Source organism: Neovison vison, chromosome 4, assembly GCF_020171115.1.
Source record: "Neovison vison isolate M4711 chromosome 4, ASM_NN_V1, whole genome shotgun sequence".
Taxonomy (NCBI): Eukaryota; Metazoa; Chordata; class Mammalia; order Carnivora; family Mustelidae; genus Neogale; species Neogale vison.
Window position 1 is genome coordinate 138,953,507 of NC_058094.1, and position 251,216 is coordinate 139,204,722.

Sequence of the window (251,216 nt, forward strand, 5' to 3'; positions counted from 1 at the left end):
AGGATTTTGATGGATTCCTTTCTCACATTGAGGTCCTTAATCCATTTTGAATCTATTTTTGTGTGTGGTGTAAGGAAATGGTCCAATTTCATTTTTCTGCACGTGGCTGTCCAATTTTCCCAACACCATTTATTGAAGAGGCTGTCTTTTTTCCATTGGACATTCTTTCCTGCTTTGTCGAAGATTAGTTGACCATAAAAAAATACATAGGCAAAACTCATAAATCTCAAAGAAAAGGTGTAAAAACATAGTTTTAGGTAGAGATTTAAGTATTCCTCACTCGGGAATTGATAGAAAAAAAAAGGTCAGAAAATCAAATATGATACAGGTGAACTGAATAGCACTTAGAACCAGAAGGAACAATGGATGCTCACAGAACATGCCCTTTAAGAATAGAACACAAGTTATCTCAAATGCACATGAAAGACCATATTCTGGACTACAAATCATAACAAGTCTGAAGTAATAAAATTTAAATCACGTAAAGTACGTTCTCAGGTGACAGTATAATTAATAATAATAGAACAGTAGCTGATGTACAGGAAGAAAGTTTCTGTCAATCCTCTTAGGGTGTCCAGGTAGGTCTAAAAATTAAACTAACAAGGACAGATTAAGAGGAGAAGAGCATGCAAATTTATTTAATAAAAAGTTTTGCATGACACAGAAGATTTCATAAGGAAATGAAGACCCAAAGAAGAGTTAGGGCTCAGTATCTTTACTTAGATGAGGAAGCAACCCAAGTGAAAAAGATGTGAGATATATATCTAGATATATAGAGATATATAAAATCAATATTACTCAGCCATAAAGAAGAATGAACTCTTTTTTTTTTGGTTTAAACAATAGCAATTTATTTCATATAGTTCTTTTTTTTTCCCCAATTTATTTATTTTCAGAAAAACAGTATTCATTATTTTTTCACCACACCCAGTGCTCCATGCAAGCTGTGCCCTCTATAATACCCACCACCTGGTACCCCAACCTCCCACCCCCCCGCCACTTCAAACCCCTCAGACTGTTTTTCAGAGTCCATGGTCTCTCATGATTCACCTCCCCTTCCAATTTACCCAAATTCCCTATTACTCTCTAACGCCCCTTGTCCTCCATGCTATTGGTTATGCTCCACAAATGAGTGAAACCATATGATAATTGACTCTCTCTGCTTGACTGATTTCACTCAGCATAATCTCTTCCAGTCCCGTCCATGTTGCTACAAAAGTTGGATATTCGTCCTTTCTGATGGAGGCATAATACTCCATAGTGTATATGGACCACATCTGCCTTATCCACTCATCCGTTGAAGGGCATCTTGGTTCTTTCCATAGTTTGGCGACTGTGGCCATTGCTGCTATAAACATTGGGGTACAGATGGCCCTTCTTTTTACGACATCTGTATCTTTGGGGTAAATACCCAGGAGTGCAATTGCAGGGTCGTAGGGAAGCTCTATTTTTAATTTCTTGAGGAATCTCCACACTGTTCTCCAAAGAGGCTGCACCAACTTGCATTCCCACCAACAGTGTAAGAGGGTTCCCCTTTCTCCACATCCTCTCCAACACATGTTGTTTCCTGTTTTGTTAATTTTGGCCATTCTAACTGGTGTAAGGTGATATCTCAACGTGGTTTTAATTTGAATCTCCCTGAGGGCTAATGATGATGAGCATTTTTTCATGTGTCTGATAGCCATTTGTATTTCTTGATTGGAGAAGTGTCTGTTCATATCTTCTGCCCATTTTTTGATGTGTTTGTCTGTTTCATGTGGGTTGAGTTTGAGGAGTTCATTATAGATCCTGGATATCAACCTTTTGTCTGTACTGTCATTTGCAAATATCTTTTCCCATTCCGTGGGTTGCCTCTTTGTTTTTTTGACTGTTTCCTTTGCTGTGCAGAAGCTTTTGATTTTGATGAAGTCCCAGAAGTTTATTTTCGCTTTTGTTTCCTTTGCCTTTGGAGACGTATCTTGAAAGAAGTTGCTGTGGCTGATATCGAAGAGATTACAGCCTATATTCTCCTCTAAGATTCTGATAGATTCCTGTCTCACGTTGAGGTCTTTTATCCATTTTGAGTTGATCTTTGTGTACGGTGTAAGAGAATGGTCGAGTTTCATTCTTCTACATATAGCTGTCCAGTTTTCCCAGCACCATTTATTGAAGAGACTGTCTTTTTTCCACTGTATATTTTTTCCTGTTTTGTCAAAGATTAATTGACCATAGAGTTGAGGGTCCATATCAGGGATCTCTACTCTGTTCCACTGGTCTATGTGTCTGTTTTTATGCCAGTACCATGCTGTCTTGGTGATCACAGCTTTGTAATAAAGCTTGAAATCAGGTAACGTGATGCCGCCAGCTTTATTTTTGTTTTTCAACGTTTCCTTAGCGATTCGGGGTCTCTTCTGATTCCATACAAATTTTAGGATTATTTGCTCCAGCTCTTTGAAGAATGCCGGTGGAATTTTGATCGGAATGGCATTAAAAGTATAGATTGCTCTAGGCAGTATAGACATTTTAACAATGTTTATTCTTCCGATCCAAGAGCATGGAATGGTCTTCCATCTATTTGTGTCTTCTTCAATTTCTTTCATGAGTGTTCTATAGTTCCTCAAGTATAGATCCTTTACCTCTTTAGTTAGGTTTATTCCCAGGTATCTTATGGTTCTTGGTGCTATAGTAAATGGAATCGATTCTCTAATTTCCCTTTCTGTATTTTCCTTGTTAGTGTATAAGAAAGCCACTGATTTCTGCACATTGACTTTGTATCCTGCCACGCTGCTGAATTGCTGTATGAGTTCTAGTAGTTTGGGGGTGGAGTCTTTTGGGTTTTCCATATAAAGAATCATGTCATCTGCGAAGAGAGAGAGTTTGACTTCTTCATTACCAATTTGGATACCTTTTATTTCTCTCTGTTGTCTGATTGCTGTTGCTAGGACTTCTAATACTATGTTGAACAAGAGTGGTGAAAGTGGGCATCCTTGTCTTGTTCCTGATCTCAACGGGAAGGCTGCAAGCTTTTTCCCATTGAGGATGATATTTGCTGTGGGTCTTTCATAGATAGATTTGATGAGGTTCAGGAATGTTCCCTCTATCCCTATACTTTGAAGCGTTTTAATCAGGAACGGATGTTGGATTTTGTCAAATGCTTTTTCTGCATCAATTGAGAGGACCATGTGGTTCTTCTCTCTTCTCATATTAATTTGTTGTATCACATTGATTGATTTACGAATGTTGAACCATCCTTGTAGCCCAGGGATGAATCCCACCTGATCATGGTGGAAATCTTTTTAATGTGTTGTTGGATCCTGTTGGCTAGGATCTTGTTGAGAATCTTAGCATCCATATTCATCAGTGATATTGGTCTAAAATTCTCCTTTTTGGTATGGTCCTTGCCTGGTTTGGGGATCAGGGTAATGCTGGCTTCATAGAAAGAGTCTGGAAGTTTTCCTTCTGCTTCAATTTTTTGAAACAGCTTCAGGAGAATAGGTGTTATTTCTTCTTGGAAGGTTTGGTAGAATTCCCCAGGGAATCCGTCAGGTCCTGGGCTCTTGTTTTTTGGGAGATTTTTGATCACTGCTTCAATCTCGTTATTAGATATCGGTCTATTCAGGTTGTCGATTTCTTCCTGGTTCAATTTTGGTAGTTTATATTTTTCCAGGAATGCATCCATTTCATCTAGGTTGCTAAGCTTATTGGCATATAACTGTTCGTAGTAACTTCTGATGATTGTTTCTACTTCCTTGGTGTTAGTTGTGATCTCTCCCTTTTCATTCATAATTTTATGAATTTGGGATTTCTCTCTTTTCTTTTGGATTAGTGTAGCCAGTGGCTTATCGATCTTATTGATTCTTTCAAAAAACCAGCTTCTAGTTTCATTGATACGTTCTACTGTATCTCTGGTTTCTCCCTCATTGATCTCAGCTCTAATCTTGATGATTTCCCTTCTTATGTGTGGAGTTGGTTTGATTTGTTGTTGATCCTCCAGTTCTTTAAGGTGTAGAGATAGCTAGTGTGTTCTGGATTTTTCAATTTTTTTGAGCAAGGCTTGGATGGCTATATATTTTCCCCTTAGGACCGCCTTTGCTGTATCCCATAGGTTTTGGACAGAAGTGTCTTCATTCTCATTGTTTCCATGAATTGTTTCAGTTCTTCTTTGATCTCCTGGTTGATCCAAGCATTCTTAAGCAAGGTGGTCTTTAGCTTCCAGGTGTTTTAGTTCCTTCGGAACTTTTCCTTGTGATTGAGCTCCAGTTTCAAAGCATTGTGATCTGAGAATATGCAGGGAATAATCTCAGTCTTTTGGTATCGGCTGAGTCCTGATTTGTGACCCAGTATGTGGTCTATTCTGGAGAAGGTTCCGTGTGCACTTGAGAAGAATGAGTATTCTGCTGTTTTAGGGTGGAATGTTCTGTATATATCTATGAGGTCCATCTGGTCCAATGTGTCGTTCAATGCTCTTGTTTCTTTATTGATTTTCTGCTTCGATGATCTGTCTAATTCTGAAAGAGGCGTGTTAAGATCACCTACGATTAGTGCATTCATATCAATATGACTTTTATCTTGATTAACAGTTTTCTTAAGTAATTGGCTGCTCCCATATTGGGAGCATAGATATTTACAATTGTTAGATCATCTTGGTGGATAGTCCCTTTAAGGATTATGTAGTGTCCTTCTGTATCTCTGACTACAGTCTTTAGTTTGAAGTCTAATTTATCTGATATGAGAATCGCTACCCCAGCCTTCTTTTGAGTCCCATTGGCATGAAAGATGCTTCTCCACCCCTTCACTTTCAGTCTGCGTGTATCTTTAGGTTCAAAATGGGTCTCTTGTAGACAGCATATGGATGGGTCCTGTCGTTTTATCCAATCTGCAACCCTGTGCCGTTTTATGGGTGCATTTAGGCCATTCACATTGAGAGTGATTATTGATAGATACGTTTTTATTGACATCGAGTTACCTTTGAAGTCTTTCTTTCTGTAGACTGTCTCTATATTTCTGTTCAATGCTATTCTTGGGATTTTTCCTCTTTTATAGCACCCCCCTTAATATTTCCTGCAGTATCGGCTTGGTGGTTGCATAGTCTTTTAAGTCTTGCCGGTCTTGGAAACTCTTTATCTCTCCATCCATTTTGAATGTCAGTCTTGCTGGATAAAGTATTCTTGGCTGCATGTTCTTCTCATTTAGTGCCCTGAATATATCTTGCCAGCCTCTTCTGGCTTGCCAGGTCTCTGTGGACAGGTCTGACGTTATTCTGATGGGCTTCCCTCTGTAAGTAAGGAGCCTCTTTGCCCTGGCAGCTTTCAAGAGATTATACCTACAATTATAATTTCTCAATTTGACTATCAGGTGTCGTGATGTTTTTTTGGAGTGTATAATCTTGGGTGGAGACCGTTCAGCCTCTAGTACATGAACGCTGGTTTCATTCGCGAGATTCGGAAAGTTTTCATGAAGGACTTGTTCCACGACATCTTCTAGACTTCTTTCTTTCTCCTCCCCTTCAGGAATTCCAATAATTCTGACGTTGGAACGCTTCATGGTATTACTTATTTCCCTAATTCTGCTTTCGTGGGATCTAAGCTGTTTGTTCCAGGCTTCCTCCTGATCCTTTCTCTCTATCTGTTTGTCTTCCAGATCACTAATTCTATCTTCTGTCTCAGTTACCCTAGCTTTGAGAGAGTTTAGATTGGATTGGAACTCATTGAGACCATTGTGGACCTCCTCCCTGGTAGCTTTAAGCTCCGCCCTAACATTGTGAACATCCTGTCTGGTCGCTTTCAGTTCGGCTCTAATCAATTCTGTTTGGTCATCCATGGCTTTCTCCAACCTAGCTATTGCCTGGATAATTGTTAGCCTGAATTCTCTTTCCGATATATTGTCTATGTTGATAGCCGTTAGCTCTATTGCAGAAGGTCCATCCTCTGTATTTTTTTTCTGTTGGGCATTCCTCCTCCTAGTCATTTTGGTGGGAGAAGACTGAACAGATGTAGCTGGATGTATCAACTCCTGTGCAGTCAAGGTGCACCCTGGAACACTTCCTCATCTCCGTCTCAGAAGCCTCAGTCTGGGTGCAGAAGCTGAATAAAGTCTACGGCCATACCACCCTGAACGCGCCCGATCTCGTCTGATCTCGGAAGAAGCTGAATAAATTCCCCCTTGGACGCTGGCAGTGCAGGTTCCAAGTTAAAGACCCTGGGGGCGCAGGATCTTTTGCTCGTCCCCAAAGCCAAGGCAGTGGCGGCTATCTGGGAGCTCCTGACCGCCAGAGAGGTTCCAAGCAGTGATCGCACACTGAGATTTTGCCGCCGGCCGGGGCTGGGAGTTCCCGGCTTGCGCGCACCTCTTTTCAGAGGCGGCTGTGGGTCGGGCGCGCGTCTGGGGCACTGAGAACGGGGCGCTGGTCTGTAAGCCGCAGGCTGGGCTTTTGCGCGCCTCTGTCCGGGGAAGAGTTTCGCGGGCCCGGGCTTAGACTTTGAAACAATGGCCCGGGTCAAGAAGCGCCCCAGGGCCTTAGAAACCCAGGAGAGCTGGAGCAACGTGCGCGCGCATCTCAAGCTTTGTGGTAGGGCTAGTGCGCGTTCTGCAGACCGGCGCGGCTCCCATCCCCTCACAGGAGCCGGAACCCCCGCGCTCTGGGGCGCGCTGGCGGCTTAGGGACCAGGAGCCGGTTTCCCCGCCGCACTCTCTCTGCCTCCGCGCCGGGGAGGCCGTCTGGGACGGGGGACTTAAGCCCCTGTCCCTAGCCGCCCCGATTCCCACAATTTGCCCCCGCGATCCTTTGCTCTTTTGGAGTGCTTTCAACCAGTCTCCGAGTTAATGCTGGTCCCCAGACGCAGGGCACTCTGGCTCATATCGGGGTATTACTTTTGCACCGGTCGCCTCTGGTGGCTCCCTCCCCCTTTTGTTTATCTTCCGATATCAGTCCGCTGTTCCCATTCCGCTTTACCTTCTCACTGGCGTCTTCTGCCCCTGTAGAGATCCAGACGTGTATAATTCTGATCTCAGGCTGATTTCATGGGTGATCAGAGTTCTTTGGTAGGTAATCAGCTCACTTTGGGGTACCAGCTGAAAAGACGCCTCTTCCTAGTACCCCGCCATCTTGTCCCCCACCGAAGAATGAACTCTTGCCATTTGCAACGACATGGATAGATACAGAGGGTATAATGCTAAGGGAAATAAGTCAGTTAGAGAAAGACAAATATGATTTCATTCATGTGTGGGATTTAAGAAACAAAATAAATGAATAAAGAAAAAATGAAACAAACAAACAAACAAAAAGACCCAAATACAGAAAACAAACTGGTGGTTGTCAGAGAGGAAATTCATGGGGAATGAGTAATATAAAGGGAATTAAGAGCACACTTATCCTGGGGCACCTGCATGGCTCAGTGGGTCTGCATCGGGCTCTCTGCTCAGCAGGGAGCCTGCTTCCCCCCTCTCTCTCTGCCTGCCTTTCTGCCTACTTGTGATCTCTGTCTGTCAAATAAATAAATAAATAATCTTAAAAAAAAAATCACACTTATCCTGATGGGCACTGAGAAATGTATAGAATCATTGAATCATATTGTACACCTGAAATGGATATAAACTATATGTTAATTATACTTCATTTTAAATAATAGAAATAAAAATGAAAACATAAAAATAATAATAAAAGCAAAATTGCAAAATTTGCTTTCAGGCAGAGATACCAGAGAAAAATAATTCCTGTGATTCTCTGCAACTATTGACCAGAAAACCATGCATGTGCCACGTTGGATCCCTTCTCCTGACTGCCCCCCAGCTGCCCGAGATCTGCCCTGAATCAGCCGGGCTCAAGGACACAGTAGCCACAGTGAGCACCACTCAGATTCCTATCAGGCAGCACACATGCCGACACGCAGCCCCCAGCACAGTCAAATCTGAAACCACACAGTGTTAAATCTGGAGCAGCAGGCAAACATCCTCTGAGATGACTCATAAGCATCGGACAAGCAGATCAACTAGTGACAGTATGTCCAACAACAGCTGTCCTTCTGTGATTTCAGAATTATTTTTAAATACTAACATAATAAAAATAACAATAAAAAATTAAAAATTAACTCTCAGAACTATTGTCAAATGACCAACGAGATCTTCTGTGACAGAACCCAAGGTATGAGCCCATGTTGTGTTGATGATATTTCTTGTCACCACTCTCCCCATTGAAGAGCAGTGGCCATCGGCACCCAACAAATACACTCGTTCTACAGCCTGAAGAAGACACACCAGACAAAAGAAAAGGTTGTCCTAAGACTGTCTTTATCAGCCCCTAATCGGTGCATTTCCGTTCGCCCCAGTGACAGGACAGATGACTTTATAGAACCAAATAACATGGGTAATGATCACTCACTGTCATATTTTACCAAAACTGAGGCTGTGCCTGATGCACGAAATAGACACAGCCAACTACCTTTAGCACACAATGTCTCATCTGGTGACACATCCTAACTCCTGCTCAGTGCTGCTGTTAGAGCATGGCTCCCATGAGGACATTGAGGATGGCTACTCCAAACTTCAGGTCCTCTGGAATCATGCCACGTCTCCACTCCTGGTATCTTCCAGCTCCAAATACAAAACAGGTTGGCTGGTCCCCCCAGGAACCAGTCCCTAAATGTCCATGGAGCTTTAGACTCTATTGGATTGCCTAAAAGCGACAGGTCCAGTACCATCCTCTGTCAGCCTTCCAGGTGGAAGCCATTCTTCATAACATAAATAGATTATGAAAAGAGAGGTCTCCGTGGAGTAGAAGTCACACATCACAGAACACTTTCAACATTTGGGGCAGACATGAAGGGCTCAGGAGCAGATAGCTATTGCGCTCACTGCATTTTCACTCAGGACAAGTTAGTGGAGAGTGTGAGATACCAACGAGGAACGAGGAAAACTAATATATATAATATTTTTTCTTCACATAAAGAAACAGATTCCATGAGTGGCCCCTTGGAAAAGAGGTTCCAGGAAGATCAGGTCACTTGGTAATCTAACTGGTTACAATCTGACTATAGGCAAAAAAACACACTTTCCTTGTGTTAAAGAGTTTACTCCAGTGACTTGGGGACGGCTTGTTCAGACAGTAGTGGTGCGCACGACCATCTGTGGATGTTCAGAGCCCAATGCACGTGAGGGCACATGGCATAGCCTCGCACCTCTACTGTTGGCCAGGCATAGTGTCAGTTTCTCTGACTCATCTGCTCTGTGCCATGGGCTGCCGTCCACTGTGAAATGGGAGCGTGCCGACATCCTCCCTCTCTGGGATATCAGAACAACTGAAAAACAAATCAACAGAAGAATGCTCAACTATAAGTAGATTCTTTCCAAATACTGGAAGATATTTTAAGTGATCTCTCACTGTAACTTTCTCTAATACTTTAAACACGGACATAATGGTCACAGTGCAGAGGCTCTGGGATCAGGCAGGACTTCATGGTCAGGACATACATACAAACTGGGTGCGTGGGTCAAATGAAGTTAGTAGGCTGATGAGGTGGCCTTGGACTTTACCTAAAGATTAGAGAACTCCAGTTAGTGTCTAGGATAAAGCAACTCTAAGTAAATATTTGTAAGTCTTACTGTGGAGAATATTCTCTTAATTACAGTGCATTCTAGCTAGCTATCTCTGGTCTGAAATGGGCTAATTAAAACAAAAATTTTTTTTAAAAACCTATAAAATAAGGTAAAATTTGTAAAAATAAGGTTCTCGAGTTTGCTTTTACAAGGCAAGGAGAACCCCAAGAATTATGTCCCATTTTGCAGAATCACTGAAACTTTCCAAAGAGGAGCTACACAGATGTAGACACAGCCCAGTTTCATAGTGGCCACACCTCCCAAGTAGAATTTCCACCTTGTTGATGCCGAATACAACTTTGCTGGGGAACAACATACTTTCTGTGATTTTTTTAGATCCTCCCACCTCCTTCTTCCCTTCCCACAACAGTCTCCAGGGTAACCCCTGCTCAGTCTCCCTAGATCTCTCCACTGCTGATTGCCTTCTTCATTCACTGCCTCCTCTCAAAACCCTGCACACACCCCAGGCAAAATTCAACCCCCAGAGAATGTAGAGAAAGCTCTGTTCATTACACATATGCCTGCTTCCCGGAGCAGCTGACCTCATGTCTATAAAGAGGGAATTGATTAAATAAAGGTGATATACCCAGACCACAGAATATCTTGTAGGCATCGATAAAATAGCTGAATTATGTTAATCCATAAAACAGGCATGTGGTGTTAAGTACGGAAAGTAGGCTGCAAGTAGTCTGATACAGTATGTGTTTGGAAAGCGAGGTAACTGTGACATACAGTTCATTGCCATGGGGGGCTGAAAATGAACATGCATTTACTGATTATGTATCATCTATCATTTATTGTTATTATTTCTTATTTATTAATTATTTTTATTAACATATAATGCATTATTTGCCCTAGAGGTACAGCTCTGTGAATCGTCAGGCTTTCACATTATTTCTGTTTGAATTTTGTACAAGTGTATTTTCTAGTCACAAAGAGTAGAAAATGAACAAATTTATTTTATAAGAAAGATGGCGTGCTGTAATTTGGTAATACAAAGAAGGGATATTTCAAAACTAAAAATTAGATTATGAGATTATTTCCTCCAAAAATGGATTCTTCTTTTTTGGACAATTTAGTCATCATAATTTATCTTTTGAATGGTGCTTTATGTGCCTGCCTCTTAGGTGGACCCCAGATATAAACTCCTCGCTTGGGATCCTAGGAACAAAAATAATAACACAACAACGCAAAATCAGAATATTAGAAGATACTCAGTCCAAACTCTAACAATAATTAATGTAAACTTTCTCCAAAGCTATTATCTCTCAGTGAACATACCCCACCTATAAGAAAAACACACTTATGCATAAGTTGTATAAAATTGCATTTGCATTGAGGAGAGTCAAGATGGCGGAGAAGTAGCAGGCTGAGACTACCTCAGCTAGCAGGAGATCAGCTAGAGAGCTTATCTAAAGATTGCAAACACCTGCAAATCCATCGGCAGATCGAAGAGAAGAAGAACAGCAATTCTAGAAACAGAAAAACAACCACTTTCTGAAAGGTAGGACTGGCGGAGAAGTGAATCCAAAGCGACGGGAAGAGAGACCCCGGGGGGGAGGGGCCGGCTCCCGGCAAGCGGCGGAGCAACGGAGCACAAAATCAGGACTTTTAAAAGTCTGTTCCGCTGAGGGACATCGCTCCGGAGGCTAAACCGGGGCGAAGCCCACACGGGGTCGGCGTGACCTCGGGTCCCGCGGGGTCACAGAAGGATCGGGGGTGTCTGAGTGTCGCAGAGCTTGCGGTTATTGGAACGGGAAAGCCGGCTGCGGAGACAGAGCCGACAGTAAGCTCGCAGCTCGGTGTTGCCTTGAACCGGTCGCAGGCTCGGTGAGCTCGGAGCGCGGCCGGAGGTTAGGCAGACGCGAGTTACCAGGAGCAGTTCGCTGAGGGCGCACAGGGGAGCAGGGCCCTGGGCTCTCGGCTCCTCCGGGCCGGAGACCAGGAGTCCGCCATTTGTATTCCCGTCCTCCGGAACTCTACGGAAAGCGCTCAGGGAACAAAAGCTCCTGAAAGCAAAGCCGAGCAGATCACTCAGCCCCGGCCCCTGGTAAGGGCGGTGTAATTCCGCCTGGGGCAAAGACACTTGAGAATCACTACACCAGGCCCCTCCCCCAGAAGATCAACAAGAAATCCAGGCAAGACCAAGTTCACCTACCAAGGAGTGCAGTTTCAATACCAAGGAGAGAGCAGCAGAATTCCAGAGGAGGAGAAAACAAACCACGGAACTCATGGCTTTCTGCCGGTGATTTTTTAGTCTTGCAGTTAATTTATTTTTTTTTCTTTTTCATTTTTTTTCTCTTCTTCTGCTAAAATTTTTTATAATTTTACCCTTTTCTTTTTTAACGTTTTTTAACTAGATTATCTAATATATATATATTTTGCTTTTTTATACTTTTCTTTATTCATTTTCTTTTTTTTAATTCTTTTTTTTCTTTTTTTTTCTTTCTTTCTTTTTGAACCTCTTTTTATCCCCAAATCAGAAGAGATCCTAATCTATTCAATCTTTTTTTTTCTTAACTCTTTTTTAAATTCTTGATTGAATTTTTAATTCAATCTCTTTTTTTTAATTCTTTTTTTCTTTTTTTCTTTCTTTCTTTTTGAACCTCTTTTTATCCCCAAATCAGAAGAGATCCCAAACAGAAGAGATTGGGAGATCCCAATCAGAAGAGATTGGGAGATCCCAATCAAAGGAGATCCCAATCAGAGGAGATCCCTCACCCAATCGTGAGGGGCGAGAAATCCCCCCACATGATTTGGGATCTCTTCTGATTTGGTTAAAGCATATTTTCCTGGGATTGTTGCCACCCTTTTAGTATTTTACTTGCTCCCTCATATACTCTTAGCTGGACAAAATGACAAGGCGGAAAAATTCACAACAAAAAAAAGAACAAGAGGCAGTACCGAAGGCTAGGGACCTAATCAATACAGACATTGGTAATATGTCAGATCTAGAGTTCAAAATGACAATTCTCAAGGTTATAGCCGGGCTTGAAAAAGGCATGGAAAATATTAGAGAAACCCTCTCCAGAGATATAAAAGCACTTTCTGGAGAAATAAAAGAACTAAAATCTAACCAAGTTGAAATCAAAAAGGCTATTAATGAAGTTCAATCAAAAATGGAGGCTCTCACTGCTAGGATAAATGAGGCAGAAGAAAGAATTAGCGATATAGAAGACCAAATGACAGAGAATAAAGAAGCTGAGCAAAAGAGGGACAAACAGCTCCTGGACCATGAGGGGAGAATTCGAGAGATAAGTGACACCATAAGACGAAACAACATTAGAATAATTGGGATTCCAGAAGAAGAAGAAAGAGAGAGGGGAGCAGAAGGTATACTGGAGAGAATTATTGGGGAGAATTTCCCCAATATGGCAAAGGGAACGAGCATCAAAATTCAGGAGGTTCAGAGAACGCCCCTCAAAATCAATAAGAATAGGCCCACACCCCGCCACCTAATAGTAAAACTTACAAGCCTTAGTGACAAAGAGAAAATCTTGAAAGCAGCCCGGGAAAAGAAGTCTGTAACATACAATGGTAAAAGTATTAGATTGGCAGCTGACTTATCCACAGAGACCTGGCAGGCCAGAAAGAGCTGGCATGACATTTTCAGAGCACTAAACGAGAAAAACATGCAGCCAAGAATACTATATCCAGCTAGGCTATCATTGAAAATAGAAGGAGAGATTAAAAGCTTCCAGGACAAACAAAAACTGAAAGAATTTGCAAACACCAAACCAGCTCTACAGGAAATACTGAAAGGGGTCCTCTAAGCAAAGAGAGAGCCTACAAGTGGTAGATCAGAAAGGAACAGAGACAATATACAGTAACAGTCACCTTACAGGCAATACAATGGCACTAAAATCATATCTCTCAATAGTTACCCTGAATGTTAATGGGCTAAATGCCCCAATCAAAAGACACAGGGTATCAGAATGGATAAAAAAACAAAACCCATCTATATGTTGCCTCCAAGAAACTCATTTTAAACCCGAAGACACCTCCAGACTTAAAGTGAGGGGGTGGAAAAGAATTTACCATGCTAATGGACATCAGAAAAAAGCAGGAGTGGCAATCCTTATATCAGATCAATTAGATTTTAAGCCAAAGACTATAATAAGAGATGAGGAAGGACACTATATCATACTCAAAGGGTCTGTCCAACAAGAAGATCTAACAATTTTAAATATCTATGCCCCCAACGTGGGCGCAGCCAACTATATAAACCAATTAATAACAAAATCAAAGAAACACATCAACAATAATACAATAATAGTAGGGGACTTTAACACTCCCCTCACTGAAATGGACAGATCATCCAAGCAAAAGATCAACAGGGAAATAAAGGCCTTAAATGATACACTGGATGAGATGGACATCACAGATATATTCAGAACATTTCATCCCAAAGCAACAGAATACACATTCTTCTCTAGTGCACATGGAACATTCTCCAGAATAGATCACATCCTCGGTCCTAAATCAGGACTCAACCGGTATCAAAAGATTGGGATCATTCCCTGCATATTTTCAGACCACAATGCTCTGAAGCTAGAACTCAACCACAAGAGGAAGTTTGGAAAGAACCCAAATACATGGAGACTAAACAGCATCCTTCTAAAGAATGAATGGGTCAACCGGGAAATTAAAGAAGAATTGAAAAAAATCATGGAAACAAATGATAATGAAAATACAACGGTTCAAAATCTGTGGGACACAACAAAGGCAGTCCTGAGAGGAAAATATATAGCGGTACAAGCTTTTCTCAAGAAACAAGAAAGGTCTCAGGTACACAACCTAACCCTACACCTAAAGGAGCTGGAGAAAGAACAAGAAAGAAACCCTAAGCCCAGCAGGAGAAGAGAAATCATAAAGATCATAGCAGAAATCAATGAAATAGAAACCAAAAAAACAATAGAACAAATCAACAAAACTAGGAGCTGGTTCTTTGAAAGAATTAATAAAATTGATAAACCCTTGGCCAGACTTATCAAAAAGAAAAGAGAAAGGACCCAAATAAATAAAATCATGAATGAAAGAGGAGAGATCACAACTAACACCAAAGAAATACAAACTATTATAAGAACATACTATGAGCAACTCTACGCCAACAAATTTGACAATCTGGAAGAAATGGATGCATTCCTAGAAACATATAAACTCCCAAAATTGAACCAGGAAGAAATAGAAAGCCTGAACAGACCCATAACCAGTAAGGAGATTGAAACAGTCATTAAAAATCTCCAAACAAACAAAAGCCCAGGGCCAGATGGCTTCCCGGGGGAATTCTACCAAACATTTAAAGAAGAACTAATTCCTATTCTCCTGAAACTGTTCCAAAAAATAGAAATGGAAGGAAAACTCCCAAACTCATTTTATGAGGCCAGCATCACCTTGATCCCCAAACCAGACAAGGATCCCATCAAAAAAGAGAGCTATAGACCAATATCCTTGATGAACACAGATGCGAAAATTCTCACCAAAATACTAGCCAATAGGATTCAACAGTACATTAAAAGGATTATTCACCACGACCAAGTGGGATTTATCCCAGGGCTGCAAGGTTGGTTCAACATCCGCAAATCAGTCAATGTGATACAACACATCAATAAAAGAAAGAACAAGAACCATATGATACTCTCAATAGATGCTGAAAAAGCATTTGACAAAGTACAGCATCCCTTCCTGATCAAAACCCTTCAAAGTGTAGGGATAGAGGGCACATACCTCAATATCATCAAAGCCATCTATGAAAAACCCACTGCAAATATCATTCTCAATGGAGAAAAACTGAAAGCTTTTCCACTAAGGTCAGGAACACGGCAGGGATGTCCATTATCACCACTGCTATTCAACATAGTACTAGAAGTCCTAGCCTCAGCAATCAGACAACAAAAGGAAATTAAAGGCATCCAAATCGGCAAAGAAGAAGTCAAATTATCACTCTTCGCGGATGATATGATACTCTATGTGGAAAACCCAAAAGACTCCACTCCAAAACTGCTAGAACTTATACAGGAATTCAGTAAAGTGTCAGGATATAAGATCAATGCACAGAAATCAGTTGCATTTCTCTACACCAACAACAAGACAGAAGAAAGAGAAATTAAGGAGTCAATTCCATTTACAATTGCACCCCAAACCATAAGATACCTAGGAATAAACCTAACCAAAGAGGCTAAGAATCTATACTCAGAAAACTATAAAGTACTCATGAAAGAAATTGAGGAAGACACAAAGAAATGGAAAAATGTTCCATGCTCCTGGATTGGAAGAATAAATATTGTGAAAATGTCTATGTTACCTAGAGCAATCTACACATTTAATGCAATTCCTATCAAAGTACCATCCATCTTCTTCAAAGAAATGGAACAAAAAGTTTTAAAATTTATATGGAACCAGAAAAGACCTCGAATAGCCAAAGGGATATTGAAAAACAAAGCCAAAGTTGGTGGCATCACAATTCCGGACTTCAAGCTTTATTACAAAGCTGTCATCATCAAGACAGCATGGTACTGGCACAAAAACAGACACATAGACCAATGGAATAGAATAGAGAGCCCAGAAATAGACCCTCAACTCTATGGTCAACTAATCTTCGACAAAGCAGGAAAGAATGTCCAATGGAAAAAAGACAGCCTCTTCAATAAATGGTGTTGGGAAAATTGGACAGCCACGTGCAGAAAAATGAAATTGGACCATTTCCTTACACCACACACAAAAATAGATTCAAAATGGATTAAGGACCTCAATGTGAGAAAGGAATCCATCAAAATCCTTGAGGAGAACACAGGCAGCAACCTCTTCGACCTCAGCCGCAGCAACATCTTCCTAGGAACATCGCCAAAGGCAAGGGAAGCAAGGGCAAAAATGAACTTTTGGGATTTCATCAAAATCAAAAGCTTTTGCACAGCAAAGGAAACAGTTAACAAAACCAAAAGACAACTGACAGAATGGGAGAAGATATTTGCAAACGACATATCAGATAAAGGACTAGTGTCCAAAATCTATAAAGAACTTAACAAACTCAACACCCAAAGAACAAATAATCCAATCAAGAAATGGGCAGAGGACATGAACAGACGTTTCTGCAAAGAAGACATCCAGATGGCCAACAGACACATGAAAAAGTGCTCCATATCACTCGGCATCAGGGAAATACAAATCAAAACCACAATGAGATATCACCTCACACCAGTCAGAATGGCTAAAATCAACAAGTCAGGAAATGACAGATGCTGGCGAGGATGCGGAGAAAGGGGAACCCTCCTACACTGTTGGTGGGAATGCAAGCTGGTGCAACCACTCTGGAAAACAGCATGGAGGTTCCTCAAAATGTTGAAAATAGAACTGCCCTATGACCCAGCAATTGCACTACTGGGAATTTACCCTAAAGATACAAACGTAGTGATCCAAAGGGGCACGTGCACCCGAATGTTTATAGCAGCAATGTCCACAATAGCCAAACTATGGAAAGAACCTAGATGTCCATCAACAGATGAATGGATCAAGAAGATGTGGTATATATACACAATGGAATACTATGCAGCCATCAAAAGAAACGAAATCTTGCCATTTGCAACAACATGGATGGAACTAGAGCGTATCATGCTTAGCGAAATAAGTCAAGCGGAGAAAGACAACTATCATATGATCTCCCTGATATGAGGGAGTGGTGATGCAACATGGGGGCTTAAATGGGTAGGAGAAGAATCCATGAAACAAGATGGGATAGGGAGGGAGAGAAACCATAAGTGACTCTTAATCTCACGAAACAAACTGTGGGTTGCTGGGGGGAGGGGGGTTGGGAGAAGGGGGGTAGGGTTATGGACATTGGGGAGGGTATGTGCTTTTGGGTAAATTGGAAGGGGAGATGAACCATGAGAGACTATGGACTCTGAAAAACAATCTGAGGGGTTTGAAGTGGCGGGGGGGTGGGAGGTTGGGGTACCAGGTGGTGGGTATTATAGAGGGCACAGCTTGCATGGAGCACTGGGTGTGGTGAAAAAATAATGAATACTGTTTTTCTGAAAATAAATAAATTGGAAAAAAAAAGAAATAAAATAAAACAAAATGAAAAAAAAAAGAGCAGAGGGCAATTAGAACTTTTTAAAATAAATTTTACAAATAAACCTTTTTGATACCCATAAAAAAAAAAAATTGCATTTGCATTGCTTTTAATGGAAGATTCGCCTGCATTCCTGCTTGTTTGGAGGTCAGACCTCTCTTTCCTGCATGGCCGCTCTCTTTCCTAGGCCAGCAGGCCCTTCAGCCTCCTCCAGGCAGCAGCACTGTCTTCCAGCACTAAGTACCCACAGAGAAGGGCAGGTGAGAGGCCTCTCTCTGGGCTTCCGCGCCCTTCTACATTGTTACGCAGTTCAGTGATCTTTTTGCATCTTTTGAGGTTTGGGCTCCCTCTTCCGGACAACATGCTTCACATCGCCAGTTTGCCTCCCTGAAAGCAGAGCACGTAGATGATGGAGTGTTCTGGGCAAAATGAAATCAAAACATAATTTCTGACAGTTTGGGGTAATCCTATTTCTAACACCCGGGGTAAGTTGTTTGCTGAGTTCCCACAGGAGTCAGAGAAGAGCTTGTGGGCTTCAGCAACAAGAGCATCTGAAATTACAGGACACCCCTTCGGCCCAGACCTGAGAACCATCAGCTCCAGGCTCTGCGGCTAAGCAACCCGCTGTAAGGAGCACCGAGAGAGGGCAAAGGGGCTGACAGGCAGCGTATCCAACACAGCTGCTCCTGAGGGATGTGAGGTCTGGTGATGTAAACAGCCTGGTGAGATCCAAATTCACTTGGGACTGTCTGGAGCCCTTACACACATACCTGGTTATTTTACAACCACACAGGGTCTTCTCAGTAAGCCCAAACAAAGACAGGCATCATTTCTGAAATGCCAGGGTAATGGGCTTTGGAGAGATGTTTGGGGGGTAGGGGTGCACCCTGGATATTGCCGTTAGAGCTCTGGTCCCCAGGCAGGAGGGCTTGATTCCCTTTCAGACTCTGCCACCAACAGGGTGCTAGGCCCTGGTGGATCTGTGCTTCACATGTAACCTAAGAGAACGGGTCAAGAGAGGAATCTTTGGCTGTCGTTGGCTCCTGCTGTCCACAGGCTGCTCAGGCAGATGACTGAGATAAAACAGTTTTTCTGTCTGAAAAGCCGGGCTGTACCAAACATCTGTCCCTTTTTCACATGGCTCCCAGGGACTGGGTTCATCTGTAGGAATGAGCTGAAGCAACATAGGCAAACACAGGACATCTCCCGCTTAATGAAAACTGTTCACCACCAATCTCTTAGTTTAAACGTTTGGCTTAAATATGGTGTGGGAAGAGCAGGTCTTGTTAACCGGGTCAGGAGGAGGCTGGTACTTAACTTTGGCTCTTCTGATTTTGGCGGATGTTGCAGACATCAGAAGTCCAGTGAGGATGTGGTAATGCCAGCACCACACTGTCGTTAACAGCCTCATTATAAGCAGTCTCATTGCACTGGTCAATAGGTGACGGCACTCCCGTGGGTGTTGAATGAATCTCATTACAGTTCTGACTTGCATTTCCCTAATAACTAGCAATACCCAGCAACTTTTCAACTTTTCACGTCCTTGTTGGTGATTTATTGATACTCTTTGGGAAAAATGTCTATTCAGGTCCTTTGCCAATTTTTTAGTTTGATTATTTGGTATTTTTTACTATGCACTGTATGAGTTCTTTACATATTTTGGATATTAATCCCTTATCAGATATATAATCTGCACATTTTTCCCATTCCATAGGTTTCATTTTGTTGTCTGTTTTGATGCCGATATCATATTCTTTTGATTGATAAAGCTTTGTAATATAACTTAAAATCAGAAAGTACAATGCCTCTTACTCTGTTTTTTCTCAGGATTGCTGTTTATTCAGGGTCGATTCATGATTCCATATACATTTTAAGATTTGTTTTTTTACCTCTGTAAGAAATGCTATTGGAGTCTTGATAGTGATTGTGCTGAATCCATAAATGGATTTTGGTAGTATTGATGTTTTAACAATATTAATTCTTCCAATCTATGAACACAGAATAACCCTTTATTTGTATCTTCTCTCTCTCTCTCTCTTTTTTTTTTTCATCAACATCTTATAGTTTGAAGGGTAGAGATCTTTCACCTCCTTAACTAAACTTATTCCTGAGTATTTCATTGGTTTGGATGCTATTATAAAGGAGATCTTTTTAAAAATTTATTTTTCAGGATAATTTGTTGTTAGTGTATAGAAATGCTACTAATTTTTGTATGTTAGTTCTGTATCCTACGACTTTACTGAATTTGTTGATTAGATTTAGTAATATTTTGGTAGAGTCTTCAGGATTTTCTGTACATAAAATCATGTCATCTGCAAATAGAATTTTACTCTTTCTTTCCATAATTGGCTATACTTTATTTCTTTTTCATTTCTGATTGCTCTGGCTATGTCTTTTAGTACTATGTTTAATAGGAGTGGTGCGCATGGGTACCTTTGTCTTGTTCCTAATCTTAGAGGAAAAGCCTTAAAATTTTGGTGTCAGGTGTACTCTTAACTATGGGCCTTCATTATGTCAAGGTATATGCCCTCTATACCCACATTATTGAGAGTTTTTATCATGAACGACTGTTGAATTTTGTCAAATACATTTTTTTTGCGTTGGAAATATCTTACGATTTTTTCCTTTCTATACATGTGGTATAGGATATTGATTAATTTATGTGTGTTGAATCATCCTTGCATTCCAGATTTAAATCCCACTTGGTCATGGCGAATGATCCTTTCACGTGCTGCTAAGTTTAGTTTGCTAGTATTTCAGGCAGGACTTTTGTATCTGTATTCATGAGGGATGTTGGCCTATGGTTTGTTTTCTGATGATATCCTTTTCTGGCTTTGTTATCAAAGTAATGCTTGTCTCAGAAAATGAGTCTGAGAGTTTTCCTACCCTTAATTATTTTTTTTGAGAATATGAGAAAGATTAATGTTAAATCTTCTTTAAATATTTGGTAAAATTCACCAGTGAGGCCATTTGGTCCTGAGTTTTTCCTTTTGGAGAGATTATTCATTATCGATTCAATCTCCTTACTAGCAATTGTTCATTCAGATTTTCTATTGCTTCCTGATTCATCTTGGTAGATTGTATGTTTCTAAGAATTTTTCTATTCCTAGATTTTCCATTTTGTTGATGTACAGTTCTTCCTAGCAGACTCTTATAGACCCTTTTTATTTCTGTGATATCTATTGTATGCCAGTTTCTCATTTACAGTTTTATTGATTTGATTCCTCTTTTTTCCCCTAGGTTATTTTAGAGAAAGTTTTATCAATTTTGGTAATCTTTTCAAAGAACTAACTCTTGGACTCATTGGTCATTCAGAAGACTCTTCCATTTCCATGCATTTGGAATTTTCCAGTTTTCCTCTTGTAAAGGACTTCTAGTGTAATGCCACTGTGGTCACAAAGGTTAATTGCTAGATCTTAATTTTCTTGGATTTGTTAAAACTTGTTTCATGGTCTAACCTAAGGTCTATCTTAGGAAATGTTTCATGCGTACTTGAGAAGAATGTGTATTCTACTATTCTGAGTATTTTGTACGTCTGCTGGGTCCGTTTACTCTACAGTGTTGTTCCAGTCTGCTGTTTCTTTATTGATTCTGTCTGGATGATGTATCCATTGTTGAGTGGGGTATTAAAGTCCCCAACTATTATTGTTTGTTTTTCCTTTGTAGTTCTGTTATGGTTTGCTTTATATATTTAGATGCTCCAATTTGGGGTACATAAATATTTACAATTGTCACATCTTCTTGATGTATTGATCCTTTTATCATTATATAGTAACCTTCTGTACCTCTTTATTATTTTATTCTAAAGTCTATTTTGTCTTATATAAGTATAGCTACCTATACTTTCTTTTTTTTTTTTTTTTTGGTTGTTGTCATTTGCTAGAAATACATTTTTTCCATCCCTTCACTCTCAGTCTGTGTGTGTTTTTAAAGCTAAAATGAGTCTCTTTTAGGTGGCATATCATTAGATCTATTGTTTAAACATCAGCTGTTCTATGTATTTGAATGGAGAATTATTTGTTTATATTTAAGATAATTAATAGGTAAGGACTTATTGCTATTTTATTAATTTATTTTTTGGTTGTTTTGTACATCCATTGTTCTTTGTTTCTTAACCTACTATCTTTTTGTGTTCTGTTTTGTTTTGTTTTGTTTTGATGTCTTAGGTATCACTATACTTGACATCTGTATCATGGGTGTTTGTGTGTGTGTGTGTAATTACTACAGGTTTTTCTTTTTGTGCTTACCCTAAGTCTTACATAAAATATCCTGAAATTATGCACTCTATTTTAAACTAATAACAACTTGTCATTCTGGGACACATTTATTTTCATGTCCTTTGCTCTCTTCAAAATGTTGCAAGTTAAGGAGTGAATCCCAGATATATTGATTACATCAGAATACTTGTTCTTGGAGTAGGGAAGCCAGAGAAGTAGTACTCATTCAAGTAGTTACAACTTACTTCTCTTGAGGAGGACAAGACATTACCCTTTCACATATATTAGTTCATTAGGTCCATCCGACCAGATGATATTGCCCTTCTTTTATGAGAAGAGGTATTTAAGCTTATACATACTAATAGATAATTTACTATTCAGGATTTATCAGACTGAAATGTCACTGGAACATGGGTCATCGACTCCTAATTCAGTGGATACAAACGGTGTCTGGAACAGTGTGTTATGACACTCTGAAAATTTTGTTAAATATATTAAAATTAATAAAATGGACAATTGCTGCTTAACATTAAAAACTAAATAAAATAATATAATAAACTAATAATGACTAAATTTTAATAGAATCCCTAAGCTTTATACTTCTACTTCTCTTTCCCCTCACATTTTAGATTATTGATGCTACAATTTATGTGTCTCTTATGTTGTATAGCTAATAACAGATTATTGTTGTTACGGCTTTTCTATTTTTTTCTAAGTTTTCAACTGGAGTTATAAGTGAATTATACAACATCATTTTCATGTTGTAGATTTTAACTTTGACTACATGTTTACCATTACCAAGGAATTCTACACTATCTCCTGATGTTTTTTATGAAGTTAATTAACACCATTTTCTTCCACTCAAAGAACTCCCTTAACATTTCTCACAGTGTTGAATTCCCTCATTTTGGTTTGTTTGAGAAAGTTTTTATCCCTTTTCATTTCTGAAGGACTGCTTCACTGAGTGTAGAGTTCTTGATTGACAGGTTTTTTGTTTCCACATTTTGAATATGTCACCCCTTTCTCTCCTAGTTTGAAAAGTTTTTGTTGGAAAAATTCATCTATCGTTTCATGGGGATTTCCTTAAATGTAATTTCTCTCCTTTCTCCATTTCCTTCAAAATTCTTTGTATTTGGCTTTTGAAAATCTAGTTCTAATGTGTATCTGGGTGGCCATATTCAGGTTCCACCTATTTGGGCTTCATGGATTTTGAGGACTGTTTCTCTCTCCAGGTTTGTTCAATTGCTTTAAATATACTTTCTATCCCATTATCCTTCTCTTATCTTTCTGGAGTTTCCATAATGCAGATATTGTTGGGTTTTTGTTTTGTTTTGTTTTGTTTGTTTGTTTGTTATTGTGTCTTATAAGTCCCATAGACTTTCTTCACTCTTTTTCATTCTTTTTCTCTGTCTGGATGCTTTCAAATGTCTTCTCTTTCAGGACACAGTTTCAGGCTGCTTTTGAAGCTCTCTGTTGAATCCTTCAGCTCAGTTATTATATTTTTCAGCTCTAGAATTTCTGGGATTTTTTTAATGGTTTCTATTTCTTTGTTGAACTTTTTGTTTTGTTCATGTATTATTTCCTTCATTTCATTTAGTTGTCTCTCTGTGTTCTTGTAGTTCACTAAATTTACTCTGAACTTTTTGTCTGACAGATCATAGATCTCCATTTCTGTGGAGTCAGTTATTAGAGTTTTATTAGTTCCATTTTGGTGGTGTCCTGTTTCCCTGGTTTTTTTTTGTTTTGTTTTGTTTTTTGTTTTTTGGTTTTTTTTTGTGATCCTTGATTCCTTATGTTGGCATCTGGGCATTTGAGAAAGTGGGCTCCTCTTCCAGAATTTACAGGTTTGCTTCTGCAGAGATAGTCCTTTACCTTTGCAGCTCATTTTGGGTGTCTGGACATGTCTGCTGGTAATATCCTTGAGCAGGTGGGGCCTGCTATTAAGGTCTATTTTGGGGCAAGCTCAGTTTGGGTGTGATTATGCCATTGGCTTATAAAAGCTGGATTGGACTGCTGGCTTGCTTGCCTGCCCACCTATGGCTACAGGATGGCCTCCAAAATTGTCTGCATTTGTAGATCAGGACTGGGTACTGTACTTAGCAATAGGTGGGGCTATAACTTAACTTCCTGGGTCTGGCAGGGTAGCAGGATAAAACAGGGCCTACATGGCTTGTCGTTTAGGGACCTGAATCAGGCAGGAGTGTGCCCTGAGTTCGCTGGTCAGATGAGGCCATGAGTCTTGATCTGTTAAAAGAGAAAGCCACAGGCTGTGCTCAATGTTAAGTGTCACTGTAAGCAGGACTGATGGATGGGCCATACAGCTTCTACCTAACCTACTCTGGTTAGGTTCCTTAGGCAGGCAAGCTGAAGGCTATATTCAGCAATAAGGTGGTCTACAGATTAGTTTTTCTGCACATGTGCAGCAAGAGAAGCAACCCAAGGCTGCTAAGGTTCTTTGCTTGTGGTCTCAACTCAAGCTGAACCGTGCCCCACTTTCCCCAGTCAAAAAGGACCATAGAGTTTGTTCTGAGGGCGATCAACTCTGCCCATCCACCTCTTGGCTCAAGACTTGCTGAGTTACACAGCTTTCAGATATTTCAACAGCTTTCAGCTCTCATATTTACCAGGGACTGGGAGCCATGCCCCAGAGCAGGTGGCTCTATGACTCAGGTCTCCTACCTGGGCATGGGCAGACTAGGTTCCAGGCCAGCAAACTGCTCATTCAAGGACCTGAATCAGGCAGACCTGCACCCCTGGTCACACTGCACTACTGACTGGTTCTGCAGGGGAGCAAAGCCACTGATTGGAACTACTGTTTAGGCTCTGCAGGCAGGAACTCTGTCTGCCAATACCTGAGTGCAAGTTGTCGGAAGCCCCTCCCCCTTCTCTGTCACAGAGTCCCAGTTTTGACCTGCAGATTCCCCTGCAATTCCTGTGAGACCAGACCAGAATAGAGGCCCTCACAAAGTGCCGGTGACACTGGAGGGACTGGACTCTACCCCTGGGCTTTCTTTTCCCACTGGAGTTGTAGGCTCAGAAGAAATCCCTGTGCTTGGTGCTGTGCCAGCCTGGGGGAGGGGCAATACAATCAGTATGTATCTCTTTCCCTTACCCCTCTAACAAGTCTGTCTTGTTCTCTGTGGCTCAGGGAGTGCTTCAGCCTCACTCCTGTGTTCTAGAATTCTCTCAGTGGCATATCGTTCATGAATAGTTGTTAGTCATTCTTTTGAGAGAAAGTGAAGTCAGAAATTACCTATGTCACCATCCTAGTGACATCACTCTTCTGTATGAATTCTTTTTCTTTCTGATGATTTATTTAATTATTTATTTGAGACAGAGACAGAGATAGAGGGGGAGGGAGTTAGCAAAGGACCAGAAGGAGAGAGAATCTTAAGCAGACTACACTCTGAGCATGGAGCCCAACACGGGGGTCAATCTCATGACCCTCAGATTACAACCAAAGCAGAAACCAAAAGTCAGATCCTTAACCAACTGAGCCACTCAGGTACTCCTGGTTATGAATTCTTAGTGGAAATTGATTTTCTTCGTATTTAACACCAACTTGAAGATATACATGTTCCATTCTGTCTCCTTCTGTGCAGTAAATTTAATTATTGTTCACATTTGTTTCCTTTTTTATATGGAGGTAACATTTTAGACTCCCCACATTTACTGTGTTCTAGATTTTATATTTTTGTATTTCCCATATCAAGGAATCTTCAGTAACTACTGTGTTTGCATTGGTTCAACAGAGCCATTGGGAAGAAATCCATGTTTACTACTTGCATATAGCTCAGAGATCTCAGCTTCTCTCATCTTAGGTCTCTCTTTGCACTTCCACAACCCAAGGAATATAATCTTTTAAATGTCACATTTTTTATAAAGATTAGTTTATTTATTTATTTATTTATTTGAGAGAGAGAGAGAGAGAGAGCATGAGCAGGGAGAGAGGCAGAGGGAGATGGAGAGAGACTCTCCAGCAGACTCCCTACTGTGCTAGGAGCCTGACTTGGTGCTCAATCCCATGACTCCGAAATCATGACCCAAGCCAAAACCAAAAGTCACTCAACCAACTGAGTCACACAGGCACCACTAAATGTTACAGTTTTTTCAGTAAAAGAGTTATTTTTATGTTAATAAGATTATTCAGACTGTGAGTCTGACTTTAACATGTTTATTTAGACATATTAAAGATTTTTTTTCTATATGATATTCCCATTATCTACATTTTCAATACTGTAATATCTGTTTTGATTCTGTTCTTATTTTCATCCAAAGGTTTGTTTCGTGGTATGTTTTGTAGAAATTGACTGTTAAAACAGATTCCTTATTATTTTATCTATGAAAATTCTTTCAGTTTTGCTTTTTAATTAAATTATTGTGCAAAGGAATTTCATTCATTTTTGCCAATCTGGTGAGCAGATTTGGGGTTTGTTGTTTGGCACCATGTATGTTGTGTGAATTATACTGATAAATACATGTAATTGTAGGTTTGTGGTTTGGAATGCTGTTGAGAACAATTAGGCTGGAATATCTATGTTTGTACTATGTAGAATAAAAAATAGTTTTTCATTTCTTAAATTCTAAAGCTATTTTCTTTAAGAGAGGTATTGAATTTATGAAGAATCTCACATTGAATGGCTCACTGTTTTGGAGAACTGCCAGGCTTTGTCTCTGTCTTCCTCAAATATTCACCACATAAACTTCAAACTCTAGTACACCAGACATGTGCAAACTCTCTAAGTGGTGAAAGTGACTTCAAAGCTTATTAATATTCTTATACTCATTCATTATAATGTCAGAATTTCAATTAATTTATTGTTAGTTTACACATAAATTTATGAGTTAATTTTATTTTATCTAAATTTTTTATGTGTTCTCCATTTGGAGAATAATTCTGAACACATAAATTCTGTCATAATGTGGGGAATAGAATCCAAAATTGTATTTTATATTTTAAAACATGTTCATAAAAAATGTCCTATTTGTATGTAGTTTTCAATTTCTTGGCATATAATTTTCTACATTATCCTGTTACTAGTTTTGAATCTGTAGTGATCATAAAATTTTATCACTGTGTGTTATTAATATTGTTTGTTCTTTTTCTATTTTTCCTAGTCTTATAAAATACAATCTTACTCAATTTCATTGGCAAACACTCTTTTATTTTTTGTTTTGTTTTATTCTTTAAAATTGTTTATTCAAATTATATCAGGGGTTTGGTTAGCTCTGTTTTTTTTAACTCCTTATCTTCAAGCGGTTATCTTATTTAACACATTCTGGTCTTAAATATAAGACCTTATGTATACATTTGACTCCTGATCTGATTTAGATGGAGATCGCATGAGATTTGTACTGAAATCTCTCAGGATTTGGACTGAGATCTCTCGAAATTGGAATAAGTCCTCATCTCATATTTGGAAGGAGTTCTCATGATATTTGGGTAAAAATCTCACAAGAACTGCCTGAGTTCTCATGAGATTTGGACTGAGGTCTAATACTTCCAGTGGCAGGAACCAACACTGCCGCTCCTTCCAGTGGCTGGCACTGCAGCTGTCTACTGCCTCCAGTGGCAGTAATCAGTTGTCTCCAATGGAAGGAAAGCCCTAGTTTCTTCTTCCAGGAAAGAAAGACATAGTTTCTTCTTCTTCTTCCTGGAGCTCAACACTGCTTCCAGTGCTAGGAAACTGGACTGCCACTCCTTCCAATGCCTCAAAGTGCAGCTCAGCTTTGTCTCCAGCAGCAACAAGCTGCACAGCCCTGCCGTTCATGGTCTCACTGCATCTCAACACTGCCTCTAGTGACTGTAAGCAGCACTGCAAAGCGATCAGCCATCCCTCACACTGCTGCTGACCACTGTCTCCAGTGGTGGGAATGGACACTGCCTCTCCTAGTGTCTTGCCCTGCAGCTCACCACTGCCATCAGTGGTAAAAACAAAACAAAACAAAACTGCACTGCCAGACCTTGCGGCACCTTAAACTGCAGCTCACTACAGCTTCCAGTGATAGGAAACTGCATTGCCACTCTTTTGGGGTCTCACACTGTAGCTCAACAGTAACTCAGGTGTGACACACTGCATGGCCACCCATCCATGGTCCTGCACTGCATCTCAACATTGCTTCTAGTGGCCATAAGGAGCACTGAAAAATCTTCAGGTGTCCCTCCCACTACAGCTGACCTCTGCCTCCAGTAGCAGGAACTGACACTGCCACTTCTCCCAGTGTCTCCCACTGGAGCTCACCACTGCCTCTAATTGCAGGAAACTGCACTGCTACTCCTTGCAGCATCCCACTCTGCAGCTTAGCCACTGCCTCCAGCAGAGACAATGTGTATAGCAATGCCTTACATGGACTCGCACTGAATCTCAACACTGCATCTGGTGGCCATAAGCAACACTGCAAAGCATCCTGGCATCCCTTGCAACAGGCAGATGACCTCTGCCTCCAGTAGCAAGAATCGGCACAACCTCATCTTCCAGCATCTCACTATGCAGCTCACCACTGCTTCCAGTGCTAGGTAACTAGATTGCCATTCCTTGCAGCATCTCGAATTGCAGTTCACTGCTGCCTCCAGTGACAGGAACTGACATGGCAACTTCTTCCAGGAACTCGCACTGCAGCTGACCACTGCCTCGAGTGGTAAGAACCTGAGTGGCCACTCTTGCAGGGTCTTGCCTCCCCTAGCAACAAGCTGCACAGCCATGCTACCTATAGTCTCCCACTCTTTCTCACCACTGCCTCTAATGGCAGTAAGGAGCACTGCAAACCCTTCTGGTATGCCCCAAATAGCAGCTGACCACTGCCTCCAGTGGTGGGATACTTCACTGGCACTCCTCTTAGTGCCTTGAACTGCAGCTCAGCATTGCCTCCAGTAGAGACAAGGTGCATAGCCATACCATCCATGGCCTTGCACTGCCAATAGTGGCTGTAAGCAGCACTGCAAAGCCATTAGGCATCCCTTGCACTGCAACTGACCACGCCCTCCAGTGATGGGATCATCACTGCACTTCTACCAAGTCTCACGCTGCACCTCCACACTGCCTCTAGTGGCCACATTCTGCAAAACCACACCATTAATTGTCTCACATGGCAGATCATCACCACCCCTCTAATAGCATTAATGAGCACTGCAAAACCTTCTGGCATCACTCACACTCTAGCTGACCACTATCTCCAGTGGTGGGAAATAACTTTCCCATTTCTTCTAGGGTCTCACAGTGCAGCTCACCACTGCCCACAGTGGTTGCAAGCTGACTGGCGCGTCTCCCAGCTGCTCTCACAATACAGCTAAGCACTGCTTCCAGTGACAGAATTCTTCACTGCCATGCCATCAAGCAACTCTCATTATTTAGCTTTCAACCACTGGATGCAGTGCTGAGCTCCAGTGCAACAGATTCTGAAAGACAGGGCACTTCAGCTTGCCACCAAGGGAGGGAGTGATAAGCTGCAGTGGGCGAGACACTGGAAGATGTGCTGCTGGAACTTCCTGACAATGGATGCAGTGGGCAGGCACAGTGCAAGGTTTGGGAAGTCGAGGCAGTGTGGATTCCCTCCACTGGAGGAGTGCTAAGTTGCAGTCTGAGGGATGGTGGAAAATGTGCCAGTGTGGCTTGAGACCAGTGGAGGCGTTGTGAGCTGCATTGACAGATGCTGGAAGGCCTAACAGTGCAAGTTCATACCACTGGAAGGAATGGTGAGCTGTGGTGCTAGAGTCACTGGAAGACATAGCAATGCTGCTTGCCACCACTGGAGGCAGTGGCAAGATGCCATGGGAAAAATGCTGGAAGAGGAATCAGTGAAGCCTGTCAGCGCTGAGGGCAGGGGTGAGGTGCTGGGTGACAGACCCGGAAAGGTGAGGCACTGCAGGTTCTTTCTACATGACAGAGTGCTAAGCTGTATAGTTTCTGTTTCCCCAGGTTCAATAGTGGAGGTAACAATCCCTGGAGCCAAGCCCCCACTCAGCATTTGCCCTGTGTCCCCAGGTTTGGTGGTAATGGGCTGTCAGCATGGTGCAGGAGGTGTCTCCCAGTGGGGGATCTGGAGCCGGGGAAACCAAACTCGACCCATGGTGCCTTTTGAACTGAGGAGTTGAGTGTTTGTTTCGAAGAGTCTATTTGTTTCTCCAAAAAGGGCAAGCATTGGCTGGCTTGAGAAGGAAGTGAATGGCCACTGAAGAAACAAATATGTGTTTCCCCTTCTCCCAGGAATTGGAGCAGGTGTGCAGGCTTTAGGTGGGAGGCGCCTACTTATCTGCACCTGACAACCCTTCTTCACTCTGGCTCCATGAGACCTGAAGTTTGGAAATCAGCATCTGAGTCAGTCATGCAGCTTGTCCCAGGACATCAATGTTCAAAGAATATAGCAGGCCCATTGGGTGCAAGTTCACATCCATGCCAGGATGAGAGGTAAAACTTCTCTTTCACCCCAAATGTTCTGGGCTTTTCTCTTGTTTCCAGTGGAGCCACAAAGCCACACTGAAGCAGTTGTCAGCAATGTAGAGGGGGTGCCAGAGTTCCTGAGTTTCTCTGCAGGGAGCTCATGGTGGGGATCCCATTTTCTCTGTTGATTTCTGGCTTATGAAGGTATTTGGAACAGCTCTTTCCTAGGCAATCCTTGCATTTAAAAGGGAAGATGAGATGGACTCAGTGTGTGTTTTGAACATAGAATATGTTCCTTCATCTAATAGTGTTTATTCTGTTGGGCCTAGGTTGTGGTGGAATGGACAGCATCTAGAGTTAGGTGGCTGTTTGTGGTCAGATAGAAACATAGATGATGGCTCCTTTGTCCACGATGATGTATCTGAATGGATTTGTCTTTTCATCCAGAGTTTCAATGAGGGCAGAGGGAAATTTCAAAATGATTCCAAGGAACCTTGGATGATTGAAAAGGGAAGCTTAACTTTCTAGTTTCACTCAGTGGACCATCTAGATAGTTGTACATGCCATATTTTCTCTGCAGTTTCATGGGTGGTAAAGTCAGAAGGAGAGTCTTTGGGAATTCTCCTGAATAGAGGCATTCTGGTGGCTTCACAGGGCTTGGCCTCAGGAACCCTGGGGTGAATTTCTGTAGATGATTACCTGATCCTGGGTGAGTCATGTTATCCTACAGGTTTTCCATTTTCTCCTTAGGAAATGGCTTGCAGGGAATGTTCTGCTTAATGTGGAACCTTCCTGTACTGTCGGTGGGCATGCAGGCTGTTGCAGCCACTCTAAAAAAGAGTATGGTGGTTCCTCCAAAAGCTAAAAACTGAAGAACCCTAGGATCCAGCCATTGCACTAATATGTATTTCCCCAAAAGGCGCAAAAATGCACATTCAATGGGGGTACAAGCACCATGATGTTTATAGAAACATTATCAACAACAGTGAAACAATAGAGGAAGTCCCAATGTCCATTCACTGATGAATGGAGAAAGAATATGTGGGATACACACACACACACACACACACACACACACGTTAGGATCATTATTAAATGAAATGAGACTGAGACAAAGTGAAAGTTATTTAAAGCTTTATTTTATGATAAGTATTAGAAGTTAGACTAATTAGCCAGGGGAATAAGACTGAGACAAGGTGAAAGTTATGTAAAGTTCTATTTTATGTTAAGCATTAGAACTCAGTCTGACTGGCCAGGGCCATCTCTGAAGAGAGGGACCACCCCCCAGCCTACAGGCTCAAGAACTGACTGACTGACCAGTCAGGGCCGCCTCCGAAGAGGGCGACTCTTGCCCATCTTACAGACTACTTTTTATAGAGCAAAAGTCTGGCCACACATAGGTGGCCAATGAGATTATAGACATGTCAGGTCACATGCAGGTGGCCAATTGAATTACAATTCATCCTATAGTAGCTGTTTTACTTAACCTATTACTCTGGTCAGAATTGGTGTTCAAGGTTGGTGCCCAAATGGCGGGGTTTACATTCTTTGGTGATTAGGGAAAAAGTATGTGTGTTTTACTAATTGGATGTCTCCACCTGGCCTGACTCATCCTTTTATTCTGGGCTCTGTTATCAGGAACTGGCCTACCTGGGCTTGTATTCTGGGCTCTGTTATTAGGAACTAGCTGACCATATTCTGCTGGTTTCCCAGACTTGTTTTTAAGTAGGTTTCTCTGGGGATGGGGGCGGCAGGGTCAGTTTAAGATTTACTGCACAAACAACAAAATAGCTTTTAACCAAGATGGAGTCGCTCTGGCTAAATAGGTTCTTAAAATACATATAGATAGATAGATAGATAGATATAGAGATATAGTTAGATATAAATCTATTGATCTATCCACACAATGGAATAGGACCCAGCTTTAAAACAAATGAAATCTTACCATCCGCAAGGAAGTGGATGGATCTAGAGTGGATTTAGCTAAGCAAAATCAGTAAGAAAAGACAAATACCCTTGACTTTACTCCTATGGAGTTTCAGAAAGAAAACAGATGAACATAGTGAGGGGAGAAAGATAGGCAAATGAGAAAACAGACTCAACCTTAGAGCACAAACCAAGGGTTGTTGAGGGCAGGGGTGTGGAGGAAAGGGTTAAATGGGTGATGGCTATTAGGGAGGACACTTGTTGTGATGAGCTCTGGGTGTTCTATGCAGATGAGGAATCATGAAATCCTACCCTTGAAGCAAGGAATTAACACTGCATGGAAACAAATTGGAATTGAAGTCAATGAAGAAAAGACCATGTTCTGCTTCATGAAGAGTGAGGTAAAAATGGAATGATTTCTACTGTCCTATTCTGTAGATGATTATTTTCAAACACACTGAAGTAGGATACACTAGTTTCTGGTTGCATTAGGAGTCCTCAGAAAGATACAATGAAAGATTCAGATCCCAGAGCATGTTCATGTTCATTGATACGTTTCTTCCAGTTTGCCCAGGTACAAAGGTAAGTGGAGATAAATATGGCAGAAGAGGAAAAGAAGTGTTAAGCATTCAGGAAGGAGTATTTTCCCTTTCTTTTTTTATTAATTTATTTATTTTCAGCATAACAGTATTCATTATTTTTTCACCGCACCCAGTGCTCCATGAAATCCGTGCCCTCTATAATACCCACCACCTGGTACACCAAACCCCCACCCCCTGCCACTTCAAACCCCTCAGATAGTTTTTCAGTGTCCATAGTCTCTCATGATTCACCTCCCTTTCCAATTTATCCCAACCCCCTTCTCCTCTCTAACACCTCTTGTCCTCCATGGTATTTGTTATGCTCCACAAATAAGTGAAACCATATGATAATTGACTCCCTCTGCTTGACTTATTTCACTCAGCATAATCTCTTCCAGTCCCGTCCATGTTGCTACAAAAGTTGGGTATTCATCCTTTCTGATGGAGGCATAATACTCCATAGTGTATATGGACCACATCTTCCTTATCCATTTGTCTGTTGAAGGACATCTTAGTTCTTTCCATAGTTTGGCGACCGTGGCCATTACTGCTATAAACATTGGGGTAAAGATGGCCCTTCTTTGCACTACATCTGTATCTTTGGGGTAAATACCCAGGAGTGCAATTTCAGGGTCATAGGGAAGTTCTATTTTTAATTTCTTGAGGAATCTCCACACTGTTCTCCAAAGTGGCTGCACCAACTTGCATTCCCACCAACAGTGTAAGAGGGTTCCCTTTCTCCACATCCCCTCCAACACATGTTGTTTCCTGTCTTGTTAATTTTGGCCATTCTAACTGGTATAAGGTGATATCTCAATGTGGTTTTAAATTGAACCTCCCTGATGGCTAGTGATGATGAACATTTTTTCATGTGTCTGATAGCCATTTGTATGTCTTCATTGGAGAAGTGTCTGTTCATATCTTCTGCCCATTTTTTGATATGTTTGCCTGTTTCATGTGTGTTGAGTTTGAGGAGTTCATTATAGATCCTGGATATCAACCTTTTGTCTCTACTGTCATTTGCAAATATCTTCTCCCATTCCGTGGGTTGCCTCTTAGTTTTGTTGACTGTTTCCTTTGCTGTGCAGAAGCTTTTTATTTTGATGAAGTCCCAAAAGTTTATTTTCGCTTTTGTTTCCTTTGCCTTTGGAGACATATCTTGAAAGAAGTTGCTGTGGCTGATATCAAAGAGATTACTGCCTATGTTCTCCTCTAGGATTCTGATGGATTCCTGTCTCATATTGAGGTATTTTATCCATTTTGAGTTTATCTTTTTGTATAGTGTAAGAGAATGGTCGAGTTTCATTCTTCTATATATAGCTGCCCAGTTTTCCCAGCACCATTTATTGAAGAGACTGTCTTTTTTCCACTGTATATTTTTTTCTGTTTTGTCGAAGATTAATTGACCATAGACTTGAGGGTCCATATCTGGGCTCTCTACTCTGTTCCAGTGGTCTATGTGTCTGTTTTTATGCCAGTACCATGCTGTCTTGGTGATCACAGCTTTGTAATAAAGCTTGAAATCAGGTAACGTGATGCCGCCAGCTTTATTTTTGTTTTTCAACGTTTCCTTAGCGATTCGGGGTCTCTTCTGATTCCATACAAATTTTAGGATTATTTGCTCCAGCTCTTTGAAGAATGCCGGTGGAATTTTGATCGGAATGGCATTAAAAGTATAGATTGCTCTAGGCAGTATAGACATTTTAACAATGTTTATTCTTCCGATCCAAGAGCATGGAATTGTCTTCCATCTTTTTGTGTCTTCTTCAATTTCTTTCATGAGTGTTCTGTAGTTCCTCAAGTATATTTTTTTCTGTTTTGTCGAAGATTAATTGACCATAGACTTGAGGGTCCATATCTGGGCTCTCTACTCTGTTCCACTGGTCTATGTGTCTGTTTTTATGCCAGTACCATGCTGTCTTGGTGATCACAGCTTTGTAATAAAGCTTGAAATCAGGTAACGTGATGCCCCCAGTTTTGTTTTTGTTTTTCAACGTTTCCTTAGCGATTCGGGGTCTCTTCTGATTCCATACAAATTTTTGGATTATTTGCTCCAGCTCTTTGAAGAATACCGGTGGAATTTTGATCAGAATGGCATTAAAAGTATAAATTTCTCTAGGCAGTATCGACATTTTAACAATGTTTATTCTTCCGATCCAAGAGCATGGAATTGTCTTCCATCTTTTTGTGTCTTCTTCAATTTCTTTCATGAGTGTTCTGTAGTTGCTCATGTACAGATCCTTTACCTCTTTGGTTAGGTTTATTCCCAGGTATCTTATGGTTCTTGGTGCTATAGTAAATGGAATCAATTCTCTAATTTCCCTTTCTGTATTTTCATTGTTAATGTATAAGAAAGCCACCGATTTCTGCACATTGACTTTGTATCCTGCCATGTTGCTGAATTGCTGTATGAGTTCTACTAGTTTGGGGGTGGAGTCTTTTGGGTTTTCCGTATAAAGAATCATGTCATCTGCAAAGAGAGAGAGTTTGATTTCTTCATTACCTGCACTTTGGACTCAGGCTGACCTCAAGATCTGACTCCACCACTTACTGCTTATGTGAACTTGGGTGATTATTCTCTGGCCTCAGTTTTCTAATCCAAAAGATGGGATAACAGGATGTATGAGGGAGACATATGAAAATCAAATGAGAGACTGTAAATCAGTTACTTGGCACATTGTCTGAGCTTTTAAAATTAAAAGCAAAGTATATGGTTGATGAAATATACAGTGTCTTACTATTATAATCAGTAAAATACTATTTGTACTATAAAGAAGATGTACAAAATTAGAACAAGTACATTACGACCTAATTTCTACTTATGGTATGAATAAAAAGCCTCATTGTTTGCTTACTCATTTAGTATAAAAATACGGAGCTTTTATGCATGGGCAAAAATTCTGAAGAATTCTTTTTCCTTTCCTCTCAAAGGAGAAATCCAACTCTTCTTTTCTTAGGAAATGGTCCATGAAATTTTTATTCTAATTCCAAACTAGTGGAAAGAGAAAATTACTAAAGCATTTGTGTTCCAGTTGGAACTCAAATTGGAAAGAGTTCTACTGTATGTAACTTAAATCATTAATTAATAATACATGTGTTTCGTGAGATTAAGAGTCACTTATGGTTTGTCTCCCTCCCTATCCCATCTTGTTTCATGGATTCTTCTCCTACCCACTTAAGCCCCCATGTTGCATCACCACTTCCTCATATCAGGGAGATCATATGATAGTTGTCTTTCTCCGCTTGACTTATTTCGCTAAGCATGATACGCTCTAGTTCCATCCATGTTGTCGCAAATGGCAAGATTTCGTTTCTTTTGATGGCTGCATAGTATTCCATTGTGTATATATACCACATCTTCTTGATCCATTCATCTGTTGATGGACATCTAGGTTCTTTCCATAGTTTGGCTATTGTGGACATCGCTGCTATAAACATTCGGGTGCACGTGCCCCTTTGGATCACTACGTTTGTATCTTTAGGGTAAATTCCCAGTAGTGCAATTGCTGGGTCATAGGGCAGTTCTATTTTCAACATTTTGAGGAACCTCCATGCTGTTTTCCAGAGTGGTTGCACCAGCTTGCATTCCCACCAACAGTGTAGGAGGGTTCCCCTTTCTCCGCATCCTCGCCAGCATCTGTCATTTCCTGACTTGTTGATTTTAGCCATTCTGACTGGTGTGAGGTGATATCTCATTGTGGTTTCGATTTGTATTTCCCTGATGCCGAGTGATATGGAGCACTTTTTCATGTGTCTGTTGGCCATCTGGATGTCTTCTTGGCAGAAACGTCTGTTCATGTCCTCTGCCCATTTCTTGATTGGATTATTTGTTCTTTGGGTGTTGAGTTTGTTAAGTTCTTTATAGATTTTGGACACTAGTCCTTTATCTGATATGTCATTTGCAAATATCTTCTCCCATTCTGTCTGTGGGTTGCTGGGGGGAGGGGGGTTGGGAGAAGGGGGGAAGGTTATGGACATTGGGGAGGGTATGTGCTTTTGGGTAAATTGGAAGGGGAGATGAACCATGAGAGACTATGGACTCTGAAAAACAGTCTGAGGGGTTTGAAGTGGCGGGGGGGTGGGAGGTTGGGGTACCAGGTGGTGGGTATTATAGAGGGCACAGCTTGCATGGAGCACTGGGTGTGGTGAAAAAATAATGAATACTGTTTTTCTGAAAATAAATAAATTGGAAAAAAAAAAAGAAAAAATAATGAATACTGTTTTTCTGAAAATAAGTAAATTGGAAAAAAAAATAAAATAAATAAATAGCAAATAGTTCAGTTATGGTGTTTACCAAAAAAAATCATTAAATAATTTGTTTCCAAAAAAAAAATATTTTGAATTGTATAGCAGTCAAATAACAGGATTAAAAGTAAAAAAAAATAATAATACATGTGTAACAAAGAAATAATCCAGGCTTCAAGGGACATGCCCTTGAGAACCATGATGTATCATTATAATTTGGTATTATATCTGCAAGAAATTCTGATCATGACTGTTAACATGACACCATTAGATAGAACTTTATTCAGCAGTTAAAATGAAATAAAACTGAGGGGTACTACAACAGGTTCAGCAGTCTTGTAGGACAGATTCATATTTGGAGAGAGATGCTAAAAGCCAAAATATGGTATCTTCTTAGCCAAGGTGACTTCAAATGAAATTCCAATATAGATTGTACTTTTAGTGAATATTTCCTAAGGCAGAACAAAATTCTGATACCTGCATTACTTGATTAGGTTACTCTAAGAACATTTCTGAAAATAATAAATTTTTTATATCCAAGTTTTGGAAATATAGTCATTTTGTTTCTAAATTTCAGGCATTGTAAATAATTTGGAGGTGTAGCATTAAACATTGCCCTACTCAAAATCCTAAAGTGGTTCAGATGTGAGGAGTTGTTCTATAAAATCAAAAACCAAGAAGAATTACAGTATTAGAAATTGGCATGGGGGGCACCTGTGTGGCTCAGTGGGTTAAACCCTCTGCCCTTGGCTCAGGTCATGATCCTGGGGTCCTGGAATTGAGCCTCGCATCTGGCTCTCTGCTTGGCAGGGAGCCTGCTTCCTCCTCTCTCTCTGCCTACCTCTCTGCCTACTTGTGATCTCTCTCTGTCAAATAAATAAATAAATAAATAAATAATCTTCTTTTAAAAAGGTGGATACACTTCACTAATTTAAAATTAAATACACTACCAAATAAAAGACTTGTCTTAAAAAAGAAAGAAAGAAAGAAATGGGCATGGGATCCATATTTATAACTAAAATATCAACTTGATGGATTCCCATTCGAAGAAGTGACTGTGTTTTATTTTAAAATATTCCATATTTTGATCTAGTCTCTTTAAAACTGTAACTTTGGGCAAGTTACACACCTCTAGAATCTCTTTTTCCATGGAAACTAAGAAAATAAGCATGTCATAACCCTCTATGGATGAAAAGCCACAGTAAGCACTAATCCTATAGCAACTTTCCTTCCTTTAATTATTTCTGGGTGTAACCACACCATGTTTGTGTTTCTCTAATTATTTTTTTAATGTTTTATTTATTTATTTGACAAAGAGAGAGAAAGCACCAGTAGCCAGAGCAGTGGACAGAGAGAGAGGGGGGAGGCAGCCTCCCCCTTAAGCAGAAAGCCTGTTGTGGAGCTCCATCCCAAGACCCTGGGGTCATGACTGGATCCAAAAACGCTTAACTGACTGAGCCACTCTGGTGCCCTCTAATTATGTTTTAATTGTTATTCCACTTTTTCTTCAACATATAAAAGTCCTGATGAAGATATTTCTCCCAAGCCCACAATTTGTCTTCCTTCAATTACTGAAATAAAAGTCCATAGGGCTGGAACATATCTTTGTTTTCTTGAGGATTTTCCCCCTAATGTTATCAAGATAGATTGGGGAGAAAAGGATGACAAAACAAATCTGAAATCCCAGCAGGGAGACACCGTGAAGACTAATGACACACACATGAAATTCAGCTGGCTGACCGTGACTGGAGCATCAATGGATGAAAAACACAGATGTATCATCAACCATGAGAGTGATAGAAGAAAAATTGATCAAGGGATTCTTTTTCCTTCTATATACAAAGGTATGTGCATATAAACATGAATATAACCTCCCAGAACTCTTTGTTTCAAAGGGATGACCCTCCATTTTCTGTCAAGTATTAATGAAAACAAGCAAATAGAAATTTTTCTCTAATGTTGTTTCATTTATGTTAATAAATGTCATGCTATTTCCCACTAGAATTCAAATAGTATGGGCTTTGGGGGCACCTGGGTGGCTCCTTATTCACCTTAGGTCATGATATCAGGCTCTTGAGATCAAGGTGTGGCATTGGGCTCCATGCTCAGCATGGAGTTTGCTTGAGTTTTCTTCCATCTGCCTCTTTCCCCTGTGCTCGTTCTCTCTCTTTCTCTCTCTCTCAAAATAAATAATAAATCATAAAAAAATAACATGGCCTATGGAACATACAGAGAAAAAATGAAAGACAAATTCACTTAGCTTTTCTCATGTCAGTTTGATCATCATAAATATTAATGTCATGGTGATATTTTTTATAGTCATTTCATGGATTAAATGAAACAATATACATGAGAGCACCTAGCAACTTCACACAAAAGAAATGTTCAGTGTCCACTTCTGATGATTTTACTTGATCAAGAAATAAGAGCATAACAACAGTCTTTCAAGAATGTACTTCTCAGCATCACAGTCCTTCTCACTTCAATCTTGCTCTATTCAAAGTGTAACCCATAAACAATGAGTTATAGGGGTCAAAATGTTCATTTGATGGGGCCAAATAACAGCTCAACCAGAGATAGTAATTTGGCTACTGAGGTTTTAGTATTGATGAGGGAACAGAAGGCAAGCTGAGGACATAGCAGAAGCTGACACCCTGCAGTAAAGATTTGATGAGGCTTACATGTTTAAAAGTTCTTACATTCTACACAATGAATATATTTCTTACCATTGGTAAACCTGCTCAGCAAACATTATTGCAGCCCTAGTGAATGCCAGGCCTGGAAGGGATGAAGGATGAGCTACTCTCCCAAGAAGGATCACTACAGTAATGCAAATGTACTTTTCCTAATCACTCAGGGTACCTATGATTTAGGCATGATTTGAGCATGGTGTCCCAAAGGAGCTCCATTGGTGTAGACACTGGTCATATTCATACAGTGTCAGCAGACAGAAGAAAGTGCTCTGGCCCCACTGTGACCCAGTAATTCACTAGACTCAGTCAAGTCCTGGCATTAACAGTACAGAACACCCAACTTTTGTAGCAACATGGACGGGACTGGAAGAGATTATGCTGAGTGAAAGAAGTCAAGCAGAGAGAGTCAGTTATCATATGGTTTCACTTATTTGTGGAGCATAACAAATAGCATGGAGGACAAGGGGCGTTAGAGAGGAGTAGGGAATTTGGGTAAATTGGAAGGGGAGGTGAACCATGAGAGACTATGGACTCTGAAAAACAGTCTGAGGGGTTTGAAGTGGCGGGGGGGTGGGAGGGTGGGGTACCAGGTGGTGGGTATTATAGAGGACACGGCTTGCATGGAGCACTGGGTGTGGTGAAAAAATAATGAATAATGTTTTTCTGAAAATAAATAAATTGGAAATTAAATAAATAAATAAATAGAAATTAAAAAAAAAAAAAACAGTACAGAACAAGGCCACAGAGGGCCCATAAAGAAGGAATCAGTTTGTGCTTTTCCCTGTGATTCACAAGCACCTTTTAAGCAGTGGGGAACAAACACATAACAACAACTGTGAAGAGTTTTCTATATGCAAGTTGAAGTTTCTGAAGTAAAACTTTGTCTTCTTGGAGCATTGAAAAAACAAAAATAAAAATAAAAACAAAAAAACTCACATACCCAAAATGACAACACTTAGTTTAAGGTTGCAAGTCACTAAACCAGGACTTAATACCTAACCCAAGTGCAATTTCAACCCCCCAGAATATTAACATTTACCCAGTCAACATGGGAATTTCCTGGTCAGTACCAAGAGTTTTCCTGAGGACCCCTTCCATTCCTCTCAGGAGGCTGACCTTACCTAAAGCAATGAATTCTTTGTTAAGAATTTTCTTTTTTCTTCTCACTCTCTGAGTTCTCATCTCCTTCCTAGATGGGAAGCTGTGTGATTCATTGACTGATTGAATAATGGCACCATTAGATCTTTAACATTTATATAGTTGAATTTTTGTTCTTTTTTTTAAAGATATTTATTTATTTGATAGAGAGAGAGATCACAAGTAGGCAGAGAGGCACAAAGTCTTAGCTAATGGGTTCCATAAATTCTACGGAGAGTAGCTCACCATTTTCTGATATACCTGTTTATTTTTCTTTTTTAAATTTTCATTTATTATTTTTTATGACACATCTGTTTATTTCCACCTAGATTACAGATATATAGCAAAATTACACAATCTTTATTTTTAAAAGTTTTATTTAATTGACAGAGAGAGATAAAACAAGTGGGGGAGATGGAGAGAGAAAAGCAGACTTCCTGCTGAGCAGAGAGCCTGATGCAGGGATCCATCCCAGCACCTTGGGATCAGGGCCTTAGCTGAATGCAGTTGCTTAACTGACAGAGCCATGGAGGGGAGTCCAAAATTGCAAAATCTTAAAAGCTTCTTTTTGAATCTTGGGGAAATGGCATGGTAACCACCAATTGGAGACCTCAAAAGTATGAAACAGTTTACCATCAATGTCTAATTTGTCAGGTCTATAATCCCAGAACAACTGTTTACTCTTGGGAGGCTTCATGCCTCCTCCCTCTGGACTCTCTGAACACCTGCAGTTGGACTTCATTCCACTGGCAGTATGTGTTGTTAATATGCCCTTGTCATTGTTTGTGTATTTTCTGGATGGGTTTAAGCCTTTCCTTGCCAAGGGGCTGATGCTCTCATTGTGGAAAAGACATGGTTAAAAATGGGTTTCCCCCTTCGGGTACACCTTCTGTGATCTCTAGTGATCAAGGCCCCTATTTCACAGGTAAAATCTTAGGAATCTTTAGGAAAACCTTGCAAACTTTCTGGAATTGTCTCTGTACAACCTTCTGCTGATCCTTTGTGTCACCTGCTAGTCTGACCAGCTAATATGTCTCTAACATTTGATGTTCAAGCCTGCCATCACCAGGTTACAGAAACCTTCTTAGAAAACAATTAAAAGTGTCTTCTCAGTCACAGGTTGGAGCCTGGTGATTAGGTATTTTACACACATTGTCAGAGGAAGACACCCCTCAAATCCCAGTAGAAGAGGGATCTTACCTAGTGCTCTTACTGTCAAACAAAAGGTATTAAGCCTCAGGTGCACATCACACAGCTACAGAAGTCTCCATCTGATACCTGGCTCTGCCTAGACCCTGGAGTTTCTGAATCAAATTGAGAGAAAGAAAAGTAGCTGATATCCAAGTAGATTGCTTTCACCTAAACAAGGGTTCAAGACTTCATACTTTAACTGAATATGAAATCCTTTCTCCCTCTTTTCTTTTACTCTGGCAATAGCCTGTATCTCCCAGGTCATTGCCAAAGGGGTTAAACTCTGAACTTTAGAGCGAATTTTTATTTTGGGCTAGCAGGAAACCTAACCCTGGTTCTAATTTTTCTCAAGGTAAATAAGACATCTCATTGGTTGACTCCGTTAAAGATATAGCCTGAGTTAGTATGACTACCAAGAAGCCATCAGGATTCATTCCTTTGGCTGGTACCTACTTCCATGGTTAGGGATAATTGGAGGTGAGGAATGATCAAGATCTTCTCCTCCATTTTAAAAATTGTTGCAGAATCCCTCCTGAAGCAATGAGTACCCAGAAAAAGTCCATAGACTCTGGACAAAGCAGTTCTTAAAAGCAAGATAGCCCTTGATTATGACTTAGCTGAGCAAGGCTAGATCTGTGCTATAGGCAACACTACATGCTATACTCAGGTGAACATTATTGGGGAAGTTAAAGACCAATAACATCAGTTCATGTTTCGAGCCAAGCCATTTGGCTTAACAGAGTGATTCCTTCAGCAGGGGCTTTCTCACTTATTTGATTTTAATTGCTTTGAGCCTTGGGGCCAATGACATCAAATAGCTCTTCAAACATGGGGAATTATCCTGTTTACAGACATCAAAATAATCTGCCTGGTGCTTTATGTTCTCTCAGAAGCTTGACATGCAAATTCAAAGCCAGTAATCTCCAAGCAAATGGTCTTTCTAAGACTGGAACATCACAAAGAATGAAGAGAATGACTAACTTAAAAATGGTAAAGCTGAAGTGGTAACCTGTGACTATCACAAGGGTTAAGCAAAAATGTCAAGACATGTGAATATCATCCAGGAGAACATCAAATACTGTGAGAACTTCAGAGAAGTTGCTGAGAGTGGTGTTAATACATTCAGCCTAGTATCCATCTCTCCGTTAAGCTGAGAGACGATCAAAAGGCAGTGTTGGTAAAAAGGAAAACCACGCTCAAAATGCACTCACTTAGCTTAAGGCCACAAGTCATTAAAGTCGTCATACCTACCCAACTGCAGTTTCAACACCTAGAATTGCAGCCTTTAACCAGTTGACATGGGAATTTCTTGGTCAGCACTAGGATGTTTACTCATTGGCCCCATCTATTTCCCTGAGGAGAATGGCCTTGCCTAAAGAAATGGATTCCTTGCTGATAATTTCTTTTTCACTACTATTTTGAAAAACCTCTCCTGTAGGTTTATGGAGTTTCCCTCTACTTGCTGATAGGATGATGCTCAATTCATGAATAGTTTGATAAATACAGCCAATTAGATTTTTAAAATTTACTCAGTTGAATTTTTGTTATTTCACATATTCTTAGTTAGTCCAATGATCAAAGTAGAGTTAAACATTTACCTTTGCTTTCACCTAAACTGTGATTAAGAGGAGATGAAATTATTTTAGTGAAAATGTTTGCTGTTGAAGACATAACATGGATGGACTTATTCCTATATTTATTGTATTTATTTATATCATTTCGTAAAACTAACCAGAGTAAGATTATACAGACAGTCCTAATTTTTTGTATGCTGGGGTTCTTTTTTTAATTTAAATTCAATTAATTATCATATAGTATATTATTGGTTTTAGAGGTAGAGTTCAGTGATTCATTGGTTGTATATAACACCCGATGCTCATTCCATCCAGTGCTCTCCTTTATGCCCATCACCCAGCTACCTGATCCTCTCACTCCCCTCCTCTCCAGCAACCTTCAGTTTGTTTCCTATGATTAAGAGATGTTTTTTTGGAGTGTATAATCTTGGGTGGAGACCGTTCAGCCTCTAGTACATGAATGCCGGTTTCATTCGCGAGATTCGGAAAGTTTTCATGAAGGACTTGTTCCACGACATCTTCTAGACTTCTTTCTTTCTCCTCCCCTTCAGGAATTCCAATAATTCTGACGTTGGAACGCTTCATGGCATCACTTATTTCCCTAATTCTGCTTTCGTGGGATCTAAGCTGTTTGTTCCAGGCTTCCTCCTGATCCTTTCTCTCTATCTGTTTGTCTTCCAGATCACTAATTCTATCTTCTGTCTCAGTTACCCTAGCTTTGAGAGAGTTTAGATTGGATTGGAACTCATTGAGAGCATTGTGGACCTCCTCCCTGGTAGCTTTGAGCTCCGCCCTAACATTGTGAACATCCTGTCTGGTCGCTTTCAGTTCAGCTCTAATCAATTCTGTTTGGTCATCCATGGCTTTCTCCAACCTAGCTATTGCCTGGATAATTGTTAGCCTGAATTCTCTTTCCGACATATTGTCTATGCTGATAGCCAGTCTCTTATGGTTTGTCTCCCTCTCTGATTTCATCTTGTTTTATTTTTCTAGTCTTATTTTATTTTTTCCAGTTTCATTTTTTTTACTAACCAGAATCATGCTGTATATACTATTCTTTGATATGCTTGTTGGAGATATATTCAGCCTAGCAATCTCTTTTTATCTGCTATGTATTGCACAGAATTAATGTCATTATTTGGGTTTCTTCATTCTGCTGTTATAATTATGGCCCACTCTTATGCACAAACTTGAGCACAGGGCTGGAATTTAGGTGGAAGAGTGTCACTTTGGGCCCTGGTCAATCTGAGGTGAAGGTATGTTCACTTGGCATTGAGCAGGTGGCAGGCCATGCCTACTGACTCAGGCAGGAGGGTGGCTGGATTGTGGTTGGGACTCATAGGCTGATGGCATTATGTGTGATGGGGATGTGGCTGGTTTTGCATTTAACTTATGTTTTCTGGGAAACTCTATCTCTCCTTCTATTCTGAATGAAAGTCTTGCTGGATAGTATATTGTTGGCTATAGGTATTTTCCTTTTAGCACTTTGAAAGTATTTTGCCATCTTCTTCTGGCCTGTAAAGTTTCTGCTGAAAAACCCACAATAGCCTAAGGGGGTTCCCTTATATGTAACTGCTTTCATTTCTCTTGCTTCTTTTAAAATTCTCTCTTTATCACTACTTTAGGCCATCTTATTTACTTTGTGTCTTGGTACAGACCTCTTTGTGTTGGTTTTGTCGGAGGCTCTTTGTACCTCTTGGATCTGGATTTCTCTTTTCCTCTCCAGATTCAGGAAATTCTCAGCTAATATTTATTCAAATAAATCTTTGGTCCCCTTTTCTCACTCTTCTCCTTCTGGGATCTGTATCATACAACTGTTATGCTTGACAGTGTCACTGAGTTCCTTGGATCTATTCTCATTTGTATACTTTTCTTCCCTCATCTGCTCAGCTTGATTACTTTCCTTTACTCTGTCCTCCAGGTTGCTGATCTCTTCTACTTCCACTTATTTGTTATGTATTTCAGTGGACTTTTATTTTCATTTAATGAAAATCCATTATCTCTAACTGGTTCTTTTTTAGGTCTCCTATCTCTTTGTGGAGGGTCTCATGGCAAGTATCTTCTTCATAAGAATTACTTTAACTCACTATCAGACATATTAACTTATTTCTGTTTTTGTTTTTGTTTTAGGTCTATTGTTATGATTTTGCTCTACTCTTTCATTTGGGACATATTCTTCTGTCTCCCCACTTTGCCTAGTGCTGTGTATGTTTCTATGTGTTAGGAAAGTCAGCTATGTCTCCCACACTGAAGTAGTGACTTTATGAAGAAGAGGTCCTGTAGTGCCTGGCAATGCAATGTCTCCTTTTCACCAGAAAACGGTGCTTCCGGGGTGTCTCTTCTGTGTGTTGTGTGCACCCTCCTGTTGTGGCTGGGAAGTGTTTGCCTTCAGTCCAGCCTGCAATGACTCTTCACCTGTTGTAGGCAGAGTCCAGTGCCTGTAGTGTTAGTGAGTTGGTCTGGGGCTGCCTTGGGCTTGAATCGGTTGAGGTGTTTGCCAGAAATGAAGTAGCACCAAACTGCAGGACACTTTCCTTATGTTGTCCTCTGAGAAGCTTTTGTTGGTGTATGGGGCCAGCAGTTAGACCAGCTGCCTATCTCCAGCTCACTGCTGGGGCCACAGAGTGGTGTGTGGTTGTCTTCCCCTCTCCCTGGGGCAGGACTCACTGTGGAGGGCTGTTGGTCCTTGTCTGGACAGCTTGTGTGTTGCCAGGCTTGTGGTACTGCTTTGATGGGATCTTGCCAAGAATGATCAGAGGAGGTGGATCTGCTTCACTGGCCTCTTGTCTATGTTGGGCTGCAGAGGATCCCGACAACCCCAATTTTTTTATTTCTACAACTAATCTATCTATCTATCTATCTATCTATCTATCATCATCTATTAATCTATTATCTACCATCTATCTACCCATATAGCCACAACAGAGACAATGTCAAAGAAAGATATAAACAATGGAATACTTGTTCTCATTTCTTTTAGAGCTTGCTGCTATTATCTCCACAAAAGCTTCTCTGAATGATGAAAATGGTTAGTTTTTAATCTATGTTTGCCTTTATGTTATGCTATAATATTTTACCATCTGATCAGCATAACTGTTGAACTTCCCTGGTTTCAGGGAGAAAACTTAGAATGGCAGGATCTTGCAAAATACACTGAGTGATATTTAAAGTCAATCCATCATTTTTCAGGAGTGTCCTTTACAAATGTTGGTTTGGATGTGTTCTGAATTCCTTCAGCAATGAACTTCATTCATTTTTGTAGCTTTTGTTTCTACTGACTGAGGAAAACATATTATCAAGTTGCTTCTAGATTTTTTTAAAAAAAATTTGTTCTTGCTGGTAGTTAATAACATGAACTGACAGAGAGCTTCTTGTACAGAAGGTGTTGTGCTGAACTGTGAGTGCATTTTGTTTAGTTCCTTAATACTCACTACGAATGATTTTATTCCCACTTTCCACATGAGGTCACAGAACTGAAATTATTTAAGTCTCCACACCACACAGTGACATCTATGGCTTCATCCCAGACCATCCAAATCTAGAGTTCATATACTACCTTAGTTTTTATTCTTCCTGAAATCCCAAAATCCTGAGACAGGTGTACACATGAAGGGGGATGTGAGTTTAGGGTTTCAAGTGCCACAGATTGGACTTAAAATCCACTCTTTTAATTATAAGTTGCATGAATATGGGTAAACTATTTACATTTTCTGAACCCACCAAAAATGACACAAATAACACCTAACTCAGTCATAGAAGATATAATGTGACATATGTGAAATGTCTAGCATAAGTATCTCACTTAGCTGCTACATCATTAAGCAGCTCCTGGCTCTTTCTCCCCACATAGGAACAAAGGTAGTGATGAAGAGCTTTGGTTCTAACTCTGCTAATCCACTCTCCTTGTTCAATATCAAGAACTTCTGGGCTCTGATCTTCATCATCACCATCATCCAACTTTATAGTTTTGCTTAATCATTTTGATGTCTTGGTTATTTATTGCACATGGAGGTGCAGAATTAAAGAGCAGTTGAGAAAGTGCTCTTGAATCTGGTGTTGCTGGGATTGAAACCTGGATTCTAGAACTTACTAGTTACATGAAATCAGGCAAATGGTTTCTCTCCTGGTCCTGAGTTTATTGTAAAATGGGAATGAAAATAATAATCTCATAGGTCATTGAAAAATTAAATATGGTTTAAGCTTTGAATTAAAAGTTCTCAAAATTAGTGACATTTAAAAAATTTTTTTAATTTATTTTCAGCATAACAGTATTCATTGTTTTTGCACCACACCCAGTGCTCCATGTAATCTGTGCCCTCTCCAATACCCACCACCTGGTTCCCCCAACCTCCCACCCCCCGCCCCTTCAAAACCCTCAGATTGTTTTTCAGAGTCCATAGTCTCTCATAGTTCACCTCCCCTTCCAATTTCCCTCAACTCCCTTCTCCTCTCTATCTCTCCTTGTCCTCCATGCTATTTGTTATGCTCCACAAATAAGTAAAACCATATGATAACAGTCGCCAAACTGTGGAAAGAACCAAGATACCCTTCAACAGACAAATGGATAAGGAAGATGTGGTCCATATACACTATGGAGTATTATGCCTCCATCAGAAAGGATGAATACCCAACTTTTGTAGCAACATGGACAGGACTGGAAGAGATTATGCTGAGTGAAACAAGTCAAGCAGAGAGAGTCAAAATTAGTGTCATTTAATTTGTACTTATTCTTATTTAGAGACATGGTGGGGACAAAGAAATATTAAAAGCTATTTATTGCCAATGCCTTTTTCCCAATGGATTCATTCATTATAAACAAAAAAGGTTGTGTTTTTTAACTTTTTAGCGCTTTGGAAATCCCAGGTAAATTTCACAAATGTTTGACTGACTTGACCTGAAAAGTTGGTTCTGTGTTGTCTTGGTGGTGGTGATGGTGGTGGTGGTAATGGTGATAGAGTTGTTTATTACCCAGTTGTGCTGGTGTGAGAGTGTCACTTCAATCTAAGTCATCAGAAATGTATACTAAACAACACATGAAATTAATAAAATGTTCCTTTTAGAGCAGCTGCAGCTCATGAACACATCTGCCTATTACACATACCTCCTCCTCTTCCTGAAGAGCCTGGTCTACTCCACCATCATGGTCATCTATCTACTTGGGAGACCAGCAATCTATGCCAATGAGAAGAGTTCCCAACACAATCCTTCCCATTGGCTATTGTCCTTAAAAGTGTCTGCTGAGGATCTAGTGGGACTTCTTTTGGAGACTGGGTATTTCAGTTCACCTGTGTCTTTTTCTACTGTGTCGTTGTTGCATTACTGGTTTACAAACCACTGGGCATACAGAAGCTTTCAGTCTGCATCAAAAACAAATTTCGCCATGACTCAGAGTTTGAACCAGAGGGCATCCACAGGGGCTTCAACACTGCTCCCTCTCCTTAATGTCCACCAGTTCCTCAGCCACCCTGTCCCCATGCCTCTGAGTACAGCCAACGTGCATCTTCTTGTCATGTCCTCCAGGGGTCCTTTAACCATATGATTGCCTGTCTTTTATTTTACATACCTGGAAGCCACCATACTTGTTACCTGAAGTTTGTAGTATTTTTCATAATAGGAAAAATAAAAACAATCAAAAGTCTACTTTGGTCTCTGTGTACTTTCATTTGGTGCAATCTAATTGAGAGTCCAATGTAAGGGACAGCGTGACAACTGAGGCTTCCAACTCAGCATTGGTTGTAGGAATGGTCAGTTCTACATTTCTTTTTTTTTTTTTTAAGATTTTATTTATTTATTTGACAGAGAGAAATCACAAGTAGATGGAGAGGCAGGCAGAGAGAGAGAGAGAGAGAGAAGCAGGCTCCCTGCTGAGCAGAGAGCCCGATGCGGGACTCAATCCCAGGACTCTGAGATCATGACCTGAGCCGAAGGCAGTGGCGTAACCCACTGAGCCACCCAGGTGCCCCAGTTCTACATTTCTAATTCTTGCCCTGAGATAGTCCTTATGATGTCTCCTTTGAGGCATTGCCCTCAGAGACGCCGCAGCCAGTGAAGGTGCCCAGGTTATTTCTCCTTCAAGATTCAGACTCATTTGGTTAAGATGCTCTCGTGGTGACAGTATAACATGTCCTATGAGTGGTGGCTGTGCTCCGACCTAGCTCAATGTTTCACAGGCATTGTGTTTTCTGATATTACAAGAATCCCATTAGAGCTGCACTAACACAGGAAAGATAGGGTTTGGGATGGGTTAAGTGCTTGGACTCTAATGTGCCTGAGCTTGAATTGTGGTTCTATAGCTACCTGAACTCCCTGTGACATAATTTCTCATCTGTAAAATGAAATTACAGTGATTAATCTCCTGGAGCTGTGTGGATGAGGTGAGGTAATTTTGTTGGGTGCATACCAGTCCTCACCAGCATTAGCATCTATTCTTGGCAACTCTACTTTAGAACTAATAGAAATATACATGTGTACACACTACAAGTTGGACACTTATTTACATGTATGTGTATTTCTAAAAGCATGGGTATAAAACAAAATATTCAGTGTGTGGGAAGTTGGTGAAAAAAGTATTGCTTGTTTATTTTTCTACTTTTGTTAATGAATGCACTTAAAGATATAAATTTTATATATTAGAATTCAAACAATATCTCATCTAAAAATAGGAAGGATTTAAAAAAAATAAAATAAAAATAAAAATAGGAAGGATTTTTGGTTTATTTACAATCAATTTCAGCTCCTATGAAATAGGTGCTTTTGGAAACCAAGTAGATGTTCCCTTTGGAAACAACAAAGACATAACAGATAAAGGAAGAGGAAATTTAATTTTGATCTACTTCTTGATTTCTCAAAAATTTGTTCAGACTTCTTTGGACAAATGCCTGGGTCTCTACTTAGAGATTTATCCAGATTTATCTGGAATTATTTCTGCATGTGGGAAACATGGAGGTGAGGAAGGGAAAACTAGAAAATGTTGGAAAACTGTGTGTGCTGATGTCACTGTTGGGGCTCAATAAGGTATGTCACCTGTGGTTTCCAACTCCTTAGCACCTTCCTTCCGCAAATGGACCTGGCTGCCTGGACTGGGAGATACAGAGAGGGGGAAGGTGGTACTGCAGGAGATTGTGTTGGTGGCAGGAGGACACTGGTGTGGTGATGGCATTTTATTTTCTCAGGCTTTTTTGTTGATGTGTTCTGTCAACTGTGGTTGATTTGTGGGAAATGCTTGAAATAAAACCGGCCTCTGCTGGGTGGGGCTATGTAAGCAGTGGCTCAGGTATTGAATGATAAAATAGAGACAGTTAAACCACAGCCAGCTTTGTTCATTTCCAAAAGGCCACAGGAAGTTTAAAGAACATATCCATCTGCACATGCATGCTCCTGTTGTTAAACATACTCTCAGGCTGTGGGTGAGAGGTCCCCATATTTTATACAAAAGTTCACTCCAATAGCTGCTATGTGAGTTAAGATCATATGCCCAGGACTGCTGAGACACTTCACACTAAGTCCACTCTGAGGGTCTCATTTTGTCAGTGTAGGCAGGGTAACACCAGACCTGTGCCCAAGCACACCTGAAGCTACAAGCTTAGGTCAACTATTGACATCACAATAGAAGGGAGGTCCTTCTTTCCTCACAAGAACACAGACATATGGAAGCTCTGAGTTCAACTGTGTCATTGAGTATTATAGACTGAGTCATCTCAGTCTATCTACAGGGAGAAGTGACTGTAGAGTGATCTGAGCAAATAGTTATAGTTATGCACATGCACATTAGGTAAGTGTGCTAGAGGTAGAACAGAGGACGGCTACTTGTGATGTGAGCAGAAAGGGCATGGGTCACTGCCGTCACTCCATCCAAGTACTACAGAGATAAGGTGTCCAGTCCTGTACCCAATCTGTCCAGTCCTTGGGGAAACAAAACTCTATTGCTGAGATCACCACCCTAGGATTTCACAGTCTGACTTCACAGCACATTCTCATCATAGACTTCACTTCTCTTGTTCTATACTGAGAGCCAACTTCTAGGTGAGCCTTAGCTTATATGAGCATGGGCCCCATACTACTGGCTTAGCCCATTATGTGTGGGAGAGAGGTCAAGATAAATTATACACTCAGGATAGATTATACACTCACATCCAGTTTAGGCATCATCTGTGGGTCTAGTGTACATGTGACTCCCGTCCTGACACAGGATATTCTAACTGACCATATCACTGAGTTCTTGGGATTTTGGTGCCAAGGCCAGAAACTTCAGACCCTCCTTGTCCTTTTCTCCACCTTAAGAAACTCCTGGTTAAACCTCAGCTTCCCACACCCGTCCTGGGGTCACTTCTGTATTTAGTCCATTCTCAGCAAAGCACAGATGGAACTGATCTGAAATGCACAAATGTACATTTGACCCTGTCATTAAATTCTCTGATTATCTCTTCAGGAAATATGTCTGAGGAAATAATACTTGTTTTCTATTAGGTACATTATTTTCCTCTAAAATCAGAAAATATCTAAATGTCTGAGAGTGGAAGAAAAGTTGAATATTTATTATATTTCCAACTAATATTTTCCATCCACTTAAAATTACGTTTATGTAGTATACAACAACTTGGTAAGTCCTTTGATATCAAGCAAAAGCAAATACATAACAAAAAAACTGTATATCCCATGGGACCATATTTATTAAAATAAAAACCTAATACATGTTTGCAAATCAGAAAGAAAAGAAAATAGGCAGATGATTTCGATCATTTCTGGATATTCTAGAATTTCTACAGCAAACTGACTTTATTACCTTTACATTATAATTTTTAAGTATTGGCCATATGGCCAAAATTATGTGAACATATAGAAACAAAATGAGAAGGAAACAAACTGTTAACAGGAATGTGGTCACAGAGTTTGAAGGACACGTTCTCTGATTATTATTCTATGCACATTTTTACAAAAAGCATGTGTTACTCTCACAGTCAAAGAACATAAAAAGGGTAGCCATGGGACAACCAAAGTAGCAGGTGAGGGATAGAGTCTGCTCACATACAAAAGCAGCAGCCTTCTTCACAGTTGCTTTCCTCTTGTCAGGTGATACACCTTGCCTGCATTAAAGCCAAGAGCCTATCAGGAGAATAAACAGCAGAGAGTCTTAAGAAAAGATTACATCCCATATCTTAACCTCATGAATGACACACAGTTCAGATGAAGTCTGTGGTAACATATATAGATAAAGTTCTCACTGTTGGGAGGCTTCAAGTTCCAGCTTATTAAACTGCTGTAGAGACACTGGGGGAGATTAAATATATTCTCACTTGGAAATGAATCTGAGGAAGATGATCATACCACATCTTCATATTTCTGGCCTTATTTTTCATCTGTCAAGCTAATGGCATTGAGCCGCAAGGAGTTGACGTGTCTTTGGATTATTTGGGAGTCCTCAATAAAGCCAAACATTTAAATAAAACATAGTAATATGTATACTTTGCATAATTTAAAAGTGAATGTTAGCAAGGCTCTCTGGCTATGGTCAAGAAATCTTCTAAAAGACACCAACTATAAAACTGGACTAAATCAACAAAACTAACCATTTTAGTGGTTGGAAATGCCCAAATGCATACAAAAACTGAGAATTATTTATGCTTAAAAAGCTGCAGAATTCACAGAACAATAGTAGTGTACTTGCCTACAGTGGCTCCCATTCTTCCCCCTCCCAACACCCAACATCATAGTCAAAAAGGTTTTTCTAAGATAGGACAGGCCATGAGAACTGGCAGGAGAGGTACACAGTGTAAAACCTGAGTTAATCTGGGGTCAGAAGTGATGTGAAGGGGAGCAGACAAGCTGTGTGCTATACAAACAGGAAGACTAGGGGCTCTGCTGGTCCATGATTGTGGTCATTCCTGCAGCAAGCATGTGTTTGGCTGAAGCTGTGCGCATGCTTAGAGAGACTCAAAGAAGCCCAAGCCAGCCACACACTGATGGTTGAGATTGAAGTGACTGGGACATGTGGAGGATCCATGAAAAGACTCAGAAAAAGTATAAGCTGAGAAGACTTACACTTTAGCATGAACAATCTATGTGCTAATTGCATAAAATATGAATGTGCTACCCAAGACCTACAACAAAACCATTTGCCAGAAGCGAAGACTTAAGTTGATGGGACACACCCCTAAGTAATCTTGGCAACCATAAAGCTATGTAGATGCAGGGTGATTCCCAGGAAGCTAGGCTAAAAACTAAAATAACTAAGAAAGAAAACAGGAGAGGCATGAGCAGTCACATACCGCAGGAGATAGACTATCACAGATGAAGTCCAAGCAAATTTCTCAGCATGCAAACAGCAATGAAAGCAACCTTCTGGAGAAAAGTCACAATTTCAAGTTGCTACAATATATTTTCAACAAAATATTTTTCAATAAACAATAATAAGACCGTCAAAGAATCACAAAAGTGTGACAATTGTTTGGCCGGGGAGGGGGAACCCTACAACTCAATACAAACTGTTTCGTTGAGGTGTGCAGTTACTCTCTTTAACAGACAAATACTTCGAAGTGGCTGTAACAAATGTGTTAAAAAATATAGAAAAACATGTTTAAAATACTAAAGGAAAATATAACAAAACATCAACAAATAGATATTCTAATGAAAGATACCAAAATCACAAAACACAACATATATTTAAAAAAATAAAATCTGGAATAGAAAAACTTTTAAGCTGAAGTGAAATATTCACTAGAGGACTTCAAGAAAATATTTCCATTGACAAAGGAAATAATCTCAATACAGGAAACATCTTCAAACTGATAAAGGGCATCTGTGAAAATCCATAGCTGACATCATACTTAGTGTTGAAAGACTGAATGCTTTTTCCATAAGACAAGAAACAGAACAGGGATGCCTGCTCTTGACAATTTTATTTAAAGTGGTATTAAAGGTTCTAGACAGTGCAACCAGAAAAGATATAAAGATCTTTAGCAGATTGAAAAGGATGACATCACCCACAGATGACATCATCCTGTACGTAGATAATTCCCTAGAACCTACATGCACACAAAACCAAAAAAAAGAACTCATAAACATGGTCAGTATCATCACAAGGCAAACACTTGAAGTACAAAATAGGAGTTGTATTTTTCCATACTAGTATGAACAACTTGAAAATAAAATTTAGAAAACAATTCCATTTATAACAGAACCAAAAAGAATAAAATATTTAGGAATTAATTTAACGAAAGAAGAGTGGGGCTCCTGGATGGCTCAACTGGTTTAGCGTCTCGCTTGGTCTGCTCAGGTCATGATCCCAGGGTCCCAGGATCCAGTTCTGCATTTGGGCTCCCTCCTCAGCAGGGAGCCTGCTTCTCCTTTTCCCTCTGTCTTCCACCCCCCTTGCCTGTGCTCTCTTTCTGTGTCAAAACAAAACAAAACAAAACAAACAAAACAAAAACAAAAACTTTAAAAACAAAACAAAAGAAGAGCAAATCTTGTAAGTTGAAAATTACAAAACAGCACAGAGAAAAATTAAAGAATATCTGAATAAATGCAGAGATAGTTCAATCTTTGGATTAGAAGATTCAATATTGTCATGATGGCAACTCTTACCAAATTCACTAAAGATTCAGTGCAGCAACCATTCGAGCATAATTTAACAAGCTTGCAGTAAAATTAACATGAAAACCTGAACACCTAGAATAGACAAAATAATTTTGAAAAAGAACAAAGTTGGAGAACTGATGTGGTCACTCTGCAGAAGCAGTGGGGGGAGGGGTGCACCCAAAGTTTAGTTTGGAAGATGAGACTGATGATGCGGCACACACAGAGGGTGTGGAAAGCTTCGTCACTGACACATGAGGTCCTGGGGGCAGAAGGGCGGGCCTTTCAAGCAAGGTCTCACAGAACCTGATTTCAAAGCTACAGAAAGATTAAGTTACAAAATTTAGCCAGTGTTCTGTTGGCGCGAAGAAACACAGAGGTCACTGGAAGAGAACTGAGAACCCAGAAATAATCTCTTGTGTTTATGGTCAACTGTGATAACTGTGCTGAGTTAATTCAGTGCAAGATGAAATAGTATTTTCAACAAATGGCTCAGCTACAACTAGATAATTGAAGGCAGAAGAATGAACTAATTTCCTTACCTACTCCATATATAAAAATTATTTACCATGGACCGTAAAATCAGTGGTAGAGGTAACACTATAAAATCTCCTAGAAGAAAACATGGAATCTTTGTGATACAGGATCAAGGCAAAGAATTCTTCGATATGATCCCCAACACATTATCCATCAAAGAATACATTTTGACAAACTGGACATCATCAAAATTCAAAACATGTGTTTCAAAAGTCTCCACAAAGACCATGAAAAGACTCTTGCCTGAGAGAAAAAATTGTGCATCTGATAAAAGACTTTTACTTAGAATATATAAAGAGCTCCCACAAATCAGTAAGAATGAACATACTTAAAAATAATAAAAAGATTAAAATACATACTTCTCCAAAGAACATGAATTACTAATAAGTACATGAAAGTATTTTCAACATTCAGTTCCTAGGGGTAAATGAAAACCACAAGGAGACACCACTTCACACCTGCTATAATGTCTGTCATCAAAGAGACAACCTCTACCACGTATCAGTGAGAAGAGGGAGAAACAAGCTCTTTGTGTACCTTTTAAAGTATAAATAACATAGTGTTCTATTAGTTTCAGGTGTACATTATAATAATTCAACAGTTCTATGAATTACTCAGTGCTCAACACAATGACTGCCCTTAATCCCCTTTACCTATTTTCCCTATCCCCCCACCCACCACCCCTCTGGCAACCACCAGTTTGTTCTCTGTGAGTCTGTTTTTGTCTCTTCTTCTCCTTCTCCTTCTTCTTCTTTTTAAGGTTTTATTTATTTATTTGACACAGAGTACAAGTAGGGGGAGTGGGAGAATGAGAAGGAGGTTCCCTTCTCAGGCATCCTGATGGGGGACTTGATCCGAGGACACTGGAATCATGACCTGAGCTGAAGGCAGACTCTTAACTGTCTAAGCCACCCAGGCATCCCTTTCTTTGTTTCTTCTTTTGTTTCTTACATTCCACATATCTGTGAAATCATATGATAGTTGTCTTGCTCTGTCTGACTGATCTCACTTAGCATTATACTTTCTTAGCCACTAATGTTGTTGCAAATGGAAAAATCTCATTCTCTTTTACAGTTGAGTAACAGTCCATCCTATATATAGACTAAGAGGAAAGAAAGTCTCACACATGGCTGGAAGGTATGTAAAATGGTATGACAACTTTGGAGAACAAAGATCTTTGACAGCTACTTGAAAAATTAAACAGAAACTGACCAAAAGACCTAGTAAATCCTTTGCTAGGGATCTCTCTAAGGTAAAAACAAATGTCCCCCTAAAGACATGCACATCAGAAGTCAGAGTAAGACTAACCATAATAGCAAAAATTGGTAACAATTCTAACGTCCACCCACTGCTGAAAAAATGAACTGCTGACATCCATGCACTGGAATAGTACTCAACAACGCAAAGGAACAAACCACTTATATATGCCAAAACATGAATTATCCCCCAAAACATTAACATTACGCTACATAGAAGAAACAAGATGTCAAAAAAAAAAATCTATCCACTGTATGATTTAATTTCTATTAATTGCCCAATAGGGCAAATTTACAAAAAGAGAAAGCTGATCAGTGGTTTATCTAGGACTGAGGAACAGGGATCAACCGCAAGTAAATAAATTTTTTGGTTAATAAAATTACTCTAAAATTGTATTGTCATGTTGGTTTAATAGTATAAATTAACTAAAGTCATGTAATTACAAATATACAAAGGATGAATTTCATGATATGCAAATGATGCCTCACTAAATTTGTTTTTTCTTAAATTCAGCTTAAGTAATACCTCCATACTTGACAAAATTTTTACTAAAAAATAGAAAAACTGCATTTCAACTCTACTGACTATATGTAAGGTGACTCTATAATTGTTCATTTAAGCAAGAACACTTCAGTAAGATTAGAGGCATTCTGATAATAATTACATAGGGCCACAGAAGTTAACCAGACTATCCCAAGCAAACCAGCATGTGTGACTGAACACTTCTAGAAGTAATCAAATTCAAATTTCAGTGCTTTCATTGAGATTTGCTTAGCACAGTTTACATTTTGTAATTGAGCTATTCTTTTAAATCAGTCTTCCCACAGCTCAGGACGTGACAGACTAACTTTTCCTCAGCATCACGAGTGGTTCACTTCAGCTGTCTGACCCCATATAACACCTTCAGCCAATCGTCTGAGAGAGGACTGTGCTTCCTCCTTCCTTCCATTGAAAACATGGGGAAGCAGGACATGGTTAGACCAACATGCGAACCTGCAAACAGACTCTCTTCATGTTCTTTCAAAGTATGTATACAAAAAAGGTGCTAATTTTCCCAATCCCAGTAAGAAAACTCAACCCTTTCTGATGTTCTTCCTTCTCTTCTCATCCCTTCCTTCCACAGCTATCCCTGCCATTGCTGCACTCACTAGGTGCAGGAGAAAGAAGATCAGGAGAAGGCCAGCAGCCCCCAGAGGCCCTCTCCTCCACCAAGGGCCCAACAGCACTGGATCTGTCCCAGGGCAGCAGGAGCCCAGACTCCTGTCCTGTTTCATTTGTAGCCACTGGCTGAATGAGTCTGCTGTGCTTTAGAGTCGAATCTTGCCTTCTAGGAACCTTGTTCCAATAATAGTTTTAATTTTAATAACTTCGTAATTTGAACGTTCACACAATGAAAATATAATACAGTAAAGTCAGTTGAATGAGCTAGAACACTCATTCTCTACCTGCTACTTACCTGCCTTTTGTCTTGAACAAAGACCACCACCCTGACGATGTTCTAGCTCAGCTCCACGATCCAACGAAATGGTAATGCTGCCAACCACCACTAGGTGGGGGTAAAAGTCAGAGGCTGGAAGGCAATCATGGATTCAGAACTGAAAGCTTGATGAAGAATGTCTAAGGAGATACTCCTCATATTATTATTACCCTGCTGCTCTGAACTTCTAATTTAGTAAATAGATTACTACTGAGAAATTTTATTACTCTTAGGAAAATAAAACCTATGCAAAAGCATGAACTATATGTGAACTTCCATTTTTTCAAAAAGAACAAGTCTTGGAACATACGAAATAATATCTCCAAACAATAACCCTTATAGTGAGGTATGCTAAAGTTTAATACTATCTGAGATTGTGCTGGCTGAGAAAGATTTTCTGCTGGCTCATATCTGTATTTCTTATGACTCTGTTGCTTTCATGTTTAAAACATGTAAGTTAAACTTACTTTTAGATCTAATACAAATAGTCCAGAATACCAAGTTAAATGGAGTTTCCCTGATTTGCTGTCCCATGGCTGTGCCTGTGATCACTCACATGAGTCTTTCTGCCTGGAATCTGCTGCACTATCGTGTGTGTGTGTGTGTGTGTGTGTGTGTTTCATTACTTACTGAGCTCAATGCTGTGAATAACATAACGCAGTCTCTAACCCAGTTTACTATCCCAGTGGTGGAAACAGGCCAGGTCAGTGCTGAGGGCAGTGCAGCCAGCACACATGACAACGTTGGGGAGAGTTCCTAAGGAAATGCAGAGAACACCTCCCAGCAGCCAGGGAGTGGGGGTGGGGTGGGAGAAGTCTTCTCTCCTGGCAGTGGAGAGTAGGATTGCAGAGGAAAGGTGTGAAAAACAAACTGCACGGTGGCCTGATGGGTGGGGGTGTGTAACATTTTTAGGAAAGCTAAAAAGACAACGCAAGGAGACAGTACTGGGAGGTTGGACAGCTGGATTAGGTTGGTGAAAATGGTGCTTGCTGCCAGACCAAGGACCCATCACTTCCTTTATCCTTTCTGCCACTGAACGATTTCAGGCAGGAGGAGATGGAATCAGTGCTGCATTTCCATAAATACTGAGAGCCCCCACATGGATTAGTTGTGAGTGTGGACTCTAGCACTGAGCTGGAGTTCATATCCTAGCTCTACCTCTTATTCTTTGTATGGCCTTGCACAAATTATTCCCTTCCCTGTACCTCAATCTGCTCATCACTGAAATAGGCTGATGAGACTTTCACCTCCTACAGTGGATTGAGGATCCCGTGGAACAATGCAGTGTTTTATGTCCCATGGTGCTCTGGTGGGGCAGGGAGAGGCTGACTGAGGCAGGGAGACAGGAGGGAACCACAGCAGGAAGAGCTGAATGGAAGGTGGGGGAGACAGGACCTGGTACAAAGCAGGAGACACAGGAGGCAGGAACATAGAGGATGGGAACGGCAGAGTGACGGATGGGATGGGGGCGCTGAGAAAGGGCAGCTCCTCAGAGAGGCTCTGGTCTCTGTCATGGGCAACCTGGAGGACAGCGCTCCCTCCTCACACAGGGGGTCCTGGAGAATGGTCAGGTGAGGGGATGACAGGGAATAAGAGATCATCAAGACGCTTCCCCTGCTCTGTCTTCTGAGATGCAGATCGCACATCCCAGGGTCTTTGGCCCTCAGTTACATTTATTTTACACTCTGGGTCTCACCACGTCCCATAGAAAGACCTCATCTCACTTATTTTCTTATCCTCAATGCCTGCTGTGTGTTGAGGAGTAGAGGGAAGTAAGGAAGGGGAGGGAGGGCTGAGTTTTTTTTTTTTTTAAGATTTTATTTATTTATTTGACAGAGAGAGATCACAAGCAGACAGAGAGGCAGGCAGAGAGAGAGGAGGAAGCAGGCTCCCCGCCGAGCAGAGAGCCCGATGCGGGGCTCGATCCCAGGACCCTGAGATCATGACCTGAGCCGAAGGCAGCGGCTTAACCACTGAGCCACCCAGGTGCCCCGAGGGCTGAGTTTTTGAGTGATGGATGGAAACACAAATGATAATCCCATATTTTATCTGCTTCAGATTTAAGAAGAGAAAAAGAACTCAACAAAAAGTGGCATTTTGAAATCTCTTGACTAAAAAGCATTTTGTTAATACACTGTGAAAGAGCTCTAGAAGGAGAGATTCCAACTAGTTTAAAGACTTCCCTGTTAGTCATGTGATTGACATCTATTTATAGCATCTTTCCCTGGGGCATACCTTCCTCCCTGCAGAAATCAACATCAACAAAACCAAAGCAAATCAAAAAACCAGGTCAAGTCAGACAAATGGCCTAAAGTGTGCATTTTTTTTTTTTTAGAGAAATGTCAGTTGCAAAACATAATAAATGGGATTCCTTTTATAAATGTATAAAATGTTATTCAGATAGTGAAGAAATACTTATTCAATAAAACGGTCCCTGCCCAAAAGGAAAGAATTACAAGAGGATAAAAGGAGGAGGAAGCTGGATGTGGGAGCTCAGCACACTGGCACAGTATGAGAGGGACCACCACAGTAAGCCTCACGGCCCCAGGGGGGGTGACACTGGGAGATGCTGGAGGAAGCACCTGGCCTACTGCGCTATAGACCATGAAAATACAGGCTGTTGTATCTTGTTTCATTCATCCTAAGTTCTGCTGTATTAGTTCCCTTAAATTTGGTTGAATCACAAAAGCATTCAAGCCTCAGTCACATTAATAGTTGATATGTTTACAACCAAGCTCAATTTGATGTTTGCACACGATTACAGAAGCAACTTCTGTTAGTTATCTCTGCTGCTGCTCCAGAACAGGTTTTCACAGAAGAACAGAGAGTGCAGAATAGAAGATTTACCTTGATCTGAGTCTGGTGATTTACAATCACTCTTCAATAATAATTCTGTGTTTGTAGGTTTCTGCCCTATAGATGAGATGACCCAAAGTAAAAGCATTTACAAGGTAATTTTCCTTTAATGTAACTTGAGGTTTTAACCACGCTGAAGATGCTCTAGGATGTGAGACCTTCTTTTCCTATTAAGCAGGGCAAACTGAGCCAGATGCTGACAGAGCGTAACCACAGCATGTGTGGAAACGGCCTGGGTCTCTGCATTGAGCCTTGATCATGTCACCAGCAAGAAGGCGGGAGTGGCCCCTGGGCTTCCACTCAGGCCATCATGCGAGCAGAATTGCAGCCCAGTAATGCACCAGGCAGCTCAGTCCATCATGGGGCTTCCTAGTCTACGTCCAGGTGTCTCAAAGCCCTCCAGTGATGATAACAGTCTGGCATTAGGATCCCACAGCACTAAGAATCCCTCCACTCCTAACAGGAGGATGGGGGAGGCCTGAGGTGACTGAGCATTTGTCTGGCTGGCTCTCTCCCTCCTCCCTTTATGTTCCTCCCTCACCCACCACTCGTCCAGGCACCACCTATGCTGATGGTGGCCCCACAAAGCCACTGCCTGCTCTATGGAAGCCACGAGAGACTCTGGAGAGTCATTGACTCTTACAGTTGCTGCCTCAGCTCAGCCTGCCTGGTTTCCCTCTCTCTGTCCCTGAGGAACAGGGCTTTGAAGATGCACAGAGGGTGAAGTGTCCTAGGACTGGGGTCACAGGACAGAGAAGTGCTGGCTGTTTTAGATGTTGGAATGTCCTTTCCCCCAGGGCTCACACTGTCTTTTGGGAAGCCTGGCCTGACAGCTGGAGAGAGGAGCCATGTTCTCTCCAATCCTGCCTTCCATTTGTTCTGGGTTTCTGCTGGGTTGGCTGAAGGATGGAGACCTAAGATCCAACACACCCCCCTGAATATGGAATGAAATGATGGGGGGAAAAAAGCCGAAAGCCCCTGAGAGAAAGCTGGAAGGACAGTCGTGACCAGGAGAGAGACTGCAGTCTCCAGGAGCTCACACTGGAAAATGAGGCTTCCCCATTATAGATGGTGATGGTACAGAACACGTGGGAAGCTGGACCTGTGACAGGATCACTTGGGGAGTAAAAGGCACTGGTCACATCTATTGTCAGCTGACAGTCACATAATCCAGCACCATCTGAATTAGACATTTGACATTGGGAAGGCACCTGTTGCCAAAAGACACCTGTCTGAGCCAGAAGCTCCTAATGCCTGGAAAAGCTCTTCCAGGCTGGATTCCTGCCCACATCACTCTGTCCTCTGTCTCCAGCCCTTGAAAATGCACCAGGCCAATGTGGGCTTCTCCATGGTGTCCCATCCCTCCCTGGATGTTGGTGCTCTCCCTCCTCCCAGGGTCCAGCAAGTTAGTATGTTGGCAAGCTAACTTTGTCCCCCACAAGGTCCAGCTTGGAAAGGTAGTCTCCCCACAGAAGGGACCACTGAAATGCAGAGGTCGGGCTCCCCTATTTGTTGGGGAGCCCAGAAATCATCCCACAGGACTTTGGCCCTCCATCCCCCAGCTAAGACTCCCAATAACATGACACCTGGGCAGAGTCATGTCAACAGTAGACTGACTGACAGCATGGGGGTCAGGGGACTCCCAGTGTACAGAGCCCCTGAGCTGTCAGGGACAGCCTTGCTGCTGACAGCCAGTCTGGGCAGCAGCACGAGTGTCTGTCACTGTCGGTGGATGAATTAATGCAGTGGCTGCAACCAGGGGCACCAAGAGCAGCACCGAGGAGCAATGAACTGGGGGGACAGACAGATGGACAGACATGGATTGGCAGGAAAGCTCTTCCATGTATATGAATGTACATATGCATATTCACAAGCAAATCTCTGTAGTTTTTACAGGTACGTATGACACCAGGCCTATCAGTTTATTTTCTCATTTGAGGCTGGGGAAATGGGGCATTGCAAGGATAAGCTACTCACCGAAAACTACCACTCACACTAAGTACACAGTTGGAAAAAAAACAGTTTTCCTGCTTTGTATTTCTGGGCCCTTCCACTCACTAAGTGACTGTTTGCTGTAAGAGACTTCACTGACCTGGTGAGCAATACTGAAGATGATCAGGTGCAGGACGTACCTGCAATGGCCAGGAGGGGGTGGTAGAAGTCAGTGTAAGTAATAAGTAAAACAATGCAGTTCTTAAAAGGGAAGCACATTATGGGGGGGGGGGGGCATATTATTTAAAACAAATAAGAAACCTATCTAACCTATTAGGTTATATCACAATTCGCATTCAAAGCAACAACTCAGAGAGAACATAAATTAATATCTCAGTGAAAAACATCTAAGGAGGTTACATACCGCACATGCTTCATTAACCTATTAACATGGCTGACTTGAAGTTCTCGGTGAGCTCTTCTTAGTGGGGCTACTCAACCTCCTGAAGACTCTGTCATCTTCAGAATGGGATGAATTACACCTACTTTACACTTGCAAGGAAGGAATCCATATGTACCATGTATGGCATTCAATAAAGTGTATTTGACATTATTTAATGGATCAATGATTACTGTTAATGAACTTAAAAAAAAAATCAGTCTCTCTAAAAGGCAAGCAAGCATTAATGCACCAGTGCTAGAAGAATTTCTACTGTGTTCTGAGGTCTAGCACTGTTACCGGAATGACGGCTCTTCAAGAACAGCTTATGCTCTTTGCTCCCTTGACATGTGAGAGATATTGCTAAGTTCTGCAACCTCTCTGAAATCTTTCTCATGATCTTACTTACTCTTAATCTTTAGAGCTTAAACATAACTCTCTCTGTCTCTGTGTATGTGTATATATATATATATATATAGAGAGAGAGAGAGCTCTACATCTATAGAATGATTGCTGTGACAGGTTTTGCATTTGTTAGTCTTGTGTTTAAATCAAGGATCCATTACTTATGTGACTGCACAGATGAAATATTTTAAGATTTCAATGAGCTGCTCTGCCAGATGTGGTTGTTATAACTATGTTCATCTGTTATTATAAGAAACAAGTGGTTATAAGAATCACATCAGACTGACTGATAATATTGATTTACAAAGCAACCAACTCAGCCCAATCCTAGGCCCATGGTGGATGGTGTCTGGAAAGTGAGCTTTATTATCATTTCCAGGGATTTTACCAAGGACACACATCCGCCAGGTGGGCAGGGCATGGACTAGAGCCGTCATTCTATCCTTGTCAGTGCAATAAATCTTCCCAGGGTTAGGAGGTATTACTCAGACTCTCCCAAGTGTCCCATTTGGCAGCTCTGAACTGAGAAGGACGTCCCCCTTCAGCACATCATTGATCAGATGACATCGTTGGCTGTGGAAGGAGCTGGGCTCTCACGCTGAGCCCCATGGCTGGTCATTCCCGAGGTCAGCAGGTCTGGAAGGCTGCCAGGTACATGGAGTCAGTCTGAACCTGCTGTTCCCTGCAGACCGCAAGCACTGGCAGCCTCAGATCTTGTGGGAAAAGCAGGCAGACGGGAAGCTTTGGCTGAAGTTCTGAAGTCGATTCCTCTTATTACCATTTTGTTTTAAGAATACTCTTGCTGCTTTAGTGTGATGACAATTTTATATTTTTCTAATTTTGAAACCACAAGTTGGAAGGACTTCCAGGGCTGTAAGACACTGAGATTGCCCAGAAGAGTCTGCTCTCAGAGCTGCTCCTGGGGCAGCCTCCTGTCCCAGACACATGGGGTCCCTGAGGAAAGGATGCTCAGCCAGAGTCTCTTCCCTTCCCCCTTCCCAGCTTCTGTGACCACACCTGTTATTCTCCTACAGAGAATAAGGAAACCATCTGTGCAGTCCCTGAAGGTCCACCTCGTAATGCCCAGGGCAAGGTAAGGAGAGGACCACTGTCCACGTGGAGGAGCAAAAGAATAAAAATCAAGTAGTAGTCAAATAACTGGGTTATATTTGCCCCAAAATAAGTAAAACAAATTGCAGAGTTGGCAGATTTTATCTGGTTCCTTTCATTTCACCTTCCACAAAGTCACCAAAGTCCCATCTTTAACAGAACAGGATATGCCCTGTTCCCTCAGTAAGAAAACAGGAAACTGGACAAGTATTGAGAAATTATTGTTAAATGTTGTGCTTTTCTAGTTGACCAGCTTAATAGAGAGGAGCGTATAGATTATTTTTAATGCTTTTGTTCTTCAGTTAAATGAAGAATTCTGAGGTATTTGTCGAGTTATTACGTAAGTCATCACCACCTAAGTATCAAAAAAAATAAAGAGATCTCTATCTCTGTGTTAATAAATGATTACAGGGCCTTATGAACCAGTATTATGATGAATTCAATTCAGTGTTCTTGATGTTCTTTAATACAATAAATAAGTATACACTAGTGAACCAATCCTAACTCTTACAAAAAGAAAGTAGAGAAATGCCTGCCACTTTCATAATGTCAACGAAAATCCAGCTTCTCATATTGGTTATAATCGATGTATCTTTTCTGTCCTTCCTTCATCTACCTTTCTGTCATGCATGAGTTAAAATTTAAATGTTTGATCACAAACTGATCATCCCTACCTACTGTGAGTTCTGTCCCTTTGGTTGTTTTTTTTTTTTAACTTTTAAGTTGAAGTTACCAAACAGTTACCAAAAATCTAGTTTTATTCTGGTAGTAGTAGAATTAGTATTTATAATCCATAGGTCAATAGATTTCTTTGATTCTTTCCTTTGTTCATTCAAAGAAAAAGAGTTAAGCTCTTTATGAAAATTAATAAACATAATGTTCCAGATAAGATGTTAATAATAGCTATTTTTTACTGAAAATTCCTTATATACTAGGTAGGCATTATATTAAGTAGTTTATACACGTCTTACGGTGTATTGCCTCAGTATCAGAGGAAAGAGAAAAGGGACTCTGATGGATATCAATATACCCCCCACAGATGTCACTAATCCTGTCCTAAGTGTCTAGTTTGAAATAATTTCCCATTGACTTGCATTCCTAGTTATAGACTATTTTGTGAAATGGTATGATTATCTCAGAGAGAAATAAGCTGTTCAGGGATTTTCAGTAGTTGTGAAAAGCTCATTCTGAAGGTGCTGGCAATGAACAAAATGGAATTCCATCCATTTAGCTGCCAGATAATATGTTTGATGTTCAGTCTCTGGAGGAAATCTCGTGATCAATGTGAAAATCTTACAAGTGTTCATATATCATGGCAGAAAGTACTGATGCTTCAACAAGAACAGAAGCTTCAGGGTGGAAACTCTACATCCCATGGCATGGTGTGAGTCAGTGGTGGTGGGTTCAGGGCTGGTTGTTGCACAAGAAGGTTCTGATGAAGAGACCGATCCCAAAGACTAGCAGGGCAAACGGCTGGAAGAGGGTGGGAGGAAGAATGGAAGAAGGAACTCTCTCCCCATGCATAGTGATGTCATCATGAGAATGAGCAGGAGACAGACAGAGAAACAGAAATGGTGAGCAATGTGCAAAAGGAGATTGTCCTAACTTGAAAAAAGCTGTTCCAAACCAGAGGAAAGTATTTTCAATTGGTAAGGTTAGCACCTCCCTCCAAAATCAGAATGAGGAAGAAATGACGTGTATTTGTTATCAACAATAATGACACTTTCTTTCCCTGTAGCAAACCTGGAGTTGCAGCCTCTGTTTGGCATTACCAGTGTGCCCTGCTCATATATGCCTAAGTGTGGGGGCATGATGGGGGCCAAAACCCATCCCATGTCCACCCTCCTCTATACCCTGAGCAGGGCTGTGTCAACCTGGAGCAAAAGTGCCTTTTTCTAATAATTCTGCAAAGGATGTGGCCTGTTTTATTTTCTGAAAAAAGGAAACATCTGTACTACAGAGACTGTTCAGAAGGTAGTGACTACATAGAACTATGTAGACAAGATATAGCATTATAAAAACCTTAATCTGGGAAGCTTTCTGACTCTAAAAATAAACTAATTTACAAAAAAGTATTGTCAAGGAACCAATGAAAATACTATTGTTTGAATCTAGGAATCAAATTTTACAATTTAAAGCCTTGAGAAAAACTGACCATCATGAGCAATACAGTAAAACAGAAACAACAACAAAAGTCAGTGTTTGATAGACCCCATGGGTCCTGGACTGTGGAGTCAGAATAGATCAGCTGGAGCATCTCCAGTTGTCTTCTGTGGTGGAGATGCTCCCTCCCCAGTAACTGCTTTGAGATTAAGAGATGAGAAATCCAAGAAGTAAGCATACAGCCTAGAGGAGGACTCAGTATTCTTTTAAATTTCACATCTGTCTCTACTCCTTACCATGAAATAATTGGGACAATTAATTTAGAAAAGTCTTCCTTGACACCCATTTGCAATATTTCTATCTATGCTAGACATACCTGTTTCTGCATATCTGTCAGTGTCTGTCTCCATATCTGTCTCTATCTACATATCTGTGTCTATATCTCTGTCTCACTCTCTCTCTTTCCAGTTAGTAGCCAAAATGATACAACCAGAAATATCTATATCTATATCCACAGTAGAAACAAGGATAATTACTCAACGCTGTACCTACCAAAAAAAAAAGTGATTTATTGATACAAAAAAAAAAATGTATCTGGCTTTGGGTATCTGATGTGTCAGATGTATTTGGTCTCTTATGACACATGCTTAGAGACAATATGATGAGAACAAGGAATAGGTAGCACTGAGACATCCTGTCCCCTCTACTGAAATTCTTTGTATACAGTCCAGAGAACACAGTAGATGAAGCCACACGCAAATGTACAAAGTATTAGAGGAGCCCGACAGTCAGCCCTAGGAACCTCTCTTCAGTTCTGGACTCTCATAATTTCTACAGGACAACCTAGCCCCAGTCTCTGCCTCAGCCTCAGCCCCCACCCTGTGCTCCCTGACAGGTACCCCAGTCCTAGAATCAAGGGGAAAAGAAACAGACAGTCACCAGCTGTGCCTTCAGGATGCCAGGCTTCCTGCTACAACTTCCCATTGACCTGATTGCCTACTGTGGAGAGCTTCTGCCTGAAGTTGTTGAAAAGTGCTTGAGAGTCAGGACATATCAGTTCTTTTCCTGAGATTTCCAGGGAATATCTATGGTTCAGGCTGCATGAGAAGGGGCTTGAAATGGAGAGAGGGCACAGGACTGAGGTCATAGACATGACAATGAGATCCAGGTGTGGTGCCAAATGAAGGAAGATGAAGACCAGTGCTTCTGGGATACAAGTGCTCCCAAGTAGGACCTTTTTCTCTGTGTCTGTGACCTTCCCAGGGTCTGCGCAAGCCTTGTCTCTAGTGCAGCCTCCATACTCACTTGCTGAATTAATCTGTGAATCAGTGAATCTGTGAATCAGTGAGGAAGCACATTGAGAGTGTTTCCTGTAATGAATCTTAAGCACGCATTCTGGTACATTGAGAGAAATATATAGACCCCTCTGAAAATACATACATACCTACGTACATATACATGTATATTCTTATTACATAGTGGTATATAATATATTATATATTAAAAGTACATATAGAAGAAATAGAATATCTTATTTAAGATTGTGGGTTCTAGATATAAATCTTCTGGTACAGATTATTGCTCTGCCCTTACTCATTTCAGACCTTTGATAAAATAACTGGTGTGTCCAAAGCCTCCATTTTCTCATATGAAATATGGAACCAATAATAAAATCACCCACTTAGTAGGCTTTGTGAAGATTAAATGAGATAATGGAGTCAATGCATTCACCTATCATGGGGAAAATGCCTTCAATATTGAAAGCTATTAAAGTTATGAAAAATAAAGAAAATAAAATCTCTGTTTCTGAAAGTGTTTAAAATAATAAACAATTGCCTTTGTTTACATCCATGTTTGAAATAATTGAAATAATTTTGAAATAATTCAAAATGAGAAAATACATTTTTCCATGAATGTGTCTGAAATGACCATTTATCTCCCCTCTTGGCTCCTAGCATCTGAAACTCTCGTCTATGTCCAGGAAATATCACACCTTACGAATCTGAGTGAAAGAAAGAGTTTGTTCACAGTATAGGAAGGAAAAAAGTCAGATACTGTTTCTCAACCTTTCTTAAGCTATAGTCAGGTAGAAGAGACATTCATACAACTGCTACCTCTTCATACAACACATACACAGAGACACACATATGCACAAACACACAGGACAGAGAGTGATGCAAATGCATATACACACTCATCCATGCACACACACACACACACACACACACAGATGCATGCAGACATAAACACAAATACAGACACAGGGACTGTAAGGAAATGCCTAGCAGCCATGGTGGACCAGGGGACCTCTCTCCAGAGTGACCATGGGTGCCTTCCTTCTGTCTCCTAGTCCTTTTCATTCCCAGGATGAAACTTCCTACATAGAAAGAGTCACTCTTCTAAGTTGTAGTCCATTGGCCTTCTGGTCTACCGTCCTCCACCTCTACAATATTCAACTACCCAGTATGGATCACTTCAGAAATGGTATTTATTGGAAAGGAGGCAAAATAGAACAGCTGCCTCAGGAGGAAAACTCAGCCATCCTGGCTTCTTCCTCTCTTTTCTCCTCAGGCAGGACTCAAGCCAGAGTTCACATCAACTCCACATGGTATGTGACAGAGCCACACATAAGTTTTAGGCAGAACTGTTTCAAGTTTTAAGACATGCATACATTTAGAGAAAACCATATGGAAATCATAAAATGCCAGCTAAAATGCTTTGCTGAAGAAAAGATGGAGGAAAACAGGAATATGGAAAAATAAATGCATAAACATAAAGTACTAATAATATGTGACTGATTTTCAAGGTTAGTACTTCAAAGGGTTCACCATAGATTTTTCATATGAAAATTTGGTGTAAATAATAATGGTTGACAATATGAGGATATTGAATTTGTGGAATGATAATAGTAGAAAACATATGTAATTATTATCAAAAGTTTACTGTATTTCAAAACCTGGACTAGCAGTTATTAGACTGAAAGACTCTCATTTATTTAATGTACACTAACTTCTGTGATAGGACTGTTATCACATCTTTTTTCAGATGAGGATTTTTTTTTTTAAGATTTGTTTATTTGACAGAGATTACAATTAGACAGAGAGGCAGGCAGAGAGAGCGAGAGGGAAGCAGGATCCCCGCTGAGCAGAGAGCCCGATGTGGGACTCAATCCCAGGAACCTGAGATCATGACCAGAGTCGAAGGCAGCGGCTTAACACACTGAGCCACCCAGGTGCCCTCAGATGAGGATTTTTGAGGCAGAAAGAGATTAAGAAATCTGCACAGATTCAGGCAGTTCCTACGTGACATGTAAAAATTCTTCAGTGACATGTTAAGTTGCACAAAATATGAAATGAACTGAAAGAAGAAGAATGCAAAACTCTGTGTATATTGCACCTGTCACTCATGAAGGAATTTGTAGCCCACGAAATAATATTTATGTCTATGTATCTGCAAAGAAGAAATTGAGAAATCCAGAGACCATAATGGAGAGAGTTTTTGCTCCTGGTGAGATGCTCAAGGGAATTTTTATCATCATCTTTGTCTTTTTCTCTGTTTCTTCAAGGATGATATTTAACCACGTGTCCTACTTAGCAGCTTTGTGAATTTCCTTGATTCAGTTGTCACTCCTCTGACCCTCGCTGTCCTGTTCTATGGAGTGAAAACTACAAGCATCCATATCATGTAATTGCTGTGAGGATGGACAAGGTGAAGGACATCTAGAATAAAACTTCAAGCATAAAAAATACTCGTTAAGTATTAACTCATTGAGAAGGGCAGAGCAGCAAGAAGCCTACAAAACACAGTGCCCTCCTTCCCTACAAGTCTAACCATATCTGCTTAAAATTGGGACTTAGTAAAAATATCAGAGAATGTCTGCTTCCCTGACCTTTCACTACCACATTAGCAAACCTTGGGCAAAAGTCACAGGGGGACAGAGCTCAGAGAGCTTTGAGAAACAGACCCTTTCTGGGGAGCAAAACAAGGAGAGGACTCTAAGACAGGCAAAGAGACAAAGACAAAATACAACTAGAGGACTTTTAGGTGTCTGAACTCTGACAAGAAGAAATTTCAACCCTCATCACATAGTAACAACGAACTTCAAATCCAGCCTACTTCTGACCACGTAACCAAGCCCAAGTGACCCAAAGTCACTTTATCTTTATCCTTACCTCTGTGGGGACTAGGTTGGCTTTTAGACATGTGAATTTTTTTCTGTTTCTCCATCTATAAGAAGTTTCCTGGGAAGGAAGCCCTCCCAGTGTGTACAATGTTATACAATGAATGGAGGAATGAAGGAATGAATGAATGATGGAAATAACTTCTTTGAATTCTTACTCAGCCACTTAACTGACACAATCCAGGGAAGTTACTTAGTCTTTGTCAAGGGATTGTTGGGGACTGAAGAAGGTTGCATACAGAGCAGGTGTAGCACAGGGTCAATATATCACAGCAGACCCTTTCTGACTCTTAATCACAGCTTCATAAGCTGTTAGAACAGGAAGGGCCTTTTGTACATATGTAGGTTAATGCTCACACAGCAGATGGGATGTGGGAAACCAGGAAGGGTAAATGCCTTGTCCAAAGCTAGTTATCCACAGAGGCAAGGTCACAGGTGTATTTCCAAAGATCACAGAATAGCCTCCAAAAAGCTGCTTCTTTTCAACGTAACAGAGGGTTTGTTTTCCAATTTGAGTTTTAATAAGGAATCTATTTTTCTGTGGGAGATAGAAATCTACAATTTTTTCCTTTCGTTCCAGGAAAATATTATCATCACAGAAGTATTTTCTGCTTTTGCTTTCCCTGGTAAAGCTTTGTGTTGCTGAATGGTAAAAGTGGCTTACTAAAAAATGGAGACCATTGTCCACATTTTTCAAGTATATTTCTGTTGACATGTTAGCTTTTTCAGTTAGTGAAGCCTGTCCCCCTCAGAAATATAGCCGTAAACTGCTGACACAGTAGGCTGGTGTTTGTGAGAACAGAAGAAGTTTCCTTTGATGCATCTCTGAGCAGTTTCACACACTTGAACACCTGGAAATCAAAACCTCTTCATTCTCTGAACACTGTTTCTGATAATTTAGAAAAGTAATTTAGACCAAGTTCAACACTTGGTCCTGACCTATCTATATTTCTTTCTTTCTTTCTTTCTTTCTTTCTTTCTTTCTTTCTTTCTTTCTTTCTTCCTTCCTTCCTTCCTTCCTTCCTTCCTTCCTTCCTTTATTTCTTTCCTTCTTTCATTGTTTTGCTTTCTTTCCCCTTCCCTCCCTCCCTCCCTCCTTTTCCTTCTTTCTTTCTTTCTCTCTCTGTCTCTCTCTCTTCCTTCTCCCTCCCTCCTTTCCTTTCTCTTTCTTTTTATTTGCTTTCTTCATCTCTATTTTCTATCAGCATTTTCCATGATTACTTCCTCCATCAAAGCAGACATTTAGATTAATCAATCTGAGGAAAACTTATAAAATATCAGATGCCATGAAACCTATATTCAAGAACTTTTAATGTCCTCAAAAGACCAAACTGCCAGTACAAGCTTTCTACCTGCTGGCCCTGACATGAACCTCAGGAGAAGGCTTATGTTTCTGTAGAAGCTCTAATCAGTGTGGTAACTGTTAACCTGGCTGGATCAAGAAATCTGTGGAAGGAACTAAGCTTATAATAACTTCTCCTGATGAGTAACTTTGTTATTTTTAGGAACTGTGAATGAAAAACCCGATAGATATTTTTTAGAAAAAAAAATCTAGAATCAATTAGCATTTAGACAGGGATTTTGCAGCTAAAAAATGTTTCCATATATAGCAACAAAATTTGTCACTATATATGGAAATAAAACTACTTTGTGAATGGATTATTTACTTCCTTGTTTGAAAGCATATTGAAATTCTACTTGTAGAAAATATACACAAAAAGCTATAGATGCAGGCTTTCTTCAAGATGTTTTTCATGTAGGTAGCCTTTTTTTTAAAAAGATTTTATTTATTTATTGGTCAGAGAGAGAGAGAGAGAGAGAGCAAGCACAGGCAGAGAGACAGGCAGAGTCAGAGGGAGAAGCAGGCTTCCTGCCGAGCAAGGAGCTCAATGTGGGACTCGATCCCAGGATGCTGGGATCGTGACCTGAGCCAAAGGCAGCTGCTTAACCAACTGAGCCACCCAGGCATCCCTGTAGGTGCCCTTTTAAGTGAGAAACTCTTTGATGAAGTACCTATAGTCTTAATAGTGCTCCTTTCTTAATGAATAGTGTTCTTTTCTCTAATAATCTGCAAAGCCTATATGATTGGTTTTGATCTCATCTTCAAGAGCAGTGCAAAAGTTAACTCTTATAGTGGATAATTATAGAACATCAGTAAATCAACATAATGTTATTACTCTGGTTTCTTAGTGGATAGGCTGAGTTTAGTCAATATCCGTGCTCTTGTGGCTCTTGTGATATTGCTTAGAGATGGTCCAGTTTAATGGAATTTGTGAGCTCAAAAAATCATTTCATCTCCAGAGTCCATGAAAAGAAGCTGTCAGCATGGTTTTACATCCTTGTTTGTTCATTTATTGAAGACAGTTTTTATGCTTGACTCCAGAGGTAAAAGGGTGCACAAGACACAGTGGCAACACTCAAAAAGCTTGTAGCCTAGTGGATAAGTATTCTAGATTGCAACTTGATGGAGCCCCATGTATTTTGTCTTGTGATTGCCAGACACATAAAATGTTGGACTCAAGAGCTCCTTTGCTTTCTTAATTTATATAATAAATAATTATTGTTTATAAAATCTACATTTCCTGTGGAAAATTTGATAAAGGGACCCCAAACCATTCAATTAAAGACAATAATACTATTAATTAATATTTAGTGAGAGTCAGACACCATACTGCCTTATTTCTGTGCCTTATCTCAATCCTTAACAGCATTATACATGGGATTTTCTCATTCCAATTTCACTGATGGGAAACTGAGGCTTAGAGAGTTCATTTATTTGCCTACATTCACATGACTAGTTACTATGGCAAAGTTTGGGACCCAATAGATACTTGTTTGCTCCTTACTGCATGGTCTAACCATTATATGCTATGAGAAACATTAAGCCGTAAGTGTATTCTGAATATAGTCTTTTGTCGTCTGACCTTTTAAATAGACTTTGCAGTTGAATGTGTAATAGTGATAGCTCAAAATCTGTGTGACTCTTCATGCAGAAAACAATGCTTCTGTTTCTAATCATGGCACTAAAATTGCTTTTCTTCTTCCCAAGACATCAAGTAAGTCATGTTGAATATGCATTTATTAAATTCTCACAATGTGATGCTTAGGGTATTTTTATAAAGGGACAAGTCCTTTTGACACCATTCCTTTCAAACTTTCTGCATGGGCATCAAATCTGCTTGGACTGTGAAAGCTGGCAGAAGAACAGGAGCAGTTGTACTGTATGCAGGACTCAGCTGCAGAACTCAGAGCTGCATTTGCACTCCTGCTGGGACAACAGCAGAAAGACCAAACTGAATTAAGATCTTCTGATGAGTAGCTCAGGGTTTTAAATCGATATCCTGAAACTTGTTGGGGGTAATCTGAAGTTCTAAGGAACAGTCTTTCAGCAATAAATGGGTTAATATTTCTCACTCTTTAATAACTCATCTGTTCTTGCATCAGTGAGGACTGAATTCTGGAAAGTATTTAATTTATAATCAAGACAGATAACCACTCTTCAGTGTGTAGAGATAAAAAGTATATATATATACACCTATAGAATATTAAACACTGATATATTGAATTTTTAAATATTAACTTAAAAATATTTAATTTTTAAACATTTATTTTTAAATATTATTTCTATCTTTATTCCTGTTAAAATCACAGAAATAGTAACTGTAAATTACACTCTAGGAAAAGAACTGATATGATACATGAAAACCTTTTAAGAAAAAAGATTTGGAAGTTTCAGAAACATGGTGACTAAAGGTAAAATCAGACTCTCCAATGTGTGTGATTGAGATGGGAAAGACAGACGCAAGCTGTCCAGGCAGAAGAGGGGTCAGGTCATCCATTCTTGACTATGCTCATATCTAATGTGATTTTGCTTGAGATTTATATTTGTTTAATGTTAGCAGTGTCTATTTATATATATATATTTATAAAAATATTGAAAGAATATGGGCACATTTTAAAGGAGTCACACAGGAAGTTTTCTGTAAAAGCTTTTCAGACAGTGTACCTGGAGTATCTGGTTGGCCATAAAAGTGTTTGGTCCTGGCACATTGCTCAGGGTTACAGGAAGATATTTTTAAATTCTACCCTATAAGGTAAGGAAAGGAGGTAGGTGATGGGGGTTGGGGGCGGCAGGCTAGGTGTTGGTGCTGACTCAGAGTTCTAGGATTGGTCCGAATTTGGTCATAAATAGCAGTGGGTTACTAGGAGAGGTTGTTGACTTTGTCCCAGTCTTGGGGGTAATTGCTACCTGATCTAGCTTGGAGGACATTAACAAGGACCTAGCTAGCTAGAGCATCTGGAGTTCCTAAGTGGTAGAGCCGTTAATCCCTTAGGGATTTCTGTGTTGAGAGATTTGTAAAGAAAAAAAAAAAAAAAAAAAGAAATTTGTGTATCTTATTTATTAGATTCGAAAAATAACCAAAGGAAAGGAATGAACAATAATTGATAAACTTGCATTTTTGTCTGAAGTCAATTCATATCAAGTATTGACATATTTAACTGCAGACATATCCAGGAATGTCATAAGCTAGGTTTGGTTTTTCCAAATTCAGCCTAGTAAATTTTTTCATCCTTCATTAGACTTAGAGGTAAAAATTTGTGTGGATAAGGGAGAACATCTCACACGGATGTTTCTACCCTACAGGATCTAGTTGATTAAGTGTTTTCAAAGAATTTTCATAGGGCTGGTGAAACTTTGGAAAAATGAAAGGAATGATATATTCTGGTGTTTTGCTTGTTGTCATCCTAGGCACACGTGAATCCACAAATTGAAAAGCAACATTCTAGTCCTTTTTTTTCCCCAATTGACTGCAATATAAACTTTACAATCTAATTAGATAATGGTGACACAGAGGTAATTCAGAAGGTCCTAAAAACTCTTTTTTTGGGGAGATTGTGGTGCAGAGAAAAATGTGGACTGTGAGTCAGGATTTATCACTTTCTAGTAATCATTCTTCAGCAAATAAATTTAGATTCATTGGTTATCACTTTCTTAAAATTATAAAAATAATATATACCCATTAGGGAAAAATTGGAAAAGAGAAAAAAAATTAAGTATTGAAGATGTAATGACACGTATTCTCTTAACATTTGTTATATTTCTGTCCATTCAGTCTGTCAATGTAGCCACCATCTCAAGTAGATGTTGTGGACCTAAATGAAATTAAATATGAAAATATCTATTGCATAAGTTGGGACATGATCCATCATTACAAAAGTCAGTCCTACAAATTTCAATCACCCAGTGGAGTTCTTCTTAAATCAGGAGTATACAAAAATGTGTTAATTTTGATCTAGTCTACAGATCACTTTAGAACATTTGGTCAGAATTTGCAGAATACTTTCAATTTTAAGACTCACTGTTACATGTTTCTAAAAATAAGCAGAATGTAGTAAGCAGTACCTCATATATTGTTAGCCTCAACCTAAACTGATTTTCCAGTGGAAACGTCTGGATGTAAACAAGGGAGAGGTTTTATAATTGAATATATAAAATTACACTAATGTACATAAAAATCAAATATTCACCTTTTAAATAAAATGAATAACATGTTTTATTTTTTATTTATTTGAGAGACAGAGCATGCACACATGAGAGAGAGACAGAAAGAGAGAGAGTACAAGAGCTGGGGGGAGAGCAGAGAGAGAAAGAGAAGCAGACTCCCAATGATCAGGGATCCCAAGCAAGATTCTCTATCCCAGGACTTTGGGATTATGATGCTGGTCAAAGGCAGACACTTAACAGATGGAGCCACCCAAGTATCCATCAACTATTAACTTTTAATAGTTTATATCTTCATTGGATTATGCCTATAAATTAAAACTGTATTGTTACAAATATCACCTGAGAATACTGCTTTTTTTGCCTTAAATTTCTATAAAAATTGTGTTCAGATTCTTCACATGCATCTAAAATGTATACATTAGAACAAATCTCTGAGTCATCTTAGGGTCGAAATGTAAGTTTGGGGATACCTTTATGATGAGAGCATTGGATATTTAATTGAAAGAGACATTTATCCACTTAGAAAATAAAAGCATGTTTTCATTTAATCAGTCATTTTGTATATGTACAATGTAAGCATTGTACATATTATATTGTATAGAGACTATAGTCCCAGGTAATGTTTACCAAATCCATATGAAACTTCTTATTATTTTTTCCTATTGGTACTACCTCTAAACTGTTTTAATTGAGTTTATTTCAGGTTGATATCTTGTCCAAGTGCATTGTTTAATCAAAGTAGAGTATTAGAAGATCATTTTTAAAATGAGAAGTCACCCAAACTGAAACATAAGGCAACCTCTGTTTAATGAGGCGTAATTTTGGGGATAAAATCTTCCTCCTATGCTCTGGCATTTCGGGGTATTTGAATTCTGAATGTTTTATATTTATATCACAGAGTGGGATTTGCAAACATCTTCTCCCATTATTCTTTTTTTTAAATCATTACATCATTAGTTTTTGATGTAGTGTCTCCCATTTTTCATGTCAACTTCAAGGTAGACCTCACTAAACTATCAAGCTCCGGGGTAGAAACAGAAACAGGCTCTAATGTAAAAACTATTTCTCATTTACTTATACTGCCTATCTCCAAAATCTATTTGAGAAGGCCTAAAATAAAATATGCAAGTTCAGTTAGGCAATGATATAAAAATAGAAGACCAAAAGCGCTAAAGGAAATAGAAGAAAAAAGGCCCGTGGTTATCTAGTACAAAGCGAAAGGTACAATTTTATGTTCAAAGGTAGGAGAAACATGTATTAGAGTACATACTTTTTATTAAAAAATGAAGCACACCAAATTTTCACATATGTTGTTTTCCCCACCACAAAATGAGAAAAAAGACTTCAATGCATAAGGAGGAATGCGAAGTGAAAGAGAGGGCATTTCCTTCCACATGCATTTTACAAAATGGAAGAAATGATCTTTAACAAACGCATTTCATGCTCCCACTGCATGATGTCACGGACATCATGACATTTAATGTCATTCACAGATGGTGACCTTCAGCAGGCCTGGTCAGGCAGGTGACAGTCTAGCAATCTAACATGACATAGGTCCAATTGTTATCCCCAAATACTGCATTCCCATCAGTAAGGGAAAGTTTGGCCCCATGAGAATAAGATGTCATGTCAGAGTAACAATAATCACAAACAAATTGCTAATAATTATGGTAATGATAATTATAATTATAATGTCTCATTTTTGTAGCATGTTTAGATGTGGAAATCTTAGGAGAGATTTTTATACCTATCCTTCTGGTAAAGGTCGGCATAGACTACATTGTGCAAACACTGTTAAAGCATCCGACTTTGTGTCCAAGTGGATTTGCATGAAGTGCTCATGCAGAACATGTGTAATTGTCTTGAAAGAATTTGACTCAAGAAAAAAGTTGATCAAATAACTTGTGTGAGTTGACACAATGTCTTATCTGATGGTGAAAAGGTGTTGTCAGAGCGTCTGATCTTTGGACTCAGACTGACTTGAGCTTCAGTTCCACCACTTGTTGCTTTTGCAATCTTGAGTGATTATTTTCTGGTCTCAGCTTCCTAATCCAAAAGATGGGATAACAGGATGTATGAGCAGGGGGCATATGAAAATTAAATAAGAGACTGTAAATAAGGTACTTGGCACATAACACATAACAGGTGTTGCATAGATGTTGCCCCATTTTAAACCTAGAGGGAGAATTGCTTCCAGTATGGAGAATTGTATCCAGTATGGAGAGTGTTTTGTAACCAATCATATTGACAGATAAGAAATTCTCCAGAGCATTTGGCTCTACTTCTAACCACTGTAGTGGAAAATTACTTTACTGTCCACTGATGATACAAAAAACCTGAATTTAGACGTAGTTGTTTAATGGACTTTTCCCTCACTTGGCATAAAAATGATATTCAAATTTGGGATTTTTAAAAAAATTTTAAGTTGTAGCTACATAAACCTTAATCCTTTATCTTATGCTATCATGTCCAACACCAAAAAGTTTGGGCTTCATACTGGTATTCAGTAGAAAAACAATTAAAATTTTTAAATTTTGGGGGGGGGACAAGATGGCGGGGTACTAGGAAGAGGCGTCTTTTCAGCTGGTACCCCAAAGTGAGCTGATTACCTACCAAAGAACTCTGATCACCCATGAAATCAGCCTGAGATCAGAATTATACACGTCTGGATCTCTACAGGGGCAGAAGACGCCAGTGAGCAGGTAAAGCGGAATGGGAACAGCGGACTGATATCGGAAGATAAACAAAAGGGGGAGGGAGCCACCAGAGGCGACCGGTGCAAAAGTAATACCCCGATACGAGCGAGAGTGCCCTGCGTCTGGGGACCAGCAGTAACTCGGAGACTGGTTGAAAGCACTCCAAAAGAGCAAAGGATCGCGGGGGCAAATTGTGGGAATCGGGGCGGCTAGGGACAGGGGCTTAAGTCCCTGGTCCCAGACGGCCTACCAGGCGCGGAGGCAGAGAGAGTGCGGCGGGGAAACCGGCTCCTGGTCCCTAAGCCGCCAGCGAGCCCCAGAGCGCGGGGGTTCCGGCTCCTGTGAGGGGATGGGAGCTGCGCCGGTCTGCAGAACGCGCGCTAGCCCTACCACAAAGCTTGAGATGCGCACACACGTCGCTCCAGCTCTCCTGGGTTTCTAAGGCCCGGGGGCACTTCTTGACCCGGGCCATTGTTTCAAAGTCTAAGCCGCGTGCGCCCGCGAAACTCTTCCCTGGACAGAGGCGCGCAAAAGCCCAGCCTGCGGCTTACGGACCAGCGCCCCGTTCTCAGTGCCCCAGACGCGCGCCCGACCCACAGCCGCCTCTGAAAAGAGGTGCGCGCAAGCCTGGCACTCCCAGCCCGGGCCGGCGGCAAAATCTCAGTGTGCGATCGCTGCTTGGAACCTCTCTGGTGGTCAGGAGCTCCCAGACAGCCGCCACTGCCTTGGCTTTGGGGACGAGCAAAAGATCCTGCCCCCCCAGGGTCTTTAACTTGGAACCTGCACTGCCAGCGTCCAAGGGGGAATTTATTCAGCTTCTGCACCCAGACTGAGGCTTCTCTCTGAGACGGAGATCAGGAAGTGTTCCAGGGTGCACCTTGACTGCACCAGAGTTGATACATCCAGCTACATCTGTTCAGTCTTCTCCCACCAAAATGACTAGGAGGAGGAATGCCCAACAGAAGAAAAATACAGAGGATGGACCTTCTGCAATAGAGCTAACGGCTATCAACATAGACAATATGTCGGAAAGAGAATTCAGGCTAACAATTATCCAGGCAATAGCTAGGTTGGAGAAACCCATGGATGACCAAACAGAATTGATTAGAGCCGAACTGAAAGCGACCAGACAGGATGTTCACAATGTTAGGGCGGAGCTTAAAGCTACCAGGGAGGAGGTCCACAATGCTCTCAATGAGTTCCAATCCAATTTAACTCTCTCAAAGCTAGGGTAACTGAGACAGAAGATAGAATTAGTGATCTGGAAGACAAACAGATAGAGAGAAAGGATCAGGAGGAAGCCTGGAACAAACAGCTTAGATCCCACGAAAGCAGAATTAGGGAAATAAGTGATACCATGAAGCGTTCCAACGTCAGAATTATTGGAATTCCTGAAGGGGAGGAGAAAGAAAGAAGTCTAGAAGATGTCGTGGAACAAGTCCTTCATGAAAACTTTCCGAATCTCGCGAATGAAACCAGCGTTCATGTACTAGAGGCTGAACGGTCTCCACCCAAGATTATACACTCCAAAAAAACATCACGACACCTGATAGTCAAATTGAGAAATTATAATTGTAGGTATAATCTCTTGAAAGCTGCCAGGGCAAAGAGGCTCCTTACTTACAGAGGGAAGCCCATCAGAATAACGTCAGACCTGTCCACAGAGACCTGGCAAGCCAGAAGAGGCTGGCAAGATATATTCAGGGCACTAAATGAGAAGAACATGCAGCCAAGAATACTTTATCCAGCAAGACTGACATTCAAAATGGATGGAGAGATAAAGAGTTTCCAAGACCGGCAAGACTTAAAAGACTATGCAACCACCAAGCCGATACTGCAGGAAATATTAAGGGGGGGTGCTATAAAAGAGGAAAAATCCCAAGAATAGCATTGAACAGAAATATAGAGACAGTCTACAGAAAGAAAGACTTCAAAGGTAACTCGATGTCAATAAAAACGTATCTATCAATAATCACTCTCAATGTGAATGGCCTAAATGCACCCATAAAACGGCACAGGGTTGCAGATTGGATAAAACGACAGGACCCATCCATATGCTGTCTACAAGAGACCCATTTTGAACCTAAAGATACACGCAGACTGAAAGTGAAGGGGTGGAGAAGCATCTTTCATGCCAATGGGACTCAAAAGAAGGCTGGGGTAGCGATTCTCATATCAGATAAATTAGACTTCAAGCTAAAGACTGTAGTCAGAGACACAGAAGGACACTACATAATCCTTAAAGGGACTATCCACCAAGATGATCTAACAATTGTAAATATCTATGCTCCCAATATGGGAGCAGCCAATTACTTAAGAAAACTGTTAATCAAGATAAAGAGTCATATTGATATGAATACACTAATCGTAGGTGATCTTAACACGCCTCTTTCAGAATTAGACAGATCATCGAAGCAGAAAATCAATAAAGAAACAAGAGCATTGAACGACACATTGGACCAGATGGACCTCATAGATATATACAGAACATTCCACCCTAAAACAGCAGAATACTCATTCTTCTCAAGTGCACACGGAACCTTCTCCAGAATAGACCACATACTGGGTCACAAATCAGGACTCAGCCGATACCAAAAGACTGAGATTATTCGCTGCATATTCTCAGATCACAATGCTTTGAAACTGGAGCTCAATCACAAGGAAAAGTTCCGAAGGAACTCAAACACCTGGAAGCTAAAGACCACCTTGCTTAAGAATGCTTGGATCAACCAGGAGATCAAAGAAGAACTGAAACAATTCATGGAAACCAATGAGAATGAAGACACTTCGGTCCAAAACCTATGGGATACAGCAAAGGCGGTCCTAAGGGAAAAATATATAGCCATCCAAGCCTTGCTCAAAAAAATTGAAAAATCCAGAACACACCAGCTGTCTCTACACCTTAAAGAACTGGAGGATCAACAACAAACCAAACCAACTCCACACATAAGAAGGGAAATCATCAAGATTAGAGCTGAGATCAATGAGGGAGAAACCAGAGATACAGTAGAACGTATCAATGAAACTAGAAGCTGTTTTTTGGAAAGAATCAATAAGATCGATAAGCCACTGACTACACTAATCCGAAAGAAAAGAGAGAAAGCCCAAATTCATAAAATTATGAATGAAAAGGGAGAGATCACAACTAACACCAAGGAAGTAGAAACAATCATCAGAAGTTATTACGAACAGTTATATGCCAATAAGCTTAGCAACCTAGATGAAATGGATGCATTCCTGGAAAAATATAAACTACCAAAATTGAACCAGGAAGAAATCGACAACCTGAATAGACCGATATCTAATAACGAGATTGAAGCAGTGATCAAAAATCTCCCAAAAAACAAGAGCCCAGGACCTGACGGATTCCCTGGGGAATTCTACCAAACCTTCCAAGAAGAAATAACACCTATTCTCCTGAAGCTGTTTCAAAAAATTGAAGCAGAAGGAAAACTTCCAGACTCTTTCTATGAAGCCAGCATTACCCTGATCCCCAAACCAGGCAAGGACCATACCAAAAAGGAGAATTTCAGACCAATATCACTGATGAATATGGATGCTAAGATTCTCAACAAGATCCTAGCCAACAGGATCCAACAGCACATTAAAAAGATTATCCACCATGATCAGGTGGGATTCATCCCTGGGCTACAAGGATGGTTCAACATTCGCAAATCAATCAATGTGATACAACAAATTAATATGAGAAGAGAGAAGAACCACATGGTCCTCTCAATTGATGCAGAAAAAGCATTTGACAAAATCCAACATCCGTTCCTGATTAAAATGCTTCAAAGTATAGGGATAGAGGGAACATTCCTGAACCTCATCAAATCTATCTATGAAAGACCCACAGCAAATATCATCCTCAATGGGAAAAAGCTTGCAGCCTTCCCGTTGAGATCAGGAACAAGACAAGGATGCCCACTTTCACCACTCTTGTTCAACATAGTATTAGAAGTCCTAGCAACAGCAATCAGACAACAGAGAGAAATAAAAGGTATCCAAATTGGCAATGAAGAAGTCAAACTCTCTCTCTTCGCAGATGACATGATTCTTTATATGGAAAACCCAAAAGACTCCACCCCCAAACTACTAGAACTCATACAGCAATTCAGCAGCGTGGCAGGATACAAAGTCAATGTGCAGAAATCAGTGGCTTTCTTATACACTAACAAGGAAAATACAGAAAGGGAAATTAGAGAATCGATTCCATTTACTATAGCACCAAGAACCATAAGATACCTGGGAATAAACCTAACTAAAGAGGTAAAGGATCTATACTTGAGGAACTATAGAACACTCATGAAAGAAATTGAAGAAGACACAAAAAGATGGAAGACCATTCCATGCTCTTGGATCGGAAGAATAAACATTGTTAAAATGTCTATACTGCCTAGAGCAATCTATACTTTTAATGCCATTCTGATCAAAATTCCACCGGCATTCTTCAAAGAGCTGGAGCAAATAATCCTAAAATTTGTATGGAATCAGAAGAGACCCCGAATCGCTAAGGAAATGTTGAAAAACAAAAATAAAGCTGGCGGCATCACCTTACCTGATTTCAAGCTTTATTACAAAGCTGTGATCACCAAGACAGCATGGTACTGGCATAAAAACAGACACATAGACCAGTGGAACAGAGTAGAGAGCCCTAATATGGACCCTCAACTCTATGGTCAATTAATATTCGACAAAACAGGAAAAAATATACAGTGGAAAAAAGACAGTCTCTTCAATAAATGGTGCTTGGAAAACTGGACAGCTATATGTAGAAGAATGAAACTCGACCATTCTCTTACACCGTACACAAAGATCAACTCAAAATGGATAAAAGACCTCAACGTGAGACAGGAATCTATCAGAATCTTAGAGGAGAACATAGGCAGTAATCTCTTCGATATCAGCCACAGCAACTTCTTTCAAGATACGTCTCCAAAGGCAAAGGAAACAAAAGCGAAAATAAACTTCTGGGACTTCATCAAAATCAAAAGCTTCTGCACAGCAAAGGAAACAGTCAAAAAAACAAAGAGGCAACCCACGGAATGGGAGAAGATATTTGCAAATGACAGTACAGACAAAAGGTTGATATCCAGGATCTATAATGAACTCCTCAAACTCAACCCACACGAAACAGACAAACACATCAAAAAATGGGCAGAAGATATGAACAGACACTTCTCCAATCAAGAAATACAAATGGCTATCAGACACATGAAAAAATGCTCATCATCATTAGCCCTCAGGGAGATTCAAATTAAAACCACATTGAGATATCACCTTACACCAGTTAGAATGGCCAAAATTAACAAAACAGGAAACAACATGTGTTGGAGAGGATGTGGAGAAAGGGGAACCCTCTTACACTGTTGGTGGGAATGCAAGTTGGTGCAGCCTCTTTGGAGAACAGTGTGGAGATTCCTCAAGAAATTAAAAATAGAGCTTCCCTACGACCCTGCAATTGCACTCCTGGGTATTTACCCCAAAGATACAGATGTCGTGAAAAGAAGGGCCATCTGTACCCCAATGTTTATAGCAGCAATGGCCACAGTCGCCAAACTATGGAAAGAACCAAGATGCCCTTCAACGGATGAATGGATAAGGAAGATGTGGTCCATATACACTATGGAGTATTATGCCTCCATCAGAAAGGACGAATATCCAACTTTTGTAGCAACATGGACGGGACTGGAAGAGATTATGCTGAGTGAAATCAGTCAAGCAGAGAGAGTCAATTATCATATGGTTTCACTCATTTGTGGAGCATAGCCAATAGCATGGAGGACAAGGGGCGTTAGAGAGTAGTAGGGAATTTGGGTAAATTGGAAGGGGAGGTGAACCATGAGAGACTATGGACTCTGAAAAACAGTCTGAGGGGTTTGAAGTGGCGGGGGGGTGGGAGGTTGGGGTACCAGGTGGTGGGTATTATAGAGGGCACAGCTTGCATGGAGCACTGGGTGTGGTGAAAAAATAATGAATACTGTTTTTCTGAAAATAAATAAATTGGGGGAAAAAAAAAGAAAAGAATAAATGGATTCTCTTTTAGCATAAAATACCCTCATTGCATCTCAAAATCATATTATGCCCAATAAAAATACTATTAAGATAAAAAAAAAATTTTAAATTTTATTTAGAAAATACTTAGGAATATATTTAGAAATACAGTTATTACTTTTTTTTACTACCTTTAGATATAATTAGAAAAGTTATCAATTGAAAATTATATTTACATGAGAAATAGCTTTAAGTATTTTCAATTAAAATGAGAAGAATAAAATAGAGGAATTTTGAATTAATATTGATATGCAGATTCAAAGTCCCATACACAATTGAAAATTTCTTTGCATTTGGTTAATTTATATATAATTCATACTGCTTTATATTCATCAAATATGTAAACTTAGGCAATTTATCTGAAAAGTTTTCTGATTATGAATAATATAAATGTATTAGAAAAATTATTTTTTTAAAACCGGTTTCTATTTTGTAATCAATAAAATGATTGTGGCCAGAAAAAACACTCTTAATAAGTTTAAGAAACAATCGTGAGGGGCACCTGGGTGGCTCTTTAATTAAGTATCTGGTCATAATCTCATGGTAGTGGAATTGAGCCCTGAGCTCTGTATTGGACTCCAGGCTGAGTGTGGAGCCTACTCAGGATTCCCACTCTCCTTCTTGTTCTACCTTCCCCCACCTCTTTCTCTCTCTCTCTTTAAAATAAATAAATAAAATCCTTAAAAAAGGAAAATTGAAAAAAATAGGTAATATAATTCTGTAAAAATATAGGCACAAACCATATAAAATGAAGAATGTTACTTAATGTGCAGTTAACTACCACATTGAAAAGGTTATGGAAGTTCAAAATACCTTCTATCCTGAAAAGAATCAAACTTCAAGACTCTAGATAAGGAAAAGTGACAGGAGGTAGGCAGAATGTCTTACCATCCAGATTTTCCTAAGCTCATTATTGGATTATCAATTACTTTACTATGATGAATCAGAAGTATTCCTAACAGAAATCAAACTTCATAAGATGAAAATTAGATTTTTTAATGTATTGAGTAGGGGCAAGAATTATGGGAATACCAAGTACTTTGAAAAATAAATCTTCCTTTATATAACATGCTTTTAAAATTAAAAACCAAAATATATGGTTGAGAAAAAATACAGTGTCTTTCTATTATAATCAGTAAAATACTATTTGTACTATAAGGAAGATGTAAAAAATTAAAACAAGTGCTCATCTTGTTAAAACAAAAAACTCATCTAATATTTATTTATAGCATGAATTTTAAAACTCATCGTTGTTTGTTTACTCATTTAGTATAAAAATTGAGAGCTGTGGTGCAGAGGCAAAAATTCTAAAGAATTTTTTTCCCCTTCTCAAAGGAGAAATCCTAGTCTTTTCTTAGGAAACGGCCCATGAAATTATTATCCTAGCTACAAACTACTGGAAAGAGAAAATTAATAAAGCATTTGTGTTTCAGTTTGAACTCAAATTGGAAAGAGTATTACTATTTATAATTTGAATCATTAATTAATAATAAATATACAACCAAAGAATATCTCAGCATTCAAGTGATATGCCCTTTAGAACCATGATGTTTCTTTATATAATTTGACATTATATTTACAAGAAACTCTGACCAGAGCTGTTAACATTATATCATTATATGTGACTTTATTCATCAGGTGAAATGAAAGAAAATTGAAGGGTACTACAACAAGTTCAGCAGTCTTAGAGGGCAGATTCAGATTTGGAGGGAAATGTGAAGAGTCAAAATGTCTTCTTATGGTGTCTTCTCAGTAATGCTTCAACCTCAAATGAAATTCCAATATAAAATCAGCTTTTAGTGAACATTTCCTGAAGCAAAACAAAATTCTGAGCATTACATTAATTGATTAGGTTACTCTAAGAACATTTCTGAAAATAATCAATACATTTTTAAAAATAGAAGTTTTGGATATATAGCCATTTTGTTTCTAAATTTCAGGCACTGTAAATTATTTGCAGGTGCAGCATTAAACATTGTCCTACTCAAAATCCCACAATGGTTCAGATATGAGAACAAGATGTTCTATAAGATCAGAAATCAAGGAGAAGGATTCTAGTATTCAGAAATGGGCATGGGATCCATATTTGTAACTAAAAGGTTAACTTGATAGATTTCCATTCAAACAAGTGACTGTGTATTATTTTAAAATATCCCGTGTTCTGATCTAGGCTCTTTCACTTAAATGTCTGGGACTTTGTCATGTTTATAACCTCTAGAACCTCTTTTCCCATGGAAACTAAGAAAATAAGCACCTCATAACCCTCAGTGAATGAAAAGCTACAAAAAGCATTAATTCTATAGCAACTTTCCTCCCCTTTACTATGTGCTGGTTGTTTCCAAACCACACAATGTTTGTGTTTCTCTAGTTATGTTCTAATTGTTTTTGCATTTTCTTCAACAGATAAAAGTCCTGACGAAGATATTTCTCCCAAGCCCACAGTTTTTCTTCCTTCAGTTGCTGAAGTAGAAGTCCATAAGGCTGGAACATATCTTTGTCTTCTTGAGGATTTTTTCCCTGATGTTATCAAGGTAGATTGGCAAGAAAAGGATGACAAAACAATTCTGAAATCTCAGCAGGGAGACACCATGAAGAATAAGGACACATACATGAAATTCTGCTGGCTGACCGTGACTGGAGCATCAATGGATAAAGAGCACAAATGTATCGTCAACCACGAAAGTAATGGAAGAAAAGTTGTTCAAGAGATTCTTTTTCCTTCAGTAAACAAAGGTATGTGCACATAACAATGAATATAACCACACAGAACACCTTGTTTCAAAGGGAAAACCCTACCTTTTCTGTTAAGTATTTTTTTTAAAGATTTTATTTATTTATTTGACAGACAGAGATAACAAGTAGGCAGAGAGACAGGCAGAGAGAGAAAGCAAGGGAAGCAGGCTCCTTGCTTAGCAGAGAGCCTGATGTGGGGCTCAATCCCAGAACCCTGGGATCATGACCTAAGCCTAGACAAAGGCTTTAACCCACTGAGCTACCTAGGTGACCATTTTCTGTCAAGTATTAATGAAAAAAAGTAAATATAATATTTTCTCTAATGTTGTTTTCATTAATGATGGCATAAATGACCTGCTATTTCCCAATAGAATTCAAATTGCATGGGCTTTGAAGGCATCCGGATACCTCAGTCAGTTGAGCATCTGACTTCTCATTTAGCTCAGGTCATGATCTCAGGGTCTTGAGATCAAGACCGCCATCGGGCTCCATGCTCATTCCAGAGTCTGCTTGAGTTTCTTTCTGTCTGCCTCTTCTCCCCATGTTCTCTCTTTCTCAAAATAAATAATAAATCTTTAAAAAGTAGTATGGTCTATGGAACACACAGAGAAAAAAAGAAAGACAAACTCACTTAGCGTTTCTCACATCAGTTTCATCATCCAAAATATTATTGTCACAGTGATATAGTTTCTACTTAAATTGTATGGATTAAATGAAACAATACATGCGAAAGCACCTAGCAACCTTGGACACAAGAAATGTTCAGAGAGGGGTGCCTGGGTGACTCTGTTAGTTAAACGACTGCCTTTGGGTCAGGTAATGATCCTGAAGTCCCAGGATCAAGTCCCACATGAGGCTCCCTACTCAGCAGGGAGTCAGTTTCTCCCTCTGACCCTACTCCCTTTCATGCTTTCTCTCACTGTCTCTCTCTCTCTTAAATAATAAATTTAATTTATTTAAACAAATAAATAAATAAAAACTTCAAAAATTTTTTTCAGTGCAATATCCTCACTTTATTTTTTATTATATATTTTTTAAATTTTTTCAGTGTTCCAAGATTCATTGTTTATACACCACACTCACTGCTCTATGCAATATGTTTGCTCCGTAATACCCATCACCTGGCTCACCCATCACTCACTCCCCTCCAAAACCCTCAATTTCTTTTAAGAGTCCACAGTCTCTCATGATTCATCTCCCCTTCCAATTTACCCCAATTCACATTTCCTTTCCTTCTCCTAATATTCTCCCTGTTATTCCTTGTACCCCACAAGTAAGAGAAATCATATGATAATTGACTTTCTCTGTTTGGCTTATTTCACTCAGCATCATCTCCTCAAGTCCTGTCCATGTTGATACAAAAGTTGGGTATTCATCCTTTCTGATGACTGGGTAACATTACAATTCAATATATGGACCATATCTTCTTTATCTATTCATCTGTTGAGGGCATCTTGGCTCTTTCTACAGTTTGGCAATTGTGGCCATTGCTGCTATGAACATTGGTGTACAGATGACCCTTCTTTTCATTACATCTGTATCTTTAGGGGAAATACCCAGTAGTGCAATTGCAGGGTTATATGGTAGCTCTATTTTTAATTTCTTGAGGGATCTCCTCACTGTTTTCCAAAGTGGCTGCACTAACTTGCATCCTCAACAATAGCGTATGAGTGTTCCCCATTCTCTACATCCTCTCCAACACTTGTTGTTTCTTGTCCTGATAATTTTGGCCATTCTATCTGGCATAATACAGTATCTCAAAGTGGTTTTGATTTGAGTTTTCCTGTTGGCTAATAATCATGAGCATTTTTTCATGTGTCTGTTTGCCATTTTTATGTCTTCTTTGGAGAAATGTCTGTTCATGTCTTCTGTCCATTTTTTGACCTGATTATCTGTTTTCTGGGTGCTGAGTTTGAGGAGATCTTTATAGATTTTGGATATCAGCTCTTTGTCTATAGCATCATTTGCAAATATCTTCTAATATCCGTGGGTTGCCTTATTGTTTTGTTGACTGTTTCCTTGGCTGTGCAGAAGGTTTTTACCATGATGTAGTTCCAAAAGTTCATTTTCACTTTTGTTTCCTTTGCCTTTGGAGACATGTCTTGAAAGAAGTTGCTGTGGTCGATGTTGAAGAGGTTACTGCCTATGTTCTCCAGAATTTTGATGGATTCCTGTCTCGCATTGAGGTCTTTCATCCATTTCGAGTTTATCTGTGTGCATGGTATAAAAGAATGGTCGAGTTTCATTCTTCTATATGTAGCTGTCCTATTTCCCCACCATCATTTATTGAAGAGAATGTCTTTTTTCCCCTGGGTATTTTTTTTTCCTGCTTTATCGAAGATTAGCTGACCATGAGTTGAGGATCCATATCAGGACTCTGTATTCTGTTCCATTGATCTATGTGTTTGTTGTTGTGCCAGTTCCATGGTGTCTTAGTGATCACAGCTTTGTAATATAGCTTGAAACCAGGCAACATGATGCTCAAGCTCGGTTTTTCCTTTTCAACCTTTCCTTGGCAATATGGGGTCTTTTCTCATTCCAAACAAAATTTAAGATTGTTTGTTCCAGCATGTTGAAAAATGCCTGTGGAATTTTGATCGGGATGACATTGACATTTTAACAATGTTTATTCTTCCAATACATGAGCATGGAAGGGTTTTCCATCTTTTTGTGTCTTCTTCAATTTCTTTCATGAGTGTTCTATAGTTCCTCCAGTATAGATCCTTTATCTCTTTGGTTAGGTTTGTTCTCAGGTTATCTTATGGTTCTTGGCGCTATAGTAAATGGAATCAGTTCTCTATTTTCCCTTTCTATATTTTCATTATTAGTGTATAAGAAAGCAACTGATTTCTGTACATTGATTTTGTATCCTGACACATTACTGAATTGCTGTAAGAGTTCTAATAATTTGGGTGTGGAGACTTTTGGGTATCCATAGAAAGTATCATGTCATCTGCGAAGAGAGAGAGTTTGACTTCTTTGCCAATTCAAATACATTTTATTTCTTTTTGTCATCTTATTGCTATTGCTAGGGTTTCTACTATGAGGCTGAACAACAGTGGCAAGAGTGGGCATCCTTGTCGTCTTTCTGATCTCAGTGAGAAGGCTGTCAGGTTTTCCATATGAGAATGATATTCACTGTGGGTTTTTCATAGATTTTATGAAGTTGAGTAATGTTCCCTCTATACATATACTCTGAAGAGTTTTAATCACAGAAAGATACTGCATTTTGTCAAATGCTTTTTCTGCATAATTTGAGAGGACCATGTGTTTCTTCTCTCTTCTCTTATTGATTTGTTCTATCACATTGATTGATTTGCAAATGTTGAACCAAGTTTGCATCCCAGGGATAAATCCCACATGGTCATGGTGGATAATCTCTTTAATGTACTGTTGGATCCTATTTGCTAGGATCTTGTTGAAAATCTTGGCATCCATATTCATCAAGGATATTGGGCTATAATTCTCCTTTTTGATGGGGGCTTTACCTGGTTTGGGGATTCAGGTAATGCTGCCTTCATAGAAAGAGTCTGGAAGTTTTCCTTCTGTTTCTATTTCTTGAAAGAATGTCAGGAGAATAGGTATTATTTCTTCTTTGAATGTTTGATAGAAGTCCCCAGGGAATCTGTCAGTGCTGGACTTGTTTTTTGGGAGGCTCTCGATCACTGCTTCAATCTCGTTATGAGATACTGGTCTATTCAGGTTGTCAGTTTCTTCCTGTTTCAGTCTTGGAAGTTTAAAGGTCTCCAGGAATGCATGCATTTTTATGTTGCTTAACTTATTAGCATATAGCTGTTAATAATTTCTGATGATTGTTTCTATTTCCTTGGTGTTAGTCGTGATCTCTCCCATTTCAGTTATAACTTTGTTCATTTGGGTCCTCTCTCTTTTCTTTTGGATCAGTCTGGCCAGTCATTTATCGACCTTATTAGTTGTTTCAAAGAACCAGTTTCTATTTCATTGATATGTTCTACGGTATCTCTAGATTCTAACTCATTGATTTCTACTCTAACCTTAATTATTTTCCTTTTTGTGTGTGGGGTTGGTTTAATTGCTTTTTGATTCCCCATTTTTTAAGGTGTAAGGAGAGTTTGTATATTTGGGATTTTTGATTTTTTTTTTTTTTTTTTTTTTTTGACGGAGGCATGGATGACTATATATTTTCCCCTTAGGACCGCCTTTGCCATATCCTGTAGGTTTTTGGATGGATGAGTCTTCATTCTCATTGGTTTCCTTGAATTGTTTAAGTTCTTTTTTTGATTTCCAGGTTGATCCAAACATTTTTGAGCAGGATGGTCTTCAGCTGCCAAGTGTTTGAATTCCTTCCAAACTTTTTCTTGTGGTTGAGCTCCAATGTCAAAGCATTGTGTTCTAAGCACATGCAGAGAATAATCTTAGTCTTTAGGTATTGGTTCTGCACTGATTTGTAACGAGTATGTGGTCTATTTTGGAGAAAGTTCCATGTGTATTTAAGAAGAATGAGTATTCTATTGTTTTAGGGTGGAATGTTTTTTATATATCTATGAGGTCCATCTGATTCAATGTGTCATTCAAAGATCTTGTTTCTTTGTTGATTTTCTGCTTAGATGATCTCTCTGTTGCTGGTAGTGGTATGTTAAGATCCCCTACAATTAATGAATTCATATCAATATGACTCTTTATTTTGATTAACAGTTGGCTTATGTAGTTGAGTGCTCCAATGCTAGGGGCATAAATACTTAAAATTCTTAGATCTTGGTGGACAGACCCTTTAAGAATAATGTAGTGTCCTTTTGTATCTCTGAATACAGTCTTTAGCTTAAAATCTAATATATTTGATGTAAGAATCACTACCCCAGCTTTCTTTTGAGCCCTGTTGGTCTGACAGATGGTTCTCCATCCTTTCACTTTCAGTCTTGGTTTATCTTTAGGTTCCAAATATGTTTCTTACAGACAGGATATGGGTGGGTCCTGTCATTTCATCCAGTCTGCAACCCTGTGCCATTTTATGGGTGCATTTAGGCTGTTCACATTGAGAGTGATTATTGAAAGATAAGTTTTTATTGTCATCATGTTGTCTGTGAAGTCCTTGTTTTATAGATTGTCTCTGTAAATTTCTGTTCTATGTTACTCTTGGGTTCTTTCTTCTTTTATAGAACCCTCTTTAATATTTCTTGCAGTTCCAGCTTTATGGTCACATACTCTTTTAAACCTCACCGATCTTGGAAGCTCTTCATCTCTCCATCCATTCTGAATGTCAGCCTTGCTGGATAAAGTATTCTTGGCTGCATGTTCTTCTCATTTAGTGCCCTGAATATGTCTTATTAGCCCTTCTTAGCTTGCCAGGTTTCTGTGGACAGGTCTGATGTTATTCTGATGGTCCTTCCTCTGTACATAAAGAATCTCTTCCCCCTAACTGTCCTTAACACATCCTTTCTGATTTTATGACTCGTGATTTTCACAATTAATTGTCTGATGATCGTCCTAGACTCATTGATTTTCGGGGGTGTCCTCTCTGCCTCTAGAAAACAAAGACCTGCTCCATTCCTCAGATTAGGGAAATTTTCATCCAGTATTTTTTCAACTATATCTTCTAATCCTCTCTCTCTCTACCCCCTCAGGGATCCCAGTAATTCTGACACTGGAATGTTTCATGGCATCATTTATTTCCCTAATTCATTTTCACGGCTTTTAAGCTGTTTGTTCTTGGTCTCCTCTGATACTCCTTTTCTATCAGCTTGTCTTCTAGATCATTAATTCAATCTTCTGCCTCATTTACCCTAGCTGTTAGAGTATTGATATTAGATTGGATCCCATTGATAGCATTTTTAAGTTCTGCTGGATCAACTCTTAATTCTGTCCTTAGAGTTTCTATTTTGTCACTAATGGTGTTCTCCAACCTAGCCATTGTCTGGATAATTGTTGCCCTGAATTCTATTTCCAACATATTATTTATGTCCATATCCAATAGTTCTGTGGCAGAGGTCACAGTCTCTTAATTTCTCCTCTCTTGGGTGTTCCTCCTCCTAGTCATTTTTGTGACAGGTGGTTGAGGGGATGTATACTAGATATTTCAAGCACAAACCAGTCAAGGTGCACCTTGGACAGTTTTGGAGCAATTGGTATTCCCCACCAAAAAGAAAGAAGAAAGAAAAAAAGAGAGAGAAAAGGAGAAAAAAAGTGGAAAAAAAAACCAGCCAAAATGAGCCCCCAAAGTAAGATTTATAAGGTACATAAACCAAAAAAACCAACAAGAAGACCAGGAAAAGTAAAAGAAAAGAAAAGAAAAAAAATAAACAACCGCAGTCAAAACGAGCTCCAAGAATAAGATTTATATAGTACATAAACAGAAACAAATACACATTAACACTGACAGAATAAGATGGGAAGGTGTTTATAAACCCTTGATGTGTGCAAGGAAGGTTAATTCAGTTCATCCTGATTGTATCTTGTTATGTTTGTTAAAGGACTCAACTTTCCAGAGATACAGGGAAATTAAAACTGGTTTATATATAGGGGTAGTATTTAATAGGGGGGAATAAAAAGACTACCTTGAAGCTTATATCTATATATATATTTAAAAAAAAGAAATACAGGTATATGCATGAAAAAAGTTCAAGTTAAAAAGGTATTATGTAATGTGTTATAATAAACATCTAGTTGTAGTGCTAAGTAAGTTAAAAAAATAACAGAATAAGAATGAGAACAAATTAGTTTAAAAGATGGGTTTATGAAATATACAGTTTTGGGGGAGTAATGGGGCTTAAAATATTGTTTTCCCCCTATTGTTGGGGTTTTACAGTTTTATGGAGATCCTGTGGTTATTGTCTTCTTGTTCTTTTCGGTTTGTCTTCTGGGGGCAGGGCCTGTGCATTGTTTTTCAGTCAGTCTTGCCTGGGCTGTGTTGCCCTGCCATCTATCAAGGGGCTGGGTTCTGTGGAAACAGGCTTTTCAGGCTTTTTTTTCTCTGGAGGTTTTTGTTCTTTCAGGGCTTTCTGTGGCTTTTTGGAGGGTTAGTGCAAAGTAAACTGTCCACACCCAGATCTCCGCCTCAGAGAGAAGCCTCAGTCTACTCCCTTCTGGATTGCTCAGAATACACAGACTTCCCCTCTGCAAATGCCATTGAATACTGCAAACTGCCACAGGCATTGCCTGCTCCCACCCACAACCTCAGTGGTCATCCTGGGGCCCACACTTGCCTTTGCACCCCCATGCCCTAAAATGGTGACCAATATTGGTCCAGGCGAGTCTGATTCTGGTGACTCCTGTTGCCTGACTGTCTGGAGTCCATGCCCATCCTGGGTGCACTCAGACCCAGTGGCAGTGCAGGTCATGGAAGGCTGTGGGCCCAGGGACCTCAGGTAGGAGCTTATACCAGGCTATCTCAGTCGTGGGCAGGGGTGTGCCCAGCCCCAGTGGTGGTGCAAGCATTGGAAAGCTGCGAGCTCAGGGACCACTGGCAGGAGCCCCTGTGGGGGCTCTCTCAGGCTTGGGTGGGCACAAGCTGTGACCAACCTCGAACTGTGGGCTTAGGTCCATGCCTGTGGCCACACAATTCTACCAATTGCTCCTCAAGACCCTTTGTTCTTTTTGTGTGTTTTTTTTTTTTTTTTTTTTTTTTTTTTTTTTTAACCAGACACCAAGTTAATACTGGTCTGCAAGCACAGGACACTTTCATATTGTTGTATTACCTCCCGATGTGTCATTTCTGGTGGCTCCCTCTCCTTCTGTTTATCCTCCAAAATCAATCTGAACACTTCCACTCTGCTTTACCCCTCCACTGATGATCTTCTGTCCCCATAGAGATCCAGATGTGTATAATCTCACATCTCAGGCCAATTTCATTGGTGTTCAGAGTGTTCTAGTAGATATTAACTCACTTTAGGGGACTGGTTGAAACAGGGTCTCTTACTTCTCTGCCATCTTTCCCAGAGTGACGCCCCCATCTCGTTTTTAAAATGAAATGTTCAGAGTGTCCATTTTCATGATTTTATTTGATCAGGAAATAAGAACAATTATATATCTTTCAAGAATATTCTTCTCAGCATCACAATCCTTCTCACTTTAAACTTGCTCTACTCAAAGTATGACCCATTAACAATGAGTTACAGGGCACAAAATGCTGTTCAATTGATGGAGCCAAATCACAACTCAACCTGAAATAATAATTTGGCTACTGAGGTTTTAGTGTGATCTTGAGTTTTTCAGATTTGAAATTAATATACCAGAAAAAGTTGAAGTGTCATAAGTAAAGATTGGGTGAGGTTCACATGTATAAAGATTCTTTCATTCTACACAGAGAATGTATTTCTCATTAGTAAAGCTGTTCAGCAAACATTATTGCATTCCTAGTGAATGCCATGCTGGAAGGGGTGCAGGATGAACTACTATCCCAATCAGGATCATTACCATAATGCAAATAGACTTTTTGTAATCACTCAGGGTTCCTTATGATTCAGATATGATTCAGGCATCGTGTCCCAATGGAGCCCCATTGGTGTAGACACCAGTTTAGACATTGTGGGCAGCCAACTGAAAGTGCCCTAGCCCACGGTGATCCAGTAACTCAGTAGATTCAGTCCCATCCTGGAATAAACATCACAGACCAAGGCTACAGAAGGCTCCTAAGAAGTAGCTGGTTTATACTTTTCTCTGTGATTCACAGGCAATTTTTAAGCAGTGAGAAATAAACACTTAACAAGAACTGTGAAGAGCTTTCTATATACAAGTTTTAATTTCTGAAGTAAATCTTTGTCTTCTTGGAACGTTGGGGGAATAAAAAAGAACACACATGCCTAAAATGGCAACATGAAGTTTAAGGCTCCAAGTCACTAAACCAAGACTTACTACCTTACCCAAGTACAATTTCAACCCTCCAGATGAGTAACATTTACCCAGTCAGCATGGGAATTTCCTGGTCAGCCCTAGAAAGATTCCTGATGGATTCCCACTTTCCCTTTGGTAAGGTGACCTTGCCTAAAACAATGGATTCATTAGTAAGAATATTCTTTTTTCTTCTCCTTCTCTATTGTTAAAAATGTTTCCTTCTCTCTAATCCTTTTGAGTTCCCCTCTACTTCCTAGGTGGGATGCTGAGTGATTCATTAATACGTTGATTAATAACACTCTTAGATCTTTAACATTTACTTAGTTCCAACTTTTGCTCTTTAACAGGTTTGATGGCTGTGACAGAATCTGAAATGGACTCCCAGGGACATTCAGAAACAAAGCAAAACACAGAGGTGGTAACTGTGAGTCCTCTGAATTCAAGATCTTTCTCACCTGATCCAATGGCTGTGGGTGAGTTCTCAGCTCTATGCTCCACTCTTTTTGTGTTCAAACTCCTATTGTAACTGATTTTGCTTTACAGAGCAGCACAGCTTGGGCTGGCAAAGTGTTATGCTAGTGTTAAGTTGAGGTAGGATTTTTTTTTTTTCTGGCTCTGTTGAGCTGGTATATTTTCCCAGAAAACAACTGAACTGGCACACAACCAAGTTGCTAAACTTTCAGACCGAGTTCCCCAGGTGGAACCCTCAGGAAGTGTCCAGTAGAATTGGTGTTGTACGAGAGTCTTCTTTGGCCAGAGCTCAGTAAAATCTCTTACTGGCCATACACTAATGTGTGCATAATTTTTGTCTTTAGTGTAGATAAAGGCTACTGGTAACAAAGGAAGTAGAAAAAGCCACAAAAATTGGTGGGCATGAATCAAGCCTTTGGAGGATATAAGAGCATTTGCTCAAGAACATTCCTTGATAGTATGAGTTGTTCAGGAAATGGGTTAGATCAACACTAGGTCACACATCAACCTCAAAGAAAACTTCTGTGCAAGGAACTACAGTGTAAAACACAAAATTCTCTATTCCAGACACATCCTTTGAGGTGTTAGCTTAGCTCTGAAAAGCCTAAAGTCTTTGCTAATGGGATCCTTAAATCTAAAGAGATAAGCTCATCACTTTCTGATATACTCGTTTATTTCTTTTTTTAATTTTTTAAAATTTTATTTTTTATTTTTTCTGATATACCATTTTATTTTTCAGTGAAGAACTATAGTCACAGATTACAGATGTGCAGGAAAATTGAAAAATCTTTATTTATTTTTAAAGAGATTTTATTTATTTATTTATTTGAGAGAGAGAGAGAGAGAGAGAGAGATCAGAAGTAGTCAGAGTGGCAGGCAGAGGTGGGGGAGGGGGCGGCAGACTCTCCTGCCAAGCAGAGAGCCTGATGTGGGGCTCAATCCCAGAATCCAGGGATCATGAACTGAGCCAAAGGGAGACACTTTAACCCACTGAGCCACCCAAGCACCCGAAAAAATCTTTATTACGAAGATTTTCTTTTATTTATTTGAGAGAGAGAGAGAGAGAACACGAGTTGTGGGACACAGGGAGAGGGAAAAGCAGACTTCCCACTGATCAGGGAGCCTCAAATGGGGCTTGATCCCGGCACCCCAGGATTAGATCATAGCTGAATTCAGATGCTTATCAGACTAAGCCACCAGGTGAGCCCACATTGCAAATCTAAAACTCCTTTTGTGTTTTAAGGAATTGGATTGGGAACCAACAGGTTGGAGACCTCAAAAGTACAAAACAGTTACCACTGTCTGACCTGTCAGGTCCATAATTCTGGAACAACTGCTTACTTTCTGGAGGTTTCATGCCTGCTCCCTCTGGATTCTTTGAACACCTGCAGTTGGACTTCATTCCACTGCCAGTTGGTACATGTTGTCTATATGCTCTTGTCATTGTTTGTATATTTTCTAGGTGGGTTTAAGACTTTCCCTGCCAAGAGGCTGATGTCCTCATTGTTGCAAAGACATTGTTAAAAATGGGTTTCCCCTTTGGGGGAAACCTTCTGTGATCTCCAGTGACTAGGGTACATAATTCACAGGAAAAATCACAGGAACTTTTAGGAAAACCTTGCAAACTTCCTGGAATTGTCTCAGTGTACAAACTTCTGCTGATCCTTTGGATGTGAGTCCTCATTGTCTGGTGCTCAAGCCTGTCATCATCAGGTTACAGAAACCTTCTTAGAGCACAATTAAAGGGTCCTCTCAGTCACAAAATGCAGCCTTGTGATTAGGTATGTAAGACACAACATCAGAGGAAGATAGCCCTGGCCATTTCCAGTAGAAGAGGGACATAACCAAATGTTCCTGCTGTAAAACAAATAGTTGAACCTTGTACACATTCCATAGCTACAGAAATCTCCACCTGACCTCTAGTTCTTCCCAGACACTGGAGTTTCTGAATCAAATTGAGGGAAAGAGAAATAGCTTACATCCAAATAGACTGCTTTCATCTAGACAGAGGTTCAAAGCTTCATACTTTAAATATGAAATCCTTTTTCCCTCTTTTCTTTTCCATTACTCTGTCAATGGCCTGTATCTCCCAGGTCAATGGCAAGAGGCCTAAGCTCTAGAATTATAGCTACCTAGCAGAAAATATAACCCTGGTCCTAGTTTTTCTCAAGGTCAATAAGACATCTCATCGGTTGATTACCATAAAGTTCTATTGGGAGTTAGTTAGGAATTACCAAGAAGCCACTGGGATTCACTCCTTTGGCTGGCCCTACTTCCTTGGTGAGGCATAATTACAAAAAGTACAATCAAGACCTTTCCCTTCATTCTTCAAGTTGTTGCAGAAGCCCTCCTAAAGCAATGGGTAGCCTCCCCCCAAAAACAAAACAAACAAACAAACAAACAAACAAGTAAACAAAACCCTTTGACATTGACCAAAGCAGTTCTTGAAAGTAAAATAGCCCTTGATTATGACTTGGATGAGCAAGACTGGATCTTTGCTGTAGGCAACACCATGTTCTATACCAAGTTGAACACTGTTGGGAAAATTAAAGCCCAATAACATGAGATCCTGGTGCAAGCCATGTGGCTTAACAGAGTTACTCCTTTAATAAGATCTTTCTTACTTATTTGATTTTAATTGGTTCGAGTCTTGGGGACTATGACAAACATGAGGAATTATCCTGTTTAGGGGCATCATAATAATCTGCCTGGTGTGTTATGTCCTCTCAAAAGCTTTACATGCAAATTCAAAGCCAGTAATCTCCAAGCAAATGATCTAAGACTGGAACATTACAACGAATGAAGAGAATGACCAACTCAGAAATTGCAAAACTCAAGTTGAAACTTGTGACTATCACAAGGGTTAAGTAAAAAGGTTAAGACCTGTTAATATCACCCAGAGGAACAACAATTACTGTGATAATGTCAGAGAAGTTGCTGAGAGTGGTGTTAATGCCTTCAATTTAGAACCCATCTCTCCGTTCAGCTGAGAGTCTGATCAAAAGGCAGAGTCATTAAAAGGGAAAAGCACAGACTCAAAATGTACTCATTTAGCTTAAGACCACAAGTCATTAAAGTCTTCATACCTACCCAACCTAGAAATGCAACCTTTAATGAGTGGACATGGGATCTTCCTGGTCCGCACTAGGAGGTTTACAGGTTGTCCACCTCCATTCCCCATAGAAGGATGACCTCACCTCAGCCAATGGTTTCCTTGCTGATAATTTCATTTTCACCCCCTATCTTGAAAAACCTCTTTCCTATTGGCCTTTGAAGCTCCTCTCTACTTCCTAGATAGGATGATGCCTGACTCATGAACAGGTTTATAAATACAACCAGTTAAATCATTGAAATTACACAGTTTTGAATTTTTGTTATTTCCCAGATTCCTAGTTGGTCCAATGACCAAATTCGTGTTAAACATTTGCTTTTACCTGACCTATGATGAAGATCAAATGAAATTATGCCAGTGAAAATGCTGTTGAAGACACAACATGGGTTAATTTATTCCTATATTCATTGTATTTATTTATATATTTTCTTAAAACTAACTTAAGTAAGATTATAAGTCAGCCCTAAGTTTTTTATTTCTACAGCTAACAGAGAGGAAGCAAATGAGCAAGGTGTAACCCCTTGGCTGAAGTATCCTGCTAGGTTTTGATTTCTCTAGTGTGCAGAGAAAAGTAAAATGTATAGTAAGTTTCATGGTGAGAATTATGGTAAGGGAGAAGTTCCTGTGTATATGATGTATTTTACTTAGCATTTCTGAAAGGAATGTCTCCAAGTTCTTCTCATAGCAACAAAGATAATGAGGCATTTCTGTTAATGCAATTGTATAACAGATTTCTTATACTGGTTCATGAAATTTTCTTTTTTAAAAAAAATATTTTATTGGGGCGCCTGGGTGGCTCAGTGGGTTAAAGCCTCTGCCTTCGGCTCAGGTCATGATCCCAGGGTCCTGGGATCAAGCCCCGCATCGGGCTCTCTGCTCAGCAGGGAGCCTGCTTCCTCCTCTTTCTCTGCCTGTCTCTCTGCCTCCTTGTGATCTCTGTCAAATAAATAAATAAAATCTTTAAAAAAAAATAAAAATAAAATAAAAATAAAAAAATAAAAAAAAAATATTTATTTATTTGAGAGAGAGAGAGAGAAGCAGATTCCCTGCTGAGCAGGGAGCCCAACATGGTGCTAGATCCTGGGACCCAGATATCATGACCTGAGCCAAAGGCAGATGCCCAACCAACTGAGCTACCAAGGCATCCCTGTTTTTGTTTTTGATAAAAACTTGTATATATGGGGGTGCCTGGGTGGCTCAGTGGGTTAAAGCCTCTGCATTTGGCTTGGGTTGTGATCCCAGGGGTCCTGGGATCGAGCCCCGCATCGGGCTCTCTGCTCGGCGGGGAGACTGCCTCCCCCTCTCTCTCTGCCTGCCTCTCTGCCTACTTGTGGTCTCTGTCTGTCAAATAAATAAATAAAATCTTAATAAAAAACAAAACAAAACAAAAAAACTTGTATATATTTATATAGATATATGAAAGCACAGAATAATGAATTGATTCTCAAAAGAGATAAAACTCATTTGTCCTTTTTGACCAGCCTTGAGAAAGAGCACCTAGAATACACATACAGGTTTTATATGAAACTTGTTATTTTAACTGTCTTTTTATGTCAATCAATACATGATGATAAAATATTTTTATTTATCTTTTTAAACATTTTTATTTTACTTTCAGTTAGTAAACATACAGTGTTATATTAATTTCAGATATAAATATGATCAATAAAGTCACTGTATGGAAAAAAAGGAGATCTTTAAGGCACTGTAAAGTTAGTTCTTGAGGATATTTTAACATCTAACATCTAACAATTATAGTAATTATCTATAAATGTATATAGTACTTTGTATACTGTATATTGTATATAGTAAGTACCTATAATATGAACATCTAACAATTATAGTAATTTTAATTATAATTAACATAATTACAGTAACATTTTCCTTCCTGGATTTTACTCAAATGGTTATATCTTAAACCGATTTCTTCAAGAGCACACAAAAATAAGATAGTGTGGAGTATATAAAGTTGCACACCATTATCATGTCTCTGTGGACAAAGATAAATAGAAAAGAAAAAGGATAAAACAAAAGAGCCTTGCAACTCTCTCTTCCTGTATCCTGTGCTCAATGATCATTTTACTGATTTTTGTCTTTGTATGTATGTTGGGTGATTTTGTGTTTTGTTTTGTCTTCTACACTATAGGTAAATATAACTTCTTTTTTGTGTGTGTTCAGATGGCTACAAATGTGACTTGCTCTTCATTCTATCCCTGCAAACAAGTTCACATTCAGGTGTGAATGGGTGGCTCCGTTGGTTAAGCACAGGCCTTTGGCTTAGGTCTTGATCCCAGGGTCATGGGATTTAGCCTTGCATTGGGCCCCCTGTTTATTTTTTTAATAATTTTAATTATTTATTTATTTGACAGAGAAAGAGAGAGAGAGAATGAGGAAGAGAGAGAGAGAGAAAGCATAATTAGGGGGAGCTACAATCAAGCAGAAGGAGAGGGAGAAGCAGGATCCCCACAGAGCAAGGAACCTGAAGGGTGGCTGGATCCCAGGACCCAGGATCATGATCTGAGCCAAAGAATGCCACTTAACCAGCTAAGCCACCCAGGTGCCCCTGGGCTCTCTGTTTGTGGGGAGTCTGCTTCTCCCTCTACCTCTGTCTATTTCCCCTGCTCATGCTCTCTCCCTCTCAAAGAAATAAATAAATATAAATATATATATATATATATATATATTTTTTTTTTTTTTAAATGAGCATCTGTAATGAAAAGGTCATTTGCTAAGATGAAAGGCTAAGACATCTGGAACAGATGGTGTTTGACAGTGCACGATGGGGAGTTATGTTAGATTTCTATGGGGTGTTTTACACGGTGTTTTTCACATGTTCTCACTCATATAAATGCCCACAACCATCTTTTGAGGGCTGGCTCTAACAATCATTGGTATGATTTTGCAAGGTACATAGACCCTTTAAATCTTATTTCCTTCTGGGTAAGACAGAGTCCTTCAAATTCAGCTTATATCAGTGTAACTGGGGGATCAGATGACATAATACATGTGAACCTTTAACACAGTGTCTGGCACAGTAATAATCATTTAATAGGTATTAGCTTTCATTCATACTGTTGTCATGTCTGCAAATACCACCACTCCATAAAATCATGTGTGGTATCTGGGAATACTGAAGCTTGTGTGATTTGAAAGGTAGGACTGCTTTCTTTTGCTTAGATGGGAAATTGACCTAACCAGACTCCTTCCAACATGTAGGATTCTGCTGTGATTCTAGGATTGGATGGACTCATCTTGGTAACAGCACTTCATGTCAGCAGTGGGTGCTGAGGACTGTATAGCGGCCAATTTCTGGTTATTTTTCCGTTTAACACGTTTGTATATGACACCTACTTTGCAGTAGGCACTGTGCTAGGAGCAATGAGCAGAGAAGGAAAACAAGATAGTCTTAGGCATTTACCCTCCAGCTGTGGGGGAAAAAAAAAGAGAAATGCATAATTTATGAAGTTTAACATCTTCAAGTGCAGAAATACAATTTTGAATTGATTTACTCAGAACAATCAGTTCTGGAATTGTGGGGCTCATATTAGTAAAGGCTCCTCTCTCTGCTTACTAATTGTTATCTATCATCTACCTATCATCTAATTATCTATCATCTCTCTATCCACAACACAGACACACATCAAATAATGGATTTGAACAATTGAATAATACTTGCACTCATTTCTTTCAGAGCTTGCTGCTATTAACTCCACAAAATCTTCTCTGAATGATGAAAATGGTAAGATTTTGTCTATGTTTGCCTTTATGTTCTGCGGTAGCATTTGCTCCTCCTCATCAACATCACCCTTGAACTGCCCTGGCTTCAGGGAAAAACCTCAGAATGCTGGATCTTGAATAATAGACTGAGTGATATTTTAAGACAATCCATCATCTCTCAGGAATCATCATCACAGAGTAAATGCTGCTTTGGGTGTGAAAAAACTATAAATTAGGGGTGCAGTGATGTGGTCTGAATTCTTTCAACAATGGAATTCATTCACTTCTGTGACCTTTGTTACTACTGACTGAGGAAAACAGGATATCAATTGCTTGTAGATTTTTCCCCCCAGATTGCTTCTAGATTTTTTTTTTCAGATTGCTTCTAGATACTAAAAAAAAAAAAAAAAGAAGAAGAAGAAGAAAAGAAAAAAAATTGTTCTTCCTGGTAGTTAGTAACATGAACTGACACTGAGAGCTTCTCGTACAGAAGATGTGCTGCACTGTGAGTGCATTTTGTTTAATTCTCCTAATACTCACTGTGATGGATTTTATTCCCATTTTACACAGGAAGGCAATGAGCTAAATTTATTTGTTCCATACCACACAGCGAGACCTAGGGCTTTGTCCCAAACCATCTGAATCGAAAGTTACTATACTATCTTAGTTTTTATTCTTCCTCTAATTCCCAAACCCGAGACCCAGAGACACGTGTACACACATGGGGAGGGGGTGTGAGTGCAGGCCTTCTGGTGCCACAGAGTGGACTTAAACTCCGCTCCTTTAATTATCAGTTGCGTGACTATGGCTAAACTATTTACATTTTCTGAACACACCAAAACTAACACAAATAACACCTAACTCATTCGTATCCGAGAACAGGCTTACAAACCCCTGGGCAAACAGAAGCTTTCACTCTGCAGCTAGAATAAATTCTGCCATGACTCAGGGGCTAGGCCAAGGGGCATCCACAGAGTCTTTTGAACCACCCACTCATTGTTGTCCACCAGTTCCCAGCCTCCCAGTCCCCACGCCTCTGGGTACAGCCACCATACACCTTACAACTGCATTCCTTGAACTCTTTAACCAGATAACTGCCTTGAAGTCTTTATTTTATATACCTGGAAGCCACGATGCTTGTTACCTGACATCTGTGCATTTTTCATAATAGGCACAATAAAAGCAATCAAAAGTCTACTTTGGCCTCTGTGTTAATTTATTTGGTGCTAACTGAGAATCCAAAATAAAGGACAGCATGAAAACTGAGTCTTCCAATTCAGCATCACTTGTCATAAGTAATCAATTACACATTTCTAATTCTTTCTCTGAGATAGTCCTTATGATGTTTTCTTTGGGGGCCGACGGGAGTCATAGACAGTGAAGTTTCCCCGGTTATTTCTCTTGCAAAGTTTAGCAGATTCAGTCTCATTTGGTTTAATTCACTCTGGTGGTGACACTATAAGATGCCGCATGACTGGTGGCTGTGCTCAGACCTGTCCCAGTGTGTCACAGTCACCAATTTTCCTGATGTCACAAGAACCTCAAGAGAATTGCGCTAACACTGAAAAGGTAGAATGGCAGAGGGGTTAAGTGCTTGACCTCTGAACTCCATATGCTAGGGCTTAATCTTGGTTCTATAGCTATTTGAACTCTCTGTGACATAATTTTGTCATTTGTCAAATGGAGTTAAAATGACCCATCCCTTGGATTTGTGTGGATAAAATGAGTTAACTTTCCTGGATACCTGTGAGTGCTCAACAACATTAGCCTCTACTATTGGCAGCTCTACATTAGAAATAAGAGAAACACACACATACACATGCACACACACTAACAATTAGGGCACTCATTAATATGTGTGTGTATATTTCTACACACATGGATGTAAAACAAAATAATCAGTGTGTGGTAAGTGGCAAAAAAGGTAGTATTGTTTATTTTTGTATTTTTGTTAACAAATCCATTTAATGTAGTAACTTTAATATTTAAGAATTTAAACAATATCTCATTTAAAATTGGGAAGGAGTTTTTCTTTAATTACAATCAGATTCAGTTCTTGGGAAACAGGTGCTTTTGGAAACCACGTAGAGGTGGAAACAACATAAAACATACATAAAGCCCACAAAGTACAAGGAAGAGGAAATTTAATTTTGATTTACTCCTTGTCAAAAATTTCTTCAGACCACTTAGGACAAATATCTGGGCCCTTACTCAGACATGTGGAACTATTTCTGCATGTGGAAAGCATGGAGGCACAGAGAGGAAAATAGCAAATTACTTAAGCCGTGTGAGCTAATGTCACTGCTGGGGGTCCTAGGCGCTGTGTCCTGTGGCTTCCAACTCTCCAGCATTTTCCTCCCCAACTGGACCTGGGCTTCCCTGGACTGGGAGGTGCAAAGAGGGGGAGGGTGGTTGTCCTGGAAGCAATGTGGGTGGAAGGAGGGCGCTATGTACTCCTTCAAATGTGGTTGATTCCTGGAAGTGCTTGAAGTCAAACTGGCCCCTGCTGGTTGGGGCTCTGCAACCACTGCTCTGGTGTTGAAAGATAAAATAAGAACAGTTAAACCACAGCCAACTTTGCTCCTTTCCAAAAGGCCACAGCTAATGGAAAGAAAAGATCCATCTGCACACATACTTCTGCTCTCAAATATACTCTTTGGCTGTGGCTGAGGGTCCCTCTATTTATACCAAGTTCATTCTTGTAGCTGCTATGTGAGTGAGGATTGTATGCCCAGGGTTGTTGAGTTGCTGCACACTCAGTCCACTCTGATGACACTGTTCTGAAGGAAACAGCAGAGATTTCTTGTCGCACTACGTGATCCCCGACATTCCACCGGGATCTGTGCTTTTCCGTGGCATGTGATTTACTGAGGCTCAGACTTTTGGTCTCATTTTGTCCATGTAGGCAGGGTGGCATGAGACCCATGCCCATGAGGTTACTAGCACAGGGTGACCGTAGACGACACAACAGCAGGTGCTTCTTTCCTCACAAGAACACATGGACATAGGGAGGTTCTGAGTTCAACTGTGTCACTGAATTTCACAGACTGAGTCATGCCAGTTCCCTACAGGGACAAGTGTCTGCAGAGCCAGGCCAACCAATGCTCAGTAGAAGACTTGCACAACAGAAAAGTGTTTAAGGGGGGGCGGGTGTGGAGGAGAGGAGGGCTGTTCAGTGATGTGAGCATTAAAAAGTAAGTGTCCACACCCACATGCCACCCAAGCATGGATCAGAGATTGTGCCCAATCCCAGAATCCATTCTGTTCAGGCTTTGGGGAAATAAAACTCTACTGCAGAGATCACTGCTTTGCCTTTTACGGTCTGACTTCACAAAGCATATTCTCACCATAGACTCCTCTGGTTCTCTACAGAGAACTAACTTCAGTGTGAGCTTTGGCTTCCGTGAGCATGGGCCTATGTTACTCCGTCAGCCCAGCATGTGTGGGAGAGACCTCTTTCTCAGGGTACATTGTAAATTCACCTCTTGCTTGGACATCATCAGTGGACCTGGTGTATATGTGGCTCTCCACCTGACACAGGATATTATGTGACCACACCACCAAATTCTGGAGATGTCGGTCCCAATGCCAGAATGTACATATACTCCTCGCCCCCTTCTCCACATTACAAAACACTTTCTGGTTAATTCTCAGACTCCCACTCCCCTCCTGGTGGCACTTCTGTCATTTGGTCTATTCTCAGAACAGCACAGATGGAGCTTACCTGACCTGCGCAAATACACACATTTGTGTCATTACATCCAGCAATTTTTTATTCATGAAATAGCTCTGACAAAATAATACTCATTTTCCATCAGGCATATTTTTCTCTAAAACCAGAAAAAATCTAAATGTCTAAGAAGAAAAAAGTCAAATAATTATTATATTTCTATGAAATATTTTGCACTAAAATTTATATTTATGTATTAGTCAACAATTCAGTAAATACTCATGCTATGAAGCAAAAGCAAATATGTAATGAAAAACCTGTTTATCCCAGAAGACCATAATTATAAAAATAAAAACCTGTACATATATGTTTGTTTTTGCAAATCAGAAAAAGAAAATAACCAGGTGATTTCAATCATTTCTACCTTCCAAAATCTCTACAGCAAAATGACTTTATTACTTTTACATTAGAATTTAAAATAAGATATGAATAATATCAGCTTTATGACAATTATGTGAATGTGCAAACACAAAATAAAAGAAACAAACTGTAAACAGTAATGTGGTCATAGCATTCACAGGTTTTAAGATCTTGTTCTATGCACATTTTTAAAGAAAGCCTGTGTTACTGTCACAATCAGGGAAAGTACATAAAAAAAGTAGCTGCGGGAAGACCAGAGTAGCAGGTAAGGGATAGAACCGACTCACACACAAAGGAAGCAGCCTGCCTCACAGTTGCTTTAATCATCTCAGATAATATACCTCAAATAGGATATTTTCTTTTCCTGAGAATCTCTGCTGCATTATAGCCAAGAACCTATCTGGTACAGGTGAATAACTACCAGAGAACCTTAAGAAAAGATGTGTTCCACATCTTAACCTCATAAATGTCCCATAGTTCAGGAGAAGTTTGTGGTAAAATAGACAAGGCATCACTGTTGGGAGGCTTCACTTTCCACCCTATTAAACTGCGGTAGAGACACTGGGGCAGATTACATGCCTTCTCACCTGGAAACGAGTCTGAGGAGATGGTCACACCATGTCTTCCTGTTTCTAGGCTCACTGCCCACCTGTCAAGATAATGGCGTTTGAGCCTCATGGCACTGACATGTCTTGAGATTATTTAGGAGTTCTAAATAAAGCCAAAGATTGGATTAAAACATAATAATACGTATAGTTTACATAATTAAAAAGTGAATGTTAGCAAGGTCCTCTTTATGGTCAATAAATCTTCCCATGAATGCTAGAAATAAAACCAGACTAGAGCAACAAAAGTGATTATTTTGGTGGTTGGGAAATGTCTGATTTGCACAATTCTCTGAGAATGGTTTATATCTGAAAACCTACAGAACTCAGGAACAACAGCAGTGCACTCCTCTGCGTTGATCCTGTTCTTCCCCCAGCTCCCACACTGAGCATCGTGAGCCAGAAGTTTCCTCCCAAATAGGAGAGACCTTGTGAATGGGATCCAAAGTCACACAGTGTAAGGAGCTGGGTTAATCTGGGATGGCAGCGATGCGAAGGGGAGCTGACAAGCTGTGTGGTGTGCAAGCAGGAAGGCCAGGGGCTCTGCTGGTCTGCAGTTGGGGTCATGACTACAGCAAGCATGTGCTCGGCTGAAGCTGTGTGCATGCTTAGCAGGGGCTCAAAAAAGCCCAACCCAGCCACACTGTTGGTTGACACTGAGGTGACGGTCTTATGCAGAGGAGCCATGAAAAGACTCAGAAAAAGTATAGCTGAGAAGACATACACTTTAGCATGTACAATCTATGTGCTAATTGTGTAAAATAGGAATGTGCTACCCAAGACCTACAACAAAACCATTTGGCAGAAGTGGAATCTTAATCAAGTTGCTGGGACACATCCCTAAGAAATCTTGGAACCATGAAGCTGTGTAGACCCAGGGGGATTCCCAGGAAGCTAGCCTAAAAACTAAAATAGCTAAGAAAGAAAACAAGAGAGGCATGAGCAGTCACATACCATGGGAAATAGACTATCACAGATGAAGTCCAAGCAGCTTTCTCAGCGTGCAAACAGCAATGAAAGCAACCTTCTGCAGAAAAGTCACAATCTCAAGTTGCCACAATATATTTTCGACAAATATTTTTCAATAAAAAATAATAAGACCGTCAAAGAATCACAAAATTATGACTGTTGTTAGGGGGTGATAACCCCTACCACTCAATACAAACTCTTTGAGGTGTCAGTTACTTCAAAGTAGCTGTAACAAGTTCATGTTCAAAAACACGTTTAAAATACTCAAGAGGATCACAGGTTTGTTCTTGGTGGCTGCTAAGACATCCCTCCCACATCCTTCTTTGGAGCCCGCAGCGGGGGAGGCGCGCCTTCCCTACCGCTGCCGCCCTCCAGGTTAGCAGGTATCTGGGCCTCTGCGCCCGCCCCGCAGCCCGGCCCATGGCACTGTGAGCCGGGGAGGTAGCCCTGCTTAGCGAGGGGGACCCCGGGCCTCCTCCCCAACCCATGCGCCGGTAGCAAGGAAGCCTGAGCAGTGCCTGGTAGCAGAGCCCATAGCTGCCATCATCACTGCCATGTCCGCCATGGCCGCCATTGCTGCTGGTGATGTTGGCGTTGCAGGCAGGCACTGGAGGCCTAGAGTTGAGCTGAGGCCCTGGGCCCTGGGCTCGCTAAGGGCGCTGAGTGAAGAGGGGAAACAGGGGCGAGCTCAGCTTCAGCAGTGCACCAGCCCCCACGTGCACGCTGCTGCTCTACCTAGATGGTGGTGACTGTGACTTCCTGGAGCTGCTGGTGGTGGACAGGAGCCAAAAATAAACAAATAAATGAAATAAATACAAAAAGGCAAAAATGCATATTGTAATCAGTATACCAAAGTTACAAAACAAACATGTATTTAAAAGAAATGAAATCTAGAATAGAAAACTTGTATCCCAAAATGAAATAATCACTAGAGAGTTTTAAGAGAATAGTTCTATTGGCAGAAGAAACAATCTCAACACAGAGGAACAACTTCAACCTGATAAAGGGCATCTATGAAAACCCACAGCTGACATCATACTTAACGCTGAAGGACTGAATGCTTTTCCCCAAAGAACAGGAACCAGACTGGGATGTTTGCTCTTGACACTTCTATTCAACATGGTAATGCAGATTCTTGAGAGTGCAACTAGAAAAAATACAAAGATCTCTAGCAGATGGAAAAGGAAATGCCAAAATGTCTTCAACCACAGATGACATGGTCTTGTTTGTAGGTAATTCCATAGAATCTACACGCACACAAAACGAAAAGTAGAACTCATAAACAAGGTCAGCATCGTCACAAGGTACACATTCAATGTACAAAACATCAGTTGGATTTCTATATACTGGCTTGACCACTTGAAAATGAAATTTAGGAAACAACTCGGTTTACAATAGAACCAAAAGAAATAAAACATTTAGGAATTAATTTAAGAAAAGAGCAAATCTTGTATGTGGAAGATTTCAAATATTGTAGAGAAAAAATTAAAGAATATCTAAATAAGTCCAGAAAGGATCCATGTTATGGGTTAGAAGTCTCAATATTGCCATGATGGTAGTTCTTAGCAAATTCATTAAAGATTCAGTGGAACAGGCATTTGGGGCGCAAGTTAACAAGCGTACACTAAAATTAACATGAACACCCAAAATACCTTGAAGGAGAAGAAAGTTAGAGGAATTATAATGTCCACCATGTAGAAGCAGTGGGGGGAAGGGGCTCACCCAATATTAGGTTTGGAAGATGAGACTGATGATGCTGCACACACAGAGGGTGTGGAAAGCTTCGTCACTGGCACGTCAAGTCTGAGGGGCTGCAGGCAGGCCTTTCAAGCACAGGCTTATAGCACCTATGAAGCCACAGGAGACTCTGGAGGGTCACTGACTCTTAGAGTTGCTGTCTCAACTCAGACTCACTGGTTTCCATATCTTTCCCTGAGGGACAAGGCCATTCAGATGCGCACAGTGCTTAGTGTCCTAGGACACCAGGAACAAGGAGGTGCTGGCTATTTCAAGTGTTGGAATGTCCTTTCCCCCACGGTGCACACTGTCTTCTAGGGAAGTCTGGCCTGACAGTTGGAGAGAGGAGCCACATTCTCTCCCAACTTGTCCTCCACCTGCTCTGGATTTCTTCTGGACTCACTGAAGAATGGAAATCCAAGACCCACTTCACATGCACACACCCACACCCCTACCGCCATTGAATGCAACTCCCTTCAAATCAGCCCTTCCAGGATCTTCCTTCTAGCTCAGTCCCAGCTGCTCTCAGGAGCCTAACCTGGGGAGACACTAACTGGTTGTTCTTCTACCTATTGAGGTGACATTTTGAAATCAAGTAACCACATCATCATGCAGGCAAGAAGGGAATGGGATGATGGGGAACTCCCAGCAGAAAGTCCCTGAGGAAAATGCTGGAAGGACAGTCATGACCAGGAGAGAGAATTGCAGTTTCCAGGATCTCACACTGGAAAACAAGGCTTCACCATTATAGACGGTGATGGTACAGAACCTATGTGAGGCTGGACCTGTGACAGGATCATTTTGGGAGTAAAAGGCGCTGGTCACTGCTGTCATCAGCTGACAGACCCATAATCTAGCTGACAAACAATTCAAATTAGACACTTGACTTTGGGAAGGCAGCTGCTCCCAAAAGACACCTGTCTGAGCCAGAAGTTCCTAATGCCTGGAAAAGCTCTGCCAGGACCGGATCCTGCCCATATCACTCTGTCTCCAGCCCTTGAACATGCACCAGGCCAATGTGGGCTTCTCCGTGGTGCTCCATCCCTACCTGGCTGCTGGTGCTCTCCCTCCTCCCAGGGTCCAGCAGGTTAGTATGTTGGCAAGCTAACTTTGTCCCCCACAAGGTCCAGCTTGGAAAGGCAGTCTCCCCACAGAAGGGACCACTGAAATGCAGAGGTCGGGCTCCCCTATTTGTTGAGGAGCCCAGAAATCATCCCACAGGACTTTGACCCTCCATCCCCCAGCTAAGATTCCCAATAACATGACACCTGGGCAGAGTCATGTCAACAGTAGACTGACTGACAGCATGGGGGACAGGGGACTCCCAGTGTACAGAGCCCCTGAGCTGTCAGGGACAGCCTTGCTGCTGACAGCCAGTCTGGGCAGCAGCACGAGTGTCTGTCACTGTCGGTGGATGAATTAATGCAGTGGCTGCAACCAGGGGCACCAAGAGCAGCACCAAGGAGCAATGAACTGGGGGAACAGACAGATGGACAGACACGGATTGACAGGAAAGCTGTTCCATGTATATGAATGTACATATGCATATTCACAAGCAAATCTCTGTAGTTTTTACAGATACGTATGATACCAAGACTATCAGTCTATTTTCTCATTTGAGGCTGGGGAAATGGGAGCATTGCAAGGACAAGCCACTCACTGAAAACTGCCAGTCACACTAAGCACAGAGCTGGAAAAAACAGGTTTTCTGCTTTGGATTTCTGGGCCCTTCCACTCCTAAGTGACTGTTGGCTGTAATAGACTTCACTGACCCGGTGAGCAATAAAGATGATCAGGTGCAGGACGTACCTGCAATGGCCAGGAGGGGGTGGTAGAAGTCAGTGTAAGTAATAAGTAAAACAATGCAGTTCCTAAGAGGAAAGCACATTTTTAAAACAAATAAGAAACCTATCTAACCTATTAGGTTATATCACAATTCACATTCAAAGCAACAGCTCAGAGAGAACATAAATTAATATCTGAGTGAAAAACATCCAAGGAGGTTACATACCGCACATGCTTCATTAACCTATTAACCTGGCTGACTTGAAGTTCTCGGTGAGCTCTTCTTAGTGGGGCTACTCAACCTCCTGAAGACTCTGTCATCTTCAGAAGGGGATGAATTACACCTACTTTACACTTGCAAAGAAGGAATCCATATGTGCCATGTATGGCATTCAATAAAGTGTATTTGACATTATTTAATGGATCAATGATTACTGTTAATGAACTTAAAAAAAATTAGTCTCTATAAAAGACAAGCAACTATTACTTCACCAGTGTTAGAAGAATTTCTATTGTGTTCTGAGGTCCAGCACTGTTACCGGAATGACGGCTCTTCAAGAATAGCTTCTGCTCTTTGCTCCCTTGACATGTGAGAGATATTGCTAAGTTCTGCAACCTCTCTGAAATCTTTCTCATGACCTTACTTACTCTAAATCTTTAGACCTTAAACATAACTCTCTGTGTCTCTGTGTATGTGTATATATATATAGAGAGAGAATTCTACATGTATAGAATGGACGCTGTGACAGGTTTGCATTTGTTAGTCCTGTGTTTAAATCAAGGATCCATTACTTATGTGACTGCACAGATGAAATATTTTAAGATTTCAATGAACTGCTCTGCCAAATATGGTTGTTATAACTATGTTGGCATGTTATTATAAGAAGCAAGTGGTTATAAGAATCACATTGTACTTCAGACTGGCTGATAATATTAATTTACAAAGCAACCAACTTGGCCCAATCCTTGGCCCATGGTGGATGGTGTCTGGAAAGTGAGCTTTATTATCATTTACAGGTATTTTACCAAGGACACACATCCTCTAGGTGGCAGGGTGTGGACTGGAGCCGTCATTCTATCCTTGTCAGTGCAATAAATCCTCCCAGAGTTAGGAGGGATCATTCAGACTCTCCCAAGTGTCCCATTTGGCAGCTCTGAACTGAGAAGTACGTACCCCCTCAGTGCATCATTGATCAAATGACATCGTGGGCTGTGGAGGGAACCGGGCTCCCAGGATGAGCCCCATGGCTGGACATTCCCCAGGTCAGCAGGTATGGAAGGCTGCCAGGCACGTGGAGTCATTCTGAACCTGCTGTTCCCTGCAGACAACATATCAATTGCTTTCCGGTTTGGGTTTTTAAGCTTTTCGTGCTCACTAACAGTTGACATCACATGAACATCCAACTTACTCCCTGTAAACTAGTGAACAAGTCAAACTGGCTTAGATCTCACATTCTCCCAAGGTCAGAAGGGAGCTATCCCTGGTCAGGGAAAGCACACCAGCCTCTCAGAGTTTCAGTGAAATGTCCAAGCTTCAGCATCTGGCTCTTTGCACAGGGTCTGCCTGAGTCCACACCTGCTCTGAGCCCCTGTCTCTCACCTGGGGCTGAGGTCTGGGGCCATCAGAGCAGTTTCATTCATGGAAGCAGCAGGATGACCTGGGGGGACAGCAAGTGTTGCTCCCTCAAGAGCCACCTGGTTTCTCTCTTCCTGGACACCATAGGGTCTTGCTCAGGACCCTCCACTCTCTACATGAGTGTGGGGTGAAGTCTTGGCTACCCTTTGTGTCTTGCTAAAAAGTTTCTCTTATTATTTTTTTAAAATATGCTCATCTCTAACAATATGACCTTTCAGCACCACTTATACAAGAGCACAGATGTACCACAGCAAGAAGAGACGTAGAAGAACACAACGGTCACCTGGTGAAATGTGTTTCCAGAACCAGGATGGATCAATTCCTGCCTGGGGTGCCCAGTCAGCAAACCAAAACTTAGGTAACTTTCCTGTCCCTGTAAATGCTTCCCTTGACCAAAAACACAGTATATCCTAACTAGGCAGGAACCGAACAACAGGAATCTGCAAGAATTCCCCTGTTCTAAGTAAGGTCAGGTATGCAACCCCAGCCAATCAACCTAAGCCAAGCACTATCTCCTTATCCCCTGACTGACCTGCTATTCCTCCCTTTACCGCTTTTAAGTCTCTATAAAACTCCCTCTTGCCCCAAATCCCTGGGCAGAGTGCTCCCCTGCTTGTGAGACTCTGAGCTCCCCAACCCATGGACTGTTCTCCTTTGAAGAAAGGGCACCACACCCTCCAGGCTGAATTGTTTCACTCTTGTCATTTGTCTCACCCAGGAGAGCATTTGGCTGGAGGTTTGGCAGGAACTAAGACTGCTCATAGCCGACAGGTGTTGAGCCCTTAATGTCTGCAGTGTTTGTAGACAAATAGGAACAGTAATGGAGAGAAACAGAGTTCTGAATGTTGACAACAGACATAAAATTTATTTTCATGAGAGAATAGAAGGTTATGGATTTTCTCCCCCAAAGGAAGATTTCCTTATTGGTGAAAATCTAGAAAAGAGAGAAAGCAGGAAGAGAAGAATCCACTGGCTTTCTCACCCCCCACACTGCTCATCTTCCATATGCAAACTCTTTCCACCTGTTGTTATGCTCTGCAGATGTCAGTCCCCATTGTCACCACCATTCTCACTGTCTTCCCTACTTAACATTTAGGAGAGCTGCCCTAGACACCTGCTGAGTGTCTGAATGATGGGCCTGGATTATCCTTTTAGCAGAATGTTCTACTCAACACCTCACCAGATCAGCACAACCTCAGAGCCTGCATTTTGGGACACTTGAGCCTTGAATCTTGGTTAGAGCTCAGCATGTGTGCCTCTCAGTGTTTACCAAGAGGAGGAGCTCAGAAGCTGGGTCTAGTAGTGGGTGTGAGGGACCCACACCTCCTTGCCCCAGCCAAGTCCCCTTCCTGCCTTCACCTTCCAGGCCAACAGACTCTCATTAGCATAGCTAATTACCATAACTGGACCCAGGAGGTCCTCCTCTACTTTAGATAACTGGCAAGGAAACCTGTACTTACTTTACTACCTTTACCTCTGGAAACTTCATTTCAGATGCCTGATGCCTTTCTCAGCTGACCCTCCTGAGGCCCTGCCTTTACCATTTCTAAGGATCTCACACTGGATCTGACCTGTCCTGCTGCCCCCTGGTCTCCTCTGGCCCCTGGCTCAATGCAGGTTTCTTCCTATGAACACACACACACACACACACAAACACACACACCCCTGGTTTTATAGGACTATTATTATTTCCTGAAATTCTACATTATGAGGACCCCAGAAATCATCTACTGCAACCAATCCAGTTTTAAGATGGAACACCAATTTCCAACATTTCTTGAGCTTTTTCTATGCATCTGGGACACGCCACATGGTTTGCTCACATTCCCTGCTCACTCTGCACGCAACCTAATAAGTTCCTTTTGACAAATGAGGAAAAGGAGAAGACTAGCTAGCCAAAGACTACAGAGCTGTCATGTCATGTTAGGGCATTTTAGTCTTCTGAGGAGACCTCTGGGAGAAATGGTCCAGGGCTAGCTCAGGGGACCTGTTGCTTTTTCAGCAGGGATCTCTGCACTGTGCTTATCCCTGCCTCTGGAGTAGCCTGCACACCCATTGCTCTGTTCAGTACTGAGCGGCCATTGGAGGCTTGAGATTTGTCTCCAGCCAGACCCGGCTCACATCCCCACCTCGGAAGGTATTCCATAAAATGCAGCCTCGGAAGAGTTACTTAAAATGCCACGCGGATATACCCATTTCTAAATTGAGGGTAGTAGCATTCATCTCAAGGGTGACTTTCAATATTTGGTCAAACAATAAGCAGAAACCAGTTAGTGTGGTGCTCAGGTCCAATCAAGGATTGCTGTTATATCACTGGTGCCCTCCTTGCACCAACAGTCAGTCCTCAGTGATTCTGAGCAGCTTAATCATTGATGTTCCCTCCTGCCTTGTGGTCAGACCTGCCCCTGCCCTCTGGCCCCTCCCTCTCTCCTCCCAGCCTCTTTCTCACTAGTAACTCCAGGTGCCTCTGTGAAACAGACACTCAGGTCTTCACCTGCCTTCTGCAACACACCCAGACAGTCTCTTCCCAGCAGGTGCTGCCAGAAGTTCACCCAGGGTTTCTTTCCACCAGGTGGGAGACAGAACCATGCTGGGTCCCCTTGCCATCCTGTGTGCTCTCCTGTTTCCAGGTAAGTCCTGACTTGTTCCCCGGTGCAGAGGACAGGGGACACCCTGAGGTTCCTGTCCATCACTGTCTCACAGCTGTTTCCCTCTCCCCTGGCAGGCGGTGGAGCAGGGCTCAAGCTGAGTCAGACTGCTTTGTTGGTGGCACGCGTGGGCAGTTCAACTCCTCTGGATTGCAAAGTGGACGCCTGGGTCAGGTACATCCACTGGTACCGCCACCAGGAGGGTACGGCACCGAAGAGGCTCCTCTACATAGATATGTCCACATCCCTTGTGCAACGGGATATTGTCCTGAAAGCGGACAAAGTCAATGCCAAGAAGGGCAGGGATAGCTACAGCTGTACTCTGTCACTGCTAAAACTAGAGAAAAGCGACGAAGGCGTGTACTACTGTGCTGCCTGGGCATACCACAGCCCTGTGCTCTGACTAGGTCCCTGAGCATAAAGGTCTTTGTCTCCCAGGGCACTAAAGACCTGGAACATTCCAATGACTCTGGGTCTCTGGGGATGTCCTGGGGTCACCTCTCAGCACCCTGACTCTCGCTAATGCCCCCTTCCCTCTCCATTGGTGCACTGCACAGAACCCTGGAAACTAAGGAGCCCCTGGCGAGCAGGTGGGCGCAAACCCAGGGAGATGTCCAGTCTGGAGGGTCTGCTCTGAAGGTCATCCAGAGCAGCATTTCTGAAGCATTTGGAGCAGAATCTGTGCTGCTCAATGCAGAAACCACTAGCCAGTAGACGCATGTGACCCCTGAGCACCTGAAACATAGCTAGTTCAACCTGAGATGGGCTGCTTGTGTAACATACAAGCCATGTTCTGGAGATATAAAAAAAAAAGATGAAATACCTTCTTAATAATTTCTATATTAATTACATGTTAAAATAATGAAATTGCCCTTGAAATGAATGCTACTATCCTCAATTTAGAAATGGGGAAATCCTGCTTTGGATATAAATAAAATAATCCTAGAATTTTATTTGTTTCTTTAACTTTTTTAAATGCAACGTTAGAAAATGAGTCTCATATTGTGACTTATCTTTATTTCTACTGAACGGAGTTGTGACAGGCTGGCGATCAAAAATTCTGGCCATCTCCGAAGAAGAATGTGGGAATAAAATATTGTGCAATATTGTGCCCCCACCCCCATTGCTCTGTGCCCCAGGACCTTTGTGGAAACAGTCATGGGAATCTTTGTCCTGTTTTCAAATGGAAAGTTGGCCAATGGAAACTGAAGCTCAAAAAATCCATCACCGTGTCTCCTGACAAAAGCATTTCTTCTTTGACACTAGATTTCTAAGCCAGTGGGCCCTGGGAAAAAGAAACAAATCCCTCCAATGGGTTAAGTTGTATAAAAGGGAAAGACTTCTCCACATGCACCTCTTGTTCCTGAGCATTAACCTCTGGGTATGGCAGGAATTGGCACTATATGTTGGCCCCTGTGAGAATGCAGGCCCCCTTCAGGGAGGGAACCCAGACCTCACTTTCTTCCACTTCCCAGTCTCTTGCTGATGCTCTCACTGGCTGCTCCCAGACAGCAACCAGAGGATAAGGAAAACCATCTGTGCAGTCCCTGAAGGTCCACCTCGTAATGCCCAGGGCAAGGTAAGGAGAGGACCACTGTCCACGTGGAGGAGCACAAGAATAAAAATCAAGTAGTAGTCAAATAACTGGGTTATATTTGCCCCAAAATAAGTAAAACAAATTGCAGAGTTGGGAGATTTTATCTAGTTCCTTTCATTTCACCTTCCACAAAGCCACCAAAGTCCCATCTTTAACAGAACAGGTTGTGCCCTGTTCCCTCAGTAAGAAAACGGGAAACTGGACAAGTATTGAGAAATTATCGTTAAATGTGCTTTTCTAGTTGACTAGATTAATAGAGAGGAACATATAGATTATTTTTAATGCTTTTGTTCTTCAGTTAAATGAGGGAGTCTGAGGTATTTGTCGAGTTATTACAAAAGTCATCACCACCTAAGTAGCAAAAAATAAAGAGATCTCTATCTCTGTGTCAATAAATGATTACAGGGCTTTATGAACCAGTATTATGATGAATTCAATTCAGTGTTCTTTATGTTCTTTAATACAATAAACACGTGTACACTAGTGAACCAATCCTAACTCTTACAAAAAGAAAGTAGAGAAATGCCTGCCACTTTCGTAATATCAATGAAAATCCAGATTCTCACATTGGTTATAATTGATGTATCTTTTCTGTCCTTCCTTCATCTAACTTTCTGTCATTATGAGTTAAAATTTAAATGTTTGATCACAAACTGATTATTCCTATCTACTGTGAGTTTTGCCCCCTTGATTTTTTTTTAACTTTTATATTGAAGTTACCAATCAGTTACCAAAAATCTAGTTTTTTTTGATACCAAAAATCTAGTTTTATTCTGGAAGTGGTAGAATCAGTATTTATAATCCATAGGTCAATAGATTTCTTTGATTCTTTCCTTTGTTAATTCAAAGAAAAAGATTCAAGCTCTTTTTTTTTTTTTTTAAAGATTTTATTTATTTATTTGACAGACAGAGATCACAAGCAGGCAGAGAGGCAGGCAGGCAGAGAGAGGAGGAAGCAGGCTCCCCGCTGAGCAGAGAGCCCGATGTGGGACTCGATCCCAGGACCCTGAGATCATGACCTGAGCCGAAGGCAGCGGCTTAACCCACTGAGCCACCCAGGTGCCCAAGATTCAAGCTCTTTATGAAACTTAAGAAACATAATGTTCCAGATAAGATGTTAATGATAGCTATTTTTTAAATGGAGACCCCTTGTGTACTAGGTAGGCATTGTATTAAGCACTTTATACACATATAGCTATGTAATGCCTCAGTATCAGAGCAAAGAGAAAAGGGACTCTGATGGATATCAATGTCACTAACAGATGTCACTAACCCTGTCCTAAGTGTCTGGTTTGAAATAATTTCCCATTGACTTGCATTCCTAGTTATAGACTATTTTGTGAAATGGTATGATTATCTCAGAGAGAAGTAAGCTGTTCAGAAATCTTCAGTAGTTGTGAAAAGCTCATTCTGAAGGTGCTGGCAATGAACAAAATGCAATTCCATCCATTTAGCTGCCAGATAATATGCTTGATGGTCAGTCTCTGGAGGAAATCTCGTGATCACTGTGAAAATCCTGCAAATGTTCATATTTCATGGCAGAAAGAATTGATGCTTCAACAAGAACAGAAGCTGTAGAGTGGTAACTCTACATCCCATGGCATGGTGTGAGTCAGTGTTGGTGGGTTCAGGGCTGGTTTTTGCACAAGACGATTCTGATGAAGAGACCAATCTTAAAGACCAGCAGGGCAAAGGGCTGGAAGAGGGTGGGAGGAAGACTGGAAGAAGGAATTCTCTCTCCATGCATAGTGATGTCATCATGAGAATGAGCAGGAGACAGACAGAGAAACAGAAACAATGAGCAATGTGCCAAAGGAGATTTTCATAACTTGAAAAAAGCTGTTCCAAACCAGAGGAAACTATTTTCAATTGGTAAGGTTAGCACCTCCCTCCAAAATCAGAATGAGGAAGAAATGACATGTCTATGTTATCAACAATAATGACACTTCCTTTCCCTGTAGCAAACCCAGAGTTGCAGTCTCTGTTTGGTGTTACCCGTGTGCCCTGCTCATATATGCCTAAGTGAGGGGGCACCGTGGGGGCCCCATCCCATGTCCACCCTCCTCTATACCCTGAGCAGGGCTGTGTCAACCTGGAGCAAAAGTGACTTTTTCTAATAATTCTGCAAAGGCTGTGGCCTGTTTTATTTACTGAAAAAAGGAAACTTCTGTGGTAGGAGACTGTCCAGAAGGTATTAACTACATAGAGTTATATAGACAAGATACCGCGTTTTAAAAAACTTAACCTGTAAGGTTTCTGACTCTAAAAAAATAAACTAATTTACAAAAAAGTATTGTCAAAGAACCAATGAAAATACTATTGTTTGAGTCTAGGAACCAAATTTTACAATTTAAAGCCTTGAGAAAAACTGACCAGCATGAGCAATACAGTAAAACAGCAACAACAACAAAAGTCAGTGTTTGCATAGACCCCATGGGTCCCGGACTGTGGAGTCAGAATAGATCAGCTGGAGCATTTCCAGTTGTCTTCTGTGGAGATGCTCCCTCCCAGTAACTGCTTTGAGATTAAGAGATGAGAAATCCAATATCTAAACATTCAGCCTAGAGGAGAACTCAGAATTATCATTGGTACTTCTTTTAAATTTCACATCTGTCTCTACTCCTTACCATGAAATAATTGGGACAATTAATTTAGAAAAGTCTTCCTTGACACCCATTTGCAATATTTCTATCTATGCTAGACATACCTGTTTCTGCATATCTGTCAGTGTCTGTCTCCATTATCTGTCTCTATCTACATATCTGTGTCTATATCTCTGTCTCACTCTCTCTCTTTCCGGTTAGTAGCCAAAATGATACAACCAGAAATATCTATATCTATATCCACAGTAGAAACAAGGATAATTACTCAACGCTGTACCTACCAAAAAAAAGGTGATATATTGATACCAAAAATAATCAGCCTTTGTTTATCTGATGTGTCAGATGTATTTGGTTTCTTAAAACACATGCTTAGAGGAAATATGATGAGAACAAGAAATAGGCAGCACTGAGACATCCTGTCCCCTCTACTGAAATTCTTTTTTACACTTCAGAGACCACAGTAGATGAAGCCACGTGCAAATGTACAAAGTATTCCAGGAGCCCGATAGTCAGCCCCAGGAACCTCTCTTCAGTTCTGGATTTTCATCATTTCCACAGGACAACCTAGCCCCACTCTCAGCCTCAGCCTCAGCCCCCTCCCTGTGCTCCCTGACAGGTACCTCAGGCCTAAAATCAAGGGGAAAAGAAGCAGACAGCCACCAGCTGTGCCTTCAGGATAGGATGCCAGGCTTCCTGCTGCAACTTCCCATTGAACAGATTGCCTCCTGTGAAGAGCTTCTGCCTGAGGTTGTTGAAAAGTGCCTGAGAGTCAAGACATATCAGTTCTTTTCCTGAGATTTCCAGGGAATATCTATGGTTCAGGCTGCATGAGAAGGTGCTTGAAATGGAGAGAGGGCACAGGACTGAGGTTATAGACTTGACTATGAGGGCCAGGTGTGGTGCCAAATGAAGGAAGATGAAGATGAGTGCTCCCAAGTAAGACCTTTTTCTCTGTGTCTGTGACCTTCCCAGAGTCTGTGCAAGCCTTGTCTCTAGAGCAGCCTCCATACACACTTGCTGAATTAATCTGTGAATCAGTAAATCCCAGGAAGCATTATTGAGGAAGCACATGGAGAGTGTTTCCTGTAATGAATCCTAAGCACGCATTCTGGTACATTGAGAGAAATATATAGACCCCTCTGTAAATACATGCATACTTATATACATATACGTGTATATTCTTATTACATAGTGGTATATGATATATACTGAAAGTAAATATGGAAGAAATAAAATATCCTTTTTTTAAAGATTTTTATTTATTTATTTGACAGACAGAGATCACAAGTAGGCAGAGAGGCAGTCAGAGAGAGAGAGGAGGAAGCAGGCTCCCTGCAGAGCAGAGACCTTCCCCATCCCCCACACCCATACCCCGCCCCCCCCCCGCCCCCGCCCAGTGTAGAGCTTGATCCCAGGACTCTGGGATTATGATCTGAGCCAGAGACAGAGGCCTTAACCCACTGAGCCACCCAGGTGCCCAGAAATAAAATATCTTATTTAAGATTGTGGGTTCTAGATATAGATCCTCTGGTACAAATTATTGCTTTGCAACTTACTCATGTCAGACCTTTGATAAAATTACTGGTGTGACCAAAGCCTCCATTCTTCATATGAAATATGGAAACAATAACAAAATCACCCACTTTGTAGGCTTTGTGAAGCTTAAATGAGATAATGGAGCAATGCGTTCACCTACCATGTAGAAAATGCTTTCAATATTAAAAGCTATTAAAGTTATGAAAAATAAAGAAAATAAAATCTCTAATTTTGAAAGTATTTAAAAAATAAATAAAAGATAAATTCTGCCTTTGTTTACTTCCATGTTTGAAATAAATCAAGTTGAGAAAAAAACATTTTTCCACAAATGCGTCTGAAATGACCATTTATCTCCCTTCTTGGCTCCTAGCATCCAAAACCCTTGTCTATGTCCAGGAAATACCACACCTTATGAATCTGCGTGAAAGAAAGAGTTTTTTCACAGTATAGAAAGGAAAAATGTCAGATACTGTTTCTTAGCCTTCCTTAAGCTATAGTCAGTTAGAAATTGTGGGCTCGGGCGCCTGGGTGGCTCAGTGGGTTAAGCCGCTCACTTCGGCTCAGGTCATGATCTCAGGGTCCTGGGATCGAGTCCTGCATCGAGTCCCAAGCTCTCTGATCGGCGGGGAGCCTGCTTCTCTCTTTCTCTCTCTGCCTGCCTCACAGTCTACTGTGATCTCTGTCAAATAAATAAATAAAATCTTTAAAAAAAAAAAAAAGAAATTGTGGGCTCCTATTAGACATATTCACACAACCACTACCTCTTAATACAACACATGCACAGAGACACACATATGCACAAACACACAGGACAGAGAGTGATGCAAATGCATTTGCACACTCAGGCATGCACACACAGACAGATACACAAGACATAAACACAAATACAGACACAGGGACTGTAAGGAACTGCCTAGAAGCCATGGTGGACCAGGGGACCTCTCTCCAGAGTGACCATGGGTGCCTTCCTTCTGTCTCCTAGTCCTTTTCATTCCCAGGATGAAACTTCCTACATAGAAAGAGTCAGTCTTCTAAGTTGTAGTCCATTGGCCTTCTGATCTACCATCCTCCACCTCCACAACATTCAACTACCCAGTATGAATCACTTCAGAAATGGTATTTATTGGAAAGGAGGGGAAATAGAACAGCTGCCTCAGGAGGAAAACTCAGCCATCCTGGCTTCTTCCTCTCTTTTCTCCTCAGGCAGGACTCAAGCCAGAGTTCACATCAACTCTACACGGTATGTGACAGAGTCATACACAAGTTTTAGGCAGAACTGTTTCAAGTTTTAAGACATGCATACATTTAGAGAAAACCATATGGAAATCATTAAAGGCAAGCTAAAAAGCTTTTGCCAAAGAAAAGATGGAGAAAAACAGGAATATGGAAAAATAAATGCATAAATATAAAATACTAATAATATGTGACTGATTTTCAAGGTTAGTACTTCAAAGGGGTCACAAAGATTTTTCATATGAAAATTTGGTGTAAATAATAATGGTTGACAGTATGAGGATATTGAATTTGTGAAATGATAGTAGTAGAAAACATATGTAATTATTATCAAAAGTTTACTGTATTTCAGAACCTGGACTAGCAGTTATTAGGCTGAAAGGCTCTTAGTTATTTAATATACACTACGTTTTGTGATAGGATTGCTATCACATCTATTTTCAGATGAAGATTTTTGAGGCAGAAAGAGATTAAGAAATTTGCAGAGATAAAGGCAGTCCTAAGTGACATGAGGAAATGCTTCAGTGATGTGGTTCAGAATATGACGTGAACTGAAAGAAGAATGCAAAACCCTGTGTATATTGCACCTGTGACTCATCAAAGAATTTGTAGCCCACAAAATAATATTTATGTCCATGTATTTGCAAAGAAGAAATCAAGAAATCTAGAGACCATAATGGAGAGAGTTTCCGCTCCTGGTGAGATACTCAAAGGAATTTTTTATTTTCATCATTGTCTTTTTCTCTGTTTCATCAAGGATGATATTTAAACACATGTCCTACTTAGCAGCTTTGTGAATTTCCTTGATGTAGTTGTCACTCCTCTGACCCTCGCTGTCCTGTTCTATGGAATGAAAACTTACAAGCATCCATATCATGTAATTGTTATGAGGATGGAAAGGGTGAAGGACATCTAGAATGAAACTTCAAGAATAAAAAATACTCGCTAAGTATTAGCTCATTTTTTACAGGGGTGGGGAGAGGGAGAGGGAGAGAGAATCTTAAGCAGGCTCCACAGTCAGCACAAGCCCAATGTGTGGCTCACTCTTAAGACTCTGAGATCTGGGGGTGCCTGGGCGGCTCAGTGGGTTAGGGCGTCTGCCTTTGGCTTGGGTCACGACCCCAGGGTCCTGGAATCAAGCCCCACATCGGGCTCTTTGCTCGGTGGGGAGCCTGCTTCCTCCTCTCTCTGACTGCCTCTCTGACTTGTGATCTCGGTCTGTCAAATAAATAAAATCTTTAAAAAAAAAAGAAAAGTCTCTGAGATCTGGGCCAAGATTAAGAGTCAGACACTTACCAACTCAGCCAGCCAGGTGCCCTAAATATTTCCTCTTCTGAAAGTTAGTATTTATTAAACATGCAATATTTTAAAATATTATATTGAGAAAGTATGTTCATAAAATAGCTCCTCACAAGTAGAAACAACTCTCATTTCCACAGAAATCAAGATTCTTTCATAGTCCCTTCATATTTATGCCAACAGTTCTCCAGATATCACCAGTCTTATTTTGAGATGGGCACAGCAGCAAGAAGCCTACAAAACACAGTGCCCTCATTCCCTACAAGTCTGCAGCCAGCACTAAAGGGCCAGCAATCAACCTCATCAACCACTTTTTTCATCCTCCCCATTACAGGCCATGCCCTCCTGCCACTAAGATAGGAGACATCCAGCCACCAGGTGCCCACTGTCTTGCCTGCTTCTGTAGGACACAGCCTGGCAGATGGGGTATCTTGGCTCTAAGTATTCACTTTCTTCTTCTTCTGGCCTCCTGAGTTACACTCCTGGACCATTTCCATCTGGATGAGAAGGCAAAGAAATTCTGTAATGTTTCTCATAATTATTAGAAGTTTGGGGAGCCTGGATTGCTTAGTTGGTTAAGTGTCATCCTTTGTCTCAGGTCATGATCCCAGGGTCCTAGAATTGAGCCCTGTGTTGGGTTCCTTACTCAGCAGGGAATATGCTTCTCCCTTTCCCCCCTTCTCATACTCTCTCTCTGTCTGTGTCTCTCTTTCTCAAATAAATGAATAACATCTTTTAAAAGGAAGTTCATTGGAAATGCTCTTCTTTTATTTACAGTTCCATCAAAGGTGGGATATTTCCACATATCCATTAGACAAAGGTAAAAAAAAAATTTTTAAGTAAAGAAAAATATTGACATATATTGCAAGAAATCCAGAACGATTTGTGAGAAGGTAGTCGTTCACTGGTAGGGGAAAAACACAATCAGGCTTTGGAGCACTGGATTTTTGAAAGGTCAATAAAAATCACAACTCAAAGTCATGTAGGTGGGAAGAGCAAAGTTGAGGTGAAATGTTTCTCAAATTTTTACTTCAATCCCTGCCATAAATTTTATAGAAAAAGAAGATGTTGTCATTTACTACTGTGTCGATGGTACTCACCACTCTAGAACTGTGAAGACAACCAACAGAAGATCTTTTTGGGTCTGTACCATCCACATCCTTCCCTACAGTGGCAACCACAATCAGCCCACTGCTAGCGCCCCATCCTCAGTCTCCCCTGGTCTGAAATACTTCTGGAGCTTTCCAGGAAGCCATCTTGTATTATACTTGCACATATTTCCAGTTGACCTCAGGAGCTCTGCTTTCAAAGTGTTCTTGGAATGAAAGTCTTCTGTGGGGGCTGACTGCACACAAGCTGTACCACTGTCCATCATCTCAGCATCCAGAGACTCAATACGTGGGTAAAGTTCACACTAAGACAGGGAATCACTTTGTGCCATTATTAATGCATGTTTAGAAAACAATCATTCTATAACTTAATTATTATTGGTCCATTTTAAAACTAAAAAAAAATTAGAGCTTAATGAATTTAGGTTTAATGTTGAGCCAAAGTATTAAGTTCATGCCTTCTGAACTGGAACTCACCAAAAGGTTCAAGGACTGCAATTCCTTACATGAATACTAAAGGTCCAGTGGATTGGAATTGGAACAAGTTCCTTTTGCTGGGAGGTGTGGGGAGATTGGTGCCAGCATGAGATCATCACAATAGAGCTCAGAATTCATTGAGGTTCTTTGATGGGCCACCATATTGGGCCACTGTTAATTCTCCCTGTGAAAGATGAGAGAGAACCTGCCAAAAGTAGAAAAGCCTACCTGCATGTGTGTAGAAGAAGGGTATAACGGCCTGGGTATGGGTGGGTGTGTCCGAGTTTTCTCTCCATGATCTCACATTTCAGTACATGTTACCCATGTAACACAGATTATGTAAATGTTCCGTTGCAATATTAGCAAGAACGTCTGACTCCTGAGGTCACTGAAGAACTAAGGGGTCAGACTCGTCCAGGTCACACAGCTGGTACAGGGTGAGGTGGCAGAGAGAGGCAGTGAACCAGATCAATTGGTGTCTCTTGATTATTGAACTAAACCACTTCTTCACTGTAGGAAAATACAAGGAACAGTACTTTGTCCCCAACACCAGGGGAAGATTAATATTGAACATTGAGTGACACAAATCATTCCAATGTGTTGCAACACAAATGCAGAGATTAGCTGTCTTCAGAGAATAAGTAAAATGCCAATAAACCATCAATTGACTTTTCAATATAAAATGCCTGTCCTCATGTTTCTGAGCAAGGTTTCTGCAGTATGAGATTGCAGGGGAATGGTTGAGTGGGTTTGAGAATAATCCTGCCACACCCCAAAAAGATCCATTTACCAGGAATTCCTTTCTGGATTGGGAGCCCACTTACATGGGGCACAGGAAGCCCCAGACCTGTTCACATCTGGGACAGATCAGGAACAACCCAGGGAAATATCTAAGCCACCACTTCTTCTGAGAAACTTGAAGCAGCCCCACCCTTCAGCCCCTGACCTGAGGAGTTCTGTAACAGGAACCTCACTTCTTACCTTGTCACAGGGGAGCCAGCCTGGCCAACTAGATCCCACAGCTGAAAGCATTCATTTTCTCATCTCCCAAGCCTATGACTTGTCCCCCAGGAACTTCACTCTACAGAAGAAACTCAGGAAATTATTTATTGTTGTTTTTTTCCATATAATTTTTTCTTGGGCATTTCTCTTTGCTTGCAGTTGGCTTTGGGCAGGCAAAGTTGGAGCAACCCACAATATCAATCTTCAGAGCAAGAGATGAGTGTGCCCGTATATCTTACAAGGTTACCACTGAGGACATTAACAGGGAAGTCATCTATTGGTACTGACTGAAGCAAGATCAGGGATAGGATATCTCATATTTTCCTCAATACATCTTACCTAGTGTCACTTAAGTGGGAAGAACAACAAACTTCTGCTTCAACCTTGAAAATAAATTTCCTAAGGAAACAAGATGAGGCCATGTACTTCTGTGGCAGCTGGATTAGGACCCACAGCATCAGAGTTGCCAAGAGAAGCTGCACAAGAACCATCTTAAGGTCTGACCCACCCACATCCTTCTCAATATGGGCAACCACAGAGGCTGCAGAGATGGGAGCCCAGTCTGAGTCTCTCTCTCTGTTGTATTTCCTGAGGTTGGCAGGAAAACATCTTAGATTCTGGTCACAGGGTGAGCCCCTATGAGGTTGACAATTATGGTACAAATGTAAGCAGTTTGCAGGACAACAAGGAAATCCCACTAAATTATCCTCCTAAATTAGGCTGTTAGGGAACCTAGAAAAGACATAGCGAAAGTACCAAGGAAAACCCATTTGTCTGATAATGCACAGCAGAGAGAGATTTCTAGTACCTAAATGATTCAAAATGAAGACAGTAAAGGCATATAAGTATTTATTATTACTTTCCAATTTTATTCATGGTCATTACAGTTTTTGGAGGTGGAACGATCTTTGAAACATAAAAATTCCATGCTTTTATTACCATCCTATGGCCATATTGAAGGAATCCACTGATTGTTATATCCCTGAGTAAATGGCAGTTGTCTTAGTTATAGAAGTTAGTTAGTTATAGAAGATGCCAAGGTATAAATCCCATGCCATAGAGGTAGAAGCAGCACCTCACTCCACATTCAGGGTCAATATTAGGACAAAAGGATCACTACACCATTGGAACATGTCCTGAGTACATCAGGCACCTCCAACATGGTGGAAACACCTATAAGAACTTTTTCTCCAGGATTCTGCAAGGAAAATAAAAATCCTGAATACAGATCAGATGATTAAAAAGGATAATATATGCTCCTTTTATTTTTCAAGAAAAGATGGTGAAGGTCTTTCACAAATTACTAAGATTAAAAATCATGACTGAGAATAAAATTCTGTAGTTAGTAGCTGGATGGTCTCCAGTTTTCAACATAGTGATACACACAAGTAATGTGTCAAATTACAAAACCTCCTCCCCCATCTCCTTAGAGTCCACTTTCCAATGCAGAGGAAAGTTCTTTACTTCAGAAAAACTTGATACTTGCGGTTATTGGAGATCTGACCACATAGTCACCATGCATAGTTGACCTCTGGTTTCCTGAGATCATGACAACATCTTCATTCTCTGTTTCTCCTTCTAAGAATCAGGTGGTGCTATCAAAGGCAGAGATGTTATGGATGCAAAGTGAATTCCTGACCCAGCAGTTCAGAACCTTCTCATGGGCAAACTGAGAATTTTCGTGTCCCATACCCTGCCCATCATGATTCTTGACTGGGGTGGGTTCCCAGAGAACGAATCTGAGGGCCTAGGTCTCGACAAGGCCTCTCTTTCTCCTACCACATCTACAGTAAAAAGGTAAGAAGACCCCCTGAATGAAATAGGGAGTCAGAGAACAATGAACTCTTTCAAGAAGGAAGTGAAAGAAAAGAGGGATTAAGCGTCTCAGAGTATACATTTTGAATATTTTATGAAGATTATTTTATTTATTCCTCAGAAGAGCAGTACATTAATGTATTGAGTTGCCCACATGGGGAGATGGAGCCACTGTGACTTTTCAGCACAGGACATCCATGAAACACTACAATGATGGATAGGAGTGAAAGGACAGCCTTATTTACGTGGCATTGAAGCGACAAGATACTATGTAGACACTGAAAACCTGTTTTTAGAAGAATTATGCATGAAATTTAAAAATTCAGTGAGGGTCAGAGCAGGGTTCCTCAGATTTGGGCATTTCTTACGTGTGAATGTTAAGCTCCAAGAGGCCCAGAACATGTCGCCCCAGGAGAGGACTTGATCAAGATGGAGGGCAAAGGTAGAGTCAGTATTTTCAGCACTAATGTTGTCGGTATTTTTTTTGTTTGTTTGTTTTTGTATTTAATAATGACATTATTTATATAAAAATGTAAAATATAATTGTATATATAACACTTAAAATTGTTATGTATTTATATTTTCCCATCTAATACCATTGCAGCTCTGTAACTCCCTGAAAAAAAAAAAAAAAAGAAAAAGAAAGGAAAAGAAAAGAAAAAAACTAAAAATCTACAATTAACCATAATGACAATAGTATTTATCATAGAAGATGGGGTCTGCAAAGGCTCCCCAGCCAGTCAAGCCCCAGTTTTATAAACATTTATTGAAACAAAGCCTTGATCCTGTCGTTAGAAATTGTCTACAGCTGCTTTGCACTACAAAGGCAGAGTTGAGGAGTTGCAACAGAGACCCAGGAAGCCTGAAATGTTGACCATTTGGCCCTCTATTGAACATGTTTATCAATCATTGCCCTAGAATAATATACTGTGAGTGACATTTATTTTTATTTTGTTTCCTTATTTCTCAGTGTTTCCTCAATGACCATTTGTGACATATCCATCCTGCCCATACTTACTCTAGATAAATTGCTTAAAATATCATTGATTTATTTTCCTCACTTGAAAATTAAAAATATAATCATATTTAACTGAAGAAACTGTTTAGGGGGGTAACTTAAATTAGACACACAAAATTCTTCCAAGTGCTTGGACCATATCTAATGCTCACTATATTCAGGTTTTACATTGCTTATATGGATTATTATGGCATATTTGAACATAATATAGCAAAATGAAACAAAACCTATAACTTACTCTTTTCTTTTTTTAATTTTTAGTAAAACAAATAGAACACTGGCTGAAATTTATGGAATGCTTCCATGCCTATTATTTCCTAACTGTCTATGACTGCTTTTGTGTTACAATGGTAGATGTGAGGACTCAAAACAGTTTTTTGTTAGGCCAAAAAACTAAATAAAATACTTGTTATCAGATCCTGCAGAGAACATTTGATGACCCTTTCTGTGCAACAAAGTGTGATGAAATGAGTTTGTAACTATAACTAAAATTCGAGATGAAATAAGAGAAAATATTGACAAAGTTTACTCCATGAAAATGAAAACAAAGTTTTCATGGAAAAAGTCACCATAAGTTAAGGTGATGAGGAAGCAGGGCACTGGCTTAAGACAAAGCAAAAGCTGGCAGCTTACACCCCCCTCTCCACTGCTCCCCTAGGTAATGTGTGTGACATTCTGCAGGCACCCCTGACTGCCATAAGTGAGAAACAAATAAATGGTTAACTTGCAGAAATCACAATCCTGCAGGACAGGAGTCTCCCTTGGTTTACAAATGTCCTAGAGATCTACAAACAAAGAAGTTACCTTTTCAGTAGCACAATTTCCAGAGGCAAATAACTCAGTTCCTCAAGCCCTAAATAAAGTTAAATTTCTTCTAAATCCAAATTTCATTAACAAAGATGCTTGATAGCAGAAATGTGAATGGTTTCACAAAAGACAACATTGATCAAGCCACAAGGCCTCTGGTATCCTGGCACCTTGTAGGCCCTCTTTAGCATATGAAAGCTCTGTTCAAACCTCCCTTCCTCTCACCTTCCCCCAAAGGCAAAGCACACAACCTGCCATCTCTCACAATGATAAGGGAGCAGGAGGCTGGCTGAGGACAAAGCAAAGGCTGGCACCTCGCACCCCCTCTCCATCTGCTCCCCTCCCCTTGGTAATGTGTGTGGCATTCCTCAGGCACCCCTGACCACCATAAGTGGTAAATAGTTAACTTGCAGACATCACAATCCTGCAAGACAGGAGTCTCCCTTGGCTTACAAATGTCCTACATCTCACTAACAAAGACGATTGATAGCAGGATTATGACATACCTCCAAAAAGTCTCCCAACTATCTTGATGTTAATGGCTGGCCTAAAGAGGACATTGATCAAGCTGCTAAGGCAAGGCCTCTGGTGGGCCTCCGGTATCCTGGCACCCTGTAGGCCCTCTTTAGCATATGAAAACTCGAATGAAACCTCCCTTTCCCTCACCTTCCCCCAACTGCAGGGTACATAACCTGCCATCCCTCCCGCACAACCCAGGGCAACAGCTCTTCCTGCCCATGGATCCTGTCCCCTGCTTTAATAAACCACCATTTTGCACCAAAGATGTCTCAAGAATTCTTTCTTGGTCATCGGCTCTGGACCTCAGTCCACCGAACCTCACCTATGTTTTAGAACTTCATCAACAACACGAGGCAGCAGCTGCTCTTCCTGCCCACGGGTCCTGTCCCCATGCTTTAATAAACCAGCATTTTGCAAAGATGTCTCAATAATTCTTTCTTGGTCATTGGCTCTGGACTTCAGCCTACTGAACCTCACCTAGGTTCTAGAACTTCGTCAAAGGGACAAATGACAAATCGTGAGGAAATATTTACAACCTGTATAGTACGTAATGGTCAACTATCCTCAAATTAAAAATACTTTTTAAAAATGGAGGTAAGACATTTAAAATACCCTACAAGAAAATGGCAAAAGATATGAAAAGGTTATTTATGAAAAGAAATATACAAATAGCTCTTAAAATTATACAAAGTTGATAAAAGAATAAAAGTTTATAATTTCTCTGTTGACAAAGCTCTGAAAGAAAGCAGGCAATCATACATTTCTGGTAATGAGATGCCTAAATTATAACCATAACAGCTATTTCTGCTTCTGTACCTTCGCTTGCTAACGTATGAGATGAAAAATTACCAGCAAACTTTCTATAGGCACTCTGTAACCACACAACCCCGGCCCAGAATTGAACCTAGCAGAGTGGCCGCTCCCAGACCCCCACCTGACTCTGGGCCAAGAGATAACAGCCATCTGGTGCCAGAGAAACCCCCACCCAGAATTGGACGTGACAAAGTGACTGCTCCCGGACCCCCCACCCAGCTTTGGGTATGGGAGATAATAACCACCTGGCACCCTGTGGCTTGACAGGGAGACTCCGGCCAATCCTGAGGGGACACATACCCAAGCAGCGCCAATTAAGCAGTTGGAAGAATGACAGCCCTTTGATCTAACCAATAATCTGTTCCCAGCCTTTTCCCGCTCTGTAGCGCGCCAGTCATATTATAGAGATGCTGTTTGATTTTCCCACTGTATGTAGTGATTTGTTATGAGATACTATGATGTATGCTAAGTCCCTGCCTCCCCAAAATAGAGTATAAAAAATGCTGTGATCCTGGGCTCAGGACCTCTTAGCATCATCGGCAACAAGTGCGTGGAGGTCCGGGTTCAAACTCGCAATAAACGACCCTTGCTGTTTGACTTTGACTGCGGACTCTGGTGGTCATCTTTGGGGGGTGTCTCGGAATTTGGGCATTACATATGGGGGCTCATCCAGTATAGCCCCCCAGACCCATCAGACGCCAAGTCAACGGGTCGCTGAAAACCACTGGTAAGTGAGCCGGCTCTGTCTCTGTGTTGTCTGTCATTCTTGGATCCATAAACTGAATCTGTTTCCGGAAAGTCAGAGGTTGGAACTGGCAAATAGTCCCGGCAGACGCGCTATAGGGCTGCCAGTGGGCCAGTAGGAGAAGTCCTCCGGCCCCCCGTCTGGGGCTGTTTATTCAGCCCATTTGGATAGCCCTGGAGTGGCTGGAAGTACGTCTAGGGCTGATTACCTGGCCCTTTTGATCAGCCATGGTGCGGCCGGAAGCACGCCTGTGAATTGTGTCTTTGTGTTGTGTGTCCCCTAAGTCTAGGGCTGATTACCCGGCCCATTGGATCAGCAGCGGTGCAGCCTGAAGCATGCCTGCGAATTGTGTCTTTGTGTTCTGTGTCCCCTGCACCTGCGATTCGTGTTTCCTAACCTGTTTCACTTGTAGATTCACCCTGGCAAACAAAGAAGAAGGATTTCTACTCCCGCCATCCAAGGACGAAACTCGCCCAGTGGAGTCTCGGCACCAAGTAGAGAAACATTGAACAAAGCAACATATTAAGATTAATAAGGCGATAAGAATGAGAACCCCAAGAAAGAGATTTTTAACTGTTGGCCATAGTCCTCCTCCAAACCAGGAAGCTAACCAATTACTGAGAGAGAAGGATCTTGTAGAACATTAGTCCTGTGACATTCTTGTGATAGTCTGGGATTTACACGCAACATTCTGCTTTGATAATTGTGCATGTGCCACCCTGGGCTGCTATCAGGACATCTAAGGCCATCCTATTTTGTAGGACTGCCTTGCATATCTGTGAGACTTTGGTATTAAGTAGGGAGATGCTATTTAGTGAATCACTGAGTGCCTTTGTAGTGTATTTATTAAGGGCTTCTACATGCCACATGACATCCTCTAGTCCCACAGATGGAACAAAAATGGATGCTAAGTGATCATACCATTTAAAAACAGATTGCGTCCATCTTTGTTTTAAGTTGGGGAGATTAGCTGGAGTTGTAATGGTTTTAGTAATGCACCCATGAATCCAGGCAAATCCTAAAGTACAGCGACCTATCCACCCTGGCAGAAGCCAGGGCCACAGCTGGTTCCACATATCCAGTGGGTTCCGTTTGGAGCTGGCCATCTGATACCAGGTCGCCTTGCCCAGTCGGTAGCAAACCAGTCAGTAGCCTGTAGTACTATTACTTGGGAACACATTTCTAGTGACAGCCATCCTAGATATCGTGTGTTATTTGCCCAAGTACCACTCGTATGATTCTTTTGTTCCCAGCATAAAACTGCCTTTTGACTGAGCCTTCCAATCAGTGTGGGTATGAACCACGAATATGTATTCTAGATTAGATATACACCATCCTTAGTATAGTGATAAGGAGGGTTTTGTAACTTAGGCCCATATTTGACTGGGGAGTAATGGCTTGATAGCAATCCCCTTTCCTTCCAAATAGCTCCATGGTTATGTAGTACCAGGAAAGCATATTTGGAGTCAGTATAAATGTTAATTCTTAGGCTTTGGCAATTGCAAAGTGCTAGTGAGCACTATGGCACACCTAGGTTTTCTTATTCTTTCTATGAAAACTACTCTCATCAGAAACCCAACTGTCATTCATATTTTTAACAGGGGCATCTTAAATCTGGCCAGATAGAGTAAGCAAGATCAATAACCTCTGAACATTTTTTCTCTACAGAGAAAGAAGTACAGTGGTCAGGTTCAGGCATACAGGTAACCAGGTTTAAAGTTTGACAAGTTTTAAGTATTATTTCTGGCATATCTGTTAGTGTAGCCCAGTACTTAATAAGTCGGCCTCCATCATCCATTGGTGGCCTTTGGCTTCTAAGACAAATCTGGGCCTGATGTGAAGTCATTACAGTCAGGGACTGTCCCATTGTGAGCTTTGAGGCTCTTTTTATAAGAAGGACTATTCTATGCTTAGCTAAAGCATCTGTTTGCAATTGCACCTCAACAGAGGCGGCCTCTAGGATAAATATGACTAAGGGATGAAACCAATTAAGAAGACCTTTGAGTGGTCCAGCCTTAACAATATCCTGATTACAGAGGATCACTGGCAAGTGGGAGAAAACTTGTCAAGAGATAAGGGGAGTTCCCCATGCATCATCCGATCCAATCATAAAGAAAGTGGGGTCATCCATTGTCTCCACAAGTCCATAGTTAATCCTATGGAGTGCGATAGGCTGGCTTTTAGGCAATTTCATTATCCCAGCCACAAATAAGGTCTTAGTTAAGTTATACAATTGTAGGGGAATCAATCCCATTTTCCAGTTGTTTAATCATGTGCCATGGGGTCTTGCTAATATACCCACAAAATAATAAGATTGACTAAAGAAGCTATTGTGTAACTTCTCTGAAGTTTACCTCAAATTGTGTAGCTTAGGTAAATATTTAAAGACAATCAAATCTAGAATTTAACATCCATAAAGGTGTGTTATTAAAACATAACTTTTCTCTCTAAAATAACCCTCGTTTACATAACTTTTCTCTCTAAAATAACCCTCGTTTATAGAGATAGCCAAATCAGGACTAATTCACTTGTGAAACAAGTCCAGTTTTAACCAACTTGGCCCATTATTTACATAAGCTCAGCAAGAACAGTGAGTGTGATCATATAGATCTTTTAGAATCTGCTTTGCTGGAACTTCTTATAAGGAATATCTAGGTTGAACTTTCAGTAGCCTCTCCAGGCCAGAAGCCAGGCCAGAAGCCAGGCCAGAAGCCAAGCCAGAAGCCAAGTCATGTACTTGCCATCAGGCATGCCTGCAATACCTTTGGGTGAATTCCTCTTCCTGAGACTGCACCTACCAAGGAATGACATTCTTTACTCACCTGGTGAGGCTGCTAGGAACTCTGTAAGCAAGGTATCAGGCCAACAGTCCCAAGGGGCTTTATGGCTCCAGGTTTCATAAAGTCAACCTTAGTTCCTTAAAGCTGTCTGGTCATATCTGAGTCTATGCCGGTCTTTCTCAAATATGACATTCCAGTCAAAGCCTTGGTAAAATAATCAATTTCCAATGCTGTCCTGTTACAAGGAGAACAGATTCTTATTGAATTTATGCAAATGACTGATTGCCATGGAAGAAAGAATACTTACTGAGACCTTTTGGTTTCAGAGGGTTCAGATAGAGAGAAAAGTTAAATGCTTTGATTTGTTTATAAATGAGCACTTTTACATCTCTATAAGTTACAGATAACTAGGAGGAAATATCCCTAGTCTGGAAGAGCAAACATTAGAGAGAACCAGCAATGTTTAAAGTAAGACAAAACATTAAGAGACACAACACTATAATCTTTTAGTTCATTTAGTCCCATGTTACTAAATCTGGTGAATGCACCTTTAGTTAGTTTTGGAAATTCTTACCCATTTCAGTTTTAGGATTTTCAAGTACATCAAATATCTATATTTGTCCTGAAAGTCCTTTATATGAATCTCCTTGAAGATAAAACTCATTTTACAAAAGAATTAAAACAATTATAAATGACAAAAACTCAGAATGGATACGGTTAGAGTTGACCAGGAGAGTTTTACAGTTTAGCTGGCAAGGAAATCAGGTTATTTCTGTGATACATAACATTTCCATAATTACAATATCAAGCGATGATCTCTCAAAACATTAAAACTTTAGGGAGTGCATAGAATCTCTAGAATAGTGATAGCATTTTCCCAAATGTAACCCAAGGTTTATCATTGGTTCAGTAGTACTTGATGAGCAACTTCGCATACCAAGGAAAAGCCTGAGTTAAAGAGATTTGCAACTTAAATCTTGTCAACATTTGCTAAAATCTTATAAAGTTTAAAGCACATGCCTAAATATAATTAGGGATGTTAAATACCTGATAAAACAAAACATAGAAACTGAATTTTCTGGGCAGGCAAAGAGAAAACCATTTACATTTTCTTAACAACAGATCAATTACTCTAAGAAAACATTGTCCTTTTGAACAGAGACAATTTCAGTCTTGTACCAATGTACCTTTAAAAACCTTTCATTTAGTCCATCTTGACCATAGCTAAAATTCCTTTTCTGAAGATTTCCCTTCACAAACCTTCTACAACTTTCCTTTGCATTCAGGTTTTGTCCCAAGTCATTTCCTTCTAAACAACCATCTCATTTAGGACAAAATTACCTTCCCTTACCTTCAACAAAATGTATTCCCCTTCCTTAAATCTTTCTTACATATCTCCTACTTTCCTACATACAGAGTTTCCCTTATTTCCATCAGTTTTAGTTACACTAAGCAGAACTTTGTATTCTTAGAAACACCTTTAGTTATTAACCAATTGTGAACTGTTACAACAGAATTTTTTAGATGACAAATTTATGAAACAGTTAAGTGCAAAACAAGTTTACCAACAGATTTAAATACTCTTAGTTTCTTTGCAGTTAAGAAGTCAAAAGCACAAACCTACATCCAGTAATTAACCACTTCGCATTTTATTGCTAACAAATTTTAATAAATAACACAAGCTTATTTGACCTTCAATAAACTTTGATAGAATAAGAGCTTCACATTTACTGCTATAACTTCGAAGATGCATCTATCTTAATTAAACCAACAAACTTAACTTAGTTCCAATAGTGATTTACGTTCCACCTGGGCCCACTCCACTTTGAATGTTTACCTGAGACACAAGTGGGAAGATATGGAGTGGGGTGTGTTATGTCCGGGGGGGTGTTAGGTCCAGGTGGTGCTCTTCTTGCCTCTTGACAGTGGAGAGAGGAGCTGTGGTGCAGGAAGTACCAAAGATGGTCTAGAGGCCTGTTATGCAGGCTGCACGCACATTGGTGCAGAAACAGGAGAAGGGGGAAACAGAAGAAACAAAGTGCTGCCAGGAGGCAGAGAAAGGATTCCCGGTTTTAGAGCTCATAAGCCCCAACAGAGGAGCAGACGCTATGCTTTCCCACCAGCAAGGGGGGGGAGGGGTTAAGCAGTCCAAGTCAGGCCAGAGAACACAGGGAAACTTCCTTGAAACAAAGAGAGTTTTGGCAGCTGGTTGGGAATATTCCTTATGGTCTCTGTCTCGAGTTAGACTAACCCCAGTTGGCTCCAGTTATAGCCATTAACACGGGAAGTGAGTGAAGGAGAAGCCCCCACAACTATTAGGAGAAACAGAGAGAAATAAAGCCAGAGTCCCCTTTGCTAGGGATGGCCCAGCAACCTGGGTTTACTAGAAGAAGGCTTATTTACATAATTACCATACAATATGTCAGGAGAAAGTCTACTAGCTGACTCATTTGGGCAAACACATTCCGCAAAAGTCCCTTATTTGGGGTCCTGGTGCAAAGCAATGAAGGCCTAGGTATGAGCAGTGAAGGTATCCTAGGTCCATTTGCCCTGCTTCCTGCAGAGGAGATCTAACTGATAGATCCCACTGAGGCCATGCAGTGTTACAGGAGCTCAGACCTTTCCTAAGTTTTGCAATCCAAATTATTTCCAGTGGGTTAAAAGGCACCCCAAGGTAGAGTCCTTGGGAACTGAAGAAGCCTACTGAGGCCATGCTCCCAGAAATGTAAAGACGGTCCATTACCATATCCCCCCTGACTCCTGGGTGCCGTCCCACGCAGGATATGTCAGAGGTTCCTGTGTGTCAAAAGCGACTGGAGGTGTCCCTCAACAAAAATCGCTATTGATCACCATGCTGCCTTCCCTGGGAAGGCATCTCTGCCATAAAAGGTCCTGGAGGGGTGCCGGCGTCCCTCCACTTCCCCATCGCATCCTAGGCTACAGATGGGTGCCTGGTGAATGGACTAGGAAACTGTGCCATGCCATGCCATTGTCTGTCCTGAAGACTGCATACTGTTTTGCCATATTAACCCATGGAAATACTAGAAAAGTTTGGCAAAAGGAAATTACCCAATTTCATAGCTTTAGGCAGTTTGTAGAAGACACTGACAAGAAACAGTAAATACTGAAATCCATCATGGTCTATGCGACATTCCAACACACGTGGTCTTTACAGCCAACTTCCCTAGGAAACAGTCCCTGGTTGTGTTTTAATTCAATCGGGTACTGGTTTTGGCCGCTCCCAGTGGAGGTCTCGCGGCCAGAAGTGGCTAGACCAGGGATGTGGAGGGGATCACATTAGATCAATCAGGAGGAAACCTCACACGGGAGTCTTAAGATTGGCAGCCGTCCTGGTGACTTAGGTGGCTGTCCCATGCCCAAGAGAGACAACTTTCTATAAGAACAGGAATAAAGAAAGGCCATCTAGTTTCTGGGTCTTATTGCCATTCCGGCCAGGATACTAACTTACAGCCAAAAGGCAGACGTTCTCCTCCCCATAGAGTAGCCATGGCTAGAGGATTACAGCCTGAGCAATTGACATGCAAGTGTTCCAATAAGACCATACTCCTTGAAAAGCCCTAAAATCAGAGTAAAGGAAAAGGAGAGAAAGTACTCACCAATTTTGCACCGAAGCACAGAGCCCAAATGTAAAGACTCATGGCTCCATGTTTTCTATGATGAAGATCTAGAACCTAGGTTAGGTTCGGTGGGCTGAGGTCCGGAGCTGATGACCAATAAAGAATTATTGAGACATCTTTGGTGCAAAATGGTGGTTTATTAAAGCACAGGGACAGGACCAGTGGGCAGGAAGAGCTGCTGCCCAGGGTTGTGAGAGATGGCAGGTTATGTACCTTGCAGTTGGGGGAAGGTGAGGGGAAGGGAGGTTTCAACAGAGCTTTCATATGCTAAAGAGGGCCTACAAGGTGCCAGAAGACACCTACAAGGTGTCTTTTAGCAAGCCATTAGCATCAAGATAGTTGGGAGATTCCTGTCTTGCAGGATTGTGATTTCTGCAAGTTAACTATTTGTTTCTTGCTGATGGCAGTCAGGGGTGCCTAAGGAATTACCCACATTGCCCAGGGGAGCAGGTGGAGAGGGGGTGTAAGGTGCCAGCTTTTGCTTTGTCTTCAGCCCAGCCTCCTGCTCCCTCATCAAGAGTACTGAGAGAAATGTCACAACTCAGTACGGAAATAAACCCAATTTAACAATGGAAAAGACTAAATTTAGGCTAAAATCACCTGAAAGTTACTTCTCTGAATTTTATTTTAATTTATTATTTATTATTTATCTATAAGAAAAATTTTTTGAGGAAATTTTTTTTTAATTTCAGAATAGATGACATTCTACAAAATGATAGGTCAATGTTCTTCAAGAAAAATAATCAATGCTATTAACAAAACAAGCAAAATGCAAGGAGAATAAAAAGGAGAGAGAGAGGCAGAGGCAGAGGCAGAGGGGGGCAATGCTGGACTTAACCCCAGGACCCTGGGTCATGTCCTGAGCTGAAGGCTTAACTGACAGAAACACCCAGGTGCCCAGGCGTTTTAGACTTTTAATGGAAGGAAAATAGAAAAACAACAACAAACCAAAATATATGGCACAGGAGCCACCTGTGGCTCTCTCCACTACAGAGCTGTAGAGAGGTAAAGATGGCACTGCTACAATTTTACAATAATATTCAAAAGAGTAGGAATGAAACTTAATAATTTGTTTGAGTAGTTCAGGGAATTGAGGTTGCAGGGTGTATGAATTTTAGAAAAACTGGAGACAGGTACTTGCGGGGAGAAACAGGATGTGAGCCTTTGCTCACCTTGGACAGATGTTGTCAAACACATTCACCTGATCAGATGATTCAAGTAGAATTTGTTAATGCAATAATAAAAGCTCCATAGGCTGGAGGAAGAGTGTGAACCTTAGGAATATATAAGGGGTATTTTTGTGTCTTCTCCAGAACCCCACAAAATTCTTACATGGAAGATCAGGGAAAATCTAGAGAAAGCTGCCCTTTGTGCTGCAGGAGGGGAACAAGAGCTATGATCCATCCAGACCTAATCTACCCACCATAGAAAAAAGTGACTTCATTGCAGAGGAAGGCCCTGGTGGAATCCCATGGCAGTTGAAGGAAGGCAAAGGAGACAATCACTGAAACTTTGCCCAGAAGATCTCCTTTCTGTCCAAAAGCAACACGCTTTCATCTGCTCAAGGATGGGCATCCAACCTCAGCTTGAAGTTGGTGGGAACCTCCTGCAGCTGGGGGAGGGAGATAAGGTTTGAAAGTGTTTCACCTCTAGAAAAGAGGCAGGAATACATGGGAAGGCCATGTCTTTAAGACCCAGTTTCACTGTATCTGCTTAAAATTGGGACTTATTAAAAACATCAGAGAATGTCGCTTCCCTGACCTTTCACCACCACATTAGCAGACCTTGGGCAAAAGTCACAGTGGGACAGAGCTCAGAGAGCTTCTAGCAACAGACTCTTTCTGGGGAGCAGAACAAGGAGAGGACTCAAAGACAGGTGAAGAGACAAAGACAAAATACAACTAGAGGACTTTTAGGTGTCTGGACTCTGATAAGAACAAATTCAAACCCTCATAATATAACAACAACAAACTTCAAATCCAGCCTACGCCTGACTACTTAAGCTTGAGTGACCCAAAGTCACTTTATTTTTATCCTTACTTCTGTGGGGACTGGGTTGGCTTTGGGACATGTGATTTTTTTCTGTTTTTCCATCTATAAGAAGTTTCCCAGGAAGGAAGCCATCCCAGTGTGTACAATATTATACAATAAATGAATGAATGATTGATTGAAATTACAAAGCCTTTGGAGTGCCAGAGAACTTGTTTGAATTCTTGCTCAGCCACTTAACTGCCACAATCCAGGAATGTTACTCATCTTTCTCATGGGGTTGTCAGGGACCGAAGAATGTGACATACAGGACAGGTCTAGCACAGGGTCAACACATCACAGGGTCCTTTCCCATTACAACTGAACTGCTTCACTGACCCAGCTCAGCTACCACAGAAACTCAGGGACTCTTTAAATGTCACAACTTACATTGTCCTCCAAACAACAGTAAAGTTTGCTTTCTTTTGAAAAGCTAAGAATTGTGAATAGGAAGTAGTCCAGGGTAGTAAACAGAGTGTTGGGCTGGCCAATGTTGGGCTGGCAGAAAGGGCTACTTAAGGTGGCGAAAGTTCCCGCCACAAGACCTGAGCTCAGACAGGAGAACAAAGGCCCAAGCAGGAATCTGAGAACCTCCCGCCCCGGACTCCCATGGACCAATGTGACCCTGACAAGCAGGAATCTGAGACCCCTGCCCTGGGCTCCAGTGGACCAATGGGACCCCGACGAGTAGGCCAAATATCCAAATAAGGGAAACTTGCCAAAAGACCCCTGAGCTCTCCCCTCGAGACCCCTTAAAAGCCCCCTCCTCCCTGCCTTCGGCGCGACTTCCACCACTCTGCTTTCCAGAGTCGCGGAACCTCGCCCAAGGGTGCCCACTTCCTCCCGGAGCAACTTTCCTGGCTCCCCTTCTCCTGAGCCCTGAACTTCGCCGGAGAGCGTTTTTAATAAATCTTGCCTTGCACTCACTTTGCCTGGTGTTGCGCTTATCTCGCTGGAAAAAACTTTACACAAAGGATTGTTTTTCCTCCACGATTTTTCTTACCCACAACAGAGTGTTGTCATATCATAACACCTAAAGTAATAACTATAGTAATTGTTCAAATTCTTCCAAATTTGTGAATTTTCTTCAGACTACTGGTCTATAAAATGTATAAAATTCTGTATAAATTTCACTTCATAAAGTATATAAAATGCATAAAGTCCTGCATAACGTTGTGGGATTATTATGTCATTGTTATTATATACAGTAATAGGTCTTTTCTTCTGTTTCTCTGATAGCTTTATACTTCTCCATACTCTTACCAAATATGGTGAGAAAGCCATAACTCAGAGAGAAAAAGAGTTCAAGGATAGGTGGGTTTGAAGTAAAACCTAAAGGAAAAAAAGTGAAGTGTTGTCCCCAAAAGGAAAATAACATTGAATTATTGTAACAGGGGTGTTTTGGTGCAGTCACCTGGGATCTGAGAGTTTTCTATGCCAGGAACATAGTAAAATGCCACTGAGACATATCTTACCGTGAAGGTCTTTCATTGGTTTTAAAACATTCATTGGTTTCATTGGTTTTAAAACAAAACTTCCTGGCCTCTGAAGGACAAGTTTTCTACCACCTCCGCAGTCCTGATGTATGCCCATCCTGGAGAAAATTCTGACTACTCCAGAGCAATGCCAGCCCCATGAATGGACATGTGTCTCCAGCTTGATTTGTAGGTGACTACACTCCTGTCCCTTTGGTTCACTGTTTTCATGTCCACTGTCAATTTATGCAATTGCCTCTGATTTCTCTCCTTTGCTTTTCAAATGAAGATCACAAAACGAGAATTTCTCAGGATCAAGTCCCCTTTACCAGAACAGCAGACCAAAGCATGCACATATGATGCAGGCTCTCTATGGTCCTTGGAGAGCCCATTTGGCAGTGGTACCAACAAAAAGAACTGCTGAAATTAATCCTGGATAGCTCTTCCAGGATTACGAATGACACAAGCCCAGTTCCAGCTTGTGTTCAGATAAGAGTCTTTTCCTTGATAACCCTTAAGGTCATGAAGTCTCAGTAAGTCCCCCCCACACCCCCTCCCCAGCTATTGTGCATGCTGGGATCTTGCAATGTCACAGAGTCTGAAGGGATCTGTAAGGAAACCTTCTCCATTACTAATCCTCAACTCCTTTCTCACTTGAGCAGCCACAGCAGACCCTTTCTGGCTCTTAATCACAGCTTCATAAGCTGTTGGAACAGGAAGGGCCTTTTGCACATACGCAGCTTAATGCTCACACAGCAGATGGAATGTGGGAAAACAGGGAGGGCAAATGCCTTGTCCAAAGCTATTTATCCACAGGGGCAAGGTCGCAGATATATTTCCAAAGATCACAGAATGGCTTCCAAGAGGCTTCTTTTTTCAATATAAGAGAGGGTTTGTTTTCTAATTTCGGTTTTAATAAAGAATCTGTTTTATTGTGGGAGATAGAATTCTACAATTTTTTTTCCTTTTATTCCAGGAAAATACTATCATCACAGAAATTATTTTCTCCTTTTGCTTTCCCTGGTAAAAGCTTTATGTTGCTGAATGGCAAAAGTGGCTTACTAAAAAATGGAGACCATTGTCCACATTTCTCAAGTATATTTCTGTTGACATGTTAGCTTTTTCAGTTAGTGAAGCCTGTCCCCCTCAGAAATATAGCTGTAAACTGCTGACACAGTAGGCTGGTGTTTGTGAGAACAGAAGAGATTTCCGTTGATGCGTCTCTGAGCAGTTTCACACATTTAAACACCTGGAAATCAAAACCTCTTAATTCTCTGAACACTGTTTCTGGTAATTTAGAAAAGTCATTGGTTGACCACTTGGTCCTGATCCTTCTTTTCTTTTTCTTTCTTTCTTTCTTCCTTATTTCACTCTCTTTCCCTTTCCCTCCCTCCCTCTCATTCTCCCTCCCTCCCTTCCTTCCTTCCTTCCTTCCTTTCTCTATTTCTTTCTCTCTCTCCCTCTCTCCATTTCTTTTCCTGTTTATTTGATTTCTTCATTTCTATTTTCTATGAGCATTTTCCATGATTGTTGCCTCCATCAAAGCAGACATTTAGATTAACTAGTCTGAGGAAAACTTATAAAATATCAGATGCCATGAAGCCTATATTCAAGAACTTTTAATGACCTCAAAAGACCAAACTGTCAGTACAAGGTTTCTACCAGGGGCCCTTGACATGAACCTCAGGGGAAGGCTTACATTTCTGTAGAAGCTCTAATCAGTGTGGTAACCGTTAACCAGGCTGGATCAAGATATTTGTAGAAGGAACTAAGCTTACAAAAACTTATCCTGGTAAGTAACTTTGTTATTTTTAGGTACTATGTATGAAAAACTGATAGGTGCTTTTTAGAAAAAAACATGTAGAATCAACTTAGCACTTAGTAATTTTGTAGCTAAAAAATGTTTCCATATATCGCGACAAAACGTCGCAATATATGGAAATAAAACTACTTTGTGAATGGTTTATTTACTTTCTTGCTTGAAAGCATATTGAAATTCTACTTGTAGAAAATATACTCACAAAACTATAGATGCAGGCTTGAAATTAAAATGATTCTGAGACCATGCCTGTGACATATTTGTGTAAGTTATTTGTTCAAGATGTTTTTCATGTAGGTGGCCTTTTACGTGAGACACTCTTTGATGAAGTACCTATAGTCTTAATAGTGCTCCTTTCTTAATGAATAGAGTTCCTTTCTCTAATAATCTGCAACCTATATGATTGGTTTTGAGCTCATCTTAAAAAGCAGAGCAAAAAATTTAACTCTTCCTGCATATAATTATAGAAGATCAATAAACCAACATAATGTTATTACTCTAGTTTCTTAGTGGGTAGGCTGAATTTAGTCAAAATCTGTGCTCTCATGGCTTTTGTAATATTGCCTAGACATGGTCCAGTTTAATGGAATTTGTGAGCTCAAAAAACCATTTCATCTCCAGAGTCCATGGAAAGAAGCTGTTAGCATAGTTTTACATCCTTGTTTGTTCATTTATTGAAGACAGTTTCTATGCTTGACACTAGAGGTTAAAGGGTGCTCAAGACACAGTCACAACACTCAAAAAGCTTGTAGCTAGTGGATAAGTGTTATAGATTGCAACTTGATGGAGCCCCATGTATTTTGGCCTGTGATTCCCAGACACATAAAATGTCAGATTCAGGAACTCCTTTGTTTTCTTAATTTATATAATAAATACTTATTGCTTATAAAAATCTACATTTTTTAGTGGAAAATATGATTACGGCGCCCCAAACCATTCAATTAAAGACAATAATACTATTAACTAATATTTAGTGAGAGTCAGACACCATACTGCCTTGTTTCTGTGTCTTATCTCAATCTTTAAGAGAATTATACAGGGGATCTTCTTATTCCAATTTCACTGATGGGAAACTGAGGCTTAGAGTTACATTCACATGACTAGTTACTATGGCAAAGTTTGGGACCCAATAGATACTTGTTTGTTCCTTACTGAATGGTCTAACCATTATACGGTATGAGAAACTTTATGCCATAAATGTATTCTGAATATATAGTCTTTTGTAGTCTAACCTTTTAAATAGACTATGCAGTTGAATGTGTAATAGTGATAGCTCAAAATTTGTATGACTCCTCATGCAGAAAACAATGCTTCTGTTTCTAATCATGGCACTAAAATTGCTTCTCTTCCTCCCAAGACATCAAGTAAGTCATGTTGAATATGCATTTATTAAATTCTCATAATGTGATGCTTAGGGTATTTTTTATAAAGGGACAAGTCCTTTTGACACTATTCCTTTCAATCTTTCTGCATGCGCATCAAATCTGCTAGAACTATGGAAGCTGGCAGAAGAACAGGAGCAGTTGTACTATATGTAGGACTCAGCTGCAGAACTCAGACTGCCTTTGTACTCCTGCTGGGAAAGCAGCAAAACGACCAAACCAAATTAAGATCTTCTGATGAGCAGCTCAGGGTTTTAAATCAATATCTTGGAACTTGTTAGGGCAATCTGAAGTTCAAAGAACAGTTTTTCAGCAGCAAATGGGTTAATATTTCTCACTCTTTAATAACTCATCTGTTCTTGTATCAGCAAAGGCTAAATTCTGGAAAGAATTTAATTTATAATCAAGCCAGATAACCACTCTTCAGTGTGTAGAGATTTTATATATATATATATATATATATATATATATAAATTCATATATTAAATTAAATTAAATTAAAATTAAATTATTATATATTCATATATTGAATTTTTAAATATTAACTTAAAAATTATTTAATTTTTAAATATTTATTTTTTCATATTATTTCTATCTTTATTCTTGTTAAAATCACAGAAATAGTAACTATAAATTACACTCTAGGAAAAGAACTGATATGATACATGAAAATCTTTTAAGAAAAAATATTTAGAAGTTTCCGGAACATGGTGACTAAAGGTAAAATCAGACTCTCCAATGTGTGTGATTGAGATGGGAAAGACAGACACAAGCTGTCCAGGCAGAGAGGGGTCAGGTCATCCATTCTTGACTAAGTTCATATGTAATGTGAGTTTGCTTGAGATTCATCTTTATTTAATGTTAGCAGTGTCTGTTTATATATAGAGAGAAATATTGAAAGAATACAGGCACATTTTAAAGGAGGCACATAGGAGGTTTTCTGTAAAAGCTTTTCAGACAGTGTACCTGGGGTGGCTCGTGGTACAAAAAAGTGTTTGGTCCTGGCACATTGCTCAGGGTTACAGGTAAGATATTGTTAAATTCTTCCCTATAAGGTAGAGAGAGGACATAGGTGATGTGAGTGGAAGGTAGGGAGCAGCAGCCTAGGGGCTGGTGCTGGCTCAGAGTTCTAGGATTGGTCTGAGTTTGATCATAAATAGCAGTGGGTTACTAGGAGAGGTTGTTGACTCTGTCCCAGTCTTGGAGGTAGATGTGCCTGATCTAGCTTGGAGGACATTAACAAGGAGCTAACTAGCTAGAGCATATGGAGTTCCTAAGGGGTAGAGCCGTTAATCCCTTAGGGATTTCTGTGTTGAGAGATTTGTAAAGAATTTTGTATATCTTATTTATTAGATTCGAAAAATAACCAAAGGAAAGGAATGAACACAAATTGATAAACTTGCATTTTTTTTTCTGAAGGCAATTCATATCAGGTATTGACATATTTAACTGCACAAACATATCCAAGAATATCATAAGCTAGGTTTGGTTTTTCCAAATTCAGCCTAGTAAATTTTTTCATCCTTCATTAGACTTAGAGATAAAATTTTGCCTGGATGAGGGGGAACATCTCACATGGATGTTTCTACCCTACATACTAGTTGATTAAGTGTTTCCAAAGAATTTTCACAGGGCTAGTGAAACTTCGGAAAAATGAAAGGAATGATATATTCTGGCGTTTTTCGTGTTGTCAGCATAGGTGCATGGTGAATTCACAAATTGAAAAGCAACATTTTAGTCCTGTTTTTTTTCCCAATTGACTGCAATATAAACCTTACAATTTAATTAAATAATGGTGACACAGAGGTAATTCAGAAGGTCCTAAAAGCTCTTTTTTGGGGAGATTGTGGTGCAGAGAAAAATGTGGACTGTGAGTCAAGATCTATCACTTTCTATATAATCATTCTTCAGCAAATAAATTTAGAATTATTGATTATCACTTTCTTAAACTTATAAAGTTATAAATTTATAAAAATATATGCCCATTAGGGAATAATTGGAAAAGAGAAAAAAATAAAATGTTAAATATTTATAATGACAGATATTCTGTTAACATTTGCTATTTCCATCCATTCTGTCAATGTAGCCACCATCTCAAGTAGATGTTGTGCAACTAAATGAAATTAAATAAGAAAATATCTATTGCATAAGTTGGGACATGATCCATCATTACAAAAGTCAGTTCTACAAATTCCAGTTATCACCCAGTGGAGTTCTTCTTAAATCAGGAGTATAGAAAAATGTATTAATTTTGATCAAGTCCACAGGACACTTTGGAACAATTGGACAGTATTTGCAGAGTATTTTCAATTTCTAAGACTCATTGTTGCATGTTTCTAAAAACAAGCAGAATGTAGTTAGCAGTACCTCATATATTGTTAGCCTCAACCTAAGCTGATCTCTCTGTTTCCAGTGGAAACGTCTGGATGTAAACAAGGGGAGGTTTTATAATTGAATATATAAAATTATACTAATGAACATAAAAATCAAATGTTCACTTTTTTCATAAAATGTTGTATTTTTTATTCATTTGAGAGAGAGAGCATGCACACATGAGAGAGAGACACAGAGAAAGAGAGAACACACAGGAGCTGGGGAGCGAGAAGACAGAGAAGGAGAAGCAGACTCCTGATGATCAGGGATCCCAAGGAAAGGTGTTCTATCCCAGGACACTGGGGTCATGACCTTGGTCATGACACTTAACAGACAGAGCCACCCAAGCATCCCTCAAAGTATTCACTTTAAATAGTTTATATCTTCATTGGATTATGCCTCTAAATTAAAATTATGTTATTACAAATATCACCTGAGAAATACTGCTTTTTGTGCCTCAAGTTTCTATAAAAATTATATTCAGATTGTTCACATGCTTCTAAAATGTATATAATAGAAGAAATTTCTGAGTCATCTTAGGGTCGGAATGTAAGTTTGGGGATACCTTTATGATGAAAGCATTGGATATTTAATTGAAAAAGACATTTATCCACTTAGAAAATAAAAGCGTTTTTTCATTTATTCTGTCATTATGTATATGAACAATGTAAGTATATAGTATAGAGTCCCAGGTATATTTAGTACCAGGTAATATTTACCAAATCCCTATGAAACTTCTTAATTAATTAATTAATTAATTCTTTACTGGTACTACCTCTAAACTAGTTTTAATTGAGTTTTTTTTTTTTTTAGGTTGATATCATGTCCAAGTACATTGTTTAATCAAAGTAGAGTATTAGAAGACCATTTTTTAAGATGAGAAGTTGCCCAAACTGAAACATAAGGCAACCTCTGTTTTATGAGGCATAATATTGGGGATGAAAGCTTCTTCTTATGCTCTGGCATTTTGGTGTGTTTGAATTCTGAATGTTTTGTACTTATATCACAGAGTGGGATTTGCAAACATCTTCTCCCATTTTTCTTTTCTTTTTTTTTTTATTATTATTTTAGTCACCATACAGTACATGCTTAGTTTTTGATGTAGTGTCTCCCCTTTTTCATGTCAGCTTCAAGGTAGACCTCACTAAACTATCAAGCTCCAGGCAGAAACAGAAACAAGCTCTAATATACAAACTATTTCTCATTTATTTATACTGCCTATTCACAAAATCTATTTGAGAAGGCCTAAAATAAAATATGTAAGTACAGTTTGGCAATGAAATAAAAATAGAAGATCAAAAGCATTAAAGGAAGTAGAAAAAAGGCCTGTGATTATCTAGTACAAAGCGTAGGTACTTTGAATTTTATCTTCAAAGGTAGGAGAAACATGTATTAGAGTACATACTTTTTATTAACTGAAAAAAATGAAACACACCCAATTTTCAAACATGTTGTTTTCCCCACCACAAAATGAGAAAAAATGACTTCAGTGCATGATCTTTTAGCAGGAATGCGAAGTCAAAGAGTGGGCATTTCCTTCCACATACATTTTACAAAATGGAAGAAATGATCTTTAACAAACACATTTCATGCTTCCACTGCATTTTTACTGTGGGCACCATGACATTTAATGTCATTCACAGAGGGTGACCTTCAGCAGACCTGGTCAGGCAGGTGACAGTCTAACAATCTAACATGACATAGGTCTAACTGTTATCCCCCAATACTGCACTCCCATTAATAAGGGAAAGTTCTGTCCCATGAGAATAAAATGTCATGTTGGAGTAACAATAATCACAAACAAATTGCTAATAATTATGGTAATGTTAATTATAATTATAGTGTCTCATTTTCGTAGCATGTTTAGATGTGGAAATCTTAGGAGAGATTTTTATACCAATCCTTCTGGTAAAGGTCGGCATAGACTACATTGTGCAAACACCGTTAAAGCATCTGACCTTGTGTCCAAGTGGATTTGCATGAAGTGCTCATGCAGAACATGTGTAATTGTCTTAAAAGAATTTGACTCAGGAACAAAGTTGATCAGATAACTTGTGTGAGTTGACACATTGTCTACTATGATGGCAAAAGGGTGTTGTCAGAGAGTCTGGATGTTGGACTCAGACTGACCTGAGCTCCAACTCCACCACTTGTTGCTTTTGTGGACTTGGGTGATTATTTTCTGGTCTCAGCTTCCTAATCCAAAAGATGGGATAACAGGGGGCATATGAAAATTAAATGAGAGACTGTAAATAAGGTACTTGGCACATAACACATAACAGGTGCTGCATACACGTTGCCTAATTGCAAACCTAGAGGAAGAATTGCATCTGGTATGGAGAATTGTATCCAGTATGGAGAGTGGTTTGTAACCAATCATACTGACAGAGCAGAAACTCTCCAGAGCATTTGGCTCTACTTCTAACCACTCTAGTGGAATATTACCTTAGTGTCCACTGATATACAAAAAACCTGAATTTAGAGGTATTTGCTTAATGGACTTTTCCCTCACTTGGCATAAAAATGAAATTTGAATTTTTTTTTATTTTTAAGTAGTTGTAGCTACATAAATTTTAATTCTTTATCTTATGGTATTATGTCTAACACAAACATGGGCTTCATACTGATATTTAGCAGAAAAACAACTAAAATTTTAAATTTTATTTAGAAAATACTTAGGAATATATTTAGAAATACAGTTACTACTTTGTTTTACTACTTTTAAATATACTTAGAAATATGATCAATTTGAAAGTCATATTTACATAAGAAATAGCTTTAAGTATTTTTTAATAAAATGAGAAGAATAAAATAGATGAATTTTGAATTAGTATTAATATGCAGATTCAAAGTACCATACTTAATTGAAAATGTCATTGCATTTGGTTAATTTATATATAATTCATACAGCTTTATATTTATCAAATATATAAACTCAGGCAATTTAGCTGAAAATTTTTCTGATTATGAATAATATAAATGTATTAGACAAAATTATTTATTTTTAAACTGATTTCTATTTTGTAAATCAATGAAATGATTGTGGCCATAAAAAACACTCTTAATAAGTTTAATAAAGAATAGTGGGTGGCTCTTCTATAAAGCAACTGGTCATGATCTCATGGTAGTTGAATTGAGCCCTGAGCTCTGTGTTGGACTCCAGGCTGAGTGTGGAGCCTGCTCAGGATTCCCGCTCTCTCCCCCACCACTCTCTCTCTCTCTCTAAAATAAATAAAATCCTAAAAAGAGGAATGTTGAAAAACATACGTAATAGAAATTCCATAAAACATAGGCAGAATTCATAAAAAATGAAGAATATTACTTAATGCTCAATTAACTTGCACATTGAAAAAGTTATGGAAGTTCAAAATACCTTCTATCCTGAAAAGAATGAAACCCCAGGACCCTAGATAAAGAAAGTGACAGGAGGTAGGCAGAATGTCTTACCATCCAGATTTTCCCAAGCTCATGATTGGACTATCAAGTTCTTTGCTATGATGAATCAGAAGTATTCCTAACAGAAACCAAACTTCATAAGATGAAAATTAGATTCTTTAATGTATTGAGTAGGGGCAAAAATTATGGGAATACCAAGTAGTTTGAAAAATAAATCTTGCTTTATATAACGTGCTTTTTAAATTAAAAACCAAAATATATGGTTGAGGAAAAATACAATGTCTTCTATTATAATAAGCAAAATACTATTTGTACTATAAGCAAGATGTACAAAATTAAATCAAGTGCATTATGAACTAATATCTATTTACAGCATGAATTAAAAAACTGATCATTTTTTGTTTTCTCATTTAGTATAAAAATCGGGAGCTCTGGTGCACAGGCAAAAATTCTTTTGTTTTTTTAGAGAGAGAGAGGTCACAAGTAGCAGAGAGGCAGGCAGAGAGAGAGGGGGAAGCAGGCTTCCCGCCAAGCGAGAGCTCAATGCGGGGATCGATCCCAGGGCCCTGAGACCATGATCTGAGCTGAAGGCAGAGGCTTAAACCACTGAGCCACCCAGGTGTCCCAACAGGCAAAAATTCTAAAGAATTTTTTTTCCTTTCTTCTCAAAGGAGAAATCCTAGTCTTTTTATAGGAAATGGCCATGAAATAATTATTCTAACTTCAAACTACTGGAAAGAAAAAATTAATAAAGCATTTGTATTTCAGTTTGAACTCAAATTGGGAAGAGTACTACTATTTGTAATTTGAATCATTAATTAATAATAAATGTATAACCAAAGAATATCCCAGTGTTCAAATGATATGCCCTTGAGAACCATGAAGTTTCATTATATAATTTCACATTATATTTATAAGAAACTCTACCAGAGCTGTTAACATTATATCATTATATGATAAACCACACAATGTTTGTGTTTCTCTAGTTATGTTCTAATTGTTATTCCATTTTCTTCAACAGATAAAAGTCCTGATGAAGATATTTCTCCCAAGCCCACAGTTTTTCTTCCTTCAGTTGCTGAAGTAGAAGTCCATAAGGCTGGAACATATCTTTGTCTTCTTGAGGATTTTTTCCCTGATGTTATCAAGGTAGATTGGCAAGAAAAGGATGACAAAACAATTCTGAAATCCCAGCAGGGAGACACCATGAAGACTAAGGACACATACATGAAATTCAGCTGGCTGACCGTGACTGGAGCATCAATGGATAAAGAACACAAATGTATCGTCAACCACGAAAATAACAGAAGAAAACTTGATCAAGAGATTCTTTTTCCTTCAATAAACAAAGGTATGTGCACATAACAATGAACACAACTACACAGAACACTTTGTTTCAAAGGGAAAACCCTACCTTTTCTATCAAGTATTTTTTTTTTAAGATTTTATTTATTTATTTGACAGACAGAGATCACAATTAGGCAAGAGGCAGGCAGAGAGAGAGGAAGAGAAGCAGGCTCCCTGCTGAGCAGAGAGTCCTATGCAGGGCTCAATCCCAGGACCCTGAGATCATGACCTGAGCCTAAGGCAGAGGCTTTAACCCACAGAGCCACCTAGGTGCCTCTTTTCTGTCAAGTATTAATGAGAACAAATATATATAATATTTTCTCTAATGTTGTTTTCTTTAATGATGGCATAAATATCCTGCTATTTCCCAATGGAATTCAAATAGTATGGGCTTTGAAGGCACCCGGATACCAGTCAGTTGAGCACCTGACTCCTCATTTATTCAGCTCAGGTCATGATCTCAGGCTCTTGAGTACAAGACTGCCGTCGGGCTCCATGCTCAGCCCAGAGTCTGCTTGAGTTTCTCTCTGTCTGCCTCTTCTCCCCGAGTTCTCTCTTTCTCAAAATAAATAATGAATCTTTAAAAAAAAAAATAGTATGGCCTATGGAACATACAGAGAAAAAAAGAAAGAGAAACTCACTTCGCCTTTCTCACATCAGTTTCATCATCCAAAATATTATTGTCACAGTGATATAGTTTCTACTTATTGTATGGATTAAATGAAACAATGCATGTGAAAGCACCTAGCAACCTTGCACATAAGAAATGTTCAGAGAAGGGCACCTGGGTGACTCTGTTGGTTAAATGACTGCCTTTGGGTCAGGTAATGATCCTGAAGTCCCAGGATCAAGTCCCACATGGGGGTTCCTACTCAGCAGGGAGTCAGCTTCTCCCTCTGACCCTATACCCTTTCATATTTTCTCTTACTCTCTCTCTCTCTCTCTTTTAAATAAATTTTAAAAAAACTTTAAAATTTTTTTCAGAGCAATATCCTAACCTTTTTAGTATAATTTTAATATAATTTTATTTTAATATAATTTTATTTCATTTTTTCAGTGTTCCAAGATTCATTGTTTATGCACCACACTCACTGCTCCATGCAATACGTGCCCTCCTTAATATGCTCCTTAATACCCATCACCCATCTGACCATCACCCACTCCCCTCCAAAACCCTCAGTTTCTTTCTAAGCGTCCACAGTCTCTCATGATTCATCTCCCCCTCCAATTTACCCCAATTCACATTTCCTTTCCTTCTCCTAATATTCTCCCTGTTATTCCTTATTCTCCACAAGTAAATGAAACCATATGATAATTGACTTTCTCTGCTTGGTATATTTCACTTAGCATTATCTCCTCAAGTCCTGTCCATGTTGATACAAAAGTTGGGTATTCATCCTTTTTGATGACAGGGTAATATTACAGTTCAATATATGGACCATATCTTCTTTATCCATTCATCTGTTGAAGGGCCTATTTGCTCTTTCCATAGTTTGGTGATTGTGGCCATTGCTGCATGAGCTACAAATAGCCCTTCTTTTCGTTACAGATTCTTCTGTATCTTTAGGATAAAACCTAAAGTATTTACTCGATAGTGCAATTGTAATTGCAGGATCATATGATAGCTCTATTTTTAATTTCTTGAGGAATCTCCACACTGTTTTCCAAAGCGGCTAGACTAACATGCATTCCCAAAAACACTGTTTGAGTGTTCCCCTTTCTCTACATCTTCTCCAACATTTGTTGTTTCCTGTCCTGATAACGTTGGCCATCCCAGCTGGTATAGGATAGTATCTCAGTGTGGTTTTGATTTGAGTTTCCCTGATGGCTAATGATGATGAGCATTTTTCCATGTGTCTGTTAGCCATTTGTATGTCCTCTTTGGAGAACTGTCTGTTCGTGTCTTCTGGACATTTTTTGACCTGATTATCTGTTTTTTGGGTGCTGAGTTTGAGGAGTTCTTTATAGATTTTAGATATCAGCCCTTTGTCTATAGTGTCATGTGCAATATCTTCTCCCATTCCGTGGGTTTCCTCATAGTTTTGTTGACTGTTTCCTTTGCTGTGCAGTAGGTTTTTGCCATGATGTAGTTCAAAAGTTCATTTTTGCTTTTGTTTCCTTTGCCTTTGGAGACATGTCTTAAAAGAAGTTGCCGTCGTGGATGTTGAAGAGGTTATTGCCTATGCCCTCCAGGACTTTGATGGATTCCTGGCTCACATTGAGGTCTTTCATCCATTTCGAGTTTATCTTTTTGTATGGTGTAAGAGAATGGTCGAGTTTCATTCTTCTATACGTAGCTGTCCTATTTCCCCACCACCATTTATTGAAGAGACTGTCTTTTTTCCCCTGGATTTTTTTTTTCCTGCTTTATCGAAGATTAGTTGACCATGAGTTGAGGTTCCATATCAGGACACTCTATTCTGTTCCATTGATCTATGTGTCTGTTTTTGTGCCAGTACCATAGTATCTTAGTGATCACAGCTTTGTAATATAGCTTGGAATCAGGCAACATGATGCCCCAAGATTGGTTTTTCCTTTTCAACATTTCTTGGCAATACGAGGTCTTTTCTCATTCCAAACAAATTTTAAGACTGTTTGTGGTAGCACTTTGAAAAATGCCTGTGGAATTTTGTTCCGGATGGCATTAAAAGTACAGATTGCTCTGGGCAGTAGAGACATTTTAACAATGTTTATTCTTCTAATACAGGAGCATGGAATGTTTTCCCATCTTTTTGTGTTTTCTTCAATTTCTTTCACGAGTATTCTCTTGTTCCTCCAGTATAGATCCTTCACCTCTTTGGTTAGGTTTGTTCCCAGGTATCTTGTGGTTCTTGGTGCTCTAGTAAATGGAATCGACTCCCTAATTTCCCTTCCTATATTTTATTGTTAGTGTATAAGAAGGCAACTGATTTCTGTTCATTGATTTTGTATCCTGCCACATTACTGAATTGCTGTATGAGTTCTAGTATTTTGGGTGTGGAGTCTTTTGGGTTTCCCGAATAATGTATCATGTCATCTGCGAAGAGAGAGTGTTTGACTTCTTCGTCAATTTGAATACATTTTATTTCTTTTTGTTGTCTGATTTCTGTTCCTAGGATACTACTATGATTTTGAACAATAGTGGCAAGAGCAGTCATCCTTGTCATCTTTCTGATCTCAGTGAGAAGGCTGTCAGGTTTTCCATAGGAGAATGATATTTACTGTGGGTTTTTCATAGACAGATTTTATGAAGTTGAGGACTGTTCCCACTATTCCTATACTCTGAAGAGTTTTAATCACAGAAGGATGCTATATTTTGTCAAATGCTTTTTCTGCATCATTTGAGAGGACCGTGTGTTTCTTCTCTCTTCTCTTATTGATTTGTTCTATCACATTGATTGATTTGCAAATGTTGAACCAAGCTTGCATCCCAGGGGTAAATCCCACCTGGTCATGGTGGATAATCTCTTTAATGTACTGTTGGATCCTATTTGCCAGGATCTTGTTGAGAATCTTGGCGTCCATATTCATCAGGGATATTGGTTTAAAATTCTCCTTTTTAATGGGGGCTTTACCTGGTTTGGGGATTAGGGTAATGCTGTCTACATAGAAAGAGTCTGGCAGTTTTCCTTCTGTTTCTATTTCTGGAAAGAATGTCAGGAGAATAGGTATTATTTCCTCCTTGAATGTTTGATAGAAGTCCCCAGGGAACCTGTCAGGTCTGGACTCTTGTTTATTGTGAGGGTTCTAATCACTGCTTCAATCTCATTAAGAGACATTGGTCTATTGAGGTTGTCATTTTCTTCCTGTTTCAGTCTTGGAATTTGTAGGAATGCATGCACTTCTATGTTGCTTAACTTACTGGCATACAGTTGTTGATAACAATTTCTGATGATTATTTCTATTTCCTTGATGTTAGTTGTGATCTCTCCCATTTCAGTTATAACTTTGTTCATTTGGATCCTCTCTCTTTTCTTTTGGATCAGTCTGGCCAGTCGTTTATCAACCTTATTAATTGTTTCAAAGAACCAACTTCTATTTTGTTGATACTGCATCTCTAGATTCTAACTTATTAATCTCTACTCTAATCTTAATTATTTTAGTTCTTGTGTGTCGGTTGGCTTAATTGGCTTTTGATTCCCCATTCTTTAAGGTGTAAGGAGAGTTTGTGTATTTGGGAATTTTGAATTTTTTTTTGATTGAGGCTTTCTTATCCCTTAGGACTGCCTTTGCCATGTCCTGTAGGTTTTGGATGGATGAGTCTTCATTCTCATTGGTTTCCTTGAATTGTTTAAGTTCTTTTTTGATTTCCTGGTTGATCCAAACATTTTTGAACAGGATGGTCTTCAGCTTCCAAGTGTTTGAATTCCTTGAAACTTTTTCTTGTGGTTGAGCTCCAATGTCAAAGCATTGTGTTCTAAGAACATGCAGAGAATAATCTTGGTCTTTTGGTAGTGGTTCAGCAATGATTTGCAACCCAGTATGTGGTCTATACTTGAGAAAGTACCATGTGTGCTCAAGAAGAATGAGTATTCTATTGTTTTAGGGTGGAATGGTTTGTATATATCTCTTAGGTCCATCTGATCCAATGTGTCATTCAAAGATCTTTTTTCTTTGTTGATTTTCTGCTTAGATGCTCTCTCTGTTGCTGGTAGTGGTATGTTAAGATCCCCTACAATTAATGCATTCATATCAATATGACTATTTTGATTAACAGCTGGCTTATGTAGTTGAGTGCTCCAATGTTAGGGGCATAAATACTTAACAATTATTAGAACTTCTTGATGGACAGACCATTTAAGAACAATGTAGTATCCTTTTGTATCTCTGAATACAGTCTTTAGCTTAAAATATAATTCATTTTAAATAAGAATCACTACCCTAGCTTTCTTTTGAGGCACGTCACTTTCAATCTGGGTTTATCTTTAGGTTCTAAATATGTCTCTTATAGACAGCATATGGTGGGTCCTATCGTTTTATCCAGTCTGCAACCCTGTGCCATTTTATGGGTGCATTTAGGCCGTTCACACTGAGAGAGAATATTGAGAGATAAGTTTTTATTGTCATGATGTTGCCTATGAAGTCCTTGTTTCTATAGATTGTCTCTGTAAATTTCTGTTCTATGTTATTCTTGGGTTCTTTCTTCTTTTATAGAGCCCTCCTTAATATTTCTTGTAGTTCTAACTTTATGGTCACATATTCTTTTAAATATTGCCAGTCGTGGAAGCTCATTATCTCTCTATCCATTCTGAATGTCAGCCTTGCTGGCTAAAGTATTCTTGGATGCATGTTCTCATTTAATGCCCTGAATATATCTTGCAAGCCCTTCTTATTTTCCCAGGTTTCTGTGGAAAGGTCTGATGTTATTCTGATAGTCCTTCCTCTGTACATAAGGAATCTCTTGCCCTAACTGTCGTTAACACATTCTCTCTGATTTTATGACTCGTGATTTTCACAATTAATTGTCTGGAGATTATTCTAGATGCATTGATTTTTGGGGGTGTCCTCTCTGCCTCTAGAAAATGAACGCTTGTTCCATTCCCCAGATTAGGGAAATGTTCATCCAGTGTTTTTTCAAGTATATCTTCTAATCCTCTCTCTCTCTCCATCCCCTCAGAGATCCCAGTAATGCTGACCTTGGAATGTTTCAGGCATCATTTATTTTCCTAATTCTCTTTTCAAGGCTTTTAAGCTGTTTGTTCTAGGTCTCCTCCTGATCTTCTTTTCTATCAGCTTGTCTTCTAGATCATTAATTCGATCTTCTGCCTCACTTACCCTAGCTGTTAGAGTATTGAGATTAGATTGGATCTCATTGATAGCATTTTTAAGTTCTGCTGGATCAACTCTTACTTCTGTCCTTAGAGTTTCTATTTTGCCACTAATGGTCTTCCCCAACCTCACCATTGTCTGGATAATTGTTATCCTGAATTCTATTTCTAACATATTGTTTATGTCCATATCCAATAGTTCTGTGGCAGAGGTAACAGTCTCTTAATTTCTCCTCCCTTGGGTGTTCCTCCTCCTAGTCATTTTTGTGACAGATGGTTGAGGGGATGTATACTAGATATATCAAGCACAAACCAGTCAAGGTGCACCTTGGACGGTTTTGGAGCAATTGGAATTCCCCACCAAAAAGAAAGAAGAAAGAAAAAAAGAGAGAGAAAAGGAGAAAAAAAAGTGGAAAAAAAAAAAAAACAGCCAAAATGAGCTCCCAAAATAAGATTATAAGGTACATAAACCAAAAAAACCAACAAGAAGACCAGGAAAAGTAGAAGAAAACAAAACAAAACAAAAAGCAGCCAAAATGAGCTCCAAGAATAAGATTTATATAGTACATAAACAGAAACAAATACACATTAACACTGACAGAATAAGATGGGAAAGTGTTTATAAACTCTTGAGGTGGGCAAGGAAGGTTATTTCAGTTCATCTGGAGTGTATCTTGTTATGTTTGTTAAAGGACTCAACGTTCCAGAGATACAAGGAAATTAAAACTGGTTTATATATAGGCAGTACTATTAAATAGGGAAAAAAAAAGACTACCTTGAAGCTTATATCTAATCTATATCTATATATCTATATCTATATATTAAAAAAAGAAACACAGGTTTATGTATGAAAAAAGTTCAAGTTAAAAAGGTATTATGTAATGTGTTGTAGTAAACATCTAGTTGTAGTGCTAAGTAAGTTAAAAAAAATAACAGAATAAGAATGAGAACAAATTTTTTAAATTTGTGTTTATGAAATATACAGTTTTGGGGGCAATAATGGGGGCTTAAAATATTGTTTCCCCCTATTGTTGTGGTTTCCCAGTTTTATCGAGATCCTGTGGTTATTGTCCTCTTGTTCTTTTTGGTTTGTCTTCTGGGGGCAGGGCCTGTGCATTGTTTTTCAGTCAGTCTTGCCTGGGCTGAGTTGCACTGCCACCTATGAAGTGGCTGGGCTCTGTGGAAACAGGCTTTTCAGGCTTTTTCTTTTCTGGAGGCTTTTGTTCTTTCAGTGCTTTTTGTGACTTTTTGGAGGGTTAGTGCAAAGCAATCTGTCCACGCCCAGACGTCCGCCTCAGAGAGAAGCCTCAGTCTATTCCCCTCTGGATTGTTCAGAATACAGACTTTTCCTCTGCAAACTCCACTGAACACTGCAAACTGCCACAGGCATTGCCTACTCCCACCTACCACCTCGGTGGTCGTCCTGAGGCCTACATTTGCCTCTGCACCCCCGTGCCTTAAAATGGTGAGCAATATTGGTCCAGCTGATCCTATTCTGGTGACTGCTGTTGCTGACTGTCTGGAGTCCATGCCCATCCTGGGTGCACTCAGACTCAGTGGAAGTGCAGGTCATGGAAGGCTGTGGGCCCAGGGACATCAGGCAGAGGTTGTATGAGGCTCTCTCAGTGTGGGCTGGGGTATATCCAGCCCCAGTATGGTATAAGCATTGGAAAGCTGCGGTCTCAGGGACCATGGGCAGGATCCCCTGTTGGGGTCTCTCAGACTTGGGCGGGTGCAAGCTGTGACCACCCTTGAACCATGGGCTTCGGTCCACGCCTGTGTCCGCCCAATTCTACCAATTGCTCAAGACCCTTTGTTCTTTTTGTGTGGTTTTTACCAGACTCCAAGTTAATGCTGGTTTGTGAGCACAGGACACTTTCATATTGTTTTATTACTTCCCAATGTGTTGCTTCTGGTGGCTCTCTATCCTTTTGTTTATCCTCTGATATCAATCCGAATACTCCCACTCTGCTTTATCCCTCCACTGATGATCTTCTGCACCTGTAGAAATCCAGAAGTGTATCATCTTATATCTCGGGCCAATTTCATGGTGTTCAGAGTATTCTAGTAGATATTTAGTTCACTTTAGGGGACTGCCTTACTTCTCTGCCATCTTTCCAGAGTGCCCCCCCACCTTTTTAAAATGAAATAACCAGAAGGTCCACTTTTCATGACTTTACTTGATGAGGAAATAAGAACAATTATATATCGTTCAAGAATATTCTTCTCAGCATCAAAGTCCTTCTCACTTTAAACTTGCTCTACTCAAAGTATGACCCATTAACAATGAGTTACCAGGCACAAAATGCTGTTCAATTGATGGAGCTGAATCACAGCTCAACTTGAAATAGTAATTTGGCTACTGCGGTTTTAGTATGATCTTGTGTTTTTCAGATTTGAATTTTATATATCAGAAAAGGGTAAAGTACCATTAGTAAAGATTGGGTGAGGCTCACATTTATAACATTTCTTTCATTCTACACAATGAATATATTTCTTTCCATTAGTAAAGCTGTTCAGCAAACATTACTGCAGTCCTAGTGAATGCCAGGCTGGAAGGGGTGCAAGATGAACTACTATCCCAATGAGGATCGTTACTGTAATGTAAATAGATTTTTTGTAATCACTCAGGGTTCCTTATGATTCAGGTATGATCCAGGCATGGTGTCCCAATGGAGCCCCATTGGTGTAGACACCAGTTTAGACATTGTGGGCAGCCAACTGAAAGTGCCCTAGCCCACGGTGATCCAGTAACTCAGTAGATTCAGTCCCATCTTGGAATAAACATCACAGACCAAGGCTACAGAAGTCTCTTAAGAAATAGCCAGTTTATACTTTTCTCTGATTCACAAGCAATTTTTAAGCAGTGGAAAATAAACACTTAAGAAGAACTGTGAAGAGCTTTCTATATACAAGTTTTGATTTCTGAAGTAAATCTTTGTCTTCTTGGAACATTGGGGGAACAAAAAAGAACCCACATGCCTAAAATGGTAACACTCAGTTTAAGGCTCCAAGCCACTAAATAAAGACTTAATACCTAACCCAAGTACAATTTCAACCCTCTAGAAGAGTACCATTTACCCAGTCAACATGGGAATTTCCTTATCATCCCCAGAAATATTTCTGATGGATCCCCTCTTTTGGGAAGGTGACCTTGCCTAAAACAATGGATTCTTTGCTAAGAATTTTCTTTTTCTGCTCCATCTCTATTGTCAAAAGATTTCCTTTCCTCTAACCCTTTTGAGTTCCCCTCTACTTCTAGATGGGATGCTGAGTGACTCATTAATACATTGATTAATAACGCTGTTAGATCTTTAACATTTACTTAGTTCCAATTTTTGTTCTTTAACAGGTTTGATGGCTGTGACAGAATCTGAAATGGACTCCCAGGGACATTCAGAAACAAAGCGAAACACAGAGGTGGTGACTGTTAGTCCTCTGAATTCACTATCTTTCTCATCTGATCCAATATCTGTGGGTGAGTTCTTGGCTCTATGCCCCACTCTCTTTTTGTTCAAACTCCTATTGTAATTGATTTTGCTATACAGGACAGGCCAGCGTGGGCTGGCAGAGTGTTATGCTAGTGTTAAGTCGAGGTAGCATTTTTTTGTTTTGTTTTTCAGCTCTGTTGGTCTAGTATATTTTCCCAGAAGCCAACTGACCTGGCACACAACCAAGCCCCTAATTTTTCAGACCGAGTTCCCCAGGTTGAACCCTCAGGAAGTGTCCAGGAGAATTGGTGTTGCATGAGAGTCTTCTTTGGCCATAAGTCAGTAACATCTCTAACTGGCCATACACTAGTGTGTGCATAATTTTTTAAAAAGATTTTATTTATTTATTTGACAGAGAGAGATCACAAGTAGGCAGAGAGGCAGGCAGAGAGAGAGGAGGAAGCAGGCTCCCTGCTGAGGAGAGATCCCGATGCGGGACTCAATCCCAGTACCCTGAGATCATGACCTGAGCCGAAGGCAGTGACCTAACTCACTGAGCCACCCAGGCACCCCATGTGCATAATTTTTAGTCTTTGGTGTAGACCATGAGTTGTGGGGCAGAGGGAGAGGGAAAAGTCTTCAGTGTCTCATGCTCAAGCCTGTCATCATCAGGTTACAGAAACCTTCTCAAAGCACAATTAAAGGGTCCTCTCAGTCACAGGATGCAGCTTGGTGATTAGGTATGTAAGACCCAACATTGGAGGAAGATAGCCCTGGACATTTCCAGTAGAAGAGGAACATTACCAAGTGTTCCTGCTATAAAACTAATAGTTGAACCTTGTACACATTCCACAGCTACGGAAGTCTCCACCTGACACCTAGTCCTGCCCAGACACTGGTGTTTCTGAATCAAATTGAGGGAAAGAGAAGTAGCTGACATCCAAATAGACTGTTTTCATCTAGACAGGGGTTCAGAGCTTCATATTTTAACTATATATGAATTCCTTTCTCCCTCTTTGCTTTGCTTTTCCTTTACTCTGTCAATGGCCTGTATCTCCCAGGTCAATTAGAAGGGGCTTAATCTCTGGAATTAGAGCTACCTTTCAGAAAATATAACCCTGGTCCTAATTTCTCTCAAGGTCTACATCTCATTGGTTGATTACCATAAAATTCTATTGGGAGTTAGTTAGGAATTATGAAGAAGCCACCGGGATTCACTCCTTTGGCTGGCCCTACTTCCTCGGTGAGGGATAATTATAAAGAAGTATGATCAAGACCTTTCTCTTCATTCTTGAAGTTGTTGCAGAAGGCCTCCTAAAGCAAAAGTTAACCTCCCCCAAAAAACAAGAAACAAACAAAACCCTTTGACTCTGACCAAAGAAGTTCTTGAAAATAAAATAACCCTTGATTACGATTTGGATGAACAAGACTGGACTTTTGCTGTAGGCAACACCATGTTCTATACCAAGTTGAACACTATTGGGAGAATCAAAACCCAATAACATCAGATCATGGTATAAGCCATGTGCCTTAACAGAGTTACTCCTTTAATAGGGTCTTTCTTACATATTTGATTTTAATTGCTTTGAGTCTTGGGGACTATGGCAAACATGAGAAATTATCCTGTTTAGAGGCATCATAATAATCTGCCTGGTGTGTTATGCCCTCTCAAAAGCTTTACGTGCAAATTCAAAGCCAGTAATCTCCAAGCAAATGATCTAAGACTGGAACATTACAACGAATGAAGAGAATGACCGACTCAAAAATTGTAAAGCTGAAGTGGTAACCTGTCAATATCACAAGGGTTAAGTAAAAAGGTTAAGACCTGTTATATCACCCAGAGAAACAACAATTACTGTGAGAGTATCAGAGCAGTTGCTGAGAGTGGTGTTAATGTCTGCAGTTTAGAACCCATCTCTCAGTTCAGCTGAGAGTCTGATCAAAAGGCAGAGTTGTTAAAAAGGAAAACCACAGGCTCAAAATGTACTCAGTTGGCTTAAGGCCACAAGTCATTAAAGTCTTCAGACCTACCCAGCTGCAGAGTCAACACCCAGAAGTGCAGCGTATAGTGAGTGGACATGGGCACTTCATGGTCAGCACTAGGAATTAGATTGTCCACCTCCATTCCCCATAGGAGGATGACCTTGCCTCAGCCAATAGTTTCCTTGCTGATAATTTCTTTTTCACTCCCTATCTTGAAAAACCTCTTTCCCATTAGCCTTTGAAGCTCCTCTCTACTTCCTAGATAGGATGATGCCTGACTCATAAATAGGTTTAAAATATAGCTAGTTAAATCTTTGAGATTACTCAGTTTTTAATTTTTGCTATTTCCCAGATTCCTAGCTTGTCTAATGACCAAATTCGTGTTAAGCATTTACTTTTACCTGACCTATGACGAAGATTTAATGAAATTATACCAGTGAAAATGCTTGTTGAAAACACAACATGGATGAGTTTATTCCTATATTCATTGTATTTATTTATATATTTTCCTAAAACTAACTTAAGTAAGAATATACGTCAGCCCTAATTCTTTTATTTCTATAGCTAACAGAAAGGAAGTAAATGAGCAAGGCATAAATTTAATGTAACCCCTTGTCTGAAGTATCCTGTTAGGTTTTGATTTCTCTAGTTTGCAGAGAAAAGTAAAAAGTATAGTAAGTTTCATGGTAAGAATTATGTTAAGGGAGAAGTTCCTGTGTATATGTGTTTACTTAGCATTTCTGAAAGGAATGTCTCCAAGTTCTTCTCATAACAACAAAGGTAACAAAAGCATTTTTGTTATGCAATTCTATAGCAGATTTCTAATATTGGTTCATGGAATTTTCTTTTTTTTTAAGATTTTATCTATGTATTTGAGAGAGAGAGAGAAGCAGATTCCCTGCTGAGCAGGGAGCCTGATGTGGTACTAGATCCCAGGACCCAGATATCATGACCTGAGCCAAAGGCAGATGCCCAACTGACTGAAGCCCCTAGGCATCCCTGTTTTTGTTCTTGATAAAAACTTGTATATATGTATATAGATACATGAAAGCTCACAATGATTAAGTGACTCTCAAGAGAGATAAAACTCATCTTGTCCTCATTTTTTTTTCCAATTTATTTATTTTCAGAAAAACAGTATTCATTACTTTTTCACCACACCCAGTGCTCCATGCAAGCTGTGCCCTCTATAATACCCACCACCTGGTACCCCAACCTCCCACCCCCTCGCCACTTCAAACCCCTCAGATTGTTTTTCAGAGTCCATAGTCTCTCATGGTTCATCTCCCCTTCCAATTTACCCAAAAGCACATACCCTCCCCAATTGACAAAGATCACAAGTAGGCAGAGAGATAGGCAAAGGAAGCAGGTTCCCTGTTGAGCGGAGAGCCCCATGTGGGGTTCGATCCAGGACCATGGGAACAGGAACTGAGGCATTAACCCACTGAGCCAGCCAGGTGCCCCTTGTCCTCGTTTTTGACCAGCCTTGCAAAAGAGCACCTAGAACACACATACGTTTTTTTTTTTTTTTTTAATTTATTCTTATTTATTTTCAGCATAGCAGTATTCATTGTTTTTGTACCACACCCAGTGCTCCATGCAATCCGTGCCCTCTCTAACACCCACCACCTGGTTCCCCCAACCTCCCACCCCTCCACCACTTAAAACCCCTCAGATTGTTTTTCAGAGTCCATAATCTCTCATGATTCACATCCCCTTCCATTTCCCCCAACTCCCTTCTCCTAACTCCCCATGTCCACCATGCTATTTGTTATGCTCCACAAATAAGTGAAACCAAATGATAATTGACTCTCTCTGCTTGACTTTTTTCACTCACCATTATCTCTTCCAGTCCCCTCCATGTTGCTATAAAAGTTGGGTATTCATCCTTTCTGATGGAGGCATAATACTCCATAGTGTATATGGACCACATCTTCCTTATCCATTAGTCTGTTGAAGGGCATCTTTGTTCTTTCCACAGTTTGGCAACCATGGCCATTGCTGCTATAAACGTTGGGGTACAGATGGCCCTTCTTTTCACTACATCTGTATCTTTGGGGTAAATACCCAGTAGTGCAATTGCAGGGTCATAGGGAAGTTCTATTTTTAATTTCTTGAGGAATCCCCACACTGTGAACCTTTAACACAGTGTCTGGCACAGTAATAATCGTTTAATAAGTATTAGCTTTCATTCATATTATTGTCATGTCTGCAAATACCACCACTCCAGAAAATCATGTGCGGTATCTGGGGATACTGAAGCTTGTGTGATTTGAAAGGTAGGACTGCTTTCTTTTGCTTAGATGGGAAATGACCTAAACCAGACTCCTTCCAACATGTAAGATTCTGCTGTGATTCTGGGTTGGATGGACTCATCTTGGTAACAGCACTTCATGTCAGCAGTGGGTGCTGAGGGCTGTACAGCGGCCAGCTTCTGGTTATTTTTCCATTCAACACATTTTTTATGACACCTACTTTGCAGTAGGCTCTGTGCTAGGACCTATGAGCAGAGAAGGAAAACAAGATAGTCTTAGGCATTTACCCTCCAGCTGTGGGGGAAAAAAAGAAAGAAATGCATAATTTATGAAGTTTAACATCTTCATGTGAAGAAATACAATTTTGAATTGATTTACTGAATTACACAGACTCAGAACAATCAATTCTGGAATTGTGGGGCTCATATTAGTAAAGGCTCTCCTCTCTGCTTACTAATTGTTATCTATCATCTACATATCTATCATCTAAATATCTATCATCTTTCAATCCACAACACAGACACACATCAAATAATGGATTTGAACTTTGAATAATACTTGCACTCATTTCTTTCAGAGCTTGCTGCTATTAACTCCACAAAATCTTCTCTGAATGAGGAAAATGGTAAGATTTTGTCTATTTTTTCCTTTATGTTCTGCGGTAGCATTTTCTCCTCCTCATCAACGTCACCATTGAACTGCCATGGCTTCAGGGAAAAACCTCAGAATGGCTGGATCTTGAACAATAGACTGAGTGATATTTTAAGACAAATCATCTCTCAGGAATCATCATCACACAGTAAATGCTACTTTGGTGTGAGAGGACTATAAGTTAGGGGTGCAGTGAGGTGCTCTGAATTCTTTCAACAATGGAATTCTTTCACTTCTGTGACCTTTGTTACTACTGACTGAGGAAAGCAGGATATCAATTGCACAGATTTTTTTTCCAGATTGCTTGTAGATTTAAAAAAAAAAAAAAAGAATTGTTCTTGCTGGAAGTTAATAACATGAACTGACACTGAGAGCTTCTCGTACAGAAGATGTGCTGCACTGTGAGTGCATTTTGTTTAATTCTCCTAATACTCACTGTGAAGGATTTTATTCCCATTTTACACAGGAGGACAATGAGCTAAATTTATTTGTCTCCACACCACACAGCAAGATCTAGGGCTTCATCCCAGACCATCTGAATCAAGAATTCATATACTATCTTAGTTTTTATTCCCCTAAGTTTTTATTATTTATCCCCTAAGCCGAGATCCTGAGACAGGTGTACACATGGGGAGGGGTGTGAGTGCACGCCTTCTGGTGCCACAGAGTGGACTTAAACTCCACTCTTTTAATTATCAGTTGCATGATTATGGCTAAACTATTTACATTTTCTGAACACACCAAAAATGACATAAATAACACTTAATTCAGTCATAGAAGATATAATGTGACATATGTGAAATGTCTAGCATAGGTATCTCACTTAGCTGCTACATCGTAAGTACTAGCTCCTGGTGTTTTCTCCCCACATATGAACAAAGGTAATAATGAAGAGCATTGGTTCCAGCCCTGCTGATCCAACCTCCGTGTCCAATATCAAGGGACTTGTGGACTCTAATCATCATCATCAACTTCTTCATTATCATCAACCTAATTTATAGTTTTGCTTAATCATTTTGATGTCTTTGTTATTTTTTGCGTGTGAAAATGCAGAATTATAGAGCAGCTGAGAAAGTGTTCCTAAATGCCGTGTTGCTGGGATTGAAATCTGGTACTTACTAGTTGCATGAAATCAGCCTTTTTTTTTTTTAATATTTTATTTATTTATTTGACAGACACAATGAGAGAGGGAACACAGCAGAGGGAGTGGGAGAGGGAGAAGCAGGCTCCCCGCAGAGCAGGGATCCCAATGTGGGGATCGATCTCAGGACTCTGGGATCATGACCTGGGCCGAAGGCAGACACCTAATGACTGAGCCACCCATGTGCCCCGAAAACAGCCCTTCTCTCTATGTCTTCAGTTTATTTGTAAAATGGGAGTGAAAATAATAATAATAATCTCATAGGTTATTGAAAAATTAAATAAGGTTTAAGCTTTGCATACAAAGTTGCCAAAATAAGGAACAGCTAGTTTGTAGTTAATGGATATAGCCTCTTATTCTTTTTTTTTTTTCTTGAGTCAGATTTATAGGACCCAAACACAATTTTGATATGTTACAAAGTCCAGCTATTATATCTGTTTTAAACTAATTGCTATCAATGAAATTTCTACAGAATGTATATTGCCTCTTATTCTTATTTCAAAACATGGTAGGGAAGAAGGAATATTAAAACCTATTTATCACCAATGCCTTTTTCCCTTTGGATTCATTCATTAAAACACAACCTTACTTTTTATTACTTTGGAAAGTTCTAGGTGAATTTAATAGATGTTTGAGTGACTTGCTTGGGAATGGTGGTGGTGGAGATGGTGATGTAGGTGTTTATTCTCCAGTTGGGCTGGTGTGAGTGTGTCACTTTAACCTAAGTCATCAGAAGTGTATACAGTCACCCTTCACCCATTAATAAGTCCTAGCCTTTCAAAACAACATGTGAAATTAATGAAATGCTTCTTTTAGACACCCTGCAGCTGCAACTTGGGAACACATCTGCCTACTATACCTACCTCCTCCTCCTCCTGAAGAGCCTGGTCTACTCCATCATCATCGTCATCTGTCTGCTTGGGAGACCAGCACTCAGTGGCAGTGGGAAGAATTCCTAACACATGGTGGCACAAGGTGTCACTTCTTGCCATTGGCTAGTTTCTCTAAAAGTGTCTGCTGAGGATCTAGTGAGCCTTCTTTCTGAGATTGGGTTATTTCCGTTCACATGTGTCTTCTTCTTGAGTCATTATCTGAGAACAAGCTTACAAACCCCTGGGCAAACAGAAGCTTTCACTCTGCAGCTAGAACAGATTCCGCCATGACTCCTGGGTGGGGCCAGGGGGCATTCACAGAGTCTTCTGCACCACCCCCTCATTGTTGTCCACCAGCTGGCAGTCACCTAGTCCCCATGCCTCTGGGTACAGACACCATACACCTTACAACTGCATTCCTTGAACTCTTTAACCAGATAACTGCCTTGAAGTCTTTATTTTATATACCTGGAAGCCAGCATGCCTGTTACCTGACATTTGTGTGTTTTTCATAATAGTTACAATAAAAGCAATCAAGTCTTCTTTGGCCTCTGTGTAATTTATTTGGTGCTGAGAGTCCAAACTGAAGGACAGCATGACAACTGAGATTTCCAATTCAGCATCACTTGTAATAAGTGATCAAATCCACATTTCTAATTCTATCTCTAAGATAGTCCTTATGATGCTTTCTTTGGGCCACTGATCCTAGGTGAGCTACAGACAGTGAAAGTTTCCAGGTTATTTCTCCTGCAAAGTTTAGCAGATTCAGACTCATTTGATTTAATACACTCTGGTGGTGACACTATAACATGTCACAGTACTGGTGACTGTGCTCAGACCTGTTCCAGTGTGTCCCAGGCACCATATTTCCTGATGTCACAAAATCCCAAGAGAGTTGTACTAACACTGAAAAGGTAGAATGGCAGAGGGGTTAATTGCTTGACTTCTGAACTCCATGTGCTTGGGCTTAAATCTTGGTTCTACAGCTATTGAACTCTCTGTGACATAATTTTCTCATTTGTCAAATGGAGTTAAAGTGACCCATCCCTTGGAGTTGTGTGGATAAAATGAGTTAACTTTCCTGGGTACCTGTTAGTGTTCAACAACATTAGCCTCTACTATTGGGAGATATAAATTAGAAATAAGAGAAACACACATGTACACATGTACACACACAAATAATTAGGGCACTCGTTAATATGGGTGTGTGTATTTCTATACACATGGATGTAAAAAAAAATATTCAGTGTGTGGCAAGTGGTGAAAAAGGTAGTGGTGGTTTATTTTTCTATTTTTGTTAACAAATCCACTTAATGTAGGAACTTTAATATATTCGAATTTAAACAATATCTCATTTAAAATTGGGAAGGATCTTTTCTTAATTTACAATCAGGATCAGTTCTTGTGAAACAGGTGCTTTTGGAAACCAAGTAGAGGTTCCCATGTGGAAACAACATAAAGCCCACAAGATACAAAAAGAGGAAATTTAATTTTGATTTACTCCTTGTCGAAAATTTCTTCAGACCTCTTAGGACAGATGTCTGGGCCTTTACTCAGACATGTGGAACTATTTCTGCGTGTGGAAAGCATGGAGTCACAGAGAGGAAACTAGCAAATTACTTAAGCCATGTGAGCTAATGTCACTGCTGGGGGTCCTAGGCACTGTGTCCTGTGGCTCAAGTCTCTAGCACTTTCCTTCCCCAACTGAACCTGGCTGTCCTGGACTGGGAGGTGCAAAGAGGGGGAGGGTGGTGGTCCTGGAAGCAGTGTGGGTAGAAGGAGGGCGCTATGTACTCCTTCAAATGTGGTTGATTCCTGGAAGTGCTTGAAGTTAAACTGGCCCCTGCTGGTTGGGGCTCTGCAACCACTGCTCTGGTGTTGAAAGATGAATTAAGAACAGTTAAACCACAGCCAACGTTGCTCCTTTCCAAAAGGCCACAGCTAATGGAAAGAAAATATCCATCTACACACATGCTTTCAAATATACTCTTTGAGATCATGTGGGTGAGGGTCCCTCTATTTGTCCCTCTATTTTTCCCGCTATTTGGCTGTGGGTGAGGGTTCCTCTATTTGTACCAAGCTCATTCCTATAGTTGCTATGTGAGTTAGGATTGTAAGCCCAGGGCTGTTGAGTTGCTGCACACTCAGTCCACTCCAATGACACTGTTCTGAAGGAAACAGCAGAGATTTCTTGTAGCACTGGGTGATCCCTGACATTCTACTGGGATCTGTGCTTTTCCATGGCAGGTGGTTTACTGAGGCTCAGACTTTGGGTCTCATTTTGTTTGTGTAGGCAGGGTGGCATGAGACCCATGCCCACGAGGTTACTAGCACAGGGTGACCGTAGACGACACAACAGCAGGTGCTTCTTTCCTCACAAGAACACGTGGACATACGGAGGTTCTGAGTTCAACTGTGTCACTGAATTTCACAGACTGAGTCATGCCAGTTCCCTACAGGAACAAGTGTCTGCAGAGCCAGGCCAAGTAATGCTCAGTAGAAGACTTGCACAACAGATAAGTGTGTTTGAGGGGGGGTGAGTAGCAGAGGAGGGCTGTTCAGTGATGTGAGCATAAAAAGTGTCCACACCCACATGCCACCCAAGCATGGAACTGAGATTGTGCCCAATCCCGGGATCCATTCTGTTCAGGCCTTGGAGAAACAAAACTCTACTGCAGAGATCACTGCTTTGGCTTTACAGTCTGATTATACAAAGCATATCCTCTTGTTCTATACAGAGAACCAACTTCAGTGTGAGCTTTGGCTTCCGTGAGCATGGGCCCATGTTACTCCTTCAGCCTGGCATGTGTGGGAGAGAGCTCTTTCTCAGGGTACATTGCAAATTCACCTCTTGCTTAGACATCACCAGTGGACCTGGTGTATATGTGACTCTCCACCTGACACAGGATATTATGTGACCACACAACCAAATTCTGGAGATGTCGGTCACAACGCCAGAATGTACATACCCTTCTTGCCCCCTTTTCCACCTTACAAAACTCTTTCTGGTTAATCCTCAGACTCCCACTCCCCTCCTGGTGGCACTTCTGTCATTTGGTCTATTCTCAGAACAGCACAGATGGAGCTTACCTGACCTGCGCAAATACACACATTTGTGTCATTACATCCAGCAATTTTTTTAAAAGATTTTATTTATTTATTTGACAGATCGAGATTACAAGTAGGCAGAGAGATAGGAAGGGAAGCAGGCACCCTGCTGAGCAGAGAGCCGGATGTGGGACTCAATCTCAGGACCCTGAGATCATGACCTGAGCCGAAGGCAGCGGCTTAACCCACTGAGCCACCCAGGCGCCCAACATCCAGCAATTTTTTATTCATGAAATAGCTCTGACAAAATAATACTCATTTTCCATCAGGCATATTTTTCTCTAAAACCGGAAAAAGTCAAAAATTCTAAGAATAGAAGAAAAGTTAAATAATTATCATATTTCCATGAAATATTTTGCAGTAAAATTTATATTTATGTGTTAGACAACAATTCTGTAAATACTCATGCTATCAAGCAAAAGCAAATTATGTATATTCCATAAGACCATATTTATAAAAATAAAAACCTATACATATATGTGTGTGTTTTTGCAAATCAATAAAAGAAAATAACCAGGTGATTTCAATCATTTCTGGATCTTCCAAAATCTCTACAGCAAAATAACTTTATTACTTTTACATGAGAATTTAAAACAAGATATGAATAATATCGGTGTTATGACCACAAGTAAAAAGCTTGTATTACTGTCACAATCAAGGAAGGGTCATAACAAACGTAGCCGCGGGAAGACCAGGGTAGCAGGTGAGGGATAGAGCCGATTCACATGAAGGAAGCAGCCTGCCTCACAGTTGCTTTAATCTTCTCAGATAATATACCTCAAATAGGACATTTTCTATTCCTGAGAGTGTCTGCTACATAGCCAAGATCCTATCTGGTAGGCAAATAAATAGCAGAGAACCTTTAGAAAAGATGTGTTCCACATCTTATCCTCATAAATGTCCCATAGTTCAGGAGAAGTTTGTTGTAAAATACACAGACAAGGTATAGCTGTTGGGAGGCTTCACTTTCCAGCCTATTAAACTGCGGTAGAGACACTGGGGCAGATTACATGCCTTCTCATCTGGAAACGAGTCGAGGAGATGGTCACACCATGTCTTCCTGTTTCTAGGCTCACTGCCCACCTGTCAAGATAATGGCGTTTGAGCCTCATGGGCCTGGCATGTCTTGGGATTATTTGGGAGTTCTAAATAAAGCCAAAGATTGGATCAAAGCATAGTAATACGTACAGTTTACATAATTTAAAAGTGAACAGTAGCAAGGTCCTCTTTATTGTCAACAAATCTTCCCATGAATGTTAGAAATAAAACCAGACTAGAGCAACAAAAGTGACTATTTTGGTGGTTGGGAAATGTTCGAGTTGCACAATTGTCTGAGAATGGTTTATATCTGAAAACCTACAGAATTCAGGATTCATAGCTATGCGCGCATGGGTCGGGAGGAGTGCACTCGTCTGCGTTGCTTCTGTTCTTCCCCCAGCTCCCACAGCGAACATCGTGAGCCAGAAGTTTCCTCCCATAAAGGAGAGGCCTTGTGAATGGGATCCAAAGTCACACAGTGTAAGGAGCTGGGTTAATCTCGGACAGCAGCAATGCGAAGGGGAGCTGACAAGCTGTGTGGTGTGCAAGCAGGAAGGCCAAGGGCTCTGCTGGTCTGCAGTTGGGGTCATGACTACACCAAGCATGTGCTCGGCTGAAGCTGTGTGTGTGCTTAGCAGGGACTCAAAAATGCCCAACCCAGCCATACATGGTTGGTTCACACTGAGGTGACCGTCTCATGCAGAAGAGCCATGAAAAGACTCAGAAAAAGTATAGCTGAGAAGACGTACACTTTAGCACGTACAATCTATGTGCTAATTGTGTAAAATAGGAATGTGCTACCCAAGACCTACAACAAAACCATTTGGCAGAAGCGAAGTCTTAATCAAGTTGCTGGGACACATCCCTAAGTAATCTTGGAATCATGAAGCTGTGTAGACCTAGGGTGATTCGCAGGAAGCTAGGCTGAAAACTAAAATAACTAAGAAAGAAAACAGGAGAGGCATGAGCAGTCACATACCATGGGAGATAGACTATCACAGATGAAGTCCAAGCAGCTTTCTCAGCGTGCAAACAGCAATGAAAGCAACCTTCTGCAGAAAAGTCACAATCTCAAGTTGCTACAATACATTTTTGATAAATATTTTTCAATAAAAAATAATAAGACCGTCAAAGAATCACAAAATTGTGACTGTTGTTAGGGAGTGATAACCCCTACCACTCAACACAGACTCTTTGAGGTGTGCGGTTACTTTGAAGTAGCTGTAACAAGTTCATGTTCAAAAACACGTTTAAAATACTCAAGAGGATCGCAGGTTTGTTCTTGGTGGCTGCTAAGACATCCCTCCCACATCCTTCTTTGGAGCCCGCAGCGGGGGAGGCGCGCCTTCGCTACCGATGCTGCCCTCCAGTTTAGCTGGTATCTGGGACTCTGTGCCCGCCCCACAGCTTGGCCTGTGGCACCGTGAGCCACGGAGGGAGCCCTGCTCGGCGCGGGAGACCCCTGGCCTCCTCCCGACCCATGTGCGCATAGCTATGAATCCTGAGCGGTGCCTCGTGGCGGAGCCCATAGCTGCCATCATCGCTGCCACCTCCGCCACGACCGCCATTGCTGCTGGTGATGTTGGTGTTGCAGGCAGGCGCTGGAGGCCTAGAGTTGAACTGAGGCCCTGGGCCCTGGGCTCGCTAAGGGCGCTGGGTGAAGAGGGGAAACAGGGGCGAGCTCAGCTTCAGCAGTGCACCAGCCCTCACGTGCACGTTGCTGCTCTACCCATATGGTGGTGACTGTGACTTCCTGGAGCTGCTGGTGGTGGACAGGAGCCAAAAATAAACAAATAAATGAAATAAATACAAAAAGGCAAAAATGCATATTGTAATCAGTATACCAAAGTTACAAAACAAACATGTATTTAAAAGAAATGAAATCTAGAATAGAAAACTTGTATCCCGAAATGAAATATTCACTAGAGAGCTTTAAGAGAATAGTTCTATTGGCAGAAGAAACAATCTCAACACAGAGGAACAACTTCAACCTGATAAAGGGCATCTATGAAAACCCACAGCTGACATCATACTTAACGCTGAAGGACTGAATGCTTTTCCCCAAAGAACAGGAACCAGACTGGGATGTTTGCTCTTGACACTTCTATTCAACATGGTAATACAGATTCTAGAGAGTGCAACTAGAAAAAATACAAAGATCTCTAGCAGATGGAAAAGGAAATGCGAAAATATCTTCAACCACAGATGACATGGTCTTGTTTGTAGGTAATTCCATAGAATCTACACGCACACAAAACGAAAAGTAGAACTCATGAACAAGGTCAGCATCATCACAAGGTACACATTCAATGTACAAAATATCAGTTGGATTTCTATATACTGGCTTGACCACTTGAAAATGAAATTTAGGAAACAACTCGGTTTACAATAGAACCAAAAGAAATAAAACATTTAGGAATTAATTTAAGAAAAGAGCAAAGCTTGTATGTGGAAAATTACAAATATTGCAGAGAATAAATTAAAGAATATCTAAATAAATCCAGAGAGGATCCATGTTATGGGTTAGAAGACTCAATATTGTCATGATGGTAGTTCTTAGCAAATTCATTAAAGATTCAGTGGAACAGGCATTTGGGGTACAAGTTAACAAGCATACACTAAAATTAACATGAACACCCAAAATACCTTGAAAGAAAAGAAAGAGGAATGATAATGTTCAACCTTTAGAAGCGGTGGGGGGAAGGGGCTCACCCAATATTCGGTTTGGAAGATGAGCCTGATGATGCTGCACACACAGAGGGTGTGGAAAGCTTTTTCCCTGGCACATCAAGTCTGAAGGGGCTGCAGGCGGGCCTTTCAAGCACAGGCTTACAGCATCTATGAAGCCACAGGAGACTCGAGGGTCGCGGACTCTTAGAGTTGCTGTCTCAGCTCAGCCTGACTGGTTTCCATCTCTCTTTCCCTGAGGGGCAAGGCCGTTCAGATGTGCACAGTGCTTAGGGTCCTAGGACTGGGATCACCAGGAACAAGAGGTGCTGGCTGTTTCAGGTATTGGAATGTCCTTTCCTCCAGGGTGCACACTAAATTCTAGGGAAGCCTGGCCTGACAGCTGCAGAGAGGAGCCATGTTCTTTTCCCACCTTGTCCTTCACCTGCTCTGGATTCCTTCTGGGCTTACTGAAAAATGGAGACCGGAGACCCACTTCACACACACACCCAGACCCCTACCCCCGTTGAAGGCAACTCCCTTCAAATCAGCCCTTCCAGGGTCTTCCTTCTAGCTCAGTCCCAGCTGCTCTCAGGAGCCTAACCCGGGGAGACACTAACTGGTTCTTCTTCTGCCTCTTGAGGTGACATTTGGAAATCACCCATCAACATCCAGGCTGGGATGATGGGGAACTCCCAGCTGAAAACCCCTGAAGAAAAAGCTGGAAGGACAGTTGTGACCAGGAGAGAATTGCAGTCTCCAGGAGTTCACACTGGAAAACGAGGCTTCACCATTATAGACAGTGATGGTACAGAACATATGTGAGGCTGGACCTGTGACAGGATCACTTTGGGAGTAAAAGGCACTGGTTACAGCTGTTGTCAGCTGACAGACACATAATCCAGCAGACAATGCAAATTAGACACTTGACTTTGGGAAGGCAGCTGCTCCCATAAGACACCTGTCTGAACCAGAAACAGGAGCAATGCCTAGAAAGCTCTGCCAGGCTCTCCTCCTGCCCACATCACGCTGTCTCTAGCCCTTGAACACGCACCAGGCCAATGTGGGCTTCTCCGTGGTGCCCATCCCTCCCTGGATGTTGGTGCTCTCCCTCCACCCAGGGTCCAGCAGGCTAGTATGTTGGCAAACTAAGTTTTGTCTCCCACAAGGACCAGCTTGGAAAGGCAGTCTCACAAGAGAAGGAAGCACTGAAATGGAGAGGTCAGGCTCCCCTATTTATTGGGGAGCCCAGAAATTATCCCACAGGACTTTGACCCTCCATCCCCCAGCTAAGATTCCCAATAACATGACACCTGGCCAGAGTCATGTCAACAATAGACTGACTGACAGCATGGGGGACAGGGGACTTCCAGTGTACAGAGTCCCTGAGCTGTCAGGGACAGCCTTGCTGCTGACAGCCAGTCTGGGCAGCAGCATGAGTGTCTGTCACTGTTGGTGGATGAATTAATGCAGTGGCTGCAACCAGGGGCACCAAGAGCAGCACCGAGGAGCACTGAACTGGGGGGACAGACGGACAGACATGGATTGACAGGAAAGATGTTCCATGTATGTGAATGTAAATATGCATATTCACAAGCAGATCTCTGTAGTTTTTACAGGTACATATGACATCAAGTCTATCAGTCTATTTTCTCATTGGAGGCTAGCGAAATGGGGCATTGCAAGGACGAGCCACTTACCGAAGACTACCACTCACATTGAGTACACAGTTGGAAAAAACAGCTTTCCTGCTTTGTATTTCTGGGTCCTTCAACTCCTAAGTGACTCTTTGCTGTAATAGACTTCACTGACCCGGTGAGCAATACTGAAGATGATCAGGTGCAGGACGTACCTGCAATGGCCAGGAGGGGGTGGTAGAAGTCAGTGTAAGTAATAAGTAAAACAATGCAGTTCTTAAGAGGGAAGCACATTATTTAAAACAAATAAGAAACCTATCTAACCTATTGGGATAGATCACAATTCTCATTCAAAACAACAACTCAGAGAGAATATAAATTAATATCTCAGTGAAAAAATCTAAGGAGGTTACATACCGCACATGCTTCATTAACCTATTAACCGGGCTGACTTGAAGTTCTCGGTGAGCTCTTCTTAGTGGGGCTACTCAACCTCCTGAAGACTCTGTCATCTTCAGAATGGGATGAATTACACCTCCTTTAGACTTGCAAGGAAGGAATCCATGTGTACCATGTATGGCATTCAATAAAGTGTATTTGACATTATTTAGTGAATCAATGATTACTGTTAACGAACTTAAAAAAAATTACTCTCTCTGAAAGGCAAGCAACTATTAATTCACCAGTGCTAGAAGAATTTCTATTGTGTTCTAAGGCCCAGCACTGTTACTGGAATGACGGCTCTTCAAGAATATCTTCTGCTCTTTGCTCCTTTGACATGTGAGAGATATTGCTAAGTTCTGCAACCTCTCTGAATTTTTTCTCATAACCTTAATTTTAATCTTTAGAACTTAAACATAACTCTCTCTGTCTCTGTGTATGTGTATATATATAGAGAGAGAATTCTACAGATAGAGAATAGATGCTGTGACAGGTTTGCATTTGTTAGTCTTGTGTTTAAATCAAGGCTCCATTACTTTTGTGACTGCACAGATGAAGTATTAAGATTTCAATGAGCTGCTCTGTCAAATCTGGTTGTTATAACTATGTTGGCATGTTATTATAAGAAACAAGTCGTTATAAGAATCATATCGTACTTCAGACTGGCTGGTACTATTTTTTTACAAAGCAACCAACTTGGCCCAGTCTTAGGCCCATGGTGGATGGTGTCTGGAAAGTGAGCATTATTATTCCCATTTCCAGGGATTTTACCAAGGACACACATCCGCCAGGTGGCAGGGCGTGGACTAGAGCCGTCATTCTATCCTTGTCAGTGCAATAAATCCTCCCAGAGTTAGGAGGTATCAGTCAGACTCTCCCAAGTGTCCCATTTGGCAGTTCTGAACTGAGAAGGACGTCCCCCCTCAGCACATCATTGATCAGATGATATCATTGGCTGTGGAGGGAGCTGGCTCCCAGGCTGAGCTCCATGGCTGGACATTCCCGAGATCAGCAGGTCTGGAAGGCTGCCAGGCACATGGAGTCAGTCTGAACCTGCTGTTCCCTGCAGACAACATATCAATGGCTTTCCTTTTTTGGGTTTTTAAGCTTTTCATGTTAAGAGTTGACAACGTATGAACGTCCAACTTATTCCTTGTGACTTAGTAAAGAATTCAAACTGGATTAGGTCTCACATTCTCCCAAGGTCAGAAGGGAGCTGTCCCTGGTCAGGGAAAGCACACCAGCCTCTCAGAGTTTCAGTGAAATGTCCAAGCTTCAACACCTGGCTCTTTGCACAGGGTCTGCCTGAGTCTACACCTGCTCTGAGCCCCTGTCTCTCCCCTGGAGCTGATCTCTGGGGGCATCAGAGCAGTTTCATTCATGGCAGCAGCAGGATGACCTGGGGGGACAGGAAGTGCTGCTCCCTCAAGGGTCACCTGATTTCTCTTCCTGGAGACCATAGGGTCTTGCTTAGGACCCTCCACTCTCGACGTGAGTATGGGGTGAAGTCTTGGCTACCCCTTGTGTCTTGCTCAAATGTTTCCCTTATTATTTTTTAAAAATAAACCCATCTTTAACAATATGACCTTTCAGCACCACTAACACAAGAGCACAGATGTACCACGGCAAGAAGAGTAGTAGAAGAACACAATTGTCACCTGTTGAAATGCATTTCCAGTCCCAGGATTAATCCATTCCTGCCAGGGGTGCCCAGTCAGCAAACCAAAACTTAGGTAACTTCCCTGTCCCTGAAAATGCTGTTCTTGACCAAAAACACAGTATGTCCCAACTAAGGAGGCACCAAAAACCAGGAATCTGCAATGATTCCCCTGTTCTAAGTAAGGTCAGGTATGCAACCCCAGCCAATCAACCTAAGCCAAGCACTATCTCCTTATCCCCTGACTGACCTGCTATTCCTCCTAGTTTCCCCTTTACTGCTTCGAAGTCTCTATAAAAACTCCCTTTTGCCCAAAATCCCTGGGGCAGAGTGCTCCCCTGCTTGTGAGACTCTGAGCTCCCCAACCCATGGACTGTTCTCCTTTGAAGAAAGGGCACCACACCCTCCAGGCTGAATTGTTTCACTCTTGTCATTTGTCTCACCCAGGAGAGCATTTGGCTGGAGGTTTGGCAGGAACTAAGACTGCTCATAGCCGACAGGTGTTGAGCCCTTAATGTCTGCAGTGTTTGTAGACAAATGGGAACAGTAATGGAGAGAAACAGAGTTCTGAATGTTGACAACAGACATAAAATTTATTTTCATGAGAGAATAGAAGGTTATGGATTTTCTCCCCCAATGGAAGATTTCCTTATTGGTGAAAATCTAGAAAAGAGAGAAAGCAGGAAGAGAAGAATCCACTGGCTTTCTCACCCCCCACACTGCTCATCTTCCATATGCAAACTCTTTCCACCTGTTGTTATGCTCTGCAGATGTCAGTCCCCATTGTCACCATCATTCTCACTGTCTTCCCTACTTAACATTTAGGAGAGCTGCCCTAGACACCTGCTGAGTGTCTGAATGATGAGCCTGGATTATCCTTTTAGCAGAATATTCTAGTCAACACCTCACCAGATCAGCACAACCTCAGAGCCTGCATTTTGGAACACTTAAGCCTTGAATCTTGGTTAGAGCTCAGCATGTGTGCCTCTCAGTGTTTACCAAGAGGAGGAGCTCAGAAGCTGGGTCTAGTAGTGGGTGTGATGGACCCACACCTCCCTGCCCCAGCCAAGTCCCCTTCCTGCCTTCCCCTTCCAGGCCAACAGACTCTCATTAGCATAGCTAATTACCATAACTGGACCCAGGAGGTCCTCCTCTACTTTAGATAACAGGCAAGGAAACGTGTACTTACTTTACTACCTTTACCTCTGGAAACTTCATTTCAGATGCCTGATGCCTTTCTCAGCTGACCCTCCTGAGGCCCTGCCTTTTCCATTTTTAAGGATCTCACACTGGATCTGAACTGTCCTGCCCCCTGGTCTCCTCTGCCCCCTGGCTAAACACAGATTTCTTCCTATGACCACACACACACACACACACACACACACACACCCTGGATTTATAGGACTATCATATTTCCTGAAATTCTACACTATGAGGACCCCAGAAATCATCTACTGCAACCAATCCAGTTTTAAGATGAAACACCAATCCCCAACATTTCTTGAGCTTTTTCTGTGCATCTGGGACAGGCCCGTTGGGTTGCTCACATTCTCTGCTCACTCTGCATGCAACCTAATAAGGTCCTTTTGACAAATGAGGAAAAGGAAAAGACTAGATAGCCGAACACTGCAGAGCTGTCATGTCACATTAGGGCATTTCCATCTTCTGAAGAGACCTCTGGGAGAAATGGTCCAGGGCTAGCTCAGGGGACCTATTGCTTTTTCAGCAGGGATCTCTGCACTGTGCTTATCCCTGCCTCCGGAGCAGCCTGCACAACCATTGTTCTGTCAGTACTGAATGGCCATTGGAGGCTTGAGATGTGTCTCCAGCCAGACCTGACTCACATCCCCACCTAACACCCTGTAGGCATGAAGCCTCAGAAGAGTTACTTAAAATGCGACGCAGGAATTCCATTTCTAAATTGAGGGTAGTAGCATTCATCTCAAGGGTGACTTTCAATATTTGGTCAAACAATGAGCAGAAACCAGCTAGTGTGATGCTCAGGTCCAGTCAAGGATTGCTGTTATACCACTGGTGCCCTCCTTGCACCAACAGTCCTCAGTGATTCTCAGCAGCTTAACCCTTGATGTTCCATCCTGCCTCATGGGCAGACCTGCCACAGCCCTCTGGCCCCTCCCTCTTTCCTCCCAGCCTCTTTCTTACTAGTAACTGCAGGTGCCTCTGGGAAACAGAGACTCAGGTCTTCACTTGCCTTCTGCAACACACCCAGGCAGTCTCTTCCCAGCAGGTGCAGCCAGGAGGTCACCCAGGGTTTCTTTCCACCAGGTGGGAGACAGAACCATGCTGGGTCCCCTTGCCATCCTGTGTGTTCTCCTGTTTCCCGGTAAGTCCTGACTTGTTCCCCAGTGCAGAGGACAGGGGATACCCTGAGGTTCCTGTCCATCACTGTCTCACAGCTGTTTCCCTCTCTCCTGGCAGGCGGTGGAGCAGGGCTCAAGCTGAGTCAGACTGATTTATTGGTGGCACGTGTGGGCAGTTCACGTCCTCTGGATTGCAAAGTGGACACCTGGGTCAGGTACATCCACTGGTACCGCCAACAGGAGGGTACGGCACCGAAGAGGCTCCTCCACCTAGACATGTCCAGGTCCCTTGTGCAACGGGATTTTGTCCTGAATGCGGACAAAGTCAATGCCCAGAAGGGCAAGGATGGCTACAGCTGCACTCTGTCGGTGCTGAAAGTGGAGAAAAATGATGAGGGGGTGTACTACTGCGCTGCCTGGGAGCACCACAGCCCTGTGCTCTGACCAGGTCCCTTAGCAAAAAGGTCTCTGTCTCCCAGGGCACTGAAGACCTGGCACATTCCATTGACTCTGGGTCTCTGGGATTGTCCTGGAGTCAGCTCTCAGCACCCTGACTCTCACTAATGCCCCCTTCCCTTTCCATTGGTGCACTGCACAGAACCCTGGATGCTAAGGAGCCCCTGGCGGGCACAAACCCAGGGAGCTGTCCCTTCTGGAGGGACTGCTCTGAAGGTCATCCAGTTCAGCGTTTCTGAAGCATTTGGAGCAGAATCTGTGCTGCTCAATGCAGTGACCACTAGCCAGTAACCACATGTGACCCCTGAGCACCTGAAACATAGCTAGTTCAACCTGAGATGGGCTGCTTGTGTAACATACAAGCCCTGTTCTGGAGACTATAAAAAAAAAAAAAAGATGAAATACCTTCTTAATAATTTCTATATTAATTACATGTTGAAGTAATGAAGTTGCCCTTGAAATGAATGCTACTATCCTCAATTTAGAAATGGGGAAATCCTGCCTTGGATATCTCACAGTAAATAAAATAATCCTAGAATTTTATTTGTTTCTTTAACTTTTTTAAATGCAACGTTAGAAAATGAGTCTCCAAGTGGAGAAAGACAACTATCATATGATCTCCCTGATATGAGGAAGTGGTGATGCAACATGGGGGCTTAAGTGGGTAGGAGAAGAATCCATGAAACAAGATGGGATAGGGAGGGAGACAAACCATAAGTGACTCTTAATCTCACGAAACAAACTGTGGGTTGCTGGGGGGAGGGGGGTTGGGAGAAGGGGCGTAGGGTTATGGACATTGGGGAGGGTATGTGCTTTTGGGTAAATTGGAAGGGGAGGTGAACCATGAGAGACTATGGACTCTGAAAAACAATCTGAGGGGTTTGAAGTGGCGAGGGGGTGGGAGGTTGGGGTACCAGGTGGTGGGTATTATAGAGGGCACAGCTTGCATGGAGCACTGGGTGTGGTGAAAAAATAATGAATACTGTTTTTCTGAAAATAAATAAATTGGAAAAAAAAAAGAAAAAGAAAATGAGTCTCATATTGTGACTTATCTTTATTTCTACTGAAGGGAGTTGTGACAGGCTAGCGATTGAAAATTCTGGCCATCTCCGAAGAAGAATGTGGGAGTAAAATATTGTGCAAATCATTTCAGAGAGTGATTTACAATAAAACAATTGAAAACTGAAATAGGAAGTAGACTCTTGACTCCAGTTTTCAAACTGCTGTCTTGCCCACTGCCTATTACTTTGCAGTAGAGACTCCGTGAGCAAAGCACAGCAAATAGTTGGTAGGACTAACGTCTCAACACCCTCATGCACTGGCATACCTGGTGCTCAACTGATGTTGGGGTACATGATCCTCAGGCAGGTTGATGCAACAGCCCTGAATGAGACCCGGGGCCCTCACTTCCAATTCTCCTTTTATGTTACTCCATATGTGATTTAGGAGCTGTATTCCTTGGACTTCTTTTTTGTCATCTGTACAGGGAGGTAGTTTAACTACCACAGTAATGGGTTGATCCTTTGTAATAAAGCAAAATTATACCAATAAGATATCACTATGTTTACTAAATTCTTATAAATTTGTCAACTTCTTGAGGGGAAAAAAAGAAAAGAAAAACTATATTACTGATCCTCCAATCCCAAACAGGAAAACACCTACTGCCATATGTGGGGGAAAAGAAAAAGCTCTCTGAGGAAGTCAAAGCTGAATTAAATGCCTTTTCAGTTGAAGATTCAAATTTTATGTACAACTTAATAGCACTGGTAAACATGATTGCTGAAAGGAAAGCCCAAAACATTTGTAGATAATTAGTCCCTCAGATTCATTAACTCCTTATCTGTCTCCCTGAGTTTTTGCACTAGGAGATTTATATTTAACACGTGCCTGATTGTGAAAAAGGCCAACGCCCCTTTCCTCTAATGAAGCCTGGGTCAAGATGAAGACCTCCACCATGTGCAGGAGGTGGTGGAGGGGGAGGGACAGAAACTTACTTTTGCTCTGTTTGGGGGATATTCCTTCATTTGTCTTCCCATATCCTAATACCACTGAACCCTTTCCTCTCAGTGCCTGACTCCATAGGGGAGTGACCCTGAGACTTGAGTATTAGAGTTTTGTTAGAGAGAAATTAGCTACATTTGAAGACACTGTCAGAGAAGTCATCCCAGGTCAATGTAAATCTCAGTTTTCAATATGGGTCCGTAGGGTCTTTGAGTTACAACCTAAAAAGAGAGTGGCCCTGTGTGTGGAGCAAACCACCCCATGTGGAGGGAAAAACCAGTCATATTTGGAGTCATTTCCTCTAGCTGCCCTTGTCCTTGTGGATAAGTTAAGCTTCACCAAGGACACTTTGGCCAAACCATCCAGAGACCAATAAAACCTCCTATCTTAAGTAAATGTTTGCTAATTAAATGGTTGTTTAAATGGCTGATTCTAACAACACTGAAAACATCTTATTAAAATGTACCCAACCAAGTACGGTGTTGACTCCATTGATGTCTGCTGAACTGAGACTGACATTTTGACTATTAGATAGGGTCTCACATTACCTCATGGGTGGGGATTTTGCATAGATGGATGCTTGAAATATCCTCATGATTTGGGCTCAACTCATTTATTTCATTTTTTTTAAAGATCTTATTTATTTATTTGTCAGAGACAGGGAGAGCGAGAAAGTGAGCACAGGCAGGCAGAGGTAGAAGGACAAGCAGGCTCCCTGCTGAGCAAGGAGCCCGATGTGGGACTCGATCCCAGGACACTGGGATCATGACCCGAGCTGAGCAGCTGCTTAACCAACTGAGCCACCCAGGCGTCCCTCATTTATTTCATTTTTGAGGTGGGTGAGACACAATGATTTTGACTAATAGAAGCAGCATTATATTATGAAATTAATGCTGAATAATGTCTAAGAACATCTCATAAAATCATAGTTTCTCTTCTTTTTAGATTATTTATCTATTTATTTAATATTTGACAGAAATCACAAGGAGGCAGAGAGGCAGGCAGAGAGGAAGGGAAAGCAGGCTCTCTGCTGAGCTGAGATCCCGATGCGGGGCCTGATCCCAGGACCCTGGGCTCATGACCTGAGCTAAAGGCAGAGGCTTTAACTCACTGAGGCACCCAGGCTCCCCATAAAATCATAGTTTCCATAGTTCTATTATCCATTACCAACTGATCACACACATTAGTACTGTGGAAAAATTCATGTCTGTTACATCAGAGTCATTTTCTAAGAATCACAATTCTGAAAATTTCTGGGCACACGTGGAGATCTATGTTTATTGTTTTGTGTTGGATGTTCTTTATGTTCCACTCCCCAGAATAGGTTCAGGAATACAGTTTTGGGTAGAGGAAAGGGCACAACCTGGAGAAGTCACTTCTAAACATTGGGAACAGGAGAGTTTTTACCATGCCACTCATACCCTTATAGATTCTGAAAAACCTGTATGGCTTTTGATTTTTATTTTAAACTTTACTGTTAAATAGAATTCACATGCTACTTAATATTAAAATTCTTGAATGTTATTGAGCACTTAGGCATACCATGTGACATCTGATGGTTAGAAATATGTGGAATAGTCTCTGTTTTAACCACTATATCGCCCCTCTCTCTATCAAACTTTGCTTCATTTACAAAACAAACTCTTTTTTCTTTGCTGATTCCTACTGACTCCATGTGCCAAGTTAGAGACAAGGTTCATGCCCAGAGAGCTCAGTGTACCTTCATAGCCTGAGTGTTTCTTTTCCTCTCTGCAGAACAGATACCAGGTATAGACAGTGACACCAATACTGAGTCTTCCTATTAACACTGTATTTTCATTTCCTCGGGGTTTTTTTTTTTTTAACATCTCTTTTGTCTACTTGCAGATGAGAGAATGAGACCCTCTAAAGCAGAATTGTACACAACCATAGTTTTTTCCAACAAAATTGTTTCCCAGTTTTATTGCCTAAAAGCCTTTCATAGAAGGTTGCTAGAAAATCAACCTCATGTGTTCATCTGGAGACAGAGAGGAAGATATGCTTTCAAGTATGACCCTGTGTGTCTCCTACTGTGGGAGCATCATTTCTCCCCCAGGCAAATTAACAGTATGGATGCTGAGGGGCACAAAAGATGGATACTGCAAAATTTCCCATTTCCTCCTCAGGATTAATGTTCCACCCCCACCCCACCACCATTGCTCTGTGCTCCAAGATCCTTAACCATTGTGGAAACAGTCATGGGAATCTTTGTTCTGTTTTCAAATGGAAAGTTGGCCAATGGAAACTGAAGCTCAAAAAACAATCACCATGTCACCTGACAAAAGCATTTCTTCTTGGACACTAGATTTACAAGCCAGTGGACCCTGGGAAAAAGAAACAAATCCCTCCAGTGGGTTAAGTGGTATCAAAGGGAATGACTTCTCCCACATGCACCTCTTATTCCTGAGCATGAACCTCTGGGTATGGCAGGAGTTGACACTATATGTTGGTCCCTTTGACAATGCAGGCCCCCTTCAGAGAGGGAACCCAGACCTCACTCTCTTCCACTTCCCAGTCTCTTGCTGATGCTCCCACTGGCTGCTCCCAAATAACAACCAGAGGATAAGGAAAACCATAAAACCATCTGTGCAGTCCCTGAAGGTCCACCTTGTAATGCCCAGGGCAAGGTATGGAGGGGACCACTGTCCACGTGGATGAGCAAAAGAATAATAATCAAGTAGTAGTCAAATAACTGGGTTATATTTGTCCCCAAATAAGTAAAACAAATTGCAGAGTTGGGAGATTTTATCTAGTTCCTTTCATTTCACCTTCCACAAAGCCACCAAAGTCCCATCTTTAACAGAACAGGATAAAGATACGTTTGTATCTTTAGGGTAAATACCCAGTAGTGCAATTGCTGGGTCATAGGGCAGTTCTATTTTCAACATTTTGAGGAACCTCCATGCTGTTTTCCAGAGTGGCTGCACCAGCTTGCATTCCCACCAACAGTGTAGGAGGGTTCCCCTTTCTCCGCATCCTCGCCAGCATCTGTCATTTCCTGACTTGTTGATTTTAGCCATTCTGACTGGTGTGAGGTGATATCTCCTTGAGGTTTTGATTTGTATTTCCCTGATGCCGAGTGATATGGAGCACTTTTTCATGTGTCTGTTGGCCATCTGGATGTCTTCTTTGCAGAAACGTCTGTTCATGTCCTCTGCCCATTTCTTGATTGGATTATTTGTTCTTTGGGTGTTGAGTTTGCTAAGTTCTTTATAGATTTTGGACACTAGTCCTTTATCTGATATGTCGTTTGCAAATATCTTCTCCCATTCTATCAGTTGTCTTTTGATTTTGTTAACTGTTTCCTTTGCTGTGCAAAAGCTTTTGATCTTGATGAAATCCCAAAAGTTCATTTTTGCCTTTGCTTCCCTTGCCTTTTGCGATGTTCCTAGGAAGATGTTGCTGCGGCTGAGGTTGAAGAGGTTGCTGCCTGTGTTCTCAAGGATTTTGATGGATTCCTTTCTCACATTGAGATCCTTCATCCATTTTGAGTCTATTTTTGTGTGTGGTGTAAGGAAATGGTCCGATTTCATTTTTCTGCACGTGGCTGTCCAATTTTCCCAACACCATTTTTTAAAGAGGCTGTCTTTTTTCCATTGGACATTCTTTCCTGCTTTGTCAAAGATTAGTTGACCATAGAGTTGAGGGTCTATTTCTGGGCTCTCTATTCTGTTCCATTGATCTATGTGTCTGTTTTTGTGCCAGTACCATGCTGTCTTGATGATGACAGCTTTGTAATAAAGCTTGAAGTCCGGAATTGTGACGCCACCAACTTTGGCTTTCTTTCTCAATATTCCTTTGGCTACTCGAGGTCTTTTCTTGTTCCATATAAATTTTAGGATTATTTGTTCCATTTCTTTGAAAAAGATGGATGGTACTTTGATAGGAATTGCATTAAATGTGTAGATTGATTTAGGTAACATAGACATTTTCACAATATTTATTCTTCCAATCCAGGAGCATGGAACATTTTTCCATTTCTTTGTGTCTTCCTCAATTTCTTTCATGAGTACTTTATAGTTTTCTGAGTATACATTCTTGGCCCCTTTGGTTAGGTTTATTCCTAGGTATCTTATGGTTTGGGGTGCAATTGTAAATGGGATTGACTCCTTAATTTCTCTTTCTTCTGTCTTGTTGTTGGTATAGAGAAATGCAACTGATTTCTGTGCATTGATTTTATATCCTGACACTTTACTGAATTCCTGTACAAGTTCTAGCAGTTTTGGAGTGGAGTCCTTTGGGTTTTCCACATATAGTATCATATCATCTGCGAAGAGTGATAGTTTGACTTCTTCTTTGCCGATTTGGAGGCCTTTAATTTCCTTTTGTTGTCTGATTGCTGAGGCTAGGACTTCTAGTACTATGTTGAATAGCAGTGGTGATAATGGACATCCCCGCCGTGTTCCTGACCTTAGCAGAAAAGCTTTCAGTTTTTCTCCATTGAGAATGATATTTGCGATGGGTTTTTCATAGATGGCTTTGATGATATTGAGGTATGTGCCCTCTATCCCTACACTTTGAAGAGTTTTGATAAGGAAGGGATGCTGTACTTTGTCAAATGCTTTTTCAGCATCTATTGAGAGTATCATATGGTTCTTGTTCTTTCTTTTATTGATGTGTTGTATCACATTGACTGATTTGCGGATGTTGAACCAACCTTGCAGCCCTGGAATAAATCCCACTTGGCCGTGGTGAATAATCTTTTTAATGTACTGTTGAATCCTATTGGCTAGTATTACCAATCCTAACTCTTACAAAAAGAAAGTAGAGAAATGCCTGCCACTTTCGTAATATCAACGAAAATCCAGCTCCTCACATTGGTTATAATTGATGTATCTTTTCTGTCCTTCCTTCATCTACATTTCTGTCATGTATGAGTTAAAATTTAAATGTTTGATCACAAACTAATCATTCCTATCTACTGTGAGTTCTTCCCCTTTGTTTTTTTTTTTTTTTTTAACTTTCATATTGAAGTTACCAAACCGTTACCAAAAATCTAATTTTATTCTGGTAGTGGTAGAATCAGTATTTGTAATCCATAGGTCAATAGATTTCTTTGATTCTTTTCTTTGTTCATTCAAAGAAAAAGAGTTAAGCTCTTTGTGAAACTTAAGAAACATAATGTTCCAGATAAGATGTTAATAATAGCTATTTTTTTTTTTTTACCAAAAACTCCTTATGTACTAGGTAGGCATTATATTAAGCAGTTTATATACTTCTTGTTATATAATGCCTCAGTATCAGAGGAAAGAGGAAAAGGAATCTGATGGATATCAGTGTACCCCCCACAGATGTCACTAACCCTGTCCTAAATGTTTGGTTTGGCATAATTTCCCACTGACTTACATTCCTAGTTATAGACTATTATGTTGAAATGGTATGATTATCTCAGAGAGAAGAAAGCTGTTCAGAGATTTTCAATAGTTGTGAAAAGCTCATTCTGAAGGTGCTGGCAATGAACAAAATGCAATTCCATCCATTTAGCTGCCAGATAATATGCTTGATGGTCAGTCTCTGGAGGAAATCTCATGATCACCATGAGAATCCTGCAAATGTCCATATTTCATGGCAGAAAGAATTGATGCTTCGACAAGAACAGAAGCTGCAGGGTGGAAACTCTACATCCCATGGCATGGTGTGAATCAGTGGAGGTGGGTTCAGGGCTGGTTGTTGCACAAGAAGGTTCTGATGAAGAGACCAATCCTAAAGACCAGCAGGGAAAAGGGCTGGAAGAGGGTGGGAGGGAGACTGGAAGAAGGAACTCTCTCCCCTTGCATAGTGATGTCATCATGAGAATGAGCAGGGGATGGACAGAGAAACAGAAATGATGAGCAATGATCAAAAGGAGATTGTCCTAACTTGAAAGAAGCTGTTCCAAACCAGAGGAAACTATTTTCAATTGGTAAGGTTAGCACCTCCCTCCAAAATCAGAATGAGGAAGAAATAACATGTATTTGTTATCAACAATAATGACACTTCCTTCCCCTGTAGCAAACCCAGAGTTGCAGCCTCTGTTTGGTGTTACCAGTGTGCCCTGCTCATATATGCCTAAGTGAGGGGGCACCGTGGGGGCCCCATCCCATGTCCACCCTCCTCTATACCCTGAGCAGGGCTGTGTCAACCTGGAGCAAAAGTGACTTTTTCTAATAATTCTGCAAAGGCTGTGGCCTGTTTTATTTACTGAAAAAAGGAAACATCTGCACTACAGAGACTGTTCAGAAGGTAGAAACTACAGAGTTATGTAGACAAGAAGCAGCGTTTTAAAAACCTTAATCTGTGAAGCTTTCTGCCTCTAAAAAAATAAACTAATTTACAAAAAAGTATTGTCAAAGAACCCGTGAAAATACTATTGTTTGAATCTAGGAACCAAATTTTATAATTTAAAGCCTTGAGAAAAACTGACCATTGTGAGCAATACAGTAAAAGCAACAACAACAAGAGTCAGTGTTTGCATAGACCCCATGGGTCCTGGACTGTGGAGTCAGAGGAAATCAGCTAGAGCATCTCCAGTTGTCTTCTGTGGAGATACTCCCTCCCCAGTAACTGCTTTGAGATTAAAAGATGAGAAATCCAAGAACTAAACATTCAGCCTAGAGGAGGACTCAGAATTATCATCAGTACTTCTTTTAAATTTCACATCTGTCTCTACTCCTTACCATGAAATAATTGGGACAATTAATTTAGAAAAGTCTTCCTTGACACTCGTTTGCAGTATTTCTGTCTATGCTAGACATACCTGTTTCTGCGTATCTGTCAGTGACTGTCTCCATATCTGTCTATATCTCCATATCTGTGTCTATATCTCTGTCTCACTCTCTTTCCAGTTAGTAGCCAAAATGATACAACCAGAAATATCTATATCTATATCCACAGTAGAAAAAAGGATAATTACTCAATGCTGTACCTACCAAAAAAAAGTGATATATTGGTACCAAAAAAAAAAAAAAGTATCAGCCTTTGTGTATCTGATGTATGAGATGTATTTGGTCACTTACAACACATGCTTAGAGGTAATATGATGAGAGCAAGAAATAGGCAGCACTGAGACATCCTGTCCCCTCTACTGAAATTTCTTTTTACATTTCAGAGAACACAGTAGATGAAGCCATGTGCAAATGTGCAAAGTATTCCAGGAGCCCGGCAGTCAGCCCCAAGAACCTCTCTTCAGTTCTGGACTCTCATCATTTCCACAGGACAACCTAGCCCCAGTCTCTGCCTCAGCCTCAGCCCCCACCCTGTGCTCCCTGACTGGTACCTCAGTCCTAGAATCAAGGGGAAAAGAAGCAGACAGCCACCAGCTGTGCCTTCAGGATGCCAGGCTTCCTGCTACAACTTCCCATTGACCTGATTGCCTACTGTGGAGAGCTTCTGCTTTAAAGTCAGGACATATCAGTTCTTTTCCTGGTATCTATGGTTCAGTCTGCATGAGAAGGGGCTTGAGAGCACCGAATCCTAACCACTAGACCACCAGGGAGAGAAGGGGCTTGAAATGGAGAGAGGACACAGGACTGAGGTCATAGACATGACAGTGAGATCCAGGTGTGGTGCCAAATGAAGGAAGATGAAGACCAGTGCTTCTGGGATACAAGTGCTCCCAAATAGGACCTTTTTCTCTGTGTCTGTGACCTTCCCAGGGTCTGTGCAAGCCTTGTCTCTAGTGCAGCCTCCATACACACTTGCTGAATCAATCTGTGAATCAGTAAATCCCAGGAAGCATTATTTAGGAAGCACATTGAGAGTGTTTCCTGTAATGAATCCTAAGCACGCATTTTGGTACATTGAGAGAAATATATAGACCCCTCTGAAAATACATACATATTTATATACATATATGTGTATACTCTTATTACGTAGTGGTATATGATATATTATATATTAAAAGTACATATAGAAGAAATAAAATATCCTTATTTTAAAAGATTTTATTTATTTATTTATTTATTTATTTATTTATTTGACAGAGATCACAAGTAAGCAGAGAGGCAGGCAGAGAGAGAGGAGGAAGCAGGCTCCCTGCTGAGCAGACACACACACACACACACACACACACCCAGTGCTGAGCTTGATCCCAGGACTCTGGGATCATGACCTGAGCCAAAGACAGAGGCCTTAACCCACTGAACCACCCAGGTGCCCAGAAATAAAATATCTTATTTAAGATTGTGGGTTCTAGTTATAGATCCTCTGGTACAAATTATTGCTCGGCCACTTACTCATGTCAGACCTTTGATAAAATTACTGGTGTGACCAAGGCCTCCATTTTTCATATGAAATATGGAACCAAAACTAAAATCACCCACTTAATAGGCTTTGTGAAGATTAAATGAGATAATGGAGCCAATGTGTTCACCTATTATGTATAAAATGCCTTCAATATTGAAAGCTATTAAAGTTATGAAAAATAAAGAAAATAAAATCTCTATTTTTGAAAGTATTTAAAAAAATAAATAAAAGATAAATTCTGCCTTCATTTACTTCCATGTTTGAAATTATTCAAGTTGGGAAAACACATTTTTCCATGAATGTTTCTGAAATGACCATTTATCTTCCTTCTTAGCTCCTAGCATCTGAAACTCTTGTCTATGTCCAGGAAATACCACACGTTATGAATCTGAGTGAAAGAATGAATTTTTTCCCACTATAGGAAAGAAAAATGTCAGATACTGTTCCTCAGCCTTCCTTAAGCTATAGTCAGGTAGAAAGTGTGGGCTCCCCCAATTAGACATATTCACACAACTGCTACCTCTTAATACAACACATGCACTGAGACACACATATGCACAAACACGCAGGACAGAAAGCAATGCAAATGCATTTGCACACTCATCCATGCACACACACATATAGATACACACAGCCATAAACACAAATACAGACACAGGGACTATAAGGAAATGCTTAGCAGCCATGGTGGACCAGGGGACCTCTCTCCAGAGTGACTGTGGGTGCCTTCCTTCTGTCTCCTAGTCCTTTTCATTCCCAGGATGAAACTTCCTACATAGAAAGAGTCAGTCTTCTTAGTTGTAGGCCATTGACCTTCTGGTCTACCGTCCTCCACCTCCACAACATTCAACTACCCAGTATGGATCACTTCAGAAATGGTATTTATTGGAAAGGAGGGAAAATAGAACAGCTGCCTCAGGAGGAAAACTCAGCCATCCTGGTTTCTTCTTCTCTTTTCTCCACAGGCAGGACTCAAGCCAGAGTTCACATCAACTCCACATGGTATGTGACAGAGCCACACATAAGTTTTAGGCAAAACTGTTTCAAGTTTTAAGACATGCATACATTTAGAGAAAACTATATGGAAATCATTAAAGGCAAGCTAAAAAGCTTTGCTGAAGAAAAGATGGAGGAAATCAGGAATATGGAAAAATAAATGAGTAAACATAAAGTACTAATAATATGTAACTGATTTTCAAGGATAGTACTTCAAAGGGGTCACCAAAGATTTTTCACATGAAAATTTGGTGTAAATAATAATGGTTGACAGTATGAGGATATTGAATTTGTGGAATGATAGTAGTAGAAAACATATGTAATTATTATCAAAAGTTTACTGTACTTTAGAACCTGGACTAGCAGTTATTAGGCTGAAAGACTCTTAGTTATTTAATGTACACTAAGTTCTGTGATAGGATTGCTATCACATCTATTTTCAGATGAGGATTTTTGAGGCAGAAAGAGATTAAGAAATTTGCAGAGATACAGGCAGCTCCTAAATGACATGAAGAAATGCTTCAGTGACGTGGTGAGTTGCTCAGAATATGACGTGAACTGAAAGAAGAAGGCTGCAAAACCCTGTGTGTATTGCACCTGTGACTCATCAAGGAATTTGCAGCCCACAAAACAACATTTATGTCCATTTATCTTCAAAGAAGAAATCGAGAAATCCAGAGACCATAATGGAGAGAGTTTTTGCTCCTGGTGAGATGCTCAAGGGAATTTTTTATCTTCATCTTTGTCTTTTTTTTCTGTTTCATCAAGGATGATATTTAAACACGTGTCCTATGTAGCAGCTTTGTGAATTTCCTTGATTCAATTGTCACTCCTCTGACCCTTGGTGTCCTGTTCTATGGAATGAAAACTTACAAGCATCCATATCAAGTAATTGTGATGAGGATGGACAAGGTTAAGGACATCTAGAATGAAACTTCAAGAATAAAAAATACTCCCTAAGTATTAGCTCATTTTTTAGAGAGGTGGGGAGAGGCAGAGGGAGAGAGAATCTTAAGCAGGCTCCACACTCAGTACAAGCCCAATGTGTGGCTCAATCTTAAGACTCTGAGATCTGAGTCAAAATCAAGAGTCAGACACTTACCAACTCAGCCAGCCAGGTGCCCTAAATATTTCCTCTTCTGAAAGTTAGTATTTATTAAACATGCAATATTTTAAAATATTATATTGAGAAAGTATTTTCATTAAATAGCTCCTCACAAGTAGAAACAATTCTCATTTCCACAGAAATCAAGATTCTTTCATAGTCCCTTCACATTTATGCCAACAGTTCTCCAGATACCACCAGTCTTATTTTGAGATGGGCACAGCAGCAAGAAGCCTACAAAACACAATGCCCTCATTCCCTACAAGTCTGCAGTGAGCACTAAAGGGCCAGCAATCGACCTTACCAACCACTTTTTTCATCCTCCCCATTTCAGGCCATGCCCTCCCGCCACTAAGGCAGGAGGCATCCAGCCACCAGGCACCCACTATCCTGCCTGCTTCTGTAGGACACAGCCTGGCAGATGGGGTATCATCTGCCAAGAAGAAAGTATTCACTTTCTTCTTCTTCTGGGCTCCTGAGTCACACTCCTGGACCATTTCCATCTGGATGAGAAGGCAAAGAAATTTGGTAATGTTTCTTATAATTATTAGAAGTTTGGGGAGCCTGGGTGGCTTAGTTGGTTAAGTGTCATCCTTTGTCTCAGGTCATGATCCCAGGGTCCTAGAATTGAGTCTTACAGTTGGGTTCCTTACTCAGCAGGGAATATGCTTCTCCCTTTCCCCCTTTCTCGTACTCTCTCTGTCTGTGTCTCTCTCTCAAATAAATAAAATATTTCAACAGGAAGTTCATTGGAAATGCTCTTCTTTTATTTACAGTTCCATCAAAGATGGAATATTTCCATATACACATTTCACAAAGGTAAAGGAAAAAAATTAAGTAAAGAAAAATATTGACATATATTGCAAGAAATCCAGAACTATTTTTGAAAAGGTAGTCATTCACTGGTAGGGGCAAAACACAATCAGGCTTTGGAGCACCGGATTTTTGAAATGTTAATAAAAATCCCAACTCAAAGTCATGTAGGTGGATAGAGCAAAGCTGAGGTGAAATGCTTCTCAAATTTTTATTTCAATCCCTGCCATAAATTTCATAGAAAAAGAGGATGTTGTCATTTACTACTGTGCCAATGATACTTACTACCCTAGAACTGTGAAGACAACTAACAGAAGATCTTCTGGGTCTGTACCATCCACATCCTTCCCTACAGCAGCAACCACAATCAGCCCACCACTAGCTCCCCAGTCTCAGTCTCCCCTGGTCTGAAACCTCTGGAGCTTTCCAGGAAGCCATCTTGTATTATACTTGCACATATTTCCAGTTGACCTCAGGAGCTCTGCTTTCAAAGTGTTCTTGGAATGAAAGTCTTCTGTGGGGGCTGACAGCACACAGGCTGTACCATTGTCCATCATCTCAGCATCCAGAGACTCAATACGTCGGTAAAGTTCACTCTAGGACAAGGAATCACTGTGTGCCATTATTATTGCATGTAAAAAAAAAAGTCATTCTGTAATTTAATTATTATTGGTCCATTTTAAAACTAAAAAATTTAGAGCTTAATGAATTTAGGCTTAATGTTGAGCCAAAGGTATTAAGTTCATGCCTTCTGAACTGGAATTCACCAAAAGGTTTAAGGACTGCAATTCCTTACATGAACACTAGAGGTCCAGTGGATTGGAATTGGAGCAAGTTCCCTTTGCTGGGAGGTGTGGGGAGATTGGTGCCAGCATGAGGTCATCACAACAGAGCTCAGAATTCATTGAGGTTGTTTGATAGGCCACCATATTGGGCCACTGTTAATTCTCCCTGTGAAGGTGCCTCGTTAGCGCAGTAGGTAGCGCGTCAGTCTCATAATTCTCCCTGTGAAAGAGGAGAGAGAACCTGCCAAGAGCAGAAAAGCCTACCTGCATGTGTGTGGAAGAAAGGTGTAGGGGGGCTGGGTATGGGTGAGTGTGTCCGAGTTCTCTCTCCATGTTCTCACATTTCAGCACATGTTACTCGTTAACACAGATCACGGAAATGTTCTCTTGCAGTATTAGCAAGAACGTCTGACTCCTGAGATCACTGAAGTACTAAGGGGTCAGTGACTTGTCCAGGTCACACAGCTGGTACAGGGTGAGGTGGCAGAGAGAGGCAGTGAACCAGATCAATTGGCGTCTATTGATTATTGAACTAAACCACTTCTTCACTGCAGGAAAATACAAGGAACCCTACATTGTCCCCGACCGCAGAGGTAGATTAATATTGAACATTGAGTGACACAAATCTTTCCAATGTGTTACAACACAATTGCAGAGATTAGCTGTCTTCAGAGAATAAATAAAATGCCAATAAACCATCAATTGACTTTTCTATATAAAATGCCTGTCCTCATGCTTCTGAGCAAGGTTCTGCAGTATGAGATTACAGGGGAATGGTTGAGTGGGTGTGAGAATAATCCTGCCACACCCCCAAAAGATCCATTTACCAGGAATTTCTTTCCAGATTGGGAGCCCACTTACACAGGGACACAGGATGCCCCAGACCTGCTCACATCTGGGACAGATCAGGAACAACCCACAGAAATATCTAAGCCACCACTTCTTCTGAGAAACTTGAAGCAACCCCACCCTTCAGCCTCTGACCTGAGGAGTTCTGTAACAGGAACCTCACTTCTTACCCTATCACAGGGGAGCCAGCTCGGCCAACTAGATGTCACAGCTGAAAGCATTCATTTTCTTGTCTCCCAGGCCTATGACTTGTGCCCCAGGAACTTCAGTCTACAGAAGAAACTCAGGAAAATATTTATTGTTGCTTTTTTTCCATATAATTTTTTTCTTGGGAATTTCTCTTTGCTTGCAGTTGGCTTTGGGCAGCTAAAGTTTGAGCAACACAAAAATCAATCTCCAGAGCAAGAGATGAGTGTGCCCGTATATCTTGCAAGGTTACCACTGAGGACATTAACAAAGAAATCATCTATTGGTACTGCTGAAGCAAGATCAGGGATAGGATATCTCACATTTGTCTCAACACATCTTACCTAGGGTCACTTAAGTGGGAAGAACAACAAACTTCCACTTCAACCTTGAAAATTAATTTCCTAAGGAAACAAGATGAGGCCATGTACTTCTGTAGGAGCTGGATTAGGACCCACAGCATCAGAGTTGCCAAGAGAAGCTGCACAAGAACCATCTTCAGGTCTGACCCACCCACATCCTTCTCAATATGGGCAACCACAGAGGCTGCAGAGATGGGAGCCCAGTCTGAGTCTCTCTCTCTGTTGTATTTCCTGAGGTTGGCAGGAAAACATCTTAGATTCTGTTCACACGGTGAGCCCATATGAGGTTGACAATTATTGTACAAATGTAAGCAGTTTGCAGGACAATACAAGGGAATCCCACTAAATTATCCTCCCAAATTAGGCTGTTAGGAAACCTGGAAAATACATAGTGAAATGTACCAAGGAAAACCCATTTGTCTGGTAATGCACAGTAGAGAGAGATTTCTAGTACCTAAATGATTCAAAATGAAGACAGTAAAGGCGTATAGAGACTACATAAGTATTTATTATTACTTTCCAATTTTATTCATGGGCATTATAGTTTTTGGAGGTAGAACGATATTTGAAACATAAAAATTCCATGCTTTTATTACCATCCTATGGCCATATTGAAGGAATCCACTGATTATTATATCCCTATGTAAATGGAAGTTGTCTTAGTTACAGAAGATGCCAAGGTATAAATCCCGTGCCACAGAGGTAGAAGCAACACCTCACTCCACATTCAGGGTCAATACTAGGACAAAAGGAGCACTATGCCATTGGAACATGTCCTGAGTACATCAGGCACCTCCAACATGGTGGAAACACCTATAAGAACTTTTTCTCCAGGATTCTGCAAGGAAAATAAAAATCCTGAATACAGATCAGATGATTAAAAAGGATAATATATGCTCCTTTTATTTGTCAAGAAAAGATGGTGAAGGTCTTTCACAAATTACTAAGATTAAAAATCATGGTTGAGAATAAAATTCTGTAGTTAGTAGCTGGATGGTCTCCATCAATATAGTGATACACACAAGCAATGTGTGAAATTACAAAGCCTCCTCCCCCATCTCCTTAGAGTCCACTTTCCAATCAGAGGAAAGTCCTTTACTTCAGAAAAACTTGATACTTGTGGTTATTGGAGATATGACCACATAGTTACCATGCACAGTTTACCTCTGGTTCCCTGAGATCATGACAACATCTTCATTCTCTGTTTCTCCTTCTAAGAATCAGGTGGTGCTATCAAAGGCAGAGATGTTATGGATGCAACATGAATTCCTAACCCAGCAGTGTCAGAACCTTCTCATGGGCAAACTGAGAATCTTCGTGTCCCATACCCTGCCCATCATGATTCTTGACTGGTGGGTTCCAGGAGAATGAATCTGAGGGCCTAGGTCTCAACAAGGCCTCTCCTGTCTCCTACCACATCTACAGAAAAAAGGTCAGAAGACCCCCTGAATGAAATATGAAGCCAGAGAACAATGAACTCTTTCAAGAAAGAAGTGAAAGAAAAGAGGGATTAAGCTTCTCAGAGTATCTGTTTTGAATATTTTACAAAGACTATTTTATTTATTCCTCAGAAGAGCAGTACATTAATGTATTGAATTGCCCACATGGGGTAATGGAGCCACTGTGACTTTTCAGCACAGGACATCCATGAAACGCTACAATGATGAATAGGAGTGAAAGCGATGAAGTTCTAGAACCTAGGTGAGGTTCGGTGGGCTGAGGTCCAGACCCGATGACCAAGAAAGAATTCTTGAGACATCTTTGGTGCAAAATGGTGGTTTATTAAAGCATGGGGACAGGACCCATGGGCAGGAATAGCTGCTGCCCTGGGTCAAGAGGGATGGCAGGTTATATATATACCTTGCAGTTGGGGGAAGGTGAGGGGAAGGGATGGGAGGTTTCAACAGAGTTTTCTTATGTTAAAGAGGGCCTAGAAGGTGGGTGGGGAGCCTTGACCTTAAGGCCTGATCAATGTCCTCTTTAAGTCAGGCATTAACATCAAGATAGTTGGGAGATTCTTGGTGGGGTATTATGATCCTGCTATCATTTACATTCCCTTCTACCTCAGCCTCCTCCAGTTTGGTTTATGATGGGAGGGAGACATTAGGGCTTGAGGAACTGAGAGTTATTTGCCTCTGGAAATTTGTGCTATTGACAAGGTAAGCTCTCTGTTTGTAGATCTCTAGGACATCTGTAGAGCAAGGGAGATTCCTGTCCTGAAGAATTGTGATCTCTGCAAGTTAACTATTTATTGTTTTATGGCAGTCAAGGGTGCCTGAGGAATGCCACATATATTATGGAGGGGAGCGGGTGGAGAGGGGGGTGTAAGGTGCCAGCTTTTGCTCTGTCCTCAGCCAGCCTCCTACTCCCTCATCAAAAGGACTGCCTTATTTACGTGGCATTGAAGTGACAAGATACTATGTAGACACTGAAAACCTGTTTTTAGAAAAATTATGCATGAAATTTAAAAATTCAGTGAGGGTCGGAGCAAGTTTCCTCAGATTTGGGCATTTCTTAAGTGTGAATGTTAAGCTCCAAGAGGCCCAGAACATGTACCCCAGGAGAGGACTTGATCAAGATGGAGGGCAAAGGTAGAGTCAGTATTTTCAGCACTAATGTTGTCAATATTTTTTTTGTTTGTTTTTGTATTTAATAATGACATTATTTATATAAAAATGTAAAATATAATTGTATATATAATACTTAAAATTGTTATATATTTATATTTTCCGATCTAATACCATTACAGCTCTATAACTCCCTGAAAAAAAAAAAAAAAAAAAGAAAGGAAAAGAAAAGAAAAACTAAAAATCTACAATTAACCATAATGACAATAGTATTTACCATAGAAGAGGGGGTCTGCAAAGGCTCCCCAGCCAGGCAAGCCCCAGTTTTGTAAACATTTATTGAAACAAAGCCTTGACCTGTGGTTAGGAATTGTCTACAGCTGCTTTGCACTACAAAGGCAGAGTTGAGGAGTTGCAACAGAGACCCAGGAAGCCTGAAATGTTGACCATTTGGCCCTCTATTGAACATGTTTATCAATCATTGCCCTAGAATAATATACTGTGAGTGACATTTATTTTTATTTTGTTTCCTTATTTCTCAGTGTTTCCTCAATGACCATTTGTGACATATCCATCCTGCCCATACTGTCCTACTCTAGATAAATTGCTTAAAATATCCTTGATTCATTTTCCTCACTTGAAAATAGAAAATATAATCATATTTAACTGAAGAAACTGTTTAGGGGGGTAACTTAAATTATACACACAAAATTCTTCCAAGTGCTTGGACCATATCTAATGCTCACTATATTCAGAGTTTACATCGCTTATGTGGGTTATTCTGGCATATTTGAATGTAATATAGCAAAATATGAAACAAAACCTATAACCTACTCTTCTCTTTTTTTATTTTTAGTAATACAAATAGAACACCTGCTGACATTTATGGACTGCTTCCATGCCTATTCATTTCCTAACTGTCTATGACTGCTTTTGTGTTACAATGGTAGATGTGAGGACTCAAAACAGAGACCTTAGGCCAAAAAACTAAATAAAATACTTGTTATCAGATCCTGCAGAGAACATTTGATGACCCTTTCTGTGCAACAAAGTGTGATGAAATGAGTTTGTAACTATAACTAAAATTCAAGATGAAATAAGAGAAAATATTGACAAAGTTTACTCCATGAAGAACCCGTGGGCAGGAAGAGCTGCTGCCCAGGTTGTGAGAGATGGCAGGCTAGGTACCTTGTGGTTGGGGGAAGGTGAGGGGAAGGGAGGGTTCAACGGACCTTTCATATGCTAAAGAGGGTCTATAAGGTGCCAGAAGACCATTGTTGTCTTTTAGCAATCCATTAACATCAAGATAGTTGGGAGATTCCTGTCTTGCAGTATTGTGATCTCTGCAAAGTTATCTATTTGTTTCTCACTGATGGCAGTCAGGGGTGCCTGAGGAATGTCACACACATTACCGAGGGGAGCGGGTGGAGAGGGGGTGCAAGGTGCCAGCTTTTGCTTTGTCTTCAACCAGCTTCCTGCTCCCTCATCAAGAGTACTAAGAGAAATGTCACAACTCAGTAAGGAAATGAACCCAATTTAACAATGGAAAAGACAAATACTAGAATTTAGGCTAAAATCACCTAAAAGTTACTTCTCTGAATTTTATTTTAATTTATTATTTATCTTTAAGAAAGATTTTTTGAGGAAAATTTTTTTTTAATTTCAAAATATAAGACACTCTACAAAATTATAGGTCAATGTTCTTCAAGAAAAATAATCAATGCCATTAACAAAACAAGCAAAATGCAAGGAGAATAAAAAAGAGAGAGAGAGGCAGAGGCAGGTAATGCTGGACTTAACCCTTGGACACTGGGATCATGTCCTGAGCAGGAGGATTAACTGACTGAAAAACCCAGGTGCCCAGGCTTTTTAGACTTTTAATGGGAGGAAAATAGAAAAACAACAACAAAACAAAATATATGGCACAGGAGCCACCTGAGTTCAGAGATGTAGAGAGATGAAAATGGCACTGCTACAATTTTACAATAATATTCAAAAAAGTAGGAATGAAACAATAATTTGTTTGAGTCGTTCAGGGAATTGAGGTTGCAGTGTATATGAATTTTAGAAAAACTGGAGACAGACAGGCACTTGCAGGAAGAAACAGGAGGTGAGCCTTTGCTTACCTTGGACAGATGTTGTCAAACACATTCACCTGATCAGATGATTCAAGTAGAATTTGTTAATGCAATAATAAAAGCTCCATAGGCTGGAGGAAGAGTGTGAACCTTAGGAATATATAAGGGGTATTTTTGTGTCTTCTCCAGAACCCCACAAAATTCTTACATGGAAGATCAGGGACAATCTAGAGAAAGCTTCTCTTGGTGCTGCAGGAGGGGTACAAGAGCTATGATCCATCCAGACCTAATCTACCCACCATAGAAAAAAGTGACTTCATTGCAGAGGAAGGCCCTGGTGGAATCCCATGACAGTTGAAGGAAGGCAGAGGAGACAACCACAGAAAGTTTTCCCCAAAAATCTCCCCTCTGTCCAAAAGTTACACGCTTTCATCTGCTCAAGGAAGGGCATCCAACCTCAGCTTGAAGTTGGTGGGAACCTCCTGCAGATGGGGGAGGGAGACGAGGATTGAAAATGTTCCACCTCTGGAAAAGAGGCAGGAATACTTGTGAAGGCCATGTCTTTAAGACCCAGTTTCACCATATCTGCTTAAAATTAGAACTTAGTAAAAATATCAGAGAATGTCTGCTTCCCTGACCATATTACTACCACATTACCAAACCTTGGGCAAAAGGCAGAGTGGGACAGAGCTCAGAAAGCTTCGAGAAACAGACTCTTTCTGGGGAGCAGAACAGGAGAGGACTCAAAGACAGGTGAAGAGACAAAGACAAAATACACTAAAGGACTTTTAGGTGTCTGGACTCTGATAAGAACAAATTCAAACCCTCATAACACAACACCCACAAGCTTCAAATCCAGCCTACTCCTGACTACTTAATCCTGAGTGACCCAACGTCACTTTATTTTTATCCTTACTTCTGTGGGGACTAAGTTGGCTTTTGGACATGTGAATTTTTTCTGTTTCTCCATCTATAAGAAGTTTCCCAGGAAGGAAGCCATCCCAGTGTGTACAATATTATACAATGAATGAATGAATGAATGAATGATGGAAATTACAAAGCCTTTGGAGTGATAGAGAACTTGTTTGAATTCTTGCTCAGCCACTTAACTGTCACAATCCAGGAATGGTACTCAGTCTTTCTCATGGGCTTGATGAGGGAGTAGGAGGCTGGCTGAGAACGGAGCAGGGGCTGGTGCCTTGCACCCCCTCTCCACCCACTCCCCTTGGTAATATGTGTGACATTTCACAGGCACCCCTGACTGCCCTAAGGAAGAGCAAATGGTTATCTTGCAGAGATCACAGTCCTGCAAGGCAGGAGTCTCTCTTGGTTACAAATGTCCTTGAGATTTACAACAAAGAAGTTACCTTATCAATAGCCCAATTTCCAAAGACACATAACTCAGTTCCTCAGGCCCTAACGTCATCCTCCCCTCCATAAAAAAACCGAAGGAGACGGAGGTAGAAGGAAAAGTAAGTAAAGTTAAACTTCTTTCAAAACCTAAATCTCACTAACAAGGACGTTTGATAGCAGGAATGTAACATTCCACCAGGAGACTCCCAACTGTCTTTATGTTAGTGCCTCATTAGAGGGAAAGTGGCCTTGGCTTGATAGTAACCAGGCCTTCAATATCCTGATAGTATTCTTTGCCCCAATAGCTCTTCTGAACAGCCCTTTGTCCTCACCTACCCAACTCCTGTGTATATAACCAGACACTCCTCACAGGCCCAGGGCAGCCGCATCTCTGCCTGCCCACGGGTCCTGTCCCCGTGCTCTAATAAACCACCTTTTTACACCAGAGACGTCTTAAGAATTCTTTCTTTAGCCGTTGGCTCCGAACCTCACCCCACTGAACCTCACCTAGGTTCGAGAACTTCATCAGGGTTGTCAGGGACTGAAGAATGTGACATACAGACAGGTCTAGCACAGGGTCAACACATCACAGGGTCCTTTCCCGTTACAACAGAACTGCTTCACTGACCCAGCTCAGCTAACACAGAAACTCAGGGACTCTTTAAATGTCAAAACTTACATTGTCCTCCGAACAACAGTAAAGTTTGCTTTCTTTTGGAAAGCTAAGAATTGTGAATAGGAAGAGAGTCCAAGGCAGTAAAACAAAGGATTTTTTTTTCCTCCACAATTTTTCTTATTCACAACAGAGTGTTGTCATATCATAACACCTAAGTAATAACTATAATAACTGTTCAAATTCTTCCAAATTTATGAATTTTCTTCAGACTACTGATCTATAAAATGTATAAAGTTGTGTATAAATTTCATTTTATGATGTATATAAAATGCATAAAGTCCTGCATAACATTGTGGGATTATTATGTCATTGTTATTATATACAGTAATAGGTCTTTTTGTCTGTTTTTCTGATAGCCTTATACTTCTCCATACTCTTACCAAATATGGTGAGAAAGCCATAACTCAGAGAGAAAAAGAGTTCAAGGATAGGTGGGTTTGAAGTAAAACCTAAAGGAAAAAAAGTGAAAGTGTTGTCCCCAAAAGGAAAATAACATTGAGTTATTGTAACAGGGGTGTTTTGGTGCAGTCACCTGGGATCTGAGAGTTTTCTATGCCAGGAACATAGTAAAATGCCACTGAGACATATCTTACTGTGAAGGTCTTTCATTGGTTTTAAAACATTCATTGGTTTCATTGGTTTTAAAACAAAACTTCCTTTAAAACAAAACTTCCTGGCCTCTGAAGAACAAGTTTGCAACCACCTCCCCAGTCCTGATGTATGCCCATCCTGGAGAAAATTCTGATTACTCCAGGGCAACGCCAACCCCATGAATGGACATGTGTCTCCAGCTTGATTTGCAGGTTGACTACACTCCTGTCTCTTTGGTTCACTGTTTTCATGTCCACTGTCAATTTATGCAATTGCTTCTTATTTCTCTCCTTAGCTTTTCCAATGAAGATCGCAAAACGAGAATTTCTCAGGATCAAGTCCCCTTTGCCAGAACAGCACAGAAGCATGCACATATGATGCAGGTCCTTGGAGAGCCCATTTGGCAGTGGTACCAACAAAAAGGAGAACTGCTGAAATTAATCCTGGATAGCTCTTCCAAGATGATGAATGACACATGCCCATTTCCTGCTTGGGTTCAGATAAGAGTCTTTTCCTTGATAACCCTTAAGGTCATTAAGTCTCAGGAACTCCCCCCCCACCCCCCGAGCTATTGTGCATGCTGAGATCTTGCAATGTCACAGAGTCAGAAGGGATCTGTAAGGAAACCTTCTCCATTACTAATCCTCAACTCTTTTCTCACTTGAGCAACCACAGCAGACCCTTTCTGGCTCTTAATCACAGCTTCATAAGCTGTTGGAAAAAAAAGGGCTTTTTGCATACGCAGCTTAATGCTCACACAGAGGATGGGATGTGGGAAACCAGGAAGGGCAAATGTCTTGTCCAAAGCTAGTTATCCACAAAGGCAAGGTCCAGGTATATTTCCAAAGATCACAGAATGGCTTCCAAGATGCTTCTTCTTTCAAGATAAGAGAGGGTTTGTTTTCCAATTTCAGTTTTAATAAAGAATATGTTTTTCTATGGGAGATAAAATTCTACAATTTTTTCCCCTTTATTCCAGGAAAATATTATCATCACAGAAAGTATTTTCTCCTTTTGCTTTCCCTGGTAAAGCTTTGTGTTGCTGAATGGCAAAAGTGGCTTACTAAAAAATGGAGACCATTGTCCACATTTCCCAAGTATATTTCTGTTGACATGTTAGCTTTTTCAGTTAGTGAACCCTGTCCCCCTCAGAAATATAGCTGTAAACTGCTGACACAATAGGCTGATGTTTGTGAGAACAGAAGAGATTTCCGTTGATGCGTCTCTGAGCAGTTTCACACACTTGAACACCTGGAAATCAAAACCTCTTAATTCCCTGAGCACTGTTTCTGGTAAGTTAGAAAAGTCATTGGTTGACCACTTGATCCTGATCTTTCTTTTCTTTTTCTTTCTTTCTTTCTTTCTTCCTTTCTTATTTCACTATCTTTCTCTTTCCCTCCCTTACTCCCTCCCCTTCTTTCCCTCCCTCCCTCTCATTCTCTCTCTCTTCCTTCCTTCCTTCCTTTTTCTATTTCTTTCTCTCTCTCCCTCCCGCCCTCTCTTTCTCTTCCTGTTTATTTGCTTTATTCATTTCTATTTTCTTTGAGCATTTTCCTTGATTGTTGCCTCCATCAAAGCAGACATTTAGATTAACTAATCAGAGGAAAATTTATAAAATATCATATGCCATGAAGCCTATATTCTAGAACTTTTAATGGCCTCGAAAGACCAAACTGTCAGTACAAGTTTTCTACCTGCTGTCCTTGACGTGAACCTCAGGGGAAGGCTTTCATTTCTGTAGAAGCTCTAACCAGTGTGGTAACCGTTAACCAGGCTGATTCAAGATATTTGTAGAAGGAACTAAGCTTACAAAAACTTCTCCTGGTAAGTAACTTTGTTATTTTTAGGTACTATGAATGAAAAGCTGATAGATGCTTTTTAGAAAAAACATGTAGAATCAACTTAGCACTTAGTAATTTTGCAGCTAAAAAATGTTTCCATATACCATGACAAAATGTCTCAGTATATGGAAATAAAACTACTTTGTGGATGGTTTATTTACTTTCTTGCTTGCGAGCATATTGAAATTCTACTTGTAGAAAATATACACACAATACTATAGATGCAGGCTTGAAATTAAAATGATTCTGAGACCATACCTGTGACATATTTGTGTAAGTTATTTGTTCATGATGTTTTTCATGTAGGTGGCCTTTTAAGTGAGACACTCTTTGATGAAATACCTATAATCTTAATGAAGCTCCTACTTAATGAATAGTGTTCCTTTCTCTAATAATCTGCAACCTATATGATTGGTTTTGATCTCATCTTAAAGAGCAGAGCAAAAAATTTTACTTTTCCAGTGTATAATTATAGATCATCAATAAATCAACATAATGTTATTACTCTAGTTTCTTAGTGGATAGGCTGATTTAGTCAAAATCCGTGCTCTGGTGGCTTTTGTAATATTGCCTAGAGATGGTCCAGTTTAATAGAATTTGTGAGCTCAGAAAACCATTTCATCTCCAGAGTCCATGGAAAGAAGCTGTCAGCATGGTTTTACATCCTTGTTTGTTCATTTATTGAAGACAGTTTCTATGCTTGACACTAGAGGTTAAAGGATGCACAAGACAAGGTCACAACACTCAAAAAGCTTGTAGCTAGTGGATAAGTATTCTAGATTGCACCTTGATGGAGTCCCATGTATTTTGGCCTGTAATTGCCAGACACATAAAATGTCAGGTTCAGGAACTCCTTTGCTTTCTTAATTTATATAATAAAAACTTATTGCTTATAAAATCTACATTTTTTTTTAGTGGAAAACTTGATTACAGTGCCCCAAACCATTCAATTAAAGACAATAATACTATTAACTAATATTTAGTGAAAGTCAGACACCATACTGTCTTGTTTCTGTGTCTTGTCTCAATCCTTAAGAGAATTATACAGGGGATCTTCTTATTCCAATTTCACTGATGGGAAACTGAGGCTTAGAGAGTGAGTTATTTGCCTACATTTACATGAATAATTACTATGGCTAAGTTTGGGACCCAATAGATACTTGTTTGTTCCTTATTGCATGGTCTAACAATTATACGCTATGAGAAACTTTAAGCCATAAATGTATTCTGAATATATAGTCTTTTGTAGTCTGACCTTTTAAATAGACTATGCAGTTGAATGTGTAATAGTGATAGCTCAAAATTTGTATGACTCCTCATGCAGAAAACAATGCTTCTGTTTCTAATCATGGCACTAAAATTGCTTCTCTTCCTCCCAAGACATCAAGTAAGTCATGTTGAATATGCATTTATTAAATTCTCATAATGTGATGCTTAGGGTATTTTTTATAAAGGGACAAGTCATTTTGACACTATTCCTTTCAATCTTTATGCATGTGCATCAAATCTGCTAGAACTATGGAAGCTGGCAGAAGAACAGGAGCAGTTGTACTATATGTAGGACTCAGCTGCAGAACTCAGACTGCCTTTGTACTCCTGCTGGGAAAGCAACAAAAAGACCAAACTGAATTAAGATCTTCTCATGAGCAGCTCAGGGTTTTAAATCAATATCTTGGAACTTGTTAGGGCAATCTGAAGTTCAAAGAACAGTTTTTCAGCAGTAAATGGGTTAATATTTCTCACTCTTTAATAACTTATCTGTTCTTGTATCAGCGAAGGCTAAATTCTGGAAAGAATTTAATTTATAATCAAGCCAGATAACCACTCTTCAGTGTGTAGAGATTATACATATATATATATATATATATATATAATATTCATATATTAAATTTTTAAATATTAACTTAAAAATTCTTTAATTTTTAAATATTTATTTCTTAATATTATTTATATCTTTATTCTTGTTAAAAATCACAGAAATAGTAACTATAAATTATACTCTAGGAAAAGAACTGATATGATACATGAAAACGTTTTAAGAAAAAATATTTAGAAGTTTCCGGAACATGGTGACTAAAGGTAAAATCAGACTCTCCAATGTGTGTGATTGAGATGGAAAAGACAAACGCAAGCTGTCCAGGCAGAGAGGGGTCAGGTCATCCATTCTTGACTAAGTTCATATGTAATGTGAGTTTCCTTGAGATTCATCTTTATTTAATGTTAGCAGTGTTTACTTATATATATATTTATAGAAATATTGAAAGAATACAGGCACATTTTAAAGAGGCACACAGGAAGTTTTCTGTAAAAGCTTTTCAGACAGTGTACCTGGGCTGGGGTGGCTCGTGGTACAAAAAAGTGTTTGGTCCTGGCACATTGCTCAGGGTTACAGGTAAGATATTGTTAAATTCTTCCCTATAAGGTAGAGAGAGGACATAGGTGATGTGGGTGGGAGGTAGGGAGCAGCAGCCTAGGAGCTGGTGCTGGCTCAGAGTTCTAGGATTGGTCCGAGTTTGATCATAAATAGCAGTGGGTTACTAGGAGAGGTTGTTGACTCTGTCCCAGTCTTGGGGGTAGATGTGCCTGATCTAGCTTGGAGGATTAACAAGGAGCTAACTAGCTAGAGCATATGGAGTTCCTAAGGGGTAGAGCCATTAATCCCTTAGGGATTTCTGTGTTGAGAGATTTGTAAAGAATTTTGTATATCTTATTTATTAGATTCAAAAAATAACCAAAGGAAAGGAATGGACAAAAATTGATAAACTTGAATTTTTTTTTCTGAAGGCAATTCATATCAGGTATTGACATATTTAACTGCACAAACATATCCAAGAATGTCATAAGCTAGGTTTGGTTTTTCCAAATTCAGCCTAGTAAATTTTTTCATCCTCCATTAGACTTAGAGATAAAATTTTGCCTGGAGGAGGGAGAACATCTCACACGGATGTGTCTACCCTACAGGATCTAATTGATTAAGTGTTTTCAAATAATTTTCATAGGGCTCGTGAAACTTTGGAAAAATAAAAGGAATGATATATTCTGTGATTTTTTTGTGTTGTCAGCATAGGCACATGTGAATTCACAAATTGAAAAGCAAAATTCTAGTCCTGTTTTTTTCCCAGTTGACTGCAATATAAACTTTACAATCTAATTAAATAATGGTGACACAGAGGTAATTCAGAAGGTCCAAAAAAATGTTTTCTGGGGAGATTGTGGTGCAGAGAAAAATGTGGTGTGAGTCAGAATCTATCACTTTCTATATAATGATTCTTCAGCAAATAAATTTAGATTTATTGATTATCACTTTCTTAAAGTTATAAAGTTATAAAAAATGTACGCTCATTAGGGAAAAATTGGAAAAGAGGAAAAAATAAAATGTTAACGATTTATAAAGACAGATATTCTGTTAACATTGCTATTTCCATCCATTCTGTCAATGTAGCCACCATCTCAAGTAGATGTTGTGCAACTAAATGAAATTAAATAAGAAAATATCTATTGCATAAGTTGGGACATGATCCATCATTACAAAAGTCAGTCCTACGAATTCCAGTTATCACCCAGTGGAGTTCTTCTTAAATCAGGAGTATAGAAAAATGTATTAATTTTGATCAAGTCCACAGGACACTTTGGAACAATTGGACAGTATATGCAGAGTACTTTCAATTTCTAAGACTCATTGTTGCATGTTTCTAAAAACAAGCAGAATGTAGTTAGCAGTACCTCATATATTCTTAGCCTCAACCTAAGCTGATCTCTCCGTTTCCAGTGGAAATGTCTGGATGTAAACAAGGGAGAGGTTTTATAACTGAATATATAAAATTATACTAATGTACATAAAAATCAAATATTCACTTTTTTCATAAAATGTTGTATTTTTTATTCATTTGAGAGAGAGAGCATGCACACATGAGAGAGAGACACAGAGAAAGAGAGAACACACAGGAGCTGGGAGTGAGAAGACAAAGAAGGAGAAGCAGACTCCCACTGATCAGGCATTCCAAGGAAAGGTGTTCTATCCCAGGACTCTGGGATCATGACCTTGGTCATGACACTTAACAGACAGAGCCACCCAAGCATCCCTCAAGTATTCACTTTAAATAGTTTATATCTTCATTGGATTATGCCTCTAAATTAAAATTATGTTATTACATATATCACCTGAGAAATACTGCTTTTTGTGCCTCAAGTTTCTATAAAGATTTTGTTCAGATTGTTCACATGTTTCTAAAATGTATACAATAGAGCAAATTTCTGAGTCATCTTAGGGTCGGAATGTAAGTTTGGGGATACCTTTATGATGAGATCATTGGATATTTAATTGAAAGAGACATTTATCCACTTAGAAAATAAAAGTGTTTTTTCATTTATTCTGTCATTATGTATATGTACAATGTAAGTATATAGTATAGCGCCCCAGGTATACTTAGTCCCAGGTAATATTTACCAAATCCCTATGAAATGTCTTAATTTTTTTTTTTTTTACTAATACTACCTCTAAACTAGTTTTAATTGAGTTTTTTTTTTTTTTAGGTTGATATCATGTCCAAGTACATTGTTTAATCAAAGTAGAGTATTAGAAGAACATTTTTTAAAATGAGAAGTTCCCCAAACTGAAACATAAGGCAACCTCTGTTTTATGAGGCATAAATTTGCGGACGAAAGCTACTTCTTATGCTCTGGCATTTCGGTGTGTTTGAATTCTGAATGTTTTGTACTTACATCACAGAGTGGGATTTGCAAACATCTTCTTCCATTTTTCTTTTTTTTATTATTATTATGTTAGTCACCATATAGTACATGCTTAGTTTTTGATGTAGTGTCTCCCATTTTTCATGTCAACTTCAAGGTAGACCTCATTAAACTATCAAGCTCCAGGCAGAAACAGTAACAAGCTCTAATATACAAACTATTTCTCATTTATTTATACTGCCTATTTACAAAATCTATTTGAGAAGGCCTAAAATAAAATATGCAAGTACAGTTCGGCAATGAATAAAAATAGAAGATCAAAAGCATTAAAGGAAGTAGAAGAAAAAAGGCCTGTGATTATCTAGTACAAAGCGTAGGGTACAATTTTATGTTCAAAGGTAGGAGAAACATGTATTAGAGTACATACTTTTTATTATCTGAAAAAAATGAAAAACACCCAATTTTCAAACATGTTGTTTTCCCCACCACAAAATGAGAAAAAAAGACTTCAGAGCATGACCCTTTAGCAGGAATGCGAAATGAAAGACTGGGCATTTCCTTCCACATAATTTTACAAAATGGAATAAATGATCTTTGACATATGCATTTCATGCTCCCACTGCATCTTTACTGTGGGCATCATGACATTTAATGTCATTCACAGATGGTGACCTTCAGCAGACCTGGTCAGGCAGGTGCCAGTCTAGGGATCTAGCATGACATAGGTCCAATTGTTATCCCCCAATACTGCATTCCTATTAGTAAGGAAAAGTTTGGTCCCATGAGAATAAAATGTCATGTTGGAGTAACAATAATCACAAACAAATTGCTAATAATTATGGTAATGTTAATTATAATTATAGTGTCTCATTTTTGTAGCATGTTTAGATGTGCAAATCTTAGGAGAGAGTTTTATATCAATCCTTCTGGTAAAGGTCTGCATAGACTACACTGTGCAAACATTGTTAAAGCATCTGACATTGTGTCCAAGTGGATTTGCATGAAGTGCTCATGCAGAACATGCATAATTGTCTTGAAAGAATTTGACTCAGGAACAAAGTTGATCAGATAACTTGTGTAAGTTGTCACATTGTCTCTTCTGATGGTGAAAGGGTGTTGTCAGAGAGTCTGGATGTTGGACTCAGACTGACCTGAGCTCCAATTCCACCACTTGTTGCTTTTGTGAACTTGGGTGATTATTTTCTGGTGTCAGCTTCCTAATCCAAAAGATGGGATAAAAGGATGTATGAGCAGGGGGCATATGAAAATTAAATGAGAGACTATAAATAAGGTACTTGGCACATAACACTTAACAGGTGTTGCATACATGTTGCCTCATTGCAAACCTAGATGGAGAATTGCATCTGGTATGGAGAATTGTATCCAGTACGGAGAGTGGTTTTTAACCAATCATACTGACAGAGCAGAAATTCTCCAGAGCATTTGGCTCTACTTCTAACCACTCTAGTGAATATTACCTTACTGTCCTCTGATATACAAAAAACCTGAATTTAGAGGTATTTGCTTAATGGACTTTTCCCTCACTTGGCATAAAAATGAAATCTGAATTTGTTTTTTTTTTAATTTTTAAGTAGTTGTAGCTACATAAATTTTAATCCTTTATCTTATGATATCATGTCAAACACAAACATGGGCTTCATACTGGTATTTAGCAGAAAAACAACTAAAATTTTAAATTTTATTTAGAAAATACTTAGGAATATATTTAGAAATACAGTTACTACTTTGTTTTACTACTTTTAAATATACTTAGAAATATGATCAATTTGAAGTCATATTTACATAAGAAATAGCTTTAAGTATTTTTTAATAAAATGAGAAGAATAAAATAGAGGAATTTTGAATTAGTATTAATATGCAGATTCAAAGTACCGTACTTAATTGAAAATGTCATTGCATTTGGTTAATTTATATATAATTCATACAGCTTTATATTCATCAAATATATAAACTCAGGCAATTTACCTGAAAACATTTCTGATTATGAATAATATAAATATATTAGACAAAATCATTTATTTTTATAAACCGGTTTCTATTTTGTAAATAAATGAAATGATTGTGGCCATATAAAACACTCTTAATAAATTTAATAAAGAATAGGGAGGGACACCTGGGTGGCTCGTTTATAAAGCAACTGGTCATGATCTCATGGTAGTTGAATTGAGCCCTGAGCTCTGTGGTGGACTCCAGGCTGAGTGTGGAGCCTGCTCAGGATTCCTGCTCTCTCCCCACCACTCCTCTCTCTCTCTAAAATAAATAAATAAAATCCTAAAAAGAGGAATGTTGAAAAAATACGTAATAGAAATTCCATAAAATATAGGCACAAACCATAAAAATGAAGAATATTACTTAATGTTCAGTTAACTATCACATTGAAAAAGTTATGGAAGTACAAGATACCTTTTATCCTGAAAAGAATGAATCCCCAGGATGCTAGATAAAGAAAAGTGACAGGAGGTAGGCAGAATGACTTACCATCCAGATTTTCCCAAGCCCATGACTGGACTATCAAGTTCTTTACTATGATGAATCAGAAGTATTTCTAACTGAAACCAAACTTCATAAGATGCAAATTAGATTCTTTAATGTATTGAATAGGGGCAAAAATTATGAGAATACCAACTACTTTGAAAAATAAATCTTGCTTTATGTAACATGCTTTTTAAATTAAAAACCAAAATATATGGTTGAGGAAAAATACAGTGTCTTTCTATTATAATAAGCAAAATACTATTTGTACTATAAGGAAGATGTACAAAATGAAAACAAGTGCATTATGAGCTAATACCTATTTACAGCATGAATTAAAAAACTCATCATTGTTTGTTTACTCATTTAGTATAAGAATCATGAACCATGAGAGACTATGGACTCTGAAAGACAATCTGAGGGGTTTGAAGTGGCGGGGGGGTGGGAGGTTGGGGTTCCAGGTGGTGGGTATCATGGAGGGCACAGATTGCATGGAGCACTGGGTGTGGTGCAAAAATAATGAATACTGTTATGCTGAAAATAAATTAAAAAAAAAATTAAAAAAAAAAGAAGAAGAGAAAAACAATTGGGAGCTCTGGTACACAGGCAAATTCTTTTTTTTTTTTTTTTTTTTTTTTTTTTAAGAGAGAGAGAGAGAGGTCACAAGTAAGCAGAGAGGCAGGCAGAGAGAGAGGGGGAAGCAGGCTCCCCGCCCAAGTGGAGAGCCCGATGCAGGGCTCGATCCCAGGACTCTGAGACCATGACCTGAGCTGAAGACAGAGGCTTAAACCACTGAACCACCCAGGTGTCCCAACAGGCAAAAATTCTAAAGAATTTTTTTTCTTTTCTTCTCAAAGGAGAAATCCTAGTCTTTTCTTAGGAAATGGTCATAAAATTATTATTCTAACTCCAAACGACTGGAAAGAAAAAAATTAATAAAGCATTTGTGTTTCAGTTTGAACTCAAATTGGGAAGAGTACTACTATTTGTAATTTAAATCATTAATTAATAATAAATGTATAACCAAAGAATATCCCAGTGTTCAAATGATATGCCCTTGAGAACCATGAAGTTTCATTATATAATTTCATATTATATTTACAAGAAACTCTGACCCGAGCTGTTAACATTATATCATTATATGTGACTTTATTCAGAGGTAAAATGAAAGAAAATTGAAGGGTACTACAAGTTCAGCAGTCTTAGGGGGCAGATTCAGATTTGGAGGGAAATGCAAAGAGTCAAAATGTGGTGTCTTCTCAGTAATGCTTCAACCTCAAATGAAATTCCAATATAAAATTAGCTTTAAGTGAACATTTCCTGAAGCAAAACAAAATTCTGACCATTAAATTAATTGATTAGGTTACTCTGAGATCATTTCTGAAAATAATCAATAATTGTTTTTAAATAGAAGTTTGGATATATGGCCATTTTGTTTCTAAATTTCAGGCATTGTAAATTATTTGGAGGTGCAGTATTAAACATTGCCCTACTCAAAATCCCACAGTGGTTCAGATATGAGAACAAGATGTTCTATAAAATCAGAAATCAAGGAGAAGAATCCTAGTATTCAGAAATGGGTTTGAAACCTTATTTGTAACTGAAAGGGTAACTTGATAGATTTCCATTCAAACAAGTGATTGTGTATTGTTTAAAATATTCTGCGTTTTGATCTTGGCTCTCTCACTTAATGTCTGTGACTTTGTCAAGTTACATAACCTCTAGAACCTCTTTTCCTGTGGAAACTAAGAAAATAAGCACCTCATAACCCTCTGCGGATGAAAAGCTACAGTAAGCATTAATTCTATAGCAACTTTCCTCCCCCTTTACTATGTGCTGGTTGTTTCCAAACCACACAATGTTTGTGTTTCTCTAGTTCTGTTCTAATTGTTTTTGCATTTTCTTCAACAGATAAAAGTCCTGATGAAGCTATTTCTCCCAAGCCCACAGTTTTTCTTCCTTCAGTTGCTGAAGTAGAAGTCCATAAGGCTGGAACATATCTTTGTCTTCTTGAGGATTTTTTCCCTGATGTTATCAAGGTAGATTGGCAAGAAAAGGATGACAAAACAATTCTGAAGTCTCAGCAGGGAGACACCATGAAGAATAAGGACACATACATGAAATTCAGCTGGCTGACCGTGACTGGAGCATCAATGGATAAAGAACACAGATGTATTGTCAACCACCAAAGGAATAACAGAGAAGATGTTCAAGAGATTCTTTTTCCTTCAATTAGCAAAGGTATGTGCTTATAACAATGAACACAACTACACAGAACACTTTGTTTCAAAGGGAATGCCCTACCTTTTCTGTCAAGTATTTTTTTTCAATTTATTTATTTTCAGAAAAACAGTATTCATTATTTTTTCACCACACCCAGTGCTCCATGCAAGCCGTGCCCTCTATAATACCCACCACCTGGTACCCCAACCTCCCACCCCCCCCCCGCCACTTCAAACCCCTCAGATTGTTTTTCAGAGTCCATAGTCTCTCATGGTTCACCTCCCCTTCCAATTTACCCAAATTCCCTACTCCTCTCTAACACCTCTTGTGTGGAGAGTCCTCAAGAAATTAAAAGTAGAGCTTCCCTATGACCCTGCAATTGCACTCCTGGGTATTTACCCCAAAGACACAAATGTCGTGAAAAGAAGGGCCATCTGTACCCCAATGTTTATAGCAGCAATGGCCACAGTTGCCAAACTATGGAAAGAACCAAGATGCCCTTCAACGGATGAATGGATAAGGAAGATGTGGTCCATATACACTATGGAGTATTATGCCTCCATCAGAAAGGATGAATACCCAACTTTTGTAGCAATATGAACGGGACTGGAAGAGATGATGCTGAGTGAAATAAGTCAAGCAGAGAGAGTCAATTATCATATGGTTCCACGTATTTGTGGAGCATAACAAATAGCATGGAAGTATTTTTTTTTTAAGATTTTATTTATTTATTTGACAGACAGAGATCACAAGTATAGAGAGGCAGGCAGAGAGAAAGGAAGGGGAAGCAGGCTCCCTGCTAAGTAGACAGTCCTGGCTGGGGCTCGATCCCAGGACCCTGAGATCAGGACCTGAGCTTAAGGCAGAGGCTTTAACCCACAGAGCCACCCAGGTGCCCCTTTTCTGTCAAGTATTAATGAAAACAAATATATATAATATTTTCTCTAATGTTGTTTTCTTTAATGATGGCATAAATGTCCTGCTATTTCCCAATGGAATTCAAATAGTATGGGCTTTGAAGCACCTGGATACCAGTTAGTTGAGCACCTGACTCTTCATTTATTCAGGTCAGGTTATGATCTCATGCTCTTGAGATCAAGACTGCTGTCAGGCTCAATGCTCAGCCCAGAGTCTGCTTGAGTTTCTTTCTGCCTGCCTCTTCTCCCCGAGTTCTCTCTTTCTCAAAATAAATAATGAATCTTAAAAAAAAAAAATAGTATGGCCTATGGAACATACAGAGAAAAAAAGAATAAGAAACTCACTTAGCCTTTCTCACATCAGTTTCATCATCCAAAATATTATTGTCACAGTGATATAGTTTCTACTTATTGTATGAATTAAATGAAACAATACATGTGAAAGCACCTAGCAACCTTGCACGTAAGAAATGTTCAGAGATGGGTGCCTGAGAGACTCTGTTGGTTAAATGACTGCCTTTGGGTCAGGTAATGATCCTGAAGTCCCAGGATCAAGTCCCACATGAGGGTCTCTACTCAGCAGGGAGTCAGCTTCTCCCTCTGACCCTACCCCCTTTCATATTTTCTCTTACTCTCTCTCTCTCTTTTAAATAAATTTTTTAAAAACTTTAAAAATTTTTTCAGAGCAATATCCTCACCTTATTTTTAATATAATTTTAATATAATTTTATTTTATTTTAATATAATTTTATTTTATTTCTTCAGTGTTCCAAGATTTATTGTTTATGCTCCACACTCACTGCTCCTTTCAGTACAGGCCCTCCTTAATACCCTCCTTAATACCCATCACCCAGCTGACCCATCACCCACTCCCCTCCAAAACCCTCAGTTTCTTTCTAAGCATCCACAGTCTCTCATGATTCATCTCCCCCTCCAATTTACCCCAATTCACATTTCCTTTCCTTTTCCTAATATTCTCCCTGTTATTCCTTATTCTCCACAAGTAAATGAAACCATATGATAATTGACTTTCTCTGCTTGGTTTATTTCACTCAGCATTATCTCCTCAAATCCTGTCCATGTTGATACAAAAATTGGGAGGTTGGGGTACCAGGTGGTGGGTATTATAGAGGGCACAGCTTGCATGGAGCACTGGGTGTGGTGAAAAAATAATGAATACTGTTTTTCTGAAAATAAATAAATTGGAAAAAAAATAAAATAAAAAAAAGGATGAATACCCATTTTTTTTTCCCAATTTATTTATTTTCAGAAAAACAGTATTCATTATTTTTTCACCACACCCAGTGCTCCATGCAAGCTGTGCCCTCTATAATACCCACCACCTGGTACCCCAACCTCCCACCCCCCCGCCGCTTCAAACCCCTCAGATTGTTTTTCAGAGTCCATAGTCTCTCATGGTTCACCTCCCCTTCCAATTTACCCAAAAGCACATACCCTCCCCAATGTCCATAACCCTACCCCCCTTCTCCCAACCCCCCTCACCCCAGCAACCCACAGTTTGTTTCGTGAGATTAAGAGTCACTTATGGTTTGTCTCCCTCCCTATCCCGGAGAAGAATCCTAGCTTTCTTTTGAGGCCCATAACTTTCAATCTGAATTTATATTTAGGTTCTAAATATGTCTCTTATAGACAGCATATGGGGGTCCTGTCGTTTTATCCAGTCTGCAACCCTGTGCCATTTTATGGGTGCATTTAGTCCGTTCACATTGGGAGTGATTATCGAGAGATAAGTTTTTATTGTCATGATGTTGCCTATGAAGTCCTTGTATCTATAGATTGTCTCTGTAAATTTCTGCTCTATGTTACTCTTTCTTCTTTTATAGAGCCCTCCTTAATATTTCTTGTAGTTCTAGATTTATGGTCACATATTCTTTTAAATCTGCTTGTCACGAAAGCTCTTTATCTCTCTATCCATTCTGAATGTCAGCCTTGCTGGCTAAAGTATTCTTGGCTGCATGTTCTTCTCATTTAGTGCACTAAATGTGTCTTGGTAGCCCTTCTTAGCTTCCCAGGTTTCTGTGGAAAGGTCTGATGTTATTCTGATAGTCCTTCCTCTGTACATAAGGAATCTCTTCCCTAACTGTCGTTAACACATTCTCTCTGATTTTATGACTCGTGATTTTCACAATTAATTGTCTGGAGATTATTCTAGATGCATTGATTTTTGGGGGTGTCCTCTCTGTCTCTAAAAAATGAACACTTGTTCCATTCCCCAGATTAGGGAAATGTTCATCCAGTGTTTTTTCAACTTTATCTTCTAATCCTCTCTCTCTCTCTCCATCCCCTCAGAGATCTCAGTAATGCTGACATTGGAATGTTTCAGGCATCATTTATTTTCTAATTCTCTTTCCATGGCTTTTAAGGTGTTTGTTCTAGGTCTCCTCCTGATACTCCTTTCCTTCATCTTGTCTTCCAGATCATTAAATTGACTTTCTGCCTCATTTACCCTAGCTGTTAGAGTATTGAGATTAGATTGGATCTCATTGATAGCATTTTTAAGTTCTGCTGCATCAACTCTTAATTCTGTCCTTAGCGATTCTGTTTTGCCACTAATGGTGTTCTCCAACCTAGCCATTGTCTGGATAATTGTTGCCCTGAATCCTATTTCCAACATACTGTTTATGTCCATATCCAATAGTTTTGTGGCAAAGGTCACAGTCTCTGAATTTCTCCTCTCTTAGGTGTTTATCCTCCTAGTCATTTTTGTGACAGATGGTTGAGGGGATGTATACTAGATATATCAAGCACAAACCAGTCAAGGTGCACCTTGGACAGTTTTGGAGCAATTGGAATTCCCCACCAAAAAGAAAGAAGAAAGAAAAAAAGAGAGAGAAAAGGAGAAAAAAAGTGAAAAAAACCCATCCAAAGTGAGCCCCCAAAGTAACATTTATAAGGTACATAAACCAAAAACCAACAAGAAGACCAGGAAAAGTAGAAGAAAAGAAAAAAAAAAAAAGGAGCCAAAATGAGCCCCAAGAATAAGATTTATATAGTACATAAACAGAAACAAATACATATTAACACTGACAGAATAAGATGGGAAGGTGTTTATAAACTTTTGATGTGGGCAAGGAAGGTTATTTCAGTTCATCTGGAGTGTATCTTGTTATGTTTGTTAAAGGACTCAACGTTCCAGAGATACAGGAAAATTAAAACTGGTTTATATATAGGGGTAGTATTAAATAGGGGGAAAAAAAAAGAATACCTAGAAGCTTATATATTATTTATATCTATATATCTATATCTATATATTAAAAAAGAAACACAGGTTTATGTATGAAAAAAGTTCAAGTTAAAAAGGTATTATATAATGTGTTGTAGTAAACATCTAGTTGTAGTGCTAAGTAAGTTAAAAAAAATAACAGAATAAGAATGAGAACAAATTAGTTTTAAAGATGGGTTCATGAAATATACAGTTTTGGGGGGAGTTATGGGGCTTAAAATATTGTTTTCCCCCTATTGTTGGGGTTTTACAGTTTTTTGGAGATCCTGTGATTATTGTCCTCTTGTTCTTTTCAGTTTGTCTTCTGGGGGCAGAACCTGTGCATTGTTCTTCAGTCAGTCTTGCCTGGGCTGAGTTGCCCTGCCACCTATGAAGGAGCTGGACTCTGTGGAAACAAGCTTTTCAGGCTTTTTCTTCTCTGGAGGCTTTTGTTCTTTCAGTGCTTTTTGTGGCTTTTTGGAGGGTTAGTGCAAAGTAAACTGTCCACACCCAGAGAGAAGTTTCAGTCTACTCCCCTCTGGATTGTTCAGAATACACAGACTTCCCCTCTGAAAACTCCATTGAACACTGCAAACTGCCACAGGCATTGCCTGCTCCCACCTACCACCTCGGTGGACGTCCTGAGGCCCACACTTGTCTCTGCATCCCCGTGCCCTAAAATGTTGAGCAATATTGGTCCAGCTGAGCCTGATTCTGGTGACTGCTGTTGCCGACTCTCTGGAGTCCATGCCCATCCTGGGTGTACTCAGACCCAGTGGTAGTGCAGGTCATGGAAGGCTGTGGGCCCAGGGACCTCAGTCAGGAGCTTGTATGAGGCTTTCTCAGTGTGGGCTGCAGTGTTCCTGGCCCCAGTGGTGGTCAAGCATTGGAAAGCTGCAGTCTCAGGGACCACTGGCAGAAGCCCCTGTTGGGATCCCTCAGGGTTGGGCGGGTGCAAGCTGTGACCACCCTCGAACCATGGGCTTCGGTCCATGCCTCTGTCCGCCCAATTCTACCAATTGCTCTTCAAGACCCTTTGTTCTTTTTGTGTGGTTTTAAACAGACTCCAAGTTAATGCTGGTCTGAGAGCACAGGACACTTTCATATTGTTGCATTACTTCCCAATGTGTTGTTTCTGGTGGCTCCCTCCCTTTTGTTTATCCTGTGATATCAATCCGAATACTCCCACTCTGCTTTATCCCTCCACTGATGATCTTCTGCCCCCATAGAAATCCAGAAGTGTATCGTCTTACATCTCAGGACAATTTCATGGTGTTCAGAGTATTCTAGTAGATATTTAGCTCACTTTTGGGGACAGGTAGAAACAGGGTCTCTTACTTCTCTGTCATCTTCCCAGAGTGCCCCCCCCCCACTTTTTAAAATGAAATAACCAGAAGGTCCACTTTTCATGACTTTACTTGATGAGGAAAAAAGAAAAATTATATATTTTCAAGAATATTCTTCTCAGCATCACAGCCCTTCTCACTTTAAACTTGCTCTACTCAAAGTATGACCCATTAACAATGAGTTACCAGGCACAAAATGCTGTTCAATTGATGGAGCTGAATCACAGCTCAACTTGAAATAGTAATTTGGCTACTGAGGCTTTAGTATGATCTTGTGTTTTTCAGATTTGAATTTTATATACCAGAAAAGGGTGAAGTATCATTAGTAAAGATTAGGTGAGGCTCACATGTATAACATTTCTTTCATTCTATACAATGAATATATTTCTTTCCATTAGTAAAGCTGTTCAACAAACACTGCAGTCCTAGTGAATGCCAGGCTGGAAGGGGTGCAAGATGAACTGCCATCCCAATGAGGATCGTTACTGTAATGCAAATAGACTTTTTGTAATCACTCAGGGCTCCTTATGATGCAGGTATCATTCAGGCATGGTGTCCCAATGGAGCCCCATTGGTGTAGACACCAATTTAGACATTGTGGGCAGCCAACTGAAAGTGTCCTAGCCCACAGTGATACAATAACTCAGTATATTCAGTCCCATCCTGGAATAAACATCACGGACCAAGGCTACAGAAGGCTCTTAAGAAGTAGCCAGTTGGGGACAAGATGGCGGGGTACTAGGAAGAGGCGTCTTTTCAGCTGGTACCCCAAAGTGAGCTGATTACCTACCAAAGAACTCTGATCACCCATGAAATCAGCCTGAGATCAGAATTATACACGTCTGGATCTCTACAGGGGCAGAAGACGCCAGTGAGCAGGTAAAGCGGAATGGGAACAGCGGACTGATATCGGAAGATAAACAAAAGGGGGAGGGAGCCACCAGAGGCGACCGGTGGGAAAGTAATACCCCGATACGAGCGAGAGTGCCCTGCGTCGGGGAACCAGCATTAACTTGGAGACTGGTTGAAAGCACTCCAAAAGAGCAAAGGATCTCGGGGGGAAATTGTGGGAATCAGGGCAGCTAGGGACAGGGGCTTGAGTCCCCGGTCCCAGACGGCCTCCCCGGCGCGGAGGCAGAGAGAGTGCGGCGGGGAAACCGGCTCCTGGTCCCTAAGCCGCCAGCGCGCCCCAGAGCACATGGGTTCCGGCTCCTGTGAGGGGATGGGAGCCGCGCCGGTCTGCAGAACGTGCGCTAGCCCTACCACAAAGCTTGAGATGCGCACGCACGTCGCTCCAGCTCTCCTGGGTTTCTAAGGCCCGGGGGCGCTTCTTGACCCCGGCCATTGTTTCAAAGTCTAAGCCGCGCGCGAAACTCTTCCCCGGACAGAGGCACGCAAAAGCCCAGCCTGCGGCTTACGGACCAGCGCCCCGTTCTCAGTGCCCCAGACGCGCGCCGGACCCACAGCCGCCTCTGAAAAGAGGTGCGTGCAAGCCGGGCACTCCCAGCCCCGGCTGGCGGCAAAATCTCAGTGTGCGATCGCTGCTTGGAACCTCTCTGGCGGTCAGGAGCTCCCAGACAGCCGCCACTGCCTTGGCTTTGGGGACGAGCAAAAGATCCTGCGCCGGCAAGGCTTAAAAGACTATGCAACCACCAAGCCAATACTGCAGTAAATATTAAGGGGGGTGCTATAAAAGAGGAAAAATCCCAAGAATAGCATTGAACAGAAATATAGAGACAGTCTACAGAAAGAAAGACTTCAAAGGTAACTCGATGTCAATAAAAACGTATCTATCAATAATCACTCTCAATGTGAATGGCCTAAATGCACCCATAAAACGGCACAGGGTTGCAGATTGGATAAAACGACAGGACCCATCCATATGCTGTCTACAAGAGACCCATTTTGAACCTAAAGATACACGCAGACTGAAAGTGAAGGGGTGGAGAAGCATCTTTCATGCCAATGGGCCTCAAAAGAAAGCTGGGGTAGCGATTCTCATATCAGATAAATTAGACTTCAAACTAAAGACTGTAGTCAGAGATACAGAAGGACACTACATAATCCTTAAAGGGACTATCCACCAAGATGATCTAACAATTGTAACAATCTAACAATTGTAAATATCTATGTAAATATCTATTGTAAATATCTATGCTCCCAATATGCACTTCTTCTCAAGTGCACACGGAACCTTCTCCAGAATAGACCACATACTGGGTCACAAATCAGGACTCAGCCGATACCAAAAGACTGAGATTATTCCCTGCATATTATCAGATCACAATGCTTTGAAACTGGAGCTCAATCACAAGGTAAAGTCCCGAAGGAACTCAAACAGCTGGAAGCTAAAGACAACCTTGCTTAAGAATGCTTGGATCAACCAGGAGATCAAAGAAGAACTGAAACAATTCATGGAAACCAATGAGAATGAAGACACTTCGGTCCATAACCTATGGGATACAGCAAAGGCGGTCCTAAGGGGAAAATATATAGCCATCCAAGCCTTGCTTAAAAAAATTGAAAAATCCAGAACACACCAGCTGTCTCTACACCTTAAAGAACTGGAGGATCAACAACAAATCAAACCAACTCCACACATAAGAAGGGAAATCATCAAGATTAGAGCTGAGATCAATGAGGGAGAAACCAGAGATACAGTAGAACGTATCAATGAAACTAGAAGCTGGTTTTTTGAAAGAGTCAATAAGATCGATAAGCCACTGGCTACACTAATCCAAAAGAAAAGAGAGAAATCCCAAATTCATAAAATTATGAATGAAAAGGGAGAGATCACAACTAACACCAAGGAAGTAGAAACAATCATCAGAAGTTATTACGAACAGTTATATGCCAATAAGCTTAGCAACCTAGATGAAATAGATGCATTCCTGGAAAAATATAAACTACCAAAATTGAACCAGGAAGAAATCGACAACCTGAATAGACCGATACCTAATAACGAGATTGAAGCAGTGATCAAAAATCTCCCAAAAAACAAGAGCCCAGGACCTGACGGATTCCCTGGGGAATTCTACCAAACCTTCCAAGAAGAAATAACACCTATTCTCCTGAAGCTGTTTCAAAAAATTGAAGCAGAAGGAAAACTTCCAGACTCTTTCTACGAAGCCAGCATTACCCTGATCCCCAAACCAGGCAAGGACCATACCAAAAAGGAGAATTTCAGAACAATATCACTGATGAATATGGATGCTAAGATTCTCAACAAGATCCTAGCCAACAGGATCCAACAACACATTAAAAAGATTATCCACCATGATCAGGTGGGATTCATCCCTGGGCTACAAGGATGGTTCAACATTCGTAAATCAATCAATGTGATACAACAAATTAATATGAGAAGAGAGAAGAACCACATGGTCCTCTCAATTGATGCAGAAAAAGCATTTGACAAAATCCAACATCCGTTCCTGATTAAAATGCTTCAAAGTATAGGGATAGAGGGAACATTCCTGAACCTCATCAAATCTATCTATGAAAGACCCACAGCAAATATCATCCTCAATGAGAAAAAGCTTGCAGCCTTCCCGTTGAGATCAGGAACAAGACAAGGATGCCCACTTGCACCACTCTTGTTCAACATAGTATTAGAAGTCCTAGCAACAGCAATCAGACAACAGAGAGAAATAAAAGGTATCCAAATTGGTAATGAAGAAGTCAAACTCTCTCTCTTCGCAGATGACATGATTCTTTATATGGAAAACCCAAAAGACTCCACCCCCAAACTACTAGAACTCATACAGCAATTCAGCAGCGTGGCAGGATACAAAGTCAATGTGCAGAAATCAGTGGCTTTCTTATACACTAACAATGAAAATACAGAAAGGGAAATTAGAGAATCGATTCCATTTACTATAGCACCAAGAACCATAATATACCTGGGAATAAACCTAACTAAAGAGGTAAAGGATCTATACTTGAGGAACTATAGAACACTCATGAAAGAAATTGAAGAAGAAACAAAAAGATGGAAGACCATTCCATGCTCTTGGATCGGAAGAATAAACATTGTTAAAATGTCTATACTGCCTAGAGCAATCTATACTTTTAATGCCATTCCGATCAAAATTCCACCGGCATTCTTCAAAGAGCTGGAGCAAATAATCCTAAAATTTGTATGGAATCAGAAGAGACCCCGAATCGCTAAGGAAATGTTGAAAAACAAAAATAAAGCTGGCGGCATCACCTTACCTGATTTCAAGCTTTATTACAAAGCTGTGATCACCAAGACAGCATGGTACTGGTATAAAAACAGACACATAGACCAGTGGAACAGAGTAGAGAGCCCTGATATGGACCCTCAACTCTATGGTCAATTAATCTTGGACAAAACAGGAAAAAATATACAGTGGAAAAAAGAGAGTCTCTTCAATAAATGGTGCTGGGAAAACTGGACAGCTATATGTAGAAGAATGAAACTCGACCATTCTCTTACACCGTACACAAAGATCAACTCAAAATGGATAAAAGACCTCAACGTGAGACAGGAATCTATCAGAATCTTAAAGGAGAACATAGGCAGTAATCTCTTCGATATCAGCCACAGCAACTTCTTTCAAGATACGTCTCCAAAGGCAAAGGAAACAAAAGCGAAAATAAACTTCTGGGACTTCATCAAAATCAAAAGCTTCTGCACAGCAAAGGAAACAGTCAACAAAACAAAGAGGCAACCCACGGAATGGGAGAAGATATTTGCAAAGGACAGTACAGACAAAAGGTTGATATCCAGGATCTATAATGAACTCCTCAAACTCAACCCACACGAAACAGACAAACACATCAAAAAATGGGCAGAAGATATGAACAGACACTTCTCCAATCAAGAAATACAAATGGCTATCAGACACATGAAAAAATGCTCATCATCATTAGCCCTCAGGGAGATTCAAATTAAAACCACATTGAGATATCACCTTACACCAGTTAGAATGGCCAAAATTAACAAAACAGGAAACAACATGTGTTGGAGAGGATGTGGAGAAAGGGGAACCCTCTTCCACTGTTGGTGGGAATGCAAGTTGGTGCAGCCTCTTTGGAGAACAGTGTGGAGATTCCTCAAGAAATTAAAAATAGAGCTTCCCTACGACCCTGCAATTGCACTCCTGGGTATTTACCCCAAAGATACAGATGTCGTGAAAAGAAGGGCCATCTGTACCCCAATGTTTATAGCAGCAATGGCCACGGTCGCCAAACTATGGAAAGAACCAAGATGCCCTTCAACGGATGAATGGATAAGGAAGATGAGGTCCATATACACTATGGAGTATTATGCCTCCATCAGAAAGGACGAATATCCAACTTTTGTAGCAACATGGACGGGACTGGAAGAGATTATGCTGAGTGAAATCAGTCAAGCAGAGAGAGTCAATTATCATATGGTTTCACTCATTTGTGGAGCATAACCAATAGCATGGAGGACAAGGGGCGTTAGAGAGGAGTAGGGAATTTGGGTAAATTGGAAGGGGAGGTGAACCATGAGAGACTATGGACTCTGAAAAACAGTCTGAGGGGTTTGAAGTGGCGGGGGGGTGGGAGGTTGGGGTACCAGGTGGTGGGTATTATAGAGGGCACAGCTTGCATGGAGCACTGGGTGTGGTGAAAAAATAATGAATACTGTTTTTCTGAAAATAAATAAATGGGGGAAAAAAAAAAGTAGCCAGTTTATACTTTTGTCTGTAATTCACAAGCAATTTTTAAGCAGTGGGAAATAAACACAACAAGAACTGTGAAGAGCTTTCTATATACAAGTTTTGATTTCTGAAGTAAATCTTTGTCTTCTTGAAACATTGGGGAACAAAAAAGAATCCACATGCCTAAAATGGTAACACTCAGTTTAAGGCTCCAAGTCACTATACAAAGACTTAATACCTAACCCAAGTACAGTTTCAATCCTCTAGAAGAGTAACATTTACCCAGTCAACATGGGGATTTCCTTATCATCCCCAGAAAGATTTCTGATGGATTTCCTCTTTCCCTTTGGGAAGGTGACCTTGCCTAAAACAATGGATTCTTTGCTAAGAATTTTCTTTTTCTGCTCCATGTCTGTTGTTAAAAAGGTTTCTTTTCCTCTAACCCTTTTGAGTTCCCCTCTACTTCCTAGATGGGATGCTTAATGATTCATTAATACATTGATTAGTAATGCTATTAGATCTTTAACATTTACTTAGTTCCAATTTTTGTTCTTTAACAGGCTTGATGGCTGTGACAGAATCTGAAATGGACTCCCAGGGGCATTCAGAAACAAAGCAAAACAGAGAGGTGGTGACCGTTAGTCCTTTGAATTCACGATCTTTCTCACCTGATCCAATGGCTGTGGGTGAGTTCTTGGCTATATGCTCCACTCTCTTTTTGTTCAAACTCCTACAGTAATTGATTTTGCTTTACAGGGCAGGCCAGCTTGGGCTGGCAGAGTGTTATGCTTGTGTTAAGTCGAGGTAACATGTTTTTTTTTTTTCAGCTCTCTTGAGCTAGTATATTTGCCCAGAAGCCAACTGACCTGGCAAACAACCAAGCCCCTAAATGTTCAGACCGAGTTCCTCAGGTGGAACCCTCAGGAAGTGTCCAGGAGAATTGGTGTTGCACAAGAGTTTTCTTTGGCCAGAGGTCAGTAACATCTCTTACTGGCCATACACTAATGTGTGCATAATTTTTAGTCTTTGGTGTAGACCATGAGTTGTGGGGCAGAGGGAGAGGGAAAAGCAGACTTCCCACTGAATAGGGAGCCTCAAATGGGGCTTGATGCCAGCACCAGAGGGCCAGGACAAAAGCTGAATGCAGATGCTTAACAGACTGGGCCACCCAGTTGAGTCCAAATTGCAAATCTAAAAGTCCTTTTTAGTTTTGAGGAATTGGCTTGGTAACCACCAGGTTGGAGATCTCAAAAGTACAAAACAGTTTACCATTGTCTTACCTGTCAAGTCCATAATTCTGGAACAATTGCTTGCTTTCTGAAGGCTTCATGCCTGTTCCCTCTGGGTTCTTTGAACACCTGCAGCTGGACCACTGCCAGTTGGTACATGTTGTCAATATGCACTTGTCATTGTTTGTATATTTTCTGGGTGTGGTTAAGCCTTTCCCTGCCAAGAGACTGATGTCCTCATTGTTGCAAAGACATTGTTAAAAACGGGTTTCCCCTTTGGGAGACACCTTCTGTGATCTCCTGCGACTATGGCACATAATTCACAGGGAAAATCACAGGAGCCTTTAGGAACACGTTGCAAACTTCCTAGAATTGTCTCAGTGTACAAACTTCTGCCGATCCTTTGTATGTGAGTCTTCAGTGTCTCATGCTCAAGCCTGTCATCATCAGGTTACAGAAACCTTCTCAAAGCACAATTAAAGGGTCCTCTCAGTTACAGGATGCAGCCTGGTGATTAGGTATGTAAGACCCAACATTGGAGGAAGATAGCCCTGGACATTTCCAGTAGAAGAGGAACATTACCAAGTGTTCCTGCTATAAAACTAATAGTTGAACCTTGTATGCATTACATAGCTATGGAAGTCTCCACCTGACACCTAGTCCTGCCCAGATACTGGTGCTTCTGAATCATATTGAGGGAAAGAGAAGTAGCTGACATCTAGAATGCTTTCATCTAGACAGGGGTTCAGAGCTTCATACTTTATATTTGAAATCCTTTCTCCCTCTTTTCTTTTCCTTTACACTGTCAATGGCCTATATCTCCCAGGTCAATGAGAAGGGGCCTAATCTCTGGAATTAGAGCTATCTAGCAGAAAATATAACCCTTTTCCTAATTTCTCTCAAGGTCAATAAGACATCTCATTGGTTGATTACCATCAAATTCTATTGGGAGTCAGTTAGGTATTACGAAGAACCCCCAGGACTCACTCCTTTGGCTGGCCCTACTTCCTCAGTGAGGGATAATTATAAAGAAGTATGATCAAGACCTTTCCCTTCATTCTTGAAGTTGTTGCTGAAGCCCTCCTAAAGCAACAGGTAACCTCCCCCAAAAAACAAGAAACAAACAAAACCCTTTGACTCTGACCAAAGCAGTTCTTGAAAATAAAATAGCCCTTGATTATGATTCGGTTGAGCAAGACTGGATCTTTGCTGTAGGCAACACCGTGTTCTATACCAAGTTGAACACTATTGGGAAAATTAAAACCCAATAACATCATGTCATGGTGCAAGCCAGGTGGCTTAACAGAGTTTCTTCTTTAATAGGGTCTTTCTTTTTTTTTTTTTTTTTTTTTTTTTAGATTTTATTTATTTATGTATCAGAGAGAGAGGGCGAGAGAGCAAGCACAGGCAGACAGAGTGGCAGGCAGAGGCAGAGGGAGAAGCAGGCTCCCTGCAGAGCAAGGAGCCCGATGCGTGACTCGATCCCAGGACGCTGGTATGACCTGAGCCGAAGGCAGCTGCCCAACCAACTGAGTCTTACATATTTGATTTTAATTGCTTTGAGTCTTGGGGACTATGGCAAACATGAGGAATTATCATGTTTAGAGGCATCGTAATAATCTGCCTGGTGTGTTATGCCCTCTCAAAAGCTTTCATGCAAATTCAAAGCCAGCAATCTCCAAGCAAATTATCTAAGACTGGAACATTACAACAAATGAAGAGAATGACCAACTCAAAACTTGTAAAGCTGAAGTGGTAACCTGTGACTATCACAAGGGTTAAGTAAAAGGTTAAGACCTTTTAATATCACCCAGAGGAACAACAATTATTGTGAGAATGTCAGAGCAGTTGCTGAGAGTGGTGTTAATGCCTTCAATTTAGAACCCGACTCTCCGTTCAGCTGAGAGTCTGATCAAAAGGCAGAGTTGTTAAAAAGGAAAACCACAGGCTCAAAATGTACTCAGTTAGCTTAAGGCCACAAGTCATTAAAGTCTTCATACCTGGGGCTTAAGTGGGCCAACTGCTTTGGTCAGAGTCAAAGGGTTTTGTTTGTTTCTTGTTTTTTGGGGGAGGTTACCTGTTGCTTTAGGAGGGCTTCAGCAACAACTTCAAGAATGAAGGGAAAGGTCTTGATCATACTTCTTTATAAGTGGGTAGGAGAAGAATCCATGAAACAAGACGGGATAGGGAGGGAGACAAACCATAAGTGACTCTTAATCTCACGAAACAAACTGTGGGTTGCTGGGGGGAGGGGGGTTAGGAGAAGGGGCGTAGGGTTATGGACATTGGGGAGGGTATGTGCTTTTGGGTAAATTGGAAGGGGAGATGAACCATGAGAGACTATGGACTCTGAAAAACAATCTGAGGGGTTTGAAGCGGCGGGGGGGTGGGAGGTTGGGGTACCAGGTGGTGGGTATTATAGAGGGCACAGCTTGCATGGAGCACTGGGTGTGGTGAAAAAATAATGAATACTGTTTTTCTGAAAATAAATAAATTGGAAAAAAAAAAGAAAAAAAAGAAAAAAAAAAAGTCTTCATACCTACCCAGCTGCAGAGTCAATACCCAGAAGTGCAGCGTATAGTGAGTGGACATGGGAACTTCCTGGTCAGCACTAGGAATTAGATTGTCCTCCATTCCCCACAAGAAGATGACCTTGCCTCAGCGAATAGTTTCCTTGCTGATAATTTCTTTTTCACTACCTATCTTGAAAAACCTCTTTCGTATTGGCCTTTAAAGCTCCTCTCTACTTCCTGGATAGGATGATGCCTGACTCATGAATAGGTTTATATATACAGCTAGTTAAATCTTTAAAATTACCCAGTTTTGAATTTTTGCTATTTCCCAGATTCCTAGCTTGTCTAATGACCAAATTCGTGTTAAGCATTTACTTTTACCTGACCTATGATGAAGATCTAATAAAATTATGCCAGTGAAAATGCTTGTTGAAAACACAACATGGATGAGTTTATTCCTATATTCAGTGTATTTATTTATATATTTTCCTAAAACTAACTTAAATAAGATTATAAGTCACCGCTAAGCTTTTTATTTCTATAGCTAACAGAAAGGAAGTAAATGAGCAAGGCATAAATTTAATGTAACCCCTTGTCTGAAGTATCCTGTTAGGTTTTGATTTCTCTAGTTTGCAGAGAAAAGTAAAAAGTATAGTAAGTTTTATGGTAAGAATTATGGTAAGGGAGAAGTTCCTGTGTATAAGTGTTTTACATAGCATTTCTGAAAGGAATGTCTCCAAGTTCCTCTCATAACAAAAAAAGTAACAAAAACATTTCTGTTAATGCAATTCTATAGCCGATTTCTAATATTGGTTCATGGAATTTTCTTTTTTTTTAAAGATTTTATCTATGTATTTGAGAGAGAGAAGCAGATTCCCTGCTGAGCAGGGAGCCTCATGTGGTACTAGATCCCAGGACCCAGATATCATGACCTGAGCCAAAGGCAGATGCCCAACTGACTGAAGCTCCTAGGCATCCCTGTTTTTGTTTTTGATAAAAACTTGTATATATGTATAAAGATACATGAAAGCTCACAATGATTAAGTGAATCTCAAGAGAGATAAAACTCATCTTGTCCTCATTTTTTTTAAATAAATTTTTTTATTTTTTTATTTTTTTTTATTTTAGTTTTATAATTATTTAATCACCACACCCAGTGCTCCATGCAAGCCGTGCCATCTATAATACCCACTACCTGGTACCCCAACCTCCCACCTCCCCGCCACTTCAAACCCCTCAGATTGTTTTTCAGAGTCCATAGTCTCTCATGGTTCACCTCCCCTTCCAATTTACCCAAATTCCCTACTCCTCTCTAACGTCCCTTGTCCTCCATGCTATTGGTTATGCTCTACAAATAAGTGAAACCATATGATAACTGACTCTCTCTGCTTGACTTATTTCACTCAGCATAATCTCTTCCAGTCCCGTCCATGTTGCTACAAAAGTTGGGTATTCATCCTTTCTGATGGAGGCATAATACTCCATAGTGTATATGGACCACATCTTCCTTATCCATTCATCCGTTGAAGGGCATCTTGGTTCTTTCCATAGTTTGGCGACTGTGGCCATTGCTGCTATAAACATTGGGGTACAGATGGCCCTTCTTTTCACGACATCTGTATCTTTGGGGTAAATACCCAGGAGTGCAATTGCAGGGTCGTAGGGAAGCTCTATTTTTAATTTCTTGAGGAAACTCCACACTGTTCTCCAAAGTGGCTGCACCAACTTGCATTCCCACCAACAGTGTAAGAGGGTTCCCCTTTCTCCACATCCTCTCCAACACATGTTGTTTCCTGTTTTGTTAATTTTGGCCATTCATTTTTTAAAAAGATTTTATTTATTTATTTGACAAAGATCACAAGTAGGCAGGGATATAGGCAGAAGAAGTAGTGTCCCTGTTGAGCAGAGAGCCCCATATGGGGTTCGATCCAGGACCATGGGATCATGACCTGAGCCAAAGGCAGAGGCTTTAACCCACTGAGTCAGCCAGGTGCCCCTTGTCCTCGTTTTTGACCAGCCTTGAGAAAGAGCACCTAGAACACACATACAGGTTTTTGTTTTGTTTTGTTTTGTTTTAATTTATTCTTTATTTATATTCAGCATAACAGTATTCATTGTTTTTTTACCATACCCAGTGCACCATGCAATCCCTGCACTCTCTAATACCCACCACCTGGTTCTCCCAACCTCCCACCCCTCCACCACTTAAAACCCCTCAGATTGTTTTTTAGAGTCCATAGTTTCTCGTGGTTCACCTCCCCTTCTAATTTCCCCCAACTTCCTTCTCCTCTCTAACTCCCCGTGTCCTCCACGCTATTTGTTATGTCCACAAATAAGTGAAACCATATGATAATTGACTCTCTCTGCTGACTTATTTCACTCAGCATAATCTCTTCCAGTCCCATCCATGTTGCTCCAAAAGTTGGGTATTCATCCTTTCTGATTGAGGCACAATACTCCATAGTGTATATGGAACACATCTTCCTTATCCATTCCTCTGTTGAAGGGCATCTTGGTTCTTTCCACAGTTTGGCAACCGTGGCCATTGCTGCTATAAACATTGTGGTACAGATGGCCCTTCTTTTCACTACATCTGTATCTTTGGGGAAAATACCCAGTAGTGCAATTGCAGGGTCATAGGGAAGTTCTATTTTTAATTTCTTGAGGAATATCCACACTATGAACCCTTAACACAGTGTCTGGCACAGTAATAATCATTTAATAAGTATTAGCTTTCATTCATAGTGTTGTCATGTCTGCAAATACCACCACTCCAAAAAATCATGTGCGGTATCTGGGGATACTGAAGCTTGTGTGATTTGAAAGGTAGGACTGCTTTCTTTTGCTTAGATGGGAAATTGACCTAAACCAGACTCCTTCCAACATGTAAGATTCTGCTGTGATTCTAGGGTTGGATGGATTCATCTTGGTAACAGCACTTCATGTCAGCAGTGGGTGCTGAGGACTGTACAGTGGCCAGTTTCTTGTTATTTTTCCATCCAACACATTTTTATATGACACCTACTTTGCAGTAGGCACTGTGCTAGGAGCTATGAGCAGAGAAGGAAAACAAGATAGTCTTAGGCAGTTACCCTCCAGCTGTGGGGGAAAAAAGAAAGAAATGCATAATTTATGAAGTTTAACATCTTCATGTGCAGAAATACAATTTTGAATTGATTTACTGAATTACACAGTCTCAGAAAAATCAATTCTGGAATTGTGGGGCTCATATTAGTAAAGGCTCTCCTCTCTGCTTACTAATTGCTATCTATAATCTACCTATCTATCATCTAAATATCTATCATCTTTATATCCACAACACAGACACACATCAAATAATGGATTTGAACAATTGAATAATACTTGCACTAATTTCTTTCAGAGCTTGCTGCTATTAACTCCACAAAATCTTCTTTGAATGATGAAAATGGTAAGATTTTGTCTATGTTTGCCTTTATGTTCTGCTGTAGCATTTTTTCCTCCTCATCAACATCACCATTGAACTGCCCTGGCTTCAGGGAAAAACTGCAGAATGGCTGGATCTTGAACAATAGACTCAGAGATATTTTTTTTTTTAACGATTTTATTCATTTATGAGAGAGCGAGCACAGGCAGACAGAATGGCAGGCAGAGGCAGAGGGAGAAGCAGGCTCCCTGCTGAGCAAGGAGCCCGATGTGGGACTTGATCCCAGGACGCCGGGATCATGACCTGAGCCGAAGGCAGCTGCTTAACCAACTGAGCCACCCAGGCATCCCAATAGACTGAGTGATATTTTAAGACAATCCATCATCTCTCAGGAATCATCATCACACAGTAAATGCTGCTTTGGGTGTGAGAGGACTATAAGTTAGGGGTGCAGTGAGGTGCTCTGAATTCTTTCAACAATGGAATTCTTTCACTTCTGTGACCTTTGTTACTACTGACTGAGGAAAACAAGATATCAATTGCTTCTAGATTTTTTTTTTCAGATTGCTTGTAGATTAAAAAAAAAAAAGAATTGTTCTTGCTGGAAGTTAATAACATGAACTGACACTGAGAACTTCTCATACAGAAGGTGTGCTGCACTGTGAGTGCATTTTGTTTAATTCTCCTAATACTCACTGTGAAGGATTTTATTCCCATTTTACATAGGAGGACAATGAGCTAAATTTATTTGTCTCCACACCACACAGCAAGATCTAGGGCTTCATCCCAGACCATCTGAATCAAGAATTCATATACTATCTTAGTTTTTATTCTTCCTCTAATCCCGTAAGCTGAGATCCTGAGGCAGGTGTACACATGGGGAAGGGTGTGAGTGCAGGCCTTCTGGTGCCACAGAGTGGACTTAAACTCCACTCTTTTAATTATCAGTTGCATGATTATGGCTAAACTATTCACATTTTCTGAACACACCAAAAATGACATAAATAACACCTAGCTCAGTCATAGGAGATATAAAGTGATATATGTGAAATGTCTAGCATAGGTATCTCACTTAGCTGCTACATTGTAAGTACTACCTCTGGGCGTTTTCTCCCCACATATGAACAAAGGTAATAATGAAGAGCATTGGTTCTAGCCCTCCTGATCCATCCTCCGTGTCCAATATCAAGGGACTTGTGGGCTCTAATCATCATCATCACCTTTCATTATCATCATCCTAATTTATAGTTTTGCTTAATCATTTTGATATCTTTGTTATTTTTTGCGTGTGAATATGCAGAATTATAGAGCAGCTGAGAAAGTGTTCCTAGATGCCATGTTGCTGGAATTGAAATCTGGCTTTTGATACTTATTAGTTGCATGAAATCAGCCCTCCTTTTTTTTTTAATATTTTATTTATTTATTTGACAGACACAATGAGAGAGGGAACACAGCAGAGGGAGTGGGAGAGGGAGAAGCAGGCTCCCCGCAGAGCAGGGATCCCAATGTGGGACTCGATCCCAGGACTCTGGGATCATGACCTGGGCTGAATGAAGGCAGACACCTAATGACCGAGCCACCCATGTGCCCCGAAATCAGCCCTTCTCTCTATGTCTTCAGTTTATTTGTAAAATGGGAGTGAAACTAATAATAATAATAATAATAATAATCTCATCGGTTATTGAAAAATTAAATAAGGTTTAAGCTTTGCATACAAAGTTGCCAAAATAAGGAACAGCTAGTTTGTACTTAATGGATATAGCCTCTTCTTTTTTTTTTTCTTGAGTCAGATTTATAGGACCCAAACACAATTTTGATATGTTACAAAGTCCAGATACTGTATCTGTTTTAAACTAATTGCTATTAATGAAATTTCTACAGAATGCATATTGCCTCTTATTCTTATTTCAAAACATGGTAGGGAAGAAGGAATGTTAAAACCTATTTATCACCAATGCCTTTTTCCCTTTGGATTCATTCATTAAAACACAACCTTACTTTTTATTACTTTGGAAAGTTGTAGGTGAATTTAGTAGATGTTTGAGTGATGTGACCAGCAAACTGTGTCTGAGTTGTCTTGGGGACGGTGGTGGTCGAGATGGTGATGTAGGTGTTTATTCTCCAGTTGTGCTGGTGTGAGTGTGTCACTTTAACCTAAGTCATCAGAAGTGTATACAGTCACCCTTCGCCCATTAATAAGTCCTAGCCTTTCAAAACAACACGTGAAATTAATGAAATGCTTCTTTTAGACACCCTGCAGCTGCAACTTGGGAACACATCTGCCTACTATACCTACCTCCTCCTCCTCCTGAAGAGCCTGGTCTACTCCATCATCATCGTCATCTGTCTGCTTGGGAGACCAGCACTCAGTGGCAGTGGGAAGAGTTCCTAACACATGGTGGCACAAGGTGTCACTTCTAGCCACTGGCTAGTTTCTCTAAAAGTGTCTGCTGAGGATCTAGTGAGCCTTCTTTCTGAGATTGGGTTATTTCAGTTCACATGTGTCTTTTTCTTGTGTTGTTATCTGAGACCAGGCTTACAAACCCCTGGGCAAACAGAAGCTTTCACTCTGCAGCTAGAACAAATTCCACCATGACTCCTGGGTGGGGCCAGGGGGCATCCACAGAGTCTTCTGCACCACCCCCTCATTGTTGTCCACCAGCTCCCAGCCACCCAGTCCCCATGCCTCTGGGTAAAACCACCATACACCTTAGAACTGCATTCCTTGAACTCTTTAACCAGATAACTGCCTTGAAGTCTTTATTTTAATACCTGGAAGCCAACATGCTTATTACCTGACATTTGTGTGTTTTTCATAATAGTTACAATAAAAGCAATCAAGTCTTCTTTGGCCTCTGTGTAATTTATTTGGTGCTAACTGAGAGTCCAAACTGAAGGACAGCATGACAACTGAGATTTCCAATTCAGCATCACTTGTAATAAGTGATCAATTCCACATTTCTAATTCTTTCTCTAAGATAGTCCTTATGATGCTTTCTTTGGGCCACTGATCCTAGGTGAGCCACAGGCAGTGAAGGTTTCCAGGTTATTTCTCCTGCAAAGTTTAGCAGATTCAGACACATTTGGTTTAATACACTCTGGTGGTGACACTATAACATGTCACAATACTGGTGGCTGTGCTCAGACCTGTTCCAGTGTGTCCCAGGCACCATATTTCCTGATGTCACAAAATCCCAAGAGAGTTGTACTAACACTGAAAAGGTAGAATGGCAGAGGGGTTAATTGCTTGACTTCTGAACTCCATGTTCTTGGGCTTAAATCTTGGTTCTACAGCTATTGAACTCTCTGTGACATAATTTTCTCACTTGTCAAAGTGACCCATCCCTTAGAGTTCTGTGGATAAAATGATTTAACTTTCTTGGGTACCCATGAATGCTCAACAACATTAGCCACTACTATTGAGAGATCTAAGTTAGAAGTAAGAGAAACACACATGTACACATGCAAACACACTAACAATTAGGGCATTCATTAGTATATGTGTGTATATTTCTATACACATGGATGTAAAAAAAATATTCAGTGTGTGGCAAGTGGTGAAAAAGGTAGTGATGGTTTATTTTTCTATTTTTGTTAACAAATCCACTTAATGTAGGAACTTTAATATATTCGAACTTAAACAATATCTCATTTAAAATTGGGAAGGATTTTTTCTTAATTTACAATCAGGTTCAGTTTTTGTGAAACAGGTGCTTTTGGAAACCATGTAGAGGTTCCCATGTGGAAACAACATAAAGCCCACAAGATACAAAAAGAGGAAATTTAATTTTGATTTACTCCTTGTCAAAAATTTCTTCAGACCTTTTAGGACAGATGTCCAGGCCTTTACTCAGACATGTGGAACTAATTCTGCCTGTGGAAAGCATGGAGGCACAGAGAGGAAACTAGCAAATTACTTAAGTCGTGTGAGCTAATGTCACTGCTGGGGGTCCTAGGCGCTGTGTCCTGTGGCTTCCAACTCTCTAGCACTTTTCTTCCCCAACTGGACCTGGGTTGCCCTGGACTGGGAGGCGAAAAGAGGGGGAGGGTGGTTGTCCTGGAAACAGTGTGGGTGGAAGGTGGGCACTATATACTTCCTTCAAATGTGGTTGATTCCTGGAAGTGCTTGAAGTCAAGCTGGCCCCTGCTGGTTGGGGCTCTGCAACCACTGGCTCTGGTGCTGAAAGATGAAATAAGAACAGTTAAACCACAGCCAACTTTGCTCCTTTGCAAAAGGCCACAGCTAACGGAAAGAAAAGATCCATCTGCACACATGCTTCTGATCTCAAATATACTCTTTGGCTGTCGGTGAGGGTCCCTCTATTTATACCAAGTTGATTCTTGTAGCTGCTATGTGAGTTAGGATTGTAAGCCCAGGGCTGTTGAGTTGCTGCACACTCAGTCCACTCTAATGACACTGTTCTGAAGGAAACAGCAGAGATTTCTTGTAGCACTAGGTGATCCCCAACATTCCAACAGGATCTGTGCTTTTCCATGGCAGGTGATTTACTGAGGCTCAAACTTTGGTCTCATTTTGTCCGTGTAGGCAGGGTGACATGAGACCCATGCCCACGAGGTTACTAGCACAGGGTGACCGTAGACGACACAACAGCAGGTGCTTCTTTCCTCACAAGAACACATGGACATATGGAGGCTCTGAGTTCAACTGTGTCACTGAATTTCATAGACTGAGTCATGCCAGTCCCCTACAGGGACAAGTGACTTCAGAGCCAGGCCAAGCAATGCTCAGTAGAAGACTTGCACAACAGATAAGTGTGTTTGAGGGGGGGTGCGGAGCAGAGGAGGGCTGTTCAGTGATGTGAGCATAAAAAGTAAGTGTCCACACCCACATGCCACCCAAACATGGAACAGAGATTGTGCTCAGTCCCGGGATCCAATCTGTTCAGGCTTTGGGGAAACAAAGCTCTACTGCAGACATCACTGCTTTGGCTTTTACATTCTGACATCACAAAGCATATTCTCACCAATTCTGGAGATTTGGGCCCCAACGCCAGAATGTACATACCGTTCTCGCCCCCTTCTCCACCTTACAAAACTCTTTCTGGTTAATCCTCAGACTCCCACACACCTCCTGGTGGCACTTCTGTCATTTGGTCTGTTCTCAGAACTGCACAGATGGAGCTTATCTGACCTGCGCAAATACACACATTTGTGTCATTACATCCAGCAATTTTTATTCATGAACTAGCTCTGACAAAATAATACTTGTTTTCTATCAGGCATATTTTTCTCTAAAACCAGAAAAAGTCAAAAATTTTAAGAATAGAAGAAAAGTTGAATAATTATTATATTTCCATGAAATATTTTGCAGTAAAATTTATATTTATGTGTTAGGCAACAATTCTCTAAATACTCATGCTATAAAGCAAAAGCAAATATGTAATGAAAAACCTGTATATCCCATAAGACCATATTTATAAAAATAAAAACCTATACATATATGTGTGTGTTTTGCAAATCAGAAAAGGAAAATAACCAGGTGATTTCAATCATTTCTGAGACTTCCAAAATCTCTACAGCAAAATACTTTATTACTTTTACATGAGAATTTAAAACATGATATGAATAGTATCGGTGTTATGACCACAAGTAAAAAGCCTGTATTACTGTCACAATCAAGGAAGGGTCATAACAAATGTAGCCGCGGGAAGACCAGGGTAGCAGGTGAGGGATAGAGCTGATTCACACGAAGGAAGCAGCCTACCTCACAGTTGCTTTAATCTTCTCAGATAATATACCCCAAATAGGATATTTTCTTTTCCTGAGAGTGTCTGCTGCACTCTCAGCAAGACACTTTATAGCCAAGAACCTATATGGTACAGGCAAATAAATACCAGAGAACCTTAAGAAAAGATGTGTTCCACATCTTAACCTCATAAATGTCCCACAGTTCAGGAGAAGTTTGTGGTAAAATACACAGACAAGGTATCGCTGTTGGGAGGCTTCACTTTCCAGCCTATTAAACTGCTGTGGAGACACTGGGGCAGATTACATGGCTCTCACCTAGAAAGGAGTCGAGGAGATGGTCATACCACGTCTTCCTGTTTCTAGGCTCACTGCCCACCTGTCAGGATAATGGCATTTGAGCCTCATGTTGCCGGCATGTCTTGGGATTATTTGGGAGTTCTAAATAAAGCCAAAGATTGGATTAAAACATAGTAAGGCATATAGTTTACATAATTTAAAAGTTAACAGTAGCAAGGCCCGCTTTATGGTCAACAAATCTTCCCATGAATACTAGAAATAAAACCAGACTAGAGCAGCAAAAGTGATTATTTCGGTGGTTGGGAAATGTCCAATTTGCACAATTGTCTGAGAATGGTTTATATCTGAAAACCTACAGAATTCAAGAATGACAGCAGTGCACTCATCTGCATTGCTCCTGTTCTTCCCCCAGCTCCCACACAGAGCATAGTGAGCTGGAAGTTTCCTCCCAATTAGGAGAGGCCTTGTGAATGGGATCCAAAGTCACACAGTGTAAGGAGCTGGGTTAATCTGGGACAGCAGCGATGTGAAGGTGAGCTGACAAGCTGTGCGGTGTGCAAGCAGGAAGGCCAGGGGCTCTGCTGGTCTGCGATTGGCATCATGACTGCAGCAAGCATGTGCTCGGCTGAAGCTGTGTGCGTGCTTAGCAGAGACTCAAAAAAGCCCAACCCAGCCATGACTGCAGCAAGCATGTGCTCGGCTGAAGCTGTGTGCGTGCTTAGCAGAGACTCAAAAAAGCCCAACCCAGCCACACATGGTTGGGTGACACTGAGGTGATCTTCTTATGCAGAGGAGCCATGAAAAGACTCAGAAAAAGTATAGCTGAGAAGACGTACACTTTAGCACGTACAATCTATGTGCTAATTGTGTAAAATAGGAATGTGCTACCCAAGACCTACAACAAAAACATTTGGCAGAAGCGAAGTCTTAATCAATCTCCTGGGACACATCCCTAAGAAATTTTGGCAACCATGAAGCTGTGTAGACCCAGGGTGATTCGCAGGAAGCTAGGCTGAAAACTAAAATAACTAAGAAAGAAAACAGGAGAGGCATGAGCAGTCACATACCGCAGGAGATAGACTATCACAGATGAAGTCCAAGCAGCTTTCTCAGCGTGCAAACAGCAATGAAAGCAACCTTCTGGAGGAAAGTCACAATATCAAGTTGCTACAATATATTTTCAACAAATATTTTTCAATAAAAAATAATAAGACCGTCAAAGAATCACAAAAGTGTGACTGTTGTTAGGGGGTGATAACCCCTACCACTCAATACAAACTCTATGAGGTGTGCGGTTACTTCGAAGTAGCTATAAGAAGTTCATGTTCAAAAAACACTTTTAACATACTCAAGAGGATCACAGCTTTGTTCTTGGTGGCGCTAAGGCATCCCTCCCACATCCTTAGTTGGAGCCGAAGCGAGGGAAAGGCGCCTTTGCCATGCTGGAACAGCCGCTGCCCCGATGAAGCTGGTACCAGGGCCTCTGCGCCTCGCCCTGCAGCCGGGGCCATCACACTGTGAGCCAGCGAGGGAGCCCTGCTTCGCACGGGTGATGCCCTGCCCCTTGCACGCCCCATGCGCCCATAGCTATAAAGCATGAGCGGCGCCAGGGTGGGGACCTATAAAGGCTGTCGTCCCATTTGCCGCCATTGATGCTGGGGGCATTGGTGTTGGAGTCTGGCACTGGCAGCATCAGTTGGGTGGCGGCCCTGGGCCCTGGGCTCCCTGCGCGCTGGTCATACAGGGTGAGCAGGGGCGAGCTCAGCTTCAGACTGGGCACCAGCCCCACTTGCGTGCTGCTACTCTACCTGGACCGTGGTGACTGCGACTTCCTGGACCTGCTGGTGGTGGACGGGAGCCAAAAATAAATAAATAAATGAAATAAATACAAAAAGCCAAAAATGCATATTGTTACAAGTATACCAAAGTTACAACACAAACATGTATTTAAAAGAAATAAAATCTAGAATAGAAAACTTGTAACCCAAAATGACATATTCACTAGAGAGCTTAAGAGAATAGTTCCATTGGCAGAAGAAACAATCTCAACACAGAAGAACACCTTCAACCTGATAAAGGACATCTATGAAAACCCACAGCTGACATCATACTTAACGCTGAAGGACTGAATGCTTTTTCCCAAAGAACAGGAACCAGACTGGGATGTTTGCTTTTGACACTTCTATTCAACATGGTAATACAGATTCTAGAGAGTGCAACTAGAAATAATCCGAAGATCTCTAGCAGATGGAAAAGGAAATGCCAAATGTCTTCATCCACAGATGACATGGCCTTGTTTGTAGGTAATTCCATAGAGTCTACATGCACACAAAACCAAAAGTAGAACTCGTGAACAAGGTCAGCATCATCACAAGGTACACATTCAATGTACAAAATATCAGTTGGATTTCTATATACTGGCTTGACCACTTGAAAATGAAATTTAGGAAACAACTCGGTTTACAATAGAACCAAAAGAAATAAAATATTTAGGAATTAATTTAAGAAAAGAGCAAAGCTTGTATGTGGAAAATTACAAATATTGCAGAGAAAAAATTAAAGAATATCTAAATAAATCCAGAGAGGATCCATGTTATGGGTTAGAAGACTCAATATTGTCACGATGGTAGTTCTTAGCAAATTCATTAAAGATTCAGTGGAACAGGCATTTGGGGCGCAAGTTAACAAGCATACACTAAAATTAACATGAACACCCAAAACACCTTGAAGGAGAAGAAAGTTAGAGGAATGATAATGTTCACCATGTAGAAGCAGTAGGGGGAAGGGGCTCACCCAATATTAGGTTTGGAAGATGAGACTGATGATGCTGCATACACAGAGGACGTGGAAAGCTTTGTCCCTGGCACAACAAGTCTGAAGGGGCTGCAGGCGGGCCTTTCAAGCACAGGCTTACAGCATCTATGAAGCCACAGGAGACTCGAGGGTCGCGGACTCTTAGAGCTGCTGTCTCAGCTCAGCCTGACTGGTTTCCATCTCTCTTTCCCTGAGGGACAGGGCTGTTCAGATGCTCACAGTGCTTAGCGTCCTGGGACTGGGATCACCAGGAACAAAGAGACACTGGCTGTTTCAGGTGTTGGAATGTCCTTTCCCCCGGGGCTCACACTGTCTTCTAGGGAAGCCTGGCCTGACAGCTGGAGAGAGGAGCCATGTTCTTTCCCCACCTTGTCCTCCACCTGCTCTGGATTTCTTCTGGGCTCACTGAAGAATGGAGACCCGAGACCCACTGCACACACACCCCTACACCCCTACCCCCCCTTGAATGAAATTCCTTTCAAATCAGCCCTTCCAGGGTCTTCCTTCTAGCTCAGTCCCAGCTGCTCTCAGGAGCCTAACCTGGGGAGACACTAACTGGTTCTTCTTCTGCCTCTTGAAGTGATATTTGGAAATCAAGTAACCACATCATCGTCCAGGCAAGAAGGGAATGGGATGATGGGGAACTCTAAGCCGAAAGCCCCTGAGGAAAAAGTTGGAAGGACAGTTGTGACCAGGAGAGAAAATTGCAATCTCCAGAAGCTCACACTGCAAAACGAGGCTTCACCATTATAGACGGTGATGGTACAGAACATATATGAGGCTGGACCTGTGACAGGATCACTTTGGGAGTAAAAGGCACCGGTCACTGCTGTCATCAGCTGACAGACACATAATCCAGTGCCATTTGAACTAGACATTTGACATTGGGAAGGCACCTGTTGCCAAAAGACACCTGTCTGAGTCAGAAGCTCCTAATGCCTGGAAAAGCTCTGCCAAGCTGGGCTCCTGCCCACATCACTCTGTATCCAGCCCTTGAAAATACACCAGGCCAATGTGGGTTTCACCGTGGTGCCCATCCCTCCCTGGATGTTGGTGCTCTCCCTCCTCACAGGGTCCAGCAGGTTAGTGTGTTGGCAAGCCAACTTTGTTTCCCACAAGGTGCAACAGGCAAAAGCAGTCTCCCCACAGAAGGGAGCCCTGAAATGCAGAGGTCAGGCTCCCCTACTTTTTGGGGAGGCCAGAAATCATCCCACAGGACTTTGACCCTCCATCCCCAGCTAAGATTCCCAATAATATGACACCTGGCCAGAGTCATGTCAACAATAGACTGACTTACAGCATGGGGGTCAGGGGACTCCCAGTGTACAGAGCCCCTGAGCTGTCAGGGACAGCCTTGCTGCTGACAGCCAGTCTGGGCAGCAGCATGAGTGTCTGTCACTGTTGGTGGATGAATTAATGCAGTGGCTGCAACCAGGGGCACCAAGAGCAGCACCGAGGAGCAATGAATGGGGGGAAAGACAGATGGACAGACATGGATTGACAGGAAAGCTCTTCCATGTATATGAATGTAAATATGCATATTCACAAGCAGATCTCTATAGTTTTTACAGGTACATATGACACCAAGCCTATCAGTCTATTTTCTCATTGGAGGCTGGGGAAATGGGGCATTGCAAGGACGAGCCACTCACCGAAAACTACCACTCACATTGAGTACACAGTTGGAAAAAACAGTTTTTCCTGCTTTGTATTTCTGGGCCCTTCCACTCCTAAGTGACTGTTGCTGTAAGAGACTTCACTGACCTGGTGAGCAATACTGAAGATGATCAGGTGCAGGACGTACCTGCAATGGTGAGGAGGGGGTGGTAGAAGTCAGTGTAAGTAATAAAACAATGCAGTTCTTAAGAGGGAAGCACATTATTTAAAACAAATAAGAAACCTATCCAACCTATTAGGTTAGATCACAGTTCGCATTCAAAGCAACAACTCAGAGAGAACATATATTAATATCTGAGTGAAAAACATCCAATGTGTTACATAGTGCACATGCTTCATTAACCTATTAACCTGGCTGACTTGAAGTTCTCGGTGAGCTCCTCTTAGTGGGGCTACTCAACCTCCTGAAGACTCTGTCATCTTCAGAATGGGATGAATTACACCTACTTTACACTTGCAAAGAAGGAATCCATATGTACTATATATTGCATTCAATAAAGTGTATTTGACACTATTTAATGGATCAATGATTACTGTTATGAAATTAAAAAAAATACATATTATTCTCTCTAGAAGGCAAGCAGCTATTAATTCACCAGGGCTAGAAGAATTTCTATTGTGTTATGTGGTCCCGCACTGTTACCGGAATGACTGTTCTTCAAGAACAGCTTCTGCTCTTTGCTCCCTTGACATGTGAGAGATATTGCTAAGTTCTGCAACCTCTCTGAAATCTTTCTCATGACCTTACTTACTCTTAATCTTTAGAGCTTAAACATAACTCTCTGTGTCTCTGTATATGTGTATATATATAGAGAGAGAATTCTACATGTATAAAATGGATGCTGTGACAAGTTTGCATTTGTTAGTCCTGTGTTTAAATCAAGGATCGATTACTTATGTGACTGCACAGATGAAGTATTTTAAGATTTCAATGAGCTGCTCTGCCAAATCTGGTTGTTATAACTATGTTGGCATGTTATACGAAACAAGTGGTTATAAGAATCACATCGTATTTCAGACTAGCTGGTAATATTGATTTACAAAGCAACCAAATCAGCCCTATCCTAGGCCCATGGTGGATAGTATCTGGAAAGTGAGCATTACTATTCCCATTTACAGGGATTTTACTAAAGACACACACCCGCCAGGTGGCAGGGCTTGTACTGGAGCCGTCATTCTATCCTTGTCAGAGCAATAAATCCTCCCAGGGTTACGAGGTATCATTCAGACTCTCCCAAGTGTCCCATTTGGCAGCTCTGAACTGAGAAGGACGTCCCCCCTCAGCGCATCATTGATCAGATGACATCGTGGCCTTGGAGGGAACCGGGCTCCCAGGCTGAGCCCCGTGGCTGGACATTCCCCAGGTCAGCAGGTTTGGAAGGCTTCCACGCACGTGGAGTCAATCTGAACCTGCTGTTCCCTGCAGACAACATATCAATGGCTTCCCTGGTTTGGGTTTTTAAGCTTTTCATGCTCACTAAGAGTTGACATTGCTTGTACATCCAACTTACTCCCTGTGACCTAGAGAAAAAGTCAAACTGAATTAGGTCTCACATTATCCCAGGGGCAAAAGGGAGCTGTCCCTGGTCAGGGAAAGCACACCAGCCTCTCAGAGTTTCAATGAAATGTCCAAGCTTCAGTACCTGGCTCTTTGCACAGGTCTGCCTGGGTCCATACCTGCTCTGACCCCCTGTCTCTCCCTTGGAGCTGAGGTCTGGGGCCATCAGAGCAGTTTCATTCATGGCAGCAGTGGGATGACCTGGGCAGGAAGTGTTGCTCCCTCAAGGGCCACCTGATTTTCCTCTTCCTGGAGAACACAGGTTCTTGCTCAGGACCCTCCACTCTCTACATGAGTGTGGGGTAAAGTCTTGGCTACCTTTTGTGTCTTGCTCAAAAGTTTCCCTTATTATTTTTTAAAAATATGCCCATTTTTAACAATATGACCTTTCAGCACCACTTACACAAGAGCACAGATGTACCACAGCAAGAAGAGAAGTAGAAGAACACAACTGTCACCTGGTGAAATGCGTTTCCAGACCCAGGATGGATCAATTCCTGCCTGGGAGGCCAAGTCAGCAAACTGAAACTTAGGTAAATTTCCTGTCCCTATAAATGCTGCCCTTGACAAAAACACAGTATATCCCAACTAGGCAGGCACCAAACACCAGGAATCTGCAATGATTCACCTGTTCTAAGTAAGATCAGGTATGCAACCCTGGCCAATCAACCTAAGCCAAGCACTATCTTCTTATCCCCTGACTGACCTGCTATTCCTCCCTGTTTCCCCTTTACTGCTTCAAAGTCTCTATAAAATGCCCCCTTGCCCAAAATCCCTGGGGCAGAGTGCTCCCCTGCTTGTGAGACTCTGAGCTCCCGAACCCATGGACTGTTCTCATTTGAAGAAAGGGCACCATACCCTCCAGGCTGAATTGTTTCACTTTTGTCATTTGTCTCACCCAGGAGAGCATTTGGCTGGAGGTTTGGCAGGAACTAAGACTGCTTAGTTGAGCCCTTAATGTCAGGTGTTGAGCCCTTAATGTCAGCAGTGTTTGAAGATAAATGGGAACAGTAATTGAGAGAAACAGAGTTCTGAATGTTGACAATGTGACATAAAATTTATTTTCATGAAAGAATAGAAGGTTATGGATTTTCTCCCCCAAAGGAAGATTTCCTTATTGGTGAAAATCTAGAAAGAGAGAAAGCGGGAAGAGAAGAATCCATGGGCTTTCTCACCCCCCACACTGCTCATCTTCCATATGCAAACTCTTTCCACCTGTTGTTATGCTCTGCAGATGTCAGTCCCCATTGTCACCATCATTCTCACTGTCTTCCCTACTTAACATTTAGGAGAGCTGCCCTAGACACCTGCTGAGTGTCTGAACGATGGGCCTGGATTATTCTTTTAGCAGAATGTTCTACTCAACACCTCACCAGATTAGCACAACCTCAAAGCCTGCATTTTGGGACACTTGAGCCTTGAATCTTGGTTAGAGCTCAGCATGTGTGCCTCTCAGTGTTTACCAAGAGGAGGAGCTCAGAAGCTGGGTCTAGTAGTGGGTGTGAAGGACCCTCACCTCAGTGCCCCAGCCAAGTCCCCTTCCCTCCTTCTCCTTCCAGGCAAAGAGGCTCTCATTAGCATAGCTATTTACCATAAGGAGACCCAGGAGTTCCTCCTCTACTTTAGATAACAGGAAAGCAAACTTGTACTTACTTTACTACCTTTACCTCTGAAAACTGCATTTCAGATGCCTGATGCCTTTCTCAGCTGACCCTCCTGAGGCCCTGCTTTTACCATTTCTAAGGATTTCACACAGGATCTGACAGGTCCTGCCCCCTGGTCGCCTCTGCCCCCTGGCTCAATGCAGGTTTCTTCCTTTGACCATACACCCCACACACACACACACACACAAACACACCCCTGGTTTTACAGGACTATCATATTTCCTGAAATTCTACACTATGAGGACCCCAGAAATCATCTAGTGCAACCAATCCAGTTTTAAGATGAAACACCTATCCTCAACATTTCTTGAGCTTTTTCTATGCATTTGGGACAGGCAACAAGCTTAGCTCATATTCCCTGCTCACTCTATATGCAACCTAATAAGGTCCTTTTGATGAGGGAGCAGGAGGCTGGCTTAGGACAGAGCAAAAGCTGGCGCCTTGCACCCCCTCTTCATCCGCTCCCCTCCATATGTGTAGCATTCCTCAGGCACCCCTGACCGCCATAAAACGATAAATAGTTAACTTGCAGGGATCGTAATCCTGCAGAACAGGAATCTCCCTTGCTCTACAGGTATCCTAGAGATCTAAACAGGGAGGTTACCTTATCAATAGCACAAATTTCCAGAGGCAAATAACTCTCAATTCCTGAAGCCCTAATGTCCCCCTTTCCACTATAAACTGGAGGAGACTGAGGTAGAAGGGAATGTAAATGATAGCAGGGTCATAATACTCCACTAAGAATCTCCCCAACTATCTTGATGTTAATGCCTGACCTAAAAACGACATTGATCAAGCCATAAGGGCAAGGACTCCCCCCGGCACCTTGTAAGCCCACCTTAGCACGTGAGAGCTCTGTCGAAATCTCCCATCCCTTCACCACCTCTCCCCAACTGCAAGGTATATAACACGCCTACCCTCACAACCCGGGGCAGCAGCTCTTCCTGTCCACGGGTCCTGTCCCCGTGCTTTAATAAACCACCATTTTGGGCGCCTGGGTGGCTCAGTGGGTTAAGCCGCTGCCTTCTGCTCAGGTCATGATCTCAGGGTCTGGGATCGAGGCCCGCGTCGGGCTCTCTGCTCAGCAGGGAGCCTGCTTCCTCCTCTCTCTCTGCCTGCCTCTCTGCCTGCTT

General features: G+C 40.5%; 1 protein-coding gene and 3 gene segments (V, D, J or C); all 4 read left to right on the plus strand.

The window, feature by feature from the left end:
* The first annotated feature begins 29,623 nt into the window (after positions 1-29,623).
* On the plus strand, positions 29,624-49,119 carry LOC122905389. The segment is given in 5 exon segments: positions 29,624-29,707; positions 32,725-32,741; positions 38,507-38,829; positions 46,561-46,608; positions 48,641-49,119. Coding segments are annotated over 5 exon segments (951 nt in total).
* A 14,834-nt stretch (positions 49,120-63,953) lies between these two features.
* Positions 63,954-97,767, plus strand: LOC122905390. The segment is given in 3 exon segments: positions 63,954-63,999; positions 88,107-88,436; positions 97,589-97,767. Coding segments are annotated over 3 exon segments (555 nt in total).
* A 13,001-nt stretch (positions 97,768-110,768) lies between these two features.
* Positions 110,769-171,360, plus strand: LOC122905391. Its single transcript, XM_044247006.1, is given in 13 exon segments — positions 110,769-110,921; positions 112,937-113,029; positions 117,936-117,993; positions 118,089-118,412; positions 119,520-119,590; positions 124,951-124,987; positions 129,027-129,172; positions 129,174-129,315; positions 148,681-148,731; positions 154,497-154,826; positions 163,922-164,047; positions 168,816-168,863; positions 170,847-171,360. Coding segments are annotated over 13 exon segments (1,722 nt in total). The 3' UTR covers positions 170,990-171,360.
* A 12,391-nt stretch (positions 171,361-183,751) lies between these two features.
* On the plus strand, positions 183,752-239,153 carry LOC122904009. The segment is given in 7 exon segments: positions 183,752-183,794; positions 183,890-184,198; positions 211,013-211,063; positions 217,768-218,097; positions 229,777-229,902; positions 236,341-236,388; positions 238,614-239,153. Coding segments are annotated over 7 exon segments (1,050 nt in total).
* The last annotated feature ends 12,063 nt before the right edge of the window (positions 239,154-251,216 follow it).